A 288,358-nucleotide genomic window follows, 5' to 3' on the forward strand; every position below is an offset into this window, starting at 1 on the left:
ACAAAGGAGCATTCCTAGGAGTACATAATTAGTTGATGTATTAGTCAGGGTTCTCCAGAGAGACAGAATCAATAGGATATGTTATAAATATATGAGAGGGGATTTATTAGGGGAATTAGCTCACACGATTGTGAAGGGAAGTCCCACAATAGGCCATCTGCAAACTGGATGCTGGTTGGTCCAATTCCAAAGGCCTCAAAACCAAGGAAACTGATGGTGTCCTTGGTGTAAGTCCTGGAACCCAAAAGCTGAAGTCTCAAGTCATCTTTGGAAGGGAAGTGGAGATTAATATTGCCTTAATTCAGGACATGTTATGTGTAAAGTGGTTGTGAAATTTCCAGACAGACTTGAGTAAGAGCTTGGACACATGGAACTGGAACACAAGAAAGAGGTGAAAGGTAAGAAGAAACAGATTTTACAGCAACATAAGAGATAGTTGCAAGCAAGAATGATACTATATTAGAGGAAAGTAAGTTAATAAAGCCTCAGAGAACATTAGTATTTAAGGAGCGTTTGCAGGAAGAGGAGTAAAGGAAGGGAACTGGGAGAATAAATTTGCAGAAATCTGGGAAGAAGAGTATGTAAGCACCATGAAGGAAGGGATATTTTTTTCTTCTGTTTTGTTCACTAATGTATCCCAAGTACCTGAAATAATGACCAGTACATAGCAGGGGCTCAATAAATAATTGTATAAATGTGTTGATCAACATCAAGTGCTGCAGAGAGGAAATTAGTCTCTGCAGTTGAAATAATCAGGTCCATATCTAAATAGGATTGCTCAAATATCCTTAAAACACTCATTTCCCAAACCTATGTTGAACATAATCTACATGCTTAAAATTTTTTTCAAACTGGTTTTGCAAAGGGAGAGTTAATTATACAATTTTCTATGACTAAAAAATTCTAAATGTTTCAGATATTTCTACATGCTTAAATATTTTTCAACTATTTTTTTAAAAGATAATTATACAACTTCTTATGACTAAAAAATCCTAATTATTTTAGAATTTTTTTACTAAAAATTTATTTTCTAGTGGGACCTATGGTGGAGTTAAGAATTTTCTGAAGAAGTAAAAGGCTTGAGCACGGTATTAGGTTTTAGACTTAGATTTGCCTGCTTTTACACATATCTACACATTAGAGAGTTTCCATTAATTTTTAAGTTGCCCTATGATTTATGATGCACTTAACATGAATTTAGGAATATCTGCTTCCAAAAATGCATCATAATTTGTGTCTGAGTAACAACTATTTCAGGAAAGAAAACCACAGCCATCCCTTGGTTGTGTTGGCTGACAAACATGGAGTAATTAATCTTTGTTTTCAGTGAATATTTTATTAAATTAATTTTCAAAAATATCTGCAAATTACAGCTTAAAAAAAGCTTTTATGTGTGACAGTGAAATGTAATGAAATGTACTCAGGCCCAGACAAAAAAACACCTGCCAAAATTTGAAAAATGAACTGCTTTTTTTCTTTAACACAAAAAAATCCAGGGGACTAGGAGTTCACCAAACAAATAGACATTGGCATGTTTGTTATTACACACTTGCTACTCACCTGAATTTGCTCATGGCATTATGGCATGAAATCTGTCTGGCTTCGAAGACAGACAGTTTGGATCCTATCCTTGCCACTTCCTAACAATGTGTCTTAAAACAAGTTATTTTATTTCTCTGAGCCCTCGTTTTCTTAATCATAAATTGGGCCTACTTAGATACTTATTGCAAGGTTATTGTAAGCTCTATGATGGCTTAAACCACTTCTTTCTTATCCAATATTGTATTTCTGGTTCCTAGCATAATAGGAGTTTAATAACTACTTGTCTTATCAGTTTGGTGAGTGTGCAGGATGACATGTATGCACTGCTTGGCACACAGAGGGTACTCGACAAATGCTACTTCCCTTTCCGTTTGCCATCTTCCCAATTATTTGTATCAGCTGATCTCTTCCCAGATATTTTTGTTATTGGAACAAATGTGCATTTTAAGCTTGGATTATCAGAACAACCATCTCTATCCCCTAGTAGCTCTTTCCCTCTGAAGATACCACACCTCCTACATTAAAACTATTATCATTAGTCATAATTTAGTGCACTAATATAATGCTACCAAAATATTGTCCCCAACTCCTCTGTAGTAGCAGGAATTACTTTCTTCATTATCATTCATTCACATGACATCTATAAATTCAGAGTTTAATTATCATAATAGAGTTGAGTTTTACCAGTGTTTTGGTTAAATAAATGACAAGGCGTGTCATGCATTCTGCCTTCAGTTGACATGTATAACATATGTCTCCTCCACTACAAATTCTACTTATGGTTCTGGTATCAACAGCAAGTGGTGTGATGAAATACATACCAATTGTTACTGGAATTAGGACAACCAACAAGAAAGATTGCAAAGCAAGTTTATTATTTATCTTACATTAGACCTATTATAAAATTGTAGCAGTGACATGATTCAGTGCAGTTTTACATAGTACTATTGATCTTGATTTTTGCACAGGGTGAAGTCCTTTTGGGTTAAAGCTCTACATAGAAAATTAATTTGCTTAGAAGGCTTTCTTTTGTACATAATATCTTACTCATCAAGAACTGAAATTCGGCATGTGAGTAACACTACAGTCTCCTTCGTGCCAATCACTAGAAGCACTACGTAAATTATAACTGGATACTATGGCAAAAACCGAGAGGCCACAGTCTTTCCACAAGATAATTGAATGTCAATAATGACCTAGGAAACATTTAAAGCTGCACCTCAGCATGAGTATAAATGTCCTCAGATTTAACTTTTAAAAAGTGTTTCTATTCATTGTGCACTGAACATTTGCCTACGAACGGAGGAATACAAGGAAGCAGCCACTCACTGAAAGCGTTTCAGTTCATTGTCCAGGCTAGAGACTTAGAATTAGAAGTACTAGCTAGATCCAAATGGGTTGCTAACTAGTAACAAGATTTTGTAATTTGGCCAGTTATTTAACTTCTCTGTATTTAAGTTTTCTTACTTATGAAAATCCCTCCCAAGTCTAAAGTGTTTCAATTCCATCAAGAGTTAATATAAACATTTTTTTTTTACTTTGAAACCATATTAGGGCCGAACCCGTGGCTCACTCGGGAGAGTGCGGCACTGGGAGCCCCAGGGCTGCAGGTTCGGATCCTATATAGGGATGGCCGGTGCGCTCACTGGCTGAGCGCAGTGCGGGCGACACCAAGCCAAGGGTTGCGATCCCCTTCCCAGTCACAAAAAAAAAAAAAGAAAGAAAGAAAGAAAGAAAAGAAAAGAAACCATATTATTTAAGTGGTTCTAAACATAAGTAGAAGAATCAAGTGTTTTTGCAAAAACTTCTAAGACGAGACAATAAAACAAGAATGGGTACATCCTCACTTTTCAAAATGTATCCTGTTTCCTGTGAATTCAAGACAGTTTTGTTTTAGAAATTTTATCAACCAACTTAGAAATAGAAATATAAGATCTTATATAGTATTTTCCATGTGGTCTAGTAAACTGTGTCAACTAAATAAGTTTAATAACAGGGAGTTTCCTAGAATCTGACACATAAGATTTTTTTAGTATTAGTCTTTTATCTTGTATGAAGTTTAGGATATCAACATGCATTAATAATTTCTCTTCTTAAGGTTTATATATGAATTTGATGATTAAAAGAAAGACACTGCAGCTATAAATATAACTTCCCCTTGTGTCAAAAATATGTTTTCATCGGTCTTTTGAGCTTATCTGGTGTAGACGTAACTTTCTCTAACATGTCACACAAATTATATCTGGACTCTAAGGGAGATAACAAAGATTTCATGCGCAGATATAAAATATACTCATTAATACTATGCAGGAGTGTAAAATTTGCCTATGATCTGCTTCCATTCAATTTCCTTAAAGCTAATTTCAGAATCATTTTCCGTTAAAGATTTAATCGGGAGTGTCTCTTCACTGCAGATCTAATTATTTCCTACTATACCATGAACATGACACACTTCCGGTCTCATATACCCTAAAGGATTTCAATTAATTCTAGCTATTGTGAAACATTATGAAAGTAATTCCTAGACGTTGTGCAATATGCCTAATTTGTATATATCTAAAGCAATGTGATCCAACATAATCATATTTTACTGGAGGCCAAATAAAGGACATGAATGTATTATTGAAAGGCAAATCTTATACGATTAAAATTTGTTTTTCCACCAGAGGACAGTTTCTACAAAAATTGTCAGAAATGAGGATTATTCCATTTTCTTATGCATAAGGGGAACAACTAATCTTTTTAACTCTAGCAAATAATGGATGAATTTTAATAAGGCTTTTAAAAAGCTGAAATTAACATAACATAAAAAGAAAGTAGACATTTTTATCAGTAACTACATGCAATAACTTATTAACAAGAAGTACATTTTTTCTAAATAGTTATAATTTTATAAATAAATCAATAACTCAGTAAACAAATAACATAGTCTAATAGTTCAGTGTAGTCTAGTTTAGTCCTTACTTATTGAAATCTGCTGCATTTCCAAAATACAATTGAATTAGAATATAAAATAATGGCTGAGAATATGGTCTCTAGAGTAAGAATGACTTGCTTACCTTACTACGGAAATTTGGTTAAAGTTTTAGTCTCCAAAATCTTAATATCTTCAACTGTGAAATATAAATTAAAATAATACCTTCTTCATCTTTCTCACCAGACTCCTGGTAATGAGTAAATAAGATAATGCAGGTAAAGGTGCTAGAAAAGCATCTAGCCTGTATTACATAGTAATGAGGTCAACAATGATTAGCTCTTACGTCATGCTCACTCATCCTAGAAGTCTTCCTGCAGGGAGATTTGTATAAAGTGAGCACAATAGCATTGGCTCTTCACTGGCTCAAGTTAGTCTACTGTGGCCTTAAAATATCTGAGGCAATCCCAAAATTAAATTCTTCTCATGGTCTTAATAACACAAAGTCCCACTCTCTCATTTGTCTTTCCCCCAGTGGTGACTGGGGTTTGAGCCAGATTCCCTGGGCACACCTGGCTCACAAGCTCAACAGTGAAATTCCTGCTCAATCATTCTTGAGGTGTACCTTGTCTCCATGGGTTCTATTCAACAGTACCTGGTTTCATAGGATATCATTTTGATACTTAACATTCTTCTCCAGCAGGAAATTATTTTTCATATTTAACCAAATTCTCCTGATGCAATAAAAGATCATTTGCTCTCTTCTTTAAAATTGATATGGATAAGAAGCCTTTATACTTAAACACTAATATTAAGAATAGGACAGCAAACTTACACAGAATTCAACCTTATTTATTTTGGCATGGCTAAAAACACAAATGAGAGTCTATCCCACATTTAATAATTTTCAAAACACAACAAAAAGATAATCCAACCAGTATCTCAAAACTCTTTTAGTTAGGAAGTTTTAGTTTACATGCAATTTAAATCCCTTTGTATGCAATGTAAGCTTATTTACTCTTGTTTTATTCTCAATATATTTGGGGAACAGCTACTCATTGTTTTGCCAGTAGTTTTTATCCTTCTGTAAGTTATTCCTCTTTTCTCAAAATCCTTTTTATCCTTGTCTTCTAAAAGAGCTACTTGCCTCTTTAAATTTGTCTATCTTTATAAAACCTTCAAAAATACACATGTAAGTCTGGATGCACTTTTCCTATTTAATAAAAACACTGCAAACAAATAATACCCCTGTTCTTTCTCATACTGTGTAACTAGTCATTATTATATATGGAGAATGATATGTATACCTATTCCCACTCAATATTATGTCATACATACTTCCATTCGAAGTTAATAGCAACTCTTATTTTACTTCTACATCTCTCAAATGTGTTTTCTCATATAATTTTAAATTTATTTTACAACATACTATTACCTTAATTAATTTCATCCTCCTAGCTTAAAAATATTTCTTGATGTGTTGTGATATATCTTCTTTGGAATATACTCTTTATTTTAGCAAAGAAAGAAGAGAGCATCTGTTTTTCTTAATAGATAATGTTAAGTCTCCTTTTAGCTCCAATCTCCTGCTGGCTTTTCAGAAATAGAAGCATCAGGACTCAGTTCCACCTAATTAGCTTTCCTTCACCCTCTGACATCTGTTAACTACCCACTCCTACCACATACCTCTTTGTCCTGGATTTTCTGCAATTGTCTCCATTATCTAGAGATTCATCTATACCATTTCTTTCCACAAGTAAGCAAAAGACAAAGCTGATCAATTTCTGTCCCTTGAATGTGTCCTTTCAATTACACTCTTGCTCTGAGTCTCTTGGAATTGGAATTCACATAGCCAGTAGGCCAGGAGATAATCCAGCCAAATCAACATCCACTTAGAAAAATGGGAACATTGACTTTTCCTTTTAATTCTCCTCTCATGCTATGCTTCTTTAATTCAAAAAGCATCCTTGTTCTTTCATCAGCTTTCCACAAAAAGCCTTCAGAACTGTTTTTTTCATGGTGCTCTACTACTAAATCCGCTTAAGTGCTAGATGACGATTCGTCATTGTTATCTATTCTAAATATTTACATTATTTTTTCCTCCTGCCTTTCAATCCCAACATTCTAGTCTTAATATAGGCTTTGTTCTTCTAAGTAAGCATACAATGAATATTAAAATGTTAATCAATATACAACACTCCTCTGAATGTATTAACATTCCAATTGTTTATTTTCATAGCATTAAACATACTAATAAGTTTTGAACATAATTTGTCAGTTTCAAATTGTGACATTCAGCTACTAAGTCTTATGAATAATGCCATCAGTGTAACTATTATCTTTTCTACCTTTTTTCCTATTAATGTTTACTTTCTTACGTTATATCATTTCTACATTGAAAGAATGTAGAACTTGTCAAAGAACAAAGCATAAAACAAATTGAGTTTTGAAGATTTAATTGGCTTTCATTAGTGATTCATGAACCAGACAGCACCCAATCTGCAAAGCAGAAAGGAGCTCCAATGAGGTGAACAGAGTGTGTGAGTTTTATAGGCAGAAAAAAGTGGAGGAAAAGTTAATTTTCTTATAGGGGCATAAGAGAAATCTATGGCTATCATTTCTCTCCTGGTTTCTGGGAAGGTCAAATTGTATGAGCAAACAACTTAGGTATCAGTTTGGTGTCGTGGAACTTCAATATGAGTGACTCCACTTTGGACCTACTATCTTTTTTTATTTTTAACAAATTTTACCTTTTACTCTAATATTCACATTTGTTTTAATCTCACTTCTGCAGTTAAATACATTCTTTGCTCACCACCTATCCAGTCCTTTTTTCTAGGTGGCAAAGCTTAATACATTAGTAGATTCTGTATGATATTTTTGATGAAACAAGATTGTCTGATTTCTTGTATAATTAATACTTGTGCTTCTTTAACTTATGTGCTTGCAGGCAGCTTGACAGGTTAAAAAAGTCCTTGGCTCACCCTTTGCTTCCTAGAGTGTCTTGAGTATTTTACTCTATTTCTAGTATATTGAGTATTCCTGTGTAAAAATCTCAGACCAACGTGATAGTTTTATCCTTAAAAATGAATTGAAAAATATTTGTGAATTATATGTTTGATAATGGGTTAATAGCCTTATTACATAAAGAACTTTTACAACTCAACAACAACAAGAAAAATCAACAACCTGATTTTAAATAGGTGAGGAACTTAGATATTTCTTCAAAAAAGATATAGAAATGGTCAATAAGCACATGAAAAGATGTTCAATATTACTATGCAAATCAAACCCACAATAAGATACCACTTCAGACCATTAGGAAGACTGCAATAGTAGAAACAGCAAATAATGAGTGTTGACAAGAATGTGAAGTTGAAATCTTTGTGCATTGCTGGTGGGAATGTAAAATGGTGTAGCTTTTTTGGAAAACAGTACAACAGTAATTTAAAAAATATAAAAATAGAGTTTCTGTGTGATCCAGCAATTCTGTTTCTAGGTATACATCCAAAAGTATTGGAAGCTAAGACTCCAACAGGTATTTGTACACCCTTGTTCATAGCAGTATTATTCACAGTAGCCAAAAGGTAGAATCAACCCAAGTGTCCATCAATAAATAAATGGATAAACAAAGTATACATACAATGAACTATTATTCAGTCTTAAAAAGGAAAAAAATACTGACATATGGTACAACATGCATGAACCTTGGAGACATTGTGCTGAGTGAAATAAGTCAGTCACGAAAGGACAAATACCATATGATTCCACTTATATGAGGTACTTAGATTAGTCAAATTCATAAAAAGAGGAATGATGGTTTCCAGGAGCTGGAGGGAGGTAGGAATAGGGAGTTATTATTTAATGGGAACAGTTTCAACTTGCAAGATAAAAAGTGTTCTGGAGATATACGGTGGTGGTGGTAGTTGCACAACAGTGTGAATGTACTTAATGCCACTGAGTTGCACACTTAAAAATGGCTAAAATATCTAATTTTATGTTTTATATATTTACCCCAATAAAAAATACCTAAATTTTTTGAAAGAGTACATCGCTATAAGTTTTAAGTAGGCACTTATTTTTTAATTAAATAATATACTTTCAGTAATTAACAATACAAATGTTGAATCTCTACAAAAAGAGAAAAAAGTGACTTGACACATCACACTCACCAAATACCAAATGATATTAAGATGTGATTCAACTGGTTCTCTTTTATCCCCCACCACGTTGGTGAGATTAAAATGGCAACCACTTTGGAAAAGCGTTGATAGTTTCTTATATATAAAGTTAAACTTATACATACCCTGTGACCCATCAATTCCCCTCCTAGTATTTACCCAAGAAGAATGAACACATATCCATAGAAAGACATGCAAGAATAGTCCTAACAGTTTTATTCATATTAGCCAAAATTTAGGAACAACACAGTCCATCAACAGAAGAATGAATAAAATAATTTGATATATTCATACAATGAAATACCACTTAGCAATGCCCCAACATGGCTAAACCTCCAAAATATTATCTTGAGTAAACAAAATCTGTATAGAAAAGTACATACTGTGTAATTCCACTATATGAAGTGCTATATGGTGATAGAAATAAGAACAGTGATTGTTGTAGACAATATTGACTGGAAAGAGGCATGAGAAAAATTTAGATTGTATTATTTTATAACTTGATTGTGGTAATGATTAATTACATGGGTATGTTCTTGTCAAAAGTCATCAAATGGTATACATAAATTCTCTGCCTTTTATAGTATGTGAGTTTTACTTCAATTAAAGTTAGGCACAAAACAAGTACGATTTTTGCCTTGTTTACTCAAATGACTTTTTTAATCTTAGAAATCCAGTTGCTATTCTAAAATATATACATATTAAAATCTAATCTCAATCATGTTCTTATTATGTAGATGTGATTCTTTTTTTATGTTAGAAAGATTTCATGGACTGAATGTTTAAATGTGTGATCTATTTATTTTTGTTGAGTTTCTTCTTCAGAGGCTTTGAATATGTCTATGTTTTTTTCCCAATCTTTTCTTATTTTTTTTCTAGTTTTTAAAATGCTTTTGAAGACACAACTTCAATCTGACATATACCACCATTATTCCAATGAGATAGTTTTAAGTAAGATTATAATAACTTTAACATCACCAAATCTAAAGAAAAATGTTTGGTTTTCATCTGAATTAATCAGTATTTTCACCTACTTTCGGAATTAATATCTTTCTCTTTTCTCCCTGAATAACCACATTTTTAAGCTTTTTTCTGACCTATCTAGCTTGTCTATTATCTATCTTTTCATCCTATTCTTTCTCTAGCCAGTGACAAGGTATAGAACTCAAGACTTCTCCTTAGTCCTATTCTTTCCTCATTCCATGTCCTCTTCCCAGATGATCTCATCTACACATCTTTATTTACCACTTATGTTCAAATGACTTCAAAATTTATACCTCCAGTCCAGTCCTCCACCCTCAACTGTGTACCTATACCTTGAAATGCATTCTTGCAACCTCTGTTTGGATAAATCAAAGACTATTTAAAATTCGTATTTCCAAAACAAAACCAGAGATGGACTTTTTCCTCCCACCTTCATTATGACAATGAATAACTCCATCTTCCATCAAATTAAGCCAAAACCCTAGGAATCATTCTTGATCTTATATAATCCACCCACTATATCAAAATCTACTACTAAGATTTGCTGATTTTATTTATATATTTCTCAAGCCTATTTTTTTCTTTATAACCATAGCAACTACATATCCATAGCAACTACTCAACTGCAAACTCATCATCTCTAGGCTGAGCTACCATAGCCTTCTAACTGAACCACTCTACATATATTCATTCTGGTTTTCCTCAAATTTATTTTCTATATCAGTCTTACTAATTTTTTGATAAATACATTCTGATTATGTCACTCCTCTACTTAAAAATCGTCAGTGAATTTCCACTGACTGTGAAGTAAAGTCTGAAATCCTAGAAGGCATTGTGTACCTATTCTCATCTGCTTATCTAATTTCATCTCAGAATTGGAACCCTTCATTCTCTGCATTCAAGTGACACTGTTTTGTTTTAGTTCCCTACATGATTCATCCTACATTCTGCCACAGAGATTTTTTAAACGTTCTTTTTTTGTTGCTGTTTGCATGAAATGCTTTCTTCCTTTCTTCTTTAGTTCATCTTATGCTCATTTTCATTTCTTATCAACTTAGTAAAGAAAAAAATTATTATTATTATTATTAATTTTTTTTTTGGTGAAAATGTAAGTCAACTTTTATTTAAGAATACTGGTGACCTGAAAAAAGGTGTTAGGCAAACCCATCTCTCCAGTAGATTTTAAGGAGAACGGCCAGACTAAAGCCATCTCCAAGTCTCACATTTACTAAATGATTTTTAAAGAGGAGGTTGAGGGTATGGAACATGGGAAATGAAAAGCAGGAGGGAGGGGGACATGAGCCACAGGGGCTCTGTGCAAGGAGCCAGGTGCAAGGTTCACCAACACTCCGTCTGCTTTCTGTTCCTATCCTTGTTGTTATCTCAGGGTCCTGCTGGGGGGTGCAGTCAGCATAGCTTTACTGATGTCTTCCTTAGTTTCTCAGAGTCTGGATAGTTTGTGTCTTGTAGCAAGTCTGCAGCTCCAGGCTGACTGGAAAACAACTTTTCATTTATGTAAATAATGTTATCTTGCCCATTAACCAACGTTCAGAATATCAAATAACCATGGGAAAAGACGGAACTCAGAAAAATGCATAATAAGAAAACCAATTGTTTATTATGCTTGATCTTCAATCTTGTTTTGACAAATGACAAACCTGGTTTTTATTAACATTACTATTTTTTCATTACTATTCCTTTTCGGTCCACATATTTTTAGTAATTAACTTTTTTCATACAATTCTTTCATTTCAAAAATATTTTTCTCTATTATTTATTCTCTATTTGGACCTTTTTTCTTAACTTTTTCTTTGTCTTTGATGCATTCTTTCAAAACATTTTTTGGACAGCTTTTTTTTTTAATTGAAGCAATTTATTTCATATGTTTGCAAGGTACAGAATTGAATATCAATGTATATTAAAGTATGTGGTGATCAAATCAAGATCATTAGTATACCTAGGTTTTCAAAATGTTATCAATCTTCGTGACCCTTAGCTGATTTCTCACTAAGCCCCCTCCTACTACCCCTTTCCTCCCACCTCTAATAACCACAGTTATGTTCCTTTTTGTTTTGAAAGTTCAATGTATCATTGTGATTCTTTATTTCTTACTTTCTTTTCTTTCTTTATTTTACGTCCCACTTATGAGTGAGGACATGTTTTTCTCTTTCTGTGCCTGGATTTTTTCACTTGACATAATTTTCTCTAAGTTCATCCATGTTGCTGTGAATGACACTATTTCATTCTTTTTTGTGGCTGAGTAATATTCCATTGAGTATAGATACCACATTTTCCTTATCCAGTTGTCTGTCAATGGACATTTAGGTTGATTCCAACTCTCGCCTATGGTAAAGAAAAAAAATTTAACTCTACTAATGTAGTGAGAATCTACCAATATATGATTTCATTGTACCATGAAACTCTGCTGCTAAAATTACAGTTGTAATTTTATGATTTTTTAAATGTGAACCTTATATATATTAATGCATGGTCCAAACACCAGAGTTTAAGCCATTTTTTGAGGAGTGATTATTCTTTGTTTAGGCTGCTGTGACAAAAATACCACAAAATGGGTGGCTTATAAACAACCAAGATTTATTTCTTATAGTTCTGGAGGCTGAGAAATTCATGATCAAGACATAGGCAGATTTAGTGTCTGGTGAGGGCTTATTCCTCCAGAAGGCAATTTATCATTACATTCACACACAGTGGAAGAGGTAAGGAAGTTCTTTGGGGCTCCTTTTATAAGGACACTAATACCATAGATGAAGGCTGTGCCCTCTGTCGGGTCCACCGCCGGCCAACCCAAATAGCCCTAGCCTCGTTCCTTTTGGTGGGGGAGCAAATGGCCCGGATTCCTCTTTCCTTCCTGTCCCCTTTGGAAGGAGACAGGGGAAGAGAGCCATGAAGAGAGGTGAGCACACCGCCGGCCCCAACCAGCCTGGTTAAAGGACATTCAGATGCGGCGGGGGTTCTATTGAGCAGTTCCGTTTATTATCACACAAGTACTTGCTTTTAAAGGCAAATGGGGAAGGGAGGTTTTTACATCCTCCAATCAGCTTAAAGGTTACGAGAGCATGCGTCCTGTCTCAATGCCTAGCTATTGCAATCATGCAGTGTTCACGAGCGCAGAAGCACATATTTGGCCAATAAGGGCTAAGGCAAGGTTCCCACAGACACTCCCACCCTACTTCCTCCCGGTACCATCTTAGGCTGCCACATTAATATGCCCTTGTGGGCCCATAATGGCGCCACTTGTAATGTCACTTAAGGTGGCATTAGTTTTTAAGGCCCGACACCCTCACTATCTAATCACCCCTCAAAAGGCCCCACTTCCTAACACAATTGCTATGGGTATTAGGATCTCAACATACAAATTTTGGGGGAATACAAACATTCAGACCATAGCAGATGCTGTAGTTTGATTGTCCCTCCAAGCTCATGTTGGAACATAACCCCCAATATGGTGGTGGAAGGTGGGGCCTTTAAGAGGTGATTGGAATGTGAGGACTATGACCTTGTGAATGAATTGATCCATTCATGGAGTAATGGGTTGTGGTATAATGGGTTGTTGTGGGCATGGTTCTAATGGCTTTATAAGGACAGCAAGTAAGATTAGCTCTCTTGCTCAGCCCATTACTCTTGCCATGTGACACCCTGTGTTGCTATGGAGAGTCACCACCAAGGAGAAGGCCCTACCAGATGCATCCCCTGGACCATGGACATTCCAGCATCCAAAACTATAAGAAATAAATTGTATTTTTTTGTAAATTACCCAGTTTCAGGTATTCTATTATAAACAACAGAAATGGACTAATTCAGCAGATTATATTGGTTTTTCCTTATTTTTGCTCATCAGTGCCTAGCAAAATACTTGGTATTTAGTAGGCACTCAGTAAAATAAATCCATGCTGAACATATAAATAAATAATAGGAGATGATCCAGAAAATTGCAAATTAGGACCAAATTGTGAAGGATGTTCACCACAAGTCTGAGGATTTAATACATAATAAAGTTGTGAACAGAAAATCACTGGAGGGTTCTGGGTAAGGGAATGGCATAAAGTGAACTTTCATTAGGAAGATTAATGTGTTAACATTTGCACAATTAGTGGAGAATTACGGTCATCAGTTAGAAGTTAATATTTATAGTTGTGCTAAAAAATATCAAAGGTACACAGAAAACAGAAGTGCAGTGAGACTAGGTAGAAATTCCTTTTCCATGTGGCAATGTGTGTTATAGGACATAGCAGAAGGAAAAATTACTGTACTCGAAGACAAGCCAAAGATTACCCATAAAGAAAAATAATAGAAAATAAATAAAAAGTGTGCGTTAATATGAAATAATCTAACATTTACTTAACATAAGTCCCAGAATAAGGAGGAGAGGGAGAATGAGGCAGAAGATAATACTTCAAGAATGAATGGCTGAGAAAAATTTTTTAATTGATAAAAGATATCGAACCACAGATCCTAAAAGTTCAGAGAACTTAAGATACAAAGAGGATTCCTTTAGGCACATCTTAGTCAAACTGCTAAAAAACCAAAGTTGAAAAGAAAGTCTTGAGCTGACTGGTTAGCTCACTTAGTAAAGAGAGGTGCTGGTAACACCAAGGTCAAGGGTTTGGATTCCCAAGCCGGCTAGCCACCAAAAAAGAAAGTCTTAAAAGCATCCAAAGAAAAAACAAACGTTACTTTCAAAGGAGTAAAATGTTGAAAGAAGGAAAAAAGAACTATCAACATATCAACTAGGAATGAATACCAAGAAAAATGAACTTTAAATATGAAAGTAAAATAAAGCAAACCTAGAGGATTTTTCACTAGAAAAATTGCTAAATAAATTTTAAAGAATAATTATACTGAATGGAAAATAATTCCATAATATAACTCAAGTAGACAGGAAGGAAAGAACTACAGAAATTAAAAATATGTAGGAAAACATGAAATATTATTTTTCTTAATTTTCTTAAAAGTCTATTCACTTTTTAATGTAAGTATACTAAAAATCTATGGTTTGTAACATAAGTACATAAAAAGAGCAAATGCAAATTTAAACCACATTAAGATAACACTACACACTTATCCAAAGATTGATAATACTATCTTATCATAGACATAGAGCATTGTAAACTCTTCTATATTTCTGGTGGGACTGCAAAATGGTACAACAACTTTTGAAAACAATTTGACAGTTTCTAAAAACAATAAGCATATATTTACCCTATGACTTACCAATTTCACTCTTTAGTAAGATGTTGCTAGACTTATAATGGAGATATATCTAAATAAACTCATCGTAAATTGAAAATATCATAAGTTGAAAATACATTTAACACCCAAAAATCAACCCATTGTAAAGCTGAAAAATCATTAGTCGAACCATAAGTCCATGCTCCACAACTTACAATGAAGTTACATCTTTTTTTTTTTTTTTTGTCTTTTTTTTATTTCGTGACTGACACTCAGCCAGTGAGTGCACCGGCCATTCCCATATAGGATCCGAACCCGCGGCGGGAGCGTCGCCTGCTCCCAGCGCCGCACTCTCCCGAGTGCGCCATGGGCGCGGCCCGAAGTTACATCTTGATAAACACAGCACAAAGCTGAAAAATTGTAAGTCAAAAACCATCATGTCAGACACTATGTCTGTATGTCTAAAAGAAATAAGAATGCATGTTCATAAAAATATTTGCACAAGTTTATTTACAGCATCTTTATTCATAATAGTCAAAAACTAGAAACACACGTCTCCATCACTGAGAATAGGTAACTGTAGTATGCATGGAATATTTATATAATAAAGAAAGGGGGATGAACTATTGATATATGCAATAACATGGATAAAATTTTAAAACATGTTAATCAAAACAAGGTAACAAAGATATACTGTCAATTTATAGGAAGTTAATGGCAGGCAAAACTAATCTATAATAATAGAATTTTTAAAAAATTGTTGTTTCTAGTGGTTATTAACTGGAAGGGAAACTACGAGGGGTGACAGAAACCATCTATGACTTGACTGGGGATTTGAGTTACATGTATATATGGAAAAAGTAATCCAATTGTTGAAGATCTTTGCATTTTATCATATGTATAATGTGCTTCAATTTTTTAAAAAGCTAATAAATATACTTAATATTCTCAAAGGAAGAACTATATTCATAAAACTAAACCAAATAATAATGAAATGACAAACAAGAAGATAGAAATCAAAAACAGGTGGATGTGAAAAGGAACCAAATAAAATTCAGAAAGTAAGAAATGTAACCAATTAAATAACATTTCTTTAAATAAATAAAATTTAGTCAATTAAATAACATCTAATGTAGACTTTACTCAATATATAAAGTCAACAATAACTGTAGCTAAAGAGAAAATTAATAAAATGAAGGGTAATATAAAGGAATTCACACAGAATGTAGCACAGGGATGGACAAATATGAAAAGAAAGAAAAAATAAACAGAAGATAAAGTTAACAAATTCCACAACAGGTTTAATAGGCTAACAGTTAAGAACACAGATTTGGAGCCAGGTCCTGCTTTTGTTATCTGTATTACTTTATGTATGTTATGTAATATCTCTGCCTCAGTTTTTTTAAGTGTAAAGTGGGGCTATTAGTTCTTACTTCAAAGGGTTCTTGTGAGATTAAATTAGTTGAAATATGCAAAATGGTTAGAGAAATGATTGGCAAATATTAAACATAAAATAAACAGTAGGTATTATTATTTTATGGCAATTTTAGAAGGAGAAAATGAATAGAATGCCTGACCCATAATATTTGAAATAAGAAGACCAAAACGTTTTTAGAATGACAGAAAAAAAATAGATTCAAATGAAAGGGCATTACAAATTTTTACCAGTGTAAATAAAAGTAAATTCAAAGCTATCAAAGAATAATACATATTAACTAGAAATAATTAATAGTTGTACTAATGGCAAACTTCTAACAGCTGACAAGATACCATTACACTATTGCATTTAAGCAGTAAAAAGAAAAAGAACAAATCTAGAAGAAAAAAAACTGGGGTGTATGAAACAATAGTGAGCTGTTATTAGTAAAATATTTTGTTAAATAACTATTGACTTATAGAAAAAAAGTAAATTTTCTTTATTCAAAAATGATTTGACTATCATTCCAGATTATACTAGCAAGGAAGATAAGAAAATAAATATTTCTGTTTTATATTGTATTAAAATTACATATATATGTAAGTATCTATGTTTAAAAATGAGTAATTTTTTAAACAAGCAGAGGAAAGTAAAAATAGTTATCAATTATATCGAAGCAAAGAAAGAACAGAACAGAGCCAATAGAAGCAAATTTTTAAAAAGCACTAATTAAGGTGATAGAACTAAGTGACCACAACCAATTTATATAGGTTAAATTTATACATAAAAATGCCAAGATTAGTTGGGGTGGATGTGTCTGTTTAATCAAGTTATATTCTACATTAAAGCAACACAAAATTAAGGGATAAAAAAATTTGTGATGGAAATATTGATCAAAGAAAAGCTAGTGGTATAGTTTGGACATGTTGTTCACCCAAAGCCCATGTGGAAATCTGATCCCCAACATGGCAGCATTGGGAGGTACTTGGGTCCTAGGGGCAGATTTCTCATGAACAGGTCAATGCCCTCCCTGGGGATGGGAGGGTAGTGAGTGAATTCTCACTCTCTCAGTTCCCTTGAGAGCTGGTTGTTTAAAGAACCCTGGCCCCTCTGCTCTCTGTTTCTCTCTCTTCCTTCCTCTCACCCTGTGATATACTTGTACCCACTGGCTGCCCTGCTGTTTCCTGCCATGAATAGCAGCAGCCTGAGGTCCACACCAGATGCAGCTGTCCCAGAATCGTGAGCCAAAGTAAACCTCTTTTCTTTATAAATTACTCAGTTTCAGATACTTGTTATAGCAACACAAAAACAGACTAATGCAGCCTGTCTAAACTACAGTGTTAATTTTAGAAAAAACATAACTTAATGGTGAATGCAATAACAGAAATAAAGTGGGATGCTAACTATCGAAAACTGCAGTAAGCAGTCATGAAGAAATAAGCTTGAATATTATTAAAGGATATTTTGAAAGAAGTAACATAAAAACAGTGATTTAAAAATAAGTATGGACAAATCCACCATTACACTTGGAACTTTTAAGAAAACTTCATTAGAAACCAATGCATCAAGCAGATATATTAAGCATTAATAAAATATTTACACTATTTGACGACTTGGTAGGTCAGAAAAGAAGTCTCAGAAAATTCCAAGGATCAATATTATAAACACTATACCTTCTGGCCACAATAAAATTACATTTGAAGTCAATAATTAAGAAATCATATGCCTAAAAACAAAAAAAGGTTTAGATCTAGATAACACAAAATATACTAAATACTAAAACTTATAGGATAAACCTAAGGTGCCATAAGGAAATTGGAGCTTTAGTTTGTTATACACCATCCAAAAAAAGCCAAAAGATAAGCTAAGTAATTAACTCAAAAATACAGAAGAAAAAAAATACAATAAAGTAGACCCATGGAAAGGTGATAGATGGAAGTAATAAAGATAATATCAGAAACTAAATAAAATAGAAAACAAAAAGAAAAAAAAAGATAAAAGACGCTCAATAAAATCAAAAGTTGATTCTCAGAAGAGCCATAAAATAAATCTTTGGCAAAACTGATTTTATAAAATAGAGAAGGCACAAATATCACTATTGAAAACAGGAAGAAACATAACCCAAAATATGTAATATTACAGAAAAAAAGTGCTTTTGTGCCTGATGGAGTTTAGATGTGTTGTCTCCTCCAAAACTCATGTGGAATTTTGATCCCCAATATGGCAGTGTTGGAAACTGATTGTGTCATGGGGGCGCATCCTCAAGAATGGATTAATGCTCTCCCTGGGGGAGGGGGGATTAATGAGTGAGTTCTCGCTCTATTAGTTCCCGCGAGAGCTCGTTGCTTAAAAAGACCCTGGCACCTTCTCTCTCTCTCTTGCTTCCTCTTGCCATGTGATCTGCTTGTACCCGCCGGCTGCCTGATACTTTCCACCGTGAGTAGAAGCAGCCTGAGGCCCATGCCAGATGCAGCTGTCCCAGAATCGTAAGCCAAATAAACCTCTTTCCTTTATAAATTACCCAGTCTCAGGTATTTCTGTTATAGCAACACAAAACGGACTAAAACAGTGCCTTTGCTAAAAAATAAAAATAAAAAGAACTGGATAATTTTTTAGAAGATATGAATTTTTAAATTAACAGAGAATAAACAGAAAACTGGCATAAGTCAGTAACTATTAAAGATACTATATTAGTAATCAAACATCACTAATCTAAGTCCCAATAATAACAAGAAAAAGTTTTAATTGCCTTGAAAGAAAGTTTTGTAAAATTTCAAGGAATAGATTTTCTTGTCTTATAGAAGTGACTTTAAAAAAAAAAGAAAAATAGAAAAAGTTAATTCCTCCAGTGAAATGAAGATAAACTTGAAATTTAATTGAAACATTATATTAAAATTAGAAACCATTCACTTCTGAATTCAGGTCCCAAATCCCCAAAACTCAGACAATGTCATATTTAATAGGAAACTTTAGTAGCATTCCCTTTAAGATTTGGAACAAGAGAAGGATTTCGGATATTAACTCAGTATAAATCTCATAAAAGATGTACAAAACTTTAAGAAGAAACATGTTATACTTTTTGAGAAAGCAAAGTAAGATTTGAATAAATGAAAAGGTATATTATATTTACAAAAGTTGAAACATATTATCAAGGACATATCAAATTTTACAAAAGGAATCCAAAATTTTTTGCAGTTCCAATAGAAATCCACTGAAAATTTTTTATGGCACTGAAAAAGGGATCCTAAAAACCATATACATAAGTTACGTGTCAAGAATAGCAAGAAAAGATAGGCAAAAGAAATAAAAGAGAGTGAATTTTTAGTACTTTATATGAAGATTTTTGTAAAGTATAATAATTAAGAGAATTTCATATTGGCAGAGAGATAGAGACATGATAAATGAGGCAAAATCAAGAGTCAACAACAACAAAAATACGTATGGGAACTTGGCAGGCCATTGAAAATCTTTGGGGGAAAAGATGGTTGGAAAATTTGTTCACTTATAAAAAAACTAAATTATACTTTTCAAAACAGAAGCAAAAATAACTTGAAGTAAACTAAAATTTTAAAAGTGGAAAAGAACATTAAACACATTAGAAGAAATATAGAATATTTTTGTGCCGTGCATGTAAAGGAGAATTTCTTCAAATGCAAAAAAAGAATGAGAAGACTAATAAAATTAGTTTTTAAAAAAGTAAAAAATTAGAAGAGTAGTAAATTTGACTACATTTTTAAGAAAAAATATTTGGATAATGTCAAATAAATAATTTATTGCTAAAAGTAAAATTTTAAATTTCTGAACATTGAAAAGAAAAAGGTTAATTGCTCATTTTTAAAAAATAGCTGCAAAAAGTGAACAGGCAAATCACAGTAATGGAAAGTTTAATGGTCAATAGAGTGTCAATCCCACTACTAATTAAGAATATGCAAAGTAAAATAATATTGGAATAACATCTCCTATCTATCAAATTGGCAAATGTTTTATAATCTGATGAAAGTGTTTGTGAGGACGAGAAAAAATTGAAATTTTTTTGCATTGTTAAACCAACAAAACAAAAGATATTTCAGTCCACCAAACATAGATTATATAGATTAATGTATGGTCCACTTATTTTAACTCCGATAAACTCTGTGGTCAGACACCACCACAGATCTTGCAGCTCTGAACACCCGGATCTTCATCGTGTTCCTTTATCTTTCTTGTCTTTGCCAGGTAAGAGCCACCATATGTCCCGTCCTCTTCAGAATCCATCTCTAACCATTACATCCAGCCTCCAGAAGACAGCCTTTGAAAGTCATTAAGGGATATTGGTCCTTTCCTCACCAATGCCTTCCTTAAAACTTTTGGAGAGAAAGTGTTCTCTGGATCCTCCTGGGGGAACATGATTTGGGGTAGATGAAATTGTTGCATGTGATAAATCCATTCCAAAATTTGTATCTCCCAAAGCCTTCATAGATTTTTTCTTTTACAAGAGTAGGAAAACTTCTTTTCTGTAAAAAGCCAGACAGTCAATATTTTAGGCTTCAGGTCACACAAAGGCCATCTACAGACCCTGTCACATTCTTAATCATTTGTTTGTTTGTGTTTATTTATGTAAGTACCCTCTAAACATGGAAAAAATATTTTTAGCTTTATGGCTATTAAAAAATAAAACAAAACAGAAAACAAGCTGAGGGCTTGATTGACTCAGGGGCCATAGTTTCCTCACCCTGCTCTACAGCAAAAAAAGGATATTCTTGCATCTCAACCTCAATTTCTGTATTTCAAGGAATTTGTCCATGTTATATAGGTTATCAAATTTGTTGGTGTACAATTGTTTATAGTATCCTCTTATACTCCTTTTTATTTCTGTAGGGTTACCAGTAATGTTTACACATTTATTTTTCATTTTAGTTATTTGCATCTTCTCTATTTTTCTTTGTCAGTCTAGCTAAAGTTTTGTCAATTTTGTTCATTCAAAAACCAACTTTTGGGTTTATTAATTTTCCCTATTGCTTGTACAGTCTCTATTTTATCTCCACTCTAATCTTTTTTGTCTTTTATATTCTGCTAGCTTTGGGTTTAGTTAGTTCTTCTTTTTCTAGGTCCTTAAGGTATAAAGTTAGCTTATTGATTTGAGATTTTTTCTTCTTTTTTTAATGTAGGCATTTATTACTATAAATTTTCCATTAAGTACTGCCTTTGCTGCATTCCATAAGTATTAAATGTTGTGCTTTTGTTTTTATTCCTTTCTTAGTATTTTCTAACTTCTTTGGTTATTTTTTCTTTGATCCTTTGGTTGTTTAAGAGTATGTTATTTAATTTCTACATATTGGTTGATTTTTCTTCTTCTGTTACTGATTTCTACCTTTATTCTGTTGTGTTTAGAGATGATACCCTGTATGATTTGAATCTTTTAAAAAATTTAGATGGCTTTATTTTATATACGACGATATAGTGTCAAGAATTTTCTAGCAAACTTTAGTAAAACGGAGTCTATGAAATCAGAAAAACAAGCAAAATATGATAAAAGAATTCTGCTGTTGTTGCAGATTAGCTGAAGTGATGGTCCAGGCAGAATTAGAAAAGATACAGAGATAAAAATATATGACCAGACTGAGATTATCAGAGAGAGCCAAAAGATCACAGTTTATAAATGCATAAGACTGGAAGAGAGAAATAATGAGAAGTAAAGACATTGAGGTAAAGTGAAAAGGGGTACAGTATGAGATGAGATATGAGTGACAGGATGATTGTAATTGTAAGGGAGACTGAGTTCTTCCCGGCTCCTAAAAGATTAGTTTAGTTCAAGTTCTTAGGATTTGAGGACATTAAGAAATTCTATAGAAGTCTTGCATTTCTAGTCAAGATGGAGTGACTGGAATCATATTTATCCTACTACCTAAGAATATTAAGAAACTGAACAGAAAATATAAAACTATGGTTTTCAGATATTTAATGTTAGGTAGTACAGAACAGTGATCCCAAAAGAGAGAACACCACTGAAGAGAGTACTTTTTATTATGAAGCAAACACATAGTGTGGTTGCATAAACACCCAAATCCCATAAGGTCAATGAGAGCTTGCACTAAAATTGAAATAAAATACAGGCATATAAAAAATAAATTAGTAACTACACCTTAGTTAGAAAGAAATTCAAACTGCAAATAATAAAGAAAAGAACACTTGAACAATGAAGAAAATATAATTCATTCATTCATTCAACTAGTGTGCTTCAGGCACTTTACCAGCCAATTGAGATAAGACATTAGGGGGAAAAAGAACAAAATTCCTTCTTTGGAGGAGCTTATATTTTAACAGGCTGAGACTGACAATAAACAATAAATATATTAATGAACAAGATACATAATTATGCTAGAAGGTTGCAAGTTCTGTAGGAAAAAAAAAAAGGATCAAGAAAAGGAGACCCAGGAGGACAAGCAATAAGGTTGAGATTGAAATTTTGATTAGGGCGAGTAAGGTAAGCCCCGTTGAGACGGTGACATTTGAGTGAAATCCTGCATGAAGTGAGGGAAGTAGCCATGCTGGTTTTCAGGCAGAGGGCAAAAGCCCTAAGGCTCCTGCAGCATTCACTGAGAGCAAGGAGGCAGGATGGCTGGAGAGAAGGGTGCCATGGGGAGAATAGTAGGTGGAAAGGTCAGAGAGATTATGGGGCAAGATCAGGTGGACCTTTGTATGCTTTTTACATTAAGTGAAACAGGAGCTGTTAATGGTTTTGGAAAAGGCAGGTGTGATCTTATTTTCATTTTAAGAGAATGACTCCTGCTGCACTGTTAAGAATAGAATATAAGGTAGACAGAGGCTATTGCAGTAACACAAGTGAGATTTGATGAGACTGAAACTACAGTAAATGTAATGAGGAATTACAGTCTGGAAATGTTCTGGAAATATTTTGGGTGTAGAGCTAACAGTATTCCATAATGAGCTATGAGGGAAAGATCAGAGTTTAGGATAAATTCACAGGTTTTAGCCAAGAGACTACAGAAGGATGGAATTGCTATTAATTGAGATATGGAAGATTTTGGAAGCAGCAGATTTTGGGGGGCACACATCAGGAAAGCCAGCACATGGAAACTTCCAACAGAGTGGTCACTGTATGCCTTGCATAATAACAGTCGATCGGTACATAAGAGTAAACAAAGCATAGTCTCAGCTTCCTAGAAAATTAACAGTCAGGTGGGCCAATTGATAAAATGAACTGAAGGATACTTTAATCCTAAAGGGATTAGAGGGATTTATGACTAACTTTAGAACATCACCAAATCTTGGAATACTAAAATGTAGAGTAGACTTTAGAGTTAAGTTTCAAACAAATTAGATTTCTTAACCTGAAGTACCACATTTATGAAGCTGATAGAATTCATTACTAACATTAAGTAAAAAAGCATAACATGAAGCCAGTGTACTAAATGTTCCCAAGTCCTTTATATGTCCTTTATTTTATGTATTCAAGTATCTGTGAAAAGAAAAAATATTATTTCCGAAAAGGTTTAAATAAATGCATGAGATGAAAGAAACATAATAATAAGTGAAATTAAGAATCTGAGAAAATGTTCTTCTCTTTGATGTTGATCAAGCCTGGTAACCATATCCGTGTTTTCTGAGGACCTGAGACTGAATGAACTGTGGCTTTAACAACAATTACTGTCTTCTAAAACAAAATATTTTGTTTAGATTTTGAAAGAAATTCAATTTTATAATAAACACTTCAGAATACAATGAAAAATACAAACAACACCAAAACTCCAAAAAATATTTTTAATCCCATCTATCATGGTTAACTATTGATAATATTTTGATGTTTGTCCTAAGATAGCATTTACAAAATGCATATTTTGGAATAAATGTAAACAGACACACTTACGTTAACATTTACCAATTTTCCTCAGAGATGATTTGGAAGAAAGAAAGATTTGTGTGTTGAGACCACATATTGATAAAAAAAAAATCATTAGCTGAGGTGAAAATAAACATTCCAAAAAAAAATGTAATTTGTCAGAAACACATTTTAGGGGAGAATATATTTCTAAAATCAAAATAAGTTGATAATTCGATAAAAACAATATTCACTACAGAAATATTTTATTTCCCTATGAAAAATTTACCACACATACTATGCATCAAGTGAAATAAAATTCAGTGTTTTATATATGTCTTATCAGTTTTGACTTATTACATTACAAAATCTTAAACTGTATGTTTTATATTGCTAATAGTCAATCCATCTAATTAACATGTTATGATTTTATATATGTATATGTGTGTAGGTGTGTATACATGTGTATATTATATATACATATGTACACCCACACACACACCCACCCACCTGTTTAATACATCTATCAGTCACTGATACAATGCTAAGTGAAGGGTGGCATAAGACAATACTTGTAAACACAAGTAAACATTATATAGACCTTAATATGTGCCTAGCACTCTTCTAAGTGCTTTCTTATTTATCAACTAATGTAAACCTCACAACAACTCAACTAGCTAAGTACTATTGAGATAGGGGGTGCTCAATTTCCATGGGCTCAGGTTACAGGACATACCTCTAGGTTTCAAGCCATTCCCCCAAGGTTTTGGAGCCCTTCTGTGGGTCCTCGGCTAGAGGAGAGTTACTGTTGCTAGTTAGACTTGTCTTCAGCACCAACACAGGGAAATTGAGACTTCAGGCAGCTGGCTTATGCAAATCCAATGGCTGGGCATGCTCAGTAGAGAACGGTTATATAACCCTGGTAGCTGAATGACCTTCCACTAGGGGTGCTAGAGAGCACAGCATATGCTTGAATATGCCTAGTCCATGTGACAGAATTTGTCCGATCAACATGCTCCAAAAGGAGACCAACTGAACATGTGTGAGACTATGTTACATAACAAGGACCAACCCCCTTAGTTGAATATTCATTAAATAGCATGAATATGTATTAGATAGAGGAACTATAAAAGCTGAATCCTGGCAGAAGGTGGGGTTGTTGCTCACCTTCCCGGGGTCAACCTGCATATCACTGGCTGAGGTGTGTATGCTTTACTTTTGTGTTAAGCTTACTATTAGCAAGTGGCTGCTCACTCTCTTGAGCCAGCCTGCACTGTATACTGAACTTTAAGTGTGTGTTTCTTACTTTTGTGTTGAACTTGGTGTGGGACCTGCTCAGTTTCTGGAGCTATGCCACACTCTCTGTGAAATCTGTATCTCTTATTTGTTACATTAAACATGTCCTCACTTTCTACTGTGACTCTGCTCTTGAATTCTTTCCTGTGGTGGAGTCAAGAAACTAATAAGAGGATAGGGTGGGTTGAGACTGGCTATCAGGCCTCCCACACCCTTCCTCTGGCATCACTACTTTATCCCCACTTCACTGATGAGGAGAAACGAGTCATAAAGAGATGAGTGCTCTACCCTTGTTCACTCTAGTGAACACAGGTAGGAAGTGTCCCTGGGTTACACACTCTGGCTATTGGGCTCTAGAATTTGTGCCGTTAACTGCTACATTCTGCTGCTTCATGCAGACTTAGCCAGTCAGTCTCTGCTTTTTTAGATAAATAGTTATTTTTTAGTTATACTGGATTAATGTATGTAATTGTGAATAATCACTGTCAATTATGCTTAACTTAAAAATGTAGATTTTTAGCCTGAATGTTCTATGAACTTTTTTCAAGCAACTTATATTTACCCATTGCATCTTGCAATTATTCAACCAATTTACATTTCTCATTTTTTCATAAAATCCCAGAAACTTTTCTTAGATTTTAGCACCTCCTGTTATTTTCCATTATTTATATATCCATGATTTTCCCCTTCAGTCTTGAAAAATAGGTTATTTGTAATTCAGCTTTTCTGGTAGCAATTAACAAGTCACTGCACTAGCTGGCCTGGTACTGTTGTTTCTTAGGGAACTGCTGTGTGCCTGTACTTGACATTTAAATAAATAGAAGACATGGATCTTTCCCTGGAAGAATTTATTGTCTGATTGAAAAGTGGGTACTCTATTGTTCACTACAGTGGCTGAACAGTCCCTTATGCTGTCCTGGCCGTGGAGCCATTCCCAAGCTGTACTTCAGCTCCATGACCTCGTCTGAGTCATTAGTAACTGTTTTTTTTTTTTTTTTTTATGTCATCAGGAGATGATCTTCAAATTTTTATCTTTATTCCCTCGGGGACTTGATGTTATATAACCATCTTACTTCTTATTCTCAATCACTTACACCTTTCTTCTCAGCACATATCATGACCTGATTGGCTCAATACCCTAATACTCTTTTCAGCCATAGTATAAATACATTTTAAGTTTTGATCAATTTGTCAACATATCCATTAAATATTGTGGCCTTTGAACTACAGTATAAACTAAGGAATATGTTGCTTCCTTAAAGTCAGTTTTGTGGATAGTTACAGTTCATCCTATACACATATCCAAAGTCCAAATGTATTTTGAAAGTCCCTCATAGGTGTATTTTCTGATATCCTAATTAAATTTCCTTCTTACCCAGTTTACATTTTCCCCAGTGTTGAAATGCAAAGATCAGATGACAGATTATCTCATGGCTAACACTGCTATAAATCTGTAAACTTGTGATACAGAGATCTGGATTCTAATTTACTAGAAAATAAGCCCTTGATCTTGGTGCTATGCTGGGCAAGGCTCCAGTCTTAAAATTTATGTAAGCCTCTCTAAATGATTTGAGGATAATAAAACACAGTTTCAAATTTTCATAAGACTCATAGGAAAATGACACGAGCAAAAGATTTCTATAATTCTTAATGGTACTTCTTATATGATTATATCCAAAATCAATATTATCTTTTCATTATTAATGCAGAATATATACATTTTTTAAATAATGAAATAATTCAGTTTTATTCCTCAACAGTTCAAGTCTCTGACTTTATGTTTTTATTGGCAGTGGGTAAAATAATAGTTTCAAGTATCTCTAGTATATTTAGAAAGTATACCAAAATTTTAGGTTACAGCATTTTAATTCATCTCAATAAATACTTTTCAAGTACATCTCAAATATAATCTAGATGTAATATATTATATAGAATAAAATGGTGGATAAAACCAATTTTTCTCCTCTAGGGCCTAACAATATTCTGTGGGCTTTAGGTCTAGGTAGTGGAGCAAAGTTAGAATATACTCTATCTGCATTTATAACTAAATTTCACATGCTTTTTTCTAAAATGAAACCCCTCTTTATACATCTAGATTATATCAATTTTGATTATATCAAGGGTAATTTATGAATATAACAACCTTTCATGATTGCATGAGGATTATATTTAATCTTCCTAGGAGAAGCATGGATGCCTTCATGAAGGTGGCATCATTTAGAGTAGACATGAAAAAAGAATTTTCAAATATAGAAAAAAATAGCAAGAACAAAAGGAATAAACTAAGAAAGTAAGGGCATCTTATATAAAAATTAGTTCAGTTTTCCTGGCAGTAATAGCAGCAGAGCAAAGGGGAAAAAAAGAGAGAGACTTTAAAGTTATGTTTAAAAAATACTGTACTTATTCTTGAATTCATATTTGAAAACAAAAGTTGATATTTAATTCCATAGACAATGCAAATCCAACTAGGTTTGAAAAAGAGAATGGTAGAATTAAAGTTGTTTCAAAGCAAAATTGGTCCAATAATAGTAAGTATGCTTTTCTAGGGTGAGGAGGTATAGATGTTGAAAAAAACAACCAAGAGGTAATTTTAATTATCCAGAAGATAAATAATCAAGGCTTGAACTAGCCTCATGTCAGTAGGATTGGAAAAAAAGGGATGGATTTTTGTTTTAGTGGAAGAGATAGCGTTTATAGACAAGTACCTAAATGTTGTGAGGCAATAAAAAATGAAGACTTAAAGGTAACCCTGAGGCACATATAGTGTGTGACAGAGAATTCTGCTAATATTACAGAACCTAGGAAGTCAGGAGCAGGTGCAGGCTGTGGGACAAAGTTTGGCCAAGTTGACTTTAAGTGCTGACAAGGTATCCAAGTGGAATTGAAGAGGAAGCTTTTGGAAATGCAGAAGCTGAAGCTATGGAGAGAGATGAGGGCAAGCAGTTAGATTCAGGAGTCATCTTAACAATGGTCCTGGTTGGTATATACCTACTTCCTGCCACTCCTGTATTCAGTATCCCATACAACTCCCTCAGTCAATAAACTTCAGGGCTGCCCACACATTTTCTTAGTGGAGTTTGAACTATGATTTAAAATAAAAATTACACAATCTTAGTTCGGTACATATTGTGTTATCTTTGTTGTCTTAAAACAGGAAAAATATTACCCCTTCCTCAAGGCACTTGAAGTTCAGGGGATTACGTGATTCTTGGGAACATGTTCTGGACCCCTATCCTCACCCTGCTAGCACAAATAGCATGATTCTGAGTCCATTGCGTAAGCTCTCTTTTAATTTATAAAATGTGAGTAGTAGAATAATAATCTTTACCTTGTCTACCTTATAAATGTGCATTATTATTAATTAAGACCAGGATAAGGATTTTTAAATGCAAGGGGTGATTATTATGATCTCTTTCCACCTCCATCTTGCATTCCCACATGAAAAATTCAGCCAACAGGATGGTAGGGACATTACATACCATCTTCCAGGCCTCAGATCGGCTAGCGCAGGGTTTGTTTGGTAGGATAGAAAACAGAAATCCAGCCTAGATATGAGGCATGGTAGTGGTGTGCTTGTGGGCAAGGGCTATGAGACTTCAGGCAAGGTATCATTCACAACGTACCTCAGTTTACTCCTCAGAAAAACTGATATGATAATAGAAACTTTTCATTGGGTTGTTGTGACTACTGAGGGCTCAGAAATGTTAGCTCTACACTAATATTCCAATAGGTTCAAATTTTCAGTCTCAAACTTAGATTTACAAAAATGTAGTTTTATTTCTTTAAAAATTAAAATTAACACAGCTCTGCCATCTTTACTCCAGCTATTGGCAAGTTTCTTATCCATTTAAAGTAATAGTCTCTTCTTGTTCTAAAATAAGTTCAATTCAGGATTTGGACTCAGTTGATTATGGTTTTCATCCCCCTTCCTTTGCATTTTCTGATCTCTGGTGTCTAATCATAGTCCAGGCATCAGGTCATAAATGCCTGGTCCACATGCCCATATCCTCTATCCTTGCTGCTCTCCATGGTTGTGAACATGTTAATCCTGGTACTTTTCATTGTGCACTGGCACCTGCTGATGACATCCATGATCTTTGTGGCCTCTTGTCGAGAAGTTCACATACTATGCCTTCAGTGTACTCAACTATACTGATCAACTAAGTTAAGCTGCAATAACAAATAACTCCCAAGTCCCAGTGGTTTATAACAACATAGATTTAGTTCTTGCTCTGGCTACATATTTATTGAAGGTCAGTAGTAGTCCCACTCAATGTCAATCTTTACTCCAGGATATAGGCAGAAGGAGCTGCTCCTTCAAGGACTTGGCAATCTCATGGCAGAATAAAAAGAGATGGTGGAGCTACCTAATGGATCTTAAAGCTTTTGCTAGAAAGTACTTACATCACTTTTCAGCCAGAAATGGCCAGGTCCAGTTTCAATGGTGTGGAGTAGTGTAATTTTCTTCCTGGAAAGAACAGAAAATATTTTTTAAGTAATGTAATCTACTCCAACATACCAGGCTTTTTTGGGTCCACCATATCACACTCTGGTGTAACCATATCTTTCTCAGGCCACCCACATGCAATTTTCACATGCAGGCGGGATGAGCAGGACACCGGGACTGCCCTCAGTTACATCTGCCTAGACACACCAGAGTACACAGTCCCCAGATAGGTGGGGAGATACACAGCTTCCTAATGTCAGATCTCCAAACACTTTTCAAGCTCATTGTCTAATAGAGTTCTGAATATAGCAGACACTCTAACAGGCCTCCCCCTAACATGCACAGGGCCCAAGGCAAGAACACAAATGGAGGTTCACATATTATATGTGTAAATATTTAAAAGTTATGACATGTTGCCAAACTATTACATCAAATATGCTCTAACATTCCACCTTGACAAATAAATCTTCATTAAGACTTGGAAGGTCAGTTCCTCATCAGAACCTGACAGAGCAGAGAGAGCTTGCCCTGTCCCAGGACTCAGACCCTCTTTTATGGGCCTTCTCACACTCTCAGAGAGTCCTCCTGCCCATGCACCAGGACATTCCAGCCAGCTCAACCGTGCTGTAACCATGTCTTCCGCATCTAGTGCTGCACTCACTAGCAATAGCCCATAATGGGGGAAAAGGCCTACACAGTCCTTGGAAACAAGTTTAGTGACGTTGGGCTGGAAATTCAGGAGTTCTGGGCCCTGCAACATGGTCTAGAAGGAGGCACATGGGCTCTGGATAAACACATCCTTTTGGACACAGGACCCCTCACCTGTGAGGAGGGGCATAGCCAAACGAGAGCCAAAATGGCATGGGACAGGGGAACCCTCAACTATGGTCTGAGGGTTCTAAGTCAAAATAAACTTTAGAGCATATAACCATAAGTTACATTCATATCAAAGTATATTTTCACGTATTTGTATGTCAGTAATAGAACTTAGTCATAAGAAGACTGTAAAAGATCATGTTTTAAGACTATCTGCTCTCTCACTCTGTTCAGCTACAAGCACTGATTGCGTTATAATTAGCTTCACTTGTTTCTGAGCAAAATTGACCCAGCCAGAAAGTATTTCAAGTAATCCCTGTTCATTTTATAAAATATCTATTCCTTTGGGGAAAGAATTCCCTGAAAGTTTCTTCTAAATAATTTTTTCGTTAAATTCTTTTAAAAGATGGCTTTATTTACAAATGTGTGCATTCTTTTAAGACTTCTATATCTACTATGTCAAGTAATGTCGATTTGTCTTTGCAAATAACTCAACACAGATTCTGTCTTTTGTCTAATAACACGCTACTAACTGATTGGGATGTTGGTGTCAGCATGATGAATCACCGGTGACTTATCTTCCTTCCCTAGCATGATCCCTGCTGTGTGAGAAGGGAGATGTCTTTTGTATACAGCTGGTCAAGATTCAAGGGCTGTGCCTACAGCCAAGACCAGGAGGTTTTTCTCTGAGTGAAATTAAAGGAGACTCCAACTGTGGCCTCACTGGTACCTAAACATCAACTTCTCTGCCCCCAACACCACCACCACCTACCATGTGCTTAAATGAACAAGGAGCATAATCTGATTAGGCTGGCAAGTCCTCTTTACAAAAACACAGATGGAATTGCTTTACAAATGCGAGTTACAACATGTGAGTTACAATTCTGCTTGGTATAAGAACATCCATTTTATTAGTTTGCTGGTCTTTCACTACCAAGGCAGTTTTTAAGAAACCTACCAATTTGCTTTATTTTATATGTACTTAATTTTTTGATTCTCAAACAGGGAAAATATGAAACAGAAAACGTCCATGTAACCATGCTAAACAAGAAAGACAATTACTTTTCCCTAATGAAATGTTTTATTTCCTTAGTTTGCTGTTTCATTAATTTCCCAACTTCATTTTATGCTGATCTAGATTTTAGTGGTTTTCCCTGAACACAACTTGAACAAGAGATGTTTGGATTAATTCAAGAAAATATGTGTAAATGTGGTGTGGGAGGCACTTTTCTATGAGCTGAGTAATGGTAAAAGGCAATCCAGGTTTCTCTGTCACATAACTTTCATTTGAAAGCTGGGCTGGGGGCAGATTAAAACAGGCAAAAGAAAAAAGGATTAAACATAGTGCAAATTATGAGAAAGAAATGAAAAAAGACAGACAGCAACTGTTGGGCACATAACTTGCAAGGAGCCCTCTCCAGAGGTGAGACTTAAGCTGAGACCTTACTAACTAGAGAGATGAAACAACACATGTGAATATTTGGAGAGAGGCTCAGCCACCAGTCGACATCAAGCACAAATGCCCAAGAATGGAACCAGCTTTGTGTGTTCCAAGATTGGGAAGAAAGTCATTGTGATGGGAACATAATGCACAAAGGAAAGAGAGATAGGAAATGAGGAATGACAATTTCCCAAGAGTAAGTTCTATTTTATTTTTAGTAGATAGTCACTGGAGGATTTTCAGCTGAGAAGTAATGTGATCCAATATGTAGTTGTAGGAGATTACTTTGGTTGCTGAGTGTGGAACGTATTTTGAGCTAGGATACAAGGCAATGGGTGATAGGGCAGTGCTATCTCTATCATCCCTTAAATGTCCCCCAAAAGTTCACGTGTTGGAAATGACCTCTATTGTAACATTGTTAAGAGGTTAGGAAATCCAATTATGGTGATTGAAAGGTGGGGCTTTTAAGAGGTAATTAGATTGTGAGGACCTTACTCTCATGAATGGATTAATCCATTGATGGTAATGGGTGTGGTTCTGATGGCTTTAAAAGGGGAGCCAAGTGAGGAGGCTCTCTTGCTCAGTCATTGGCCATGTGATACTCTGAGTCCTGTAGAGTCACCACCAAGAGGAAGGCTCTCACCAGATGCACTCCCTGGACTGTGAACTTCCCAGCCTCTGAACTGAAGAAATAAGTTTTATTTCTTTATAAATTACCCTGCTTCAGGTATTCTGTTATAAGCAACAGAAACACACTAATACAGGCAGGAAGGAGTGAAAACAGGGAAGCAGTTGGGACACAATTATTGTTCGCAGCCTTGATCCACTTCTGACCTGGGGTCTTTCCAGATAGAAAAATAAGACCTGAAGGGGTTTCAAGATGGCGGCGGCTGCGGCGGCTGGCGCGGAGTACCTGAGGTGAAAAAGGTGGCCACTGGGCCTCAGGCAGCCGGGAAACCTGTGGACCTTCCTCTCGCCATCTCTTAAGGGAGGACTGCTGCTGCTGACCGGTCGTGGGGGGTGACCGCCACTTTGCCCCCCGACAGGAGAGGCTGCCTCATTTACAGGCAACAGCTTTGAAGTGTGGAGCAGGAAAAGAACTGTTTCTTAGCTGCAAAAGCGAGTCTCGAAACAGGGAACACGGCGCCAGGGCTGCGGTGGATGCAGCCAGGATCCCGGAGGCCGGGGCCGCACTGAAAGCGGCCAGCTGCCCTATTCAGGATTCGAGGTTTCAGGCCGGCATTAAAGAAGATTCCTGGGAGCCCCCGAGCCGCGCCGCGTCTGAATAGCCCGAGGCGGCAGCGGCCGAGAACTGGGAAAGGCGGCAAACCAGAGACAGAGAGCGAGCACCCGACCTGGCACAGCACTGTGAGTGATCCCTGGCACAGCTCTGTTCGGGGGGTGGATACCCACGCGGCTCCCGCCTGCACCACCAGCCCACTCACCACCGGTGCTGCCTCCATTTTCCCAGGTGCGGGCAGCTCCGCCCTGCTCGGCCATAACTGAGCCCTCCCACTTGCTTGGCCTGGCGCCGGGCTTTCCGGAGCCTGCAGACCGGCCTCGGCTCCAACTCCCTCCGCGGTTCTCTGGTGGGGCTGGTGGCAGGGGTGTCCCGGGCCAGAGTCAGGAGGGCAAGGTAGTACCCGTCACTCCACCATACCCTGGACTCCGGCCCCAGGTAAACTCCCTGTTACTGGGAGGCAGACACCATTTCTGCGGCCACCAGTTTGGAAAAAAGCCTAACGAATTTCTGGTTGGGAATAGTGTGGTAGGAGAGTTCCCAGGTCCACTTGAACCGGCCGGAGACCAGGCTGCAGGTGGGCGCTAGACTCGGTTTATACCGGGGGGATACAAAGGTGAACAAGACCCGAGAAAGATCTACATAGTGCTACAAAGGCACCCAGAGAGACCAGTCGTCTGTGCCTAGCAGAAACCTGGTAGACTTCCTGGGCGAGGCGGTGCCGAGCAGGGTCTTGAAGGCCCAGCTGATAGACGAGGGGTGCAGAAGACACGCCCCAGCCCAGCACAGTGCGCACAGAGTGGGGAGACGTGCGGCCAGGGAGGCGGAGACTCGACAGAAACCACACACCCGGTGGGGTTCCCACTGCACGATCTAACAGCCTGGGCCAGAGCACACGGAACAGGGAGAAGTCCTGCACGGGAAGTGAAAGCTCAAAAGAGATCACACACCCTGTGGTACGTGATCCACCAGCCCAGCAGAGTCCAAGCTGACCAGAAAGGTGGCTCCCCGGAGAAGCCCAAGACCCGAGGCAACCACACATACAAGGCACTAGAGGCCAACTGAGCAGTCACGGAGGGAGCCATACCAAATTGGCAACCACAGCAACATCCTAGTTAGTCATTAGTCTTAAACCGGTGAACTGTGAAACCCCCGGCCACAATGAATAAACACCAAAAAAAAGATACCAGAAATACAAAAAATCAAGAAAGTACACCACCAAAAGTTAATAAATCTCAAACTCTAGATCCTATAGAACAAGAAGCCCTTGAAATGACTGACAAGGAATTTCGAGTGATAATTCTAAGGAAACTGAATGAGATACAAGAAAACTCAGCTAGACATCATGATGAAATGAGGAAAAGTATACAGGATCTGAAAGAGGAAATGTACAAGGAAATCAATGTCCTGAAAAAAAATGTAGCAGAACTTGCTGAACTGAAGAAGTTATTCAACGAAATAAAAAACACAACGGAGAGTTTAACCAGCAGGCTTGTCGAAGTTGAAGAGAGAACCTCTGAACTTGAAGATGGGCTGTTTGAAATAACACAAGCAGACAAAAAGAAAGAAAAAAGAATCAAGGACATTGAAGAAAATCTGAGAAAGATATCAGACAACCATAAGCGATCAAATATCCGAGTCATGGGTATTCCAGAAGGGGAGGAAAATGGAGATTCCATTGAAAACATATTCAACAAAATAGTGGCAGAAAACTTCCCAGGTATAGGAAAAATCACAGATCTTCAGATCCAGGAAGCTCAACGATCTCCAAATGTATTCAACCCAAAAAGACCTTCTCCAAGACATGTCATAGTCAAATTGGCAAAACTCAGAGATAAAGAGAGAATCTTAAAAGCTGCAAGAGAGAAGCGTCAAATCACCAATAAGGGAGCCCCAATCAGGTTAACATCAGACTTTTCATCACAAACCCTAAAAGCTAGAAAGGAATGGGATGATATTTTCAAAATACTAAAAGACAAAGATTGCCAGCCAAGAATACTCTACCCTGCAAGGCTATCCTTCCGAAATGAGGGGCAAATAGTATATTTCTCAGACAAACAAAAACTGTGGGAGTTCACTACCACAAGACCACCCTTACAAGAAATCCTCAAGGGAGTATTGGGTTTGGTTCCTGAAAAATAACTACCACTGCCATAAAAACCCAAGAAAAATCTAAACCCGCTAGTATAATAAAAATGGCATTCATGAAGAGAAAACAAGCTAACAAAAACACTATCTACAACCTAAGGAACCAACAAACACAGAAAACAAACAGTAAATCAGAAAGCAAGGAACAAAAGACACCTAAGACAACCAAACAACCAATAAAATGCTAGGAATAAATCAACACCTTTCAATAACAACTCTTAATGTAAAAGGCTTAAATTCCCCAATTAAAAGACACAGACTGGCTGACTGGATCAAAAAGCAGGACCCAACTATATGCTGCCTACAAGAGACCCACCTCACCCATAAAGATTCACACAGACTAAGAGTGAAAGGATGGAAAAAGATTTACCATGCAAACAGAAAAGAAAAACGAGCTGGAGTAGCTATTCTTATATCTGACAAAATAGACTTTAAACTAAAAACCATAAAAAGAGACAATGAGGGACAATACTTAATGATAAAAGGACTGATCCATCAAGAAGACATAACAATCATAAATATGTACGCACCCAATGTTGGAGCAGCCAGATTTATAAAACAAACTCTATTAGACCTAAAGAAGGAAATAGACACTAATACCATAATAGCAGGGGACCTGAACACCCCACTATCAATATTAGACAGATCATCTAGGCAAAGAATCAGTAGAGAAACACAAGATCTAAACAAGACTCTAGACCAATTGGAATTGGCAGATATCTACAGAACATTCCACCCAACAACCTCAGAATATTCATTCTTCTCAGCAGCACATGGATCATTCTCCAGGATAGATCACATATTAGGTCACAAATCAAGTCTCAATAAATTCAAAAAAATTGCAGTTATCCCATGTATCTTCTCAGACCACAATGGATTAAAACTAGAAATTAATAACAAACGAAACTCTGGAAAATATACAAACACATGGAAATTAAACAGCATTCTACTTAATGACATATGGGTCCAAGAAGAAATCAAGCAGGAAATCAAAAAATTTATTGAAACTAATGAAAACAATGATACATCATACCAAAACCTGTGGGATACTGCAAAAGCAGTATTGAGGGGAAAATTTATCGCATTAAACGCTCACTTCAGAAGAATAGAAAGATGGCAAGTGAACAACCTAACACTTCACCTTAAAGAACTAGAAAAACAAGAACAATCCAAACCTAAAGTTAGCAGACGGAAAGAAATCATTAAGATCAGAGCAGAACTGAATGAAATTGAAAACCAAAAAACAATTCAAAAGATCAACGAATCAAAAAGTTGGTTTTTTGAAAAGATAAATAAAATTGACAAACCATTAGCATGGCTAACAAAAAAAAGAAGAGAGAAGACCCAAATAACCAAAATTAGAAATGAAAAAGGCGATATTACAACTGATTCATCTGAAATACAAGGAATCATTCGAGACTACTATAAACAACTATACGCCAACAAATTTGAAAATCTGGAGGAAATGGATAAATTTCTGGACACACACAAGCTCCCAAAACTGAACCGTGAAGATGTAGAAAATTTGAACAGACCAATAACAATAAAGGAGATTGAAGCTGTTATCAGTAGGCTCCCAACAAAGAAAAGCCCAGGACCAGATGGATTCACAGCAGAATTTTACCAAACATTCAAACAGGAATTGACACTGATTCTTTACAAACTATTCCAAAAGATTGAAACGGACACAAATCTCCCAAACTCATTGTATGAAGCAAACATCATCCTGATACCAAAACCAGGTAAAGATATAACCAAAAAAGAAAACTACAGGCCAATATCCTTGATGAATATAGATGCAAAAATCCTCACTAAATTACTAGCAAACAGAATACAGCAACACATACGTAAAATTATTCATCACGATCAAGTGGGATTCATCCCAGGGATGCAAGGTTGGTTCAACATACGCAAATCAATAAATGTGATACACCATATTAATAAACTCAAACACAAGGACCATATGATCATCTCTATAGATGCTGAAAAAGCATTTGATAAAGTTCAGCATTCATTCATGACAAAGACCCTCTATAAGTTAGGTATAGAGGGAAAGTATCTCAACATAATTAAAGCCATATATGCCAAACCCACAGCCAATATCATCCTGAATGGGGAAAAGCTGAAAGCTTTTCCTTTAAGAACAGGAACTAGACAAGGATGCCCACTCTCACCACTCTTATTCAACATAGTGTTGGAAGTACTAGCCAGAGCAATCAGAGAAGAGAAGGAAATAAAGGGCATCCAGATTGGAAAAGATGAAGTCAAACTGTCCCTGTTTGCAGATGACATGATCCTATATATCGAACAGCCTAAAACCTCTACAAAAAAACTGCTGGAATTGATAAATGATTTCAGCACAGTAGCAGGATACAAAATCAACACACAAAAATCAGTAGCATTTCTTTTCTCCAATAGTCAACAGGCAGAACGAGAAATCAAGAAAGCCTGCCCATTTACAATAGCCACCAAAAAATTAAAATACTTAGGAATTGAGTTAACCAAGGAGGTGAAAAATCTCTATAATGAGAACTACAAACCACTGCTGAGAGAAATTAGAGAGGATACAAGAAGATGGAAAGATATCTCATGCTCTTGGATTGGAAGAATCAACATAGTGAAAATGTCCATACTACCCAAAGTGATATACAAATTCAATGCAATCCCCATCAAAATTCCAAAGACATTTTTCTCAGAAATGGAAAAAACTATCCAGACATTTATATGGAACAATAAAAGACCACGCATAGCCAAAGCAATGCTGAGCAAAAAAAATAAAGCTGGAGGCATAACACTACCTGACTTTAAGCTATACTACAAAGCTATAACCAAAACAGTATGGTACTGGCATAAAAACAGACACACTGACCAATGGAATAGAATAGAGAATCCAGAAATCAACCCACACACTTACTGTCAGCTGATCTTTGACAAAGGCACCAAGCCTATTCAGTGGCGAAGGGACTGCCTCTTCAGCAAATGGTGCTGGGATAACTGGATATCCATATGCAGGAGAATGAAACTAGATCCATACCTCTCGCCGTATACTAAAATCAACTCAAAATGGATTAAGGATTTAAATATACACCCTGAAACAATAAAACTTCTTAAAGAAAACATAGGAGAAACACTTCAGGAAATAGGACTGGGCACAGACTTCATGAATACGACCCCAAAAGCAAGGGCAACCAAAGGAAAAATAAACAAATGGGATTATATCAAACTAAAAAGCTTCTGCACAGCAAAAGAAACAATTAAAAGAGTTAAAAGACAACCAACAGAGTGGGAGAAAATATTTGCAAAATATACATCTGACAAAGGATTAATATCCAGAATATATAAGGAACTCAAACAACTGTACAAGAAGAAAACAAACAACCCAATTAAAAAATGGGCAAAAGAGCTAAGTAGGCATTTCTCTAAGGAAGATATACAAATGGCCAACAGACATATGAAAAAATGCTCAACATCACTCAGCATCCGGGAAATGCAAATCAAAACCACATTGAGATACCATCTAACCCCAGTTAGGATGGCTAAAATCCAAAAGACTATGAACGATAAATGCTGGCGAGGCTGCGGAGAAAAAGGAACTCTCATACATTGTTGGTGGGACTGCAAAATGGTGCAGCCTCTATGGAAAATGGTATGGAGGTTCCTCAAACAATTGCAGATAGATCTACCATACGACCCAGCTATCCCACTGTTGGGTATATACCCAGAGGAATGGAAATCATCAAGTCGAAGGTATACCTGTTTCCCAATGTTTATCGCAGCACTCTTTACAATAGCCAAGGGTTGGAACCAGCCCAAATGCCCATCATCAGATGAGTGGATACGGAAAATGTGGTACATCTACACAATGGAATACTACTCAGCTATAAAAACGAATGAAATACTGCCATTTGCAACAACATGGATGGACCTTGAGAGAATTATATTAAGTGAAACAAGTCAGGCACAGAAAGAGAAATACCACATGTTCTCACTTATTGGTGGGAGCTAAAAATTAATATATAAATTCACACACACACACACACACACACACACACACACACACACAAAACCGGGGGGGGAAGAAGATATAACAACCACAATTACTTGAAGTTGATACGACAAGCAAACAGAAAGGACATTGTTGGGGGGGAGGGGGGAGGGAGAAGGGAGGGAGGTTTTGGTGATGGGGAGCAATAATCAGCCACAATGTATATCGACAAAATAAAATTTAAAAAAAAATAAAAAATAAAAAATAAAAAATAAAATAAATAAATAAATAAAAAATTAAAAAACAAAACAAAACAACCAGGTTTGAACTACCTTAACTGAATAAAGCACACCAAATTGAAAGAGATCACATGTAAATTTTATCCATGGATTTTACCCAATACAGCTTTAAAAAAATGGTAGTCCTGAAAAACTATTCCACATACCTTGAGAAGAATGGGCGTCACCAAACCTATACTGCTTTCTCTGTTCTGGATTTAGAGTACCCCAACATAAGCCCAAAGACCTATTTCTATTGCCAACCTTTGCCTATATCAGGAATATGCACAATTCTGGTAAAAACTTGAAGTTCTGTATGTTTAAGGTACCTTAGCTTATAATTAAAGGTGGCTTACTCCAAACCAATATTTCAAATTATCCTTTTGACACCTGGATGGTTTGAAAGCCCGGGGCAAAACATCTAGCAAGATTTGGGGTGGTGGAGGGGAGAAGGGCCTCTGACTGCTTCTGAGGTAGATCTCCTTTTTGGGTAGATCAATTGTTGAAAAGATTACAGAAGCAAGTTGAGTATCTGAAGATTGATTTCTTTCAAACTATTTATGCATACGTCCAGTTTGAAGACCATCACTCTAATTGATCTTAATGAGACTCAGTACACAGAATTAGACAGACCTGTGACTGTCCAGTAAAGGCTGCCTAGGCATCACAGAACCACTTAAAGATTGGGGGGGGTAGAAGGTAGAGAGGAAGAGATGAAAAATTGACACTGGGCTCTTGCATTACATTTTTATTCATATATTTAGCAAACATTTATTTAGCACCTACTATATGCCAGGCACTGTTCTAAGTATTGGGAATATCATGTTGAATAAGACAAAGTCCCTGATTTTGTGGACCTTAAATTCTAGTAGAAATAAACATGTGTGTGTGTGTGTGTGTGTGTGTGTGTGGGTGTGTAAAATGTTATATATCCTGGCTATGATATTGTACTATAGTTCTGTAAGATGTTATCGTTAAAGGAAACTGGGTAAAGGGTTAAAAAAAAAAAAAAAAAAAAAATAAGACCTCACCATACTCTAGGCTCATTCACTTTTTTTCTTGGCCTTTGACCCGGGTTCATAGTTTGTGGCCTCCTTATTTCTTGGTCTCTTTTTCCCTTTATCTAAGATATGTCATAAAGTCAGTTACATTTTCTGCAAATGTCCGGAGCTCTTCCTCTGACCCCCTATGCAGAGGAATGTGCAGAATTTTCCTTCTGGTAGAGACACATAGCAATTGCACCTGGAGTTACCAGACCCTGATATCCAGATGGATGACAGTATTTATAGAAGCTAGGCACTGTTTCCTAGAAGTTGCTAAATATTCAAGAGCATGTTATGATAGGCAAATATATTTTATTTTTTCCTCTTTCTGAATTAGTCATTTCAAATTCATAAATTATAATTGATGAGAAAGCCAACTTCATGGACATGGAAAGTCAGGCTATGAAAAAGCAAAAAAAAAAAAAAAACCCAATTTTTTTTTTTTTTTTCTCATGTTATCGGATACTGGCAGCTGGGTAGCATTTAGAGGATTAGAAACATGCATGATCTTCTATTTAGTTTTTGGTCCTTATATATATCCAGTCTAATTTTTGGCCATCCCTTTTGCTGTCAGTTATTAGTATTTCTGAGGAGGGACAGTTAGTGGTTTTGGTTCAGTCAATAACTTCTTTGGTATTAAAATGCTTTCTAAATTCAGTGACTTGTGTGTGTTCTTTCATTTTATTTCTGGCTGGGTATCTCAGCTTCCACTTTGGTAGAGCTGTGGTAGGAGCCAACTCCATAGAACTATTTATATATGTAAAAAAAAAAAAAAAAAAAGTCTCTGGATTTAGTGGATACAGGAAGGTGTTTCCCATTGCTGGAAGGTATTGGGTGATTTCTACATTTCTTTTCTTCAAAAATCTCATCATTGTGATTTCTGTGCTTTAAAGGGATGATGTTCACAACAGAAATAAGACTGTGGTTTAGACTGAAAAGAGCCATAAACAGGAAGAATATTGCCATGTTTTCTAACAGATGCTCTCTCTGGCTCAAAGCTTGAGTCTATCAAATTATGAAAAGAGCATTTGTGATATCACATCTCAGTAAGGAATGGGGAAAAAAACCCTCAGGCTATCTTTTTGAAAGATTTTGTGTGTTTAGAAGTAACTATTATATTTGGGTGGGCAAACACCATCAATGGCAAGATTTTTAAAGAGCGTCGAGATTTCCCCAGGCCTTCGTCATAGTAGTCTTCTTTCTTTCTTAAGACAGTTATCTTATTTGTGAGATTGAATCCAGAGAGCCAAGCATTCACTTTATCTTCTGTAAGGGGCACTACTTTGTTTTGAATTTAGCCGCAGATGATTTGGTATATGTAATAGATGTAAATTTTGAATGTTTAATATTCAGTAGCCCAAATCATCTTTGTGCCTATTTTTTGACCAGATCTTAGGTCTAGAAGAATGTGATCTATGGCTTCATGGCTAAAGATATAAAATTTAATACAAATTCTATAGTAAGATAATTGTTGACTACATCCTGTATTAATGAAATACTTTCCCATTTTCCAAAGTAATTAATACAGTGGAAAATTCTGGATGCTGACTGTGGACTCAGGATCAATTTGCTTCTATCAGTGATTACTTCTAATTCAGTCCATGCTTTACCGCAAATGACCTTAGGAAGAAAATCAGTATCTGTAACTTATCAAATGCAAGTAATTTTTAAAACTGAGCCAGGATACACTAGGATCGTGCTGTGGTAACAAACAACCCCAAAATGTCAGTGTCTTCAAACAATAAAAGCTTCTTTCTTGCTCATGCCACATGGACGTTGAAAGCACACACAGGGTGTCTTGCTCATTACACTCAAAATGAGATTCAGACTGAATGAGCAGTCACCATTTCCAGCATTACCATTTCCTCAGCCCAAGAAAAAACAGCTCTGCAGGGAGCAATTAAAGTGTTCTAGCTCAGAAATGACATACTCACAACTCATTGGTCAGAAGTTGTCATGTGGCCCCATGAGGCAAGGAGGGGGAGACAGGGGCTTGGTGCCAGTTGCAGGAAATATAATTCTGCATGTGTCATAAAGGAAGGAGAATGGGAAACATTTTGTTAAACATCTTAATGATTACCACAGCACTCCACTATTGGCTTTCCTTCCCTAGGGCTTCCTGTGGACTGCTCCATTGAGTTTCAAGTACATGGTTTCTTTCCAGCAACTTCGCCTGAGGAATCAGTCTTTGAGTAAAGACTAGAAGACAGAAGCCTGCTGTGCCAAGGAAGGAGAGGGGAGAGCACCACATATTTGCCTGTTGCCTACGATTCTGATTAGTTGGAAAATACAGGCTGGTGTTGGTATTTGTTTCCTTCCTAACACTTGCACAATAGCTGCTCCATGAGCTGACTCGCCCCAGCATATATCCTAGTGCTGATGGAGATAACATCTTGTTGCACCAAATCTCTGAGATTTCCTCTGGGAGAAGTGAGTTTATCTGTCACTTTCCTGGCATCTTTGGACTTCTGCTTCTCTGCGAAATCAAAAACCATTAATAGTCATTCATTTGGAAGGTGGAGCAGATTGAACAAATATTTCTGAGTCATGCCTTGGATTTGCTCGAGGGAATTTCCTTGGCTATTTCCAAACATTCTGTTAGCTTCCTCAGATTTCACAAAACAAAATGCTAACCATAATCTCAACTTCACTCTCTATTAGGCAGACATGTCCACCTTCTACTGGCAACATGGAATTGCTGCAGTCCAGGCAGTTACCAAGGATATAAGTTTGCATTTCTTGCTGCTTAAACCTATCAAGAACTCAGCTAAGCCTTTGTCTTTCCGTCTTCTTTTCTTTTAACCACTTTTTGAGATTTAATTTACGTACAATAAACTACACATATTTAAAATGTACAATTTGATATGATTTGACTTCTATTAAACACCATCAACACAGTCTCATAATGAAATGTCTATTATTTCCAAAAGTTTGCTGGTGCCCTTTTGCATCCTTTCCCTCCACCATCCCCAAATGATGAGAGATCTGCTTTGTGTCACTAGAGATGAATTCTCATTTTCTAGAATGTTTTAGAAAGAGAATTGAAGAGTATGTACTTCTTTTGTGTGTGTGTGTGTGTTCCAATAAAATTTTATTTCTGGACATTGAAACCTGGATTTTTTTTTTTTTTTTTTTTTGTATTTTTGTGACCGGTAAGGGGATCACAACCCTTGGCATGGTGTCGCCAGCACCGCGCTCAGCCAGTGAGTGCACTGGCCATTCCTATATAGGATCCGAACCCGCGGCGGGAGCACGGCTGCGCTCCCAAGTGCTGCACTCTCCCGAGTGCGCCACGGGGCCGGCCAGAAACCTGGATTTTATACAACTTTCACATGTCATAAAATAGAATTCCTTATTTGATTTTCCCCCAACCATTTAAAATGTACTATCAATTCTTAGCTTGTGGGCTGTACAAAACAGGTAATGGGTCACATCTGGCCCACAGGTTGCAATTCGACTGTGAACAAAAGTGCACATGGGGGTTAACCCAATGTGGCTATGTTACAAATACCACTTGAGTTTTTGACACAGTTTCTATATACTTCCCCTACTTATAAATTAATTATCCAATTGTACCCCCTTACAAAGTATTGAAAAGATACTTTTATGAAGTGGCCACTAAGTATTCTCATTTCTTTTTTTTTAAAGCTTTATCGAGTTATAATAGATACATGAAAATTGCATATATTTAAAGGACACAGTTTAATGAGTTTGGACATGCACATACACACACGTGAATTTTCATGTTCTAGAATTTTATAGAAAGAGAATCCAAGAGTATTTTTTTTTTGTCTGACTTCTTCCACTTAGCATAACTACATTGAGGTTTATCCACGTTGCATGTACCAGGGATTGATTCATTTTTATTGTTGAGAGGTATTCCAATGAATAAATATACCATAATTTGTTTATCTATTTACCTTTTGAGAAACAAGTATTTTGTTTCCAGTTACTTAATATTACAAATAAATCTGATATGGACATTTACATACAACTCTTTGGATGAACATCCTTCATTTCTCCTGGGTAAATACCTGGGGGTAAAATGACTAGATCGCATATGCAGTAGGTGTGTACAGGCATTCAACTTTCTGAAACTGCCAAACTTTTCCAAAGTGCTGTACCATATTATACTCTCAAAAGCACCATATGAGAGTTCCAGTGTCTACGCTTTCTCTCCCAGTGCTTTATATTGTCAATCTTTTCCATTTTAATACATATGTAGTGATATTTTCATGTGGTTTTGACTTGCATTTTCCTAATAACTAATGGTGTTGAACATTTTCTCATATGCTTATTTGGCACCCATCTATCATTTTTTGGCAAAGTATCTGTTTAAATCTTTTGCCCATTTTTTATTTCAACTTTTTGTTTTGTAATCGAAAGCCTGTTTTCTCTTTTTTTAATTTTAGAAAATTAAAAATGTTTTTTAATCTGGAGATAATTACAAATGTATACAACACTTTGAAGAAGTATACAAAGACGTAGTTGTCCTCAACCATTTGAGAGTAAGTTGCCAACTTGATGTCTCATACAATACAACCACTAAATCCAGAAAATTAACATTTCTGTATTACTACCATTTAGTATTCAGACTCCAGTCAGGTGAGTGTGCCATTTGTTCCAATAATGACTTATAAAGTATAAAAATCCAACTCAAAATCATGTGTTGCATTTAATTTCACGTACTTTTTATTTCCTTCAGTCTGCAATATTTCATCATTCATTTGCAGACTTTTAGGACCTTAACACTTTTAAAGATCACAGGTCAGAAGAGTTGGAACCAGCCCAAATGTCCATCATCAGATGAGTGGATACGGAAAATGTGGTACATCTACACAATGGAATACTACTCAGCTATAAAAACGAATGAAATACTGCCATTTGCAACAACATGGATGGACCTTGAGAGAATTATATTAAGTGAAACAAGTCAGGCACAGAAAGAGAAATACCACATGTTCTCACTTATGGGTGGGAGCTAAAAATTAATATATAAATTCACACACACACACACACACACACACACACACACAAAACCTGGGGGGGTGGAAAGAAGATATAACAACCACAATTACTTGAAGTTGATACGACAAGCAAACAGAAAGGACATTGTTGGGAGGGAGGGGGGGTGGGAGAAGGGAGGGAGGTTTTGGTGATGGGGAGCAATAATCAGCCACAATGTATATTGACAAAATAAAATTTAAAAAAAAAAAAAAAAAGATCACAGGTCAGTTATTTTGTAGAATGACTTACAATTTAGGCTTAAATTCTGGTTATGCGTTTTTGACAGGAATATTGCAGATGTGATGCTGAATTCTTATCATTGCATATTATTATTTTTTAAGGAAAACGTCATTAAGGTATAAATAAAAAACAATAAATTGCTCATATTTAAAATATACAATTTGACAAGATTTGACCTTTGCATACACCATTACCACAATCAAGATGATAAAGTTATCTATAACTCCCAAAAGTATCCTGGAGTCCTTTGTTATGCCTCCCTTCCAACAAATGATCTTCTTTCTGTCACTGAAGATTAGTTTGCATTTTCTAGAATTTTGCATAAATGGAATCATACAGTATTCTTATTCTTTGTCTGGCTTTTCACTTGGCATAATTATTTTGAGATTCATCCATGTTGTAGCATGAATCAATATTTACTAATTTTTATTTTTAGGGAGTATTCTATGGAATAGTACATCACTGTTGTTGACACCTGTTGATAGGAACTTGGGTTATTTCCAGTTTTTGACTATTCTCGTAAAGTGGCTATGAAAATTCACACACATGTCTTTGTGTGAACAAATGCTTTTATTTCTCGGGGAAAAATACCTTAACATGAAACAGCTGGTCTTATGGTAAGTGTATGCTTAACATTTTAGGAGATCAGCAGATAGTTTTCCAAAGTGGTTTTGTCATTTTATATCCTCCAGCACTAAGTGATTTTACATACACTGGTTTGTTCAGTTTTTCACCAGCACTTGAGAGGGTCAGACCTTTTAATGTTAGCCATTCTAAAAGGTGTTTAGTGGTATATTATCATGGTTCCAATTTGCACTTCCCTAGTGACTAACAATGTTGAGAGTTTTTTCATGTGCTTATCTGTGATCTATTTATCATGTACTGTTGATGAATCATTCAAAATATCCTTTTAGCAAAATTTCAGTGCAATATTCACAATGAAAATCTGTGGTTCTATGTCACAGTTTCCTATATCTTTTTTTTTTTTTCTTTTTTAAGGTGGAGTGTTTAAAATATCTGGTTTTTCTGTTTCTAATCATTGGTGGTATGTGCCTCTGTATTAAATGGTTGAAAACTGGTGCATCCTTCTTTTGGAGCCCTTCAAAAGTACAGTTATTCAAACATATAAAGTCTTTGGTGTCTCTCTCAACGTATTTTTGTCAGTGTTACAATCTGTAGCCATCTCTTTATTTGTTTACTTGAGTATCCTAAGCTTACTTTTTGGAATCAAGCTTTATGGTTCTCAGGCATACAGAAGTAATGACAACATTTCCCCTGTACTCTTCTGGCTTTCTTTCTCAAATAGCAGAGATTTTTCAGTTAAGGATTTCTTAATTTTCTAAGAGGCATTGAATTCCATGACAGGTGCAAGGAAGTGATTCTGGAAATAAAATATCTAACCAAAGTTTTATGCACTTTGGGATAGAAATAATGACATCTTAAATATGAAGAGACCTGTTCCTTCTGTCTCCTTTGCACACAGCTAAACTACAATCCCAGTAGCCCCTCGTAGTTGGGTATGGTCATGTGACTGAGTTCTGTCAATTGAACAGGAATAGACATAATAAGTGCCAGTTCCAGATCTGCTCATAAAAACCCATCCCATGTGATCCTCAACATTCTTTCTCCTTCCTGGATGATTTTGTTACAAATGTTGAAGACGATAGATCGACAAGGTGGAAGAGCCTGGTACCTGAAACACCACTTGGAGGAGAACCACACATTAATCAGGAGCACCAATCTGGTAGATTGTGTGAATAATTTCCATTGTCTTTAAGCCACTGACATTTGGGAATTTGCCTGTTACAGCATCTAGCATGATCCTTATTAAAATAAAGTCATTAGGGTCAGAAAGAAACATCAATAATAAGGTTTCTGTGTTTTTCTACTGATACTTCTTCCTCCTTTTTCGGACTTCAGGCTTCAAACCCTTGAAGGAATGTTGAAGCCCACTGAGACGATAGTGCTTGGAGTTTAATTGAAAGGCATAACTACTGTGCAACAGTCCTTTTAATCAAGATATTAAAAAGAAACTATATTAAACTGTGATTGAATATATAAAATGAAGATGTAATGCATTTTAAATATATTAGCTCAAATTATAAAATATTAAATTAAGATTTAATATATTAAATTAAACACAGATTAAACTAGACTAAAAAAATGCTTTTAAAAATCTATAATACACCAGAGAGATAATTAACCATTTCATTTAAAAGTGAAAATCTAACAAGAACCAGAGTTATAAAAGGGGTACTATTGAGGAGCAGCTAGCCACACTACAATTGCTCCACTAGATAAAGGACACTATCAAAGGCTGAAGTGGAAGTTTGGTTCTGGATTAAAGAAAATAAGAGCAAAATATAATGACATGTTGAATTCCACCAGGTCCCATGAGATCCCAGTGGCTGTGCCAACCCTGATGGTGATCACATGGCTTATCTATTTAGGGCTGTTATCTTTTCCCACGCCTAACATAAAAGTCCCTTGAAAATGATTTTGTTGTTTGTGCTTGTATTTTTATATGAGACAAGCTGGTTCTCTACTGATACTGACCTTTGGGTCCAGCAGCAGATTTTCACAGGGGGGAAAAAAATAGAAAGAGCAGAGTATCTTAAACCAGAAAAAATAAAATATAAGAATGAAAGAAATGACATGATTCCATTTTTCCCGTTTAACCCTAAAGATAAATAAATGCAAACATAACTTTGGATTGGACTTAATAAGTGCTGGTGCAAAATGCTTTAAATAAATCTTATCTCATCCAATTTTTGCAATGGTCCCATTAGACAATTATTGTTCTGATTATACAGATGAGGAAATTATGAATCAGAGAGAATAAGAAATTTTCCAGGAATGAAACAGCTAGAAAGTGATATCAACAGATTCAAGGCTATATCTTACTCCATATCCCATGCTCTTTCCACTAATGCAGCACTGTGTGTTTGTGTGTGTCTATGCCAGACCACAATACAGGTCTGTATTTATGGCTGGATTATATACATAAAGGAAGTCAGGCAATTTCTCCAGAGGACAACTCACTATGCATAATCACTAGGAATTAAATTAAATTGCAGATGATAATAATAAATAATAATTATAGCAGTTACCATTTATTAAGCACTTAATGTTGTGAGTCTCAATGATAAATACTTTGCTATAATTTATTTGATCACCTGCATAACTTATGAAATAAGCACTATTGATACCTTCATTTAATAGGTCAGAATCCTGAGACCTAAGAGCTTAAGAAACATGCCCAAGGCCACAAGGTTCTAAGTCACAAGGCTGGATTCAAACTCAGAGTTACCTACTCCCTCCCTCCTCTCAACAGAGCACTAACATGCTTGGGATGTTGAGACAGAATGAGATGGGAGAATAAGAATTGTGGAGCACCTTGATTTTTACTCTAAACCTGATCGGGTGGCTCTTTCCCAAGTCTCGGAATCTATAAGTAACAATAGGCTGATAGCCATGAGGGGACATTATCAGACTGAAAGGGAGTTTTCATCTTAATACTAAACTAGCAATGGAGGTACGTCTGAATGGTACTATAAATGCTAGACAGGTGAATGAAATATGCTTTTATTTAACATCTTCACTTACTTCATTTCACTCTTCAACCCACTGTAATGTGACTTCAGTCTTTTGCACTTCACCAAACGTTACCAAGGACAATTCATTATTAAATCTTAATGACTTCTTTGTGGCCCCCGTTGCTTTTGGCTACATTTAACACAGTCAACCACCCTCATCTCAAAATTCTCTTCTGACTTGATTTCCGAAACTCTCATTTTCCTGGTTTTCCTCCTACCTCTCTGATTGATCCATTTAACTCTTTTCATCATTTTTATTTTCAATAATCTGGCCACTAAATTTCAGTGCTTCTGCATTTGATAATTTCCCTGAGCTATTTCATCTCCTATCACAGGTACCTTCTATGTAGTAATGACGCTCTGTTTCTTCTCTGGTGTGTCTTATCTTGGTCAAAGATGTGAACTTCTAGACATTCTTATCTGGGTGATCTTATCCATGCCCACATTCCCAAATCTATTTGCAGCTAATATCTCTATCCTGACCTCCAGAGCCAAGATTTCAATCCCTACATCTCAACAGGTATCTGGACACCTATCTCTGGATGTCAAACGCAATGTGCTCCAAACAGATCTTGTTCTTACTAAAGGCTGGTTGAGAACATGCCCTCTGGAGCTCACTAACTGTGACCTTAGACAACTTAGATAAAGTCTGTGTCCCATTTCTTTACTCTCTGAGTGGGGATAATTATAGTACCTTCCCCATGATGTGAAAGGACTAGTCCTAGTCTGGCCATGTCTCTTTTTTTGTCGTTACTCTGTGTCTGCTGATTCCTACTCATGCCCTATGCCAGCACACCTCCAAATGTTTGCTGTTCTGGAGCAGGGCTGACATACTAATGGCCCAGAATTCACCATGTCTATCTGTACACTATCAATCATTCAGCATTAGGTATGCAGGTGTATCAACTGACTTTTTCTGGCTCCAGTAAGTGCTTTTCCTAATTTGTTACTCAAGATGCCCATAAAACATTAGGATTTAAGGAAGTTCAATCTCTTGGTGCACATGCAGCAAAATGTCCATGGCAGCTGCCTGTTACCTGAGAATGGCTTCACTCTGTGCTATAATGCACCTGTGAAAGAATAGAGCCTCTAGATTGTAAAGAACATTTTCTATTTAGCTGAAGAGGACCAAATCCAAATACACTCAAAGCTGAGTGCTAAACACACACATGCTTTCCTTTTCTCGGGGTGAGTCAGTGAGTCAGTCTTTGAGTTTATGCTGCTTTTAGTACAGGACTAGCAAACTTGCCACTCCCCCAAATATATATTTTAACCTTTTTGAGCCTGACAAAGTGAGCCTTTATTTGTTCTGATTATTCCCTGTGCTTATAATACTTCTTTGCTCATTTGATACATTCCTGATGTTCATACTTCAAAATCCCTTCTAATATTTCCACATTAGTATTGTCTTTTTTGGTCCACTTGGGCAGAATTATAGCACTTTTTATATACCTCTATAATAGTTATTATTGATAATTATTAATAATTATATAATTGTTATTATTACAGTATTTGACAATAACATCATTCCTGTGTGCCTAGTAAGGACTAAAAAATGCTTATATAAATGTTCTCATTGAAGCCTTACAACAAGCTTATTATGTAGTAACTGTGTTTTACAGATGAGGAAATAGGCATTTAGTGAGAGTGAATAATTCATGCAAGGCACACAGTTAATATTCACAAAACCAAAATTTGAACCCAGCCTTTCCCCCATTGGTTCACATGGCCCCTCCTACCACCATACTTAGCATATGGTTGAATAAGTATTTCTCTCTTTGTCTTTTACCTGATATTACATAATCTCAAGAGCAAACATCATTTCTTTATTTCCATACTTCCAGCACAGTGTGGATCATATAAAAAGAGTTTTAAAAATATTTGCTGAATGAATGAATTAGTCAACTAAATATTAATCAAATGCCACATTTGTGCTGACCATATATTGGTGCTAAAAAATTAATGCCAAGAAAAAAAAGACTTGGTCTCAGCTTCAAGTAGCTTACAAACTTCCAAGTTGGTAGTAATATAGAATAGTATAAAGGCACAGGAATAGATTCAAATTTGTAATTCTACCTTTGCCAATACCAAGTTTGGGAAAGTCATATAATTTTTCTGTTACGTGACTTCATGGCCTCCCCAAAGCCAAAAGGTTAAATTATGTAATAAAAAATCTAACTTCCCACTCTAACAATCTGTCACTGCCCTCTGAGAAAGTCAATGTGTGATAGCACTACACAGTTTATATTTGCAAATCACTGGCACTTAGCCAGTTGGTTTACAGGATTTGTAAAGTACAGCAGATTCCACTTTAGGAAACAGGCTTATGGATCTGCTAAAATTTTTGAATGGTTATAAGTAGAAGAATAGTTGATCTAGGCATTTACTGTTGTTATTTTATTTCACGTGAAACCCTGAGCTTCAAAATTTCCTCATTTTTATAATGGTGATTCTATGAAGATACACAAAGTTCTAACCAGGAATGGTCATAAAGGAGGTATTAGGCAAATATCATTTTCCTTTCCCTCTCTGCCTTTAATTATTTTCTCTTGCCATCTACAGACATTTAAAAATAATCCTCGTCCATCTAATCCCTTATGTACACACTGATTTTCAAAACAGCTAACATTTAATAGAGCACCAGAACTGACCAGTCAAAGCAAGGCCCTGCTTTGCACCTCTGAACAATCTGCAAGGCCTAGACAGGTGTGTTCTGGAGGATTATTAGCCCTGGTCTAGATGATTTCAGCTGCATAGTCAGAAGTGCACACACCTGCCTTATTCAGTTTGGATTCATCTACTTACCGCACTCTGACACAGCTATGATATAGTATGATAGCAGAGCTTTAATATTCCAGCAGAAACCCAAATTTCAAGTTTCAGCGTTATCCTCGTACTTCACATTTTCCTCGACACCAACTTTTATTGTTTTATTTCATCAAAAAATCAAAAAGAGAAAAATATTCTTCTTCAATGCAATTGTGATGATTTAGTCAAGGAACAAATATTTATCAAGTGCTTATATTGTACTGTTCAAGGAATTATAAAATTGACTGCTAGTAGATATGAGAACAAGTGGCAGAAAAAAACCCTCAAAATCTGTAGCTTGATTCCACTATAGTAAAATAAGAAATTTCTTAATCTACAGGTTATGATGGACATATAATTTTATGCAATTTTGAGAAGTCAATGGTTCTCAATAATTTCTAGGTACAGATTACTAAAGTATTTGACCAGCAACTCTAAGATCTGAAGTCAATGTAAATAAGTTATTTAAACATTGTCAAGGAGGGTATTAAACATCCTGGGATATAATAGTCTTGATTGGAGACTGTATGTGTGTGAATACTTAGCTTTTAGTGTCATCCCCAAATATTGTCTCACAAATATTGAGAAGAGTTCATCAAGGATATATGTGTCTTGCTTCTCCATCCAATAACGTAAGACATGAAAATATTGTTAAAGAAGTTACCAAAAGACCATTTCTGATTATGACATAAAGGCATTTCACATTTCTTGAGTAAAGGGATGACAGGAAAAATTAGTCACTAGTTGATTATAACTTGGCAAAAAATTGCTAAGTATACAAAAACTATTAAAACCGGAAAAAAACCTTATTAATGAAATGTCACAAAATATCACAGTTCATTAGTCCTAGCTTCCTGATGCCTACTGGACTAACTATTGACTTTTAAATAAATTTTCCTTGCATATACACATTTTAAAAAATACCAAAAAATCTTTATCATCAAATTCACTGAATACAATGATTCATAATTACTGAAAAAGTAATTTAAATATATCTAAAAGTTCCTTACTTGAAGATTACAATAGGCAAAATATCTAAATTCAACCAAATTAATTATTATGAAGCAGCTTTAAGCTTTAATTTTAATTATTGGATTTACTGAACTCAAGAAAGTATTTGGCAACCTATTTATGTGTTATGTATGTTGAAATTAAAGCTGTAAATGTATTCATAAGCACATTTATAAAAATTATAATGGCATGTGTTTAGAATCTGATTTTGTTAACCTTAAAGTTGAAAGAATAATTTTTTAAAAACTCTTGGAAGTACTGTGACTTTACATCTTTATTTTATTTATTTTCTTGTAGTATTTAAGTAAGAATTTTAGGGGTTGGTGATATTAAGATTTCTAATTGCCCAAGCTTCCGTATGGGTGACCTTTTTAAAAAATATTTTTTTTTCTTAATTTTAGGTGTCTTACTTTTTATTGAACTATTAGAATTCTGAGATTGACATTAAAATTAAATAAAACTTATAAAACTGGCTTGTGAAAATATCCATGTCCAGTCACACCAGCACTGTTTTCTTAGTTTTGCTCAGAAATAAGAGTAAAATAACTTATTAGATTTTCTTACTTTCTATTTCTCTTTCTAATATTTTGTGTGTTTAATCATCTGAAATGGAATCAAGTAACCAATAAATATTCCTCTAGCTATAAAATAAAAATAAAATATTGATTTTGCAAATTAGTTTTAAATCTACTCCAACAGTATTGTGCTCATTTTAACATTTGTTAGAGAACTAAAATAAACCATGAATAATATTTCCCTGCAACTACTTTTCATAATTATTTTCTGGCATATGCCTCTAGGGACCATCTGATAATAAGCACTACAATTATAAGCATCTTATAATTATATTATTTAAGTCATGTCTATATCTCTTCTTATGCTATGCAAATATGCATGTACTTGTGTAGTGTTATCACAGTTCCCTAGTTGCTCACTTAACAAGAATATTTTTGTTTTAAACAACATAAAACCATATATTCAGAATTTAAGCCTGGAGTTCTATAACTCCATTTACAATTTAAATAATAGAGATCAAACTTTCACTTGGTTTTAATAGGAAAGCTATTCTCAGGATTGATGGTACAGCATTTGCTTAGCAACAAAACTAGCTTCCACATCATTTTAGAAGGTTTGATCTAGTTTAAACATTGTGTATGTATTTTGGCTGAATGAAAAGTTATCACAGGTGTATGCATTCAATTTGCAATAGTGCTTGCAAAAGCAGGCTGTCTGAGCTGAGAGCACTGTCTCAGATAGTGCAGACATCGTTAAAACACTTCCTTTGTGTTATGTTCAGATGAAAATCATTCTACCTCCTGAACATATGAACTGGAGACTTTAACAAACATTGAGAGAGTTTTCAGGAAGAGAGTCTTGAAATTCAGCCTTGACTTGAAGGTAACTGAGGCTAGACCAAATAATAAATTATTAATTCAATAATCAGAAATCAGTGGTGTGAAAAAAAAAAAAAGGCAATGCTTATGAAGAAATCTCAAGGGAAACACTGGCATCAATAGATGTTCAATAAAATGTTTTTTGAATAAACAGGTGAATAAATACTCATGGTCATGGAGGCAAATTTTGATTTACACAGGGTGTTTGTCCCTGCTTTCTTTTCATATCTTCTCTATTGGAACTACACAGTACAGTACCCATAGATTAGTAGTTGTTTTAAGAAGGAAAGAAACTGCAGGGTTACGAAGCTCCTAATGGTATAGAGGCAGAGGTGCTAAAATTTACTAAAGATTTTTACATGCATCATCAGTACACAACACTGACTGATTTTTTGCAAAAGGAAAAGGAAGTTGTTCAAAAATTCTCAATCGAATTCTGAGCTGCAGAAATGAAAATGATCGTGGAACTCTGATAGAAAGTAGAGGATAACAGGATAAACTTTGCCAGCTGTTGTCTTGCTCCTGGGAAGTTTGATATTCACCATCGAGACAAAAAGTAGAGACACTTTACATAACTTTGAGCAATCAGCTTAAAGGCAGCAGAAACAATTATAATAAAGAAAAAAAATAAGAATTATCTCACAATTGGGAATTTGATGTTGAGTTCAATGATGAACAAGACAATATGTTAGAAAGTGAGCTTGCAAGAAGGAGGAAAAAAGATTAGAAAATATTTGTAAACACATAAATTTGGTGCACCATGTTTGTGCAAAGATGACTACAAAAAGTTAAGTCCAAAATTTCTCACATAAAATAAATGAAAGAAGTGGGTACTTTGATTATTTCAACCAAGAAATAAAGTCATAAAAATAGTTACCAAACAGTGTGAAGCAACACTGTGCAGGAAGAGTTTGAGACACAAAGGAAAGAAGAGGAATGTATCCAATTAAAACTGTAGGGGGAACTGAGGTGACAGAAAATAATTACTCAAATTGGAGTCTGTCCAGAATACTGAGACTGGAACAGGAGCCATGTGGAGCTCATCATGCAGAGATTGGAGAAAATGTATACAGAGGCGTTGTGTGGGATCAGGGAGTCTTACACACACTCATAAGTGCTTACAGAAAGCTAATACACATCTGTAATTCCAGGTGAGGAGGTGCTTTGTAGTCTATTATATTTTGACTGTGAAACTGATAATAGTAAATGATAGATAATCCCAGTCACTATTCAGTTACTAAAAGAGAGTCATCTGATAGTGACCCCCACTCATAAAAAAATTTGAGAGATTAAATTTTTTTTACTAAATATCAAGTCCAGCCCTAAACTAATTTCTCTTTGAGTAACCAGGCATACCATATAAGGAGATTTTTAAAAGGACTAAAATAAAATATTCTCAAAAGAGCAGATTTTTTTTCTATTTTGCATCATTAAAATGAAAATGAAATATAAAAATGAAATACGTAATAAATAAGATCTCTATGTGATTTTCAATATTTCAACATATATAGCAATTTTATGAAGATAAAATTTTTGTAATTCATCTTCAGTTTACCAGAAGATGCTTTAATGTATGTGATACATTTTCTAGTGGTCTCATTATTAAATCAAATCTATTAAGCCTCTTTAATATAAGATAGACTCAAAAAACTAGAATCTTTGAAGTCAGGCACCTTGAGCTTTCATTACAGCTTTGCTAATCACAGTCTTTCAATCTAACCTCTGACCTTCAGTTCCATCATCAAGAATATTAAAATAAAAGTATTTATCCCCATGGGGTTGTTTTAAGAATGAGTTGGCTATTGGTAGGTGCTCAATAAATGTTGTGTATGTACTCAATCGACAAATTATTATTGGCCAGCATTGGGCTAGCTGATGGGAACAAAAAATAAAAATGCATCATGTTCCTGCCCTTGAGAAACTCACTGGTGTAAAAACAGACAGACTGGCCATGTGATAAATTTACCAGTATAGCCCTGCACCTAGTGCTAGGCAGCCTGGATTCTCTACGGAGTGAAAATTTCCCAAACTTCCTCACATCATAGAATATTCCACCCTTCCAGCTTTCTTGTCTGAAGTGGTACAGGAATCACAGTGGCAAGGAGCCTGTGTAAAAGTCAAACGAGCTAAAGCAAAATCCCAGCTCCTTTGGAGGTATGAGGACATGGAAAATCTCCATTCCCAAGAAGCTGTGAGATCATGTCTGATTTAAGTCCCAATCCTAAACAAACCAGGCCTCACACTGGGTTTCATGAGTAGAGTTTCATGTCCAATCCCTATAATGAGGTGATAAGGCCTGTGTCACAGTTAGTCAGTAGCAGGCGATGGCAATTAACAGGATTGCACTAACCTGGAGATGCGCCAAGCTGGCAAAAAAAAAAGGATTAGGAAGTAAATGAAGTGAACAACCATGAACCAGCAAATAGGGCTTAATGGACAGTACAAGTCGGCGAGGCAAAAATGGACCAATTTGCTCTCATTGATTTTCACTGCCCACTGAGCTGCATTCCTCTTTTGCTTTCTAATGCATTTATCTTGGTCTAGGCCAGTTCTCTGGCTGTCGTCCTGAGGACAATTCAATGAACTGAGGACAATTCCATGAATGACTGGAGTGAACCAAAGTAGAATTTGACCTATAGAGGTCTATTTCAGGCATCTTGATGTGGTGTTCTGATGACTTGGACCCAGAGAAAGAAACTCCAGCGAGGTCTTATAACATACCCATAAAATCTTATGGGTTAAGGAGACTTTTATAAAGTAAAATGGAAGTGCATATTGCAGAGTTTCATTCAAATTGTGTCATCCACCTTTTATAAATAATTCACAAAGTTAACACTCTGACCTGCTATTTTTCTCTAGTTCTGAATCATCTCCAGTGGAAGTGCCAAATGACTTCTGCTATCCAAAATAACTAGATTTTGATGACCATTTGTTGTTTACTAATTATGATAAGAAGAAATCCATTCAGCTATTTAAACTTTAAGAAAAGGCAAATTTTAAGTGCCAGCCAAGCTACAATACTAAGAGTATTTCTACCTGTAATAAGCCCTTACTCTTCTCTCCTCTCCTCTATTCTTTTCTTACCTCCTCTTGTCACCTGGCCTTTTTTCCTCTTTATTTGTCTTTCTTTTGCTATCCCTTCCCTTTCTTTTCTTCTTCCTGCTTACTGAATGCTTTCTTTTTTATTTTCTCTACTCCAAATGGAAATGTACTCCAAAAGTAAATGAACTGCCTACTCTGTCAAAAGCCAATTAGGAAAATTTACATTTGTCTACTGGGTTAATCAACAATTATGTACCAGGCAATTTCTCCATAGCCCTACCATTTGTCCTTAATCTAAGAAAAAAGTTGCTTCTAAGATTTTGAAATTTCATCAGTTGTTTACAGAAGAAAGAAAAATCTCTATTCAGTTTCAAGTGAAACTGGATTACTTGCCATGAACCTGAGTCAAGTTCTGTGTCTTTAAAAGAAACTCAAACAAGATGGAAAATATTTGTCTACCCATGCCAAATATTTTATTGTGTTAAGAACTAGGAGACAACGGGCACAGAGAATTGTGGTTGATATCTACCTCAGTATAACTCTCCCCATGAAAAAGGCTGCACTGGCACCTCTAGCAATTCAGATTCCTTCATCACTACAGAGAACTAAAGCACCACCACTGCTGCTGCAGGAGGCCCCTGAGTGTTCCCGGGCTGTGCGGGAACGTCAGAACTTACCTACCTAGTGAGAATTAATGAGATTGCAACCTGACAAGAAATGGCCGTAGGCCTGAAAAAGAGCATTTTTTTCAAGCTAATTAACAGGTATTTTTAACGAGTCCAGTAAAATGAATTATTTCTCTAGTTGTCATTATAAACAGTGCCTTATTCAATTATCTGGCACTAGGACATACCAAGAAATGATCAGGGATAGCCGGTAAATCTACTACTTGGCCATAAATAAGTGATTCCTTTGTTTATTGTTTTGTTTTAAGCTATCAACAAACTAGGGAAAAAAAGAAAGAAGTATGGGTAAATCGTGGAGGTCACAGGTCACATAGCATTTGGTTATTAGTTCTCTCCTCACCTATGCTTTACTTCCCAGTGGACCATTTCTCCCCCTTCCATAAAATAGCTTTGCATTCCTTAGATGCACCCTGGGAATTACATGGCCAGCTGCTATGGTGCTGTTCTGGGGCTGCTGCTGCTGCAGCCTGTAGAAGAGATATTGAGAGTGTTTTAAACTCCACAAAGTGTTAACTGCAGCTGCTCAAGCAGGAAAAAAAAAAAAAAAAATTGTCTTATTCTAAGTTATGCATTGCATGGCACGTGAATTTGATGTTCCCTTACATTTTTCCAAAGCAGCATGTGCAACACATCACACTCCAACTGTCACCATCTGAAAGACAGAGCAGCACACAGGCAAAATGTTCCAGTAAAGAGTCTATTGCATGCATACACCCCACCTGAGACACCTGGAAATAACTAAATTTCCAAACATAGAGTAGCTTGGCTTTAACAAACTAGGAAGCTTCTTAGTTGAAGTCAATTTAATTTTAGCTGGATTAATTTATCTTAATGTGAACCTCTGAATATTTTATCTTTCCTGTGGATCACTCCTAATATTCTCTAAATGGGTCTTCATTTCTGTTTCCTCCTTATCTTCTATGTATTCTCAGATTTTCTTCCTAAAAATGCATATTTTTTCCATATCACTCCTCTACTTAAAAACTGTCAATGGTTTCTCAATGCCAAAAATAAAGCTCAAATGCCTTAGCTTGACATTTAAAGTTCCCTGCCATCTGGCCTCAACTTGCCTGTGGTTGCTGCCTAGTTCCCTGTACATCTAAATATAAATCTTCTACTTCCAAGTGGTCTAATCACTGCTATCCCATCACCCTATTTTCAAAGGCCCCATTAAAAAGTCCCATGAGTTTTCTGAATACTAATTCTTTCTTCTTGCTTAAAATAAACACCTCCCCCTTTTTGTCTGCATTTATTCTGTCCACCTTCCAGATTCAACTAGCTCTGTTAGTGTTTCTCTGCAACTACATAGAGCTTGTGGGTAATGGAATCCACCAGGAATTTGTGGTGCTAGAGTGGAAAACAGGTAAAGCCTAGCAACTAGAAAGGACTAGGTTTTATTTCCAACCCTTATAACATGACCTTGAATGAGTCACTTAACCCTCTGGTCCTCTCATTATTAAAATTAACTTAATAATAACTGCTTTTTATAGTTTAATTTCAAAATAATATGTCTGAGAAGGTACCTTGAAAAAAAGTACTATTTGAATATAACACATGATGACAATTTTCTTTTGAACAGCTAGCATTTCCTGTGCACTTAGTACACACCAGGCACTGTTCTAATTCATCACATTATAATTGCTATTATTATTACTTATATTTTATAGATAATAAAGCAGAATGGCTAAGTTACTGTCTAAGCTAAAACAATGGGTGAAAAGAAGAACTGAGATTCAAATCACGGTGATGGGACGCCGGAGCCTGCTTTCATTACACTACATTACAGTGCCTCTTATGCTATCTTATAATTAAATATTAACCTGTACCTAGTCTTATAAACTCTTTGAAGCCAATCACCACAGCTCATCTTCTTTCTATCTTGATATGACCTTCACATTTGCTCTTTCCTCTGCTTAGATTGCTTGTCCCATGGCTCACTCCCTCCTCTTCTTCAAATCTTTGTTCAGATGATACCTTCTCAATGAGGATTTCCCTGACCACCATATTTAAAATTATAACCCTCCAGTCTTTCCCATCCACCTCATCTTCTTTATTTTCTCCCATATCAGTTATCATTTGACATTCTCCATGTTTTTGTCCCCATCAGTAAAATGGGGATAGTTATATCAACTAATTCTTAGAGTTGTTATGGAGACATATGAAATGATCTACGCAAAACACTTAGCAAAAGTCCTAGCACCAAATACGTTTAGGGTTACTGCTATTTTTATGAACTTCTGGTTGCAATTCAACCACTTGCAGTTCTCCAGCTTCCCCAACAGGGACTTTCTCACTCATCTGTGCCTCTGAGCATCAGGTTCTTTTTTAGGTTAGGGAAAACTCTTTTACCTAACCTATCCAACTGGCAAATTTTTACTTATCTTTCAGATCTCATTTCAAATGCTGTTTTCTCAGAAAAGTCTTCCCTGACTTTGCCATTCAGACACAGGAATTACCCCTGCAATGTTCAACTTTATGTTGTAAGTATTCCTGTTTTGACTATTAACATCGTGTTCCCTTGGTTTACTTGAAAGATTGTCTTCCTTATGGACTAGAAATATCTTAAAGGCAGAAAACATGAATACTATTTTTGTATTACCAGTGGAACCTAGTTAGCCTTCAATAAATACGTATTGAATACATGAATTAATGACTTGAGTTTTTGTTTGTATGTTTGCTTTAAGTGAGCTCTCACCCTGGAAATACATCTATTTGTAACTTAACTAGTTTAAGATTAAAAATTTCTTTAGATTTTTGTTATAAAATTTTACCGGTATCCTTTGTTGAGAAGAACCACATTTTCCCCCGTCCTAGTGTTGTTTTCTATGTAAAACAAGCTCTACGTGTACAAATTCCTGACTTCTCCTCTCTCTCATTCATTCCTCCCCACCTATGAGCTCTTAATCAGACTGAAGAGTTTGGAATGAAAACTGGTCCTGCTAAGTTAAGCCCCCTTCCCCTCTCTTTCAAGAGTAAGCCTACCCACAAAGAATATGGGTTCTCAGTTGCTACGGTCAAATAGTCAACTTGTCCATGAAGATCCTGTCTTCATCGTGGAAGGTTCTGACTGCTAGAAATTCTACTTAATTTTGAGTTTCACCATCAAAAAGCTTGTTTGTCTTCAGATGTAATCCACAATGCAATTGAGAGCAACATCAATAATTAAGCAGACGTTTTGTCTCCATTTGCCTTTTCATTTGGTCTTATTTTCAGTTGGTTTAGAATTCAGCTGTGGAGCAGTGAGGCTCTTTACTGGACCCTTGAAACTGCAAACATCTATTATAATGTAATTATGTTTGCACTATGACATAAATTAAAATGTCTTACCCAACAGATAGAGTTTGGATGTGCTGTCCCCACCAAAACTCATGTGGAAATCTGATCCCCAATGTGGCAGTGCTGGAAGCTGTTTGAGTCATGGAGGCAAATCCCTCATGAATGGAGTAATGCTCTCCCTGGGGGATAGGGGTAGTTAGTGAGTTCTCAATTTATTAGTTCCCATGAGAGCTGGTTGTTTAAAAAGACCCTGGCATCTCCTCTCTCTCTCTCTCTTGCTTCCTCTCACCATGTGATCTGCTTGTACCTGCTGCTGGCTGCTATTTTCTGCCATGAGTAGAAGCAGCCTGAAGCCTGTACCAGATGCAGCTGTCCCAGAATCATAAGCCAAATAAACCCCTTTTCTTTATAAATTATCCAGTCTCAGGTATTCTGTTATTGCAACACAAAATGGACTAATACACCAACACAGTTACCATGTTTACAACAACACATCCATGTATCTCAAGCAATGATGGGTATATACCAGAATGGACACAAGGAAGATCTCGCTGTAATTACGAGGGAAAAAAATGGAATAAACTTTTTGAATCCACTATGATGCCAAGGGAAATATGGTCTCCCCTGCCAATGAAAATTGCTATTCTGATATTCTAATAATTTCTAGAAAAGGAGAAGTATAAAACTCACTCATCTGAGTAGTACCATGTTAGAATCTTCAGATTCTCGAGGCAATCTCTTTGTTCACAAATTTTATTTCCACAGATCCTAACACGCTATTTACCTAGTGTGAATTTCATATGTATGCATGTTTCGTGGATCCATTTACTTCACTTTTCATTGAAAATAAGCCTCTAATGAATAAAATGTTTTTCCACTTTATTAAATAAAACATTAAACACAGTGGAAGACAATTTTAAGTTGAAGTGTCAGATTGTGCCTATTCACTAATCAAACATGATCATAAGTGACAAAAGTGGTTTGCATTTTCATTTTATAACATTATAATACTATAAGGCACAAGAATAAGAAACTAAACAAATTATAGTTATATTAAAATGTATTTTTAGGGAAAGTGTGGTAGTTTTTCATCACTATATATAATCACCATTTTAAGATTTCACTAAGGAACTATCCCAGAGTATCAACTTTTATTTGGCAGTTTTGATTTTTACATTCATTTTCATGTAGATTTTCTATATTTCAGTCATATTTCGGTTTATTTTATCTGGAAAAATCTGAGCCAGCCATAAAAGGCACATTATTACTCATTTCTTTAGTCAGTTCTTTATATTCAATTAAAATATTTTTTGCTGATGTGGGCTGTGAGTTCAAAATTTTGACAGATATTCATGAATACTTCATATACATATTACATTTTTATTTTTTAAGCCCCTAGAGGGGGTAATGCAATTGTTGAAATATTTGTAAATGTAGGGCATATAGAATTACCAAATATACATTGGGTGACTTATCTCTACAAGGTGTTGTCCTACATCTTTAAAATTGTATGAGCCATGGGCAAAATCTTAGGTTCCATACAAATTTTCTCAACACCTTCAAAAACTTTTTTTAACTCATCCAGTTAACTAAGATCCTATAGCGACACCTCCTTTCTACTAATCAGTATTCTGCCATAGTATAGATTATTGATGTCTGCCCTTCAGGACGTGTTTGTACCAGAAAAAGTTTTTGTGCTGAATAAAATATCTTGAACATCTCTCTCCTTTGCTCACACACTCTTTTTCTCTATGTAGATTTCTATTAGCAAAATGTGTGTAGCAGCTATTATGTTTTACTAAAAAAAAAAAATTCAATGAAAATGTTACTGTGCTTACCTTTGCATGTATTGTAGTACATTCTCAATCTAATGATACTAAAAGTACAACAATCATATGAAGGTCTGAAATTTTGTTTTAAATGTTTAAAGGTGTTGTATTGGGAAAGGTAGGAAACAAATCCTATAGACTAATCAACACATTTACCTTCTCTATCAACTGTCCTGACTTAGGAGACTCGGTGAAAAACTCAGGAACTTTGGAAACTCTGTGAATTTATAACTGGAAGAAAAGGAGATGTCATTGAAAGAAGCAAAAGAGTCCTCACTCACTGAAAAAATCTCAACAAATATTTATCCAAGAGCTTGCCTGATATTGCATTTTAGGAAATCGACCCCAAGTAATTCCTAATTTTTTTTTCATATTGCCAAAGTGTTTGCACTAAGTTACCACTATTTGAGATTCCATCATTTAGAAGTTCACTTAAGTTAGCCAGAGCTTTCTGTGTTAATTAAGAATCTTTTGATTTCAAGTGAATGAAATCCTGCTCAAACTATGGGATCAATGGCACTTACCTTCCATTCCCACTTCTTTCTAGTTCATCTTCTACAGTAGTGATTGGAAAGCTATAAATTGCACATCACAGACTTCCTCAAACCTTGGCTTTTGTGCGAAAAGAGAAGTTCTTCCAGTTAGAGGCAGGCTGGTAAGATATATAGAAGAGGGAAGAAAGAAAAATCCACATGCCTATTAAGGGGTGTTATTTTTGCTGGCCAGCAAGGTGATGAAGAAGTAAAATTTTTCTGCATCATCATTCCACTGTGTCGCCTTTAGTTTTGTGTTAGGAGGCAGTTGTGGCAGAATGGACAGGCTGACTCAGTGTACAGACTCCAGCTTTGATGATGTCAAAAGAAGATTCTGGAATGAGAAGCTTCCTGATCCTGATCCCAGATTTGTAGCTTTTGTGTTATGGCCCTAATGGAACAGTCCTCACTCCTCACTTTCTGATATAGCCAAGGGTATAGCTTCCCTGGCAGGACAATTCTGCAGTGTTCTGGAAATCTGTTCTAGAGGCCCAGTCCTCCAGGATTTCCAATCATTTTATAAGCACTTAATCCACTCTTTAAAGTTGTTTTCTTAAAATATCTTTCCATTTTGTGCAATGAATCCTAATTAATATATTGGCTTAAGCTACACTGAGCTGTAAAGAGAATTTACAGGCTAATGTAACTGAAACTCGCAGGCATAAGTGTGAGTTTAGACAGGAAGGATCCAGAAGATCATAGACTGCAACATAACCCAGTGCAACTCCCTGCTTTGCCATTTATTATCTTGGCTGAATTCTCAAGTATGGTAGAAGATGGCTGTGGCAGCCCAGCTTCTCATCTGCCCAGTCCCAAGTCTTGTGGTAAAGACCAACTGCCTCTCCTTAGCAACCCCAACAAAAGCCTCAGTGAGTCCTGTTGACACCGATTAGGTCACATGCCTATCTCTGACTAATTATTAAGGCCAAAGTAATAAAAAGTCTCATCTACCAGGGCTGTACCCCTGAACTGAAGCAGTATGAATGAGCTCTATCCAAATTGTATAATTTAAGAGAACTGGGATTTTCCCAAGGAAATTTAGGTGCCATTACTGCAAGGAAAAAGAGAAACGCAATTCAAAGCCAAATAACAAATGTCCACTGTATCTTTTCTTTAAAATGCAAGCACTTCTGGGAGGATTACGATTTTTTAAGCCATTTATATATCAGTGGGAATTTGCTCAGTCAGATTACTTTTTTATATTTCAGTTTCAATAAATAATTGTTAAATGGAAAGCATTAATTTAAAAATATTCATTGAATTCTTACTGTGGTATTGACTATACTCTCTGCTCTTATGAATCTTATAAATCAATAGTAAAGCAATTGCATAACTCATTACAAGTAGAAAAAAACGTAGCTATCATAAGATAAGTAGAGATAAAATGCTATTGACACTCAGAAAAGGGAAAAATTACCTAACTTGGGGAAATTGAGAAAAACTTCATGGACACAGTGATATTTTAATGCAAGGTCACATGTTAGATTGGACAGAGCTCATGCAGATGGGAAGAGGTCGCACAGATAAATCATAAATGGAGTGAGCAGAAGAAGAATTTATTAAGAAGTTTATCGAGCCGACCCCGTGGTGCACTCGTGAGAGTGCAGCGCTGGGAGCGCAGCAATGCTCCCGCCGTGGGTTCGGATCCTATATAGGAATGACCGGTGCACTCACTGGCTGAGTACCAGTCACGAAAAAGACAAAAAAAAAAAGAAAAAAGAAATCATTCCAATAGAGCATGATATCAAGAAGTTTATCGAAAACAGTATAAGAAAGAATTTTCTAAGACTATATTTTTTTCATAATTACCACATTTTACACATGAATGATGACATAGGAATTAAAAGAAAGGGATGTCTTCAGAATAGTTGGAGAGAATGACTCAACAGGATTTGGTGATTTCATGTTGTCTGTTTGTTTCATAATTAATTTATACCTAATTCCATTTTTAAAAAGATTCGAGGTGGCTGATCTGGCAATTGCTTAGATATGTGGGCCAGTGAGAGAGAAGAAACAAAGATGACAGTCAATAAATATTTGTTGAAAAATGAATTAATTTATGGAGTCTCAGTAGATGGAAGATGGAAATGCCACTCTGGAAATTGGGCAAGTCAGGAAGGAGTTGATTTGTAGAGATGATAGGAACTGACAACAAGTATATTAGAACAGACACTTATGTTTGTAAGTACAGTACATGCACTAGTTGTATCAAAGAAAAGAAAGGGCTATTTAGTTGCCTATTTCACAAGCTGCGAAAAAGCTCCCATTGAAATTCAGTTGTGGACAGAAAGCCCAGTATCCAGAATGGTGTAGGGCATTGCTCTCCCCAAGCAGAAAAACAGCAGGTAGAGCTGACTTTGCTCCTGGTAATTGCAACATTACTTCAAGCTACTTGGAGTCACAGGGCTTACGCTGCATGCTATAAAAGATATCACACTGAGTTAACCAAGGAGGTGAAAAATCTCTATAATGAGAACTACAAACCACTGCTGAGAGAAATTAGAGAGGATACAAGAAGATGGAAAGATATCCCATGCTCTTGGATTGGAAGAATCAACATAGTGAAAATGTCCATACTACCCAAAGTGATATACAAATTCAATGCAATCCCCATCAAAATTCCAAAGACATTTTTCTCAGAAATGGAAAAAACTATCCAGACATTTATATGGAACAATAAAAGACCACGCATAGCCAAAGCAATGCTGAGCAAAAAAAATAAAGCTGGAGGCATAACACTACCTGACTTTAAGCTATACTACAAAGCTATAATAACCAAAACAGTATGGTACTGGCATAAAAACAGACACACTGACCAATGGAATAGAATAGAGAATCCAGAGATCAACCCACACAGCCATCTGATCTTTGACAAAGGCACCAAGCCTATTCACTGGGGAAGGGACTGCCTCTTCAGCAAATGGTGCTAGGAGAACTGGATATCCATATGCAGGAGAATGAAACTAGATCCATACCTCTCACCGTATACTAAAATCAACTCAAAATGGATTAAGGATTTAAATATACACCCTGAAACAATAAAACTTCTTAAAGAAAACATAGGAGAAACACTTCAGGAAATAGGACTTGGCACAGACTTCATGAATACGACCCCAAGGGCTGGCTCGTGGCTCACTCGGGAGAGTGTGGTGCTGATGAATATGACCCCAAAAGCACGGGCAACCAAAGGAAAAATAAACAAATGGGATTATATCAAACTAAAAAGCTTCTGCACAGCAAAAGAAACAATTAACAGAGTTAAAAGACAACCAACAGAGTGGGAGAAAATATTTGCAAAACATACATCTGACAAAGGATTAATATCAAGAATATATAAGGAACTCAAACAACTTTACAAGAAGAAAACAAGCAACCCAATTAAAAAATGGGCAAAAGAGCTACATAGGCATTTCTCTAAGGAAGATATACAAATGGCCAACAGACATATGAAAAAATGCTCAACATCACTCAGCATCCGGGAAATGCAAATCAAAACCACACTGAGATACCACCTAACCCCAGTTAGGATGGCTAAAATCCAAAAGACTCTGAACGATAAATGCTGGCGAGGTTGCGGAGAAAAAGGAACTCTCATACATTTTTGGTGGGACTGCAAAATGGTGCAGCCTCTATGGAAAATGGTGTGGAGGTTCCTCAAACAATTGCAGATAGATCTACCATACGACCCAGCTATCCCACTGTTGGGAATATACCCAGAGGAATGGAAATCATCAAGTCGAAGGTATACCTGTTCCCCAATGTTCATCGCAGCACTCTTTACAATAGCCAAGAGTTGGAACCAGCCCAAATGTCCATCATCAGATGAGTGGATACGGAAAATGTGGTACAACTACACAATGGAATACTACTCAGCTATAAAAACGAATGAAATACTGCCATTTGCAACAACATGGATGGACCTTGAGAGAATTATATTAAGTGAAACAAGTCAGGCACAGAAAGAGAAATACCACATGTTCTCACTTATTGGTGGGAGCTAAAAATTAATATATAAATTCACACACACACACACACACACACACACACACACACACACACACACAAAACCGGGGGGGGGGAAGAAGATATAACAACCACAATTACTTGAAGTTGATACGACAAGCAAACAGAAAGGACATTGTTGGGGGGAGGTGGGGAGGGAGAAGGGAGGGAGGTTTTGGTGATGGGGAGCAATAATCAGCCAAAATGTATATCGACAAAATAAAATTTTAAAAATAAATAAATAAATAAATAAATAAAATAAAATAAAATAAATAAAAGATATCACACTGTCCTCCCTTTTTCCTTTTCTCGAAACGTGCGTGAATGGCCACTTTTTTGCCTCTGGACACCCTGATAACATCATTGCAAAGACTGTCCCAGAGAGAAGCACTGGACTCCCTATTTGAGAAAAAACTGTTTCAAAATAGTCAAAGCAATGTATTCATATGTTATTTAAGTGCAAGAAATATTTCCAATACTCTTATAGCATATGTGCAGGGTAGATATTATCTTGACTTTTCTATTAGTGCATTTGTGTTGCTTATAACAGAATACACGGAACTGGGTGATTTATAAAGAAAGTGGAATTCATTGCTTACAGTTTCTGAGGCTGGTAAGCACTAAGTCCGTCTGGTGGGGGTGACAGTGACCCAGGGGTCTCACATTGCAAGATGGTGGAAGCAGAGAGAGCAAAGAGAGAAAGACAGACTCTCCTCTTTTTTTATTGAAGCCCTCAGAACCACACCCTTGACCACCATTTTTAATCCATTCACTACCACAAGGTCCTACAATCCAATCTCTTTAAGGCTCCACCTTTCAATTACCATAATGGGATTTCCTACCCTTTTAACAGTCACAGTGGGGGCTAAGTTTCTAATACATAAAACTTGGGGGACACAATTCAAGCCTCAGGGAGTTTTGAGGGGACATAATTCAATCCACTACAACTTTGTAGATTAAAAACAAGTGAGGGAAGGAAAAAAGGTTAAGAGATTTGCTGCCATAAGCAGGATCATTGCAATTTGAAGCATAAACGAGACATGGGTGCTGACTAAAATTAATGTTTTTGTCTTTTTTCACCACACTTTGCCCGTGTTTTGCCCATAAGCAGCAATGCAGAAAGGAATAGACCTTTTCTATCCTCCTACAAACAAGACACTTGCTTAACTGTAATTTCATTTAGCCAGTTATCATAGATATTACATGTCTAAACTCAAGCCTGCAGGATCCAGACAGCTCTGGCCGTACACTTGGATAGATGACATAAACCTCAGTTTTCTCATCTACAAAGCAGAGACAGCAATAATGTTTCCTCATCTAAAAGCTAGTATTTTCAGAGCGAATGCTTGGGTGAGGTGTTTAGGACAATGTCTCAACCCAGTATAACTTTTAAAACCAATAGTTATTATTCTTAACATGTTCCTTTTGCTACAAAAGACATTTCTTCTTTTCTTTTTTTTTTTTTTCTGAGAGATAAGATCCGAGTTTTAAATGTGTTATTTGCTTGGAAATAATTTGCATGTTTGCAGGTCTCAATTCATTTTAAAAGGTGCGGGAACAAGAGACTTTAGCCCTATACAACCATTTCAAGAGTAGTCTCTTTAACAACAACACTCTGTGGTTTAAATCTTTCATTATTCACTTGTGTATGGTGAACTGAGAAGGATACTTTATCCTCCTTAGATCTGAAGACCAAAATGTGCTCAGCTGCAGACCAATTATAATATTTAAGTATTTTCAAGACTGCTGAATGAGATACGTTGAACTGTGCTTGTGTGATTAGCTTCATTGATTTCTATAGACAATGCAGTACTTAACTTCAATCAGTATAGTAATTCTGTAGTTCAAGGAAATTTACTCTTCCTCTGAAATTCACAAGGAATGTACAGTACAAAGTCAGCTACATAAGGGTAACAATGAAACTTTACCAAAACTAGATGTCTCAGGATCATCTATAATCTGTCCCCTAATTTGAACAGATTAGACCGTCTTATAACTCAGATGTGTTTTCAGTCTTACCTTACTTACAGATTATTCTGTGCAATTACTTGCAAGCAACTATCGATTACTTTAAAAATAAATAGGAAACCATTACATGGGAGTCTCCACTGTTTCTTTTGTTCAGAAATGTTTTACTGTCTTCTAGTTGAAATGTTGTCTTCTGCCTGGAAGATGATAAGCCATTCATTAAGAAATATGGAGGCTTTTAACACAATGAAAGAGCTTAAGTAGAAAGCTAGTGGTTAATGGATCCTCAGTAATAACAGACATGCAACTTGGTGAACCCTTGTATTAGTCTGTTTCTGCTGCTTATAACAAAATACCTGAAACTGGGTAATTTGTAAAGAAACAATATTTATTGCTTATAGTTCTGGAGTCTGGGAAGGCCAAAGTACAGGGAACACATCTGGTAAAGCCCTTGGTGGTGGTGGCGGCAGTGATCCAGGGGTCTGAAATGGCAGAAATGGCAGAGCAGAGAGAGAGATAGACTTTCATATCCTCTCTTTTTAAAGTCCTCAGAGCCACGCCCATGTACTAGGGCATGGTCCTTACAATATAATCACCTCTTCAAGGCTCCATCTTTCAAATACCACAATAGTATTTCCCACTCTTAATAGTTACAGTGGGAATTAAGCTTCAATGAGATTGGGGGGAACACAATTCAATACACTGTAACCCTTAAATCAATTTATCTTTCCATCTATCCATTCAACTATTTCTCTGGCGCCAATGATCAAAGTTATTTACACAAGCCAAGAGAGATATTAGAATTTTGACATAAAAAAAGAAGGAAAGAAGCTTTCTCCCTGTTTATACTTAGCTGGAGTCACATTAGGGGTGTATTAGGGATAATGATACAATGTCTATACTGCACCCTGAGCTTCTTGGAAGGGAGTTAGTATAAAATTTTAAAGGCTAAAATTGTACCCTTACCCTGCCTTCACTTTGGAGTGAGTCTTCCCTTGCCAGCTCAGATGACATTTGGCCAGTCAACTGCTCTCAACAACTTAATGGCTATAATGTTCTAGATCTGGCAGACTATTTCTGATTAGACAGAAGAACAGCAATCTGAGGATTATTCTTCAACCTTCCAGTATCAAAACAAAGCTATTCGTGGAGGTAATAACAGAAGCAAATTGCACAATTTCACTCTCCTACTTCTACTTCTCATGATGTCCATTATCTAACGCAGAATCACATCCAAAATAGCCTGCTCATCCCTTCTGCCAAGTCTAAAATCATGAAATCCATGATCAATAGTGTGGTGAGTAATTAATAGCTTCCATGTATTTTGAAACACTGTTTTCAAATGTTTGCACAGATCCATGTCAAAAATATAGAATTTATTATTCTCAAGATGCTTCTGATAAAATGTGGATTTAGTTTTGTTATGGTATCAGAAATACTCAGAATTTGAAAGTGAAACATCCAACTAGCTCCTCTATTTTCTCTCTTGTGTTGCACCTGCTCCACTTTGGTTTTTGTTAAGATGATATTAAAAGTTCCCAAGGCAGTGTCCTAGCTCCCAGGTGTTGTCCCTTTTGCCTTCTGCCCTGCAAACTCACTGAAAGCTTTTGTCTGTGAAAACCTGCAGCCAATTAAGCCACCCATAAAAGAATGAAGGTCAATGACAGGTCAAATGTAGTGTAGTACACTGAAAAGGTTGGTGTATTCCAGGGTTCACTTTCACTTGGGTCATTGTTACAGCAGTAGTAAAGAATATTTTTCAAATTTAGTCTTTCCACACACCCTTCTAGTAGAAGGCAGGAAAGCTTTTTCAGGTTTATGCAAGATTCCATCTAGTAAAATAAACATAATATTGCATAGGTAGTCATTTCACAAGGGTTTAGCCACATGGAGTTTTGGGACAACATTGCTCTGAGTTTCCACTTAAAAATAATAGAATGTCCTTGATTAAACAGTGTAGATAATGTTCATAAGAACTCTAATAAAGTATCTCATTCATTCATTCAGTCACTCACACATTCAGTTAACGTATATTTGCATTTAACAAATACATACGTATTCACCTATTCTGGTAACAGGGGAGACTTTCGTTCCAACTAGAGATTGAATTTTTGTGAAAAGCTTAAGTTTCTTCTTTTGTCTGCTTCTTTAGATTTAGATAATCAGAGCTAACCTATAAAAAAGACTGTAATTTTAGGAAATTTCACAATTTTTCAAGCACCCGAAAGTTCTAAATCTTATCTCCATCAAAAAATTGCTTTGACTTGATTTGACTAGCTTTTTTTTCTCTTCACATTATAACAACATATTAGAGAGCATGACCATAAATATACTGTACACATTAATTATAAGAGTAATACATGTTTTGATGTCAGATCATATTTCAAAATCTGTTGACTTGGGCAATTCTCTCCTGCATGATGTCAGCCAGTCCTCAGGGTCTACCTCAGAGTGGCCCTCAGTTATTTCTGAATATATGAGAAATGGTCATATGCACTGTAAATTTTGATTACCATCTTGCTCTCAAATCACCTCAGGTATCAATTGAAAAGCTTTTTAATCATTCGTTGTTTTCTTTGGTGGTTAATTGGTAATATCCATCCATCACAAATGAAAATGCTTCTATTGCATAAATTTAACGAGGTTAAAATGTTAACTTTCTGTTCCTCCCCCCAAAATTTTAAAAATCTAATTTGGTTCAGTATAAAAATCAAGAAGGCATTGCAGAATGTTAGAGGAAGGATTTCTCATGGACTTCAGCTTTGCAATTGGTTTGTTGAATCTATTTGAAAGAAAAGTGTACACAGATAAATGCCCAGGCTGACAGGCCTGCGTGGAGATGGTACATATCCTGATTATTTTCTTACAAAAAAAAAAAAGTTTAGAAATCATGCCCTTCTATGAAACAATCAATAAAAATTATTTTATTATATGCTGCTTTAGAGGCTAAAATCTAGGTGAAGTTAAAAGTGAATCTGTTTTCTTTTACAAAATTGTGGAAGACATTATGAAGCAAAGTTCTTCCTATTCTTTAGACAAAAGGTGTGGCAGAGCTCTGGAATGTAAGGCTGTTCAAAAACATCTGCAATTGCCAACAGTTAAATTATCGGAATAAAACTTTTTTCTATAAGTGATTAGATTTTCTGGGCTTCAAAGAGAGTTGCGGCATCTTAATTACTTGTAATATAACTATTTCAGTTAAAAACAAAATATTCAAGGTGAAAATACACAGTAGAATTAAGCAGTATTATTTCAACCTTGAAAGTGAAGCTTTATCTTATCTCTTTGTTACCCTGTAATGGAAAACTGAACTTGTGTTAATCAGTATTCCTGATTACAAGTAGGGAAATGGTGGGGATTTTTCAGAGCCTTTTTTTAATTGTAAATGAAATGTCTTGACCACGATCTAGAGAGAAATATTTTGCGGAGGATAAAAGGCTTTTAAAATTCTGAAAAACACAGGCTAACTTCTGAGATTTATAACTTATTGAACTTTTTTATGCATAAAACATTTAGGTTAATTTATTTAAGTAAATGATTGAATTGTTCTGCTGTCACTGCTTCTGCTGTACCTGCTTGGTCTTTCTTTTCCATAAAGAACATTTAGTGATTAGCCGAGTACACTTAAATGCAATTCTTTTAGAATAAAAAAAACTCCAAAGGTAAAGTAGCTGTAAACAACCAACTGAATAAATAAAGCTATAACAATGCAAAGGAGAGACACAAAGTTGAGAATTGAATAGATCAGAAAGTTGCAGGCACGGAATATGGATTGAGACTCTAGTTCACACTAAGTGTATCTGCCTATCTTGCTATTTGTTTCATATTTTTAATCAGGCCAAGAAAAACAAAATAAAACAAACTGCATGAATATCTTTATCACTTTAGTGTGTAATTGCTTCCATGTCACTCTAGCAACCCTTGCACCATGATGATGGCAACCTATGCTCAGGGCAATAGGGACAGTGAGTTTCTACACCATTTCAGTACACACCAGGCAAAATGGGGTCCGTATCTCTGTCAGGCCAGTTGTCCAGCTTGTACAACTCTGGTGAACACCTGCATTATTCCATATTAGTAGAAGGCAAAAAAAACTTTCATAGTTCAGGGATTCCATTTCAAGGCAACTCATTGTTCTTATTTAACTCAAAGAAAGAAAACAGGAAGTGGAAACTGCTCAAAATCAGAACTATCGTCATCTTTTCCAAAATTCCCTCAAAGTTTAGAACTGAGTTAGTTTTGACACAGAATGGGACCCATTTTCTCTGTGTGTGCTCCAAGACCCCCGTTTCAATGAGGGTTCAAGCAACCAAAGAAGCAGAGTGGATCCTGAGTGTGTACTAATGACCATCAGAAAGCCCAGTGCACAAACTATGCTATCTACCCTAAGCGAATCATTGTGCAGTATATGCATGGGCTGAAAAAACACACTGTACCCCACAACTATGTACTGTAAATGTTAAAATTAAATTAAATTAAACTTAAAAAAAAAAGAAAGTCCAGTACATATAGTTACTCTTGCAGGATTTCTTCTCACTTATTATTCTTCCCTCTCTCATGGTTCGTGTCCTCTGGCTGAATAGTCAGCATTTATAAATATCAATATATTTCATCATTTTCAGTTCAATTAAAGAAAGATTTATACAAAGTGAAGAGAAATTAGAGCATGAGAATTACAAGTGTAAAGCACCATGGACCAAAGTTCCTGAGAATTAAAAATAGAATAATTGTAAATCTATGAATGTATAAGACAAAACGAGTTTAAACCAAATCGTGATCTGCACTAGGATTTTTTGTTTTTACAATTTTTCTGCAGTATATTAATTGTTTCCAAAATGAAAAGAAGTAAAAATAATTCTGACATATTGGAATGGTGTTGGAAAGGAATTAAAATGATCCATTCTCTCTTTGTTTGTAGACAAAATGTATAAAGTGCTGAAGTGCTGACAAAGGGATTTAATGGGGCTCAATGCTCTGAATTAAATTCTACTCAAAAGCAGTCTCCTCTTTTGGCAGGAGTCCTACTTCCAAAGACAAAAAATTTCATTTTTTTTTTTCCTTGTGGAAAATCTTTATTCTTTCTTGACTTTTTACCCTATTGCCCATCTCTCTCGCTAGCTATTTTGGGTTATGTGGCTTAATTTGATCATGCTTAGCACAGTGAGACATCAGACTAATCTGGTTTTCTTCTTTTGAATCATTTACTGCAAAATGTTCTAGATCCTACTAAATTGTATGATTCCTGTGACAACTGCACACACAAGGAGTATTTTTTGACATGTCTATGTCTTTAAGCTCTCTTCTAAATATTTGGGAGTGATGAACTGGAAGATCAAATGCTCTCTGTGAAACATAATTAGCTCTTATTTGGGGGATATGATGTTACATATGCTTTGGATAACTTATAAATGATCTAAAGATACACACACATACACACACACACAGAAAATAACCTTTTTTCCTGGTTAAACACACACACACACACAGCCTTTTTTTTCTAGTTAAAAAAACTCTTTAAAGACTAAAAGTATAAAGTTTTTAATATTTTATGTTTTAATCTGTTAGGTGACTCAATTTGTTCTGAAAATTTGCCCAGAAATTATTTTCTATAAAATAGACAAGATCAATTGACCTAGTAAAGTCATTTGGCTAGATATTTGAGTTTGTTGAATTTCTTTTTAATTAATGGGTGGTATGTTTGACACTTGTGGTGGTGTGTATGTGTGTGTGTGTTCTGTCTCTCCAGTGAATATGCATCTTAAGATTTTTGAGAATTGTTTCTACTTGACGTATATAACATCATTTTTAATGCAGTTTTATGCCAGCATAACTCCTCAAGAACCATCAACTCAACACAGACAGAGATGAACGTGACTTATTAAGTTGAAACATTTCAAAATTATTCTAGCTAATTTGAGTAGGGTGGAAAGTTTAATGTTACTGTATTTTTTTGCAATATGACATGTAATTTATTCCTATAACTGACAGTCAGCACTCAAAATTCATTTAAGTAAGTGAGTGATTCTACAAGCATCTAATAATACTAAAACTGATAGTCAGAAGGTACAAAATACCACGAGTATGAAATGCCATGGTAAATACTATTTAACAGTCTACAGTCGTAATTCCAAACTAAATCATGTTTTTTAAAATGACTTCTTAGCAGTTCTGGAATGATTTGACTTCTCCCCTTCTAAGCAATTTACTTCTGCCACTGATACAAAACAAAGGTCTTTATTTTCAAGAAATATCGCAGAGTAACATAGCTTAGGTTCATTTCTTGCAACCCATTTTATTGCAATGTTACTGTGTTTTTTGAACATAAATTTGTTTTATTATAAACCAACACCTATATCATAAAAACTTATGGAAAAGAGAAAAAATTAAAATAGCTAAAATCCTACACTCATTACTGTTGGCACGTTTTTGTTTTCTTCTAGCCACTGCATTAAAAAAATAGACAGCTTTTCTTGATGACTTCATTTACAACTATTGTGGGCACACCATAGATAGAAGAGTAACAATGCTTATCTATATGAGAAAACTTGAGGCCTCTCAGCATCAGTTTTGGTGCCCCATATGTAAGCTGGCACACAACGTCACGCACATCTGTTTTCTAGTCTTGCCCTGTTAAGTCATCTGATTTTCTATGCCTTTCCAATTTGCCTAAATTAACAAGCGGTTCATCTGATAAACTACTTTGTGGCATGATACTTATGAGAGAAGGCTAATGAGGAGGGCTTATGTATGTGCTCCATCCTCCCAGGTAATGATGTGCATTTTAAAAGAGGTCCTGTGTGGTTGGTGTCTTTTCTAATGCCAACCTTGAGCTAGGATTCCCTGCAGGATATCTCTGAACACATTAGCAGTATTTATTGAACTCCCACAGGGTGTGAAAACCTGTGCTAGGATCCTGTAGTACTTATGATGAACACTCAAAGTCCTTGAACTTCCTCCAGATGGCAATTTAATACTAAAAAAGTCGTATGTACATGTCAGTAAAAAGACAAGGGTTGGGAGGGTCGCGGTGTAGTAGAAAGAGCTATGGAGTCAAAGTTAAACATACTTGCATTTGAATCCAGCTTTATGATGTTCCAACTCTGGCACAGTTGGAGAGTTACTAAGATTTTCAGAGCCTCAGTTTCCCAGTACTTTTCATATTTTGACTGTTATTTCTTTTAACAAATCTGAGAGGGGAACGTTATCTCCCCAGTTTACAAATGATGAAATTGAGTTATAGATAATTAAGTAACCTGCCTAAGGTCACTTATCTAGGAAGTGAAGGAGCCAGGATTTGATCCTAGGCAGTCTGAATCCCATATCTGGATTCTTAACCTCTATTCTATACTGCCTGGGGAGACTTTTGTGAGAATTAAGTAAAATAACATAGATAGCTATCTAGCAATGTGCAAAGCCGTAACTTGTAACACCTTCTGATTCCCCGATGAACTGAGAAGTTTGCAAAAGAGAAAGGTTTATTTGAAAGTGACACTTGACTTGTGACTTAGAGGAAAAGGCATTGAAAAGTTGTTCTATTTTTTTGAGATGCAAAGAACATTTACCTGAACTTTACTGCACTTCTCTGGATGTGAAATTCTTCTGTCTTCTCAGAATACATTAATTCTATTCCAAAACAGGTTGATATTATCCTCCACATTATTCTACTGAGAATTTTGAAGGTAAAATCAAATGTAAGGTCATTCCTTACAAACTGTAACTGACATACACAGATTTCAACATAGATTTTAGAATACAAAGTTTTCTACAAAATCTACAAAGGCAAGGATTATTATGCCCTTTTTACTCATATTCTTCATTGGGAATGTTTATTCATTCAGTGAGTATTTTTTTCATTAAGTCAATATCAAGTCAATCAACATAAGAACCCACTGTATACCAGACATAGTACAAAGCCCTGAGAATATGAAGACAACTTATTCATATTGCAACATCACGTATACATTTGTAGTTCTTACTGCTTGGTATCCTCTCCCTTCTTAGGGCAAGATTAACTCAATTTGGCTTGCAGAAACTCCCTACTCTTAGCTTATGATCTCCAGGAAAGCCTGGTATCATCTTCTGTGTTCCATCACAAGGCATCTCTCTAACTGTAATAATTTGTTCAGGGGTTGGTTGACAACTCACTCCTACCCAATTTGATTGAATCTCAGGAGTTTGCTGAGAATTCTGAGACAAAGACATTGATTCTCTCACAATAAGCGACATCATGTAAATGTGAAATCCCGAGTTTCCAACAGACGTTTTTCAATTTTGAAGAAAGCTAATCTCAGAATGAAGCCAACCCACAGATGCCATTGTGTTCAGATGAGACAACGTTACAACAGAAACAAGTCCTTGATGCTGTCATTAAATTGCTGTATTGAGTGACCCCTGAAACCAATAAATGCCTTTTATTATTTAAGCCAGTTGAATTTGGAACTTATTTCCTTTGGAATAACAAGAGTTTTGGTTGCTATAAATCCTGCTGTGAATGTGAGCTGAAGTCCTTTAACAATGAGAAACAACCCTGAGATGCACTAACAGAATGAGCTGTCCTCAGTCTCAGGTGTATTTGGCACATGTATTGAGCTCACTTGAAATCGTTGGTACTCAACTAATTAGCACAAAGGATCAATTAGTTAGCTGATTTGCCAATGTTTTTGGTTTGGGTTTTTTTGTTCTGTTCTTGTTTTATTTTGTTTTCTGGTGTGATCACAAACAAGAAATCCAGTAGACAAATGTCTGAACATCTTTGTAACTCATTGGAATGGTTTATCCAGATATAGCCCTTTCAATAAACATAGCCTGAATGATAAATTTCTGCACTAATGTCTTTGAAGGTATCTTTAAAGACAATGCACTATGTCTGTTATCTTTAGAATGTCTTATAAAATATTGGGTATATTAGGAATAGTCAGTATAGAGAAGAAAAAGCATTATTTCTCCATTTCTTCCCAGTTCTCCTTTTCTTCCCTTTACTTGCTCTACCCCACCCACACTAAACCCCTTGCTCTTCTTTGAATATGCCGGGCACATTCCTTCCTCGGGGTATTTGCAGTGGCTTCTTCTTCTATCTAGTAGAAACTGGATTGATGATGCTTTCAGTTTTTTCTTTCTCTAGGTATTCACATAATTCTCTCTTTTTTTTTTTTACCTTCCTAAAGTCTCTATTCAAGTCTCTCTTCTATGAAGTTTTCCTTGCCACTCCACTTAAAATTGTAAGCACTCCCCTACACACCAGCAATTTCTATTCCTTCCCTGCTTAATATTCTCTACGGCATTTATCATGATTTACCATTCTATGTGCTTTATTTCTTTGTTTACCCACTAAAATGTAACCTTCATGAGGGCAGTTGTTTTGTCCACAGTGATCTCCCCAATGCCTACAAGAATCCCTGACACTCATTAGCTGATAAAGACATGTTTGGTAAACAGACCTTGCACCTTCCACCGAAATGGAATATTTGTATTCCTAGATGTCACCCTGTAAGCGAGTCTCCAAGAAGAAATCAACAAAATAGATACAGTTACGTGTGAGAAAAGATGAAAAATATTGAGACTGAAAGGGGCTATAATTAAAATATGAAACACTAGGACAAGAAACAGGACTTCAAGTTTGAAAAAAATAACCTGCATTATTTGGCCTGGGTAAGGAACAAAGCCTTTAGACAGTAGAATGCAGCATATCGTGAGGAGTCTGAAAGCTGTAATTCCTGTGTGAATAGAGACTCCTTCAATGGGGAAAGCCTGACTGTTTGCATCTGCCTCAAGCCTTACCAGTGGTGAGCCAGGGGCCTTGACGGAGAGAAGATTGCTCATCCCCTACTCCACAGGGGCTCAGAGGAGAAGTGATATTTGGACTAGCCCCACTTTTAGAAATAAAATCACAGGGCAGAATTCAAAGGGAAGTTTCCAGTTCCTGTCTTTAGAAGAGAGTCGAGAACCATGAAAAGGGATAAGACTGAGAACTTTGTAAGCATCTGTAGCTTTCATCACTTTCCCATGTTGGTTATTTTTATCTCTCCAGTATTTTTCCCAGAGTAAAAACCTTAAAACAAACGAAGTCTGAGTGATTTCATCAGTAGGTAAATAAAGGGTCAGACTGGCAAGACTTCACAAGCTTCGTCCTTCCTTCTTGGTGGATAATGAAACCCCAAAAGATAGAATGGGCGGCAGTGGCTATCAAAAAGAGGAAAACTGGCCAAGTCTTGCCAGCTTGCAGTGAGGAGGAAATGAAAAGCCTCATATGCGGTGGGGCCGAGTGACTGTACTACAGAAATGCCTTCGGGTTCCCCAACATTTAGAAATGTATTTCCTCTAAAAGATAATAGTTTATATATATACAATCGGGTTCAATAACAGCTTTAAATACATCTGTGGTGTAACTAATTTATAATGGGTATTTTAATCAAATGATGCTTCTTTGGGATTCTTTTTGGAAAGTGATGCTATGCAAAGCATTTCTAAAAGCCTCAAAATATACCTTGGTGAGCATCCGAGGCCAGGTCATATGCTGGCTAGATGATTAACCAGTTTGACCTATTGTGGCACATATGACCTTCTATGATTAAGTTGAAGAACTCCTTTTAAATGAATGTGCCCTTGGAAATCTCAACTAGTATATCCCTTGGTAGAAGGAAACGTTTCTAAATAGGGCAAAATATCACAAGCACTTGATAACGAACCAAAATTTTGCATTTTGCCTCTGATAATGTTAAGAAAGATATGAGACACTAAAATGTCTACAATATTATCACTACCTCTTGCCAAATTTACCAAATGTAGTAATGATGATGCATCCCTACATAATACTGATAAAACAGTGGTTCTCAATCCAGAGCGATTTTACCTTCTTGGGGACACTTGGCAACATCTGGAGACATTTTGTCTTTCCGGACTGGAGGGAGTGCTACTGTAAGCTAGTGAGTAGAGGCCAGGTATGCTGCTAAACAGCCTACAACTGTTCAAAAAAATGTACAATGTTGTGTGGATGGTCCCCACGAAAAAGAATCACATAGTTCAAAATGTCAATAGTGCTGCATTTGAGAAACACTGCTCGTAGAGCCCTAGGCAGTGAACACAGCAAAAATACGAGGAAACAAAACAAAACAAAACCTTTGTATGAGTGGTATGTTTCAACTTTAGTTTTTATTGTTAACTTTTACCATCCAAAGACATTTTTCTTCAGGATCACATCAGAAAAAGAACGCAGTTGCTTTCAATCTGTCACTTAACATTTAACAATTATACAGTATTTAAGAATATAATGCCTCCAAAAGACTCCATTACTACATATTCATTGCTCCTCCATTAATAGACAGATGATTCTGAGTCGCTTGATAGGCTCACTTGTGTTCTATGTCCTGGCATTCACATCTTGATAACACATTGCAGATGGCCAACAGCCAGCAGGTCAAAACTTTGCTCTCCGATAAGCTTATCAGCAACGACTGTGTCTATTAACTTTTTAGATGAAAACTACAAAAAAAAAAAAAAACATCAAGCAGCAAAATGAATAGGTAAAGTCTCACTCAAACCTGTTATTTCATTTTGGAATATGTCTTCCATGAGGAGATGAGATGTCCCGCATAGCTGGCCAGACACATTCCTTGAAGGATGAGGCAGGTCTCCAACAATAGGGAAGTGTTTTATCAATCCCTGAGTGAGGTAACCATATACTTGTGCAAATATTCCGTCCCAAGGAGGGGATCTCTGGTAAAACAATTTGGCCCCCTCTCTTAACTCCAACAACTGCAGATACATTCCAATGTGTCATTTTCAATAAAGACAGGTGGACTGCTAGTTCTTCATACCGGAACTCTGCTCTGTGCTGGGAACGATATGTAAGCTGCAGTTTAACCAAACATGTGTGTAGAGTATTTATGGTGACATAAATCAGAGGCCCTTCAACTGGCTTTATATCAAGCATTCCTATTCTCTGCACACTCATAGAGTTAAAGGTAGTCCTTCCTTTTTTTTCCCTGAAGTAGCAAGTATTAAAATTGGAGTCAGCTACTGACATGAATGTTATGAACTTCCTCGCTAGCAACAGAATTAAGCGGCAGCATTAATTCCCAGATAAGCTCTTCTGTGTTTCCATTCCAAGGCTGAATGATTCACTGTATACTTTTCATGTTTGCCATTTCATGTGGCATCACACGTGCATCCGTCTTCATGTTCTTGCAGTAATAAACCTACATTTTTGTAGAAAGTTTCTAGAAACCCAAACAGGGAATGATCAATGTATAGAGGAATTGTGTGAGAAGCAATTGAAATGGATGGTCTGAGGCTGTGGTGTCCTCACTTCTCTTATTAATAAAGCTATTGGCGCCAAGTGTCTCTTCTGTGTGGTCAATTCTGCATTAACCTTACCGGTGGATAAATATTAGTTTATAGTGGATAACTATTAGTGGATAGTTATTAGTCTGTACAGCTCAAAAACAGTTATAATCTTGACCCTTTGGCTTGATTATAAGGAATTTATTGCTGAACTTAATGTAACAAGGCTGCCATAGACAGTCTTTGTTTCCAAGGTCTGTCTCCTGAGGTGAACAGTTATTTGCAAGCCTACATGTATCTGATAGAAGATGACTAGTGTATTAGTCTGTTTCTGTTGCTTATAACAGAATACATGGAACTGGGCAATTTCTAAGAAAATGAAATTTATTGCTTACAATTTCTGAGGCTGGGAAGTCCAAAGTCCAAGGAACACATCTGGTGGTGGTAGTGACAGTGACCCAGGGGTCTCACATTCAAGATGGTGGCAGCAGAGAGAGCAAGAGAGCAAGACAAACTCTTCTCTCTCTTCTTTTATGGCCTTCAGAACCACACCCCTGACCACCATTTTTAATCCATTCACTACTGCAGGGTCCTACAATCTAATCACCTCTTCAAGGCACCACCTTTCAATTACCATAATAGTATTTCCCACCCCCTTAACAGTCACAATGGGGACCAAGATAATAATACATAAAATGGGGGGCACAATTCAAGCTTCAGTGAGTTTGGGGGGAACATAATTCAGTCCAGTACAGCTGCCATCAAAATGGTCTGAATTTAAAAAAATATGTAAATATTTGTTGCAATTTTAAAGTCAAAGCCAATCCCTTCAGATTCTCCCCACTGCTGTGTGTCCATGAATGGGCTCATATATACACCAGATCTCTCTACCCTGTATTCTAGCCCTCAGGAAATACTTGCAGGTCCTTACAAGATGCCAGTCCTCGATGTACTGCTTACTATAAACCCACAGTAAAGCTTGGAGATTATGATGAAAAAATCCTACTTGAAATATTTAATGTCCATAAACAGCTTTTTGAGAAGTCTTAATCAGGGGAGTGGGATATAAACATGCTTTTTTTCTCAATCACTGCTATTGGTGGTGCTGTATTAAATTTTGATGCCTCAACTGTTAAAGAGAAAAGGAGATTCCCCAAATCTCTGGGCACTTCTGACAATGAAAAGTCCTGATTTAAAACTTTAGTTTGTGTATCTGCTTCATAGATCTCTTCCTCTCCTAACAGAGGCTCAGCTTCCTGGCTTGAGGAGCAAGAGTGGACATAGACGCATTCCTTGTACATCATATGCCTCCCCGCCACCTCCATTGTTGGCGTTGGGTTAGGGAAGAGAGGTGAGGGAAATGGACAAACATCTTGATTGTGACAGGGTGGAGTGTCACTGTGTCATTGGCCGGTACTGAGTGGCAATGCCCTCTTTGTCGTAACTATCCCAGTAACTGACCTTAGTGGGCTACAAGTTGTGCCCTCTGGGTGACCCAGTGGAGCTTCCCCAAAACAGGGCTCAGACTCAGGCTCCACCTCAAATCTTCAGCTTCTGAAAAGAGAGCTAAATGGTTCTCCATGGCCGCTTTAGCTCCAGGGCAGCTTTAGCTCAGGGACCTCCTATGATGTCTCGGACTCAAAGGAAATTGAAGTATGGGTACCCTGGCCCTGTCGGACAGTGGTAGTGCAGGGCTGGGTTTGAAATGAGGGTCTATCCAGCATCTTTTCTTTTCAGCTTTGACTCTAACTGAGATAAAAATCAGATTTAACATTCTGTAATATTTGAATAGAAAAAAAATGCAGGAGGATACTATGTATATATCAAATTGCCTGGTGTTAATGACAGGCCCAAAATTTACTCTATGTGTGACCCTAAGTCACTTAATGTCTCTGAGCCTTGATTTCCTCAATTGCATAATGAGATAATGATAGCCAAGGTTAGCTTATCTATATGGATATGTCAGGTTAGCTATATGAAGAAAAATTGTCCTTGATAATCTAAATATCTGTTTATGTGCTAACATTAAAATGTCAACAACAGAAAAAAGGGAGAAAAGTTTTCTTTATTTCTGAAATGATTTCACATCTAGGTATTTTCTACCAAAACTATTTGTTCCTCTCTGAATGCTTTTCAAATAGTTTTGTTTTTTTTTTAATACTTCTCATTTTTTTGGATAAATACTAGTTTCAAAGATGATGTACTCATATATGCATTCTCTAGAGCAGTGACTCTCAAACTTTACTGTACCTAAGATTTGTTAATAAATGAATTAAAATGTATTTTGTTAGGTACAACCCTTAGATATTCCAAATTAATAAAACGATAGTAGGGACCAGGAATGTACATTTTTACCAAAAACTCCCTGCTTCCCAAGAAATCTGACACAGGTGATCCACAGGCCACATATAGAGAAACGTTTCAAGATGAACACAAAACTCTTTCTCACTGACGGATTCCGTGAATGCTTGCAGCCATGTTCACCTTAATTTACAAAGAATGCCTTGCACTGAATAAACATAAAAAACAAAAGGACAACTTGTATGATATTAAAGTTTCGACTTGATCACTGATTCCATAGTTACAGAAATTAAGTAATATTTTCAAATAATTATAGCATTGCCTACTTATGCATGGGCAACTCTATTACCCAAAAGTGCTTCTTAGAGGTGAAGAAGATAAAAGTGACCTTGAAAGTAATGCCACACAGAATTATAACTATACCTAGGGGGAAGATAATAGATTTCTTTTTTTGTTATATAAATAAAATTTTTGTTGCATTAATAAATAATAATAAAAGAAGCAAAATCTATAAAAGCAAATTATTTTTTTCCTAAGCATTCTCTTTCTTAGAAATTTTTTATGATATCTCTTTATGTTAAACAAGGTGGCGTATTTAAAATCATGTTAGAACAGGTGCTATGTTAAATATTTGCCTGGAAAGTTTTTAGATTCTTGATTTAAATTTGCAAATTTCTTCCTCTGTCTCTGGCTACTGTTCTCTTATTCACAGCTTTTTCTTTATTACAAGAAGCACCTGGAAAATTTCTAGCTTTTTGATGAAAATTATGCTCTTTACTTTTTGATTTCTACTCCTCCCTCAACCCTCACCCCAACATTTCCATTCCCTAACAAGTAAAGTTGAAATAGTCCTGCTTCCAAGCAAGAAATATATTGAAAGGATAAGTGGCAATAAAACACCAGTGATTACAGTAATGGAATTTTTTTCTTTTTAATTGACCCATGATAATTGCATATATTTATGGAGTAAATGTGATATTTGGGTACATTTATGTAGTGTGTAATGATCATATCAGGGTAATTAGCATATCTATCACCTCGAATATTTGTCACCTCTTTGTATTGGGAACATTAAAAATCTGCTCAACTAGCTAGTTGAGGCTATACAGTAACTTGTCACCAACTGTAGTACTCCTATATCACTATAGAACACTAGATCATATTCTTCCTATCTCTGTACAATTTTGTAGCCATTCACCGCACTCCGCGGACTACTACTCAGCCATAACATAATGAAATGTTGGAATTTTTAAATAAAATATTGAACTATCTAACCACTTTTTATGCAGCAAGTGATGATACCACAAGTGAGTAGGCCTTTTCTTGAAGGTAAACTTCTCTGTCTCTGCCTCAGGAGAGACCACCCCACCATCCAGATTTGTCTGTGGAAAATAGATTCATAAGTGAAATTTGTTGGAGGATTCTCTGCTTATTCTGATGCCTGCAGCAACTGGTGATTTTGCAACTAGGCTTGTTCTCATTTAAAATAACTTTGGATCTAAACTAGAAAAATTGCTTTGCCTGGTCTCAGTATGATTTCACATAGTACCTCAAGTCAGTATTAGAAGCGTTATATAAAAGACAAATTTGTTCTTATGTCTCTTCCTATACAAAGCATAATTCAGTCCTATAGTGAGCTCATCGCATTCAGACAACCATGTGTGAGCCTTATGTTTTTTTGCCCTTTCACAATATTTCAAAACTGATACCTATCTCTTCAAGAGGATAAGTGTTTTCCTAAGTTGAAAAAAATTAGTTCAGACTTGGCCTGCATTAACTCTATTGAATTCTTCAAATACATACCATGTTAATAAAGGCTAAGCCATGGTGGGCTAAATTTTTTGATAAATATCGAAGTCTTCTTTGATCCTGATAACCCACAAATGTTCAGCATGAGTGAGTTTTCACGGTCAGCATGCAGAGAGTCTGATACTTAACTTAAGCCCAATGTGGTTTATTTTACTTATGTAGATGGTATGCTTAGAACTAAGAAGCAGGAAAAATTGAAAACAGCACAAGGGTACAAGATATGAGGCACATATAAGGCACTTTTTCCCATTTGGCTCAGAGTCGGCCTCATTTACTTGTGGCTTCCAGGGCTCTCTCTTTGTATGTGAGTCCGTTTGAAGTAAAACAAACAAAAGCTCAGAGAATGCTTCTTCACTTTATTTGACCAGCCCCCTGGCTGCCTTCTTTTATGAATCCGTGTCTCCCTTTCCCATCACGACAAAGCTCCTGACCCCAACCAGAGATCGGGTGTCTTTCCATCACCTGGCAACGGGAGGCCTAAGAAGAATGAAGTGAGGTAGGGTAAAGGTGTGCAAACAGGTAATGCACCCAAAATAACTGCCTTCTCTTTCAATGTTTAAATAATAAGAAACAGAAAGCTTCAATAAATGCCCTGAGTCAGTATAAGTCTTATCTCCAATTCTTAGGATTCTATAGAAGTTAGGATTCAAATGGAAAGAAAAAAGTGTCTATATAATTTATATAAAATATACATGGAACTTACTTTGTGATTTCATTCAAATGCTCTAGGAAATCAGGATAGTGGTTATCCTTGGGAGGGTAGTGGTTGGAAAGGAGCCCTAGAGAGGCTTCAAGGGTACTGATCATCATGTTTATCTTGATCTTGCTGTTACTTACGTGGATATATTCAATTTGTGCAATTTGTGTAAGCTATACACCAATAAATCTATATACCTATACATGTAACGCAGAGTTTCTCAACCTCAGCACTACGAACATTTTGGATCACATAATTCTTTCTTGTGGGGGTTATTCTGTGCATTGTAGGAAGTTTAGAAGCATTCCTGACCTCTTCTTTCTAGGGGCCAGTCGTATCTACCTTCACCAGTTCTAACAATCAAAACTGTTTCCAGAATTTCTAAATGTATCCTGGGAAACAAAATCTCCTAGAACTTCTGTAACTAATCGTTGTAAAAGACTATAAGTCAGATGTCTAGAAGAAATAATTCTTTAAGATAAGATTATTGCATCATAACAATGAGTAATATTATCAAACTTGGAGACAATTATATATGCTGGCACTACTTGAAATTCATGCTCTCTTTAAAATCATTAAAGTTTATTATAGTTTTGATATGCCACATTTCCCACTGCTTAACATTCATGCATAGCATCTATAAATCAGCCAATTCAGAAATGCTTTTGACAACTGATTGATTGATTAATCTCAGTTTTGAACAGAATAATTGGCAAGAAAAAATAACTCATTAAAGGTCTACATTATTTATAGAAACAAAAGGGTTCAAAATTTCCTGCAAGACAAATATATGAGAGTATTCTCAGTTCTTATAACAAAACCTGACTCTACAAATGGCTGTTGAGGCAGACAAGTAAGTAATTGAAAAGAACGAAAGTTGCCAAGTCTCTAGGCATGAAGAATTATTAACACAAGTTCAGATTTCTCACAACAGCTGATAAAATTAGTAGTAACTGGGTTATTACAGAGACAAAACAAACAGAAAATTCTGAGATAAAGTACTGTGGATAAAGAGTCAAACAAAAAGGTGTTTAAAAAATGAGCATTAACATTCTAGGCAAACACTTTAAAAGGTTACTGCACCAGACTCACAAATACCAGCAAATCTTGATAACTCTGCTTATTAGGAAAAAATGTTTTCTGTTTTAAGAGTACCCAACATATTTTTGTTTGGTTTCTGTTTTGGTTTTGGTTTTTTGCTATGTGGATTTTTGTTAAGAGAGCTTATGGTTTGAAAAGAAAAATGAGGCCATCTGAATTCAATGTTTTAGCAGGAACTGTTTATCAGTGTTTTATTCTGTGCACTCAGAGCATAAATGCTTTCTTTTTTCCTGAAGCCAGATTTGGATCACTCACTTGAGCTGGGCCTGGGGGAGAATCCCAGCATGTATGATGAGCTGATTAATTACCAGAAATCAAATGCCTTGCGGTCCAGAGCTCTGTGCTTGAAAGCAATCACAGGACTAGAGGAATGAGGCGACCCACACACACGCATGGACAGCCGGGAACACCTTGGGGATTAAGGTTTACTATGGTCCAAAACAAAGAGTTTAAGACTGATTGTTTATCCTTGACAATGTCACTTGGGCCGATCTTTTTTTTCTTTTGTTTTAACAAGAGCATTCAGCATATGACTTTTAAAGTCAAAGTAACCCTGTTAAATCAACCTCAAGATTTTGTCATCGTAAAAATAAAGTCATCATGATTTTCTCATTGCTTTCCACTCTTCTCACACTCCTTGAAACTTAAGTAGTAATTCATAATTATTGGTTAGGATATGTCCTATTTCAAGCCTTGTGTGCATAAATAGAATCCTTAAAAGGAAGAGCTTCTCATTTACAGTGGAGTGTATGTCTACCAGGGAGATATAAACAGAGGCAAATAATATGAAAGGCTGGAAACAATATACTGCCAAGCTCTGAAACCTTGAAAGCCATTAATAATCATAGATGGGCAAGATCAGCTTGTTGACAAACTTTTCATGTCTTCAAAGATCGTAGAAATATGAACCTTTTTCCTTCAACTAACATTGTAGGTTGGTTTCTTTTTTATACCTAATATCCATAAAACCCACATTAACATCCTGACTCCATTTGTATCAGTAGACTGAGGTCAAAGGGTCCAGTACTGAATTCTTACACAAGCGAGTTTGCCTACTTTTACTTATTGTTTTTTAAATTTTTACCTTGTAAGGATCATTTTTCCTAAGAAATTGCTTATGAAATTTACCCTTGGCCTCCAAGAAGCACACAGAGATGGGCCCCAGAGCTGTGATGCTGTGAGGTGCTTCACGTGAAGGGTCATTCCTCAGCAAGTCGTGTTGTACCAATAGAAACCGCGAATCCCAGCTTTCCTACTTCAAATCACTGAAACACCTGAGCCCTTCTCTAAAATAGGTAGATTTTTTTAAAAATCAAAGCTATCGATTAAAGAGAGCACTAGGCCAAACTCTTTCTAAACCACCAAAGTTGACCCACCTCAGAAAGTAGGTGATTGTGAGCTCTAATAGTAAAACATAAAATTGCTTTTTATTATTGACTGTCTTCTCAGGCTGACTCAGAAAGCTCTGCAGCACCAAGTCAGTGGAGGAAATAAGGTGAGAGTTCATCAAATTTGGGGAAAGGAGAACAAGTCAAACCTCTAACTATAAATATTTTAAGATTAACCAGTGGCATGAGTGAAGTTTGTGTTTAAAAGCTAGTTATGAGAAAGAAACACCACCAATGGGTGAAAATACAAGATGCAAATGCTTTAAAATGTTTACGGAATTTATCCACTCTTGTCCAGTGATCATTCTCCGCTTTAGAATTACCGTCTTCTCTTGGCCCAACTAGCATCCTCTGAGACAGCAGACCATTGGGCAAAGGAATACTTTACCTGGGGTTAAAATTTGAATTGCCCTTGTTTGAAAGGGCACTTACTAAGGCCCCATCTGCTCTCTGGATTGTGACCCTTTTGTTGCTGATTAGAAAAATTACTTGCCTCTTAGGATTTAACTTCAGGGGTAAAAAAAATATGCTAGGGTACTTCAAAACATTCATGGAAAAATAGAATTGAAACGTGGTAAAAATCTTTCCATGAACTTTTTCAAGACCTCTCGTACAAGTATGTGAATTAGAGAGAAACACAACAGATAGAAATTAGTTGGACTAGAAAACAGAAAAAAGTAGAAAATAATCATAAAAAAAATCAAGCCTTTCAAAATAATAAATGAAATAGGTTTATCATTCATGTACCTCCACCTTTTTCTTTCTTCCAGTCCTTCTTTTTTTTTTTTTTTTTTTTGTAATATACTGATGGAGTTTCGATGTGTTGTCCCCCAAAACTCATGTGAAAATCTGATCCCTGATGTGGCAGTGCTGGGAGCTGTTTGAGTCATGAGGGTGGATCCCTCATGAATGGATCAATGCTCTTCCCAGGGGATGGGGGTTGTGAGTGAGTTCTCGCTCTATTAGTTCCCAGGAGAGCTGGTTGTTTAAAGGATGCTGGCACCTTCTCTCTCTCCCTCTCTTTCTCCCTCTCCCCTGCCGCCCCCCTCCCTCTCCCTTCCTCTCGCCATGTGATCTGCTTGTACCAGCCGCCTGTCTGCTGCTCTCAGTTGTGAGTAGAAGCAGCCTGAGGCCTGCACCAAATGCAGCTATCCCGGAATAGTAAACCAAATAAACCTCTGTTCTTTATAAATTACCCAGTCTCCAGTGTTCTGTTACAGCAACACAAAATGAACTAATACATATACTACTGCTTTTAGGCTTACTTTATTCCTTGCCTACCCTATCCTACCATTCACCCTATAATGATTTTAATGAGCCCTTCCTCCATTGCTCTCATTAGTAGAAAAAAATGTTTTAATAACATTTGCAAGGAGAATGTAATGATGGAAAAAGCAAACAGTTCCTGTTCACAAGTAGCTCATACCAACACTCCCGATGCCAAATTTTTTATTCATATTCATTAGATCAGCCAACTGCTAAGTGAGTTATTCTCCCTATTTACCATTTTCCCATCTTTATTTTACTTTCTGATTTTTCAATGATCTGGAATGCATCTTCTGGATATTAAATATTTATGGAAATCTATATATTTATTTATGGTGTGGCAATTTGTTGGTAAGTTGGAGGGGATTTGTTGAATATTTTGAAAGAAAGTATAGGTTTAATGACTTTTAAAAAATTATCTTCAAACAGACTTTTCTCATCAGACAAATGGCAATAATTCATAGATGATACCTAACCCTGTGTTTCTTTGATAGGGTGATATTTTGGAGAAGTAAAAGACATATTTTTTTTTTTTTACAAAACTTACATTTGAGTTTGAAATGCATTGTATGATTTCCCCACTTTTGGCAGAAAATTTACCTTCCTAATTATGTTTACCTTAGGCTAATATTAAAATAGGTTTGCATTCCTTGACATAAAAACTGCCTCAGGGAGAGGGCACAGAAAAAGGGACTTGACCCAGAAACATACAGACAAGGGGTGCAGATTTAACCTAGATAGTACAGAAAATAGATAAGCCACAAACATATAACCGAGAGGCACTTGTCACTAAAAAGTGAACTAGAAATACTATTAAAATGTTTCATTCTTGCTAATTTTTCCCTGTTTTTTAATTTTTTATTCTTGTTCAGATAAAAATCACACAAAAATATTCTTTCTCTTCAACTTTTTTATTTTATCATTTTCTCTTTGCCTCTTTAAAAGAAAATATTCTAGTTTTCAGAAATTCCAAAGCAAACATAATTAAGTTGGCTTTACATTGGCAAGAATTTTATTTATGCCCTCTTTTTTCCATTTTTTTGTTTGTTTTTGCTCCTTGCCTAGATGTGTTTAAACATAACTTGGATGACATCTCTTCCTCCCCTCATCATCATTAACTCTTTCTAAGAAATAATAACAATTGTAATTAAATAATGCTTTTCTCCAGTGAGCTCCAAATGACTTACAGCCATTATCTCAGGTATAGAAATACTATCCCTGTGAAGTAGTCAGGAGAGAGGTAATATTATTCTCATTTCACAGATGAAAAATTTATGTCATAGAGAGGTTAAATAAACTGTTGAGGGTCACAGAAAGCTACTGACAATGCAAGTTAGTGTATGTTCTAGCTACACAGAATATCCTCTTTTAGAACCTACTACTTGGAGAATCAGCCATGTTGTATCTTATCAGCAATATACTTCATTGCTAAAGACAGTGTAATCAATATAAAGACTTCCATTAAACAGTGTTCCAAATATAAGGATTTCAATGGTTACATAAAAAGATGTGTAGAGAAAGAAAATATATTCTCCTCAAAGTTTGAAAAATAAACTCATTCGATAGCAGGTACTTTATTGAGTTCCTAGAATGTGCCAGTTACTGTATTCACACTAGGAATATAACCAATGAAGTTAAAATTTGTTGAATAGAACCAATGTCTTTAAGAAATGCTAAATTTATTTGTAAGGCAGTATATAAGGCTATGTGATCATGCACTAAATGAATCCAAAATACCATGCTCTTTGTGTTCTTTAGCATGCATTTTAGAGCTTTCTGATTTTGACCTTTGAACAAGTCACTTGGTTCCCTGGCCATGAAATTCACTTTTAGCCCCCTTTTATGATAACCATTTTAAGTCTTTAAATATTAAATGAGAACTAAATAGTTAAGGACGTCCAAATTACATTTTTTTAAAAAAGATTTTGTAATTCCTATGTCAAAGCATAAGAAATGTTTTCATGATAGATGAATAAGCTTTAGTATCCAGACCTTTTTAATACCTGATTTAGAAGTTTGGGGGCCGGCCCTGTAGCTCACTTGGGAGAGTGCGGTGCTGGGAGTGCAGTGGTGCTCCTGCCACGGTTTTGGATCCTATATAAGGATGGCCGGTGCGCTCACTGGCTGAGCGTGGTGCGGACGACACCAAGCCAAGGGTTGCGATCCCCTTACTGGTCACAAAAAAGAAAAAAAAAAAAAGAAATTTGAAGATGTGTCAGTTTGACTCTGCTTCTGTCAACATCAAGATTACAGGCTGAGTGTCTTCTCAACAAATGTTTTTATTGTCATATTCTAATAGTCTTATTATTTAACATGTGCTGGGTATCTTCATCAATCTTCACAATGCTACGTGAGTCTTCTGAAACATCCTTTCCTTCCCTAGTCACCACCCAACATAGAGTAGCTTTTAGGAATCACTCACCTATCTCTTCATTGCTGCTGCAACTCACCATCTCAGAAACTATTCCACATGCCTTATGCACAAGAGAGGGAATATGGCATGTGGAAATCATTAAAGATATTTTAAGTAGCTTGGGAAATCAGCACATGCCCAGGGCCTAAAAAATTTCAAACACTTGTGTCTAAATCAAATTCACAAACTTCTCTTCACCATCCCACTGTTTTATAGTCATGTGATTAAGTGTGTATTGGCTGGTAATTTATTTATTTATTTTATTTTTCTTTCTGTGTCTTTTTAAGTTATATGACATGATGTTATGGGATACATATACATTCTACAGTGGTTACTATAGTGAAGCAAATTAACATATTCATCATCTCACATAGTTATCCTTTTTGTTGTTGTTTTTGTGGCAAGCACAGCTAAAATCTACCCATTTAGCCAAAATTCCAAATACAGTACAATTTTGACACCTGTGATCCTCACGTTGTACATGAGATCTCTAGCCTTGTTCATCCTGCTTTTTGTGTCCTCAGATCTACATCTCCCCATTTCTTCCTCACTCCTCTCCTCACCTCTAATAACCACTGCTTTGTTCTCTCTCTGTATGTTTGAGTCTTTATTTTTAGATTCCACATATAATTGAAATCGTGCAATATTTTTCTTTCTGTGTCTAGTTGATATCACTTAGCATAATGTCCTCCAGGCCCATCCATGTGTGGCAGATAATAGGATCTCCTTTTTTAAAATTGAATAATATTTCATTGTGTATATATACCACAGTTTCTTTATCCATTTGTCTGCTGATGGACATTTAGGTTGTTTCCATATCTTTGCTATTGTGAATAATGCTGCAGTAAACATAGGAGTGCAGATATTTTTGCAAAGTAGTAATTTTATTTCCCTTGAGTATATAGCCAGTAGAGGGAATGCTGGGTCATATGGCAGTTCTATTTTTAATTTCTTTAGAAACCTCCATACTGTTTTCCATATGGCCCATTAACAGTATACAGGGGTTCCCTGTTCTCCCTTGCCACCATTTTTTAATCTTATGACTTTTTTCATAATTGCCTTCCTAATGAGTGTGAAGTGGTATCTCATAGTGGTTTCCCTGATGACTAATGATGTTGAGCACATTGACATATAGCTGTTGACCATTTTTATACCTTCTTTAGAGAAATGTATATTCAGGACTCTTGCCAGTTTTTTAATCAGGTTATTTGTTTTTCTACCATTGAGTTGTATGAATATACATTTTGGATATTAACCCCTTATCAGATATATGGTTTGCAGATATTTTTTCCCAGTCCATAAGCTGCCATTTCATTTTATGAATGTGCCCTTCGCTGTGCAGAATATTTTTAGTTCAGTGTAATCCCACTTATTTATTTTTGCTTTTGTAGCCTGAGCTTTCAGGATGATATTCAAAAATTCATTTCCAAGGTCAATGTCTAGGAGATTTTTCCTTATGTTCTCTTCTAGGAGTTTTATAGTTTCAGATCTCATATTTAGGTCGTTTGTCCATTTTGAGTTGGTTTGTGTGTGCAGTGTAAGACAAAGGTCCAATTTCTTTCTTTTGCATCTGGTATTCCAGTTTTCCCAGCACCATTTATTAAAGAGACTCTCCTTTCCCAGTGTATCCTCTGGGTGCTCTTGCCAACACATTAGTTGACTATATATGTTTCTATTTATTTTTAGGTGCCCTATTTTGTTACACTCACCTATGTGTCTACTTTTACACCAGTATTACGCTGTTTTGATTACTGTAGCTTTGTAATATAATTTTAAATCAGGACGTGTGGTGCCTCCAACTTTGCTTTTTTTTATCAGAATTGTTTTGGCTATTCACTTCTGGTTCCACACAAATGTTCAGATTATTTTTTTCTATTTCTCTGAAAAATGCCATTGGGATTTTGATAGGAATTGCATTGTGTCTGTATATTGCTTTTGGTAGTATGAACATTTTAAAATATTAATTTTTCCAATTCATGAGCAAGGAATATCTTTCCATAGTATTAGTTTTTATCCTTTTGTTTCCATTTGAAGAACTCTCTTAAGCATTTCATGTAAGGCAGATTAGTGTGATAAATTCCCTCAGCTTATGTTTGTCTGGGAAAGATTTTATTTTCCCTTTCTTTCTGAAAGACAGTTTTTTAGGTATAGTTTTCTTGGCTGGCAGTTTTTTTCTTTCTTTCCTTTCTCTTTCTTTCTTTCCTTCTTTCTTTCTTTCTTTCACTCTTTCTCTTTCTTTTTCTTTCTTTCTGCATTTCAGACAAATCATTCCATTCTCTCCTGGCTTACAAGGTTTTTGCTGAGAATCCACTGATAGTCTAATGAGGATTTTCTTATAGGTAAGTTGATGCTTTTCTCTTGCTGCTTTTAGAATTCTCTACCTCTTTAACTTTTTTTATTGTTTTAATTGACCCTTGTAATTGTGTATGCTCATGGGGTACAATCTGATTTTTTTTTAACTGTGAATATATCTTATTTACTCATTTTTTTTTACAACTGAAACTCTGGAAATTCAAAATTAACATCCTTGTCCTTGAGCTTCTTACAGACGCCACAAAAAGTTTCAACCATATGTTCCACAATGTTCTGCTATGCTTTGGTCAAGTGCACCTTTATGAGCTGGCTGCCATCTAGTTTCACACGGATTCTCTTGCCCACAATTTCACTGGGGATGACCAAGTCCTCAAGGAGCGCATCGTGCACGGCTGTCAGCGTGCAGCTCTTGGGACGCTCTTGCTTATTTTTTGTAGGGCTTTTTCGAGTTGGCTTCGGCACAATTCTCCTCTGAACCATAAAGAAAACGTGCTTCCCACTGAACTTTTTCTCCAATTCGTGTACTAGCCGGACCTGGATTTTCTGGAAGGATTTCATTTGAGGAACCGAAACAAAGATTATGATAGCTTTCCGACCACCACCAGCTTCAACTTCCCTGGCCACTGTGGTGTTCAGCTCCTGCAGCTGAGCCTTCAGGTCCGAGCTCATCTCCAGCTCCAGCGGCACCTGGGAGATGCTGGACTCGAACTCGTCCGGCTTCTCGCCCTTGGGCTTCATGATCTCGGCGCTTGAGCCTAACGAAAATGGCTTCTCCTTGTTGAGCGCCGGCTTAGGAAGAGCACAAGCTGATGTTTTAATGCATATATATACTGTATAATGATCATATCAGGGTAGTTAATGGACTCATGACCCCATGCATTTATCATTTCTTTGTGGAAAAACATTCAAAAGCCTCTCCTCTAGCTATTATGTAAGATATAAAACCTTAGTGTTAATCATAGTCACCCTACTGTGCAATAGAACACCAGAACTTATTCCTCCTGTCGAAGTGTAATTTCCTACACGTTGGCCAGTCTTTCCCTGTTTTCTCTTCCCATGTCCCCTCCGCAGTGTCTGGTAACCCCTGTTCTACTCTCTGTCTCTGTAAGGTCAACTTTTTTTTTTTTCTTTTAGATTCCACATATGAGTGAGAGCATTTGATATTTGTCCTTCTGTGCCTGGCTTACTTCACTTAACATAATGGCCTCCAAGTCCATCCATGCTGCTGCAAATGACAGGATTTCATTCTTTTTTATAGCTGAATAGTATTTCATTGTGTACGTATACAATTTTTTTTATACATTTATTCGTTGTTGGACACTTAGGTTGATTCTATGTGTTACTTATTGTAGATTGTGCTGCAGTAAACATGGAAGTGCAGATATCTCTTTGACATACTGACTTCACTTCCTTTGGGTATATACCTACTAGTGGGATTGCTGGATCATATGGTACTTCTATTTTTAATTTTTTGAGGAACCTCCATACTGTTTTCTATAATGGCTAGAATAGTTTACATTCTCACCAACAGTGTGCAAGTGTTCCCTTTTCTCCACATCCTCGCCAACACTTGTTTTCTTTTGTCTTTCTAACAATAGTCATTCTAACTGGAGTGAGGTGGTATCTCATTGTTATTTTGATTTGCATTTCCCTGATGGTTAGTGATGTTGAGCATTTTTTCATATGTCTGTTGGCCATTTGTATGACTTCTTTTGAGAAATGTCTATTAAGATCCTTTGCCCATTTCTCAATTGGGTTATTTGGTTTTTTGCTATTGGGTCTAGTTCCTTATTAACCCTTTGTCAGATGTATAGTCTGCAAAAATTTTCTTCCATTCTGTAGGTTGTTCCTTAACGCTGTTAATAGTTTCCTGTGATGTGCAAAAGCTTTTCGTTTGATGTAATCCCACATGTTTATTTTTGGTCTTATTTTCCCATGTGGTGGATCATTTCCCCTAAGTTTCCTTTTAGGAGCTTCATAGTTTTGGCTTTACATTTAAATCTTTAATCCATTTTGAGTTGATTTTTGTATATAGTGAGAGGTAGCGGTCTAGTCTCATTCTTCTGCATGTGGTTATCCAGTTTTCCCAGAACCATTTACTGAAGAGACTGTCTTTTCCCCAATATGTATTCTTGGCAGCTTTGTCAGAGATCAGTTGCCTGCAGGTGTGTGAATTCATTTCTGAGCTCTTTATTCTGTTCCATTGGTCTATTTCTCTGTTTTTATGCCAGTACCGTGTGGTTTTGGTTTCTATACCTTTGTACAATAGTCTGAAGTCAGGTTGTGTGATGCCTTCAGCTTTGTCCATTTTTCTCAGGATTGCTCTAGCTACTAGGGGTCTTTCTTGGTTCCATGTGAATTTTAGGATTGTTTTTCTATTTTGCTGAAGAAGGTCATTGATATTTTAATAGGGATCTCATTAACTTGGTAGATCACATTGGATAGAATAGCCATTTTAACCAGTAATAATTATTCCAATCCAGGAACATGCGATGTCTTTCTGTTTACTTATGTCCTCTTCAGTTTCTTTCTTCAAAGATTTATAGTTATTTGCCATAGAGGTCTTTCATCTCCTTGGCTAACTTTATTAACAGGTCTCTAAACTTTTTTGCAGTTATTGTAAAATAAATTGTTTTCTTAATTTCTTTTTCAATGGTTCACTATTACTATATACAAATGCTAGTGACTTTTGTATGTTGACTTTGTATCCTGCAACTTTACTGAATTTGTTTATTAGTTCTAACAGTTTTTTGGCCAAGTCTTTAGGGTTTTCTGTACATAAGATCATGCTGTCTACAAACAGGGACAGTTTGACTTCCTCCATTCCAGTTTGGATGACTTTTATTTCTTTCTCTCTTCTAATTGCTCTGGCTAGGACTTCCAGTACTATGCTGAATAGAAATGGTGAAAGTGGGCATCGTTGTCTTGTTTCTGATCTAAGAGGGAGGGAAAGTTTTCAGCTTTTCCCTATACAGTATGATTTTAACTGTGTTTGTCATACATGGCCTTTATTATATTGAGGTACATATCTTCAATACCTAGCTTGTTAAGAATCTTCATCATGAAGGAATGTTAAATTTTGTCAAATGCTTTTTTTGTGTCAATTGAAATGATCATATACTCTTTGTCTCACTTTCTGTTAATGTAGTGTGCCACATTTATTGATTTTTTATATTGAACCACCCTTGCATCCCTGGGATAAGTCCCACTTGTTCACAGTGAATTATTTCTTTAATATGCTGTTGAATTCTGTTTGCTAGTATCTTGGGAATTTTTGCATGTATATTCATGAAGGATATTGGCCTGTAATTTTCTTTCTTTGCTGTGTCCTTGTTTGGTTTTGGAATCAGAATAATGCCGGCCTCATAAAATGAGTTGGGAAGCAGTCCCTTCTTCTCAATTTTTTAAAATAACCCGAAGGGAATTGGTATTAGTTCTTTAAACGTTTGAAATAATTCAGCAGTGAAGCCATCAGGTCCTGGAGTTTTCTTTAATGGAATACTTTGTATTACTGATTCAATATCTTCACTTGTTACTGGTCGGTTCAGATTTTCAATTTCTTTATAATTTAATCTTGGTAGATTGTATTTGTCCAGGAATTTATCAATTTCTTCTATGGTATTAAATTCATTGGCATAGAGTTAGTCATAATAGTCTCTTATCCTTTCTGTGGTATCTCTTGTGGTATTGTAATGTCTCCTTTTTCATTTTCGATTTTATTTTTTAGAGTCTTCTTTGTTCTTGGTTAGTCTTGCTAAAGATTTTGTAATTTTGTTTATCTTTTCTCAAAAAGCCAACTCTTCATTTCACTGATATTTTCAATTGGTTTTTTTAGTTTCTATTTTGTTTATTTCTGCTCTGAGCTTTATTATTTCTTTCTTTCTGCCAATTTTTGGTTTCGTTTGTGGTTTTTCTAGTTCCTTTGGGTACATCATTAGGTTATTTATCAGAAATCTTTCATCTTTTTTTGACATAGGCCTTTATTGCTATAAACTTTCCTCTTAGAACTGCTTTTGCCACCATATCCCACAGATTTTGGTATAATGTGTTTCCATTTTGTTTGTCTGAAGGAATTTTTTAATTTTCCTTTTAATGTCTTTATTAACTCATTGATTGTTTAGAAGTATGTTGCTTAACTTCCATGTACTTGTGAAGTTTTTGAAGTTTTTTTTTTTTGTTAATTTCTAGTTTTATGCCATTGTGGTCAGAAAAGATACTTGATATAATCTCTATCATTCTTATTTTGTGAAGACTTTTTTTGTTGCCTAACATATGGTCTGTCCTGGAGAATGTGCCATGTGCAGTTGAGAAGAATGTGTATTCTTCAGCTGTTGAATGGAATCTTCTGTAAATGTCTTTAAGTTCCATTTGGTATATAATGCAGTTTAAGTAAGATGTTTCTTTGTTCATTTTCTGTCTAAATGATCTGTTTATTGAGTTGCAATCTATTTCTTTGCTTTGGTCTAGTAATGTTTCCTTTATATACCTGGGTGTTCCAGTGTTGGATGCATATATATTAATAATTATTATATCCTTTTATTGAATTGATCTCTTTATCATTATATAAGGATCTTTTTTGTCTCATTATAGTTTTTGATTGAAAGGCTGTTTTATCTGATATAAGCAAGGCTACTCCTCCTCGCTTTCGGTTTCCATTTGCATGAAATTTATTTTTCTAGCTCTTCAATCTATATTTTTCTTTAATAATTAGGTGAGTGTCTTGTGGACTGCATATCATTGAGTCCTTTTTATAAAAATTCATTTAGCCACTCTATGTCTTTTAATTGGAGAGTTTAATCCATTTACATTCAAGGTTATTACTAATATGTGAGAACTTATTCCTGCCATTTTGTTAATTGTTCTCCAGTGGTTTTGTAGATCATTAGTTCCTTTCTTTTTCTCTTGTTATTTACCTCTATGAATTTGTGGTTTTCTGTGGTGCTGAGCTGTGTTTTCTTTTTCTTTCTCATTTGTGTATCTGTTGTAATTTCTTTGGGGTTTTTTTGTTTGTTTGTTTTCATTTTTTGGTTATATTTTTAATTTTTTTTGTGTGTATGGTTACCTTCAAGCTAACATAAAGGCTTGTATTTATAATAAACAGTTTTAAGCTGATTGCAAGTTAACGTTCATCATGTAAAAATACTCTAGACTTCCCACACACAAAAAAAAATTAGATTTTTGTTGGTTTAATTTATGCTTGTACCTACTGCATGTTCCTTAGCCACTAATTGTAGCGGTTGCACTTTTTTGAACATTTTTGACCTTTATATTCTAGGATTGAAGGATTTATACAGCACCGTCACCTCAATGGGTAATCTGAGTTTGAGTTATGAATTTACCTCTAAAGGTAAGTCCTGTACTTTTTCATGTTTTCCTAATAGAAATTATCATATTTTCATTTCCAGTTGTAGTACTCCCTTAAGCATTTCTTATAAGGCTGGCCTAGGAATGACAAATTCCTTTAGATTTTGCTTGTTTGTGAAGGTCTTCATTTCTCCCTCATTTCTAAAAAATAGCTTTACTGAATAAAGAATTGTTGGCTGATAGTATTTTCTTTTAGGACTTTCAATATATCGTCCTATTCTCTCCTGGTCTACAACGTTTCTGTTGAGAAATCTGCTGATAGTCAAATGGGGATTCCCTTATATGTGACTTGATGCTTTTCTCTTGCAGCTCTTAGCATTCCATATTTGTCTTTGACTTTTGACAGTTTTATTATGATGTGCCTCAGAGAGGATCTTTTATAATTCCATCTTATTGGAGACCTTTTAGCTTCCTGAATCTGAATGTCCATATCTCCCCCAATACTTGGTACGTTTTCAACTATTATTATATTAAATAGGGTTTTTGTGCTTTGCTCCCTCGCTTCTCCCTCTGGAAAACCTAGTATTTGAATATTTGTTTGCTTAATGGTGTCACATAAATCTCATAAGCATTCCTCATCTTTTTTCATTCTTTTTTTTTTTTTTTTTCCCTCTGACTGGCTAATTTCAAAAAATGTCTTCAAGTCTATTTTCTCTTCTGCTTGATCTAGTCTGTTGTTGAAGCTCTCAATTTTATTTTTTATTATAATCATAGAATTCCTCAGCTTCAAGATTTTTCTTTGATTCTTTTTTATGACATCTGTCTCTTTGTTAAATTTCTCATTCAGATCACGAATTATTTTCCTTATTTAATTGAGTTGTTTGTCTGCATTCTCTTGTATCTTGTTGAGTTTCCTTAAGATCATTATCTGAAATTCCTTTACAGGCATTTTCTAACTGTCTTTTTCTTTGGCATCTGTTACTGAAGACTTACTATGTTCCTTTCATTGTGTAATGTTTCCTTGATTTTTTATGTTTCTTCTATGCTATGCTGATGTCTGCAAATCTAATGGAGTAGTTGTTTTTTCCAATTTTATGGAGTAGATTATGTAGAAATGACTTTTTCCTGTATGTGTGTTTTAGGGGATCTGTTGGATATGTTGCTTTGGCTTTGATTCTGTGTAGACTCAGTAGTGTAATCTCTGTGTAGTTTCTTTTGATGTAATCCTCCTCTTTAGTGATGTCTGCAAATACCTCAGTGGGGTAGCCTGTGGGAATTTGTGCTAACAATGGCTCTTTTCTGCTGGGTTAGAGACTCTGGGCTGGTCATTAAGCCAAGCATGTGTGGATGCAGTGGGCCAACTGGCAGCTTGGTTGTCTGAGGCATAGAGTTGCTGTCCAACTGGCTTTCAGGCCAGGCATGGGCACACAGCTCTGTGGTTATCTCTCTCAGGAGGTGGCATGCTACATGACCAGCTTCTGGGCTATGTACAGGTATGCCAGGGTGCAGGGTGAGGGGGGTGGTCAAATGGCTCTGTGAAGGCCTGTCAGAGGAATGGATGTCAATGCCTTGTCAGGAGCTGGCTCACAAGGGCACAGCAAGGCCAAGTGGCTCTGTGAAGTCCTGCCACCAGAGGAAGTGAAGCCAGTGCCCAATCCTCTGTCAAGCAGGGAGCAGGTATGACAAGTACAGCAGGTCCCAACAGCTCCTTAGAGCTCCACTGGGTGGAGGCAAATCCACTGTCTGGTCCAATGTCAGTCAAAGAGTAGATGTGCACCAGTGCAGCAGGCCTCAGCAGCTCTGTGGAGGGCCATCAAAACAGCTGTTGAGCCTGAAGTAAACCTACAAGGGTACAGCCAGGTCCTGCAGCTCTGTAGAGGCCTTCCATGGAAAGGCAAAGTCACTGCCCAATCTCTGTCGGTCAGGGAGCAGGTGTACTCTAACGCAGCAGGGCCCAGCAGTTCTGTGGAGGTCCATGGTGGAAGGTGGAGCTACCACTGGACTGACTATTGGGCCAGAATGGGCACCTGTGGGCTCAGTAAGACAGTGGACTGTGCAGGCTACGTGCACACAAACGTGGTGAACTGCTGCTTCTTGGTGGCTTCTCTGCTGAGCAGGTCTGCTCATTCTTCTGGGGAGGAGGGAGTGCTACATGGGTTTAGATGCTGGGGTCTCAGTCTTTCTGTGTGGCCTAGGCTCCAGGCATCTGTGGTTGTGGTCCTGCCGGCACCCATGTGAACTTGGTAGAATGAATGTGAGGCCTCAGGATGGAGAGAGTCAGTTTTCACTGACCTGCAAGGCAGGACGCACTCTAGGCACAGATTCAGTTTCAAGACAGCACTGTGCCATAGCCACTTAGGCTGGGAGGCTGGAGGTTGATCTACCTGGGCTGCTTCTGTGATATTGCACAACTACACAGACTCCCAGCTTCTCTCCAGACTTGGTTTGGGGCATGAGAGGACTGGAGGACTCTTGTGGCAAGGATTGTTGGCATTTGTGGAAACAGCTGAGGTTTTTCCAGCTTTCTTTCTCTCTACTTGACTTGGAGCTGGTACCTGCAGGGAGACAGTGAAGGAACAATGCCTTGCTCTGCTCTCTATGGTGCTATCCTGGTCTTCCATCCTCCACAAAAATCCCATCACTCCCCTGGAGCTCTGCATTGTATTTCTTTAGTCATTGTACTCAAAATATAGTTGCTGATTTGTTGCTTTTGTCTCTTTTTGTGGGGGAGACGAGCACCAGACAACTCTAGTTGGCCATCTTGCTCTGCCCTCCTCCTCTCTTTAACTTTTGACAGTTTTATTATAATCCACCTCAGAGAGGACCTTTTGGGTTGAATTTGTTTGGAGACATTTGTCCATTTCTCTTCCTAGATTTAAGAAGTTTGCAGCAATTATTTGGTTAAATATGTTTTCTGTCCCTTACTCTGTCTCTTCTCATTTTGGAACTCATATAATGTGCATTTTTATTTATCATATGTTTGCGTAAGTCTGGTAGGCTGTCTTTACATTATTTTGTTCTTTTTACTTTTTTTCCCTCTGTCTAAGTCATTTCAAATAACCTGTCTTCAGGTTCACAGATTCTTTCTTCTGCAAGATCTAGTCATGTATTGACACTCTACAGAATTTTCTTATTTTCAGTGATTGAATTCTTCAGTTCCAAGATTTCTGTTTGATACTTTTTTATGATATCTATCTTTTTGCTTCATTTCTCATTCAGATCATAAATCGTTTTCTTGGTTTTATTGAATTGTCTATCTGTATTCTCTTGTATCTTGCTAAGTTTTCTTAAAATCATTATCTCTAATTCCTTTTCAGGCAATTCATAAATTTCTGCTTCTTTCGGGTCAGTTATTAGAGAATTATTGTATTCTTTTAGTGGTGTCTTGTTTCCTGGATTTTTCATGTTTCTTGTTTCCTTACATTGATTGGCATCTGTTGGAGAGGTCACCTCTTCCAAACTTTACAGAATGGCTTTCACAGGGGAAGACTTTTACCTGCAGATGATCCTAAGGGTGCTGGTTGGGCAGGGTGTGGTAGCTCTGGTTCTGAGTGGGCATACTAGTGCAATCTCCAAGTAGCTTCCTCAGCTGTGATCAACACTAGCAATGACTGCCTGAGTGGTCTAGACTGCAGGAGTTGCAGAAAGATGGTGGCAGCATAGATTATTAGGGTTTTTGGTGACAATGGATTTAGGTATCCTGCTGTTCATCTTTTTCCCCACAGTGGGGATCCTTAGCTGATGGGATCTCTCTTGGTGTCAGAGCTGACATGACCCACAGGCAGTGACAGCTCAACTAGAATTCAGGGCACAGGTGCTTAGAGCAGCTGTAGAACCAAGGTCCTGGGCTCAAAGTCTTGTGAAACTGCCATAGCACCTGGGATTTGAGGTGCAGTTTCACTCTCCAAGGCACAAGTGCATTCAGTTCTCCCACTAATTTGGGGTCTGTTGCTCTGATTCACACCCCAGCAGCTTGAACGCAGGGAGCAGGGATGTATCTGAGGTTCTGAACCTGAGGGGCAGGATGCAGCACTTCTCCTGAGAGGAAGGGGTGCTCTGGAAGCTTTTTCCTAGGGGAGCAGGACACATGTCCTAGTCCATTTTGTGCTGGTAATTTGTACTTCCAGCTTTTGTGTTGCTCTAAAATGAGGACTATCTATCTATGTGCATATTCTGATTCATAGTTCCTTAGTTCCTTCAAGGTCATAAAAGTGTTAAAGATGTACTACCTTGTGAACAGGTAAAATTCTCCTAATTATTCTATTATTGTCATTTTTTAATGCAAAGGCAGAAATATAGGCAAAGAGATTTGAAATTTTGCTTAGAAGAAATCAAATTTACTAAGGTAAACTGCAATGTTGATATTGACTGCATTCATTAGTCAATATCAATTTTTTACTCTATTTTGTCTACCTAAACCTAAACTTTGATATTTGCAAAAGTTAAGGGTCATATTTGCATGCACTTTTCAGTCTCGTTTGTGATCAATAATGTCCTAGCTTCTTAGCTATTCAAAAATGAATGTTTCAGAACGCTGGGGACAATGTACCTTGAAGTGAGGTTTAACTGTATGTTGTTCACAGCTCTTCTGCTGACCAGCATCATCTCCCTTCTCTATGTGAATACCAAAATATTCAGTCATAGTAACATAGCATAATTATTTGAACTGCTTTCTTTCCTTGGGGTGAAAATGAACCTAACCCGTGATGACTAAACAATCTCTTCATTGAGTTTATAAAGTAATTAATTCAAAATGTAAATCTTAAGAGAGAGAATGGAGATTAGAAGAGAATCCATGATTGTATTTACTACTCATACCTATTTTCAATTTTTTTTAATTATTAATACACCTTAAGAATTTGTTCTCCAAAGAGACATAGATCATCAACAAATCTAAAAACAGTTTTAAAACATGTCTAAGGAACTACTCTTGCTTTTGTTTCTGAATTGTTGCTCCTGTTGCTAACTGTTGTGTTATTAAGTATGTAGATGTGGTAGAAACTCAATAAAGTATGTCCTTTCAGTTGTAGGTGCACCTAAAAAAGGTCAGGTCCATTGGGCCTGTTATTTTTCTGTATTTCTAATTGTTGAAAAGGTAACAAAAGCCTTATGCAGAATGAACTTTTCTTTGTATGCTTTCTTTTTTCACATTATTTCTAGCAGTAATTAGCAGGGCAAAAAAGTATAGACTCACACACCTCATTCATTAAATAAGATGTATCAAATGTTTATCATGCACCTACCATGTGCCTTTAGTGTTCTACACACTGAGGATATGATGGAGAATGAGTATTCCTGAGATATAGAGTATATATTCTTGGGCGATAGGTTAACATGCGTGAGTAAAAGAGATTGTGAGAAAACTGAGCAAGTGCAAAAGCAAATGAGGCCAAAGAGTTTGTTGGAGGCTGTATTAGGAGGGCCTTGAAGACCGTGGTAAGAAGATTTATTTTATTTAATTTTAACGCCTTTATATGGTTTTAAGAAAGGGGGTGCTATGAGAGGATTTATATATTTAAAATATTAATTTGTTGATATGTGGAGATTGGGCCTTAGAGAAATAAGAGTAAAAGAGAGGTCAGGAGGCTATCACAGTAGCTCAGGCAAGAAATGGTGGTAACTTGAACTTGGGTAGTTAAGAGTGAAAATTATGAGAAGTGTAGTTCAAAAAATGCTTTGAGATAGAGCTTCCTTTCTGTTGTGTGTAAGAAGAGAGGGAAAGAGAGAAATCACGAATAGGTACTGAGATTTGGACCCAAGTGATTTGGTAGATGACAGCCCAATTAACTGACAAAGAAAACAGTAGGGAAGAATAGGTTCAGGAAGACAGGAAAACCAAGAGTTCTGCCTCCTGAAACGGGGACGTCCTACTCAATCTTAGGATGGTATAGATATAAACCTCTAGCCACTGCTTTGTTACTTTCAAGGAAAGGAGTTTCACTACTTTCAAGGCAGCTCTAAGCACAGTACATGTCTAATCACAATTGATTCTCTCAATGTTTTTATGAGGATATTGCTATTATTATATTCTCTATACAGATGAGAAAATTAAGATTTAGAGAGGTTATGTAATTTATGGGGGGAAAAAAAAACAGCATTCATGCAGTGAGAATTTATATCCAAATCTGGCTGACCCCAGAGCCCAAATTCTAAAATGCTATGTCTCAAGTGAATTGCCCCCAGTAGAGAAAAAGTTTACCCAATTTCCAAGGCAGAAAGCAATTCCCAGGTCTCTAGGGAATGAGTCTGGATATAGAAGGTTTGGTCATAAGGACAAAAACAGAATCCAGAAAATAGATCCAATATCAAAGGTGGACTAGCAGCAAATTGCCTTTTGGCTTCCTCCTGTAGCCACTAAAATAAAAAAGATAAATTTCCTCTCCCTGAGAAGAAGACTGTTCCAAGAACCAGAAATGGCACTTAATTTGCCAGTTGGCTGTTAAATGATTCCAGGTACATGGATTAGAAAAATGCTGTATTATGGTTTGAATATGTCCCCCAAAAGTTTATGTGTTGAAAACTTGATCCCCATTGTAGAGGTAATGGAGGTAGAACCTTTAAGAGGTGTTTAGGTCATGAGGACTCTGACCTCATGAATGGATTAATGCCATTATCACAAGAGAGGGTTCCTTATACAGGGATGAGATCAGACCCCTCTTGCACTCTCTCTTTCTCTCTTTCTCTCCCTCCCTCCCTCTCTTTGCTGTTGCACCAGGGGATGACATAGCAAGAAGGTCCTCTCCAGATGCCAGCCCCTCAATTTTGGAATTCTCGGCCTCCAGAACCATGAGCCAATACTTTCAGTTCATTTTAAATTATGCAGTCTCAGGTATTCTGTTATACCAACATAAAATGGATAAGATATGCTGCTTCAGTGATCATTCAGTCAGTCTGAAATAAATCTACTCTTTTATACCAGTCATAGTCATCACTGATTGGAGAGGACATGAATAAGATGCCCCAGCAGTTTTTTCTGTCAGGCCCTAGCTAGATCTATTGCTAAGTAGAATATTGAGAATAAAATAATTAAACTGGGTTATTCTCAGAGTTCTGAGTTGCTAAGGCTGAAGGAATTGATGTTTAGTACTTTTGTATTGGGAGTAGCCTGTCTATATTTCTCACCATTGAATGGATTATTTTCTCTTCAGATTATTTTCAGAAAGAGATTTCCTTTTAAAAGGAGTTTAAAATGCACCCCTGAAATTATGATAAACTGGAGATTGCTGGTCACTGTACATCTGGCAAGACAGAGCCCTAGGATTTAAAAGATAAAAACAATTTTAAGGCTAATAAGTAAGACCAGAAAACATTTATAATACTTGGAAGAATAATCAAAGCTATACCATAAAAGTATTTAAGGTTTTATTCTAATTCCTTAAGTGAAGAGACTTAAAAATTTATATCTGGACCATATGCTATAATTTATCAATACAGCTTAATCGATTAGTTATACTGTGTATTAATTTGATACTAACTAGTTAATTAATTCATTCCACAGGTATTCTACAAGTACCTAATAGGATTCAGACACTGTGCTGGTTGTTGGATACAATGCTGGAAAGATTTTTGCCCTCTTAGAGTTCACAGTTCGATGACGGAAGCAAACAAACAAATATGCATGGTAATGGCAAACCCTGATAAGTGGAAGGAAGAAAAGAATAAAACTCAATGGGAGAGAGTAACAAGGAAGACCTAGCTTAGCCTGGTAATCTAAGATTACCCAGCTGAGGAGAAGGAGTAATGCAGGCATTTAGTACAGCTTATGCAAGAACCAAGAACCTGGTAAATGCAGGGAACTGAAAACCGTGGGTGTGTCTGGAGAGGGGTGGTGGGTGGAATGAGATGAATTTGAAGAATAGGAGCCAGACCATGGAAGGTCTTATTAAAACATGTGAGCATTTTAATTTGTTTGTTTTCAAATGCAGGAGAAGCCAAGACGGGGGCACAATCTGACAGAGGTTTTGAAAAGACCATACTGGCTATTATAGCAATAATAGATTAAAAGAGAGGAAAAGTGGAAGTACAGACAAACATTCTCAGGGTGTGTATATTTCAAATGAAAAATTTTTGTGTATATATATGATTTTTTTATTATATATATATATACACACACATATATATATATATATTTTTTTTTTGCTCCTTTAGAAATGAGAAATTGAGCTAAAGTCCTATGAGTTAGAAGATGGTTATAAAAACATGTCCCTAAGCATAACATAATTTTTTGAACTATTCTATTAATGTGGTCTCTCTCTCTCTCTCTCTCCCCCCCTTCCCCCTTCTTTCTCATTGTGTGTGTGCATGTGCAAGCATAAATGTGAATCCTCACACGTGCACTTAGACTGATTAGAGCAAAGAAGTTTCTAGCCATACCTTCTGCCAATTTGAAACTAGTTCCTGAACCTGTTCCTAAATACAATATATCATCTGATCTAAGTGCTACATACATAGATTTATCAAGTAGATATAGATATCAAACTAAAATATATGACATTCAAGTACAGTAGCTTGGACTGATTGTCTTGCATAATGACTTCAAAGAGCCTTCCTTCCACACCATAGTACCTGACTTGAATTGGAATTCAAGTTTGGCTTTATTAAATGGTTTTATAAGAAGGTTAATTAATTTTGACCCTCTTGAATGCTTATTCTTGGAAGAATCTCTACAATATTTAATTTGTGAGAAGCTGGTGAGCACATCAACAGCATTTATTGAGTATATTTATGAACAGAATGCCACGGGCTATAGATAATTGTGAAGGAAGTAGAGGATTTAATCCCTTTCCTTAAGAAACTTACTATCTAATGAAAAAGAAAAGTACAGTATCTATTGACTTAAAAGTCTCCCACTTACATAACCATAAGTAGAGGTGACCATATGCACAAAATCAAAATAACAAGAAACCAAGAAAACTAGAAATTTAAAGGACAGAAACGGAGAACAAGAAAAAGTGAATAAACGTTGTTCACTCCCTGCTTGCTTAAACCTGTTTTACTGGTTCAGTGGATTTAAAATTGAAAGAACCTAATCATACAGCATGAAATACCTTGGCAGGTGCCTATTTTATACTTTGGCTTTTAAGAGGCATCTTCGCAAAATTATTCCCCCAAATTAGGAATATAACTGTTTAAGATTTCTAAGTAAAATGCAGAAATATTTTTTATCAAGTTCAGAGTACTTCCCAAGTCATTACGTTAAAAGCTGTTCACAGTGATATTCAATTATGAGATCACAGCAATTGTTTTAAGAATTATTGGGTTTAAAAAATGTGTCCACTGCAGTAATTATTACCACCCACTCTCACTCTTAGACATACGAAGTTACCCACATTCTTTAGCCTTATTTATTTAAATTCTTGGAGCTCACGTTAACCTTCCTCTGTAGTCCAATTACCTAATTTCCATATTCACTATTCAGACAGGAGTCTGTCACATTAGATGTTATGAAACCCTCTTGAGCATGTAAAAAATAACTTTTTTGTCATGATGCCTACTTAAACTTAGCTTTAAAACACTGGGGGAGACACTTACTCAATAAGCATTCACTTATTTGACTAGAGGAAGGAGGAGACTAGAGCTGTATCTGGAGGCAAAATTGCATATTCATCACTTTTCTGAATTTGGATACACAGATTAATTTCTCAGTGTTTAATTGCCCAGTGCAGCTTTCTCCATGAATCCTGTGGAGTCTAAAGGATAAGAAAGAGAATTAAAGGACTCCTTAAGCTCCTTTCAGCTGGTCCTTTACTTCTGTCCAAACTTCGCTATATTCAGAAGATGCTCTTACAACAAAGTAGAAATGCTAAGGAAATGTGGGTGTGTGTTAAGGAGCAGAATACTCCTCCTTTGTATAATCTGAGATATGCATAAAAGCCACTTTCATGCCAGAAACACCCTCCAGAAACACTACTGTATGTGACCCTTTACTAGGTCTTAAGGTATATTTAGTAGGCTCTAATTGCTATTTTAAGAAAATGAAACAGAGTACAATGTTGTTACTAATAAAATAATACTCAATATTAACATTGTGATTTTTTGTTGCATTTTAAGGGTAAGTGTTGTCTTACAAAACACTAATTTCAGATACACACATGTACTTATTAGGTCACACTGGGAAATATATTTCTTATTCTGAGTAGAAGTGCTTAAAGTTTACAAAACCTTATTAGGATAAAGAAGAATGGCTACAGAGCGCTTTGTTAGGAGAGAAGGCCGAGGCATGGTTCTGGATCATGGCGCCAGGTCCATCAGGACACAGCACTGGCAACCTAGAAGTAAAGTCATAACAAAGAGAGAGGTGGAAAAATTGGCATAGTCAAACACCACCTCATTCACCTAGGTGACAGTTTTGTTGTGGGCCAAACCTGGAATGATGACACAAAGTAGGTGCTCAGTAAATCTTTGCTGAACAAATGAATGGCTATAACTCTGGACGACTATATTTTGCCTAAAATCTTCAGCGTTACTTAAATTAAAACACAGAACTAAACCTAAGTGACCATTATAACAGATTAAACCTAATCACCAGGATTACAAGATAAATTGCCCTAGAATTCCATATGTCTACATCTCCAGTCTTTACCAGTTCTCAGGTAGGGCAGTGTATTAGTCCGTTTCTGTTGTGTATAACAAAATACCTGGAACTGGGTAATTTGCAAAGAAAATAAAATTTATTGCTTACAGTTTGGGAGGCTGGGAAGTCCAAAGTCTAGGGAACACATCTGGTGAGAGCTTTGTTGCTAGTGACAGTGACACAGGGGTCTCACATGGCAGAATGGAAGAGCACAGAGAGAGAGAGAGAGTCTCATGAGCTCTCCTTTTAAATCCCTTGGAACCATGCCCATGATCACCATTATTAATCCATTTTCTAGGGCATAGTCCTCACAATCTAATCTCCTTCAAGGTCCCACCTTTCCTTTACCATAGTAAGACTTCCCAACCTTAATGGTTACAGTGGGGATTAAGCTTCATCCACTTTGCAGGGCTATTCAACCCACCGCAGACAAGCAACATTCACAAATAGAAAATAATTTCCAGAAACTGAGTTAAGGAAATAAGTTCAAATTATTTGAAATGTCTTTGTAAAATTAGTTCATAAATGCATTTTAACCTAGTGAAATTAAAAAGTATGAAAACAGAAGTAGAAATAGTAATGCAAACATGAAATTTTAATTGTTTGTAATTTCTAAGATTCAGCCTAGAGTCACAGACTTGATCATAATATTCCAGTGTTAACATATAATTGATATATTTTTGTGTTTCACATTATCATCTCAAATTAAAATTTTACTATGTTTATACTCAGCACTGGGACACTTAAGAAAATTTAGTAATTAACTTATTCATAAGTTAAATTTATTGAGTTTAAGAGAATAACCTAAGTACTTGAGAAAGTGTGTTTATTAGTCAGACATAAAAATATTAATCAACAGCCCACATTTACCTGGAAATAGATGAGACTGGAGAAGTGAAGGGAAAAGTCTTTATTCATTAGGAATTGAAATTCTGTTCTAATTCTTATAAAGAATTAAAAAATGAGGCAAAATAAAATGAAAACTCAACTTTTAAATATCTTCACTTCCCCCTCAGCTGAACAGCCATCTCCACTTTCAGTTTCAATTGTGTTTTTTGAAACTTTTTTCTTTCATTCATTCAATTAATCAGTAGGTACATCAATCAATGTACAAAATTGCCACAGTTGTGGTTGGAATACAAACTTAAATACATAGATGGTGATCTCAAGAAACCTGTCTTGATTAGTTTACCTAGTCAGGGAAAAAAGGCATACTAATAAAAATGTAAATAACAAAGCAAGAGAGAATCTGAGGAAGTGCAAGCATGTGCTAAGACAAGCTCTGTCTGTAAGAGTTCAGAGATGGGGGTGGGTTGGGAAGCACTACGTGGTTTGGGTCTTGAAGCACTGATAATAATCACTGGGTAGAGTCATAAGGACAGATAAATTCCAGGTCAGAAAAACAGAGTGAGCAAAAGCACTGATGCAGAAAAAAGTAGTCTCGATGTGTTCAGAGACTGATGAATACATCTGACTACTGGACAAGATTTGTAGAACAAGTACAAAAAATAAGGATAGGAAGGTAGGTAGGGGAAGATGCCAGTCATTGCATCCGGAGTCTTGCACCCTTCTCTAAGAGAATCTGCTCCACCTTCGGCCTTTACTAAAGGGATAGGTCTCACCCACCTATATTTGCAGAATGTGGTCCAAACCTGCCCTCTCTCTTTCTCTCTCTCTCACCCTCTCTCCCTCTCTCTCACCTGACTGGATCAGAGTGAGATACCTGATACAGACTGAATGAATCAGTTTATCTGTTTCAGAAATTTGCAACAGGAATATTGTGAGACTGAGTCACTTAGCTCTGGGAAGCAAAATAGCAGGATCATGGCACCGAAGTCAGTTCTGTGGCAAATGAAAGTCAAACTTATTTTATAATCAATGTTATTATGGGAAAGCAGATGGAAGTGTCCTGTAGAGAAAACCTGTCTGAAAGGGGAGATGGAACCAAACATAGGGAGAAATATGTTGTAGAATGTCTAAATGGTTGGTCTCTGGGACTAGACTACCAAGAATCAATCCCAGCTCTTCCTCTAACAAGTACATTGATAGCAGGAAATCTACAAAATCTCCTTGTAAAATAGGGGATGAAGCAGAAATAGTAATTACCTTTGGTTGGCTGTGAGAGTTAAATGAGATCATATACAGAAACTGCCAGGCACCTGGTAAGTTGTGTTAGCTGTTATTATTATTATTATTAAACCATCACTTGTCAGTCCTGCCCGTATTTACTGCATGAGGTCCTTATGTTCTTAAAATTAATTCTCCCCTCCAAACAAACCGTCTGTTTGTTTGTCTTTTAGAGCTAGTTTGAACAGTCCTATTTTCCTTACAGCCGAATACTTTCTGATGTGAATGACAAAAAATACACTTGGGTCCAACAAGAAAGACCCTGAATAGGAGGGGAAGAAGTTTGAATTTAGAACATTGAAATTTCCTTCTTCTAGATCCTCTTCTCTCAATCAACCCATTTCCCAGAATTCACACAAGTACCCTGAATCTCCCACTTGCTCAAAATTTCCAACTCAGTGAAATGTAGTAACATAGAGAAAATGTAGTTTAAAATAACTTAGCAATTTTTTTTCACATTTTTGCCCTTAATAAACACAATTTTAATTTGGTGATTTTGTTAAGCTTTTTCTGTAATTTTCAAAATGCTTGGAAATAGAGGCACTTAAATGAAGACATACCCATCCATGTAATCACTGTCAAACCCTCACCATGTAAGAAACCCAGTATAACTTTTCATTACTAAACAAGTATAAGAAACTCAAGTTTTTGAGGTGGTTTGTTCAGAGGTTTGTGCATTCTCCAGTGATCTATAGTGATGTGTTATTCTTCACATGCTCTATTCCAAGGAGGCTCACAGATGGGTTCCACAGAGCATTTTAGGTAAATTATTTTATTAAACAGTCAGTTTTCACTAGCTGTAAAAAAAGATATTCCATTTTAAGTAAGTATGCTTGCAATTAATTTTGGAGGTAAAACTTTTCAGGACTAAATTAGTTTTTCATATCCATCTCAGATTTTTATGGGATTTATATTCACTAAAGAAAACAGTGACCTTTACATGACCATCTGTAACAGTTTGTGGGTAAAACCAAAGTCTGCAGAGTTGATTATTCTTGAAGAATAAAAAATATATAAAGTAGCTATATTTCTACTATTACAGCTTGATCTGAATATGATAATCCAAACTAGAATGTTTTCCCATTCATATTTAAGTTCAAGAAAAGTTTTTAGCAAGATCCCTTAAATTTATTCCATAATATTACTAATAATAGAGAGAATTCTTGTTTTGAAACAACAAATCATATAAACAAAATTATTTTTACATTCTGCTCTGTTTTTAAATCCAAGTCAAACTGTAAGTTAGTAAATTGTTATTTTTTTCAAACCCAACTTTTAAAGTTTTAAATTTAAAATAAGTTTAGATTTAAAGAAAAGCTGCTAAGATAGTAAAGACGGTTTCCATATACCATTTACCCAGCTTACCTGATATTTACATCTTATGTAACTATGGCACTTATTTTTTAAACTAAGAATTAACAGTGGTAAAATACTATCGGCTGAGCTAAAGACTATTCAGACTTCACCAAGTTTTCCACTAATGTCTTTTTCTGTTGGTGGATCTTATCCAGTGTGTCGTATTGTATTTAGTCATTGTGTCTCCTTCGGTACCTCAAATCAGTGACAGTTTTCTCAGTCTTTTGTCGTTTTTTTATTACCTTGACACTTTTAAAGAGTATCCATCAGGTATTTTGTAGAATGTCCTTCTATTTGGATTTGTGTGATGTTTTCTCATGATTAAACTAAGCTTATGGATTTTGAGGTGAACACCACACTATATCATGCTGCAGATGATATCAACGTGACTTCTTTCTGGTGACGTTAATTTTTATCTCTTTGTTAAGGTGCCGTCTGCAGGTTTCTTCCCTTCACTAAAGAAGCAAGTCACTAAAGTCCAGCCCATACTTTTTTTTATTTCTTTATGTACTTCCTTACCGGTCCAGCCTTATCTTGAACATCTCCTGCCCAGGCCTTAGAATCAGTCATTTCTTTAAGAAATTTTGTCTCCTTTTATTGGATAATGATATTTAGAAACCAAAATCTGAGTGCTAAGTATGTTCATTGCTACCATTTTAAGTACATCTCAGTGGATAGAGCTAGAAAATAAAAGCATACTTCAAAAAGTTCATGGCAAGATTAGTATTATCTTTTAATTCCACTTTTCTATGAACTTTTTGAAGTACTCCCATATATGTGTTCTTACTAATCTGTGTCTGTAATTATTTCTGTATCTATCTCTGCATAGATTTAAAACAAACATGATCAATCTGATATTCCTGACTCTGACAAAATTTCCAAGTGTGTATTTTAAGTCAGCACAGACTTCATTCAGATATCCATACATTTAGACTGAGTTTTTTTAAGCACCCTCTGAGTCATCAAAGAGAATCAATCAGGTTCATTTTTGTGAAATATTTTAATTTTTATATTACATTAAACTTATTTGAAACATGATAAACAAATATTTATACTAACCACATAATTGTATTAACTATATATTCATTCCACAAGCATTTACTGAGCACCTATTAAGCACTAGGAGAAGCAGCAACAGTAAAACTTACAAGGCCCCTTGTCTCATAGAGTTTTTATTTAGAGAACAATATGCATTATTTGTATGTTTTAATTGTCCGTAATTTGTTGAGTTTTGCTCTGTGCTTTATCACTAGCATACCTTCAAAATTCTTCTTGCCCTCAGAATAGTGGTGCTCTGAGGGGGCAATACAAAGATGTTATAAAATTTTGCCTTCATCACATGAACATTTAGCAGATCAGTATAAAATTCAACGTTTTTATAGGTTTAGTTTTTCTTTTAAAATGTTTCTTTTCCCAGTTTTATTTTCCACTTTTCTTAATCAGTTCTCAATAATCAATCAAATTATCAAAATGTCTATTCGAATAAGTATTCAATGTCCTTTGTGCCCTGAAAAACTGATCAAAACTTTCACAGCAGCTTGTATGATATCAGGACAAACAGACCTTTCAGCAGTCTCAGTTGGAAATAAAGCCGCTATACCTATATTTGCTGCATATACTTGGCCTCTTGGCTGTCAAACCCACGCCCATCTGTTTAGATGGCAGGTTGCCTACTTATAATTTGGCTGGTCTCTCATACGAGGACACGAGTTCCAGCCAATGACAGCTAACAAAATGCTTCAGGAGGTAGCTCTTCTTACAGGAGGTCCTTTCTCATGCCAGTGACAGAGAAGCAGTTGGCATCGCACATCCATTTAAACTTCGTAACACCTGTTGACACGTTCGTGCCAAAAGCAAACAGTGCAACAAATGAACAACAGAAAGCACAAAGAATTTAATGAAGCTTAAAAATAAGCCAACTTACCCTCTCACAAATAGATGCTCAATTTCATTGCTGATTACCTGCCCAGTTGACATTTAATTAATAGTAAATAAGGATTGCCTTATAAGTGACCAGAAAAGAGTTCAAAGTAAGGTATCTTACATCTCCAGGATGTGGCCCCTAACACCCCATATTGTATGATGCAATGAAAGTCAATGATTACACTAAATACCTCTTTTGTCGATCTTTTTTTAAAAAATGCAGACTCTTGTCAATCACAGGAGCCCCCTTTTAAGATAGCTTTCTTTTATTGGAGAATGAAGGTAATTATTCCAATGAGTCAGATTCCCAAAAGAACTGAATGACTTGGATTGTCTCTTTCTTAGAACAGGCAATGCTACTGGGTTGGGGATGGGAGAGACACTGTTCCAGAACTTCATTTTAACAAACATCAGGAGACCATTAGAAATACATATATTTCAATTAAAATGTGTGTTCAAATGTAAAAGTAGAATACGCTTATTTATGATTATATGCATTATTCCCATTGTTTTATTTGCCTGTGATTTATTGAATTTTGTTGTGTGGTTTATCGCAAACATACCCCTAAAATATGTCTCCGTAAATAAAATGAATTGTGTTTTCTGCAAGTGGTTTAATTAAAACAGTGAACAATTGCCCTCTCCCCCCAACACTGCCCACTCTTCCTTAAACTGACATAAAACCAGACCATCAATTTTCTATTCAATATCATGGAGATGATTCTGGGAAACAGGAAAAGTATATATTTGTATTAATAATGATAAAAATATAATTAAACTAGTAATACATAATGTCTCAAAGGTTGTCAGGAGTGGATGGGGTATCTAGTTTCCTGATGTGTCCCGAAAGAATTGTAATTATTCCTTGGCTGCTTATTCCACAAGTCAAACAACAACAGCAACTAGCATTTATTAAGGATTTATTGTTTATTGGACTCGATGCTAAATTTCTTAGATTTATACCTTATCAAATATTCAAAACACCAAGTAAGATATCATTATCCCCATTTCAAAGATAAGTAAATGGAAGCACAGGGAGATAAACTAACATGCCCCAGCCCAACAATAAGTAAATAGCACAGTGAAGCTTCAAATTCAAACAGTCTGTCCCTGTAGCACCCTTCTATATTAACTCCATCTCTTCCCTCATAACTTTTATTTTTTATACTTCATGTTTCACCATACACTGAACTTTTTAAAGTTGTTCCAACATACCATTCTCACTTGAACCCACTTCTTCTGCCTGGACTATTAATACCCCACCCCACCCCCACTCACTTCTCAGGGATTACTTCTACTCAAGGTCCCAAGATTGAGATCATGCTCTTTCTTGGTTTGGTAAAACTGCTCTTCTTCATCCCTCAAGTTTAGGTTCATTGTTCTTCTGGGTGTTCTCATTATACATTTCTAACAGCATTTTTCATGTTGTATAGAAAATGAGTGAATTAATACTGCTTTTTCAATCTAGATCATAAGAATTTTGAAAGGGAAGACTACATCTGTTCTGTTCACTTTGTACCCACAGTACCTACCAAGATGAATGACACCTAATAAATCTTCAGCAGGTATCTGTTCATTTATTTAGTCGGGCCAAGGATTCAACAGTCAACATGACAAATAAAATGCTTGTCTTCATGGAGCTTACTTTCCTATCGAGGATTGGGCAATGTAATAAATAAAATTTAAAAATTAACTATGCAGTAGATGGTGATAAATGCTAAGGAGAAAAATAAGACAGTGAAGTGGGATAGAGACTGGTAGGATTGAGGACTCTAAATGAGGCAGTCAAAGAAAAGCTTCACAAGGAATGTGACATTGAAGAAAATGAGGGGTAAACTGTATGATATCTGGGGGAGAAACTGTTCAAAGCAAGAAGAAGACAAAGGCAAGAGTCCTAAAGCAGAAGCACAAATCAACTCTTGGATTTAGCAACGTGGCAGTCTTGACAAGAGCAATTTTGGTGGATTGATAGTGTTAGGTCCCCAGAACTGAAAACCCGACTTTTAGAAAGCCCCCACCCTTCGGTTTCATTTCTATTCAGTTTCGTTCCTCTGAGTTTCTATCTCCCTAAGTCTGTTCCCACCAGCAGGCTGAGCAGGCTGTCCCTAGAGTGCAGCACTATAACCGCTTCCCCGGCTAGCCCAAGGTGTCTGTCTCCCCATGTCTCTGTTCCCATGAACAGGCTGTATCAGGAGCGGAACATTGTGACCATCTTCCTAGGCCAGGCCAGATGCCAGTCTTAACCCTATAAAAGAAGGCACCCAACTGCCTCTTGGGGCTGACACCATTTTCAGCTCAGCCCTCCAGGTCCGCTTGCCACTTGCTAATAAAATCTCTTTTCTTCCTTTATCTGATTAGTGTCTCCTTCCTCAGCGACCTTACAGATAGGAGGACCCTGACTAGAGTGGACACATGGAGCAGCGGTAACAAAGAGTTGTTCTTATAAAGGGCATTAGAGAAATGGTAGTGGGAAGAGAAAGGAGGTTTATAAGATGATTTTGTTTTAAGAGATTAGGAATAACAGCATGTTTGTATGATTTGTATGATTATGAAGAAATTCCAGGAGAGAGTGAAAACTTGATACAGAAGAGGAAAGAATACTGGAGCTATGTGCTTGAATAGGTGGTGGAGGAGGGTGACCTTAGATAGAACACCCCAATTAACAGCTACTTTATGAAGATAGTTTATTTCTCTTCCAGGTAACAGTCAAGGTGAAAGCAGATCAGATCTATGATGCTGGGACCACAGGATCAGGATCACTGGCTTTTTACTGGTTTTATTTTTCAAGTACACACTCAGCTGGCTCTGGTCCACTTTGTACAAAATGGCTTATAACCACATTCTATCAAGTGGGAAATGGAAATTGGGGGGAGGGGTGTGTGTGTGTGTGTGTGTGTGTGTGCACGTGTGTGTGCACGTGTGTGTGTGTGTATTGTTTGTCTTTACAATCAAGACCCAGACATGTCATACATTATACATACAATGATCTTATGGCAGAGCTTAAATACAAGCCCGCATCTAATTTCAAAAACTGTAGGAAAATGGAATCCTTATTCTGGCCTATATGACTACTTAAAATTTGTGATCTCTTTTCTCAAAGCAGAAGGGGTGTAGAGAGTTGGCAAAGAGAGGAATGGGAGCAACTCCTAGTCTCTGTCTCACGAAGGTAGATTGTCCAGTGGGAGGAGACTTTTTCATGCCTAAGAGGGGAAAAGAATCTAACACAGAAGTAATATTAAGGCTGCATTTACCCCAAACCCATAAATCCATAATTTTAGTCAAAAATATATTTAGCTCTCATCCATGTCAAAATGAAATTGCTCAAATTATTTCAACTGTGAGGCAGAATAGCAGGGGAACTAAAGCATGGGTAAGCAGATCCAGGTTGAAACCCCAGATCCTGTGCTTATTATTTATGTGACCTTAATTAAGCAAGTTACCTTACTGATTTAAGCTTTAGTTTCCTCATGTCTAAAATAGGGTTAATAAGAATACTGGCCTCATTTGGTTATTGCTAGAAGGACTGAATATAAAGTAATTAGGCTAATGCCTGGCCATAGTAAGTGCACAGATATAAATAATAGCTATTGTTGCCTTAACCTGACAGAACTCCACATGTAAAATTGGAATCAGCAATTTTGATTTTGTTTGTTTGAGCATCTACATAACCCTGAAAATATTGTCTATCATTTGATTTTGATTTCAAGATTATTTCAAAGATAGTGTAAGTTATGAGGAAATTCTAAGAGGTGACAGTAGTAAGAGCTGCCCAATCATCCTATGAAACCTTTTCTGACTTTTCCAGCTCACTTAGGAGTCCTTTACTTAATAAATCTTTGAGTTGTTTATACTTGAATTTATTAAAATAGCAAATATTATTCACATGGCAATTTTTGTTTACATATGTTTCCCCATTAGAGACAAAAAATACTTATGCAAAATATTGACAAAAATACTTATGCAAAATATTGACAAAAAAGATGATTAATGCATAGAAAGACAGACAGATGGTGGTCTATAGAGTTCAAATTCTGGCTCTATTTTGCACAGATTTTTGACTAAGTGGCTCGTTTTCTGAGTCTCATTTTATCCACTGGTAAAATGGGAATACTGATATTATCTTGTAAGGATGTTACAATTTTTTTATTGAAACATAATTGATTATACATATTTGTGGGGTACAGAGTTGACTATCAGTATTTATGTTCAACTTGTGATGATCAAGCCAGGATTATTAGCACATTCATCATTAAAAAACATAATTATTCTTTGTGTCCATTACTCAATTTCTCCCTAGCCTCCCTTCCATTCCTCCTTTCCTGCCTCTAGTAACCACAGTTCTGGTCTCTCCTTCTGGAAGTTCAACATAGTATTGTGGTAGTTGTTTCTTTGCTTGTTTCTTTGCTTCTTTCTTTCTCTCTTTATTTATTTATAGTTCCCATTTATGAGTGAGGATGTGTGGTATTTCCCTTTCTGTGCTTGGCTTAGTTCATTCAACATAATTTTCTCCAAGCTCATCCATGTTGCTGTGAATGGCAGAATTTCATTCTGTTTTATGGCTGAGTAGTATTCCATTGTGTACACATACAAATACATATTTGGATCTGTTATATCTTCATGATGAATTGACTCATCAGTATAAAATATCTCTATTTGTTTTTGGTAATAATCTCTACTTCAAGTTTAAAATCTATCAAAAATATATCAACTTACAGATTCAAGACTCTCAGCAAACCCAAGCAGGATAATTTCAAAGAACACACATCGTGGTAGATAATAGTAAAATTGTGCAAAATCAAAGATGCAAAATAAGTCTGAAATAAAGATAATAATAAATGAAGTATTATACTATTGGGATAAATGATAAGAATGACAGCAGTATTCTCATCAGAAAATGGAGCCAGAATTCAGTGGGATTACATCTTAAAGGAATTACTGAAAGAAACTATTCTCAATGTAAAATTCTACTTTCAGTAAAAATATCCTTCAAAAATCAAGACATTGGAGAACCATTTTATTCCAGAGATGAAATACTCAGAAATTATTGACTGTTATGATTAAATGAAATAGCAAATAATAATTTCTTTATTCAAATCCTAATATTGCCTATTTTCACTTAACTCATATCTTCTTTGAAATCACTGTACTCTGTGACCTGGGACCTGACTCAGTGACCTGGCATTCCTCACCACTGCAGCCCCAGTGCACAGCACCTGGAATACTAGGTACTTAATAACTGTGAATGTATGTATGATGCTAGAATGGCAGTCGGGCATTTTTTGCAAATAGTATTAAAACAAGGCACAAAACCTGAGGTCTTTTTGCTTTTTATAATTCTGTTATTGGGTAACTTCTGCCACTATGCACACACTTCACTTTATTATCTTTGGCCAAAAGTGAGTCATCCCATATCTTTGTTTATTGTATGTCAGGGTGACCTAAGTCATATCTTTTACAGGCAGTTTGTACCAATGCCACAGGGCTTGAAGGCATACTATGCAATATCCTTGTGTTTCTTCTGTGCGTTGTGCTTAGATAACCCAGTAATTATTCACACTTTACAATTACCAGCCCAGTTGATCTATTTTAGTCTGAATTGTGTTTTATTTCGCTTTAAATAGGTAGCCTTGTCAAGCACCACCTGCTTAGTGCTGGAAAATGTTTACAGCTAAGAAGAGAGATACTGGGATGCTGATGAAAATACCTGAAAGACTGGGTGTTTTTGTCTATTACTCCACCAACAGAGCAGCCATACCGAAGGATGGAAACATAACCTCCAAAAGAAAACAAAAGATATAAATAATTTTCAGAAAATCTTGCAGAAAAAAATTACAAAAGTTTTTTTATTTCCCAGCAGTTATAAATTACCAATACTGCATTATGGTTTTGTCTGCTTTAAAAGAAGGGAGAGAACAATAGAACTTGTTTATAAACTATGATTTATGCATAGATTAGGGAAAAAACTATATTTTAAAAGCATGTACATTCCACAAAATTCACTTCCACTAAACCCTTTCCTCTCTTTATGCAACAAGATAAATCTTTTACCCTGAAGGGAAGCTTTACATGCCACAAAAAGGAGACACCAGCTGAAAATAAGTGTTCTCCACAATAACAAAGAATTCCATATGTCTGGGGTTTTTATTTTTTCAACAACTTTTTTACTAAGAAGGGAAAATTTACTGTTTTGGTGAAGGTTTTCTGGATATTTTTTAGCCCATATTTGTTACACTTTTATTGGCCTCAAAAACAGTTACCATGGTAATAGTTCCATGTATATATCCTATCTTAGAGCTGAATTAACCTTCCCGGGGTTGCATACAATCCCATTTGACAATTTCATCTAGCCTATTATTTAAAGTAGGAATTATTTTAAATACTATAAAATTGTTACCTTCTATTCACTACTTTTCTTTTGTTACTCTCAAGTTAGTGAAATCCTTTAGTGTATAATTTTGGAAGAACTGTGTCGAATTGCAATATGTATTCTTTAATAATTTTTTTTTGTTCTTCCTTTAATGAATACTTTATAAGCTTACATATAGATGATTTTCTAACTGAATGCTCAAAATGACTTATAAAAAAAAAAAAAACAATTATCCTAACACAAAAATCTGTAGTAAATCATATCAGCAACTTCTAAAGACCCTGAGCTATAAGGAAATCACTTTTTCTCTAAAAGATACTCCTAACTTACGAACAAGAGTTATAAATAAATAAAACATGACCATAGATCGACAGGCTTTAAAGAAACTTTGATAAGCCATCCAGTTTATTCTCCCAACTCCAGTCTTAGAAATTAAATCTTCATATATGGCAGTTTTCTAGAGAACATTCTATAAAGATGACTCCACTGCTTTCCATGATAATATACTTCAATGTTTCACAGCCCTTATTTTTCAGAAACCCTTCCCAGTATTTGACCAAGGTGTATCCAGCTGTGGCTTTGTGCCATGTTAGCTCACTGATATCCATAAGATACTCCTTAATTGTGGAAAGAATTCAAGCAGTCTCTAATGTGCTTGAAAATAAAATTTTGATAATAATAGCAACCTGAATAAGAAGAAATGTAAAGATGCCATGCATTGACAATATGAGATTATTAAAACAAACAAAGACAAATCTACCTACTGGGTACCATTAAAAATGTTTGTTAGAGAGACTACTACAAATGTTGAAAAGCCTTATGTATATTGTAAAATAAAGGAGACTCTGAAAATGTAACATAGTACGATTATAATCAGGTTTAAAAACATGTAACTATAGAGACTGAATGAAATACACCAAATGATAATTGCTGTGCTGTGATATTGAAATGTGAGGTTTTTTTTAATGTTCTGCCGATTTTTGGCAATGTCTTATTATTTTATTTTTTTAAAGGGGGAATAGTAAAATGTACGTGGCAAGCTGTATGTGAAGCTAACTCAACACCCATTTCCATCTTTTCTCTCTTGTTTGCCTTCACTTTAGAGACTGAAAGAGCCCAATACAACCAGGCCCTTCCTCTCCCAGCCTCCTAAGCAGAGAGCAATGACCATGCAATAGAGTTCGGGATAATGAGACATAGCAGATGTCTGCTGGCATATATCTGAAAAAACATGCTTTCCCGATGAAAAAAGACTGATAACTATTGGTAGTCCTTCATCCCATATCCGCCCACTTATTTTTCCAGCTTTGAATGGAGGCTTTATGCCTAAACTGGAGCCTTTATCTAAGAACCATGAGACAAAGTCTAATGCTGGCCTGGATATGTTTGATCTCACTCATATGCGGAATCTGAAAAAATTGAACTCATAGACATAAAGAATAGAATGGTGGCTGGGGTGGGGGATTGGGGAAATGTTAGTCAAAGAGTAAAAATTTTCAGTTAGACAAAAGGAATAAGTCTAAGATATCTAGTGTACCATACGCTGACTATAATAAATAACAATGTTGTTGCATTTTGCAAACTGCTTAGAGAGTAAATTTAAAGTGTTCTCACTACAAAAATGATAAGTATGTGAGGTAATACATATGGTAATTAGCCTGATCGAGCCATTCCACAATGTGTACAAATTTTAAAAGATCATGTTGCACACAACAAATATATATAATTTTTATTTGTCATTTTTTTTTTTTTAAAAAGCAGCACCAAATAAAGAAAATATCTGAGAGGAAAATACCTTATCTTTTAATATTACCTATTTAGGTAATATTAAATGTTCCTTTCAACTACAACAGGTTTCACCAATACCATCTTCCAAGATGTTTAATTATTAAGTAGCATGTATATGATTTGAAACCTTTCTTTTTAGTCCTTTACACAGAAACCTCCCCCAGTAGTATGTAACCTACTGAAATGTTTATGCCATAGTAAGTATCAATAAGCTCCCACATGCATGTTTGTGTTCTTGTAGGCATTAGTAAGCTAAATGGATTCTCACTGTAAAGAAAAGTAGAAAGACTTTTTTTTAGGAATAATCGAATAAGAAAATATTTGATCCATTTGGCACTGGTAATTTCAGACGAATAAGAACATAATCTTACGTGTTCTTATGAACAGATGTTTGATTCTTCTAAGAAATTAAGAATATTTTAACAAGCAGTATAACGATGAGGACTTCTGTTATGCAATTCTTAAACTCACCCTTGAGATGGAAAGAAATACCGTCCTAGAACAGGAAGAGTGCGAGTAAGAGGACACAAATTGAGATGACTTTCAGAAAGAAAAAGAATTTTAGCACCTGTGTCATCTCTGGCATTTTTCTACCTTCTAGCCACTGGAATAAATTGAGGCCTAAAGGTAGGGTGGAAGAAAGAGCCTAAATATATTCTAAATTCTAATTACCCTGATTGGAAAGATTATAGTGTTGAAATAAGTCAAAATTAGAACTCTAAGGAAGGGTTGCCTTTTTTTTTTTTTCCCCCCATGTATGAGGAATAAAACATCATCAGGTAAAATGGACTTTGCTATGTTTGCAAACTTTATTAGAAATTAGCTGTTTCTAGGGAGCTCAAACATTTCAACTGGTGCCAAGACTGCAGAAGGGAGGAGCCTTGTGTTTTAAAGAATAATGAAACCAAAGAGCGGGAGCCAAATTTTGAAGAGGAATCCAAATGGCATTTGGGGAAAAGATGACTGAATGAATTACCAGTGGCTGTTTGTCACCTTCCAAAGCTCTGCTGCAAAAAGACAGCACTGAATAGCTTTTATAATCTTTTTTTCTTATCCTTTTCTTTCAAGTCAAGTCAAGCAGAATACAGTCAAAGGCTTAATTTTCACTGAAATCTTCTGTGTGAAATTAGACCTTCTGAATCCAACTTTTCCCAGCTGTCTTTTTTTTTTTAACAGTAAGTAATCAGTGTTTAATTACTTGACTTTTACATGGTACAACCTTTGAGACCTTGCTGACTTACTGAGGCTTCAAGGTGTACTGTTCAGAATGTTCAATGACCCTAGATGTCTTGTTAGCAGTAACAATGCTAGGATTAGAAATGGGGAAAGTAGACTGTAACATGCTCTTGGGGTACACTGCTGCACACACGATAAAAGCCTTAGATTATTTAAGTTTTGATGTGATCAGACACAAAGTAGAAATGGAAACATAGTTCTCTGCTTAAGTATTTACTTATGACTGGAGCTTGAGGCCCTTTGGATGAGAGATATTGCTTTGTGACTACGATACAGGCCATGAAGAGAAGAGCTGGCAAAAGTTCTTTTATTCTGTCTGAATAGACAAACATGTAACTCAGAACCAAAATATGTGTTTTAGTTATCAGTTTATCTGTAATCAATATGTTTATGTTAAATGCATTTTTCTTTTATTTAAAGTTTTGCAGGTGTAGGCTATAAGTGGAAAACATTAAAGCAACCCAAATGAAAACAACTACTACCTTTTAAATTGTTTTACAGGCTGTATCTATGTAAAAATTACAATATTCATGAACAGTTTATTTCTTGATTTTCAATCAAATATCAAGACACCAATTAAACTAATACAAAGAAAAATATTATTCAGTGCTCTATCTATGCCAGTAATGAATCAAAGATTTGTGTGTAATTCATGGGGAAATGAATCAAAAGAACTTGTTTGGCTTTAAATATATGTAACTTCTACCCTAACCACACCAAAAAAAATAAAATTAGGCTCATTGCTGTCTTAGTTTGTTTGTACTGCTATAACAAAATACCACAGACTAAGTAATTTATAGATAATAGAAATTTATTTCTCACAGTTCTCAAGGTGGGAAATCCAAGATCCAGGTGCCCACAGGTTTGGTCTCTATTGAAGACCCATTTGTCTAGATGTCCTCATATGGCAGAAAAGACAGAAGAGCAGAAGAAAACAAAACCACTGCCTAAAGCCCTTTTTATAAGGGCTTTAATCACACCAATGAGAGCTCTGCCCTCATGACTTAATCATCTGTTATAGGCCCCCAGCTCTTAATATTATAACATTGGCAATTAAGTTGCAACATATCAATTTTGAGTGACACATTCAGACCATAGCAATTGCACACAAGTACAAACACACATAGTAAAAGAACAAATACAAAATTCAAAAAAATCAGAAATCTCAGAAATGATGACTTTGTCATGGCAAGGGCTTACAAATATGGAATTATTGGTAGTTTATTTTGATCTTTCACGTTTGGTTATTATTTATGATATTATGACCTATTTCTGAGGTTTTTCTCTGCCAAAAAATATTTTGACCTCTAGTGGAACATGGTACTAGCACATTCTACCATTTTAAGTGTCTCTCATAATTCACATAAACAGAAATTCAATACACAATGTTCCAGGAATGCTTTTCTCAATATTGTAATTTGTGTGACTTAAACCATTTTTTTCTAGAATAAGAAAAACTTACTTTTACATTTCTTTTATTTTGCAGTTGCAACTGGACTGTTGGCTCTTTGAGTGTGAAAACCACATTATCTTGTTCACTATTCTATCTGCAGTGACTAGGACAGTACCCAGTAGAGTGCAGGTGCACTTATAAATATATGTTGAATAAAGGAATAAAAAAATTAATACGGATTAACTACATTCCTAGTAAGTATACAATGCTGGTACTTTCCTTTTTGAAGATAAACTGCTAATTTTCTTCTTATTTTTCATCTATACCCACAAAGGCTAAGAGAATGAATACACATTATTTATACCTGGTTGTTGTCATGATTTCATTTCATTTTGCTTTCCTATATTTTCTGATATTTTGAAATTATTATGTATTGCTTTATCATCAGAAAAAGCAATAAACAATTTAAATAATTTAGTGCTATTAAAAAAAACAAAGAAAATACATTTGTTTTTACCTAGAATGAGGGTGACTTACGTAGATTGAGAAATTTAAAAAATAACTGCAAATCAGGTATCTACCTTAGCTAGACATGAAGTGTTGGCCATTCACATTCCATTTTTTTAGTGTACTTTTTACAGTAGAAAAAGTGTCATGATAGCTATTCCATAGGTTTGCCATGAGGTTCAGATGAGATAGAATGAATGCACTTAGCATTGAGTTTAATGAGATTAAGCATCTGAAAAGAGGAGGAGGAAGGCAAAGGAGGATGGGATTAAGCATTTGAAAGAAGAAGTGTGAGAAGGAACAGGAGGAGGAGACAGAGAACGAGACCAGTCCTAACCTGTATTACTTTTTGCTGCTTTTCTTTCCCCTTGCAGCTGTAAATTGTATCTCAACAATCTGTGTAATTCTTGGTGGGTTCTTTTTATTTACTTATTTTTTGTTTTATTTTTTTACTTTTTGTATACTACCACTGCTACTATTTGTAGATGTCTCAGATGACCACTCAGGCCTTTTACTTAAAAAGAATCTCATTTCATCATTACAGGTGCCTTATGAGGTGGATACTTTCTCCAATTTAAAGATGGAAAAGGTGAGATTAATAGAGCTTCACTTATTTGCCTAAATCCCCACAAAGCTAGAAGAGACTGAGATGAAATTTAAATACCAGTCTGTTTATGTGTATACAACTTTTAAAATATGAAAATAATTTCTATTTTCACTTAAAATCACTTTTTTCTACTATAAGGGATAAGATAAATTTTTAAAAAACATAATTGAGGAAGTAATATGAGCAGCAGCAAAAACTTAAATTTTACACTCTAGTTTTTTTCAGGTTATAGTACAGATAATTGCTTAAATTCAATAGAGCCAATGAATTTCTTTTGTAATGATATTAACTAAAATAACAAACAATATTGTTTTAGCTTAACTCACTTCAAATATTGAAACTCTCATTTCATTAAAATAATTCTTTTAATTCTTGTCAAGAAGAATACTCTAGATTATTCCATTGTTGTTGATTTTAAAATGTGAACAAAATCAGAAAAATGGGGAAAAAATCTACATTTTTTTATTAAGGATTTGTTAGTTTTATTAAATTCAAATTAGATATACTATTTTTTAATTAATTTGGAAAAATAATTCTTATTTTCTGTGCCATCCACTTTCCATACCCAAAAGAAATTTTGGCCACCCAGATTATCTGTATTTCATGAACAGAAGCCAAAAAAAAAAAAACCAAATTCTGAAATTCTGTTTTGTTGCTTATCAAAGTTATGAGTAAAATACCATTTGACCACAAAACTTTTTAAAATTACTAAACAATTCTCCTACACTTTAAAAATTATTTTCATTTAATTTTAGTTACATTTAAATTAATGCAAGGTATTTTCCCAATAAGAATGTAAGATTTATAATCTTCTAACATCTCCAATGGTTATCCGATAATTGGTTGGTCACCAAATTTGGAAAATTGACATTTTCTCTGGCAATTTTCTCAAAAAGAAAAGCATTCCTAGATTTTTTTTTTCCATTTTCAAACAAACAAATGCAACTGGCTGATATATTTTCTTGGTTTAGTCTAGTTTGAAGCTTGAAATAACTTGGAAGTAAACAATTGGCCTAGTTATGTACACAGTAGAGGTATTTAACAAACAGCACATGAAGTCTGTTGCTTGACTACAAAATAGAATTGTTCAGCTGCGTTCTTGTGTTCATGCAGAAGTCATTGTAGTGACAGCATATTGAATTAACTATCTGTCTAACATTACTAGATCCGTACATCACAGATAATCCAATTTGGTGATAGGGTTTATGCAATGGGGAAGGGAAGCTAAAGCATTCAGAGCTCTTTTTAATATGCATCTTTTTCTTGAGAATGCTCAGATTTTGGCTTTCTGGCTTTTTGTTTCTTTGTTTCTTGTTTTTTGATTTTTTTGCAGGATGTATGAAATTTCTCCTTGGAATAAGGAGAGAGTGGCTGGGGAGAAAGTAAAGGGGGTTTATATTTACATTAAGAACAAAAAAGGAAACAATCTTTTCTTTCAAAACTACAATATAGGAATAGATATGTATCAGTGACTTGAGGTGCCCCACCTGAATGACCAGAAATAAAAGTTACCTGTATCTTTGGGCTGTCTGGCTATGATAAACTATAAAGGATTTCTGTTCAAAGATGATATAATACTGTTAACAGGGAAAGAAGTCAGTAGGGCATATCCTTTGGAGACTAACATTCTTCATATCTGAAATGCAGCTTTGGTTACGAACTCCAAAAGAGACTTTTAGAGATTGGGAACCTGCATGTTTTTGCAATGGAATTTGACAAGCGTGGCATTTCTTGCATATCAAGCATGCCAGGTAGCAGTCATCAGAGAATCCCAGTTGCTTCTGTGTTTTGCTCAACTATAAGTTATTTTGAGATACACAATTGTTTTTAGATTTTAATTTGGAATGCATTTTAAAGTATGCATGTGTGTGTGCATGTATATGTGTGTATGAATGTCTGTGTTGAGGAAAGAGAAGTTGAACTACAAATTGATCACGTTGAAAACAGAAATCAGTAAAGTTTTACTCTTTTTCCCCAAATCAGATTTTAAAAGTTAGTTGAAATATTTTAAATACAATAGTACTAATAAATTCTGAGTATATGTCACATAAATTAAAATTTCTTTATCCTCAGGATAAATTTCCAAAGTTCTTTCTTGGCATATACTACTTTGAACTTCCTAATTTCCTTCTACCTGAATAGGAAATTTGAATTCAGAGCAGCTCACTTTTGATAGTCAGTATCTATTAATTTGTCTTAATCTAAACTTATAATATTATTAAAAATATCTGTGTATGTGTGTATGTATATATGCAAAACCAATCTTAATTCAATTTGTGAAGAATTGCTTTTCCTGGATATACTGGAAAAGAAAATAATACTTTCAAGAAAGAAAAAAAAAACAGTTTGCAAACCACAGTCTGACATTTTGGGGATAAAACAGTTGAAACTGTGTTTAATCAAAAGATAGTTTACTAAATAAGTTCTTTAGGTAGAATAAAATCATCACTTAATTTTGACCTAATTAGTTACATGTAAAGAAAACAAAAAAATCACTGTCATATGAGCAGGCAAATACATGGTATTACAGCAATTTTTTTTAAAAAAAGTATTTCTTAGCCAAGTATTTTCAAAACTTTGCTCTCTTTTCCAGAGGCGAAAAAAATGTTTCCAGATGCACATGAGATAAAATGGTCTGCTGAAATAGCTATTAAGAGATGACTTAAATTGCCTGCATGCAAGCAAAGAAACATCTTGTCTTAAAACTACTCCTAAATGGCGGGTGGGAATGGGGGGTGGGTAACTCTGATTTGGGAATAATTTAACATAAAATTATATTTGGCTAATCATATTCTAACATAAAACAATGCCATTCAAATCAGAAGTTATACTGTCATTTTCTAAAGTATGTCTTGCTATTCAAGCCAGCTTTGTTGGCCAGGTCTTCTGCCATAAATGCGTAGAATATTGGCTCTGTAAGCATCAACTAATCAATGTCCACACCTGGACTCTTGCTTCTAAACTGAGCAAGCTCAGAAAAGTTCCTTAGAGTATTGGAAAGGTACCCAACCTCCCTTAACCTCAGTAGTATCTGCCTCAGAGGATTTCTGACATGAATTAAATAAGTTAGTTTATATAAAGAGTTTGTTGGTTTGCCTAGGAAATAGTAAATGCTATATAAATATTAACTATTTTATTTGGAGACATTGGTCTTTACAAGTGGTAATCACTAATATCTAAAGTTTGTTTTGGTAAATTCTATTATTTATGCTTCGTCATTGAAACTTAACCCATTAAATCACATTGCCTTATTTAATACATTTATTCTACATATTAAAAAGAAATATTTCTTGGAGATTATTTATGACATGTGAATTAATAACTTATAAGAAAAGGCTCAAGGGTTAAAGGTTTCCCTAACTTTGATTTCATTTCACTTTCATCTCTCTGCTCTTTTTTCTCTCCTTTTTAAACTTGGAAGGAAAGAGTCAATGGCTTTTACCATATCTCTATCTGTCCATCTATTATTTGTCAATCTATATCTAGGGTGCCTATTGTTGCACTGATATTCTATCTAGAGCATATTGCAAACTTCAGAGAAGCGGGCCTGAAGAGTAAACTAGCAGAAGGTCTTGATTTAGCAGATCCAAAGGGAAAGAGTTTTCAGGCAGGAGGGTCTTTGTTGTCTAGAGAGAGAACAGAACAACAACAACCAAAAACATAAATGAATCAAGACAGTTCTGAGAAATAGTAAGAAAAGATATTTAAGTAATGTCAAATTTCCGATAGTTGAAAGAAAATTAATATCACCTCCACAAACCAGGTAGTTTCCCAAAGAAATTGCCTCTAATCAAATCTTTACTGTCTTCAAAGTTGTCTTTCCAAGCAATGTTTTACATTGGTGGAGGCATTTTATACTATGTATTTGTAAAACACATATTTTGGAAGTCTCATATTTGGAGATTTCACAGACAACCTTTCTACTTGAACATTTTCTATAGGAAGATATAAATTCATCTGATTAATAAAAGCCGTTCAAGGTAACGATATAACTCATAAAATTAGCCTAACCAATATTTTACCTACTTATTGATCAAATCATTGACAAAACTGCGTGTGTGTGTGTGTGCGTGCGTGTGTGTGTGTGTGTGTGCGTGCGTGTGTGTGTGCGTGCGTGCGTGTGTGTGCGCGTGCGCGCGCGCAAACAGGCAGACATGACCCGGGTAAAAAGAGGATGGTGAACTTTTGAACCCTGCTGGTATACAAAGCATACAATACTCACCCACCCAATTCTGCAGGTAATACAATCACAGCTCTCAGAGTAAATAATGTCTAATCCCACCAGTGTGTACTTCAAATAAAAACTTTGTTTCATTAGTATTAGTTCCTTATTTTTTCAGTTGTTTCTAAATTGTTAAAATATTTGTTATCAGTATTGCTCTGGGCTTCTATGCTTTTAAAGATAAGGACCCAGAGTTTAATTCTGCAAAGAAAAACACCTACTAATGTACCAAGAATATGGAGATGCCTAATAGATGTTTTTTAACTATTATGGCATTTTCGGCTTCTATTTACCAAATGTAAATTAAATGTTTAATTATTTAATTTAATGTTAATTAAATAATTTTGGTATGATATAAAAATTGAATAAAATAATTCTTTTTAGAGATAAAAAATTACTCTATTACACCCCTTACTTCACAGGGCACAGTTGAGAGAAGACAGAAGTAAACTTGATGCCCTGTTCTTCTAATGTTTTGTTCTATCAAGAATATAATATGCATGTTCATTATATTTTATCACTTTTTTAATCTTTAGTACCACTCAAATTTGGCAACTTGTACCAAAAAGTCAGATACTCATCTTCAGAAAAACTGTGGGTTAAAGAACATCTATTTGTCATCCTCTTGCCTTTGTCTAAAATATTACTAAGGTGGGAAAAACATCTCATATAAGAAATTATGATTATTAAACATGTAAGCACACTGGAAAAGAGTAACACCTGACAGTAATGCTAATGTTTACCAATTAATTCTGCTTGCCAGCTTTTGCAGTGGATTATTTAATTTCTCCTTCTTGCTTCTCTTCCCATTTTACAAATGAGAATAAAGAGGCAAAGAGAAGTCATTTTACCAAATCACACAACGAGTAGTTGTCAGAAATACAAACCTTATACTAGCCACATGACTTGGAATTGCCTTCCTCTGGGAAATGTAGTACTTTGATTTAAACAAATAAAAACGATATTTCCTATTCAGTGTTCTTGGTTTTCTACTAAAATTATTTGAAAATCAGAAATGATAATAAACAAAACTATTAAACTGTTAAAAAGTAAATTGAAAGATTTCTCTATAATATATGCCATTCATTTTTTTGTCACACAATGTCAGATTTACATATATTTATAGAATATAATTGAAAGCACACTGTACATTACAAAGTTGAAAATAGTTATTTAGAAATGAGACAGACATAGATGAATTATGGTAGAAGACACTACACTCTATGCAGCTCAAAAACACTAAAATTCAATGCATTTCCATCCCTATATTGAATAAATTTTGTGTTACATTTAAGGATATTGAGAAAGCACATTTGAAGAATATTTTAAAACATATTCAAGCTTCTAGAACACTATGGTAAATTAGTTGTACACCATACACTCCAAAATGAAATGCTTTGTGAAAGCCTTTATGTTATATTTCTGAAAAGTACATAGCTGCTTTCATACACACACACATATGCATGCACACACAGGCATACCCCTAAGATTTCATCACATATAACACATATTATTTATTTTTAGTGCCATTAATGTACAAATACTTTGTATAAATATATATTATCACTATATAGTTAGATTTATATAGTATATATTAAAAATATAACAAACACATATAGTATAAAATATATTGTATATTTTGTTAAATTGAGTTGCTTTTTTACTTTTTCATATATTCACAATACATATTTATGTATGTGTCATAATTCAAACAATGTTATATATAATGGTTGTAATTAAACAAAGTTTTACTGCTTATATTTTTTTAAATTGCAAAAAACAATTGGCCCAGTTCAGCATCTATTTGTTATCTCTAAGTGTCTGAAGATTTAAACATATTCTATTTTCTTAAAACCAATCAAAATGCATTTAGAGTTATCTTTAGTTGGGTGGGAAAAGAAAAAGATTTTATCCATAACACTACAAATTTAATCCTTGTAAAATTACTTTTGGTAACCCTTCAGTCCCTGTGTTAGGTTGCAGAATTAACTTGAGTTTGTTCAGCTAATACCTAGTCATTGTAAACTGGTACAGATCCTTTTGATTTCCACTGAACTTCTTCATTTAGTGACCTTTACTGGTGAAGTCCTAAGATTGGGTTATATCATAACTGAAGCTTTTGATTTTAAATTCTACTAAGCCCAGTGCATTTTTTTACCATATTAAAAAACAAAATAAATAAAATTAAGTGTACATGTTTTTATTTGGAAATATTACAGGAGATATAAAAAGTCTTTATCAAGTATACACCTTTGTTCTTGTGTCACAGTACCTAGCACTGTGCCTCACGTGTAGTATATAAATAATAAATATGTATTGAATAAATAATTTATTTTATGTAGATATTAATTTCTTTTGAACTTAGATACACAGAACAATCTGTAAATAAAATATCACCTTTGCTTCTAATGTAATCCTAACTATTTTTTTTTAAAAAGGCAAATTTTTAGAAGTGCATCAGGCAAATAGCATTTCTTAATAGGCTTCTTTAAAAATTTCTAAAATAGTTAATAAAGCAATTATGAACAATGTTAAATCTTTCAAGAGGTTCATAGTCTTTGCAGCTAAGTTTAAACCAAATTACTTCTGATGAAAGACATCAAAGAATAATTCCCAAGCCAATCACTACCCATGAAAGGCAAAATCATAATTGAGTAATATTGAATATTAACACACATTTTTCCCTTTCTTAATTTTAGAATATTATTAACTATTAATTTATTGTGTATAATATTTTCTCAAGAAATGCCAGAAGTCGATTCTACATCTTTATAACCTCTCCTTTTATTCCATAATAAAAAAATCAATATATATTTTGAGTCAATGTAACTCTTAAAATCAAATTTCTGCACCCATCAGACATTTGTAACCTGAATGTCTGTACTTGTAAATGTCCCATTGCTAAATAAGACACTTTTTTTTTTTTTTTTTTTTTTTACTTTAGAAGACATGAAAGCCAAGGGTAATTATCTGGGTTTCATGTTAAGCCTTTGACTTAATCCAGACATTATGTACTATTGGTAAAAATCAGAAAGGGGCTCGGGTTTTGAGTAGGGGGAAATTAATACACTTAATAGATTTCTGTTTGTATCACAAATTCTGCTCCCCTCTTTTTATTTTTTTTTTCTTTGCAAAAGTATTCTCCTTATATTCTTAGAATAAATTTATATTATGTTCTATATAGCAAAAGTGCATATTTAAATTTCGCCCACCTCATATTCTACATTTGGGACCTAGATTCCATCTATAAATTTCTAATCACAAGCCCACATATTATTATCACAGAAATAGGATGCTAATCAATGAATAAGTTAATAGTTCTTCCTCCTATAAACAGTAGCCACTCATTTTACTTCAGATCTTTTCCTAATCTATTTCTCAATGATAACATTCTATGTTCTTTCTTAGAGTTCCTTAGAAAATATTATCTTGTATTCAAGTAATATTATATACTGTTCTAAAAGTTCCAATATTTGACTCTTTATTGAGCTTTTAAAAATTTGATAAAGTAACTCTTATTTAGCACTTTTTATGTGGCTAAACACTAAATTTCAAAAATAAATGTAATGATAATTTGTACAATGTTATGATTATTAAACTGTGTGCCACTTCTTCCAAGGAAAATAAAATGTTAGAAGTTCTTTCAAACAATTTATTTAAAATCACACACCATATCATGGTAGTGGCATATTGTTCTTGACATTTGATGGGTGATTTATGTTTTCAAATGAAAGAGATATCCAATCAACATAAAGAAAGACCATTACTTTTCAGAAGAAAAACTAATTCAAGGCGATCCTTCTAGAATCACATTTCTGCAATCATCAGGTATTTATGAACCTAAATGCCTATGCCTGTGTCTGTCCTGTTACTAAATAGGATGTTGTTCAGATCCCATTACTGAATAGGATTTCTTATTGCAAAAGACATGAAAGTCAGGAAAGATTACCAAGTTTTCACGGTGAGTCTTTAATTCAATACAGGTATTAGATTTCTTTTTGTCTCTTGCCTTCTTTATAAACTTAAAAATCTATACTTTCCCAGATAGGTCATTACCTTTTCGAAATTAAGATAATTTTCTGAAGCATTTGGTACTGATGGATAGTAAAAACCTTAGAGGAAAAAAGAATTGTTTGCGAATTTACTTCTGAGTGTCTAGATATTTTTCATAACTTTTGGGAATGTGGTGATGAGGTACCAATTGTAAAATTAGAGCTTCTAAGGGATGCTCACAAGGATTTCATTGCCATTGTTTAGATTAAACATCTTTTAGATTTTTATTTGTAGAATTTTAATAGGAAACAGAGGAAATGGAAGAATCAATAAAATGCAGCAATAACTGGTACTAACAACTACAAATAAAATTCTGGAATGTTGAAGGACTACATACTAAGTGTTGGTCACTTTAATAAGTTGACATTCCTTTTATCTTGTTCTTTTATGATTGCTTTTGTTTGTACTAGTATAAACTCATGCCATTAAGATCCACTGAATAGGTGATTGTCTTGGGCTGTAGTCTCTACAGAAGACTGTTTCAGAACAGGTACTTCTACATGGTTTACATGGCCTTTCACATATCTGACAAACTGACTGCCCCAATGAGCATTCATGCCACCTTCTCACTGTTTCAACACACCTTTCTCAGATGTGGCTTCATAATGTACTAAGACACTCTCTACTAAATTAAACATTAAAATGTTGGCTTTAAAAGTACGCTTTTAGGAAAACCAGTTTAAAGACTTTCTCCAGCCTTCTTATAAAGTGCCTTCAACTTTTTCTCTTATGTCTTCCAAAGTCTCTAAGGTTTTGTTTTTGTTTTCGTTCCCACAGAAACATCGTTCCCAAAGTACTGATTTAACTCCTTGAAAATGTTCTTGTTATTCTAAAAATACACTGCCTTGAGGCTCACTTCTCATGACTTCCTCTGGAACTGTACTCTGCTCATTGCAGCTCACTTCCAGTGTTTGAGAATGCTGTTATTCCAGCTTGGGACAGTAGCAGCCCATCCCGCCCCATTCAGATCCTCACACACACTTTCACTGGGCTAACTCCAGTAAAGTTAGAGTTAAGCCAATAAGGAACTTTTCCAAAAAGAAGTCACTGACCTTTAAAAAATTGGTTGATTTCCTTCCAAATACATCAAAATGGAGAGAATGGTAGGTTGAACTCTCATGTAACTGCCAACTAGATATACAGTTATCTTTCCACCTTTCTTCATATGATGGTTTTCATTACAGTATATTTAGATTGCCTATACATTGTCTATATTCCCCTTAGACTCTAACTTCAGTGTTACGTGGGACCAAGTCAATGTAATTCACTATTTATGCCTATTACCTAGTCGGCACGGGTGTCTGGCACAAAGCACTTTCTCTAAATATTTTATGAATTCAGAGCTTTACGTTCTCAACAGGAACAGCCTATAAAATATATTGTTGATATAGTTAGCATTTGAGACCAGAGGTAAGCGGTCTCAAAAAAACATTTGTACTTTTATTTTTTTGAGATTGCTTACCTAACACATATCTAACATAACTGAAGTGTGTGAATCAGGAAAGAAAGCAATTTGCTAAGGATTTGGCTAATACAGATACTTTGAATGAATACCAAAATTAGCTCTAAGCTTCTTGATAACCACAGCACAAATGAATTACACATGATATATAATTCTAATTATCAGAAAGAAAGATTCCAGTATTTCAAGAAAGACAACATTGGGAGTCCTAACTGTAAATGTGATCTAGCTCACAAACTTTTTACAGAAGATAGTTGAAATCATTATTAACAATATGTTCAAAAACATATATTATAATTTATTATTGCCTATCAAAGTCAATTATACATATGAAGTATACCTTATATACACATATATCAATGATATGGATTTTTTTGTAATAAGAATAAAGGAGGGAAGCATAAAGATATAGTTTTAATTTTAAGTAAATTAAGGGATGTATATTTATTTAAATGCATAGATCATCCCACATGATTTTTAATAGTATCAGTTCCATAAGCCACGTGTCTTAGCTTTTGATCTCTCTGATTAACTTGTCTATAAGAGTCATTCTAATTATCCAAGACTGATAATTGGCATTCAAAAGGTAACAAAATGCACCTGCCACTCTGACCACTGCCAGCCTTCACCATGAATTAACTAAAAATTCCATGTCAGGCAGCTAATTGAACAAAGTTGTAGATTTGTAAGAGGTAATGGTTATGATTAGTGTGTAAACATACCACATAACAGTAATGATGTAATCTGTGTCTCAATAGACCTCAAATTGAAATCTAAGAAGTCATATTCTAAATGAAAAGGAGAATAAATGACAATAAGAAAACTTTAACTGGACAATCAGAGCCCTCCTGTTCTTGTCTCCAAAAAGAGAAATATTCAATTGGATTTGAAAGGTTGGTGTGTGTTATGCTGAGTCCTTGTCCTTGATAGCTCGTTAAGGTAGATAGGTTTGTCAGCACTCCTTTCATTTAGGTCTGAGGAGTTATTCTTCATTTGCAGCAGGGAGTGAGTGAAGTTGGTAGTGCTGACTGCTGCCTTTCTTAGCAGCCAGTGAATTGCACGTTTCAATGAGGTGCATGCTGAGCATGGCATGCGTATGTGGAGTGGCTTACCAGTTACTTTTTTTGTTGTATGTTTTCAGAGCCATTACGGTAATGAGATTAGTGATGCACAAGCTGATCATGCTTTCTTTACACATTACACTTTGTATACAAGTGACAAATATAAAGTGAGCAGCCAGAAAATGTCATTTGGTGAGAAAGCATGATATGTGGGTGTTCTGGCTAAGCACACACTGTGTGCAAGATGGAAGAGTTTTTGTAGACTGGATGAATCCTGCTGGGCTCTCAGCCTTCGTGCTCTCAGATAAAAAAGAAAGCTTGTCCTGTATGAAATTTGCTCCTGACTCCAGAGCCTACCCCATGCTTGTTAGACTATGATATCTTGTAAATATCCTCAGCAAGACATGTTGCTGAACCTCTAAATGAGAAAAATGAAACCTTTCATAGTAAATGTATCAGCCCAGTGACCAGCTTACTCATGAACAGAAATTGAACATGTGTGCAGAAATACAAAGTGAGGTTTCAGAATATGTTGTTAGTCCAGGATATTCTAAATGCGGTTGGTGCTTCTGTGATTCAGCAGTATCCTGTGGTGTGTAAATGGGTTGTACTTCTGGTATGCCTTTCTGTAGATTCATATATTTACTGTGTAAGTGATACTTGAAGTTAATGGTGACTAGGAAACTGCTTAATGGGACTCAAAAGCAGATCTGAGAAATGGCATCAGTCTACCAATCAAGCTATTAGAATGGTCACAGATTTGCATCACAGATGCTACATTAACCTTGCAAGTGCATTAACTAATTCCATAAAGCCTGGTGTGTTTATATGGTACACTGTCAGTAGGTTTGCAAGCTGTCTGCAATAAAACTAAAGTCATGATATGGGACTATTACGGGTACAGCATATGTCTACTATGTGTAACCAGCATGAAAGGTAGATGGAATGTTCTTTTTCTTTGGTAGATACAAAAGTTAGGCTAAGAAATATGTTTTCAGTTTGAATAGAGATATTGATGAATAAGGAAATTCAAGATCCTAAATTAGAGGATTAGGAATATGCATAAGCAAAAACTGGAAAAGAACATTATGATTAAGGAAAATATCGTGAGGTCAGTAGTAATCTCATTAACTCACAATGCCAAACTTTGTTTTCAATACATGAGTTTGAATTCATATTAAATGTTTTTGAATTTAATAACTGGCAGCCAATTCAACCTACAGATTTATCCAGTATCTGGAATTTTTAAAAAAAAGAAAAGAAAAGAAAAGGTCATGTCCTGAAAATCATTCTAAAATATTTCCTGAAAATAACTTCCTGGAATTTATACTTGGTATTGTAATTAATTCCAACCCAATGAATTGAGCAGATTTTTAAAAGAAGAGCCTTCTCTATTTCTTGAATTAGTGTATTAGGGTGAGCTTTACATGGAAAATTGTGTGTGTACAAAATTTCTCCTCTACCACAGTGTTTTTCAATCATCTATTACTTATTTTACCAAAAACACTGAGAAATAAGATTTTTTCACTAAACAAGAAAATATCTTATCAGAATTTTATCTCCTAAAATTTTTAAATCAGAATTTGTAACAGTCCTTAAATATTATCTGCACTGATTTTTTCCCATTATATTTTTTCTTTGTTCTGAAACAAAGATGTGTTCACGCAACACATCTCCATTGTACTCTCACATATGCATACACATCTATACACCTACATAAATATACATATATATGCAATGTTGTTGGTTTTTAGACAACAAATGCAAAATTATTGGTTTTAGACAATAAATGCAAACCAAAATTGAATAAACATTGCAACCTAATATTTCCCAAAACTGTTAACTTTGGCATTATAGCAGATAATTGTCAGCATTTTCCAGCAAATCATAGGAAAGTTAATTTGGCCATCTTTACTCATAAGAAGTTATTCAAAGCCTGAAAAGTTTGCAATATTATAGATCAATATTAAATATACTGATGTAGATGTCTGGCCAGGAAATGTCATGTTAACTGTGTGTGGCTTTAGATCTTTCCAATCATCTTTCAATCTCATGGGCCCCAAATAGAGTTTAAAAATTGCCAAAATATATTTACCATTGCATTTGACACACAGAATTTAGCATCCTTTTTAATTTAGCACTCATAAAAGTATACAACACAGAGAGGGAACCCTAATGTAAAAGTGAGTCAATAAAAATATATCAATATTGGTTCATAATTCTAAGAAATGTACCAAATATTATAACACACCTACAGCAAGCCAATTTACATATTTAACCCTGAAAATTAATTTAATTATTAACTGTGCTTTACCTAAGAATTTTGGAAACCTACCTATATGTCTTTGAATAATATTCACACTAGTTGAGCTGCAGTGTATCTTGCACAGAATAGGGCACAGGAGGAAATATCTAGTGTTCTATAGCACCATGGGGTGACTATAATTATCAATGATTCATAGTATACTTTCAATTAGCGAGAACGGAGGATTTTCAATGTTCCAACACAAAGAAATGATAAATGTTTGAGGTAATGGGAAAAAAAATCTGCCAGGGTTTCAGGGGAGGAGGAAGGGAAGGAAGGCTGAATAGGTGGAGCACAGAGGATTTTTAGGGTAGCGAAACTATTCCTATTCCATATGATACCATAATGGTGAATACATGATATTATGCATTTGGCAAAACACATAGAACTATACAACGCAAAGAAGGAACCCTAATGTAAAAGTGAGTTGATAATAAAATATCAATATTGGTTCATAATTCAAACAAATGTACCACATTAACATAACATGTTAATAGAGGAGAAACTATATGTTTGGGGGCAAGGTATGGGAACTATCTGCCAAATTTTTCTATGAACATAAAACTGCTCCAAAAACAAAGTCCATTACTTAGAAAAAAATTAAAAACAAGAAAAATGAAAAAACTGTCAGCAATACATTCTAATTTGCTTATTTCTCAGTATTTTATTATAACCGTGTTGATGAAGGGAGAAAACACATATATATAAAAGCTCACAAGAAACCATTTTAAAAATAGGCAGGGTGGAGTAGGAAGTACTCAAAATCTAAATGAGTTTTCATAATAAAGCATGATATTATAAAGTTTGTATAACTTTAATCACCTAAGTTAAAACAGAAAGAAAATCAAATTTTAGATGTATGGCTACAACCAGTATGAAATCTAATAGGAGTAAGAAAACACTAAATATCACAAAATTTGAAAAACTCCCTATCCAAATACACTTGTCTTCTTATCACAGCTCTATGTACATTAATTCAAATTTAAGATACATTAAGAGAGCAACAAGTTTTAAATTAAAGTTTAAGGATGAAGAACAAAAACTTCTCTTTTGTAAAGATTGCTTCAAAGAAAACACTTTATTTCTGAAGAAAATGGATAAAAGCAACTGGTATAAAGTAATATTCCAAAGGATATAAATGCCCCTCACATTAGGAATGATTTTAGAAGAGTTTTCAGGACGTTAGGAATATACTTCCATAACCTGGATAGAAATCTTTTTAAAAATTCCTATCATTTTTAAGTTTGAAAGATTTTTAAAAAGTGGAATGGGTAAAAAAGAATTTCGTTCTTAATTAGCAAACTTTTTGTATATTTGTAGGTGCTTGTATTATTAATTTAATCTTACCATTTCATGCACTGAGAATAAAAATGTCAAACATTCTTCAGAACAGCTTGCATAAAACATTCGGAAACATAAGGAAGACATAGAAAAGAATCCACTTAAGTTATCACCATGCACCTAATCAAAAAACCAAGGACCCACAGTCACATCATAGGGTGTGGTTGACCACAGTAACATCTGTATGGGGGAGCAAGCAACACTGCTGTACTTTAGTGACCATATGATTAGATGAGCCTATGACAAATTTGGTTCCATTTCAGATTATTCATGACGAAGGCACTGATGGAAGTAAAAGACCATCCATGGACAGGCTCAGTATCTACTGCAGAATCACTGCTTTACTGATATAATCAATTTAAATCAAATTGCATGTGTAAATTTAATCCTTTACTATTATTTATGAAACATGTTTTAGGACCAAAAAAAAAAAAAAACCCAAAATTCAGGTAGTTTTGAAGTGGGTATGTATTAACTTTGAAACATCATGATAGTCAAATGCTTGCACTTTAATTTTTTAATTTGAAGAAACTAGAAATTTTGTGGGAAATATCATTAGTGTAATATACTTTACACTTCTTAAATACCTTAATTTTAGCAATCAGTTTGTGTCTATTTGAAACCAAAGAAACTGTTTATTGGGTGAAGAAACCAAACTTGTCATCTCCTAGGTGATTAAAAAATAGATGTTTCATTTCATTATCCAAATCTAGAGAAACTATGTGGCTACACCTACTAGCTGCTGACCATAGGTAAAAATAGAAAAAATATTCAGGCAATTGTCCATATTTTGGAAATGTCTAAATTTCTGACAAGAATAATTAGTTCTTGTCTCTAATATAATGTTATTAAAGATATATACTAAGGATTATATTCTTCCATATATTAACAAATTAAAATCTGTTTAAACTACATTTAAAAATTGGGAAAAAAATGCTATAATTTCTACCCTTTTGATGACAACTTACTTTTTTAAAAGTTTCTTTCAAAAATATATATATATATATTTAATGGGATTTCAGACTCCTTAATTAAGACTTCTTATTGGGTAAGGTAATTTTAAACTGTTTTGAACTGAAGTTTATGTGCTTCCTATATTTTCATTTAATCTCATCCATATTTTATATCTACACATTTTTCTTTGTTTTCTAAGAACATACAGCTATGCCATGGATAACAGTTTCAGGGAAAATTATCACTTAATTGCAATTAAAGTGTGTATATTTAAAGTTCAATGTGTGACTATAAGAAAAGGGAGAATCATTTTGATTTTATTTATACCAAAGTATAAATATATAGAGCTATATATGATTAGTCTAAATTGTTGAAGTAAAATACATTCATTTAATTTGCTTTCCTGTTTTTTTGTTTTTGGTTTTGATTGTTATTGATAACTTAGCCTATAAAGCTAATTTATGTGTGTGTGTGTTTATACTTTTCTGTAAATTTTGCTCATTACTTATCTCAAGAGTTCTCTTTACTAAAACTTGTAGTTCCTTTTGGTTTTCTGAATACAGATATATGTGCTGCCGTTTAATTCACAAATCCAAAAAAAAAAAAACTGTTTCATATATTTAATCAAGATGCCTAAAACTGAAAAAGTACATTTCATTTATATGATACTCAGCTCTTTTGGTCTTGGGCCATAGATTGTAAATTAGTTTCTCATAGCAAAACTCTGAAATAGGTATTCCTTCATTTCTACCTTCTAACTAATTCCCTGTCATATCTTCAGCCTGCCATTGAGGTAAACACAATGTATTATTCTTAATAGTTACGTGGATGTTAACAAAAATGAAATAGGGCATTGCTCCAAAAAAGAGGGGAGGGGAGAGAAAGAAAAAGAACCTTCTCTATAATGCTGCTAGCGAGGCTTTATCTTTATGACACTAACGATAATCCCCTGTGTAATTAACTGTAGAGTGGTTATGCATGCAGCATACAGCCCATGACAAGCCTCATAGAAAATACATCAGTATTAGCCACAGGTGAATTCGTTTAGAAAGATTAATGACTGCACCTGAATTTTAATGTCTGAAAAGGGATGGAACACTGAATCCTTAATTAAAAAGTTGAATGACTGGTATGGTTTGTTTAACATCACAAATTTCAACGGGAGGGTTTTATATTCAAATGAAGTATGCAAAAGGAAAGTTTCCTTAGAAAGTGGTAAGGTAGGGGTGAAAAGCAAAAATGTTTTAGTGCTTTATGTAAATCGATACATGGATCAGTTGCTTTGATATGGATCAAATGTGGCGTAATTATGGCTCTTTTCTGTTTACAGTGAATGTGAAGCAAAAAATTCTTATAGAACATGAACCAGCATTACCCTCGAACCAAGAGAAAGTTCGGGTAGGGGAACAGTAAAACGAGTGATCTTATTCTTTCCTTAATGGGAAGCACTTTCTTCTTCCCTATTATTTTACAAAGTTTTTTAATGAACGGAAAGTAACCTTGAAAAACAACTTGGCAACGCCATCCCCAGAAGAGCTTTAACTGCTTTGCAAGCTCTTTTACTGAGTATGTGAAAGCTTGTCACAGACAGGTTTTCAATGACAATTCTAATCTCCTTTTTTAGGACTTAGATGGGGGCAAGGGGAAGATGACTTGGGCATCTTCTGTCTAGAAGAGCAGGAAACAACTCAGATTAATCATTTGTCTCTGGGGTAAGAATAGCTAAAAGCAGATGTCTTAAGAATGACCTAAAATATTACTTTGGCCACTGTGTTTACAACTTTTAAAATATTTTTTTATTATTTTCCTGTTAATCTCAGAAACAGTTCATTATGTTCTGGAGCTTCAACAAAATCGGATCTGGCAAAAGAAAGAAAAGAAAAGAAAATTATACAAAGAAAAGTATACTCAGATACTGACATAATCTGAGTATCATTGATCTGTCCATAGACTATTGACATATTCAGTGTAAATGTGTATCCAAATTACTTTTTCTTGTTAAAAAAAAAAAAAAACCATCAGTTTTTATTGTCATAATGTGGGATTTTTAAAAATGAAATCCAGAATACATGTGGTAGTTTTATACTAACCATAGTTTATATAATTGTCTGCCTTTTCTGTTTAGTCTTTGCTTTGAAATGGGAATTCCACTGAAATTTTAGTTTAGAAGAAATCAAAGCACATGTAAAATTCCTTTGCCTTCATTTTCTAGGTCAGAATGCTGCTCACATCCACGGCAAAGTAAATTTCGATGCTCCTTAGTTTCACACATTGCTTGCTGTACCACTTTTTCTGCCAAGTAAAAGCATGGCTTTTAGTTCTGTCCGCTTTCCAAGGGAACACATTTTTAATGAAATGTCATTTAGGAGTATTTGTTACTTCCTGTAAAAGCTTCTTTCATGGTTTTGTCTCTGTGTGTAGAAAAAAAAAATCAGCCTCTTAAAATGTTGTAGTTGTAACTGTTCCCAGTACTCAGAATACTAGCAAGGGCGGGGGAAACCCCTCCAGTTCTCACAGATGTATCAGATGTTTTTAATAATGAATTGCAAAGGCGTGTGTTCCGTATACTGCTAGTGTCTCTGAGATATGTGATGCAAGTCGATCACTGCTGATTTCCATTAGTTATAATTACCTGTACCATAGTGTGAGACAAAGTTACTGGCACATGAACTATAAATATTTTTCAGAGATTGGATTTAGTTTTAAAGTAAACATTGGCATCTTAGCATTACAAAAAAACAAATGTAAAGAAATGCTAATACTTTGACAGCTCTTGTCAGCTGAATTCAGTTAATCCATTAGAAGTAAATCTGTAGGATAAGGTTTGAGGGGGCTTAAGGATTGGTATTGTTAATACCAGTTAAAATAATTTACAAAGGTGTACATTAAACCTGTCAGCAAAGTGTTGACGGACAAAAATAGGTTGAGTCTGGTTCCGCCTCGAGCTATTCACCTTAAATGCCAGTTAATAATCTCTCATAATTTTAGTAAATAAATGTCTGAAAGCTTAGTATTAAAGCTTTCCCCCAGTGATGTACCTAAATCTTTATCCAAACTTTTTTAATTCCTAATCACTAAAAGTGAAGCATATTCTCAGTTGGTTCATAAGCATTGCTGCAAGAGTCCTTGTAATTTTCTGGAATTCCAGGGGGTCGTGTTCACTCCTACATGGATTAAATCAGAAAGAAGGAAATGTCAAACTTAAAAAAAGAATTAAAGGATTGAAACAACAACAACAACAAAATTAAAGCTGCCTTTTAAATATTGTATTATTATTAATTTTAAACAATCATTCAGAATGATTGTTAAAGGGGAAATTATTTAAAGAAAAATTGGTGTTATTCACCTAAAAATGTATTTGGACATAATGTGCAACAGGACTAAAACTTATATTTTTTAAGTATGCCTTTGTAACACATATACGAGTATATCCTAAATTCAGCAGGTCCTGCTAACTCTGAAAGATAGAATACAGCTTCTATGATTCATAGTAAATTCTCACGTCTTTGGAATCTTACCCTGTTCATACACCTACCACAGTGCCTTGATAGGTAGACTCTGAACCACTTTCTTTGCTGAATAAAGCGATAATGTGTTTGCATGTGAGTTTCTCTCCTTCTCTCTCTCCAAAGCACAATGATAATTTTTGACAGTGCTTCCTAATATATAAATACACTATTTCTGTACAACTGGTCTGAACATAGTTTAGAATTCTTGTAATATTTACAGTTGGAAGGTATACCTATATATGTCAATGAAATAATTTAAACTTATATTTATGCTTATATATGTTAATATGTATACAACACATATAGCTAGTTATTTTTATAGAAACACAATATAAATACAAGTTGTCACTTTAACTCTGAAAAATAAGGAGACCGGCACTAGGAAGCCAATACTAATATTGTTGATTATTTATTATATGCCAGTCACTATATTAGATGATTTACATATGTCATTTCATTTCAACCTGAAATATACTTGTGATGGTTATAATATTAGCTCCATTTTGTAGATTTGAATGGCTGTTTTGGCTTTAAAGGGCTGTGCTGTGCTATACTTACAAAGACTTTTTTTTTTTTCAATTTGCTCTATTTCTCTGTTTACATTATTTAACTACCTATCTGTAGTTAAATTAAAAGTTACTAAGGCTTTACTCTAGAATTCTAGAATGTTTGTCCTGGAGTTAGAGTGGAGACTTGCTATGCAACTTGTAGACAAACCTGTGGCAGCAAATTCGTAAATAAGCAGTTGCAGAAGACCATAAAACTGCTTTCTGTCCCTGATTTTGGTAGAACCAAATGGGAAGTTTACAGCATTTACAAGCCAACCTTTTAGGATTGCACCTAGAAGATAACAGTACACATTGGAAACATTTATGGAAACAAAACTAGACAGTAAATTAATGAACAACCACCCATTTTATTTAAGAACACACATGAAGTTTTTCTGTCTGCTTGGCTTGGGCGTGCTCTCAGCAGACAGGACGCGGATTTCACCTTCTGTCAAGCCTGTATTCTGTTTCACTTCAAGCCTAGTTTTCACTTCAAATCTGAAGTTCTCAAAGAAGCTGGAAAAAAATTTAAATGACAGCTTTCTTTTTGTGGAAGGATTCCTTTTCATGACATAGTTTGCGTGTTTGCAAAATGAAAGTCATTTAAAGGTTCAGAAGTAAGAAGCAGGCTTTTTTTTTTTTAACATTTCAAAAGCTTAAGATACAATACTAGGAAATGTAACGGTAAGAATCTCAGTAGTGGGTATGTGGGTGTTTACTTTCAAGTTTTCTGCTATGTTTGAAAATATTCATAGTAAAATGTTGGGTTGGGAGAGTTTTAAATACAATTAAGTATGGTCTAAAGATTCTACACTAAACTACTATTTATTGTGGTTCACAATAGGAAGGGTAGGATTAATAAGGGACTTTTACGTCTTCCAAATTGTTTATATTTTATGCAAATGCTTCTGTTACCTGATAGGAAAAGTTATTTTCATTTTCTACATAAAAGATTTGTAGAAAAATTTGTCAATAAAACAGAAAATAGATCACTGGACTGTTTTGAAATTCTGTATCCTTTGATGGAGAGTGAAAAGGAAGAAAAGGATGTCACTCATGTTGGAGATGGTCTTCTCCCCTGGGTTGTGCTAGAGAAAAATTTACTTTATAAATTTCATTAGGATCCAAATAATAGAAAAGTCTAAGAAAAATCACAGACAGGGTATGTTGATACTCTATCAGGTGCAGTACATTGCTGGAAACAAAGGGAGAAAATACATATATATAACTTTTCTCTACCTTTAAATTGCAGATGATCTAGTCAGAGAGACAAAACTAACATAAAGCGAAGAAAATTTGAAACCAAACTCCCATTAAACAGAAATTTAGAGGAGGGGACTAGAGTAATCAGGCTGAATTAATGTATTTATAGAAAATTACAGGGGACAGTCTAGGAATTGAAAAATACCCCCAAACATTTGACATTTAGATTAGTCATAACCAATATTAAGATACACTTTTTCTACATTTTTTATCCCCTATAAGATGTATATATATGTATGTATATATGTATGTGTGTGTATATATATATATATATATATATATATGTATGTATGTATCAGGATTATACTGCATGATTTGTAATCCATTTTATAAATATAACATGAGAACTTACACATGTCATTGGTTATTCTTCAAACTATGACTTTTAATTGCTGCCTAGAATTTCATTACATGGGCATATCTCATTTTATTTTCTCAATCCTTATTTTGGGGACAATCATGTTTGGTCAGCATTTAACTAGCATTCTAAATCATGTTGATGAATATCCTTATATTAAATATTTTGTTATCTTTAGATAGCCAAATAGATCACTCTTTTCCTTAAATGTTGGTTCTTCTTTTGCTTTTATCTTTGAGGTCTGGGATAATGGACGATTTTTATATCATAGATGAGGTATAGCAACAGGTGTTCTGATTTAAGGAAAAATCAGATATGAAAATCAATTTTTACAAGATGTAATACTGTGAACAGATTATTTTGTACAACTGGTTTCCCACAATGTTGGTAACTACAGATGTGCTTAAAATACACTCCCATTTTTAACATTTTAATTTAGATGCCTTAGTATATAAATTTGTGTTGATATGTATATGGAGTTTATTTCACTATAAATTTAGATACATTTTCGAAATGTAAAATTAATGAACATACATACTGTGAACTTTACTTTTGAGTAGTTTTAAAATTGATTTCATTAATGAGCTACAGCGTATTCTACATCAACACTATGTTGAAGCTCTTTTAATAGCAACCACAAGCCAGCCTATTTGTATCCAGCATATCAAAAATTCAGATGTTAAGGGTGTATTGTAAAAAATAAATTATTCTTATAAATGGAGAGATTGAGCAAGTATTTCCAGGATGGAAATGTCATATTGCCACAGTGCTTATGACTCTGGTAGTATAAGTATTCTGTTTTCTTTACAGATTTAATATTTTTCCAAATGCAGCTGTATGAAAAAGCTGAAGTACAGAACTTCCTGTGCAACCACTTGTCATTTACCTACATTTACTATGTTTACTGTCCTCTGAGTATTGCTAAATTTCACTTTTAATAGGAGAAAATAGGTCTTAAAAGGGAAGCGATATTTTACTGCTGAGCAAGAAACTGTTTGTATTCCTCTTTCAAAGCCTGCCTTAGGAGCATGTAGAAAGCTTCTTGACCAAAGGAGATGGTATGAATATTCATGTGTTTTATGAATCACAGAGTCGAGGCCGTATGGTTTTCCCATTTATCAATTACTGGTTTAGGATTATCCAGCCGAAGAGTTGAACTGATTAACAACGCTCTTTTTGTTTGCTCGGTGTTAAGGTGAAACAGTCCAGTGACAACTGTATTATTTCTTGCCTCTTCAGCTGTCCACACTTGTGCAATAAGCTTAACATCCTGTCAGGTTTCATCACGTAGCCTCTTTATTACCACGTTGTGAGAATTTGTATAGTTGTAAATCAGAAGGACTTTTTAAAGTTTAATTTCTCTTTGCAGTAAAGACCCCATGGTTGCTATGCTTAACAAGCATTGCTAATCATACCCATCTTAACCGATCGCAGGTATGCTTGGTATCTGACTGGAAAATTTAAATTTTAAAAAGTTAATGCCACGAGCAGTTGAGAAAAGCAGCTGCAGTGAGAACCTGACTGTTGTAGAGAAGCTGAAATAAATCAGAGAAACTCACCTTGATTGACTAAGTTGACATAGTTATTTTAGTTTTGTTTTACATTTGTTGTTTTCTTTTTTTCCTGTAACCACCTATCTTAAATCCTATTTAAAATGTCACTAGGAGATTTTTTTTTTTTTCTGGGACTATTAGTGCTATTATTAAAATTAAAAACAAAAAAACAGACAGGGAATCCTCTTGCGGTTTGAGAACTCTGCAGAAATTCTAAATTCTAAACTCTCTTTGAAAAAGGGAAATAGTTAGCAGCAGCAGATCTCTGTCTCCCTCTTTCTCCATCACTTTCTCAATTTGTCTCCCCACACCCCCTCCTGTGTCTCCCCATCTCCCCTTCCTTCATGTTTTCTTTCATTAGTATGCAGTGGTACATTTTAATGGGATAGAGTGAAAATAGGCAAAGCTTGAAGGGGCTTTCTTAAGTATATTTTCACTTTAAATGCTGCAGGGGCAATTTCTTTTTCACGAGAACAATGAAACTGCTCATGTGCTATTTAGCGGCTTAGATTTAGATCCAAACTTTTCCTTTTGCTGTTACCTATTAATTCCCCCTTCATCCCTTTTTCTGTTTCTTTGTGGCTTAGTTTGCTGTCTTTGACAGGGGTCCTCTCTTGGAGTTTGTGTGTACATAAACATTCCCATGCTTTGTTCTCTTCTTCAGTGATGGGCAGCCAGTTTCAAATCCATCGAATGCTGCATTTAAAAAAATATTTTAAATTATTCCTACATCCCTCTTTTATTGTGAATGTGAAGACTATCAGGCTGCCCGACAGTCTATTGAATCTCCCAGAGCAGTCCGAATTAGCTGTCGTTTGTTCTTTCTTCACTGCATCCAACTTTTACTACTAACCTATTTAGAAAGGAGCCAGAGAGGAAAGAGAGCGCCCTGCACTTTAATTGTACAGACCTAACACCTCTGCCCTAGTGTGGGAGAATCAAATTTGCTCTGTGAATCTGGTTCTACAAAAGAGGCAAGTTAGCACCTACTAACACTGAGGAATCCTTCAAACGGCTTTTGCTGACAGTTTCTGAGTGATTGAATCATTTATCCTATAACACAAACCTAACATTTGAAAAACAACTATATATTTTAAAGGGGTGTAAAAGAAGTCTATAGATTGGGACAACAAATTAAACTCTTTCTTTGGCAGGGAAAAACATTTTCATGTAGGATTCTATCAAATCAAGACATACTGTTTCAGTGATGCTGATTGTCTTCTGTGAGATCCAAGTATATCATTCCGTGCAAAGTGCAAAGTTTTGGCTGTCCGAGATTCTGAAAATTCTGCATGTGAAGCAATGAACAGTGTCAAATTCTTTGTTCAACATTCTGAACACCAAGTCTCACATTGTGAATTCTCCTTTTTTGGTTTCTAAATCCTGAGTGGTTGCATGCAATGTGTATGTGGGATGGAGATTAGACAAATTCTGTCTGTGTAAGTTCTTACCCTTTCTAAAGCATGTGCTTTTTCCAGTGAGTGCCACTCAAGTATATCCATGCTCGTTTTTTTTCTGATGAGTGAGTTAGACTGTTTGATTTATGTTTTATCAAATATACTTTCAACATTACACACACTAATGCTGTATCTCATTTCTGATTTACATTTGGTATATTTTAGATCATTACATGGCCAAAAAAAGATTATCCATCCATTACCAAAACAGAGTGAGTAAAACACAGGAATAGATAACTAAAGGTGTGAGAGAGAGAAAAATAACCAACAGCAGTCTTTAATGTTGAGGTGGTTTTTCAGTAAGGTTGATCTCTCACTTATCCTGCTTTCTCATACACTTTTCCATTAATTTCTTTTCCATATTACAGTTCATATATAAAAATATCAACAATAAGAATCCTGTATTTCTACAATGCCATATTTATAATTCAAAATCTTGCCAACTCCAGTCACTAATTCAGCTACTTAGGCTGCATGATAATGTATAACATCCTTGCAATTTTCTGCATAGTGATTGCAACTTCAGAGAAAGCTGCATTCAGCAAATAGAAAAAAAATTGGCTTAAGATTTTTTAATTCACTATATAATAAGTGTACAACATTAAACATATAAATGATGGCAGATATAAAATCATCCTGAAGCATAAAACCAAATCTCTAAAACTAATGCAAATATGTCATCTCTATTTGTAGAAATGGAGTATTTACTCAACCTCCTTTTAAATAGACTTTATTTTTAGAACGGTTTTAGGTTTACAGCAAAACTGAATAGAAAGTAGAGTTCCCATATGCCCCTACCCCCACAAATGCACTGTCAACACCCCACACCAGAGGAGGGGCACCTTTGTTACAATTTACTCTTTTATTTGTTAGTGAAAAGAGACAACTCTCAGGTGTTGAATCTTTTGACACTGGGTCAAAAATCCCATTTTTAGCTCAGTTTCAAGCCTTGCTGGGGTGCATTATTCCAAGAGACAATTCATTCTTTGAGTGCTACTACATATAGGACATAATACTAAATGAGTTATACCACAGAAGAGATGCTGAAAGTAACAACTTGGAAAAGGTGTCAATAGAAGCACCAGTTGGTTTGTAGCTGTAAATTGGCAAATGCCTCACCAGAGATTAACAATGGGGATGCAGTACAGCCATCATTGAGACTTTTCCTCTCTCTGCTATGGACAGAAGCTTCTATCTGCAGGTGGACAAAATTCCAGATGTATTAATTCAACACTCAAGTCCTGCTTCCTCAACCAGCTTCCTAGTGAGACTATCAAAATTGAAGCTCTACAGAGAAATTAAAATAGAACTTGTCATATCATCTTAGAAACAAATTTTTAAGCCAAACAAATCCCAATATACTAGAGCAACAAAATAAAAAGCAGAGACTTAAGAGCCGACTAAACCATCTAAAAGAGATGCTAATTGGGAATAATACATCCTTGGATAACCTGGGGTTTTTTCAGGCTTTCATAAGATTATAAACATGCTTAATCTGTAAAGTCAAATAGTAGATCTTTCTAATAGCAATTTTAGTATGAATGCCAATTCTGAGCATTGAATACAGTGTGCTGTAGGCATTTGCTAAGCTCATGAATCAGTAAAATATCTATCCTGTTTGGCCATCCAGGACTTGAATATTAAATAGAAAAACCTTAAAAACCTGAATTCCATAAGCTTTTTTTTTTTTATTGGAGACAGATGTATATTTTAATGAATCGGGACTGTAAGTATTGATTATATCAAAGAGTTCTGGGAACATTAACAAAGAGATTCTCATGACATCATGTCCCTCAACATAATGTGTACATATAATCCATGTGGGTCATGTATATTTTATAAAATTATTGATGAGAAAAGGAATCCCTTTAAGCCTTTACTCATTAAATGATGTTTCTCCACCAGCCTCTTATCTTGTCGCTCTGAGGCTTTTCTAAGTGCTTGCTGGTTCTCGTATCTACTCAGCATTTCCACAAGCATCTTCTCTGCTTCAAGAATTGCCAGTCCTTATTGCAACTGCCCCTCCCATCCTACCCCAGTCCCCCAAACTATTTACAAATAATTGTTATTTAACAGTCAACTAAGTATTCACAGCACTCCTGCTTTGCAGGAAAATTGGCAGTGAACTAGAAAGGCTGACTTCATCATCAAATTATTATAACACTTCTGAATGGAGTTTTCAACTTCAAGGCCAACAAAACATAGCCAAAAAGAAGTTGTTACTATGTTTTACTTGCTGAAACTACTTCAATATTTATTGAGTGCCAGTGGTATTTAAGTCATTTCTTATAACAACTTATTTCTATCCATTGGTATTTAAGTCTTTTCTTATAACAATTTATTTCCCCCATTTTTATCTTAATTAAAAAAAAAAAATTTTGGATAAACCAGAACATTTATGTATCAACCCTGACACACAAAAAATACTCTACAAATATTGGTTGTATGAATGAATGAGGAAAAGGTTTCCATTTGGCATTTGTGGTTTTCTTTCACAAATACAATATTTAATGAAATAAGTATGAAGCTGCATTACTAAATCCATATGTACACATGCCACAGCCTACTTGGGTGTTACTGTTTCTTTAAGTATTAAATGTATTTTTTTTCAATGTTTACAAGACAGTAACAGGTCTTTTATCTTGGCATAATGTTCTCAAACAATAAATGACAATGAATAAGAAAAGGGATGCCTTTTTTCATAGTGATGCTCTGACAGAAGAAGGGATCAGTGGTTTCAATCTGCGTGCTACTCAGTTGAAGGCAGACAGTTACTTAGGGCTCATTTATGTGTGGTTTGAATGGCTAAAAATAGACATGTTCAAAGCATAGATATCAATGTCTTAAAAGCCATTCATGGGATAGACAACAGCTTCTTCTTTAAGGCACTTAATTTTTTGTCTTGAAATTAATATTTCATTATTCCTTGGAGCATTTGACATGGTCTTTATGGTTTGAAGATGTACAGCAACCACCATACAAACTAATATGAAGCTGCGTCTTCAAAACCCATAGAGAGAAGGTGCTGGAACTAAATGCTTTAGCACATAACTGAAGTAATTAACTGTGGTGGACAGATTTAATGCTATAATAGTTTATTTTAACCAAAGACAAAGGTAGGGAGGGGCAGAGCAGAGAAAAAATGGATACATTGGGAAAGTGAAAAATTAAATAAATAAATTTAAAGTGTTGCCCACGTCGGAAACTATGGCTCCCTGCTACTTTCTGGACTATCGTGTTCGAAGTTGTTGATTTAGGCTCCTGCTGGTAAACATGATTTTTTATAACCTCAACTCATCCATATTTCACACAAGAGACTTCACAAAAGAGACAGACTTATAATTTTCTGGCACTGAATTCAAGATTATCAATTATTTCTTTATTGAAATTTTTGCATCCTTTACTAGAATAGGTATTCATAGCTTTTTAGACCCTTTCTTTTTTCTCAGTCACTCAATTTAGATTTATGAAACCTAAGAGTTTTCTCCTGCAGCAACTCACAAAAATATGCAGTGCCTCAAACAATGTAATTATTTCCAGGAATAAGCCACAAGTTTTAGAATTTATATGCTTTAATAATTCTATATTCTTGGATTGTGTAATGATTTTGCATGAATGGAAAATAAGGATTTTCAAGCACAGAATATATGGTAATATTTAAGGATCATTTTGTAGATTAATTGGACATTCATACTTAAAATTTAAATTTTTAAGTTTTCTCTGTGTACAATCCAAGATTTAAAACTTTCCAAACCATATCAATAGCATATTTTCAGAACACTAATTATGTTGAAGTATGCAAAAATAGCTGGTAATTTCAACCCAAATATGATACAGTGAAACTGCAAAAATGAGAGTAGGAAAGTCTATGAAATGTGGGCAAATGTTTAACCCTCAGAGCTTAAGGGCAGTGACCACGAACGGATGAATGACATGTTCTATCATCTTCTCTGGGCACTACATTCTGTCTTGTTGATATAGTTTTGTCTCTGGTGTAGTTCTAATATGGTAGAATTTGTGGGAGTTTTAGAAAAATATGATCAGGCAAATTTCCTGTATTAATCATCCAAGAAATGATTAGGACATAGAGAAAAATGATCTAAAATATGTCTTGAGGAAGCCAGTATTTCCTAGAGGGCTAAGAATGATCCTATTCATCCTGAAGAGATGAGGAGGGATCCCAAAGGAAGAGGTGCAGGGTTACCCCATATTTTGGTTTTTGAAGACTGGAAAAGGAAGCCCATAGTTGCAAGTGGACAGAGCACCTCCCTCACCATGGCATACGGCCTCAGCAGCAGGGTGGAGGCTGGGTTTCATCTCTGCAGCCACCAGGCACATTGTACAAACACCCCTTGGACAGACATATTTTGTGGCCCCTGACTAGTCCCAGAAGTTTAATAGCAAAGGCCAGTACAGAAAGTGAAATCCACATACCTCCTCTTTTCAGACTCTCCAGCTATTACCCTATATATACCGTGACCATAATCTCATCACTCAGCATAGGAATATCCAACAACGGTTTCCTGAATAAATAAATAAAATAGAAATCGGTGTCTATAAAAGCTGAAGAGTCCCCGATTACTCTCTAAGAATGAAGGAATATTCTGATCTACTACTATGTGTCTAGGTAAATACTGTTTTTATGAACTATGTGCGTATGTTTGTAGTTTATGTAATTACTAGACTTTGCAGTTTCACTTTCAGGATTTTCATGTTGATCCTCACAAGAGCCCCGTGAGGTAGGCAAAGTTTGATATTTTTTATCCAAATTTTAATATTAAGGAGAGGGTAAAGGGGCCTGCCTGAAAGTACAGCTGGTTAGTTGGGGTCATAAGTAGAACTCACCTTCTAAAGGTAAAAAGGAGACAGAAAGTACTGTTAAAATTCACACAAGAAAAATAAAATATTCTGGATTTTGAAAGATTTTATGAAATGATTATTTTCACCTTTGCTGAATATTGATGGATAGTAGAATCTTTGCAAAATATGGAAAGAGCTTCCACAGCCATGTGAATAGTTTTTTCTAGTTTTCTTTATCTTATGGTATTTTCAAAATATACGGCACCACACATAAATTTTGCCATGTTTGTCAATCTGTGCTATCTGTCTGTGAATGTGTGTGTATATGTGTGAGGGCATGTGTGTAATTTGACATTGGAAGCAGCAATAACTAAAACCCACTGAAGGAGGTCCAAAATGGAACATAAGGATAAAGATTTGAAAAGAGATTTTTTGGTAAAAATTACTAATAAAGTTATTTTATGAAGGTTTATGAATAATATTATAGAGTCATTTCTAATCATTCTCATGGATATGTAAGGATTCCTAGAACACTTTTCAAACAAAAACAAAAAAGCAGTAAAAGTCTCCCATGTAAATAACTCCAGGTTATATTATTTATTTCTCTTGTCTTTGTCCAAAATTTTTTAAATTACATGAAAATCCTAGGTTAGGTTAGGTGTCCATTAAGGCTAGATATTTTATTAAGATGTCATGAAATGCAAATGTGAAAATTTTTGAGATTCTACAGGTAGTTGAAGAATTGTACATTTTCTGCATTATGAGTAATATGAGTGTACTAAATGCATGTTGAACAAGTCACATTGCAGATGATTTGAAATTGTGCAATTCTGAGTTTCTATTTATCCTCAAGAGTATATTGTTTTTATATTTCAAAAACATAAATATAACAACGTACAGCATCAGAGGCCATTTATAGAGTCAAATGTAATGGTGCAAACTCCAAGTTGCTGTAATGTCAAAAACACAGTATAACTTGAAGGTAAAAAAAAAAAGAAAGAAAGAAAAAAATAGAAAATAAAGGCCATAAAAAACTAGTGCATTTTATGTAAAATATTTTGGCTTATGATATCCTAATGAGGACAAAAAAAAAAAAAATGCTGATCTGTAACCTGCACATATTAACACTTTTGCCCATACTAACAACAAGATCTAGGATTCACAAAGTCTGTCTTAGTCCATTTATTTTTCATCAGCACGTTTGTACTTTATTCTCTAAACAATACATTGAAAAGAGGAGACATATAATCAGTGAAGTTTTCAGTGTTCATTTTGATAGAAACAAAATCAAGTAAACTCGCTTATATTTTCTAATGGTGAAAGACACCATATTGTATTTTTGCTTCTCTTCATGCATTGATTTTATCCCTTGTGAGTATGGGATACCTTTTAAAATACAATTTTACAACTACTTTTAAAGCACAGAAATCTCACATCGCAATAGTCATCTGTTTCCGTGGCTTAAGAATATGCAGCAATTTATTAAGTTCTGTTGAAATAAAGCACATAAGAATGTAAAATGAACAATGAAAAAGAAATCAGGGTAGTAAGAGTTTAAAATGTCAATAGATTAAATACTCCTTGGTTTCTAATGCTACATTTTCAGATTTCTTTTTCAGGAGAAATCTTCTTTTACTTTATTTCTTTCCCTTTTTCAAAAGATTTAAAAAATCCTCCCAAGATTTTGCAAGCTCCTTTTGGGGGCTTTCCATAATGATGGCTGCAGGCTGTTACTTCAGGTGACTGTGAAATCTTCTTCATAGAAGTCTGTTGAAATTATGCCCATAGTAATCATAACTGAATTTACCCTGAGAATAGATAGAGCAAATAAATATGTATAGGATCAACTTTTACATTCAATTAAATATTTGCATTTTACTCAAATAATTAGCATGAGGATGAAAATTATCTTGTGAAGCACCTTATACTCATTTGTATAGCATGCATTACTTTACCAGGGTTAAAATATTACCACTATGCCTGATAAGAACATGTGGAAGGCAAATCCTAGAAATGAAGCATTTATAGTAAACATCCATATGTTTTAGTAAACACAATCACAAGCTTTCCAGAGCAAGCAAATGTGTGAATTCTTTAAATGATACTGAAGAATTAAAATAGTCACTCTTTTTATGTGCCTAAAAGAAAGAAATAACACTAAAAGTAGCATGCTTGGAGATTGTAACAAAATAATAATGATGAAAATAGTTACAAGCACTTATCTGGGTTTAATATATATTTTTATATATAAAACTATCATAGTAGTACATATTTTTATATATAAAACTATCACAGTAAGCCTGCATATTTTTATATATAAAACTGTCATAGGAAGCCTACAATTGAGACTGTTAGACTAGAGTCTGTCTTAACCATGTTTTAGTTTAAATGTAGGTTCTTTAGTTTAATGGTTCAAAACTGACCTGATTCTGATCATTTTTAAAGCCTTAACTTATAAATATTAAAAAAAATTACATATCACAGGCTTCTTTTCGCTTTGCTTTCCTCTCTGTGGTAGTATATTGGGGTTCCCAGTAGCAATCAGAATGGCTGCATCTCTCTTCTCTATCAGTTAGTGACTTGATTGCCATGAGACCATTCACATTTTCAGGACTTCATGATCTCACAAATGTAGGGGAAAAAATTTTTCCCTTCATTAAAAATTTACTTGCAGGGTAGCTGCCCCTAGGTAAGGTAAATACTTTTAGGCTATTAGGTTGTCTGTTCAAGTGAAAAACCATGGGAAACAAGCTGTAAATGAAAACATTACTATGAAGAGTAATTGAAGTACTTTTTAAGAAAAAGTCATAGAAATGAGCTATGGTTAAAGTGAGGAAAAGGGATTATATAAATTCAACTGTTTCATAAGTATTATCCCATTGCCCTTCTAGACCTCCTAGCATTTCTAGGCTAGGAATTGGGAGGATCAGGAATCAGGCAGCCAGCTCAGGAATATACCACCAGTACCTCCGCCATGCTTTACCGACATCATATGACCAACAGGGTGAGGATGCAGGTCATTTTCTAACCCTCAACTTGATAAGACTAAGGCTCATGGAGCATCTCAAAACCAACCAATTTGGGTATTGCTGCATTTCATTTTACATAAGTGTGGCTACATTTATCACAGCTGTGGGAACAGAAACTCCTTTCTCTTGCACTTCTTATCTGAAGCAAAGTTACAAAAAAAAGAAAATGGCTTTCTTGACGTAGGTGGCCAGGTGTCTTAAAGCTTACCATTAGAGCCAAATCTTCTTGTCCTTGCACTGGGTTTTGTCTGTAACTTGCAGCTTATGATTTTTTAAATGCATTTTACAAATAGCATTACATCTCCTAGCCTGGGTTCTTAATGTCTTACTTCTCAAAACCCCAAAACTTCTCTTTTTCACTGAAATTCTGTAATACCTTCAGTACCTTTTAGACTTATTGAAATAAGATAAAACAGCTTCCCAGTTCTCACCATCACAGAGTGATATTCCACCAACAAATGCATAAACCCCCACATGAGAATAACACTAAGTAGTATGTGCAACTCTGCACCCCTATTGACCCAGACTCACTTACTCATGCACAGAGTTGTGTTAGTATTGTGTGTCCTATTTAAAACCTTGCCCACATGTTTGGACTTTCTAGTTAGTGAAACTACAGATAGACATGAACATTGAGATTTCCTAACACCCTCCCATTACTACCCACGAGCTGATCTTAGTAATCAAGCAAGTGAGAGTGGGCAAAAGGAGAGGGTGAGTGCTGAATTTGACAATCCATCACACAGAATAAGAAAAAAAAAAGTTAGGAGAAAGTCATGGTCCAAGTTCCTTTCCAAAAGGATTTAGCAGAGTTGTGGGAGCTGGAGGAAAACTGGACCTGGCAATAATAAGAGTCAAGGCCATCTGGAATGCTCTCTGCCTACTTGGACCTCTTCCCTCATCTCTTTCCTCTTAGTACTACTTTGAAATTCATTATTATGTTGTAAGTGCCTAATAAAATGTGAAAGTATTGTATAAATGTTAATAATAATGTCTTTATACACTAGGGCTTAGGGGAAACTGTCTCTGTTCCCATTTCTTTGTTTTCTTGCCCTTCCTCTGTGCACTTTTCCAGACCACCCCCTATTTTGCCAGGGGTTTTGTCACCTTGGCTCTGCATTTATTCACTGGCAGTTGCCCATAGTTCTTCTATTCCTGGAGCAAAAATTTAGTCTCGGCTTATTATCACAGTCCCCTTAGCACTTGGTGTATGGCTTTCTTCAGATAAGATTTCTGATTATCAAAAATTCCTTACCATTGGGTAGTTTTTAACAAAATAAGCTGGCAGTTATCAGATAATTGCCATATCTGTCAAAATTAATTTTAGTCTCTTTTGGTTAAATAGGGAGAAAATAATCACTTGAGTCAGTGTCTGACAAGGATACACTAACAGATTCATTTAGCCATAGCCATTTACATCTAGAAGTGAAAGTATTTTACTCTTCTTAAAAAAAAAAGATACATTACTAATACAAAGTTTTGTCTTTGGCCATTAATAAATTCACTATTATTAAATGAGTCTCTACAATTAATCTTATCCCATATAATAGAAAAATACTGCACAATATGTTTTCCTACACCAGATTAATTCTTTACTCATTCTTTACATCCAAAAGAGATTGTCTGATAACTAGTTCCAATCTGTCAGTCTCACTAAAATTGTTCTGTTATAATCGACCAGAATGATTTTTTCAATCATTTGTTGTTCTAGTCATTCCATCATAAATATTAGCTGGTATTGTTGTTATCTTCTCATTGATATGTCTGCAAAGCACTTTAAATAGTGCCTGACTTGTTACAAAGTTCATATATTCTGTTATTATTATTATCATCTTATTGAATCCTCACAATAGCCTAACAAAATAGAAAATATTATGAGCCCAATTTACAGATGAGTAATTGAAGCTGTGATGTTAGGTAACTTGCCAGTAATTAAGCAGCTAGTAAATAGTGTAGTCAAAACTTAATTGCAGACCCAGCTGACTCTAAATGAAGCATATTTTGAATATCTTTTCTATTCACCTGTCTTTGTATGTCTGGTAAATTTCAGTAGAAAACAACATAAAACTCATCACTAAGTGCATCCTGACAAAGAGAAAAAGGCATAATAAAGACTTGTGTGTATACCAACAGCTTTTCAACTAAAACAATTTGATCATAGCAAAGACTCTATAATCCACCTGCCCCACCAGTAGAACTTCTTCCAATAGAAAATGAATTCGGTGATAACAATAAAGTGTCATTGCTTAAGCAAGTTGAGGGATGAAGGAGGGAAATTATGTAGACATCTGTTTTAGCAATGGGGGATAGGTGATTTATATTCAAATTACAGTACATCGGGATTCAATGCTTTGGGGATAGTACAATCTAGAAATTCTATTAGATCAAATATATATGGCTACACACTGCAAGCTTAGTGATACATCCCATAAGAAAATAAGATGGTAATGATTAAGCTAAAGTAAGAATTAATCTATAATTAAAAAGCAAGGATGACAACATTAGGAATCCTGGCCAACTCAAGACAAACATTCTGGTTCACTGATAACAAGTTGTTCTCCCCTAAAACTGAGGGAATATTGTCAAGCATTGTCAAAACTTCTGAGTATGAAACTGAATTAGTCTTCAGTAAGCTTTAGCAACTTGTTAATACAAGTGTTAATACAAATGTTAATATCCTAGATTACTAGTAAAACAAAACAAAAATCTATTAGTTAAAGGTAAGATAGGTCTATGAAATAAAGCCTGATTTTTCCTTAAGGATAAGAGGGAGCACCTGTACATTTCAATCAGTTTGAAACTCTTTGGAAGGTTGCTTACAGCCCATCAATGGGCCACAGAACATTCTCTGAGAATCACTGCTGTAGAAAATATTATGCTCATCTCAAAGGAAGTAAGGATAAATGGCCCATCTCCATTTTCTCTCAAGTTATACTGTTTTTTTAAACAATATTAATTGCTTTTAATGTCTAAGAACTGTTGTGGTCTTTATAGGGAACACAAGAAGATAGCATATCTTCCCGATTTTGAAAAAAAATTTCCCCTGAACCCCCACTTCTCTCCCAACTTTGCATTCTCATTTGGTAAATTGGCACAACCATTCACACAGCTATTCATGCACCAATCCTCTCTTTTCTTTTTTAGTCCCGCATCCAGTCAATGAGAAAACACTGTCACCTCTACCTGAAAAATGTTTCTTAAAGTTATTCCAAGGCCTGGTGTCTCTTGCATTTCTGCAGTAGCTGCCTGATTGGCCCTCTCTTTCTTCCTGTCCTTTCCTACTCTCCCTGCTCCACAGCATGATCTTTCCAAAATGAAAATTAGATCATAACATTTTAGGGGTCTCAACTACCCATGGCTTCCCAAGACACAGAAACCCAACATCCTTCCCAGTCTGTCCACTAAGCACCTCTCAGCCACATCTCCCACCCCCATGAGGTGCTCAATTTCCCTGGGCTGAGGTTTCAGGACACACCTCCAGGAAACAAGCCATTCCTCAAGGTTTCAGGCCCCTCCTTTTGGCTCTCCCCTAGAGGAAGGCTACTGTTGCAAGTTAAACCTACTTTCAGCACCAACAAGAGATAGTAAGACCACAAGGGGCTGGCTTATGCAAATAGAGAGCATGCTCAATAGAGAGCACAGAATATTCCCGAATATGCCTGGTGCATGTGATAGGGTCTGACCAACGAACAGGCTCCAGGAAGAGACCAACTGAGCATGTGCAAGACTAAATGTTACATAACTGGGAACCACCCCCTTTACTGAATATTCATTAGACAGCAAAACTATAAAAGCCAAATCCTAGAAAGGCAGGGTTGTTGCTCACTTTCCTGGAGCCAATCTGCACTTCACTGGCTGAGGTGTGTATATTTTACTTTGTATCAAACTTACTTTAAGCAAGTGTCTGCTCACTCTCTTGAGCAGCCTGCACTCTGTACTGAACCTTAAGTATGTGTTTCTTGCTTTTGTGTTAGTCTTGGTGTGGACCCTGCTTGGTCTCTGGAGCTATGCTGCACTCTCTGTGGAATATGTATTTCTTATCTGTTATATTAAACTTGTTCTCACTCTCTACTCACATTGCCTTTGAATTCTTTCCTGTGGTGGAGTCAAGAATCTGGTAAGAGGACTAGTTGGGTTGAGGTCAACTATCGGCCCCTGGACTCTACCTCCAACATCACCCTCTTCTCCTCCCTTCCACAGAGTACTCACATGGCCTTCTTGCTGTTTCTTGAACAAACCTGAAATGTTCCCACCTGGAATGCTTTCCCCAAGAGCACATACATGACGTGCATCTTTGCTGCATTTACGTCTGGTTCTTGTGTCAGTTTCTCAAAGATCTCTCCCCTAAACAGCCTCTCCAAAATGCACACTCTGTCACTCTTCATTCCTTTACCCTGCTTCACGTTTTTCTGCCTAATCCTCATCATTATGTAATCTTATGTTAGATATTCAGTTGTTCAAATGTTTATTGGCTATCTCCCCCACTGCAATGTAAGTTCTGTGAGGCAGGACTTTGTTTTGTTTATCCGTGTGTGCCCAGTTCCTACAAGAGTTCCTAGTACATACAGCGTGTTCAGCAAATATTTCTTAAGAGAACAGATGTCTATATTTACTTCTACACTTAGGTCATTGTTGAGACCAATTTTGGTGACTGCCTAATGCCACAATGTAGTGGTCAATTACTGAAGAGCTTCTCAAGAATTTTTTAATTCATTTGTAGTCCACCTGTTGCTTTCATAGGCTCCCTGAGACCCAGTGACAGTATTCCGATTTAGGCAAAAGCAAAAGGATAACAAAGGTGATTCCAGTTTTTCCCACTCACAACTGGATGGACATTTAACATTTAACGTTCATATTTAATCTTTTGTTCAAAAAAAAAAAAAAGGATTATCTTTCACAATCTTCCTACCCCAGTCCCACTTTCAGAGATCTGAACTTCTAACCAAAGTGCCACCCTAGTGATGATTCCAGAATGACAGCTAGTGTAACCACATGCCTCCCCTTAATTTTGCTGCTTCCAGAGAAGAATAAAACTAAAAATGTTTAAGAGCCTGAAACCTTAACAATCTTCTTCTTTTATTACATATAACACTTTGACTTGCTAGCTAGAAGGATTGCAAATTGGAATTGAATTATATTTTAAATGAGCTAAATATATTCCAATAGGGGAAAATATTTAAAAGATACATCCTGGCAATATCATGCAAATCTAGTCATAACAACAGCTTTTACAATTTTTCAAAATAGAAGACATTTGATTTTTTTAACCTCCATAACTATAACTATAATAATTTTACTGAAAATAGTTGAATAATTAACCTCAGAACATGATGTAGAAAATGAGGATATTTTATATTTTTTATATTACTAATAAAGAAAGTAATGGTATTTATAATACTATCTGATAGGCAATGTTATGAGCACTTTCTATGCAGTAATCACTGTCTTCAACCTTGGTCCGAGCAACACTATATCTCACCTGTATTACTGCAATACCTTCCTACCTGGTCTGTCTGCTTCTGCCTTTGACCTCCTATTTTCAGTACAACTGCCCATACTTAAAAGAATAAGTCATAACATATCACTTTTCTGCTCAAAACCTTTCCATAGCTCTTCATCTAGAGTAAAATGCAACCTTGTCCTACCAGGTCCTACAGAAAGTGGCCCCTACAACCCCTCTGATAACACCTCCTACTTGCTCACACTGGCTTCCCCGCTGCTCTTTCAACCTTCCGGTCCTGCTCCTTCTCCTGGACCTTTGCACTTGATACTCCCTCCCCCTGTTGTTTGCATGGCTGCTTTTTTTCTTCCTTCAGTCATTGCTCAAATGTTGTCCTCTCAGTGAAGCTTCTCTGACCACACAATTTAAAATTGTAGCCTCTACCCCCAACAGTCTTCTTTCCTCCATTTTCTTCCATAATAGCTCTTATCACCATCTGACATATGATATACATTTACCCACTCATTTCTGTGTTTACAGCCTCCAGCCCTTTAGAATACAAGCTCCATGACTGTTTTATTCACTCCTGTAAGCCCAGTCCTTAGAACACTGCGTAGTATGTAAAAGCTAATACATATTTGTTTATTAAACAAATTGTGATACCAATTAAACAACAATGAGATGACATGACATATCTATTAGAATGACTAAAATTAAAAGCACTGACAGCGCCCAGCACTGGTGAGAAAGTGGAGTAACAGGAACTCTCACTCATTGCTGGTGGGAAGGTAAAACAGTACAGCCACCTTGGAAAACACTTTGGCACTTTCTTACTAAGCTAAACATAACCCTATGTGATCCAGCAATTGCACTCCTAGATATTTGCCCAAATGACTTGAAAACTTATGTCCACACAAAACCCTGCACGTGAATGTTTATAGCAGCTTTATTCATAATCGCTAAAAACTGGAAGCAACCAAGACGTCCTTCAATAGGTGAGCAAATAAACAAACTGTAATACATCCATGCAATGGAATATTATTCAGCGATAAAAGGAAAAGGGCTGCCAAGCCACAAAAAGACACAGAGGAAACAAATATATATTGCTAAGTGAAAGAAGCAAGTCTGAAAAGGCTTTGTACTGTGTGATTCCAACTGTATGACATTCTGGAAAAGGCAAAACCATGGAGACAGAAAGAGATCAGTGGTTGCCAGGAGTTTGCAAGGGAAGAGAGAGTAATAAATAGATGGAGCACGGAGAATTTTTAAGGCAGTGAAACTATTCCATATGATACTGTACCGGTGATTACATGACATTACGTATTTGTCAAAATCCACAGAACTGTACAACACAAAGGATGAACCTCAATAGAAACTGTGGATTTTAGTTAATAATGTATCGATATTGGTTTATCAGTTTTAACAAATGTACCACTCTAATGCAAGATGTTAATAGTAGGGGAAACGGTGTGTTTGGAGGGAGAATTATATAGGAACTCTGTATTTTCTGAGCAATTTTTCCATAAATTTAAAACAGCTCAAAAAAATAGTCTATTAATTTAAATAAATAAATACATTTAGATACTATTTGGTACTGGATAAATCAATTAATATATTAACTTTTTTATTTTCACAAAAGCACTATGATGAAGTTTCTATTATTATCTCTATTTTGAAGATGGGAAAACTGACTCAAACAAGAAAAGAGACTTTCCCAAAGTCACACAGTACTACCTGAGAGCTGCAGGTGTGGAAGCCAGAATGAATCATCTCCAGAAGCAGCACTCTCAATTATTACACCATGTTACATTCTCTAAAGTCATTCAATGTGTGAGGGAAAGACAGTGATAAAAGAAGAGCTGTAACAAGACATAGAGGCTTAGGTATATTTCCTATCACACGGACAGAGGTGTCCTATGCCTTGTGGTTGGAGAGTAAACATATCTCTATGTAGTACTTGAGCTGAGAAGAAAATTACCATTCAAGAGCAAACCCTGACAGTTCTAGGGTATTGTTTGCTACCATTGTTTATTATTTTTGCTGTTGCCTTTGAAAACAATTTAATCACTATTGACATACACAGCCTTTTGGTGATAAACATGAACGTTTTCAACATTACTGCACAGATATCAAGGTGGATAGATTCAGAGGCACATCTTTTCTACTTTGCTTTTTAGTCCATTTGTGAAGTTAATATATGCGTGCTGGAGAGGAAAGGATACTACCTTGTCTAATTTTTGTAAAGGATTTAGAACTATATCTGAGGTGGTATTTAGGTAAAATTAGAGATTTAACAGGACAAGTCTTTGAGAGTGAAACAGAAAGATCCAGCTAACTGATGAGGCCCTGGGCACATCACAGAGGGCTTTATGGTTTTCTTTTTTAAAGTAGTTTCTAGATATTCTGTTATCATGACAATCCTTCTTAAAGTTTGGGTCTTCAAAGTGACCTTTACCCTGCACTGCCCAATATAGAAATTTCCTTCATCTCTGCCTGTGGCAGGAATAAAACAACACTAGTATTCAGCCTCTTTACAGATTATACAGTCCATAATAGAATATCATCATAATTTCTTTCCAAAGCAGAATATCCATCCAATTAAATGAGATTTTTTTTTTAAGAAAGCTTACAATAGAAAAGATAATTGCATGGTGGTCAAAAATTATGACTAACCAGGTACAATAGAGCCCGTAAAATAATTCTTATCAAAAGATTAACATTTACCATGTGGCACTAATAAAACATAATTGTAAGAGATTTAAAAATAAATAACTGGAAAAATAATAATTATATATTTCATGCAAGATATACAATCAAAATGAGCTTAAAAAGGTACAATAATACATTAAACACAATACATATACTTTCTGTATTTAACATAAGACTATATCCCACCATATAGAAATTATTCTCTCCAAGTATATGGATCAAGAAAAAGATCAGATAAAAGAAAACGTTTTTCTTGACCCTTTGTGGTGTCACAAGGTTATTCTATAAGCAGGTTTCTACTATATCCCCTCACTAAAAGTCAAAGCCTTTAAGGTACAGTCCTGGGTATAAAAATAGCAGGGAAAACCTTTCACACATATAGAAATAGAGAAAATTGCTAAAGAAAGGGATAAAAGCCCCCTTGACAGATAAGCAATAGCTCTGCTTACACAGTAATTTATGGTAATATCAGAAAGCTTTTGATAAAATTTCACACATATTGCAGGGTAGGACATTGGAGAAGATAAAGGACTCAAAGAGATAGGGGGAAATTAAACCATTTATAAGAGAGGGAAGTATTCTGTAGGAAAAAATATTGGCAATTGGTTTTGATAGTCATAACAATTTATGTAATTTCTATGTGCGTTGGGTACTTGCTGTCTGAAAAAGTGGCAGCCTAACATTTCTCCCATTGCTATAAAAAGTCATTTTTGAGAACAGTAAGTATGGAAAGGTTTAAAATATATGCTTGTGTATATATAGAGAGTACATGTGGTATATATATATGCATAGCATAATATATAAAGTAACACATCCAGTAATGTTTGCGAGCTAAATTTCTATTATTTGATTAGTTTAGATCTTTTAAACTCTGATTTTTATTTTATTCGATAACAAATCAATTTTCCAATAAAATAATTTTGACTTTGGGGTATTATAATGAAAAAGAGATTTAAAATATATCTTCTAAATACTGAAAAGTACTTTCACACTAGATATGCAGTTAATAAATGAAGAAATATTCACACAAGTTGCTACTTCTTTTCTTGTTATGTGAAAAATAATGAGCCATAATTTACATATTTCTCCATCAACCCCTGAAGTCTTTATTAAGGTCAAAGCTTGAATATAAAATATATTTGTCATTCTAAAGAATATTATATATTGAATTTTAAAGTACTATTTAATGCTTCAATTTCATCTTTTATATTAAAAAATATAAGTGGCATCAAGAAGAATTTTAAAATGTGCTTCTTTATATTCTTCAATGACCATTTTTAATAAAGTGGCTTTGCTTTCCTCTGAACTTCAGCGTGTCTTTGGCCTGGCATTGTCGTTTTTAATCACTGATCTCTCAACTCAGTATCTGACAACAACCACTACGAAGCTCTTCATTTTAGGAAACAGCAAAAAAAATTATCATTCAAAAACAGCATAGTATGAGAACTCTGTTACTTGTTTTGGAAGAATACTGACAGGAAAATTTGGATAAAGAAATGCAAGTCTGTCTCTGTTCTCTCTAACAAATCTCTCCTGAGGCAGAACTTTAATGAGCAGATCTGGAAACTTCTTAAACAATATGTATCACTGACCTGGATGGGTGACCCTTTCAAGCTGGCTGATGCTATTCCATAAAGATAGTATCAAAATCTGAAGTAACTGGTTTGAGTTTCTAAAGTATTTTGAGGAAATATTTTGTGAGTGGGAAGTGTATTTTAATGCCATTCACATGTTTCCCTGGGAATGAAAGCTGATCTGCAAAGGCGTTGAAAGCATTAGAGGCTAATTTCATTGCAATTCGGGGGCTGCATGGAAGATTGGGAGACACCGGAGTTGGGTGGGGGTTCAAGAGCACTGAGGTGCACACTGTTGACCCACTGGAAAATCACTAAGTGCTGGAACTCACTCTAGAAGTTTCATGTTTTGAGTCTTTACAGCAATCATGCAGCTCACTTGAAAATTTACACTGTCATTTTATTTATAGCAGATGTTTCTTAAAGCAAACATTTTTACTTTATACTATACAAATCTTATGGAAAATTGCAAACATAACGTGGAGTTTTGGTCATGCTGTAGAAATCTACAGTATTTTCTATAATGGATTATGAATAAGGGGAAAAAACTGATACTGATCTAAGGCTGAAGGATAAAGGGTAATCAAAACAAGGCTTCTGCAGATGCTTTTATGAAACTTGTTTTAAAAGAAAAGGCAAAAGTTGAAACTGGGGATTAAACCAACTAAATTAAATCATCTTGTATTCAAAATACACTCTGCACATCGGAATAAAATGACCAGAAGCCAGCGTGAGCCAATTCCACTGTCTGAGCTATAAAAATATAAATAAATAAAGTTTTGCTTGAATTTTCCTAAGCAAAACTTGCATTTGTGTCTTGTGTACATCCAATGAAAAAGAAAATATAAATATATGTTTTATTTTTCTAGACAGTCCTGAATTACAGTTTTTTTGTAACTCAGTTTTGAGTATAATGACTTAAATATATATCCTATGGCTACTCAGCAATTGCTTAATTGTCTGATCAAGAAGTTTAAGCATCTGAAATTAGCTCTTAATATAAAAATATAATGTGCAATTAAAGAAGAAAGTAAATTCTGTCTGTAAACTTACACTGGTAAAAATAAATAGAAAGAAAACAAGAGATACTACAATTTTACCTAAGAGAATGTCAGCATCTTTAATTTTCCAGTGGTCCATTCAGCTACAAATATTTACTCCTATATTCAATATTCTTAATTAGCAGAATTCAAAATAGAGAATTATATAAATTTTGGAAACTGAAATCCAGGCAAGTGAAACTTATATTTCTGAGAATTTGCTATTCATTATGCAAGGTTTGTAACAATACACATTTCAAAAAGGAAGTCATTAAAGTAATGCGGCTGTTATGTTTTCACAGGCCTTTATGAGTTTAACCAATACAATGGCATAATCTCTCTGGACTCTAAAAACGCAAATCCATGACAAGGACATGAGATTGATGGAATTTGTAATCATATATTTTTACTTATGTAATAAATTTGTAATTTCAAGGACATTATGCAGAATGACCCTACTGCATTACAATGTGTGTATTCTTATGCTGTTTTGCATTCATGTCCACAGAAAATTTTTACACTCTTAACAATCTCCTGTTGGTGCTTCAGTGGTTGCTTATCATTATAATTCTGGTCACAGATAAGGGTTAAAATATCTCTAACCTTTACAAATGTATTATGTGGCACCACTGACATAGCTTTTATTGCAGATAAAATCTAAGACAAATTTTCTGTATGACAGAAGAACATGATTTCATATTAAATTCTGATGATAGACACATATTTCTCTGCTTGTACTTCTGAAATGTTTTGGATATAGTAACAATGGGCAATACTTCCTCTTCCATTACATCAATAAAAATCTCAAAATCCACTTCATTTTTATGGGTCCAGAGCTTCAGTAAATATTTCTTAAGCAGAACTGAAAAACAGTGTGAAAAATGTTCAGAATTCAGCTCACTTCGAACCTCCCTGATCAAAACAGACAAAACATTCAGCTGGTTAGACATAATGAGAAGCAGAAAGAGGAAGTCACAAAAGAGCCTGGAAATTGAGTGTTGCCATGAAGGTGTATAAGAGCTCGAGCAAAAGTTTCTCAAATAGAAGTGTCAAGATAATGGTAGGTCCCTCTGACAGTCATTTAAAAGAAAGAATAAAGCCTATTATAGTAACTTTATGGAGTTATAAAAGCACTTGAGTTTTCAGGGAGCCACAGACTTGTAAAATGTTTCTGACATTCCATCAAAAAATTGGTGTTATGACATTGTCATAATACATAATCATATAGTCAAGGAATGATTGGAAGTAAATCCATAGTAGCATTTTTTTAAAATAAATTTTACTTTGCATTCCAGACATCCTTTTCTCTCTCTTCCCTTAGATTAAATGATCAAGAGAAAAGTAGATAGAAAAGTGCATTGTTTCTCCTGGTCCCTTTTCCTGACAATTTCATGGAAAAGATGAGAATGGTTGGTCCACATTTTTTTCAGGTTTTGTGATTATAAAGAACCTCAAATAAGTCTATGTCTGATGATCCAGACTGTTAATATTGTACTGAACACTTCTTCAAAGTTACTTACTCCTGAGAAGTGTGACCCTTTAAAATGCTAGGATGTTTCACAGCTACAAAAAGGGCTGCGTGGATTGTGTTTAAGATTCTTAAGGATCTGTTGAACTTGAGTCTCCATTCACTGCCTTCTCTACATGTCACTAGAGACTTCCCTAGACTATATGAAGAATATGCCTTTAATCATAAGATTACCTGAAATCAGACCCAAGTATAACATATGGAGTAGCCAACAGTCAAAATGCACCTCCCCAAAAGTAACATGTGGCTTTAATTTTATTTCATTTTTTTATTCTTTCCATTTTTCTAAAAAAAAATCTTCACCCGTTGCCTAAGCCTTTGGGCACATGTGAATAATAAAAAACATCGCTGAGCATAAGTAATGCATATTAACTGATTCTATTAGGATTCTCTTAAAAAGTCTATCAAAATGACTTATTTTATAGTCAAAAATCTCAATTGAAAATCTATTAGCAAAATAATTCTATTCAATTGCATAATATTTCCAACATTAATTAATTACATTTATATCCAGCTCTATGAGGGAATGACTTCATAATATTAATTGTGATTTTAATTTAGGAAGAGAGCTTATAAGATTGTCTCAAGCTTTAACATTTAATAGTATTTCCACATTTAGACTGTGTCCATTTCAAATCTTGTTTTTTATTATCTGTTTTCACTGAGTTGATCAATTTAATTTGTTTCGGGTCAGTAAAGACAACCAGTAAAATAGACAATCTAAAAGTTACTACATAATATTTGTATTCATCTGTTTCTGTTGCTTATAACGAAATACATGGAACTGATTGATTTATGAAGAAAACAAAATTTATTGCTTACAGTTCTGAGGCTGGGAAGTCCAAAGTCCATCTGGTGACAGTGACCCACGGATCTCACATTGCAAGATGGTGGAAGCACAGAGAGCAGAAAGAGAGAGAGAGAGAGACAGACTCTTCTCTTCTTTTAAAGCCCTCAGAACCATGTTCATGACCACCATTTTTAATCCATTCACTACTGCAGTATCCTGCAATCCAATCACCTCTTCAAGGTTGCACCTTTCTATTACCATAATAGGATTTCCCACCCTCTTAACAGTCACAGTGAGGGCCAGGTTTCTAATACATAAAATTTGGGGGACACAATTCAAGTTTCAGTGAGTTTTGGGGGGACATAATTCAATCCACTACAATATGGTTTCCCTTTGGCTGTGTGATGTTCACATTTGGCCATATGACCAGAACTTTATTTTCACAAATATTGTAACTGGAGTTTCTTGTGGCTAAAACCAGAGAAATCCAATAGTCTGATTTGAAAACAAAGTATTGTTAAACCTGAAATTAGTTAATAAAACCAATTAAGATGTCTATACTGGATCAGCAGCACTGAGTTGATTCATTCTCACAATTCCACAAAAAGCAAGTTTTACACCTGATCATCACACCCAAGAAAGTAAACTAGCTCTGAGATAAGTTGGGCCTGGATATCTTCTTTGTGACTCTGTTTCCTCTGTTATAAGACTAAGAATTATTATTATTAAATCTAATATTGTTATTCAAGCTTTCCACTTTTAACATGTTATACCCGTTGTCTGAAATGACCTCCTCTTTCTGTTTTGTCTTTGTAAATTCAATACTTTTTTCAAGGCTCAGGTGAGCATCAGCCCAAGGTGATCTCTCTCTCTTTTTTCTGAACTTATATTGTCCTTTTATCCCATATATCACAGTTTAAGGCATGCATTATTCTCTGAACATTTCTTACTTCCACAAGAAAAAGATACAAGTGGTGTAGAAGGGGGGCTGTGTGCTCTGTGTCTTGTGCCTCAATTTGTCACGTAATGCATGCTCTACCATCAGGTCACAATTAATGCTGAACAGAATCCAAACAGTGTAACAATCCACTGTTTATGATATCCTTTATTTTTCCTGGTCAAGTTAGAGAATCACATTGTTTCTATAAAGACCTAGTTAGTTCTTTGATTTTGTTTTTGTTGTTCTTGTTTTGTTTTTGCTTAGAAACAATAAATCATGTTCCTTTAATGGTGACTACATATAATTCAGCCTTTGGATTTCAAAACACATTCTTACAGACCAAAATTCTTTGGATTGAGTCCAACAAGGTCCAGGATTATGTAGCATTTTTCTCCATAACGTAGCATTTCCGACACAGATTACATATCTTGACATTGCATTAAAGAATACAAATACAGATTCTTGGCTATGTCTGTCAGGCTCCTTCAATTCTCTGAAGCCAAAACAAATATATTTACTATTAATGACACAATTAAGGGTTATAATTATGGGGCATAGTGTTTATATACATGCAATTCTCGTGGTTAATAATGGAAATTTCAAGTATTTATGATTTATGTATGAATTTCATCTGAGCCCATCAAGTAAGTGGATTGGATGAAGGGAAGATAGTGGTCTAAATGATCAGATGCCTCAAAGATGATTTTTTTCAAGGGTGGGGTGTGGCTGGCTGGACCTTGGTGTTATAACACCATGCTCTAACCGACTGAGCTAACTGGCCTGCCCCAGATATTTTAATTTTTTAATTGCTTTGTATTAGTAAAAGAAAATCTGCTTGCATATTAAAATGAAAGCCCAAAGAATCTGATTTTATGGCTTTTTTGTTTTGTTACTTTGCTAAAAACATAGCTTTTATCTAGTTATCATTTTTTTCTTCTCATCATAAACCAGAGTCCTTTAATTCTTCCACTGTGTCATAAAAGATTCAATAAATTCTGATTTGCATTTCAAATTCAGCTCTTTTTTCGGAAGGACATCAGATTCAATGACAATTATACCACTAATCTCTTTAGTACTGACAGTGGGAAGCCAAGCTCAAGCTCCTTCTGACAGAAGTCCCAAAGACGGAAGGTCATGTAATATTCTTCTTTCTCAGTAATAATGAATTTTTATTTTGGTGAAATGTTCATTTCATTTTTATTAATCAATGTGTGCTCATGTAAGCCATTTAGTTTGGTTAGATGCTTCATACTATTTGTCTCCTTCTCCTTTTACTAAAAATTGACCATCTTATTATTTTTGCTACAAAAATAGGAAACTTTACAATGTTGATTAACCACAGGAATTTTTTTTTCATTGCTGCTGCTGTTATTTTAAAGATATTACTTGAGGAAATATTTTTATATATTTTTGGAAAGGTATTTTTCCATTTTGTTGTTGTCTAACCTATTAAAAATAACCAAAAATCTTAAGTACTCATATATATGAGTGTATATGGTTATGTGTGTAAACAACATATACAAATATTTTGACACTTAGTGCCAGAAACAAAGATAAGTTTAGCTCTTAAATAAATGTTTTGTGAACTAGTTATTGCTATTCTAGATTCTATATAAAATTTCCTCTACTTTCAAAAACTTGTCACAGCTGTAGCCAATAATATTTCAGAAATTATACACAGTTGCAGAAATTATATTTTTGGTAATTTATAGGTTTTGTTGTCTCTGTGAAGAAATAAACAATGCAGAATAAAAAGCATTTAAGTAATTAGAACAATTTAGTTAAATTTTTAATAAAGTAATTATCAAATATCCTGATATGCACAAGATATGGGCAACAAATAGAAACTAAAAAAAAGAAATTTTGAAAATAAGTAATATCAATTTCCAAACTATTTAGTTATGTTATATGAAAGTAAAATAATTTTATTTATAAAGTGGAGATTTTAATGTATGAAATTTTATGGTTTTAAGTTTATCAAATTTTTTGAAACCCTAATCATTTTATTTAAATCTCAATTTTAAGATGTTTGAGTTATTGAAATAATAGTGATCAATAACTATTTCTAAATCATTTTCAATAAAAAAGACATTTTTCATAAAAAGTTTATCTTAGAAATCATAGGGGTGAGGATGGGTAGAGAAGTACAACCAAATCACAAAATCAAAATGCACAGATGTCATTTCTGTATTTTTAAATCAATAGACCTGTTATGACTGCACTAAAACTTCTGGTTCAGCCAAATAGCTATTATGGACACATATCATTTCAAGTATAAAGTAAGAACTTAATAACACTTGTTAAATTATATCAAGAGGAAAAATAGCCAATAAGTTATTTAACTTATTGTGACCAAGTAATTCCATTATTATAATAGAATAAACTGATCTATTAACCAAATGAATTGTTTGATTTTACTATCTTTTTTACTTCAAATATAATGGGGTGTGTGTGTGTGTGTGTGTGTGTGTGTGTGTGTGTAGACACAAGTTCAGAAGATTTTAGAAAACATAGTATCAAAAAGAAATCCAAATATAAAACAAAATCCACAATGCAACATGGAAATATTTCTAGGTTAATTTAGTGCAAAATGACTTGACAAGTTAAGGACTATAAATACATGTGGAAGGATGGAAGGAACAAAGAAACAAAGGAATGAAATAACAAAAGAAGGAAGGAATTTAAAAATTGATAAAACAAACAAATAAATATTCACTTGTTAAATAATACTGTGTTGATACTAATGTTGTAATAAATAATAACTTTTCATGATAGATACTTCTTAGATTCACACAAATTTAAGATTAGGTCAAAGCAATCTACAGATTCAATGCAATCCTTATCAAAATATTGATGACATTCTTCACAGATATAGGAAAAAAAAACAGTCTTAATATTCATATGGAACAAGAAGAGACCTCAAATAGCCAAAGCAATTCTGAGCAAAAAGAATAAAGCTGGAGGCATTACACTTCCTGACTTCAAATTATACTATAAAGCGATGGTAACTAAAACAGAATGGTACTGGCATAATAACAGACACATCAACCAATGGAGCAGAATAGAGAACCCAGAAATCAGTCCATGTACTTTCAGCCAACTGATCATTGACAAAGTCACTGAAAACATTCACTGGCAAAAGGACAGACGCTTTAATAAATGCTTCTGGGACAGCTGGATGGATATCCATGTGTAGAAGAAAGAAACTAGACCTCTATCTCTCATCATCTGCAAAAACCAACTCAAAATGGATTGAAGACTTAAATGTAAGACCTAAAGCTATAAGACTTCTAGAAGAAAGCACAGAGAAAATGTTCTAAGACGTAGGATTTGATAAAGATTTTATGAATAAGACCTCAAAAGCACAGAAAACAAAAGCAAAAATAAACAAATGGAATTTTATCAAACTTAAAAACTTCTGTGCAACAAAGGAAACAATAAACAGAGCAAAGAGACAACCTGAAGAATGGGAGAAAATATTTGCAAACTGTGCATCTGATATGGGACTAATATCCAGAATATTCAATGAACTCTAACAATTCAATAATAAAAAATACAAATAACCCATTGAAAAAATGGTCAAGGGAGTCAAATAGACATTTCTCAGAAGAAGACATACAAATGGACAACAAGTATAAAAAATGCTCAACATCACTAATCATCAAGGAAATGTGAATCAAAACCACACTGAGATATCATTTCACTCCAATTGGACTAGCTATTATCTAAAAGACAGAAATAACAAATGCTGACAAGGATGTAGTTGGTGGGTGACATTGTTGGTGGGATTGCAAATTAGTACAGTACAGAAAACTGTGTGGAGGTTTCTCAAACTACAGATGAAAACTACCATATGATCCAAAAATCCCACTGCTGGGTATATATATACTCAAAGGAATGGAAATCATCATGATGAAGGCATACGTGCATTTCATGTTTATAGTAGCTCTGTTCACAATAGCCAAAATATGGAACCAACCTAAATGTCCACCAACAGATGATTGGATAAAGAAAATGTGGCACATATACACAATGGAATACTACTCAGCCATAAAAAACAGTTACATGCTGCCATTTGCAGAAGCATGTATGAACTTGGAGAAAATTATGTTAAGTGAAATAGGCACAGAAAGAGAAATTCCACATACTCTCACTCACATGTGGAAGCTAAAACAAACAAACAAACAAAAAAAAACAACAACAAAAATAACCAAATTAATAATAATAAGTTGAACTGCTAAAAGGAGAGAGAATTGTGGTTACTAGAGGTGGAAAGGGGAGGAGACAAGGGGAATAGTGAGATACTGGTCAACAGAAGCAAAACTATAGGTAGATTGAAAAAAATCAGTCCTATTGGTGTACAGGGGACCCAGGAATCTATAATTAACAATGATTTACTGCATGTTATCAAATGACTACAAGAGAGGAAATCAAATGTATGTATCGCAATGTAATGACTAGTGATGCAACGACAGATACAGTAATTACCTTGATTAGATCATCAGACATTCTATACATGTGTTGAAATCTACCTCTGTATCCCACAGATATGTACAATCAATACAATTAATGTTTCAATTTTAAAAAAATTTTTAAACATTAGGTAAATATTTCTTTTGTCTCTCCTCTTTCTTGTCTAAATCCTTTATTTTGCACATTCTTTAAGAAAATAAAACCTGAATTTTTTAGTTACTATTTTGATATACTACTGAATGATAAAATAAATAAATTTTTGTTAGTTCATAAAAACTGAATTGTCTGTATCACTTTATATATGTGTGTATATACATATATATATACACATGTATATACATATATAAAGGCTTATTGATTCTGTGAGATATGTAATAAAAATGAACTTGTATGATAAAATAAAACTAGTATTTTTTATTTCTTAGGATCTGATTATAGAAAAAAAAAATACCAGCAATGAGCTTACAGTGCATAAATTACTCTCTAGGTGTTAATAACACTCAAAAAACTATGTCTACTGAAACCAGAATAGTTAAATGGGAAAATAGATAGATGACAGATAGATAGAGAGATAGAGATATATAGAGAGAGATATAGAGATATATATCTGTTTCATTATCTAAACAATACCCATTCATCCAGATATTAAGAAACAGTTTTTTGTGTCTTCCCGTTAAACATATTAAACATGTCTAAATGTGTGGTGTCTTGTCGACCAAACAAGTGAATGATTGACTGGATTTTCCAGCAGGATGTTTGTGCACTATATAGACACAACCAATGAATTACTATACTTTAAAAAGACCTGGATAAGTTCTCAAAAGTTATTTTTATATGCACAAAGATAATGAAGAAATATTTTTCTAATTTTCGGGGAATAAATATATAAATATAGTTTTATAAAAAATGGTCTCCTTCTTTCAATATACATAGTTACTGAGAAAGACCAGAAAATGTCTCCTAGTGGAAAAATAGACCAATGGGAGGACATAGTTGGCAAGAAAAGAAGAGAGGGCCGACAGAGCATAAACAGAAAAGATCCCAGAGGCGAGAAGTGTGTGGGAACTGCTAGTCATGGATGAAGGGGGATATAGAGAGTACACAAACTTGGAGAAGACAGAACTGTACTGGAACCAGACCACACTGAGTTCCCAAATCTAAAATCCACACATTCCCTTGTCCTGGTGCCCTGGAATTTCAATATTCTAGACATAGCTGTTACTATGTTGCTTTGAAAAAGTGCAGAAAGGTAGAGTGTGAGTTCCAGCCACTGAATTAATCAGAAAGCTTTAGCCTAAACAACTACCATTAAGAGTTTAAGAAAATATCATTTCAGATGCATATCTTAGGTGGAGACTAAAGTGAAAAGGTAAGGTTTTGGTTAAGGTGCTGGGAAGTCAAAAAGCTATTTTAATGCAACGCCAGGTATTCACTTTGTAATTTTTATGCACATGTAGATTTAGACAGAAAGATCAGTAACTAAAGAAAGAGAAACTTATCAGTTGTGTCTTCAAGAGAATTGGAGAAATTAGATTCAGCAATAGATTTGTATAGACAATCTTGGTAATTTGTTTTTCCAAGAAAGAATGTTGCCATTACATATGTCATTGTTTCTGTCATCTATTTCCCTCTGTAAAAATAGCTGAGTGATGAAAGCCATCTTTTAAAACCCAGAGCTGCTGCAAATCCTGCCACAACTAACCATTAAGCTTTTTTTCCAAAAGTACTGCCATTGATTTTTACTTACCAAAGTCTATTATATATCTCATGGGCAAGACCTTTAATTGCATGTAGAAGCTTATTGGAAATATGAAATAAAATAAAATATGACAAAGTTCTGTTAGGCTGTCCATAACCCTCAGCAGCTTTACTTAAAGAAAAAAAATTGTTCTTTATTTATTGCCTTAAAATTGTATTATTTATGCACCTAAAAAAATTAGTAGACAATTGAATGCTTAAAATAACCCAAAGAGCAGAAAATATGTGGGACCATATTCTTGAAAGGTGCCAGAAAAAAAATTCTGAGAAGTGTGGTTTATTATAGTCCTCAATAGTATTAAAATAAATAACTTAATTATAAAAATAATAATAATAATGAACATATTGAACTGATTTTAGTATAACAGTTTCAAAAGTTTTCATCCAGGGACTTCTCTGACATTCAACTAAATTTAATAGACTTTTGCTTTTTGTTTTATTTGCCTTTCATACCCCAAGGCCGATGCTTAAAATAATTCCAGACTCAGGTTTCCTGTATCATCTTCATCTGTGTTCCTCAAGATATTTCTCCTATCCCCTACTCTACCCTACATCCCTCATCCATCAAAAGAATATCCATCTCGTTTTCATTTGCACTACATTCTCACCATACTATCCTTGAAATCCATTCTATGGAACCATGTTCTATGCAAAAGTGTTATAATTAGATCCTTCTGGTTCATTAGGTTAAAAACCCATCTGGATTTGATCCAAAATGTACTAGTTTTATACCAAATCTGACCTATGATGGCTAGAATTACACTAAATTTCCATTCTACATTCTTTCTTATTTAAATTGTAAGCTGTCATCCAAGGGTTTTAAGCAGTAAGCTATGAAAACTAAGTTTACATAAAGATAATTTAGTTAAGGGACACATTATTAGGAGTGGCTTTCCTAGGGGAAAACCAGATTTTGGGTCTCCCATTAATTAGAATAGCAGCTCTCAAACTATGTTGACTAGTCCCCCCTCCCTTTTTTATCAAAACATAATCAATTATACATATTTGTGGGGTACAGAGTTGACTATCAGTATTTGTGTACAATACGTGATGATCACATCAGGATAGCTGGCATATTCACCATTATAAAACGTACTCATTATTTGTGTCGATTAACCAATTTCTCCCTAACCCTCTCCCCCTTTTAGTACTGTTTTCTCCTTTTGAAAGTTCAATGAACTATTATGTTTGTTGCTTCTTTCTTTTTTTCTTTGTTCTTTGTTTCTTACTTGCTTGCTTTCTTGCTTGCTTGCTTTATTTTTTAGCTCCCACTTATGAGTGAAGACATGCAGGATTTCTCTTTCTGTACTTGGCTTATTTCACTTATAACCTTCTCAAAATTCATCCATGTTGCTGTGAATGGCAGAATGTTGTTCTTTTCAATGGCTGAGTAGTATTCCATTTTGTATATATACCACATTTTCCTTATCCAGTCATCTGTCAATGGACGTTTAGGTTGCTTCCATATCTTGGCTATGGTAAATAGAGCTGAAATGAACATGGGAGTGCACGTTTCCCAGTGCCCATTTAAATGTGGCAAATAATGCTGAAACTTACTTACTTGGCCTGTTCTTAATCTCCATTGGAAATATTACTCCATGATAACAGTGAAATGTCACTCACCATACAAATAAATTTGGGGGAGGAAGTTAAGGTAGGTGATATGTGTGATTCATAGATGATTCACAATACACATCTGAGAGCCTAATGATTGTAAGATTAGAGGACAAAAAAAATTAGTGGTAAAATTAATCATTGCTACCCACTATAGAGTTAAACAAAAAACACACAACAAAATGGATAATGATGAGATCAAACTAGGAGGAATTTGTAAATAAAAGACAAAATAGTAACTGAAAATCACTACCGACACAAAAAAGGCTTCAACACATTCATACAAGCGACCTTCCTGAGGATGGTGGAAGTGCCACTCATGTCTCTGAGCTTCTCAGAATCACCAAACATTGTGTGACAGCTAGTCTACTTAGTAAAGAAAGAAATAAAATCCAGCAAATCTAAGATTATACAAATGTTGGCTTATAAATACTAATTCATGGCAACTCTGAATAAATTACATAATATTTTACTGGTAACTAGGCTTTAATTGTACATTAAGATGAAATCCTGAAGAATTACTTATCATTGCTCTAAAAGAACCAAAGAAAAAACTTAACATCATTGCAGCACTTCACAGACCATTATTGGTACAAGGAGCTCAATTTAAAAAAACCTGATTCCTGAGGTGCTAAAACATTAGATGTATGTTTGGTATAGTAACCTCAAAATTTGTCAGTAATCATATTATGGATCATCTGGACAACAACTCAATAACCAAGTACTTTAACTCACATTTGGTTCCTAAATACACATTTGTATCATCGGATCAAGCGACCCCCTTTTAATTGCCTAAGGCTAATGAAAAGTGTATTTCATAGATAAATGAAGGGTACCTGCTAAGCAAAGGTTAACCAATATGATTTGCATTCTTGGTGAAAATTTCTATATATTTGAATATAGAAAATTCTGGGTTAAGTCATAGCAAGAAACAAGGTAACATTGGCATTCTAAACTCAAAAGGACCTGATTGTCATATATGCTGTAAGCAGCAATTTAATTGCCACAAAACAACTTCATATGTCCTTTAAATTAATGATCTTAATTTAAATTTTATTATGTTTGGTAGTTTTTATTGACTTCAACTTATAAAATGGTTTTCCTTATACATAATTATATAAAGCAAATAAGCACAGAGTTTATACCTATTTTTATCTTTAAACGTATTTAAGTAATACTATAATAAGAATAATTAAGTCAAAGCTTAGGGTCATTAAGAAACTTTGCTCTTAAAAGGGGCCTGTACAATAGTGCCCTACTTTGTGGTATAGAGAAGCAGCTATTTGGCCTAGTCACAGTTTATCACAGCTAATCCCCAAGAGAACAAAGCCATAAAATGAATGAAACAGGCTGAACCTGGGGAGAAAATGGGCACACAGTGATTGGGAAAGAGATTAGTAGACATTTCTATAGTCAACTGGGAAGATTATAGCAGGAAACTGCTTAACAAAAAGCTTCCCCATGCCATTTGAAGATTTCTAGAACAATACCTCCTGGGAACCCCAGGCAATAGCACTTCCTGGTTCTTCTAAAGAATTCTATAAAGACACAAAACAGCTTTCTCAAACTCTCAGAAATACTGCATTTTGCCAATTCTCACTTGTCCTCACATTAAATCAATACCATGTCCTTTTTACCTCCAGTCTCTTGTATCAGACCCCCCCTCAGCATTTCCATTGCTGCTATCATTGCCATAAACAGTGTTTCTCCCTTAGGAAACTGAAAGTAATTCCTCCAGTGGTTCTTCAAAGTGAACTCTTCCTCCATTTCAGTGCATATTTCAGTGCATTATGTTCAATATTCCTACAGCAAAGTTCAGATCATTTTGGTTGCCTTCTCTAAAAGCTGAGAAGTACCTGAGAGAGCATCGTAGTCTGTTCAGGTATAACAAGATACCACAGACTGGGTACCATAGACAACAAAAGTTTACTTCTCATGGTTCTAGAAGCTGGGAAGTTCAAGATCAAGATGTTGACAGATACAGTGTCTGGTACGGACCCATTTCCTAGTTCATAGATGATGCCTTCTTGCTGTTTCCTCACATGATGGAAGGGGCTATACGGGCCTAGTGAAAACTTTCTCTTGACCCCTGAAGGCTCATTAATAAAAAATTACTGACAAATTTAGATCAATAGGAAGAAAAAGCATAACAAATTCTATTATTTAACATGATGGAAGGGGGCAAAGCACAGGAGAATCATGAGCGTGATGTCCCAATTTCCCAGTGTGATACAGATATTTATGTACCTCTCTTCATAGGGAAAGAGGAGATGGGGAGGGGTGAAGGAGTCAATGATTTTTAGAGGGATTCAGTGGGCTGGAGAACACACAAAGGCCTGGGACAAAGTCTATTTGGCCCACAGCACAGACAATGACTAGTAAATGATTTTCTTCAAAATACCTAATGGAACTAAAATAGATAATGGTCTGTGACAGAAGCCTGTCCAGTTGTGTTGACAGACTCCAGTCTTCCTTGCAATGATATGAGTTCAGTTAATAAAAACTCAGGAAAGGACCAGAGGTAGTCGTCTTCTTCTTTGGGGGATCTGAACTTTAGACAGATGAAGGAACAGCTTCATCCTGTGCTTTGAAGAGTGGCAGAAGATTGAGAGACAGGCAGGGGACGGTGTCATAGAGACCACGAGGCTGCTTCCTTATTCCAGGATGTCAAAGCACCATATTGGACAAATCACCTCTAAAAGGCCCTGCTTCCTAACACCATCAACATGGGGGTTAGGATTTTAACATATGAATTGGGGGGGGGGGACACAAATATTCAGACCATAGCAGAGAGTAAATAGAAGAAAACAAGAAACAGGACTGTTTGGACAAAGGTTAAAGTTGAACCGGGATAAAATTACAGTAATGTACTCCACTGATCATACTGAGAATACCTTTCAGAGATGCCCCCCATCCAGATAAAGCAGCCAGATGGGTTTTTGTACCTCTGTGTTGACCAGTCATTGGATGCTGGATGCCCTGGAAATGGGACATAACCTTAGGGGCAAGGCATCTTTCTTTAACTGGGGGTAAGAGAGAGGGATGCAGCCAGCTGTGAACAATCAGGAGCCAGCAATCAGGCAGATTCTAAGAGCAGACCTGCACAGCGCAACACCTCAACTGCAGCTGATCCCTCGTGCTAGTCAGAACCATGCACTGCCTAGGGAAAACTCCAGAAATCAGGTCTCTTTCCCTGGGGCCACTCAGAAAAGTTAGCAGGACAAAGTACAGCCTAAGCCTGCAGTTGATAGTCATTGTCCTTCTTCCACTATTCATTTTTGATGCCCCTAATCTAACACCTCTGCTGATTTAAGCAGGTTATAATACAGGGAGAACTAGATCCTGAGGAGTCTGGTCTTCTGGTCACCATAAGTTTCTTAGACCACGGCGGCTCCACCTTTCCTTGGACCATCAAATTGTATAGGGGATTACCTGGGTACCTAGTCTATTTTTTTCTTCCCTCAGTGTGTAACCTCAACCCTACCTCTTCCTGATTGTAAAGTTCTATTAGCCTACCAAGGTCACTATTGCTCCCTTTGCCTGTCAGTCTCTTGGCAAAGAGAATCTGATATGACTGGGTGGGAACCATCACATAAAGTTTAATGGAATTCATGTGATATCCCCTGCAGTAAGCATTCCCCATCTAAAAACATTTCTAGACATACAGCACCTATAGTTACAGGCATGGGAAGCACAAACTCTCCAAGTAGGTCACTGAGAATGATGGTAAGTGAGGCCACATCTATTTTTCACCCAAGGTTCCCAGACTCTTGTATTCTACCTTTTGGGGATATAGCACCCTATAATGGTTGTTTATTTAATGTGAATGATGCAGTCCATGGAATGGTACCCACACACACAGGTTATCACCAGCAAACTGGCACATCAATTTACCTCCAAGAGACTACTGCAACAATCACCACTGGGTGGTGCAATATGTCATAGGACCAGTTTATCCCATGATCATGTGCCAGCTGTCACAACTCCTTTGCCATAAAAGAGCTTCTTTAGTCCAAGAAAATGTTAGGCAGGATGCTGTGTTGGAGTATCAAGCACTCTCAGGTAGTGGTCTGTTTGAAGTTCTGCAAGATGGAGGTGGAAATGCATACCAAATATACCATCAATTCAGTCAAAATTAATCACATTCCTTTCCAGAGTAAAAGGAATCCATTGAAAACAACATGTCACCAAGTTGCTCTCAAGAGCTGCTGACATATCAGGGGTTCATCATTGATTTCTAGTGCTGATATGTTGGACTTCAAGTAGCAACATTACCTAGATCAGTTTTGGTAAGCAAGTAGTCATATGTTGGAGCTCCATTCTTTCCATCATGGCTTCTGTGTTCATAAGCCGTTCTTGCCAACACTCAGGTAGATGATGACAAAGGCTGACAGATATCTATTGGCTGAGAGATGCTGTCTGCTTGTTTGTTTGTAACTTTTCTACAATGGATATTCTCTAGTCAAAATTCACATGCAATCTAAAGACCTCCACTCTTCATGCCCACTCTAATTAGGTCTTTTCATAGTACAAGGGTACATCAAAAAGTTCATGGAAAGATTCATGTTGTCTTTTAATTTTATTTTTCCACAAACTTTCTGAAGTACCCTCATATATGTCTCTTCTTCAACTCTTCTTATTCTGAATCTTCCATTCTTTCTCCTTTTAAGCCGTCTAACCTCTTTTCCACACAAAGTGCTTGACTGGGTGCTCTAAGCAAAGCTACACTTAGTGGGAGAATTTCCTCTTACCACACTCCGATGGAACAATCTCCTAGTGCACTTCTACCCACATTCCAAACCAACCCACCTATGAAACACATTCAGGCGTTTTACTCTCCCATTACCTGGGACACACCCTCATGTAGCCAGCTAAGGAAAAGTTGCCAGTGCAGTGATGTTCAATGTCATGGTGTCCTGAGCAACCTGTTCAAGCCTCATGCTTGTAACTTGTAGCTCTACTCTTGCACTATCCCAGATAAACCATTTCCATCTATGATAGTCTATGGCTGGGCCTGCACAACCTTGTGACTCAGTGGATCTGCCAGAACCCAGCTCACACTGGGCATCTTTGGCCCCATGAACATTTGATGTTTTATTGTCAGATTCTCCATGTCTATGAGAACTCAATAGTACACAATGGAGCTATTTATTTGAACAGTGCATAACTCTATGCTGCAGATGGCATGACTGGCTCCAGATTTCTGCAGATCTGCATTGCAAATTCTCATTTGGGGATTTTACTCACCACACATACCTATAATACCATACAGTATTGTATGGTCCAAGTGACAAGGCTGTTTAAATTGTAGCTTAAATTGTACAAGAACATGTTCCTTCAAGTCACCAGCCTTCTGTGTCACTCAGTAAAAGGTTGGAGCAATAATTCTAAATTTGGAATATGTTCCTTTCAGAACATGAAGAAGTTTACCAAGCATTGGATTTACTTTTTAGAGGTAAGGGTATAATAATTTGTCCTTTACTTTGGAGGTGATCTCTTCACATGCACTAAACCTCTAAAAATGTCATAGATGAGTCAGGTCCCTGAATCTTGAAGAGTTTATCTCCAATGCTTTGACATGCACATAGTTACCAAGGCCTTCAATGTACTTGCCACTTTTTGCTCACCTGGTCTGATTACCATAATGTCATCAATATAGTAGTCTAATGTCATATTATGTGGCAAGATAAAGATCTAGATCCCTCCTGATTGTATTTTGACAGAGAACATTAGTCAAGACGATAAATATATACTCTTGTCCACCTTAGGAGAATTCAATTTGCTTATGGTCCTTCTTCTTGATGGGGATGGGAAAGAGTTCATGCTCCAACACAGTGGACATTTACCATGTGCTTGAGGCCATGCTAGTTTTTCTAACAAAGACAACACATTTGGCATAACAGCTTCAATTGGTGTTCCTCCTTGGCTGAGTCTGCAGAAGTCAGCTGTCATCTTCTAGGCTCCATCCATGTTTTTATAGAATCTAGGCTGGTGAATTAAACAGGATTTTATGAGGACCATCACCCTGCATCCTCTAAGTCTTTAATAGTGGCATTAATAGCTGCCATTTTTTCCAGGATACAGCATTGTTTTTGATTAACCATCTTGGCTAGGGTTTTGAGGAAACAGCTTCAAAGATTTCTGCTTGGCCTTCCCTGCAATAGCTCTTACCCCATAAGGTAAAGAAACCAACATCAGGGTTTTGCCAACTACCAAATATGTCTTGGACCTCATACACTCCCACTCTAACAAGTACCCTGGATATCAATATCAACTGAGACCCTATAATCAACAGTCCTCAAAAATGTCTGGGCAACCCCCTTTGCCAGTGTACAATAGTCATAGGTGTCTTAGGGAGAAGAACTGGGATATTAGTCACTGTATTTACTTACTGGAGTGTTGCAGGGTCTTACTTCCTGGGACCTCTTCTTCAGTCAATAATGATTACAGATCTAAAAACAAGCTTGTTATAGAAATAGATCAAGGGATATGATTTATTTATGGCATCTGCCCTTAGCCTCCTATTCTTAAGAAATTGTATAAATAAGCAATACCCCTGTTGGCTCCCCATTTACGTAGAAATAACATATTCCATCAATCATCTCCATTGCTCTCAGCACATCAACATCTCCACACATCCTGGCCGCCACTCCAACTTTGCCTCGTATCGCATCTTACCTTGCTTCCAAAGTGCCTATTATGTTGGGATCCTATCATCCCAATTGTTATTAGGGTACTTTTCCCTTCTTAACAGGTTCAACACTTATCTGCCTGATTTATTGTTGTAATTTGACCCTATATATTGGCCTGGTGGCAAGGAGGGAAGGTAAGGTCAGATACAGAGGACTTGTATGCTCTCTTGCAAAGCAGAGACCTTATATCATCTTTAAGCAGTACCCTGTAACTAAGAGGCGTAGGTCACTTCTGTAGTCCCAGAAAGTTTAGAAAATCTAAAAACTGAAAAGTTTTGACACACAAACTCAGATGTCTTTAATCCATTTCTTATCTTGACATAGCACGTTTGCCAAGAGAATTGAACTCCTTCTGGAAATTTGTTACTCTTATAATTAAGCCCTGGGCTGGCCTTAGTTTATTCTACCTTCCAGCTGTAGGAGATGAAAATCCTTTTTATGTTGCCTGGTAAGCCCTCTGGCTTTCACATTTAGCTTTTAACTGGTGATTACTCTCAGCCTTCCATTGGTTTTCCCCAATGTATAGATATCCTGCAACAACCATCACCCAATGCTATGACACTTAGCAATGTCCCCAACCTTCTCAAGCACCTGAGACATTGCACCCACCAGTGCATTCCCTCCCACCAGTATCCTATCCCAAATTCAATTCACCATTGGTGATAGTTTCAACAGTTGCTTTGCTACAGCATGTCAGGTGCTATCCCTACTGCAACCTCCGCCAGTGACAGAATCTTGATGGTCAGCTGATTGGTTTAACTCCAAAATTCCACTTTATGATCTGCTTCCTGGCATCACTCCAGTACCACCTGATTCAGGTTACATTCTCTAGGAAACAGGCACTGAGATTCTGAGATTTGTGTGCAGAGTTTTGTTGGGCAGTACTGTTAGGAACAACTGTTAAGGAGAAAGGGGAACAGGATTGGGGAGAGGGGAAAATTAAAATGTGCTATACATAAGTGTGGCCTTAGCTGATCTCATTTTCCAATTGAGATAATTTTTCAGAGATAACCTCAATAAAGACAAGGGAACCATATCTTTGTAAAGCCACATTAAACTAGTCCCTGGATGAGCCTAGGCCTGATAGGAGGCATAAACTTAAATGTGGCATGCTACTTTCAGTCAAAAGCAATTACTGGAGCTCTCAGCATTTAATGCTCATTGGATCTCTGGAAATGACTATCTTCATCATATTCAAAGGGAGTATCTCAAAGAGTGATTTGGGTAGTACAACACAGCAGTCACTACACTATCTCTTAAAGCCCACATCAAATTCCATCCTTGTTCTTCCAAGGTGGAAATATTCTCATTTTCCCTCTGAACTCCTGTAGAACTTTGCCATACTTTTATTATAACACTGTATTCTACTATATTTATAGAAAAATCTAATCTTTCTTTTTATATTTAAAATTCCTTGGGTGCAGAATTTGTGTCTGATTTATCTTTGAATTTCTTACTAAGTCTCTTTCTGTATTTTCTCATTGTGTAATCAATATTTGTTTTACCTTGCAAACTTCTGTTCATCTTCAGATCTCAGCTTACAAATCAATTTTTCAAGAAACCTTCCCTAACTCCTCAGACTCAGGAAGGTGATGCTCATAACACTTTATAATTGTCTATCATTGTGTTAATTATAATTAGACTTCATTTGTCACAGAAGTAGTTGTTTAATAGGTCTCCACTGCTGGAACAAAAATTCATGATGACAAGATCTAGGTTTTCCTTGTTTTCTACTTTGTCTATAGAAACAAGCACAATGCATAACTAGTTGCTAACTAAAGTTATCGAGTGAAAGGATGTATAAATTAATAAAGAGGAGCATCCCCTTCATCATGAAAGTCATTTGGTCAAGAATGGAAATTAAGAGACATTTACCTAGTGGCCAGAATTGATTCATGAGTCTGCTTTCCTCCAAAGATCTTGCCAGCATCAACAGCACCCAGGGGCTGTTTTGATGAGGAGATAAAAGAATCAAAGTATTTCAAGCATTTTGATGACAAGGCAGCACCTAGTGAGACTCCAGAGGGGTCGGCCATCTGGAAGACAACAGGAGGATCTTGAGCCTCTGAGGTTTGAGACAGGATAATGAGGTTCTTCTATATGAATGAGAGATGTGGAGAGTAAAATGTTGGTGTTGAAGCCAAACTTTGTCGTGTTTGCTGTTTGACTCCATCCGTCGCCAATGATCAAAGGACCGCATTCGAGCCATCTCAGGACACTTACAGCTAAGCCACCTCATCCTGCTTTTAGGAAACAAGACTAAGAGGAATAATGGCCCAATAGGCCTTTTTTTATCAAGGTCCTTGAATGGATAATTTTAAAGCCAGTACAAATCATAAATACTCTCTTTTCCAGTGTCATCATGAGTTTTCTCATCATGGTTGGCTCATTATATACATAGGTTTATATATAAATAAATGTATATATTCCATGTGTCAATGTGCCAATATTTGTTATTTCAATTTAGTGGGTTTTTTTGGTTTTTCTCTTAACTCCTTGTCATAGAGGTTGGGCTTTGTCTTCAGATTATATAGGTTCAACTCCTGTCTAAACCACTTATAAAATGAGCTGTCTTCAAAAAAATTATTTGGCCTCAGTTTCCTCATCCTCAAAACAAAAGATAATGGGAAAAGCTACCTCAGAGTTATTGTAAGGAACAAATCAGTACAAAAGCACTTTGTATGTGGTAAATCACCACCCCCATGATTAGCTGTGATAGTGAGAGTTAGGCCATGCTCGATAAAGAACATTGTCAGGCATTTACTGATACGGTTATGGGCTTCTTCCTATAAATACTTTATTTGAAGCAGGTAAAAAGTACCATCATAGTCTAAATGATTACTTTAAGTAATAAACGTGCTTTGGAAGAAAGCACCTCATATTAGCAGGGTACTAGCATAGGCACTCAATAACAGCCCTGCTGATTGATTGGTTGATGTTCATGGAGATTAGGCCAAAAATTGGGGGGGAATTTTAAGTTGTTATAAAGCCAGGTCATTACCAAATATCACTTACAGTGCCTCCTTTTTATTTTGTCTATTGATATTTAGAAAAAATGATAGGTTAACTTCTCTGGGTCAAACTACATATTCAGGCCTAGCTTTAGTTTCCTTATAGTCAAATATAATATTTATTTTTTATGTCCCTTATTTATGAAGAAATTGTTAGAGTCCATAGGTCCGATTAAGTTTCTGCTCAGGAAGTCTTCTGAGTACATCTACAACCACAGGGAGCCCTTTGCCTTTCTGATGGGTAACTCTGAGTGGAGAGCTGAGGCCAGGCATTAGCAAAGTTCTCTTCCAGCCCTGGCTCTGTAAGCAGCACTATGAGTCCAGGAATGCCACTTAGCCTGTGCCTGTGTGCTCACTTATAAAATTGGGAATTTCAACTAACATCTACTGATCAAGGAATTATGCAGCAGACAGACAGTGATTCCAGGATGGCTTTGGACAGTAGCACAGAACATAATACTAGTGTTACATTTTTGGAATCTTAAGGATGCTTCTTTCTACTCTCAACCCATTTTCTGCACATTTCTCCTTCTTCCATTCACTGCCTGACACTATATGTGAACATATCATGTCTCCACTCAAATGAAAATACCGTGGAGTGCAGGGACTTTATTGTAATCTTTTTATCTTAAAAGAAAAAATTATTCTTTTTATCTCCTCTTCTAGCCATTAGCATTCGACAAAGCAGTTACACGTAATAGGTGCCGGATAAAATTTTATATATATAAAAATATGAATAGCTAATATTAAAGGAGGGATCAGATAAATGTCATAACAAAAGTTTGAAGAATTTATTTGGAATAACTAGTGTTTATTTAGTTTCTAATGTGTTATCTTAGAAGACAACCTCATAAGGCAAATAATATCCCCATTTTGCATGTACAGAACTCAGACAAAGTAACCTCACAATTCATAGATGAAGCTCACATTCAAACATAAGCCCACCCAATTCCAAATACTGTAATATTTTCACATAATCATATTTTCCTAGGGTGTCACACATAGGAAAGAACACATCTTAGACAAAAGGACTAAAAATAATTTTCTAAAAGTGGTGATATTTGAGATTGATCTTGAGATTGAATAGGATTCTGACAGAAAGAAATAACAAAAACTTGTCCTGCAAAGGGAATATTAATATAGGCCAGAGATTGGGGAGCTTGGAGCATGACTGGGGATATAGTAATCCATGTCAGTTATAGGTTATGGTACGTGCAGAATAATCAAAAATGTTATGATAATAATATGATGCAAAATTATTTAAATGATTTTGCTACTTTAAAAACATATATCAAATTCTGTTAATGCCCTGCTCAAAATGCTCCAAAGACTTTTCATTTTATCCAGAATAAAATCCAAGACCTTCCCTACATGGCTCATGGCTGCTTTAGTAACGACTGCTTTAGTAAGTACCACTCTTTCTCTCTCACCCACTTAATTCCATCCATACTTGCTTTCTTGATAGTTGTTCAACCAACCAGGGGCCCTCTTTAAGGCCTCTACACTGACATTTCCTGAACCTAGAAATTTCTTTCCATAGATAATTCTATGACTTCATTTCTCAATACAGTCCAGTTTCAGTTCAAATGTCAGCTCAGAAAATGTCTTGCTTAGCCAACCCCTTTACTCTCTATACCTTTATCCAGCCTTGGTTTCCTTCATGTTACTAGTCTCTACTCAACGTTAAAGTAACTATCAAGGCCATCAGAATCATGAAACATTTGAGAAACTGTCACAGCCAAGAATTGCCCAAGGAGACATGACAACTAAATGTAATGTGGTATCCTGGATGGCATCCTGGGACAGAAAAAGAACATTAGGCGAAATATAAGGAAGTCTGATTAAACTATGAAATTGAGTTAACAAGAATACAGCGGTATAAGATGTTACTAAGAGGGAAAACTGGGTGTGAGGAAATTCTCTGTAGTATCGTCATCATTTTTCTGTGAAACTAAAACTGATCTAAAATAATTTTTTAAAAAAGAGTGTGTATGTGTGTTTGTGTGTATTGTTCAGTTATTGCCCATCATCTTAGAACGTCTTGTTCACTGCTTTATTACCATAAAACAATGCCTGGCACATAACAGGCATTTGATAAATATTTGCCTAATTAATTAAGTAATTGTGTTGGTTTTACCTCACAAGAACTCTATGATGGGTTCCAAAATTTTAAGTTATATTTAGTAGGTTATAAAAAGAGCAAGGGTCAGAACCAAAATTCAGACTCAGTTCAATTCAATTCCAAAGTTTTTGTATTTAAACAGAATCTATGACTGAAAAGGGAAATTGGAGTACAGAATTTATACTTAGTTTAGGTGCAGTAGGGAGCCATGAAAGGTGTTGAGCAGGGATAGTAGCTAAGTGGCTGCTAAAGTGAAGAATCAAGTAAGAAGGGCAGAGACAGTGGTGGGAAGGCCAATTTGAAGATTATGACAATGATACAGATGAAAAGAAATGAAACCAAAGCTAGATGGCAGTGGGAATAGAAAAAATAGACAGGTGTAAAAGATATGTGCTCTAGGCATTTAGGAAACTGAAAATTAATTCCAGGTAGTGAGCAAGGAGAAAAAATAGTCCAGATGACTATTTTGAGTCCAGATGACTAGAAGAATGTTCATATCATCAGTTGGAATGGGGAATAGTGACTCCTCCTTGACCTTCCTATGTACACAGTTTATCCAGGGACTTCATTTGGATGTCATAAGCAGCAAATTAAATATAAATACAGAAAATCCTTTTAAAAAGTTAAAAATACTAGACAAATTGTAAACAATTATAAAAATAAATTTTATTTATAAGATGTCTAAGTGCAAAGCTAGAACAGGAGAGTATATTACACTGTCAGTTAATGCTTAGTTTTATCTGACAGAGCATTATGAAAGGTTTTCTTTTTTTTCATGTCTAAGGTATGAAACTTTGATAATAAAAAAAATCATGTAGAAAGCATACTAAAACCTCTGCTCTCCACATCAGTCTTGAGTTATTAAATGATAATTATTATTATTACTTAATATCTATATGAGACTAATATGCATACAACCTACAGAACAAAGGAAAGGTGTTACCCTGGAGCAAAGTAATTCTTTGTGATCAACAGTCTATCATTAGCATAATGTTTATTTTATGCATTTGCAGACTTTTTATCACCTGAATTGTGGTTTACAAATATTAACCTATTGATCTTTGTTGCTCTCCCATCCACTACAAGGGTTTCTGATAAACATCACCACTTCCTTGTTTGCAAGTGAAGGTTGTCTAACCACATAAATTCTTCAAGCTTTCCTAGAGGCTTATATTCCAGCTGATCCATAAAATCCAAACTGATATGTTCCCTTTTATTTTTAAATGTAGAAAGTACAATGACAAAACATACGTATTTTACCTGGCATTGTGACCTGTGACTTGCATATGCTTTATAAATTATCAAATATGCTGAAAATGTATTTGGTTTGTTTCACAAAAATCTGCCATCATTTATTTTCTTTTTCAAGTTTTAGCAGCAGCAATTTATTAAGCAAGATTTCCTGAATTCTTCCCTAGAAACGTGTCTTTTTATTCTTTTGGGAATTCATTACACTGGATACCAATCTGATATCATTTAGCTAGTAAAGATCATCAATTTGAATGAGCAAAATAATAGAAGAATACATTTAGTGGAGTCTAAGAAATCCATTACTTTTCTTAAATTTTTATTTTTTTAACTCAGTTTGTGTGGATTTGCTGGTAAAAAGCTTATTTGGTTCATTATTTCCTTAATTTATTTTGCTAAAGTAAACCCGACACAAGACTGAGGCCTTGGGCCAGAATTACAGCTATATTTAATGAAAATTTGAAACACAAAAGCACTTCAATTATTCATGTTTCCTGATTTGTAGTGAAAAATGGACACACATATGTGTGTTCCTTTGATAGGGTTCAAATTAGCAGTGAGCTTTTGAACATACGGACCTTAGTAACTTCAATAAATGTCTTTTTACCAGCTTATCTTGAGCAAAACAGAGACTTTTAAATCAAACTTCTATTTCATCTATTTCTTTCTTTATTACTAAAATGAATAAAGTAATTTTGCGTGGAAACTTAAATGCTTATCAAAATTGGGGTATAATAAGTGCATTTGTTGGAAGCTTCACACACATTATTGTATTATATTATTATGTCTGGAGTGATACATTTGTCTTTTCATGGGGAGTTACATGGGCTTCTTAAGTCTCGAACCCAGATGCAAGTCATGTGTGTGAGAGGCAAAGGACCTAAAATTATGTCCAGCTGAACTAACTGAAATTTGTTTATGCAAAAGAGCTTTAGAACTGGTGACCAACAGCCCCCATTCACCACTTGCAACACAGGAAAGACTCTCCATAACAGGTTTGACAAATCCACATTCAGTACAATATGGTCATTTATTCTCCCTATGTCTTTGAAAGTAAAATACTGTGAAGGCAGCATTTGAGTTTTTAGTGACAAATTACTTTTCTCAATGGAATCACAGGCTGCAGCCATCTGCAATGAAATAGATGAACCACAGCTGGCTTCCATAATAATCAATCCTGATTGCAGAAGGACTGTGGCACTTCTGGATTGATTGTGAGGGACTGCTGTGACAAACAATACTGACCAATTCAGTCATGTTGACAACCAGTTATTTCTCATGTTGAGATACAGACTCTACCACATGCCATCAGAAGGAAGGGAAGAGTTAGAAATTATCCAATACATTTGGTCAATAATGGAAACCAGAAAATTCAAAAAATCCTTAAACTAGATATGGAGATGTAAATTGCCTACATGATATGTCAATACTGAGAAAACAAAATGGAAAACTAAAGTTTGTTATGGATTTCTATCATTGCCTCCTCTACCTACACATATATTTTGAAGGAAATTGCCCCTTCCCACAACTCTTACTATGTGAATTGTGGACCACTTGACTCCATAGACTCCATATTTTCCCTTATGTCCTGTGGATACAGCTGAATCTATGGGGGGGGGGGGATACCTGATGAAAAGTCAGGCAGTCTATATGCAAGGTAGTGGCTTAGGACTTGTGACCTAGCATTTAAGACCCTAAGCTAGTTAGCTATGGAGAACTAACCCTGTATAACTGATGAAAAATCTGAAATTTGGAGAGACAAATTAAATTTCCTCCATCATATAGGTGTGAAATAAAGACAAAACTGAAGCTCAGTTCTGATGGATTCCTCTTGAGTACTCAGCTATAGAACTGGGAATCTTTGGAGGGGAGGGGGAGAGGAAGAGAGACAGAAGTAGATAGAAATAGAGCTGACCTCACCACATACATAACCCTAAGAGAGTGGCCTCCTCTCATTACACCTTCTGAGCTGCAGTTTCCATAGGTCTAAATGTTCAGTGATCTCTGTCCTCAGGTCCTCATGAACTTCTGCCATGTCTCTAGACGGGTGTATAGTACACAATACTTTGGTTAGAGCTATCAAAATAATTAAAGCAAAGGTAACAATTGTCTTCATTTCTTCAGACACTACTTTCAATTTTTGATAACTCGTTGAGATTTGACCTTGGTATTGCTGTGTTTTTCTGAATATGGGGTACATAAATATTTAATGACTTGAGTAAATGAAAAATTTGTTTTTTTCCAGCAATTTTCTACTTTTCGATTTATAAAGAACACCCAAGACCAAACCAGGAAACATGTATTGATTGATTATCAATAACAGCCATGATATTTGAATATACACATGCTGCTTCTTTTCTCTAGAATGACTTTCATAGCATGAGATTTTAAATTTGTTTCAAATAACTAGGTCACTAATGCCTTCAGCCCATTATAATGGGCTGAAGGCCCATTATAAATTCTCTAATTCCATAAACAAAACCTCTATTTGTGGATAGCAGAGCTGGTCTCTTTCCCTCCTCTTCAGCAACTAAACTGTTATTCTAAGGATGAGGAGTTGTGGGATTTATACCCAAAATTCGCTTCTCAGAGCCTGAATGAAACTGGAAAAGATCAAGAAGGCCTAGATGACACAGTTAGCCCCAAATTTATGAAGAAAGCTTCTGTGTTATTTTATAGCCTCCATTCTTTGTGCATTTCAGTGCCCTAGATTTTATTGTCTCAGATTTTGAAGATGGGAGTTTAACTCCTTTGCTAATTTTGTCAAATTCAAATTTGAATCGTCCAAAGGCCCGAGTCTCCAATGGCCCCCTCCCTAGCAGTGTGGCTCCGTCCAGACATAGCCTCCACACTGTTTGGGTGTCCATCAGCTTTTGTTTCTTCCAGGTTGCACGAGCAGACAGTACAATCATTGTTTCTTTTCCAGAGAGTTTGACTACTCTATGTTTGGCAGTAGTTAACCGTTGAAGAAAATCTGGGATACTGGAACAGCAATTTAAGATGCATAATGAGGCACAGAAATAGCTCCTTTGCATTTTCCATTACTTTCACAATGCTTCACCATCATTTCCCTAAAATTGTTTCTCTTTGTTTTTAAAGGGGGGTGGGGGGGAGAATAAAAGGTTATTTATTGAAAAAACATGAAGACTCCTTTATTCTCTTTGATATTATTCACAAATTCTGTCATTATAGACAAACTGTTGAAAAGATTTGCAGATAATATTGTCTCAATTGCCTTAAACTCATTCCACTGTATTTTTCCCTAAGAATAAAGCCTTCACTATAATGGAATTTCAAATATATTAGCAGATATTGTCATCAATCTTTCTTCATGTTAAATAACTATTAAATCTATGTCTTGCATTCTTATAAATAAAACATGTCAACACCATTTAAATATTTATATTTCACATGATTCTACTTATTTCTATAGCATATTTTTAAGGGTTAATGATCCATTTTGCATTTAATTAAGTTGTAGGGTTTTTGCTATGTCAAAAAGAAAAAAATTGCCTACATTTTAGTATGATGCAAATATATGAATTACACATTGAACGTATGTGTACTGGAATGTTAAATATGACATTCTCTTTTTTCTTAAAGTTGTGTCCAAGGCTCCAAAGGCTGAGGTCAACAGATGCTAGAACATCTATGTAGGACATGTTAAAAGGTTTTGAAACTGTTTTATTGTCTCTACCTTAAGAATATAGATAAGTAAGTCAAGAGATGTATAGAAAAAGTATTTCTTTGAAGATAGTTTGCCTTGGGTTGAATGTCCCCCCAAAATTTAATTCCCATTGTAGCTGTTGAAGGTGAAAAATCCTATTATGGTCATTGAAAGGTGGAGACTTGGACAGGTGATTGGACTGTAAGACCTTGCTGTAGTGAACGGATTAATAATGGTAGTCATGGGTGTGGTTCTGAAGGCTTTAACAGGAGAGCACATGACAGTCTCTCTCTTTCTCTGCTCTGCTATTTTCTGCCATGTGAGAGCCCTGCATTGCTGTAAAGCCACAACCAAGAAGACCCTCACAAAATGGGGTCCCTGGATATTGGACTTCCCAGACTCTGAAACTGTAAGCAATAAATTTTGTTTTCTTTATAAACCTCCCAGTTCCAGGTATTTTGTTATAAGCAGCAGAAACAGACTAATATGTAGTTGTAGATGAGACCAGATAAGGAGATATACAAAATGCCTGACATGTGTCTCTTGGAGTTTGAGAGCAGGCATGAGGAGAAGTCAAAAGGAAAGAGGCTGGCTTAACAAGCAGGGAAAGTAGAAGAGCCTTTGGAGAGAGATGTCTGCTCTTCCACCAAAGGTGGTGGGGGGGAGGGCCGTGAGGGCAAGAATAAAGGAATTTTCCTCTGAGCCAACTAGAACCACAGGAAGATAGCTGTTTTTGAGTCAAGTTAAGAAGGATCTGAGGGAAAATCCAGGGAGAAAGTGGAATTGTACCACTGGATGCAGAAGCTGATAGGGAATTTTAAGCATTCAGTCAGAGATAAAGAACAGTCCAACAGGAGACCCCTGGATGGAGAATTTCTGAAGATTTCATGAAACTTCACCATACAAGAAATAGCTAATATGTGGGCATCTGCTGCACCCAGAGGACACCTCTTTCAGTGCATAGTGGCACCTGAAGAGCCAGGGCAGAGCACTGTTGTGAAGAATAGAAGAGATGTGTAAGGGTGAGATAGGGAAAGAGTGAAGGGCGAACCACAACCCTCTCTCACACTGCAGTTTGCTCAGCTGAGTGTGGCCCAAACTGGTATTTCAGGAGAAGGTATAAAACAGAGCAGAGAATGAAACTTTCACAGTAAACTAGACTAGATTTTAAAAACTGGAACAAGATTATGTAAAGTAAAGAGAGTGGCCTGGAATATAAGGAGATATGCCCAACAGTTTATATTGGGGCAGGGAAAAGCAATTCAACAAAATAAGTTTAAAAGGAAATTGAGGAAAAGAATAAAACTGTTTGCCACTTAAACCCCTACAAAGTCCAGCTCTTTCAGTATACACATACACTGAAATGTCTAATCAGAATTAAACCAGTGTACGCTGGTTAAAGTACACACATACACATACATATATATGTATTTAACAAAATGAGTCTAAAAAAGTAATACTGCATATTCACTTCAAATGTTTTCAGAAATATTAAAATGTATGCTTCTGATAAATATTATACATATAAGGTGGAATAAAGGGGCTAGAGAGTAATGGAGGCAGAGAACTATCAGGCACAGCACCTATAACAAGGGGCCATTTGAGAAGACACCTGCCAAAACTGATGAAGAGCATGTCCTTTTGGGAGGAAGAGTATTCCAGATAGAGGATGCAAAAAGTACAAAGGCTTAAACCAGGACATGCTAGTGTGTTCAAGGATCAGTGAGGAGGCCAGTGGGCTGCAATGGCTGAAAGTAGAAGAGGGTGGTAACAGGTGTGGTCAGAGAAGTCCCGGGTCAGGCAGGGCCTCATAGGCAATGCAAGAACTTTGCCTTCTACTCTGGCAGAGACGGGAAGGCACTGGAAAGTAGCATGGCCTGATATACATTCCTAAAGGCTCACTCTCTCGTGTTATATTTTTTTTAGTTACTGTCCATGTTTTGGGTCGGGCAGGCACTCATGCACCAACCAGTGGGCCACAGTTCACTGTGTCTGCTCCATTGTCTAATGCCCGGCCTCCTTCATTCTTCCACTTTCCCACCTTGGTCCCTGACCACACTTGATATCATAACCTTTATTCCAGGCTCTTACAATGTCTGTCTCTTACCAAACAATAGGAGAGCACTCTTAAAACATGATCTCAAGCTGCTACCCTTCATGTTTCATTTTTTTCTTTTGATGTAACACATCTCCCCAGACATTACCCTGTTCACATTCTGAATTATAAAGGAGTTCTAGAACTTCCAAGTCTTCTGGGACTTGCTATGGCTGTGCCATTCAGAACAGTTTAGAACTAAGAAACTGATGTCCCAGAGGTCTTGAGTTTGTTGCCAATTAGAGACTACATTTGTTCTAGAGATTCTTTTACTTTCTCTTAAAGAAGAACCAGGCAGCCCTGGAGCAGGACCTGTTCCTTGGCAGGGCCATCCCTGGGGAATAAGGAGCCTTAATACATCATAAAATGTACTCCCTGACTCCAAAACTTATTGTCATAGAAGTAAAATCAGTTGAAAATTCACTTCCAAGAAAGACTTGAAGAGAAAAGAAATCTCCATGGAGCAACCCAAATATGTTTGGAAATGAAAAGAAAACAGTACCCATTTTCCAAGTAATGGCACGTGTGAGGGCTAAGTTAGGAGGTGGGAAAAAGGACCCAGGTTTCTTTTTCTTTCTATACTGAAAGAGCTGGACTTTGTAAGGGTTTAAGTGGCAAACAGTTTTATTCTTTTCCTCAATTTCCTTTTAAACTTATTCTGTTGAACTGCTTTTCCCTGCCCCAATGTAAACTCTTGGGCTTATATCCTTATATTCCAGGCCACTCTCTTTACTTTACATAATCTTCTTCCAGATTTTAAAATCTAGTCTAGTTTACTGTGAAAGTTTCATTCTCTGCACTAATTTAAACCTTCTCCTGAAATACCAGTTTGGGCCGCACTCAGCTGAGCAAACTGCAGTGCGGGAGAGGGTTGTGGTTTGCCCTTTGGCTGCCTCCTTGAATAGCAAGCATGGTTCAGAACTATCACTACCAAACACAGAACCTACTAGACACCTCAAGTTACCATTGCACAGAAGATAAAATATGTCATATTTGAGCATTTAGTTTACTCTCTTATGGAATTCCCAGCCCCCCCCCTCAATAATACTCCAGTATTGAGCTCACAGAGTCTATAAAATTTCCCAAGCAAATTTCATTCTCATATGGTCTGTTTAATATGCATGACCAGTTAGATTTATTTAGCATGTACTATCTGTCCAGCACTCTAGGCTCTGGTTATTAGGCCTTGGGTATAATGAGATTAATAAGAGTGATTCTGTACTTGCAAGTTCTAGAAAAGTAGACCAAGCTATAAATAGATAAATGGTGATGTCGTCTATTCAGTGTTATTGGGGAGGTAAAAAAGTAAATATGCAGAGGATACCATCGTGCTGAAGAGAGAGGATTATATGCAGAATTGAGCATCTCACTTTTCACTCATATTAGAATGTAAAAATAATTTCATGCATCACAAATCTTATAAGTATGTAAAGGTAATATGGTAGAAGAGCTTCAATGACACTTTAAAGACCTGGAACTGCATGCTATAGCAGTGGGACTCTACTGGAGGTGTTTAAGCAGAGAAGGCACTCAATTATAAGTACATTTCCTCCTTGTTACCACTAGGCTGGGCGTCTCCTCTGAGCACCTGATTTATATATCCAACAGCCTATGTTCTTTACATCTCCACTTGGAAGTATCAAAGTGTTCAGAAATGTAACGAGTTCACAATTCCTCATTTCCTTTCAGCCTGATTCTTCCCAAATCGTCCCCTCTCGGAAAGTGATATAGCCATTTATCCATTGCTAACACCAGAAAATTAGAAGGCATTCCTGTGCCTTCTTCTCTCCATCCCCCATGACCAAGTCCTTCTATTTTTCTGCCTCCAGGATGCATTTTGAATCTGTCCATCCCTCTTTGTTTTCATTACCACCACCTTACTCCAAGCCACTCTTGTGCTACGTTTTCATGATGGTCATGACCTCCTGGGTTTCCCCGCTCCCACTCATCCTCCCAGGCCTTCCTCCACCGCAGCCACAACTGATCCCAAAATGGAAACGAGATGAAGTCACTCCTACCTAAGTCTGCCCATCCTGAAGCAATATGCAAACCCCTCTTGCGGCTTCATATCGTTCTTAGAATAAAAGTCAGAATTTTTACCATGGCTCTGAGTCCCAGATGCTCTTGCTCTTACCTTTCCAGTTACACCTCTTGCCACACTCTCTTCCTCACTCCCTAAGTTCCAGCCCCCACCCTCTTTTTGTTCCTAAACATGCAAAACATGTTCCCATACCAACCTGTAGTAATATTCTTTTCCCTATCCCTCATGTATTTCTTACTCTTCTCTTTTCTGCTGAAATCCTAAATCTTCCTTGACCACTTTCTGTGATAGCCTCATTTATATCATAGTGCATAATTTGTATCCTTCATAAAACGTATTGCAGTCTGTAATTAAATAGATAATAGACAGACAGATAGACGGATGATAGGTAGATAGGTAGACAGATGGTTGTTATTTACTTGTTTAACGTTTGCCTCCCCCATTAGACCATCTCCTGCAACATCCACGGGCTCTGTTTTGTCCACTGTATCCTCAACATCAAAATGCTTATTACATTTCTGTGGAATGAGTGAAATACGCTTTTTTCTTTTTTCACCATTTTTTAAAATTATGTGAATAATTTGCATATATTTCAAAGTTATTTTTCTTAGATATCTAAAAATTCCCTGCACTGACCACTTTCTACTAGGCAAGATGAGCATGGAAGAGATAATATCCCATCTACCTCTTTTTACTGCAAAGCACCAAAAGAACAATATTGCAGGATATTTTAAAATCCTACATTTTTTTAAACTCCCGTTAACCATTGAATTTCTTATATTCCCATGTATGACCAATCTCCAGATATACTGGAATTTTTATTTAAATATAACTCCATCTATTATCTTTTGTCATCAAAACAAAGCATCTAGTTAAATCTGCTTCTCTACAGTTTGTGTCTTGAAAAAATAAAAAGCAATAATTCCACTCAAACATTGTTTTAATATATAAACTAGTGTAGGTAACTGTTCATTGAAAGTACATATAAACATTTTTTGTGTGTTATTTTACCTCCAGATTTTAGCAAAAATATATATTAAAAAAAAAAACTGTTCTTGCGATCCTTGCAGAATTTCAAGCCTTAGTCAAAGAAGAAAGTCTGAAGAATCTTTTCAGAAATCCTGTTTGGGCGCTATTCCCAGCCTAATTTTGCAGACCAAGATGTTTGGGCAGTCCTGGTATGCCAAGGGTAAGCAGTTGAGGATTTTTATCTGAATCCAACCCAAACTCCAGCCCTAATTAAAATACCACAACATTGTTAACTCCTTCACCATCTTAGACTTTGGTTCAGTTGAACTAATTCCACTTCTGGAACACAGCCTTTCATTTATGTTCCTGCTGATTGGTGATATTTTTATTTCATCTCTCCTCTTGCTTTTCAAAGGATAGAAGTATTGTCCCACTTTCTGTTGCTATGCAGACATCTCCAGAGTTGCATAAAGAAAGCCAAATAGTGACAGGAGCTGCTGAAGCTTTCTGTTTTATCCAGTTTCTTCCTCTGATGATTAAGGTTGGTGCAAAAGATGTCTTATGATGCTTTATTTATATTGTGATATATTTTGGAGAAAGGAATACTGTTATTCACGTATACTTTATATGTAAATATAAATATAGATATATACATTTTAATTGCCAAATGTATTTGCTAATGGCATTTGAATTCATAGTCTTCTATACAGAAAGCATGAACCGGCAAGACTAGTGCAAACTCTGTGTGTGTTTATACCACCAAGCATATATGTAATGGGTGCATAGAAGCTACCAATCTGTAAGAGTATGTCCTAAATTCTTTGAAATCTCATCAAAGAAAATCGGCAAAGGATACATATTCTCTCTCCCTCATCCCAAGACCGCTTTACATGTGTATCCACCTTTTGATATTATCTTCAAATCTTCTAAAAAGCCTCTAAATTTCAACTTGCATTACCTGTTGCTAGAGCTGCTGCTATTCCCTCATTACTATTTCACTCAGAGTTCTGGAACCTAGTATGAAGTCAAATGTAAAGTGACAAGTGAAAGCCAAGGGGCTTCAAAGTACAAATTGTATATGATCTTCTTGCCATAGCAGAACAGTGCCATTGTCCTGTAAAATTAGAGCATCTATGCTCTTCTACTCCAGAGAATTAGCGGCATGAATTCTATCCAATGGCTGACAGGAATTCCAGAGGGATTTGGAAATGTTCCCCAGAAGAAGTAGGGAGAGTAGAGAGTTTCCAGATTCCCCATATAAACACTTCCCTTAAGTCATAAACATATTATTTATTAAATTGAACAATTACTTACTGGGCATCTATCCTAAATGCTGGGCATAAAGCAGTGAGGGAAAATAAAAAATCTCTCTTTATGGAGTTCACATTACAGTTGGAAAGGCAGTTAACAAACAAATAAATAAGTAGTATATATGTTAAGTCAGAGGTGATAAGTGTTGTAGAGAGAAGTGATGCAGGGAAGGCAGACAGGGCTGGTCAGGGAATGAAGAGTGATGGGCAATGGATGGAATTCTAATAGAATGATCAGGGAAGTCTTCACAGAATGAAAGGCATTTGGAAAACTCCTAAAAGGGTCACAAAGGTAGGCCATCTGGGGGAAGGGCAAGCTAGGCAGAGGGAACAGTAATTGCAAAGTCTCTGGAAAGGGAGCATGCTTTATGAGTTGGAGGATCAGTGAGAAGGCCAGAGAGGCTGTAGTGAAGAGAGTAGGAGGAGTGTTAAATATTATGACAGAGAGGTCAGGGGTGGGGGGCAGGGAGCCCCGGCAGGGCCTTGTAGGCCAATGTAAGGATTTTGAGAGTTACGTTCTACTCTGAACAAGATAAGAAGCCATTGGGGGACGTATTAGTTTGCTAGGGCTGCCATAACAAATTGCCACAAACTAAGTGGCTTAAACAACAGAAATTTATTCTCCCACGGTTCTGGAGGGCAAAAGTCTAAAATCAGGGTGTAAGCAGCACTGAGCACTGTGCTCCTTCTGAAGTATCTCAGGGAAAATACTTCCTTGCCTCTTCCCGCTTCCAGTGGCTCCAAGCATTCCTTGGCTTGGACCTACATCACTTCAGTCTCTGCCTCTGTGTTCAGGTGACCTTCTCCACAGTGTCACAGTGCCTTCTCCTCTTCTATCTCTTTCAAGGACACTTGCCACTGGATTTAGAGCCATCCGGATAATACAGGATGATCTCATCTTGAGATCCTTAATAACATCTTCAAAGACCTTTTTTTCTAAAGAAGGTCACATTTATAGGTTCCTGGGGTTAGAACATGGCCATGCTTTCTGGGGGCCCACTATTCAAACCACTACAGAGGGTTTTTGGTGAAGAAGGGACAAGATCTGACCTGTGTTTCAGCAGGTTTATTGTAGTTACTGAGTTGAAAATAGACTTTAGGGAAGCAAGAAGACTACACAGCAGAATCCCAGGGACCCTAGGACACAAGGAAATAATTTAAATGAGTACTCATATGTGGCCTGTACCTAAACAGTCATAGTGGAGGCGGTGAGAAATGGCTGGATGCTAGATATATTTTGAAGGTAAAGATGACAGAAGTTAAAGAGGATTTTATGTGAGATGTAAAAGTAGAGTCAAGGGTGATTCCAAGGCCTTTGGCTTCACTATCTGTACTTATTTCTGATCTATATGGTAGGAATGCTTCCTTTCCTATAAAGATTTTACATCACCGAGGTCAAGGTCATTAGCTAGCTGCCACTCTTGCTCCATTCATCTCAGGCCGGATGTCATTTCCTTCTGGCAGCCTTTCCTGACATCCATTGATTGGATTAACATATCTCTGTGCCCTAAGTTTATTCCTACCACAGATCTTTCTGTCATATGTGTTAGTTTGCTTTTGCAAAAGTTAGTTACTTAAAACAAAAAAACATGTATTTAGCTCACGATTTTGCAAATTGACAATTGACTCGGGTGGCCATTCTTCTGTCTGGGCCAGGGTCTGCTGATCTCGGCTGAGCTTGCTCAGGCATCTGCAGTTAGCTAGTGGGTCAACATGAGCAGAATGATTTATGATGGCCTCATCTGAGATTTCTGAGATGATTGGGATCTCTCTCCGTGTGGTCTCTCATTCTCCACAGGCTGGCCTGAGATTGTTTACATAATAGGCAAAAGGTTCCAAGAAGAGAAAGAACAGAAGTACAAGGCCCCTTGAAGCACAGGTTCAGAAGTGATACAATTTAACTTCCATCAAATTATTTCGGTCAAAACAAGTCACAAAACCAGTCTGGAATCAAGAGATGAGGAAACAGACTCCACGCATTTATAGGAGAAGTTACCAAGTATTGTGGCAAGTTTTGCAATCTATTGTATCATTTAATATGATTGCTTTCCCCCTGCTATTTAATAAACCTCACTAGGAAGGAAACAAGTCTCTCTTTGTTCTCGCATTGTACCCCCAGAAAGTAAACACTGAATACATATTTGCTAAAGAAATGAATAAGCGAAAGAATGAATGAAAGAATCAATTGTAAGACAAACTAAAATGCAACTCATTCTGCAAATGTCAAGATCTCTTGGCCTGCCTCCATTCTCTTGATTTATGCATCAAAATCCATACACACTCAATATCTATAACCTGTATTTTCAGGTGGGGTAAACTTACTGCTTCGAATAAAAGATCGAAATTAAGATGTCCATGTGAAATAGTCAAAATAAGCTTCATTTCTTGACTTTTTCAGAGCATTGGATACTCATTTGCTTTATATTAACCTAGAATACTGAATTCTCTTAGGTTTCTTAGGAATAGTTGTATTTCTACATACAAGTTAACAGTATACTAACTTCTTGGGTTATACGGGTGTTATGTAGACCCATTTTTCCTTGTGGTTCAGAGTTCAGGTAAATATCTTCTTTGCATAAGTCACTTGGGTATCTTTAGGAATGCCTTGCAGAAACCAAAGTTTTCCAGAAGGATTCTTTTCTTCCTTACTGATGTTCATCTCAGAGTCTAAAATGCAGAGGATTCATTAATGGTGATATGCCTTTACTGTCAAACAATGCCATTGTCTGGGCAACTAGTAGTGTTTTACATACAGAATACAATGGCAAGTTATTATACTTTTTACAGTGGAAATGTCTAAGTGCCTTGGTGGTAGAGATAAGAATTGAATTTAAAATTCCAGTGCCCAATCATTTTCACTAATGGATTTATTCCTAAAGCTCCATTCATTTTTCTCTGTTACTCCATATACCAGAAAGAATTCACAGTACCTATCAGCAAGCTCCTTTTAGACTCTCTTACCTCTTTCAAATGCTCCTTAATGTGAACTTATTTCTGCACTGGACCTGAACATCTTCCAGAGCTTTATTGATCTAAGTACATCAACTGCTTGCTTGTCTGTCTCTTGCAGTTAGTTTAATAAGTCTACTGGACTATTCAATTCTGTGTTTGGTAGAGTGCCTATGTCTTGTACTCAGTACGCCAGAGGTGTACAAAGTCGTAATCTGAGAAGCAATTCGATGAGAGAAACGCCTGAAGAACCTTTAGCTTTCCAAAGAATATTGTCCTGAGAATAAGAACATCTGGGAAGCAGAAGTACAATGAAGAGTGATCTAGGAGTCCTACGGATATAGTGCGATCCCCATTCTTTGGAAATGGAAAGGAAAGAATGAGAAAGAAGAGTTGGTTCTGCATCAGATAAAAAGTACTGATGGCTAGAAACTGGCATCTGCTGGGAAGCAGACACTGAGAGGAGATAAGGGGTGTTAGAGTCGAAGAGTTTTATCGGGGACCCAAGCCTGCAGACGTCAAAAGATGAAAGAGGCGAGTCTTGGGCAGGGTAAATCTCAGACTGCAATGCAGATCTGACAAAGTTTTGACCAAAATTGCCCATTAGAGGAATCCTGCCCTGGGCAGAAAAGGACAGGCCTAAAGTGCCTCGTCAAGCCTAGCCAGTCGAAGGACTAGGCAGTGAATTTCTCAAGGTGCTGATAGCTCGAGTCTCTTAGTTAACTTTACTCCTTGCTGCAGAACCACAAAGTTTTTCTTGAGGACAGATCCCAGTGGTGTATCTCCTTGGCTGCTATGGAACTTAAAGTAGTTTTGAAATAGTTGGGAAAGAATTGAATGTTGACTTAAACCACTCTCCACCCCCATGGTGGAGAGGGGAGTGTGCTATGCTACAGTCAAAAGGTAATTTAGAAGAATCCTAATGTATTCAGTCATTCTGTTAATCAGCATAATTTTTTAATCATTTGTGGTTTGAGTGCCGTTTTGGAGGTTTTATTTGTCATTGTGTTTATGGGAAATTGACAGTTATTAATTGTTTTTAAGCTTGAATCAGTCCTTATTATTCAAATATATTTCCCACTACTGGGTCTGTTATCCATGTAATCATTTATCTTATAGTGAATTTTACTGTAAGTGTAATATTTACAAGAAGCAATTTGTCATTCCCGGGTTCAGTATAGAAACTTCAATATATTCTGGATAAATATGTCAAAATAACTAAGATTCAAGCAATAGAAGAGGATGGGAAGCTTGTAACATAGCATTTTATATTGGGAGAGTTGGGAGGTTTTCTATCTGGTTTGACTCTGATCATTATTGTTTTTATAAATATGATTTTCCAACTATTAACCATCATTAGTATTAATGGCATTAATGCTGGTAATCCATCTCACTAAGGATTTCAAAGTGCTGTGCTTTTTCTATGCTAAATGAGTTCCAGGGCTCCAGCAGTATTCCCACCCTGATTTGCTACACCCACTCTCCAAACACGATTAATGTTAATTTATATATGAATATGCCATATAGCACTTTGGGTTAGGGCATGGGATGGCAGACACTCATGAACAATTTTGGAGTATTTCAACTCCCTAAAGACTTAAATCTCTAATGTAATTGGCACTATACCTATCCTCTTTTCCTTACCAGGGACAACACTCCTTGTCATTTAAACATTGTTCTACGCATGTGATCCCAAGGCCAGGAGCCTGGATGAACACATGGGCAAGGTGTACAGAGGCAGAGGAGGGACAAAGGTCGAAGGCTGAGGCTCAGGAGGTAGAAGTGATTTGTCATGTTATGCTCTGCTTCTCCTTTCTGTGACCTGCTCCCCAATTCTTTCCTAGCTTTCCCGTTACATGGCTCCGCATTTCCCACTTTTCCTTTACTCTGTGCTCCGCACACGTGTGACTGGTTCTTCCCCTGCCGCCCTGCCTCTGTATCTGTGTTCACTCAACCTGGAGCCTTCTCCTCCTTCCCCCTTACCTGCCCACACAGCTCCTACACTGTCCGCAAGTCATATCAAGCATCACCTAGTCTGTAAAGGTCTTCCTCATCATCGCAAGCGCCTTTTGCCTTCTTTCCTCTATACACTTTTCAGTAGTCCAATATTACAATCAATCTGTTTACATGTCTATTTCCATCATTTCTGCTAAAAAGTGAGGATGAGGACCATATATTTTTGTATATGTAGCCTTGCTAACAAAACACTCATTGAATTTTTGTTGAATGAATAAATGAATAGGTCCTTGTCCTCATACCAGCGCTCCAAGGAGCCAGCTCCTCCACAGTTACTCTCTGAGCACCTGCTACAAGGTCCCTCGCATACCGCAGGCCTAAACGCACAAGCACACGTAGCACCATCTTCATTAGGGGTTCATCCCCACACAGTGTGGCATATACCAAATGAGCTTTTTCCCTACCTAATTGAAATGTGACTTTTCCTTGGCATGTTGATCTTCAGCTAGTTACTAGAAGAAAGTATTTCATAGAATAATTAAAAATGCTGTGCATTCATGTGTTACTCTAAGTGTAAATTTGCTAATGCATTAATTTTACCAGTAGTATGTGCATTGAAAAAGAGAATGCGAAGCCAGTAAAACACAGAAATGAACCCCTAATGGTGGTATTTCAGGAAATGCGAGAGGACAGATGGGAAGATATTTCTGGACTGGGGAGCTTCTGGGTGCCCTTCTCGTCGTAGCACACAAGCCGTTTCCTATTCATGTGCAGAAGGTGGGGTCTGCTGCCACAACACTCTTTAGCTCTCCTGAGAACAGTATCTCTATTTCTGTCTTTTATAAAAAGGTAAAGGTGCCATTCCTTCTGATTGTCAGGGACCAGTAAGGAGCCCCCTCATATAATGGCCAGAAAAAAACAAGAACAAACACAAAAGTCATCTTTTTTCTACATCCAGTAGACACCGGAATAATACCTCCCAGCTCAGAAAGAGACAATCCAGTTCAATGGAAACAGATTTGTAATAATTATAACAATAGCTTGCACCGATGAAGTGTTTACCCAGGTGCTATGCTAAGCCTTCTCCTTTATTCCTTATACCAACCATATAATAAAGGTCAGTTTATCATCCCCATTTTACAACAAATTAAGTAAATTGCCCATGGTCACAAGCTGAAAAATGTTTGAGTCAGCACAGGTGCCCAAAATTTTATGAATCATACTTTCGGAAGGCACCCCCTGGTATAAAGGGGCACCTAATTATGCTTACTTGTCAATATACAATCCAGCACTAGTGGTACTGTTATTACTCTCCTTCATATGGCAAGACTTTTATATTACATTTATTTTATTTCCTTTTATATTTTTGAGGGTACAGAAACATTATAATTTATTAATTCAATCTACAGTAAACTAGTATAAAAATATAAATGCTATGGAATTATTTTTAATATATTTTTTGCAAAAATTTCTCTAAAATATTTGTAAAAGACACTTTCAAAATATTTGGGGGGATCTTTTAAAAGATATTATATGGCCCCCGACTCAAAAGAGTTTACAATCTGAAAAGTAATATTAAGACCTCAAAACATTACAAGTCTGACCTGTGTACAAGCTGTGTCCAAATTGATATTAAAAAAACCTGAGAACTCAGCCATCCACTCAGAGAGCAATCAAACTATTGGATGTCAGAAACATAAAATAACTATTGTCTTCACCCTTTTACTTTCAAGCAATTGTTTCCTAAACACTGTTATAGTCACCAAGTCTGCACACTTCAGAAACTCCAGATCTTCACTAAATCTTATGGAAATATGTGTTGGCATTTCTTTTAAAGTAGCACTTCTGTCCATCAAGTCAGAGTTCCTGTAAGTATAGAGTGTTTAAACTCTTTATGTTTCTTAACTGGAGGTGGAGTCCCAACAGCAGTTAAAAATCTAACTGGACTGACTACTCACATATGCTTACATGTCAATATACAATCTAGCAAATATTACTCACATATTTATGTTGAGGGTTTTAAGGCTATTTGTTGAAATATATTTAATCTATGTCATTTGGTTCACACCAAGTTAGTGCTAGCTTCTACAAGGAAGGCAGGGACCAATTCAGACAAACAGCTGGTTTGACTGATTTTTCCATTGAATTGACCTAATTGCCTGGCTGTTTGGGCATCTGTAGATACCTTCACACAAAGGAAAGCGAGCCTTCATGTTAACTTACTAAAAGAGGGTTATTCTTTTTTTCTGAGATCTGCTATGGATTTATTGAGTGGCTGTTGGGAAGAGTTGCAATCATACCCCCCCCCCATCCTCTTTCTCATTTTAAAAATGAGAATACAAATATATAACAAGCCAGAAAAGCTTTGAAGATGCTAAATGCAGAAGTAAATAATAACTGTGTATTTAAAGATACATCTGTATTGAATGGAAAAGAAAGAATTCTTCTATGCTGAAATGCCAGCAAGGAACATTATGAAAAATAAATAAATTAATTAGCAACTTAAAGAGATTTTAAAAAAAAACCAACCTCCCTTTCAGTAGTACATTTGGGTCCTTTCAGATAATTAATCATTAATAAATATTCAAGTACTATTTTCCATTTACATTGCAGTGCATACCACTAGCTCTTTAAAAGTTAACAGGGATTAATTTTCTTTCAAAATAATTGTTCCACTTAAGTAGTTTACATTCTTTCACTGACACTTATGCTGTTCAAGTCAAAGTGCTGGTCTCATTCAGAACTCAGCATTTTATCCAAATTTGTTTACCTGGATACTAATAAAAGATTTTTGGTACACCGTCTGAAATCCCAATGACAAAACTGGAAGAAAAATGAAATGTTCATAAAAATCAGATCAGATGGAACATCAACTAACCTGGGTAAATTTTTCCCTGTGATTAACCAGGTCTTAATGACAACATTTCTTATCTTACAACTGTGACATGAAGAGGGAGCTGTAGCTCTTCTGAGACACAGTTCTGCAAGAACCAGCTTATCCACGCTCTCCAATCTCGTGTCTGTTTCTCTCTCTCTCTCCCTCTCTGGCGCTGTCCCTCATTCATTCACTCTTCCATCTTTTTGCCATTGTGCCAGTTCAATTTAAATGTATCTACCCTGTATCTGTTCAAGTGAAGATAATCCATGCAAATCAGGAGCAGTGGCTTTCAATCCTTGGTTCACAGAGAGGACTCAGCTTGAGGAGGTCACTCGATCACAGCGCTCCTCCCATTATATTTTTCCCCTTATTGCAGAACTGCTGTATGTATACAGTGACTGAGAGGACTCAATTTACTGCAACTGCTGCCTGGCTTTCCTTACAACTTTTCTTTTTTTTATAAAGGAACTTACCTCCATCTGTCTTTTCAAGGTAGGAAGTCTGATTCTTCTAAAGACGTGTGTAATGCCGCCACTGTCTGCTCATTATCAAATGTCACTTGAATGCTTTATATTGTTGCTGGCATTAGGCACAAATGCTGTGATTCCAGGTGCTCACGCTTTTGTTACTTAATCGTATAGGTACAATTGTTTAACTGCCGGGTATTATAATGTTTATTTTCCCCTGCAGCCAGCTTCAGTTTTACAATGCCAGAAAGATTATACAGTGTCCACTCTCTAACCTAGACATACAATCCTCTATCAAGTTTTCCCTCTTAAAAAAAAAATTATAATCTTTCAGTATGTTTTAACTTATCCTGGCCAATAATAGCCAAGTGCAAAATTCAACCATGTTAAGAGATTTTTTTTTTTTAAACGTGAAATCTTTCTGCAGCATTTTCTGAAAAAAAAAAAAAAAAAAGTACTAACTGTTGAATTATTTTTAACAAAAAGAAAAAGGTAGATCTTACTTCATTCTTCTGCAAAGCAAGAAGCAGAAGGCCTTATTCCTAACAGACCTGTCAAATAGGTTGATTCTTTACAATTCGTAAATTGTTGTTACTGGGTTATGCAGAAGTATTACAATTAGTTCAGATGCGGTTACTGTCATATATGCTATTATTTATCGTTTTGGGATTGAAATTGCATTATAAAAAAGTTTAATGTAGCAAAGCTAAAAAAGAAGAAAACCCTTCTGTTTGTATAATCATTTACTGCTTGAGATCATTTTATAAGAATGATTTCAGTAGCCAAATGTTTAAGTTTGAATTAAAAATGTATGGAAGAGGCTAACAGATTTGACAGTATACATGCTGATTTATGAAAGTAATTCCTGGGCTGACATCACTTCATATATGTTTCTTTGAAGTTACTTGTAATATTTTAATTATTTCTTAGTCATTTCAATTTCAAAACACACTAAAATCTAAAATGTCATAAAATTACAGACTGAAAAATCTTTTTGATTAATACAAATATAATTAGAACATTCCAGTTACAATTTAGATTTTAGTAAATATATATGTCTTTGAAAGTACTCCTTATTAATATAATATTACATTTACTACCTTATTTTTCTAAGGAGGTTTTGACATGTGGCTGTGACAAGACTGTTTAATCTAGTGTATAGGATAGAATTGAATATAAACAGTAAACAAAGTTGACAGTCCTGAAAAGAAGAAGAAATTATCCTCTGGTATACCAAACAGTTCTGATGACATAAATCTTAGATTTCATCTTCTGGTAGATACTTGTAGTTAGTGGAGTTCGAGGGAAAAAATTTATTATCAATATAAAATATCTCAGTGCCAAAAATGTACAGTTCTTTTTCTTTTTGATACAGTCTTCTATTGAAAAAAAATGCACTCTGATTTTTGAGTACAGTACAAGGCATGAAGCCCTGTCATTGTTAGCATAAAGAAGACATCTACACAAGTATTACTGTGCAGAGGGCAATCTTTCTGTTCCTGGCATTTGTTAGGTTACTGTACATAGAATTTAACAGATAAATATGTTCTGCTTCATGGCATTTTAGTGATCCTTTTGGTATGCAGGCTACTCTGCCAGGATAGCAACAGAAAAAAAAAAAGATATACGTTTTATAGCAGCGGGTAATAAAAGCCCTTCACAGTGAGAGAAGAGGAATTTGACTCATTTCTTAGGCAGTAATTAGAATATCTTTAAAACTCTTTGAAATACTGAGTAATAATGTAAATTGAAGCTTCCCAGGAAGGGCTAAATTTATCTATTTGAACCATGTAGTTGTTCACGAATGTCTTCTTCATAGACACTGTCACTGGAGAATTCCATTCACACCTTCAGCATTACAGGGAAAGAAAAGGATTTGTCATTAATGGTAAAAGGTGATTCTTTCATATTTAAAATGACTTTGTGAAGTGCACCGCACACAGGCATACCTTAACGGATGGAAAAGTGTGTGGGATTTCCTGGTTGTGTGAACTTGAGACTAGAGTGAAACTAAAGGATGCCCTTTCAGAACAAAGGAATGCCGTGTAATACTCTGTCAGCAGTCAAGCTTAGCACAGATAGAAAAAGTGGCCAAGGAGATCTTTTGGGGACAGAGAAAAGGCAAACAACCAGGCATTCTCTTTTCAACCAAATTACCAAGATTTGATAGGAATAAAGGCACTCCCCATGGAATCTCAAACCATCATATCACAGAGTTATTTCAAAAGCACATATTTTATAGACTTTCGTACTTGTTTGCAAACCTCTGAGAAAACTCTCCAAAGACCTAAATTGTATGCCTTAAGTTAGGTTTCACTACACATTCTAAATAAAATGGTCACAGCCTTCAATTCCTATGGGTTTCTTTTGCTGCACCTGTAAACTTGCCATTCATCTAGTGACTCATTCAAACAACTATTCAAGGTAAGTTACATCTTACTCCATTTTAGTGTGCCTTGCAGCAGAAGCTATAGTACTGGTAAAACTTGTGGCTGCATATGATACCGTGTTGTTTTCCCACCTGGCTCTTTTCTGCTGGTTTTTCTGAGTACAGTTAAAAAAGATAAATTATCATCTTAAAAGCATGCTATGGAGGGTGTTAATAAGTTCTCTCTAACTTCAGGAGTGTTCATTGGGGCCATAGAAATTTGCAACCCTGGGTGAGGGAAAATGCTGTGTTTCGTGAGCAAACATCCAGTGCCTATATCATCTGTAGACATTTGAAGTTTCTCAGGAAGGATTCTGTTATACAATATATATTGTCTAAATCTTGGAAGCTTCCAGTTATGTATGGGTTGATTATGATATTGAGTGAAAACTCAGCAGATACGTATTGCTTTATGTGTATTAATTTGAATCTGCACAACATCATTCCCATTGCATAGATAAAGACATTGAGGTATAAGAGAGGTTAAGTAACAGCCAAGGCCACGCAGTTGTGGTAGAACTGGTATTTGAACCTATTTATTCTGTTACTGACTTTGAAACATCACACAATAACACTGTCCTGGCTAATTAGCTAAGGTGACTGAATATAGTGAGGACATTCCCCCTGTTCCCCAATAGCAAATATATTTCTATTTAGCCATTTGTCATCTTGATTCAGGTATCTGATTCTGATTTCTCAACTCTTTTCATAGCTCTTCACCTCAATCTGTATTACCACGATAGCACAGTTTTTTAGTTGTTTCATTTAATGCATGCCAGGAATGGTTACTCTTGCAGAACATTTGTCTTTTACCTCAAGGAGTTAAGAACTAAATCAGATCTGTAATTGACTGACTTGTCTACTGACAGCCTCTGAAGAACCACCCCCCCCACACCTTTTTTTTATTTTCTGTCTAAAGAACAAGATTGGCATCCCTTTATATGTTTGGGATTTTTCAGTGGTGTAAAGTGCTTGGTAATGATGGAAATTAACCTGAGGCTTTATCTAACTGCCTTTCCTAGCAATTCCATTGAAGTTCTGAAAACAATTAAAATTTTGATGCAAACAACTGTTCACATCAGAAAAAAATATATTCTTCTGTCTTGTCAAACCTTTTTCGAAATCTCCTGGGTAGCAAAAGGTAGCTCTTTTCCTTGCCTTTGTTTGCACTGGGTGCATCTGAATAGAAATTTCCTCAGTTGAAATACACCAGCACATTAGAAAAGCAGATAAAGAAAACAAATGAAATGACAATGCATCTTTTCAATGGCCTGACTGTGAAATGCTGAACACAGTTATCTATCCTTGTGTCAGTAGGTGTTATCTCCTTAAGGAGAAATGAGTATGAACAGGTCCTTACAGGGAAGCATTTGTGGCCCTACTTCTGTCTGTTTATTTAGGAAAGCTTGAGCTGTGTCCCACTGTTTTTCCTCCCAGTGTGAGAAGATGAACTATTATACATGTAACCCATAGAAATCTGATTCAAAGGCTCTGTTCATTTGACCTGTGGCTAACAGATATCTAATATAAACAAAAAGCTGAACAGCATCAACACATAATCAAGTGGCAGACATGTGGGAACATGGGTCAGTAGCAATTGAGCAAGCTGCACATTTCTCCAGTAATGAATGAAAAACAATTTTGATGCCCTTCTGTGATACCAGCTTTCTTTTCAGATCTTATTTGAAGTATCAGGCAGATGGACTGGCCTGTTTATCCAAAACCTCTATCTGTTGGCAGGCAGAAAGCCCAAGAACCTATCGTTAAAGTTATTTTAATATATCATATTTGCTTGAATTAGCTAAGTTAGATGGCAACCATTGGAACAGGAAAGGTTGGGAATTAATTTAAATTTGAGCTTACCCTGCCATCATCTCTTGCGGAGTTTATTCCTTTGCCTTGTGAGACATTCCTTTCAGATTTGATTTCTCCATTACTTGGTTGATATTGCTAGCTTGAAAGAAAAAAAGGAGGTGGGAGGAGAACAGAATATGGTGGTTAGGAGCTGTGTGTTGATATAAACATTCAAAAGAGTTAAAACTGACCGAAAGCCATTTGAAAAATGTGTCCTTCATTGCCAAATTCTGCTGCTGCATAACTGAGTTCCCTATCTGAAGAGATGTCAATTTCCTGGAATTAAAAATAATATTAAAAGATTTTTCTCACTGAGGAAGGTATGTAAAAATATTCAGAAAGCTTAATTCTCAAATGTATTAGCCATCGGTTCAAAATTGTATAGTTATCAACACATCCAAGCTCAAAAATAAAATTTCACTAGCTAATAAGATCTACAGTATAGAAAGAAAAGTCAAAATTTGTAGAAGCCTTAAACCAGGTTTGGAAAGTCTGTTTTGCTGTGTTTTTGTTTTATGGCTGTTGTTAACATATATAATTTTCCTATCAATCCTCTCCCAGAAAAATTAATCAAGTGTCCCTTATGCAATTGAGACCTATTTTCTGTGTATTCACAATGCTTACCGTTTACACCCACAAGGTCAGCCTGCCTTCTTGTGTTATTTTCTCCTATTTTCTCAGTTGTTTTAAGGGTCATATTCTTGTATCCCAAGTAGCTTGTAAACTACTTGAGGATAAAAATCATACTTACAATGTGTCCTTCACAGACCTAGTCTCAGTGCTAAAACCAGCGCCTATTCTTGATTAATATTTGAATGATTGACTGAATTTTTAAGAAATCTAGTTTGCTTAGGTTATATATTTTTAAAAATTTATTTCGGGGACAATGAGAGGAACATTTGAAACATTTCTTAAGACTTAACTTAACTATATTCCAGACACTGGGCCTATACTCCACCAGCATATGAAAGTTTACACATGCTCAATTTAAAAATAGCAACAAAAAACTATTCCAGTAGATAAAATCATATATAATATGATTCTCATTTTGGAGGTTAAAGGGAGAGGCAACTGGTGGAAGGTGAGAAGAGGAGGAGAAAGAAAAAGGCAGAGAAAAATAAAGAAACACAGAAGTAGAAGAATGGGGAAAAGAGAGCTATCTTGAGAGATGAGGAGAGAAGGGTTTAGAAGATTTTAAAGAATTCGGAATTTGGCATTTCTTTTTAACTACAGTTTACAGCTTTTTAACTTCTGTCATTAAATCTTTAGACACTATAAATGGAATAGAAATAGTAATTAATCTTAAAGATAAATTATTCTTGGTACTGAAGCTTTGGTTCCCTGGGAATGAAAATACTAAGAGGAGTTGGGGTCTTAAATAAGGAAGAAAGTAAAGGAGATATTGAGGTGGCTTTTAAGGCAAACCATAGAATAGTCCATTCTATAAGAAATCCCACAGAGAGCTTACAACCATAAATAAGGTTCTAAAAGGAATTTGGCAAATTCAGTCTTACCCAGACAGACATCAACATGTATACAGGGTGAAGATGGAGCCTGTCAAAGGAGTGGGTTTCAGGGCAGCTTCAAAGGTACGATGAGTGACAGCCAATGTGCTCCCGGAAAAGGCTGGCATGTGTGGAATCAGGAAGCAGTGCTGGCAAGACCAAAACAGGAAGATCAGTTTGGGGTCCACCAACCTGGGTAGAAAGCAGTGCTCTTTATCCTCATCTGGGTGCCAGGGCCCAGGAGAAACAAACAGCTCCCAGTTCCTCAAAAGACTCGGGGTAGGTAAAGGCACTAAACATGGATTTCCCTGCCCACTGGGGTACTGTAACCTCATGCTAGAGGCATTTTGTTTTCTCAGCTCTCAGTCATTTCATTTTTCAGACTCTAGCTATGGAAATGTTAAAAAGTATTTGTGCGATCCTTTTGATTAGCAAGTAAAAGGCCATTGCGCACGCTACTGGGATTTTACTAGATTCAGAAAGGAATGGAGCAGCCTGCAGGTGAATGTGGATGCTTATTTCTAATTGATGAAAGGATTATATGACCATGGTTTAGAGTTCCACATCCTTGGCTGGAAAACAAAAACCAAAGGCATTTAAAATCTTGTGAACTGAATTCACAGAGGAAGTGTGATGAAACAGAGTACTGGCTTCAGACAGACAGACACGGGTCGGAATTCAAGCTATTGGGAATATTATTTAATCTCTGTGAGCTTCATCCTCCTCATCTGTAAAATGGAAATTAAGAAAAGAACCACTTCTCAGCTTTATGGTAAAGAAATGAAATAATATCGGCTACATGCCCAAACAATGCTGAGCTCATAGAAGACGTTAGACCATACTTGCCCTTCCTCATTTTTTCTGCCCAAAATCAAATACCCTGATTACACTGATAGACATATACGTATTTAGATGTTTCATGGCTTCATTTTATTTTGCAGCTGAGAAAGACTGAGGAGACAACAAAACACTATCCTAACCTGTTAACATTGTATCTAAGGATAGTCAGACTTAAAGTTCTTAAGTCTTCTCATGGGCAATGAGGCATATCATAACCATGAATAGCATATCCCTAAAGAAAGTTGCTTCCTATATTGGAGATTATATAATTTTGATTAAAATTAATATTTTCACCTAACTCTGCTTCTCTGGTCCCAATTTAAAACCCTTAAAGCCCAATGCCTATGGGCCAGCACGTGTTAATTTCTATAGCTCTTAAAATGGCATGCTTGTCAGTGCACTTGGGCACTCAGATAAGAGGTACTAGTTCCAGAGCTTGCTGAATTTTTTGCCAGGAGTGGGGTCTGTGCAGGCCACTATGAGTTCCCAGTACCCAAGTTCAAAAGTCAGATTGAGATCTTTTGGAAGAATTGTCTATGAATTAGATAAATATGAAATTCATCCTAAGAAGACTCTTTTTAGCTTTTTCTCTGTGTGAGGTGAGCACAGTGCACATGTCAGAAGAAAAGAAGCATCAGAACATGAGAAAATCAGGAGGGTATTTCCCAGCTTTGTAGGATTTTTCTTACTTCTTTGGAAATATGTAAATGAAATTTTTAAACACAGACTGCCATTGATTTTTTCTGATGTTCATTGATTCCTTTGTCATTGCTTCATGTATGTATTCTTCCAAAACATCTAGTATTGATATTCCTCTCTCTCAAACTCTGTCCCCAATCCATCATAAGTCTATCATTAAAACCTGTTTAATTCCCTATGAAAGATTATATTAAGTGCACTTTTAGTATAATTATGTCGATAGTGGAAGATAAACATGTATTAGGCAGTGCAAAATGCTGATTATCTGTTAGGGTAAATCTGTTTATTTCAGATATTGCAATCTGACAACCCCCTGGTGTTAATCATGAAAGTACATGCTTGTGCCAGGTACTGTTGCTGGGGTTCTGACAATGAATTGCTTTCAATGGCTGCCTGCTGTGACATACTCTTCATTGTATATAAGGCCATATACATGTGTATTTATGTGATAAAATGCAGACTGTGGATCATGTGTCATAAGCATGTATGATATTTTGGTATATTTGTACACATAGAAAAAAGTATAATTTGAGAAGCAACAATGTCCAGTTTGCCTTAAAAGCTCTGTGTAGGAGAGAATGGCTTGAGAAAGGGGAGAGTAGATTATAGGATTAGGTTGCATTTTAACTTGTGCCCAGGGCTAGGTTTGCCCTCAGTAATATCAGCTCAGAACCATTTGGATTAATCCACAGAAAAAGGAAAGTGCTGGTGGAAAAAATGAGAATTAAGAGAGGTAGGTCAGGTACAAATGAGAATCATCTGATTCTCAATGCAAACATGCTTCTTTTATTTTTTTAACTTTTTTCCTTGAGATAGTAGTTTCTAAATATATCCTAGACACACTACTGACTGCCAGGTGCTATTGGGCATGAAGTTCCTTTTTAATGAGATAAAACAGTATCAAGAAGTCAGCATGCCACACATGCCGTGGCTGAATTTCACCAGGTTTTTGTGCAGCAGAAAATGAATAGGAATGAAAATGAATTGAATATTCAGGCACAGTTTGCCAACTCCTCTGGAAAATAATTTTGTCTGACTTTATTTCATTGTGATCATTTCCTGAATGCCATAAAATGCTGAGTACAATAATAAAAATTGATACGTATATTGACATTTCAGTTTTCTAAATAGAAGCTGAAAAAATATAAACAGCATTTGGTCTTTGCAACTCTTCTGACCAACCGTTCCTATGCTGACTAATTCACTTACTCTCAAATGCCTCATTTGGCCTTAATATAAATGTCTTCCAAAATAATTTCTCACCAGTAGATTATGCGCATCTTTAGTGTGATTCATAATTTACATGTGTAGTTTGCATAATTTTGCATCAGAGTGTCTGCTTTAAATTAGGTAAAGGTCACCGTCATTCATAATCAAGAAGAAGGTGGATTAAAGGTCACAATTCAATAAAAAAAAAAAAAACCCTGATTAGATGTAGAGGTTTGTTCATGTGATTCAATATCATTAGATAAATAAAAATCATGAGTCAACAAATTAACCTCAGTAAAATGGGTGACCTGCTTCTTTGTGATCAAAAATTACATTCACAGATTTCTTTTTTCCCAGTGTAGAACTTGTTTCTATGTAACAGTTATTTCTGTGAAGTGTTAACAGTTACTTCTGTTAATACTTTTACCACTGAATGTCTTTTAAAATGTCATCTGGTTTTAGGAATGACATAAATGACAATTTCGTCTCAAAAATAAAGGAGTGATTTATAATGAATTAATAATAGACAGATGTGGATTAGAAAGTCCCTAAGGGTCTCTGGTTACTTCTACCATTTTTTTCCCTGAGGTAGTTCCTAGTTCCTCCACTCTTTTTAAAGGATGGAGCTGTCACAGCACGTTTCTTCTCTTATGTAACTCTTTTATACCTCTCACGGACACTTAAGAACACCTATAAACCCTTCTAAATCTTGACATCTACTCTGTATTTCTGTCTGTAATGAGAATGGATAAGTATAAAATAAACATAGCTATTTAGGCTTTTTTAATTTATTGAACATTTAAAGGTGTGTTTGACAATGACTTGAATAAATGGAAAGCAGTTGAAAATAAACAAATGCTAAGTTGCAGTATGTATTTATTTTGTCCATAAATCAATTTGAATACCTGAAAGAGGATAATTGGTACACTTTTCATTTATGTTTGGAGGCTGGGCATGAGTACTTCAGTTGTTAACATCAATACTTACTGCAACAGAACTCACTAATATTACTACAATATAAAGAATCTGATATCCTCATCTTATAATATTTCTTTTCCTTATCATATGTGATCTTGACTTAGGGGGAAGTCTTACTTTCTCACATTAGTTGCTTGTCTACTCTACTTGTTACATTGGCATCTTAGCTAGCATAGGTGGAGGGGTGGGAGATGAGGAGGCACCACCATTTTATAAGTACACTGTTTATTTTTCCAAGAAAATCAAACATTTTTAAAGGAACTATACAGGTTAAATGGTTTAAGCAGATTATAATTAGTTAATTTTGTTAAACATATATTGGATCAATTTTACATTATTTTAATTACCTGTTGGAATAATGGTTTGGTGAACAAATTCACTTGATGTTCAGGATCAAACAAAACTATGTTTCCTCTGGGTAGGCTTACGTTTCACAAAATGATTTGGAAATGACCTCCTTTGCTTTCATCTAAAAATATCTTTGGATTTAGGAAATGATTAAAGTTGGATATATTGTGTTTAAGCCAATCGTATTTTATCATTTTCATAGCTTATTCTTTCTTTAAAGAAGGAAATAATGAAACTTCACTAAACATATGTTCCCTCTTCAAGGAGACTCTTGGAATTCATGCACTATTATGATATTTGTAAGGTTGATTCACCTCCTATTTCTGTCAGAAGACATGTCTTGTATTCTAGTAAATTTATAAATTTTTTTCTGACAAGACAGTTGATCATTAAATATCATGGCCAAATCAGAGATGTTCTGATTTATATCTCTGCAGTGCATGTGTAGACATATGCACCTATACATATACCTACAAATAAGCAATCCCTGAATTGTAAACACTAGATCCTAGGTATTTAGTGAGTACACAAGAAAGCCACATAACCACCTCTCATCCAGCTCAATTTAGGACATCCAGTGAGCATTGTTGGGAAAGTTCAAATACAATTTGTCAATATGAAGTTATCAGGTTACTCAATGTTACCTATCTTTCTTTTTGCTTACAGCTGTGGTTCTCAACTAGGAGAAATTTTGTTTCCTAGAGGACATTTGGTAATGTTTATAGACATTTTTGGTGTGGGTTGGGGTGGGGGATGCTGGTACTAGTGGCATCTAGTGGGTAGAGGCCAGGCATGATGCTAAACATTCCAAAATGGACAGGACACCCCCCACAGCAAAGACTTATCTGGTCCAAAATGTCAATAGTACCAAGGATAGAAAACCTTATGTTACAGGAAAGAAGGAGATATTTCTTCATTCTGTGTCTCAGGTCAATAGCACCTCTCTCCCCAATCCCATGTCATCCCATCCTGCATCTGGCTAACTCCTCTTCATCCCTCAGAACTCACTGGCCATTCATCATCTCCTTCAGGAAAACTCTGCTGACTTGTCTTACGCTGGCACTCCTTTGAGTTACCATACCACTGTATCCCTCTGAGCTCTGATGATTGATTTTTTCTTCTGTATCCCATACTAAACTATAAATCTCCTAAGAATCGTACTTTGTATTGCTAACATCTAGCATAGTTTGTGGGACATAAGAACTGTTCTATTAATATTTGTCGTTGAATGAAATCAAGTTTATCTTTAGAAACAATACCATACGGGGTGTTTGGGTTTAGCTTAAATAGTACTTAAGATACTATTTCAAGCATTATGGATTAAATAAATTGTAGTTGTTGGGCTGAAAATATAACTGTTTCAAAAAAAATTTGAAATACAACCACTTGTAAGTAGGGGGTCTGCCTTCATATCTATTTATATCTAGATAGCTGAATATGTTTTAAAACATAATTACATGCCAATGAAATATGGCATGATTGTGTCTGTGTATTGTGTGTGCATATATATGTATATGTATGTATGTATGTGTGTACATATTAAATTTCAATAAGGTATACATTTTAATGAAAACATTCAATGATAGTATTATAAATATATACACATACCCAAATGAAGCACTTCACATGTACCTCATTAAATTTTCCAAGTACTAATGATTATTTATATTTAATATGCCAAATACTATATTTGTAATAAAATAAGAAAAAAAGCATTCTCCACCTTTAAAGAACATAGATGCCTTTAATGAAATTACTGTTATTTCTGTGTTTTATGTCTTCCTGATTTTTGTGGTTTAGACTATAAATATGGTCAGTAACAGTATCAAATTATGAAAAAACAACTGCACAATTTAATAATGAGTAGTTTCATTTATTGATTGATATTAATGGATGCAAGTCCAGGGCTACCTTTCACATCGATTGTTACACTTTCAACAGTAATATTCATAACTCTGTACTTTGGCAATATTATTTCCCATTTTATTTCATAAAGAGAAAGTGAAGCCTAAATCTATCATGTCTCTGATTAATAAAAGTCAATGTAAGCAACTAATTTGGGGAAACACCAAAAGTTTACATCAGCAGAATTTAGGAATTGAGAGCACAACTTTGGTTTATGTTCCATTTCAGGATCTGCCATTTAGAAGCTGTAAGACCTTAAAGAAGTTATTTAACCCCCTAGGCCTCATGCTTATCTCTAAAATGGGGACAATACTGATATCTACTAATAACTACTTCATATGGTTGTCATACAGATAAATGAAATGATATTTAAAAAGAATTCAGCCTACAAACACACATCATAAACTAATTCAACAAAAGGTGGCTATTATTAACATAGTAGTAGTTGCAGAAGTAACCACGCTAGTAAAAACAGCAATGACAGGGCAGTATGAATCCAGGGTTTCTATTACAATCTGGAAAATATACCTAATAATATTTCTATAACTTAAAGTTAGATTTATATTGGAAAAAATGTACAAAAGAAATCCTTTCATGTGTTCTTTTTTTGCTGCAGTCCTAATATTTGGCATTACTTATGCTTTCTGAGCCAGCTCACCTCTCTTCAATGGATCCTCTCTTCAACTACTTTAGTCCTCTCTGTCTTCTTTCTTTTAATTTCATCCTTCTGTTGCATGTAACATTCATTTTATCCTCCATCAATTTTATGATGTTGTTTGCTTGTCTGTTTGAATTTCAGAGTAGATTCCACATTTACAATTCTTTAATAAACCTGACAGCATTTTTTCCTACTTCTCCATGTCCTGCTCACCAGAACAACATAATCTTAAATAAAAAATCCAGGTTGTTGTTGTTGTTGTTGTTGATTTTCCAATAGGGTGCATCATACATAAAAGAGGCCATGAAATATGCAAATTTCTCATCAAACTAAGAGAATTCCATACCTTTCTCTCCCACTGATTCCAATAGGCCAATCTGCCAAATAGCATTTCTATAAAGCTGATCATAAAGGTGGGGCTCAGCAAATGTTTTCTGAATAGAATTGGATTTACGGAATCATTCTAGTGAATGATCCTATAAAGGCTAAAATCATCACGGTTAAATTATCATGAGTTTTCTTATTGCATTCATTAATTTTATTTCCTAGAATAAGGCAATAATTATAGAGGAAAATAAGACCCATGTACCATTTTGTCTTTTCAGGCCTTCTAGATCAATTTTTAAAAATTGTTCTTTTAATCTCTATATGAACATAAGTAGTTGAAATTCATAAGATATGGTTATTACAAGATTTTAGCAACTTTAACTTTGGTTTTTTACTTATTTTTTTAATGATTAAAATAATTGAGGCACACACTTATTTCAAAATTTAAGGAAATAAAATGTTTTGACTATATATTTTTATGGACTACCATGCTTTTACTAACACATTTAAAAAGCTAATGCTAAAATTAAAAAATTTAAGCATATATATATTTGCTGTGCACAAAAGAGTATAGATCTTTGACCCTTAACTGAGGGGGTAAGATACAAATTTCTACCTTTGTCCCTTGCCTTTTTTTACATTGAATGTGAATAAAGTAAATAAACATATCCAAATGACACATGAAACCCTGAAAAAGGTCATCAATACCATATATGACAATTAGCGATAAGTATAACTTAGGACATGGTGAGTGCATAATTCTGTACATCAGTAAAAAACATGAAATGCACAGCTTTAAATGGAGATTTTTAGCAAGCAAAGAACTTTAGTTAGGGAGGAAAAGATTTATGGGCTTCAGTTAATCATAAGTTTAATATGCACCAATGGTGAGATATGGCTGCTAAGAAAGAATACCACCACCTTAGGCTAAATTAATAGACATTGTAAAAACGACAGTAGAAAGAATGGTCCCATTACATTCTCCAATTATTAGATCACATCTGGAGTATTGCAATTAGTTCTCTACATTTAAAGAAGACTGGAAAACACAGTATGTCAAAAAAAATATGGGCAATTGGAGGAGGTTTAAAAACCATGTTACATGAGGAATAGTAAAGGAACTAAAGTGTTCAGCCTAGGGGAAAAAAAGACTGATGGGAGATATAATAAACAATTGATATGGATCACTTTGAATATCTTTCAACAAATATTTATTGACACAATTCTGTGGCAAGCACTGTGCTCATAAATGACATAAACTGAGAAAGTAAAAAAGAAATTGATCTTGAATTCCTTTATTAATTAATGAACTTTATATTCAAGAGAAGAAGATAGATTTTAAATAACTAGACATGCAAATAAACATTTGGTAACAAATAGTAATAAGAAAAGAAAGGAAAGGATATAAGGAAAAAATCAACGAATCTTAATTGGGATGGAGTGTAGAGTTAAGAGAGGTTTCTCTGAAGAAGTGACATCTAAATCAAATAAATAGGTGGATGGGGGAAGGGTATAACACATGCAAGATTTCATAATCAAGGCCCTTAAGGTGGAAAAGAGCTTGGTAAGATTGAGGATTAGAAAGAAGAGCAGGTGATGAGAGCATAGCAAAGAATAAGGAGAGATGGTGTGAGAAGAAAACCAGGGCCAGACTGTTGTAGTCCTTTGGAACCATATTAAGGTGACTAGCCTCAATGTCAGGAGAAGCTACTGAAGAATTTAAGCAAAGGAGTAAGGCAGATTCACTTGTGCAAGATTGTTCTGGCTTTGTGTGGATGATGTACTGGAACGGGGGTAGAGATGGTGAAGGATCTTCTTAAGAAACCAGAGATAAAGGACATTTGGCCTCAAGTGGAGAAAGGGGATTGAATGAAAAAGAGAGACTCCAAAGTGTTTGGAGATAGTATCAAGAGAATGTGATGTAAGCAATCTATGTGTATCTATTTTTCTCCTATTGGAGTTTTATATTCTGCTACACATGAAAGTCGTGGTATACCAGTGATTGGTTTCATCATTTAATGCATTAAATTATAATGATAATAATAATAAGTTTTATTCACTGTTAAAAAAAAATGAACATGATGATGGATTGGATGTGGTTGCAGAGAAGGAAATACAGTGCCAAGCAAGACCCCCTCTTTCTGGTACAAGTAACTAGATGAATTACTGAGAGGGGAGGAGTAGACTTTAGGAGTGGACTTTAAAGCAGAAGTTCAGAAGACTTGTTCTGGCCATAATAAGTTTGAGAAGCTGGATCAACTGTAAAGACAATTTTTATATTATTGGGGTGACTATTTGGTGAATTGTAAGGCAGAAGAATTATTTTGTGTTCTTCAGGAGAACAGATCCATAACCACAAATGTCAGACATACAAAGAGGTCAGCTTCAACTCAACCTATGAAAGACTTTTAAGAAGTACACAACCCAACAAACTGCCACTGAAGGGGACGAGTTTCCCTGCAAAGTAGCTCTACTGGCAGAGACTGAAGTCTACCAGAAATGTTTTTAAAAAGATGTCTGCACTCTGTGCAAGTTTGGACTTCAGTCTCCTTCAACACTGTCGTCCAGATATCGAGATATCAATTCCAGATATCGAGTTCTCAGACTTTGGGGAGAAAACAAAGAAGATTCTCACTTAGGTCACTGGTGTCTGGTAAATCATTTAATTGCTGATGGCTACTGGGCGTGTACCTAGCACCTTTCTACCAGAAGGATTATGGATTGCATCAAGCAGCTATAGGCTGTTTACTGAAATGTGCACAACTTTCCCTCCCGGGTAAGTGAAGGTCAGCCCCACACCAGGGTAGGCAGCAGAGGTTAGAATCCAAGAGTTCTCTTCCAATATGACTCTGAATTCTCCACATGCAAAAGCCATTTAATTTACTAAGGCTTGCTTCCTCGCTGTGCTTAACCGTAGCCTCAAACATCCTTTGCAGCTCAGCACTCCCAGACGATCAATACCCACTGATTGGCATTGTCATTTGAGATGATATTCAACTCAGTTGTCATCCCTGCTCAACCCATGACTCACAGTTCTTAAGGGCCTCTACCCTCACAGACATGAGAAACTACGATGATTTCTTCGAGGACCAGAGGATCCCGCTGAGAATTCATACCACTTGCCAGTCAGAGTGATTTATTTTTCCCCATTTGTAGTGCTTCATTTTTTTCCCCTAAAAATCCTTTGTAAACTTAAGATTTTTTCAGTGTGATCTCCATAACCATATGCAGGTGAAACATTTAAATCTGTCGTACTATCTTAGCGTACAATTCCACCTTATGGAGAATGGGAAAAAGAATTAGCCACATAATCAAGCATCCCAGTCCTCAGAAAATAAAAGGGGGGAAAGCTTATTTTTCTTTTCCATAGACTTTGGTCTTCAGTAATAATTGTGTGTTTTGTGATTGTGGTTCAGGGATAGTACCTATCACATTAAAGCTCAATATTAATATATCTAGAGCTTTTTAATAAGACAGTCCGTTAAGACTAGGGCACTGACTGATTAATAAGTTGGTTCAAGTAGACTTTCATTCGAGTCTCAGGGATAAGTGCTCTGTCTAGTTGATAAATTTCCCCACTAAACACAAACGTTGTTATTTGTCATATACTAACTGTTTTAATGGGACATTCTTCATGATCTTTAACAACTCTCAATTGATCTCTAGGACTCAGATGTCACACTGCAATCCAGCTATGTTCAAAGAATCTAACTTTAACTGAACTACAATACAGAACAAGAAAAAAAATTAATTTGCTCTAGGGACAGAAATGTATTAAGAACATTAATGAAGATGTGAACAAGCAGTGACTCGGGGCTGTTGTTTTTCTCCCCAGCAGAAATATTGTAATCAATCCAGACAGTTATATCTTCAGTTCCTAAGGTTTTAATAAAGATAAGTCTAAGAATTCTATTTAGACTTTCAGACCATTACATCTTGAACCATCAGAAATAATCAGATATGTTTTAAATCACCTGGGAGATAAATTGATCGATTTCATACTTGTAAAACATAAACTCTAGAGGTAGCTTAATTTTCACATTCATCATTTGTGATTATTTTTCCAGTTCCTCTTTGCTTTAAAACTACATGAAACTCAGATTTCCTTTCAGCAGACTGGCAGGCCTACGCCACTTAATAAAAATAAAATCCAAAATGCTTAAAAATGAAATGGGTTGTTTTTTTTTAAAGAGGTTCAGGGCAAACACTTATGTGCTAAGAGTACAAAATGATATGCCTACTTCTTTATCTGATAGTCTCTGGTGGCAACATTAACACATCGATGTTTTATGCATTTCATACATAATGCTCCATGTGATTATAAAATCCAGACTGTAGATCTGAATTAAGTTTGCTGAGAATGGAATGGGACGAGAGGAAGGACATGTGCTATTGAGAAAAATCATCCCATTCCTTTATCTTCTAGGAGATCTGCGGAAGCCTTTCCTTTGGAAAGTGCTCAAAGACAGATCAAATGAGATAATAAAGGTTCTCTATCTGAACAGGTCTGCCCTAGAAATAGTGCTTTGGAAGTTCGAGGTGGGAAAGAAAGGCAGCCTGTGCCAGAAACTGATTAAATTTCAGCCATCTATCCAAAGCAGTCCCTAGTTACTTGTAAAATGCTCCATATAATTACAGTAACTACGAGTTTTCAAGGAATTTACACATTAGTCTTTATCATGGGACTTTCTTTGTGGGTGCATTTCTACTTTAAAATCAATATCCCTAAAATAAACTTTAATAAGATTTATTAATTTTATCTATGTGGACCTTTTAAAAGTCAATATCAAATATCTTTCTCCAGATTCTTCCTGGCATTTGGAGAAGCTTAGATATAATCAAATGTCATGCCCTCTGTATGTTAAATGGTCATTGTTCTATGACTTTGCTCTTGTATACAACTCAGCCCTGTTTTAAACTCTGAAAGAGTTGTGAATCAATACTGGAGACTGTTTAAAATGTATGGGTCATTCTGATACATGATCTGAGTACTGCAGACAAGGCCCATTAGTTGTTTCTTGAGCTATTATCTTGCTCAGTGTTAGATTTGAATAACCCAGGAAAGTAGTTTGACAGCCCCCAGCTGACTCTGCACCATACTGGTTAAAACCACTTCTTTGAAACAACTTATATGCTTAGGGAACAAAAAACAAAGAGGCTTTTAGAAAGTAGTGTCCCAGAGAAGAACAAGACTACTACCTCTCATTCAAAGTACAATAAGGAGCATTTACAGAACACCAAAAATTCCAAACCTTTTTCTTCTCAGAAGAGATTGGGCACCAACATTTCTTTACAGTAAGCTTTGAAGGAGAAGAATACCTGCCTACCTAGTACACATTCCATTATGGCTCAATGTTAGGGGTGATCATCTTAATCCAGAGAGCAGTGAATCTAAAATTTTTATTGGAAAGAATTTTGAGGAAGCCAAATTTTAAGATCTTCATTGACACCAGAATTCTATCAGTAAAGCATAGAAAAGACACCAAATTTGTTACGCTCCCCCCCAAAAAATAAAACCTGATTTAGTCTTATATCTCAGATACTTGTAAATATATATGTCAAGCCAACCCCCAACCCTTTTATTTAAAAAAATAAGGTAAACTATAAGCCTCACTCTCAGATGGGAAGCTCATTGAAAACGATAAGTAGATCTACTTTTTTCTGCCTCTACACTACCCCTATGATGTCTACTTTCTTGAAATATAGGTTCTATGTAATAAATGTTTTTATACTATCCTGGACAACTTATTAGAGAGTGAATTTATAATATCAAAACTGAACTGCACCAGTTAGTCAGACCCTAAGAAGATAATTTAGTCAGCCAAGATCAACTATACCTTTCCACCCAGATGAAAACTGTGGAGAGAACAACATTCAGATACTTTAATATGGCTAGCTATCCAATAGTAAGGACCATCTCAATTCCAATATCTTTAGCCCTCTAATACAACAATAAGTTATCTCTAGCTGCCCTGCCCTCCCTCCCACACACACAAAAAATGTTATTTGATACTGCATTGACTCAAAACATCAAAGGGCACAAAAGTGCTTAATTATCATGTTGTAGTCTCCCCTTTACCCAGACTATTTAGGAGAGGTTTTCATTTCCTTAGTTATTTGCTAGTAAGATATTTTATGTGAGCTACAGAGAATCTAACAATTTATTCAGGATTGGGTTTAGCTGTTCTTAGCATAAAACTCAATTAACAGAAACTTAAACTAGCTAGTAATTTTTCTTTCATGCAAAAGAAATCTGGAGGTAATCTGTCCAGCACCAATACTGCAGTTCCATAATTATGAACCATCCATGTTCCTACTGTCTTTCTGTTCTGCGCCCTGCCTGTGTGGCTTTCATTCATTACGGTTGCCTCATATTTGCACAATAGCACTACAGCTCTAGCCAATATGTTAATTTCCCCAAACAACAGAAAGGGCAAGAGAAAAAGGGCCTGCAGAGTCATGCTACTATATTCCTCCCAGAACACGCACAGCCCCACTACCCAAAGACTCAAATTTATATCTCCTCATTCACCCCTACTCTGAAAGTAGGTTGAGAGAGCATTTTGCAGACATATTGCTGTTTCCAGAAATATAAGGAAACCATTACTTAGAAAAAGGAAGAAAGTATGTATTAGGTAGACAATTAATCTGCCACACAATCTTTAAATTTGTCCCTTCATACACTTCCAAGATGTCTTATTTTGGGGATCTGTAACCTCAAATCTAATGCAAAATATTTGTCCAAAAGCTAGATGAAAATGTTGTTAGCTGAGATCTTCTAGCTTCATATGTCTGTCTGAGCAACACCATATTTTAGAAGTGAAAACTCTAAATATAAAGTGCAATTTTAAAATAATTTGATTTAATCAAAACTGCCCAAACCACCAACTGTTTTTTTTTTAGGTGCCAATTTATTTTTCATTTCTGAAACTTTGAAATGAAAGGCATCTAAGATTTAAGCAACTTATTTTCAAAGCTTAAGAAAATCAGAGAGAAAAAATTACTGGTTTCACACTGTAAAAATGTTCCTATTTTGCCTCACCTGAAACATTTTAGTTAACAGTACATTAATATATTGCTCTAGAAATTGTGATCTTTACAGATGAATTGTTATCTGACAACTGCTGGTGCAGATTTTCTCCTTTTACTTTGCACATTTCTGATGATCAGTTTTTCATTTGAGTCAAGGTGAAACAGAAAGAGAAATGCTATTTTGATTAAATTGCTCTTAAATAAATGTCAATATTTTTGGTCATCCAAGAGGCTTTTTAGTTTCTAGTTGGTATTTACCATATGCTAATAAACTAGAGCATCACAAGATTAAAATCTATTAAAATATGAGTTTTCCTGACCATGTTTAGCATCTCATCATCATGATGATGACCAAAAACATCTGAAATATGTTGATGTTTTACAAAAAATGGGGTCAGAAGATAATCTCAAATACTGACCCAATGGGGATTTATTCAAACAGATTTCTAAAACTGTCACATGTCGCTGAATGAAATACATGTGATATACTGCCCAGCTCATGACATGTGCAGGTCATATGTGATTAAAGAAAAGGGAGGTCACACATTTTTATATTAACATGTAGGCACACTTCCTTGGGGACTATTCTGCCGGGGAACATACAGAGAATGAAACTTTAATTTATCTAACTACAATCCAAAAACATCTAACATATCTTACTTGATCAGAGTCAAAGTGCCCTTGCAGGGGTTAGTTATCTGGAGAATTTGAATGTCCTTAGGTCAAGAATTATTATTTTAAACTGGAATATCTTTAAAATTCAGTCAAATTAATATATCTTTCATATTATACCATGCCATTATCATCTATGTACACAAAAGCTGTTAACACATGGCATTCCTAACCACCATTACTACCAGCTGCCAACAGATGCATCAGTCAACAACAAATATATTCTAATCATGTTCTGCAAAGAACTGTTTCACACCTTTGGAGGCTGACATCTGCACCCTGTAGAAGTGCAAAAAAAGTGTTTAAGGTCTGCATTTATTAATACCTGCTATGTGCATTTGAGAAAACATATGAGCATTACTCAAAGGATGTTTTTAAGAAACTTAGAACACATATTAAGAGCTGTTTCTGTTAACATTTTAAAGTTTATCAACAGATAAATTTGTTTGATAAGTACATACATGACTGAAGCAGAAATTCCACGAGAGTTAGAACCATGTCTTGAGCATATTCTCATGTCCCACAGTGCCTGGCACAGTGCCTGGTAAATTACATGCTCTCAATAAACATTTGTTGATGAGTATTTTTCTTTATTTCTACATCAAACCAAAGCATCAAGCTGATGAAAAGAGAGGATTTTTTACTTTTAGATCTCTTTACCTCCTTACACTCATACCTCATTTAATTGATTTTTTAAAAAAATCAGGGAGTATGAAATTTCCCTGAATAATAAGAAACAGAATGCTAAAAACAGTAGATAACTTAGATAGATAGTTCACATTTGCAAGTAAAATGAATGGTTTTGGAAATAATTCATGTTACTTCTTACTCTCTGAAGTAATAATTAGGTAAATTTTGATCCTTTGGAGGGTATGCCATTTTTTCTTTTTATTTTGGGACCATGGTATCCAGGCAGTAGAAATATAGATAATAATATATCAAGTCATAGGCATGAGAGAGCAATGACTTAGTGCTCATCTTTTTCATGATTATGGCCTTATGCTATATTTATTTTCCCCAAATAATTATTAGCTTTCTATAAGTAATATACTTTATTCCCTTGCTAGTGGAAAATGATGTTTGACATTAAGGAAAGGTCAGGTAGCATGAATGGGAAACCACAATGTGCATTGCCTTTAAGGATTATTGAATTAAGAGGTACATATATTTGACAAAGTATAGAAATCAAATAGCTGCCATGTTAGCAGTGCCCTTTTACATGCCATAGATTTATTGACATTTACTAGATATATATATTAAAAAAGTTAAAACTGTGAGTGCTTACTATGCATTATGATGTAAAACCTAATATCACTTCCCTGAAGATTATAAGACAGCATTTTAACCAGGGTAAATTCACCAATTGATTGGACATCAGGTTGGAATATGAGTTAAACAAGGGTATTTAATTTAGAAAGTACAAAAGAAATAACTCATTTATATCAGTGAAGTTGTATCTGTTGAACTAGGTATAAGTTAAATTTATATTGCACCCACATACAGACACCAACACAAACTCTTTCCATGGGCCCAAGTCATATTTGATGTTTTGATGTGACAAACAGATTCTGCAAATCACAAGGATGCTTACTGCTATAGGTGTCATGGTAGTAGCTTTCCAAATGAAATGAGGAAAAAAAATTGTTGTCCAACTCCATGCTTTTCATTGAAGTGCAAAATCACAACATAGGTTTTATATTCAGAACTATCACGGAACGAGTCAAAATAAATACATGCCAAGTTCAAGAATATGTATTCTCACAACTTCACTTTCTTTTCCTGATAAACAGCAAAATTTCTCCCTAAATTCTGGAGTCTCCTATTTTATTATCAGTATATTTGATCAGTAAAAGAAATGGGTTTTTTTCCAGAGATTGAAAAAAAAATCAGATGCACAAGACTCTTTATAGATTTTTCATAAAGTCTTTCATATGCCAATCAAGTTGAGTAAGCACCTCATGGGGGCAAATTGATTTATATTCATCAAATTTAGTGGAATCTATGTTCCAACAGTTAGAAACATTAAGTTCAGAACTCCTCACGGAAATAAAATTTAATCCCAAGTAAATGTTCTTGTTTGCCATTACCTGAATGATTACATGGCCTTTGAAACTTACACAAGCTTGAAATGTACCCAAAATGTTGGATTCCTCTGAGGAAACATATATTTAAATGTACAACGATAATACGTTTATATGAAATTGAACCAAATACCCATAACATATGAGCCTTTCACCTTATTTTCTCTAGTAATACATCAAAGCAAGAAAGTCAGTTTTAAAAAGAGAGAAGGAGGTAGAATTTCATATAAAATTTGAAAACACCTGAATTCAGGAGGTTTTTGGGGTTTGGGGGTTCTTTTTCATGTTTCAAAACTATATGTTTGTCTCTAGTTTTGTTTTATTTTCCCTCAGGGAAAAATGCATTATCATGGAATTGCAATATTTTACCTTGAAGTAAGCTTAGAGTTTATACACTAGGAAGAACTGTGACCTGAGAACTAAGAACCTAGTTTCTGAAAAGAGCTCTACCATCACCTATTTGTATAACTTTGGGCAAGTCATGAAACCTCTCTAGACCTTATAGCTACTGTTCACAATGTTTTAAGATGAGGATTACATGGATTGTGGCCCCAAGTTTTATGTATTAGTAGCTTGATCCCCACTGTGACTATTAAGAGGGTGGAAAATCCTATTATGTAATTGCAAGGTGGGGCGGGCCTTGGAGAGGTGATTAGATTCAAAGGACCATGCCTAGTGAATGGATTAAAAATGGTGGTCATGGGCGTGGTTCTGAGGACTTTAAAAGGTGAGTGCATGAGGAGCTATTTCTCTCTCTGTGCTTCTCCATCCCGCAATGTGATACCCTGCCATCACTGAAGTCACTACCAAAGAAAGCCTTCATCAGATGTGATCCCTGAATTTTAAACTTCCAGCCTCTGAAACTATAAGCAATAAATTTTGTTTTCTTATAAATCACTCAGTTCCACGTATTGTGTTATAAGCAACAGAAATGGACGAATACAGAGGATATTGAAATAAATAAATTAAAGGGTGTTTATGTCAGGTCTCTACTTAGCATCTACCAGTATTTAACCATTATACAGAGGGACCCAAAGAGAGATAGCCAAATGCATAGTTTTTGTTGCCAGCTAAGGCTTCTGTCCTGAATCTGCTCTCTTACTTAAAAAAGGAGACTGAAAAAATGTAAAAATACCAGAGATATCTTTTTTTTTTTTTTTTTTTGGTTCATTCTTAGAGCCTAAGTGTCAAGTCAGAGGACTCAGCCCTTTAGCTGCCTTTTCCCTGGACACTTCCTTCACCTTCTTAGCACTTTAGAGCTGAGAGCTCCCCAACCCTCCCACCCCCCAAAAAGTCACTTCCAAATCTAATGCAAAATGATACTACATTGTTCTGTGGTAGTCCATCTCCTTGGGACATTTTGACTCTGAAACCTATCGGGAATCTTTCCTTTCTACCTCTTGTCCCAGAATCCCATATGAGTAATCTAAATTTAGAAAGGAGTTTCTCAATATTTACAACTTTAATGGCATCTTTAAGCATTTCAAAATTAGAGCAGAATGATTATACTGTCTATTCCAAATGGACTAATACAGAAACTAGTACTGAGAAGTGGAGTGTTGCTATAACAAATATCTAAAAATGTGAAAGCAGTTTTAGAACTGATGAATACAGGATGTAACAGTTTTGAAGTGTGTGGTAGAAAAAAAAAATACTGGAATTGGCCTGGGTCCTTGTGTAGCTGAGTGGGTTACTTGCTTTCTCTAAGTGAATAAATGAGATCTTTACTCATTCCCTCACACGTCACGGTGCAGAGGGTGGCTAGTTTCTGGCCTAAACATCTTACTTAACCACAGAGGCTTGCAACAATCACTGTGATGTGAGGCAGGTTGGCCAATCACATAGTCAGGAATGCAGACAGGTAGCCCCAGAAAAGACATAGTCTTCCAGCATTCATTAATCCACTCTTCTTTCATTCATGCAATAAACATCTACTGTGATATTATTACGGGACAGTGAAAAACAGTGCTCTCATAGACATTCTAGTTAAGGGAGACCATAAACAAGCAAACAAATAAACAAAACAGTTAATTTTAGATAATAAGTACTTAGAGAGAGTTTTCAAAGGGTAATGTGATAGTGACGAGGGTAGCATAAGGAGCTGCTTCAGGTGATCAGAAAGGCCTCTCTGTGGAGGTGGCTTTCAGCTGAGATCTCAGTGACAAGAGCAAGCAGGCACGGGAAGATCTCAGGAAAGAACCTCCATTCAGTGAACTGCAAGAGAAAGAGCATGTGGAGAACAGAATAAAGATCAGCATGGAGGGTGCTCAGCGATCCAGGGGGGGCATCTGTTACCAGGTAAGGTCAGAGAGGGTAGGGCAAGATCTGCTCAATGGCGGAGGAAGCGAGAGAGAGAAAAGAGGAGGATTAGATGAAACACAGTGGCTGAAGCCATTTCTGGTTTCAAATCTCTGCTCTATCCCTTGCTAGTGGGAGACCTTGGGCAAGTTACTTAAACTCTCCAAGCTTCAGGTTTGGTCAGTAGAATGGAAGTGACAATAACTATTCCTCACAAGTTTTATTAGTGTTGAATGAGACTGTGAATGCAACGAGTCTAACTCAGCACCTCACATACAATAAGCACATAAAAATTATAGTAATATATCATTATAATTATTATGATGATGATAGTATCGTGATATAGTGATGATAGCATGGTGATATCCAATTTTCTTTTTTTTTCAGGTTAACATATCATTTACTGAAATAAGGTAAAACTTGCATGGTAATGTAACCAAACTAGAAAATGATTTCAATCGTTCTATTTATACATTAAAATATAAAAAGAAAACCCCTTTACATTCACTAGATTCTGGAAGAATACACAGTACATTATCAGTATTCCCTTTCCAATTTACCTGCATATGAATTTTCTTGCAAATTCAGCCTCCAGATCCAGCTTTTATGATAGGATTGAAGGACCAGCAGGTACAGAACCTGATATGGTCTGATAGTTTTTGTCCCCCCAAAATTCATATACCCCAGGATGAAGGTATTAAGAGGTAGAACCTTTGGGAGATGATTAGGGGGTAAGGGCTCTACCCTCATGAATAGGATTAGTGCCCTTATAAAAGAGGACTGAGAAAGCTTGTTCACCACTTCTGCTACGTGAGGACACAGCTAGAAGGTGCCATCTTTGGAGCAGAGAGCAAGCCCTCACCAAATCTGCTGGTCCCAAATCTACCGGCACCTTGATCTTGGGCTATGAGAAACAAATGTTTGTTGTTTATAAGCTTCTCGGTTTATGGTATTTTGTTAGACCAGTCTGAACTGACTAAGGCAGGACCTTTTCCAATATTCTCAGAACAGCACAATGGTTAATAGCAGAAGCTTTGAAACCAGCCAGCTGGGTTTCACCTGGCTCTACGATTTGCCAGCTGTAAGCCCATGTAAGTTGGTTGCCCTCTTCATGCCTTGGTTTCCCCATCTCTAAAAACAATACCTATATCTTGGCTATTATGTGGGTATCTATCAGAAAATACATGTGAAGTGCATATTACAATTTTTCCCACAAATTAAATTCGCAAAAATAATAGCTATTATTACCTATTATTATAACCCATGATCGATCTAGTTTCATTCCTTTTGAACTTTTCTAATTTCAGAATGAAAGGTTAGAAAATGATTTCTATGTTGCAATTTTCCCAGATACGTCCAGATACTACCATTTTAGTGGCTTAAAAGAAATGCCAATTATACAGTTTTGATTCTCTAGCCGCTGAAATTGATAAGTTACATGAATATATATATTTTCCAAAGGCCTTAATAAAACAATACAAAACAAACAAAAAACAAAGAAAGTGGTTTGTTGACATTTAAGTGGGGCCATTCAGGAGTAGTGAGATTTCAGGTCACTTTTACTGTATTCTCTCTTCTTCTTTTTTTTTTTTAATGTGACCTATTAACACTTTTATTTTTCCAGAATTGGCACTTGTAAAAAATGGTAGCTGACCTCTGCCTGAAGTCATTATCACACATTGATTATCAGTCAGTACCTGAGAGGAATTACTTGCCAGTCAGGGACAGTAAGAATCCTCAGAGGATGGATGTGTGGAGGACAGGAGAAGCTAAGGAGCAGCAGAAAGTGTTTCCAGTAAAAACGGAAATGAAAGATGGCTATGGTGAGGATTAAATGAAGTGGGTATGTCAAGAGCTTGACATGTTCCTTGACTCGGTACATTTCTATTACTACTAATGAGCCTTCTTTACATATGACGAACCATTACAGATTCCCCCTTTCAGACATGAGGAGGTTAAGTAAATTGCCCAAGGTTGCATATATGGAAGAGCCAAAATGTAAAACCAAACAGGTTTGAATCCAAAGCCTTATGAATGCTCTGATAATAATAAGATACATATATGGTTTTTAATATTTGCATGTGTTTCTACAGTTAAAAATACTTTTTGGGAATTGTGTCACCTGATCCTCACACACACAAAAACTGTTGAATATCATTATTCTGTTTTACAGATGAAATTGTAAAGCTCAGAGTGTGCAGATAATTTAAAATCATATAGCCATAGCTGGATCTGAAAACCACAATTTCTGACTCAGTGCAGTGTCTTTCCATTACACTATTTTCAATTGTTAATCAATTACACACAAAAAATATCAAAATGAGGTTTACATAAGCCAAACCATCACCCTGAAACCAAAAATGTGATTCTTGTGCACAAAAACACACAACTTAGTGTGAGAAATAAAATGTGAATGCATAAAAGAACTTAAGATCCTCTTCAGAGTACAGAGATACAAATACAGAATTAAACATAATTTGCATGCATCATTCCACCTGCCATTCACATATTCCCCTGACCTCTATTTCCCCTAATACTGGTCATTCTAAATAAATTTTGCAAGGAGAAATATAATGCATGCATTTCCTCCACGATCTCTCTGTTTTCACTGATTTCAACACTCATTCCTTCCTTTATTCATTCTGCATTTATTAAATCCTACTAATAGCCAGATTCCTGTACCAAGCACTGGAGCTATAGTGTTAAAAAAAAGAACACCACCATTTCTTCATGAAGTTTGCCAATTCTTGCAAGATTTAGTGGAAAACTTTCAGTTTAATCAATAGCAAGATTAGTTGGACTCTAGATCCCCAGATTTCCTAACACCTCCTTCTCTTCAGCAAGTCCCTGTTTGAAGTACAAGGCCGCTTTAAGTGTGGCTGTTTGTAAGACAAGAGAGATTATTATCATAGTCCCATTGTGATGACCTTCACTTTGTCATTCTTTTCATTCCCGATTAATGTTCAGTGGCCTTGTCAGAGATTCTCCCCTACTATGCCAATCTGCCACTTCCAGGCCTATTTCACCTCCCTTTCTTGCCTGCACCATTCAGAACAGGATTTCTGAAAACCTTTTGTGCAAGCTATAATAATGCTGCTTTTTCTAAATATACTGATAAAAATATGAATGTGACTGATTGTGACACTAATCAAGGATTAGAAAGGGGAATCCACTGTAGCTCATTCTTATCCTTCATTTCACTCTTCTTGTTGATTAGGAATAGTTTTCTAGTTTCAGACATTAGCAGAACCAGGTAACAGTATAAGTCTTGATAGAACCTGTTAATTCTTTCCATTTCCTTCATCTTCCATCTGAGTTGAGAGTAATTCTTAATTTCCTTGATAATTTTCTTGTGCTCACTGCCCAGGTCCCCTGAGGGTTGTTGATATGAAGTACACTGGGCCTATATATGTATGTCTTTCGATGCACAAGGTTATTCTCTTAAAACCGTAATCCAGATGAGTGGGGAGAGGACTCATACTCACCTGGAGTGTCTTGATGATCTGATTCTCCCCTGGAAATAGTTCCTAAGCTTTTGCACATGTCATACTAGCATTATGAGATCTCTCAGAGAAATCACCATTTGCTTTGTACTAGAGGAGACCAAGTCTTCTATGTGTTTTCATGATTGCTAGTTTATGGTCTTCTTTTAAGTTCATCACTAAGTTACTGTCCAGATCTATTTTCTTTTGAAATCTGCATTAGCCTACAAGATTCAGCAGACAACAAAAAAAATTTATAAACAAATTTGCCATTTATCTTATACTCTAGAATACTCTTTTTTCCAAAGTGATTCTTAAAGCTTTGGGTTGTATCAAATGATCAGTATTGTGCATTGGTATGTGCCAGGAATTATGGCTTTCTCATGGATTATTTTATTCCACCTTTGCAACAATCCTGTAGAAAGAATATTGAGACAGTAATATTAAAGATTTTGCTTAAGATTAGAAGTAATTAATTAATAGTAACTGACAGAGTTGGGATTCAAACTCAGACATTCTGATTCCAAGCACCTTGCACTGAAGCATCATATTCACATGTATGTTGCACACATACACATACACTAATTATAATCAAAACACTTGCTACATTGTGTATCTTTACCTTTACTGAAAGCACCATGAGAGTCAGAGAGCCATGGCTTACTAGAGTTTGTATCCCCGGTTCCTAGCATCTTGCCTAGCAAATAAGTAGATCATGATTTTTAACTGCTGTATCATTCTTGTTGTTTCTCTTTGCTACCCTCCTTTTCTTTCTTTAGCCCTTCACCTGATACTTATTTCATGTGTTCCCCAGAGCTTCAAATCTTAGTCTTCTCACTCTCACAAGATTCACTTACCTGTTGTACTCATGATTTCCAAATTCAAAGTACCTATACTATGCTCACCTCTCCTGGAATTTGTCCCTTCTCCCTACCTTTGTACACACCGATCCTTCTGCCTGGAATGTCTTTCTTTGCTTTCTCTGACCTGCAAACTCCAAGCTGTTTGTTTGGATCTAGTGCAGGTGCAGCTGTGGGCTCTACTGGGTTCAAACGTTCCTTCTTCTGTATTTTTTATCCACATTTCTTTGTTGTTACAACTTGTGATTTGCATCATATTACAATTATATTTTTATTTATTTCTCTTCCCCATTGGAGACTATCAGAAAGAATGGTACTGTATTGGGAAGTTATGTGTTAATATTCTGTCATTTTATAGTGAAAGTAATTTGAAGATGTTGTCATAAATAAATACAATGTTAACTCTCTACTTCAAAATATAGACTTAATATGAAAAGATTAATAAATCATTATGTCTTTTTATTTTTTTTCAATTTATAGTTAACAATAGGAGGACACGTTAAGTTTATCACTAATATCCAAGCTTCAGCTTTTTGAAGTCAAAATTCTTTACCCAACGTGTGCGTGCCCTGGGTCATGAGTCTACATCCATGTTTCTGGAGCAGAAGCAATTTTTCTCTCTTTAGGGTAGCAGGGTCATCTGATTGGACTTTTCGTGGTCCTGGCTGAATAGGAAGGGAATTAAATTGCAGTGTCAAAGGAAATTACTCATTGTAAGAAGCATTCACACATTATCTATGGCCAAAACCATCTCTGACACTCATTTATGATTAAAATTAAAAGTAAGAAAGAAGCAGCAGTTTGGCAGCACTTCTATGACAATAAAAATGAGAGGACCAAATTAAATCGATGGTACTGGTCTGTGGCACACCAGATAAGAAAGTATTTTTCTCAGTGCTGTTTTAGAATTTAGAGGCATACCCAGTGAGACAGGAGAGGAAACATGTACCCCAACATGAGATGGTCTACACAGAACTTCCTTCTAGAACAAAGCTTATTTAGGTTAAAGCCCGATAAGTTCAAGTCACCCAGACATTCTCTCATGGGAAGTTGTTAAGGAGCAAAGGTCTTTTTAAATAGAACCTTAAAGGTATTAAAAGAAAAACCTTCTCTAAAACAAGCTTATTCTTCGTATTGCCAATAAGCCCTGCTTCATTTTATTTACCATCGTCCCAGTCATATATTTGTAACCTATTTACGTGTTCTGAGGTAATGGGTGGTTGCAATGAGGAGTGAAAAAGATAATAATTTTTTGATAATGTATCCCTGAAATAGCATGGAGTTGAGACAAAATGCATGTGCTTTAAAGCATTTCAAAACTATACAGCCTGGCTTAAAAATTATGCTGAATCCTATGCCTGTAGGGGAAATAAAATTAAAATGTTAGATTTAAAAGGAAATTCAATATTGATTGTTAGGAGTAAAAATGTGTTTTTGAAAGGCCATGGAACTATTTTAGCTCCTGGAATAAATATAGCAGCAAAGATAGTTTAAATGAGAAAGACTTCTAGATTTATTTAAAGATGTGTCATCTCTTCGGCCTCTTCCTACAGGGCAGACAGAACAAAACTGATTTATCAGCTGGGCTATTGGCCTTTTAAAAAACTGTGATTTGTTTCTTATATAGGCCTATTTTTATACTTTTATTTTATTACCTGGCACTTAAACACTTAAGAGTTTTTTTTCTTCAAACATTAGTTTTCTCAACCCAGCAAGCATTTATGTTATCCTTATAAAAGAAGGCTCTTTTCATATTTGAAGTAAGAGCTTACTATTTATTTTACTCTGAATCTTAAGCATTTTAATGGAAGTTATACTTATGTTACTCTCATGTGATCATATTACTAGATGGTTCTATATTTCTGTAAAGATATGTTTGTGGAATTCACTCAGTTATTTACATTTTTATGCCTATTATGTACCTGTCTGCTAAAACCCATCAACACTAATTAGTACATATTACTATAGTAAATGTTAGTAACTGTATCTATTTTAGATAAAAATTTGAACTAAAACAAATATAAATTTAAATTATAGGTTTTTACATTTTCTTTTAGAAGTATGAATTCTAATGAAAACTAGTTATTTCTGGAGAAACATAAAAAATGGGTAGTGGTTAATGTTGTTCAGGCAAATGTATTCAACTGAGACTGTGGAACTGACTGTCTCTGCGAGGGAATAAAACCTTCTGAGTTAGTGAGAGTCAGATTTCCAGGACACTGAATCTGTGAAACAAAGACTGTTTAGGATCCAGCTATAGGGTTGGAATTACGTCAATTGTAGGTACTGAAGAATAGATAATCATTTTAATAACAACCAAACTTCTCTGTGTGAATTTTTTTCCTTGGTAAAAATCATCATTATAAATGTCCAAGTTAATCTAGCAAAAAATATCACTTAAATGTCTACATGTTAAGAGTCCATAGAAATTACAACAAATATTGAGGAATTTGAGTTACAATGGAATTGATCAAACCAAATTAAATTTCTATTCCAACTTTATCATGTGGACTTTGACAATTCTCTGTTCAGTTTTTTGATAATTTTGGAAGAAATTGATTGGTCTTGTCTGAATTTGGCTATGCTCTAAACGAAATCAAGCTATGCCTTCACTAAGATTCATGGTTCAGTCCACTATTTTACAACAAATGATAGCTGAAAAAAGATTCCATCTGGCAGTTTAAATAAATATCAATGGAATTTAAATTTACTTGGGTCAACCACTTCAGCAGTTAAAAAAAAAAAAAAAAGCAAAGTAATTCAATACATTTCAATTTTCCACTAAGTAACTATTTTTCTTAATTGAGATCTTAATATACGTATTTGAGTACTTTACATCTAACATCTTATTTCATTTTTATAATAGCCTAGTGAGGAAAGTATTGTTGTTTCTTACCTTAAAGATGAAAAAATCAAGATCTTCTAATGTTAGCCAACTTTTCCTCTGACATACAGCTGTAAGTTGTGGAATTTAGATTTGAGCTCAGCTCTTTCTGTTTATAAAGTCTGACTCTTAATCACAGCATCGGTGTTTTCCAAATTGCACTCTGTTTTTCTAGTGATGTCAGTAGGTACTATGAGAAAAAAAATGCAAGTTAACTTTCTTTCTAAAATAATTTTTAATATATTTATAAGGATAATACTAAACACATGCTTATTACTATTATACAATCATCTTATTTTAATAATAAATTATTTGTTATATTTATAACTGTACAATACAATTTTTTTTAAAAAAAAACAGTATAAAATTAATACAAAATTCAGAACTGTAGTTTTCTCATGTTTTAGCTTAGGCTGCTATGACAAAATACCACAAACTAGGTGCTTTAAACAACACACATTTATTTCTCATGGTTTTGGAGGCTGGAAAGTCCAAGATCAAGGTTCAGGCAGATTCAGTCTGTGGTGAAGACTCCCTTCCAAAATCATATGACTGCCTTCTCACTGTATCCTCTTACTACAGAGGGAGAGTGCAGGTATCTCTTCCTCTTCTTATAAGGACACTAACTCTCATCATGGGGGCTCCACCTTCGTGACCTTCGTGACCTCACCTAAGCCTAATCACCTCCTAAAGGCCCCACCTCCCAATACCATCACATTGGAGAGTGGGACTTCAGCATATGAATTTTGAGTGGAAACATTCAGTCTGTAACACCTCTGATGGAAAATAATTATGTGATAGTTTAGAGGAGTAAAACATAAGAAAGTACAAGTAATTATCAATAATCTAGTTTTGGGGTTTGGTACTAGATTGACATGTGGTCATTATACTACAAAGAAAAATAAAAAATAAATGGGGATTATACATGGACCAATGATGACAGTGAGTCATGAACTATAATTCATGTGATTTATAATTAACCCAATTTTGTATATCTGTGGAAGAATGGGGGAAGAGGGAAAGGGAGAGAAAGAGAGAAAGGAACTGTTTGCCATACTGAGAAATCCAAATATGCAAACACTATCTCGTTCACAAAAGGATGGTGTTCAATCTTCATATTTAAGCTTAGGCAGCCTTTACCAACTAACCTCCAATTAATTTCTGAACTATGTTATATAGTTTTCTTATAACTTCAAAAACTATTTGTGATTGTTAATTTTTATGAAATATTAATTATACAACATAAATGTTTTCTATAAATTTGTGGTTGAAAGAACATTTTAAACAAAAAAGTATATTGTGTCTGAATCAAATAAGCAAAATTGGAACAATTCAAGATAAAGATTAGCAAACAGTCTTCAAGTTCTCAAAAATCATAAAGCAATTCTTCTAATAAAACAATTCTTCTTGAAGCATCCTAATTCACTGTGCAGATCCTATAATTAGTGATTTTCTTTCCCTTAACACTCTGTACTTGTATCAAACAGCTAAATGATGTTTGTAATCATTTTCTAATTAAAAAGGTCATTTTTTCCTTCCATGTAAAATTTTCCCCAAAATGTAAAATCACTTATGTTTTAGCTTTTGTTTTGTCTTGATGGGATTTGTTGTTTTCTTCTTAAGAAAATAAAATTGTTTACTTTTACACATTTTACTGACAGTTAGGGGCTAATATAAAGTTTATATGTATATTAACTATCTATTACTACATAACAAATTATTTCAAGACATGGTGGCTTTAAACAACAATAAACTTGTTTTTATCACTCACAGTTTTGATGGGTCAGGAATTTGGAAGTGGCTTAGCTGGGCACTTCTGGTGCATGGTGTCTTAAGAGTTTTAGTAAATCTTCAGGAATTTTACTAGGTAATATTAAATATAGCCATTCTTAAAAAATAAACTATATAAACCTATTATTAAATAAATTATATTAAAAGCAAATGTCATAAATATTCAATTACTATTTACCTTCTAATAATTTTACTATATTTTACTACTATTTATGCTTTTTTGGTCATTTACTTCTTTTGCATCTATATGGTGGAAATACTACAGAATGGTATGCTACTGTGTATCTCTTCCTAACTCCACATTCTGTGACATCACATTGGCAGGTTGAAATTGGCCATAGTATGGGTATTTATACAACAGAAGTGGGCAAGAACAATAGATCAGGCTTTATTTATTGTTCTATTAATTGCCTAGACTTAAGAAAGTGGTGCAGAGAATGTTAAAAATGGGGATTATCCTTAAAAGTGTGCTTGTACATAGCTGTTACAGTGTCAATAGCATAAAATATTGAGGAAATAGTCTTGTAGTATTGAAAACTATTTTCCAGTTCAGCAAAGAAGTTGTTCATACTATTATCAAGTGACATTTCGGCATAAGTCTTTGTTTTTTCATTTTTCTTTTATTCGTTAATGTAAACAAAAGTATTAACCAACATTCATGTCAGAACTGCATTCATTCATCAATGATGAGTGACTTCTTTGCTGAATTGACTAGTAATCAAGCACTTATTCAAAATCTGGGTTTGCAACACTATTGTTGGTGATAAATTATGAAAACTGATTAAGGATTTTGAAAGAAATAGGAAGTCATACTGAAGTATAGGTGTATGGAATTTATAATAACTAATATTGTATATTTTATTATTATTGGGAAATTTTATGCTATATATTCTATATAAGAAACATGGCATCTGGCTTCCCCTAGAGTGAGTGATTTAAGACAGGAAGAACCAGGTGGAAGCTATATCCTTTTTATGACCTAGCCTTAGAATTCACATAGCATCTGTCTCTTTTAGGAAGCAAATCTAAATCTAGGATAGTTCTCAAAGAATGGTTAGTTAGATACAAGTCACTAAACCTGGGTCAAGTCCAAGCTTAGGCCACATCTCTCTCTTTGCCACTCTTTTCCAAGGCAATACACATCATCTCAAGAACAGCTGCTAGTATTCCATTGATGCTTATCATTTTTAAAGAAACTCACTAGTCAAATAAGTTTTGAAAGCCATGCATTCTGTGACATTGTCCCATCTAGTCATACCCCCACAAAGTGGCTTCCTAGAAGACATTGGAAAATTAATCATATGTTTGCTAAAATATTAGAAAAAGAAATGACAAGGAAATTATCCATTAAAGCCAGGATGAAAAACATAGATATAGAGTAATTTTCCCTTTATAAACATTAATGCCACAGAATCCGTACAGCACCTGGAAAACTCAGGTGAACTGCTTTCAGTCAACTAAACCATAACTGTCCTTGATTTAAAATTATTTCATGTAAGAACAAGAGAAAGAAAGAGGAAATGTGAAGAAAGAAGGTAGGAAGGAATAAATTCTATATACAAAGATGTAAAATTTAATGCTAAGAGCATTTTTTCATTCATATTCTAAAATTTGTTAGTAAAAACCTAGATATTCAATTGAGATTATAAAGTTTAAAATATCTGTTATATATTTTATTCACTTACGTTGGATCTGTTCTTGCATTCTGAATTTTATGAATAAATAAGTTTTACATATTTCTAACTTCTATTGTTTTACATTTTATTTTCTGACAAGATATAATGCAGTAGTAGTACTACTTTTCCATGCCATTTTCCACAGAAAGTTTGTAAAAGTCTTGTCAGTTAACCCACAGCTAAATTGTATACTGAGAATGTAACAGGTATTTGGGGACAGAATATAAGGCAAAAGGTGATTGAATGGGGGATAATCACAGGGGAATACAATGCTTCCTATGTATGCTTGCAAAATATCTGCAAAATGAAAGTTATCCATCATGCTTATGTAGAAATACATCACAGTCACATTTTTGCAATTGGTATAATACTTTGGGCTATGTGAGCACCCACTCTACATCTGTGGCATTATAATCTTATAATCAGAAGAAACAATTTGGTAAACAATTTTATCTCAAGAATATGATTTTTATTTAAACTCTACATACTCCACATCACAAATTTGATCACACCAGCATCGGACACTGTTTTGGACTGCATTGTGTCTCCCCAAAACTGATACGTTAAAGACCTAACTCTATATTATCTGGAGTTAGGGTCTTTAGGAGATAAATAAGGTTAAATCAGGTCATAAGGGTGGGGTCCTAATCTGATAGAACTGTGGCTTTATAAATAGACAAAAGTCTCTCTCTCTCTCTCTCTCTCTCTCTTTCCTTCCCCCCATCCCCAACTCCACCATGTGACAGCACAGCAAGAAGGTGGCCATTATAAACCAGGAAAAGAGCTCATAGATGAGAGCTTATGAGAGTTTACATTCAGATAAGGACCAGAAACTGAACTGACCAGCACTTTCAAATGATCCTGAATTTCTCAGCCTCTACAACTGTGAGAAATAAATTTCTGTTGTTTAAGCTACCCAATCTATGCTATTTTGTTATAGCATCCTGAACTGAGACATATTTTTGTGCCAAAAAGTGAGATTCTCCTGTACCAAATGCCTAAAAATGTAGATGTGGCTTTGGAATTTGGTTAGGTAGGGGCTGGAAGAGTCTTGAGGTGCATGCTAAAAAAAGTCTAGATTTCCTTGAAGTTACTATTGGTAGAAATATGGAAATTAACTGCACTTAAGATGAGGGATCAGAAGGAAACAGGGAAAACTGGAGTGAAACCTTCCAACATTTTAGGAAATATATAATTAGTCATCAACTGAATGTAGGTAGAAATATGGACATTAAAAGACATTCTGGTGAGGTCTCAGATGGAAAGAGGAACAGTTTATTTGAAACTAGAGGAAAAGTGATACTTGTTATAAAGTGACAAAGAGCTTGGCTGAATTGTGTTCTAGTGTTTTGTGGAAGGTAGAACTTGTGAGCGAAGAAATTGGATATTTATCTAAGGAGATTTCTAAGCAAAGTACTCAAGATACAGGTTGAGTCTTCTTTACCGCTTACAGTAAAATGCAAGAGAAGAGAGATGAATAGAAGTTTTTAAGCAAAAAGAAACCAGAACTTGGAGATTTAGAAAGTTCTCCATATTGCAAAAAATGAGAAAGCTTGTTCTTAAGAGATCACTAAGGATATGGCTGAACAACCATTTGATAAAAAGATCATGGGTGTGTCTCATGAACTTAATCAGACACCTCTGTAGAAGCAAGGAATAGAGATGGAATTCTACCAGCAGAGATACTGCCAGTTTTAAGTTAAGGGGACAGAGAAAGCAGGATGAATGAAGGAAGGCTGTTAGGCTTCCTGTATTTTACAAGACCAGACCACAGAGCTATTCAGCTATAAATGTGCACCATTTTTCATGGAAAGGGAAGAATGGCCATGAAGATGATTCAGAGATCACTGGGGCTGCCTCTCCCATCACAGACCAAGGATGCAAGGCTGCCTCCTCCTCTGTTTCAGCAGACCAGACAGCCACTACAGAGACTGAGTGAGCAGGACCACCCTGCAATGCTGAATGGGTGGAGCTGCCCTGCAGAGCCATGGGGTGATGCTGCCATCTTAGGGTCTTTGCTTCTCCTTATAGCTAAAACTGTAAAACACACCCCTCTCCACCACACACACACACACACACACACACACACACAAACACGTGTCATGCACACATGTGTGCAATATTACATCCCTGATTTAATTCAGCTGCTTCTGGTGTTTTCAAACAAGCTAATGACAAAAGCATCCTCTGGGTTGCAGGGTCCCTTGGTGCTAGGCAGAATCTAACTTCTTAAAAGCAGCCCTTCTCCTTTACCTCTGCTTCACTTCTCTAACCATAAAAGATACAATTAGCAGTGAGATCTACAGAGAGGTTGGGGTGGGGGTGAGGGGAATGGTTGTCAAAGACAACTTTATTAAAAGCTTGGCATTGTTGGTGGGACTGCAAAATGGTGCAGCCTCTATGGAAAATGGTATGGAGGTTCCTTAAACAATTGCAAATAGATCTACCATACGACCCAGCCATCCCACTGCTGGGAATATACCCAGAGGAATGGAAATCATCAAGTCGAAGGTATACCTGTTCCCCAATGTTCATCGCAGCACTCTTTACAATAGCCAAGAGTTGGAACCAGCCCAAATGCCCATCATCAGATGAGTGGATACGGAAAATGTGGTACATCTACACAATGAAATACTACTCAGCTATAAAAACGAATGAAATACTGCCATTTGCAACAACATGGATGGACCTTGAGAGAATTATATTAAGTGAAACAAGTCAGGCACAGAAAGAGAAATACCACATGTTCTCACTTATTGGAGGGAGCTAAAAATTAATATATAAATTCACACACACACATACACACACACACACACAAACCGGGGGGGGGGGGGAAGAAGATATAACAACCACAATTATTTGAGGTTGATACAACAAGCAAACAGAGAGGACATTGTTGGGGGGGAGGGGGGGAGGGAGAAGGGAGGGAGGTTTTGGTGATGGGGAGCAATAATCAGCTACAATGTATATCGACAAAACAAAATTTAATAAATAAATAAATAAATAAATAAATAAAATAAAATAAAATAAAATAAAAGCTTGGGGTGATTTCCCTGGGCCTGGCAAAAAGAAACATGAATTGAGATTTAAAAATTCTTGAGTTTGAGAGCCAGATTTTAGAAATGCCAAAAAACAAAAGAAAACAAAACCCAAGAATAAATAACAACAACAGCTAAGAAAAAGAAAAGCATCAAAATAAATAGTTTTCAAAGACTACTCTTTCTTGCTGTCATTAAAAAATAAAAACGTTTTTAAATTAAGACAGGATGAAATATGAGATGGCCCGACCAAGTCTTTCCAGTGTAATACTGGGAAACAGTAAACAATTACATTATATAAACCAACCATCTGAGCAGAAATGATAATTAAAGTAATGCATCTGTATGCTTCATTGATTTATGAATTTGTTTAATGATTCTTGTTCAGAGTAGCAAAAGCTATTATGCATTCACTGATTTTAAGAGACAATATATAACTGTATGACCTTTTGCTGCACCAGTGGAAGTAATCTGCAGTAATACTCCAAGAGAATCAAACGGTCACACTGATTTTTGATTACACTTTAAACTATATATTTTTTTCTTCATTCAAAAAGTTTTATGATTGTGTATTCATAACTATTGATTGTTTTGGAAAGAATCATGGCACCCAAGCAAAATGCCTCCCAAGAGCTAGGGTAAGGCTTAAATCAATGCAAGCAAAGCCATTAACCGAGAGAGGATCTTGGCAGCAGGCCCCTCCACAGGCCTCACTTCACAGTCACTAAAGAGGTGTCTGCTTGTAACCAGGTGCTGCTGCTAGACAGATGCTAAGTGTTGGGTGGTCATTCTTATCAGGGAATTTCTTTGTTTATATGGTGTTCAGTCACTGACTGATCTTTCTGTTCATGTTGTCTTGTGATGTAAACTTCCTTGTTTGTTTTCATTTCTTTTTAACCTGGGAGCCAGTAAACTTTAGCTCACAGGATAACCTGACAAGGAAAAATGGGAACTGAAGACGAAGATGACAATAATGGCAGGAACATAGGAATGGCATTAGTGCTCTAAATTTCAAACTCTTTAAAGCTTCTGCCCGCCACCCTCCCCCAACTCTCTGTTATCTTGCACCAATCTCTCCAAAATCCAGAAAAAGAGCTTTAAAGATAGCCCTGTTTTGCAAGCTGCAAACACACACACACACACACACACACACACACACACACACACACACACACACACACACACACACACACACACACCCCAGCATTCATTCATTGGCTTCAGTAAATCCAACATTCTCTCATCAGCATGTCCATGCTTGACTGGAAGCAGATATAAGAAAAATATAGGAACAACCAATTTGCCATATCAGATTAGACCACACATTTATCTATTTCTGTACTTTGCCTCTGGGAGTGACCAGTTTCTGATGCTTCATAGAAAGTGGGGGGAAAATATCAAACAAAAGAAAAAAATACTTTCTTCAAACATGTATTTAGACATTCATTCCCTAGTAAGGATGGGACCTTACAATCTTCTATTCTAATGTTCTTTTATTTTTCCCCTGCACCTTCCCAACTCATATCAAACTTAAAATAATCACTGAAATGCCACCTGAATATTCCATCAAATGTTTTGGCAACCATGCACCGTATCGCAAACCTTTCTTTCATTCCTCTTGTTTTCAGATTTACATCTGTTGAAAAGTTGATTGTGTTTTTCGGAATGAATTTTTGAGGAATAAAATTTTAAAAATACTTTATGACCACTAACTTTCTTTGCTCTCGTTAGAGCATAGCTATAACTGTGCCACTCACCACTTTATCATAGGATGTATTGCATTAAATGATGCGGTGATTCTCACCCCACCTGCGAATGTGCTTACTACTGTGAAAAATCTGCACAGAATAGTGTATGATGAGGTTTGAGATTGATTCAAATATTTGTAAAATGTTTTTGTCCTGTAAACCAAGATTAAATGAGATTTTCACGGATTTAGGTAAAATGTACCCCCAAATCATTTTGGAGACAATTTGAAAAGAATGGCTAAGATTTTAATCTAAAGAATAATCAGCGAAGAAACTACCAATGTAATGACATCAGATACTGAAGAGAAATCAGATGAACAAATTTGAGGATAGAATTCCTTTTATACCTATGGAATAATAGTTTGGACTCCATTAATAGAATATTGGGACCAGATCGCATGGAAGTATAAAGAAAGCACAGAAGTATAGTTTATCAGTGTAAGATCTTTCAGTAGCAAAATTCGATGACACTAATGCAGGATTATGATATTTGACAATTTTTATACTGCATATGGCAATTTTTAATTTTTTGTTCTTTACATGTAGGCATTTGTTTACAAATGTGTGACTATGATAGAGCATTAGACGTATGAGTTACATGTTGAATTGATGGCGATAGCCTGGGTTTTATGTCAGCATATCTATGATTGTGAAAAAAATTTTGCTCATTTTTGTTGACTAATGACTCAAAAGGATAGTTCTAAATGAGCAATACCCATTAGGTTTTTATTGATTTTCATGAATAAATGCAAAGTTACAAAAATAAAAAAATATTAAAAATCTGGAACATATTTCCTGCCAGATTATGATAACTTAAAACTTGGTCAAAATTTGACCCTAAATTATTTGACAATGTCCCCTTAAGCCCTTAAAGGGTCACTTAGCATTTCCATTACAAATCTCAACTTTCAGAGGTTTAACGCTTGGTCTTAAAGTTGCGGGAGTCTGGAACTTATACAAGTTGTCAGACCAGATGTTTTCTATTTATTTGTGTAAGGATTTCTTTTTTTTACCCTCTTTTCTTTTCTGTTTCACTAGAAGTGTTTTTAAAACTGCTGTTAACTTTCAAAGCACACAAATACTTAAAAGCTTTGAGCTTTTATTTTTTTCTGCACCACAGTTATAAATACTTTCATTTCAAACTATGATAATATGTACAAAGTTACAGTTACTACCAACCACCTGATAAAAATAAGTCAACCCAATTCTAGGATCTTTTACACGTATTATGACGAGGATGATAAATAAAAATGAATTTTAAAGTCAGGGAGAAATAGCAATCTGGAGATACTACTAAAACAAATTGAAGAAATCCTGGTAAATGGACAAGTAATTTGGCTGATGTACAAAGAAAAAAATGATTCCAGATTAATAGTGAAAGAAGTCCTTGATGTCTTTTACTCAGCATATAAAACCAGAAAGTATGTGGAAGGAAATTTGAATACCAGAAAGAAGGTGCTGAATACTCAGAATCGAATTCAGTTTAAATGTTTTTAGTGCTTACATTTTCTATCAAAAAAGAATTCCTGTTACTGACTGTACTTGCTTTTTAAGAACCTGAATGACTACATAGGTGACAAAGTTATAAACCCCTTCAAATAACTGACAAGTGTCTAAGTCAGTTTTAAAAGATTAAGAGTGGCTCCCTTGTTCTAAAATTATACAAAAGTGCCATTTCACTTTTCAAGCAATTTGAAAGCCATTCATTTCAGTGGCAGGTAGCCAAAACACAAAAGCCAGAGAGTGGCAGCAGAGATGTCATACAGGCACACACATGTTTTCCAAAGGCTTGTGCTGCTTCTAACCTCAAAGGCACAGTCTCGATAGGTGGTACAGACAAAGGAGTCACACAAAGATCTTCACTAGGTGCTCACATGTGCACTGGGTTCCAGTTCGCCCTGATTCAGCCCCACTGACTGCCATTCTTTAACTCGACTCTTGGGTCTGGATGCCAAAGATAAAGAGTTGCTGGTGACAGAGCAGAATGTTCATCCTCCCAAATATCTGATGGACAAAGTCTCAGTACACCAGTGGACATTCTGATGAGCCATACCTGAGTTTTAGTTTCCAACATGTTCTTGCAGTTTATTTACCTCTGATGTATCAGAGTCACGCAAAACTTTGCAACCTACATGCAAGTAATACTCCTCCACATCTAATGCATTTAAAATATAACTTTACACAACCAGCTGAAACTCTAGCAATGAAACCTTGAGTTTGAACAGATTGGAATAGTATAAAAAGTAGTTTAAGTCTTAGATCAGGCAGTCTGCTAGTTCTGGGAGTTCTGGGGAATACTAGAATAAGGAAGCAAGACAGTCTTGGAAAACTTGGAAAATTCTGTTGTGCCTCAAAGTTCTACTTTAAATTCTTTAAGCCAATGGTGATTAAGTAGGGATTAGTGTTATATGGCCTTCCTCTCAAGATGTGCCATGTGAGAAAGAAAAGTGGTATTTTTTGTGCTCCATTGGGGAACCTTATGCACCTGTCTAGTTCATAGCCATTCCTTTTAGTCCTCTGGACACTTTCAGTGTAGAAGGAGAAATACACATACACAATTAGGTAGAGTTAAAGCAGTGGCACTGAAAGTAAAGGGACCACAGTGTTTAAATCTGACTGGTTGAGTCAAGAGAGGATTCACAAATGAGATGGTATTTAAATCAGTTGTTAAGAAATAGAAAGAGAAAGTTAGGTCAGGTAAGTAGGGATTAGGGAGTGGGACAGAAAAACAAAACAAACATTTTTAATATATTCAAGGAGATGGTAGTGTTGGAATATAAGTTGAGTGCTGGGGGTGCAGAGAGGGTTGGAAGTAATTAGTAGCTTACTGCATTATACAATAGCAAATATAATGAATGCTAACTACATAGTAGGCAATATTCTGCATATATATTATATATCACTTAATCATCATAAGAACCTAATAGCTGGGTGTTATTATTAACCTCATTTTACTCGGCAGGATTTGTATCCAGGCAGTCTTTCTAGCAGACCCATGCACTTAGGCACCACCCATCTGCCTGATAACCGTAAAAGATACTGGACTTCCAGGGAGGGAGAGAGCATCAAGAGCCTTGCTTGGCATGACAAACAGTTCAGACTGGGTCCTTTTATTCTGTAAACATTAGGGAACCTTTGAAGATTTTTGAGCAGGTCAATGACACAATCATAATTGCTTGTTGAATCAAGGACAGATTGATGAGAAGCAAGTTTGGAAGGAGGGAGACCACAGTCAAGGATGGAGGTTCTGATGGCTAGACCTCAGAACACACCTGAGCTTAGGAATGATGCGGATTCTTAGGCCACAAGAATCCACACATCTGCAAATAAGAATTTTTGGGATGATGGGAGATTTTACGATCAAAACAACAAGGAAGTTAGAGAAGGGAGAATGCATTTGAAAAGAAACTAGTAAAGAACATTTTATAGAATATGTTGATTGATTGGATGTGGAAAGATGAGAAAAAGGAAAAAATCTAAGCTAACTTCAAGGTTGGCACCTAGAAGCTCATTGAAGAGCAATGCCTTCAAAAAACCAGAAAACTCAAGAGGGAGAAACGGGTGAACATGCTGCATTCCAAGTGGCCCTCGAATGACAGCGTGGGTGCGTCGAGGATGCTGTGGTTCTGGAACTCACAAGAGAAACCTTAGCAAAGTGATAGATTAACAGGTAACAGTCACCAGTAAACTAATGGTAGCTGAAGCCATGTGAAAAGGTAAACATGTCCAGGAATAAAACATACAGAGTTTGAGAAGAGGGTCAGGGATGAACCTTTGGGAAATGTAGCATTTATTGGGTCAATATCAAATGAGAAATCTGATGAGTGTTAGAGAAATTATCCAATTGAAAAGAGAGAGTAACAGCACGGAACAACTATGTTATGAGAACATGGGATGGCAGATAACATGGCTGTGAAGCACGCTGGGGTCCAGCAGACTTAGAGTCTAATTTACGAGGTAATTACTATAAGCCAGGCTCTCTATGAGCACTTTATATGCATTATTAAATTTAATCCTCACAAATAACCCTATGAGGAAACTACAATTATCAGTTTCATCTCACCAATAGGGTAAATAAATCTTAGAGAGTTTTAGGAACTTGCTCAAGGTCACTTACCTAGTTAATGATGAAACTAGAATTCTACTTCTTTCCTCAGAGCCTAAGCTCCGAATCCTATTCTACACTGCCTCTGTAAACCCGTACTTCAAATGCAAGGGCATGTGTATCTTGTTGGGCATTGTTATTTCCTATTTCTAACACATAACCAGAAGCAGAGTAGGTTCTCACTAAATGTTTATTGATGAAAGAAAGAACAAGAGTTGGAGTAAGACTGTGCCTTTTTTTCTTATCATCTGGACTCCTTTTGAAATGCCTTCCCACCAACCTTATTTGAAACCAATACGTTGCTAGTCTGTCATCCACATCACAAAGCCTCCCCTGACAACCCCATCCAAAGACAGGCCTCCTTCTGTACTCAGACATTTGTCTGTGCCACTTTCCCACAATTTCTTCTATCTTGTCTTGTATCGTTAGTTCCCTTTGGGGTTCTTATACCTTGCTTCACAAGCAGGCAGTGGCTTTGCAAGGACAGAGGTGTACTTCTGCACTCCCCACCGCAAACTAGCCCCATGCCTTCTAACACACAGGTCTTGGTAGTTTTTTGCTGATTGGTTGAATTGGTTAAAATCAGGATATTAAATGGCACTTAATCCATGGCCCTATCACAAATACCTTGCTCCTCCCTTCATCTTTTCCTGAAAGATTCCAAAGGATATAAAAAATAGATTATAGGAAAAGCAACTATATAGAAAAAAATACATGCCAGACACATATTTTTATATTCATCATTCAGTTACTCTCTCTGTAAAGCTCTTTGCTATATACCATTACAGCAGACAGGCGTTTCCTATGCTTTAATAAATTCCAACTTTCATAGCTTTTATGTCTTATGCATTTCAAGTTATATTTGGTTGAAACTTGGCATACAATTTTCAGAGTTTTAAATATTTTCACACACACATGCATACATATGTATATATGTATATGTGCACATATACATATATACATATGTGTATATATTACACATTATACACATATATGAATGTATATATACATATACATATATGTGACAAATACACAAATATGTGTATTCTATATATACACATATGTATGTATTCTCTGAATCTATAGACTTTTTTGGATTATGGCACAAGAAGTAAATTACCAAGTACTTCAGGTGTTTAGTTGTATAAGATAGAAGTGAAGGTGTACAGTTGTCCATAAAGGGAACGCAGTGTCTGCTGGCATTTGGAAAAGAAAGTGTTGCAGCACCAGAAGTGTGCTACAGAAGCCAACACGCAGAACCCTGCACGGGAAGATGAGAGGTGATTAGAAGCAGGTTCTCCCTGGGCCTGCAGCTTGGCCTGCCCCCTCCCCCGCTGCCCCTAGCATCTTCTGAATTCCCACAGGTGTTCTGTGGGCAACAAGGCCTCTTTTTATCTGCCATTACCAGATGAATGGTGACCTTCTCCCTTTCAGCCTGACCTTGTCTCTGTCTGTAACCCCTGGATTAGACCATTGCTCTGCATTTATACAGATAACGCTGACAACTGCCTGAAACCCTCATCTTGTGCAGAGTTAAGAAAAATGTCTGTCGCTGTTACATATTTTTCACTCCTGGTATTATTCTTTTTATCTTGGGTAGTATATGAACACTGCTTTAGAAACCCTAACCAAACACCAACCAACTGACATGAAATTATTCTATCGGGAAATGATTTGCCAGTGGGTAGAAATAAAAGGACCTGAGATAGCACTGCAGGACAATTCTCAAATATTTCCCTCATTCCCTCCCTTAATATTTATACAATTGCTCTTCTCAATTAGATTTAAAACGAACTAAGGGAAATGGTGTCATCTCTAACAGGGATATTAAAAAATTAAATATGCTAAATTCAACCTAAACCTTTTACTGAGGCTTAGGTTATACATTGCAAAATGCTAGAACCTTTCAAGGAAAGAAAAAAAAAAAGATTGTCAAACCACATAAAGAAAAAAAAAGTGTGGATGAATGGAAACAGCAGGGGATTTTTGCCAGGCATGGATTCACCTTTTGTCTCCTCTGATTACTGTATGACCTGAGGCGCATTACTAAATCTGAAAATAATGTTTTTGAAGGAGAGGGGGAAGATTCAGGAAATTAGGAAGCAAGAAGGAGTAAAAAGAAAGAAGTGGGAGAGACAAATCCTATTCTTTGTGAAGGAATCTCTGGGTCTTTTCTTAGCATTATGGAATGAAGCCTTCTAAACATCTTCTCAGTGGGATGCTTCTATCTGCCTTTGGGGGAGCATTAAGAAGTTTCCTTTTGACTCCCATTAAGAGTCACCAATTACCTTTCATCTAATGTACTAGGTACTTAAAGCTCATCTGTCCAAGGGATGGAAGAGAATGGCTACTCCCATCGGAAGGCCTTTGAGAAAGAGCGTAAGCAAAGCAAGACAGGCCTTCCTGGGCTGCTCCTCCTCTTCAGCCTGAAGGAGCAAACCCTGAAGGAAGAAGCTGCAAGTCGTTGGGCTTTCCTTTGTCTCATGACTTAAGTTCACAGGCAGTGAAAGACTAATAGGTTGTGATGAGGCTCCCAGATTCCCTCTCTCTTCAGTTTTTAGGCTGTAAACATCGTATGCCTGAAAATATACCTGCCACCCCCAACTCACAAGTTTTAATTTTAGGGTCTTCACATTCAGTTGATTGTTTTGATAAACTATATCGACTAAAGGCATCCATCTTCACTCTTTTAGAAGCCATTTCTTTCAAAGTTTGCGGCATATGATTTAGGAGATAACTTAACATTTTCTACCTCTTTATTTATTTATTTGATTTTTTGGCAGTTGGCATGTATGGGGATCTGAACCCTTGACCTCAGTCAACATCACACACACACTCTAACACCACACGCTAACCAACTGAGTTAACTGTACCTCTTTATTTTCTTATGCAGCATGACATCATGGGAAAAAAAACAACATGGTGAAAAATCTTAGCACCATTTTGAATTTTTTTTTTGAATGCTCAGAAATGTCTTCTTATCTAATCTTTACAATAGTGATACAAGATACTATGAACACCACCATTTTACAGGTGAAATAAATAAAGCTTGGCTGAGGTGGAGAGTGGGAGAGAATGGAGGATACAGGGGTTAACAAGTTGCCTAAGGTCGTACAGCCAGTAACTAATAAAATCTGTACACACACCAGCTCTCCTGACTCTACTGTGCATGCCCTTTTCACTGAACTATTGTGCCTCTGAAGTTATTTAAACTCCTTAAGCTTTAATTCATTCATTTACGAAAGGAGGATATTAATCTCTGCATAGCTCAGAATGCTCTTGTGAAAATCAAATAAGTGAAAGTGTTTGATAAACATTAAAATGTTACAGGAATATGGGTGATGATAAAGTAAATTAGCAAATACTGAGTAACAATAATTTTCCTATAAGTCATTACCCATATTAAACTAAAAGGTACTTATCAATATTAACCTTCTTTACTTAAAAGAATCAAGCCCCCAGGTGTGGAAATTAGACCTCTAATTCCCTTGTCAATATAATTTTTTTTAAAAATCACAAAAGCTGATTTATGGAAAGAGGGTAGATTTTACATTTTTTAACTGTGTGACAAAGGGTGAATTTCCAATGTGATGTGGGGAAAGGCAGATTTTTCATGAGCAGATGAGAGAATATTCTTCCCATATCGTGTGAATAAGGTATGGTGAGGCAAAGTGGTGACCTTGCCTCTTTTGAAATGACTGTGCCCTGATAACTAAGTCAAAGATGCCATTGCGTGTCCTGTGTGCTCAGGGCAAAGTACAGACATTGCATCTAGATTTTCCAGAAGCTGATGGTGTCCTAGATTTTTGCTGTATTAAATTCAGTCTGAGTTCCTGAGTAATCCCAATTCAAAAACAGATATATGTGCAGTGCAAACTCTACTTTTATGTTCTTTCATTTCTTCAAAGATACAGAATATATATATAAAAAATTTTGGTGTCCATTTCATTAATTTGGTGCACATTTGACTAATTTCCATTGGTGCAGTTAAAAATCAACTTGAATAAAACAGCCTTATTTTCACCTTGCATTTTAGAGATTCCATGATTCTTGTCACTTTGGAAATCATAAAGATATGTGATTTATGTTAACCACCTACTGCTGTCTTCGCCTAGATATAATGGTGAGCAAAACAGACCAGTTTAAATTATAATGGGAAATCCAGATAGTAATCAAACAATTACACAAATGTATAATTAGAAATTTTCATAAGTTCTGTACAGGAAAATTACCCAGTGATAGGAGAGAGATCTATTCTGTGGGATCAAGGAAAGTTCCCCAAAGAAACAAGGCTTGAGCTGAAATCTAGAAAATGGGCAAGAATTAATTACAGGAGCAGGACAGAGGAGCAGGAAGAGATAAGAGAATCTGGGGAAAGGACAATCGCCCTGATTTGAAAGCCCTGGTATGGAAGGGCCTTTGGTTCTGTCAAAGAGGTGAAAAAAAATCTGTGTAGTTGGGAGGGAGTGTGGAGGAATGACATATACAAATGAACTCCAGATCATGCTTGAGCATAGGCTGAGAACAATAAACATGTAAGCCTTAAAAATGACTGTATTAGCCTAATAGTTACACTTGATTACTGCATTTCTGATATATTTATTGAACATCTGCTATTGCTAAGCACTGTGCTACAGGGTCAGTGGGCAATACAGCACTGAACAAGACAGAAATGTCTTCTGTCCACGTAGAGCTTATAGTCTATAGTTCCAATCAAACTTTGGGCACTGTTTTAGTCCATTTCTGTTGCTTATAACAAAATACCTGGAGCTGTGTAATTTATATGAAAATGAAATATACTGCTAACAGTTTCAGAGGCTGGGAAGTCCAAAGTCCAGGAAACACATCTGGTGAGGGTTTTTTTTGGTGTTGGTTTTGCAGCAATGCAGGGGTCTCACATGGCAGAAAATGGCAGAGCAGACAGAGACTCTCATGTGCTCTCCTTTTAAAGCCCTCAGAACTATGCCCCTGACCACCATTATTAATCCATTAATATACTACAGCATGGTCCTACAATCTAGTCACCTCTTCAAGGCTCTACTTTTCAGTTACCATAATAGGATTTCCCACCCTTAACAGTTTACAGTGAGAATTAAGCTTCTATTATATGGGCTTTGGAGGACATAATTCAATTAGTCCGCAGCAGTCACTTAAGTTCTTCAAAACCTAACACCACCCCAACTGGTATATGGAAGGAGGCAAGACTAGCTTTATTTGAAATCTGTGCCTTAATGGCTGCATAAGTAATGTAATGGCTACATGACTACAATATGATTAAGTTTCTGTTCTTTCCTTGATCTTGCCCCTGAGCTCCAGCATTGTATATCACTTACATACTTGTCATCTCTACCTAAATATCTGCTAGGCATCTCAGGCTTAATATATACCAAAGCAGAACTTTATATTTACCTACATAATCCACTTACCCACAACATCTTGGTCTCCTGGTCTTCCACATCCAGTGACAGAAACCACTTTTTCAAGCCAAAAACTTATGAGTCATCCTAGATTCCTCTCTTTCCCACATCCAATTCATCAGCTAGTCCTTTTCGGTTTACTTTCAATATTTATGCAGAATACATCTTCACAGCCGTCCTCACCTGCTATGGTAAACAATAACCCAATCTCCACATAGCAGCCAGGGTGATCATTTTATAATAACCAAATTGTGTCACTCCTTAACTTAAAACTCTTCAATTACTTCTCATTTAAATAAAAACTGGATACCCAGCAAGGCCTCTCAGACTCTACATGATCTACATTTTCCCTAGTTCTCCCATTCTATATCATGGTATAAGAAAAGCTTCCCTTTTGTGCTGTAAGCTTCACTCAGGCTAGCTATTTACTATTCCTTGAACAAATCAAGCACAGCCTTTGAACTTGCTGTTTCCTCTGGTTAGAACTCCCTGTTCCCAGATCTTCACTTGACTGTTTTCTTCTTGTCTGTCATTCAGTTCTCAGTTCTAATATCATTTTCTCAGAGACCATTCCCAACAACAAAAATGATGTGCTATCTTGCTTACCAAATTATTCTCTTTAATTTTATCCAGCTTCCTTTTTCTGCATTGCTCTTACTATCTTTTTATAAATGTATGTACTTGTTGTCTATTTCAAGTTAAATGTATATTTCATGAAAACAGGAATCATATTCATCTTCATGTCTATATTTCCAGTACATAGGAAGGTTACTATAAATATTTATTAGAAAAAAAAAAAGGAAAGAAGGAAGGGAGGGAAGGAGGGAGGGAAGAAAAAGGAAGAGAAGAAGGAAATAAAAGAAAATACACAGTGAATATGTCCAGTAAAAACAAGTTGGCATCCTTTATTTTTGGTGTCCTCTCTCTAAACTAGAAACAATGCAAAGAAAAAACTATTTTGCTCACAGCATTCAAAAAAACATTTTAATGCATTCTGGGAAGAAATTCTACCTACCTGGAATCTCTGTGGAAAAACTGAGCAGTAAACCTGTAAATAACAGAGAAATGCAACAAGAGAAACAGAAAAAGAAGAAAGAAAGCCCTAATTTTGCACTGTTGGGCAATGTAACTTGCATTATCTCTTGTTTTCCCTTTAGTTTTATATATATACTTTAAAAAAAGAAAGAAAGAAAAAAAAAAAGAAAGACAACAAACCACAATGACAACTCAAACTCATATTTATTCTGCTGGGTATCATTCATTAAATGATAAACTGGGCTCCATTCTCACAGTGCGTATTATTCCCTCTGAGTGGAGCTACATTGATTTCAAAGTCTTTCAACTGCCATTTTGGAGACTGCTGAGTGCAAGTATTATAATGTCATTTGGGATACTCTAATGTGCTTTTTAGAAAAATAGTCTCTCGGTAATATTCAGACTTATCCTGAATGAGGTTTGGGCTACATTCTTGCTGGGAAAAAATGACTCTGGTAGCTCTTGTGCTTTATTTTCAGCACTTTAAAATTAACAAAACATATCAGAACCCTTGCCTAGGACTTCACGGATTCTAAATAGGGTGGCCCAAAGCCTTGAAAAAGTCTTTGGGTAAGTGCTCCTTAACAAAAACACTGCATTATGAATCACTGTATCACAAAGGGGACTGTACATTAGAGGCACTCAGGAAATGTTTGTTGAATGAACAGATAAATCGGTGAGTGAATGAATAAATGAATGTAAATTAATTTCAAATTTCTTAGTAATAAAAATGAGCAATCTGCCCTGTCAGTCTGATTTTCCACTTTTGGCACTAAAGAGAAAAATGAAAACTTCCTTTAGAAGTCCAAAAAGGATAAACATTTTCTCTTCCCTGATTTTTTATACAACAAACAAGCCTTCCATAGGTTTGTTTACTCCAGGATACTTTGGTATGGTGTCCTACACTTTCATTAAGTATTCCTATAGTAAAACACCGTAGAAATCTCACCTCGATATTTAACGTTGGGAGGTTTTTTGAGAACTCTTTTTTCGTTATATCACTCTGTGGCCCCTTTCCCTATGAAGGGTCACATTAGAAGATTTTTCAAAACTGAGAGCTAGATAAATCCCTGTTTCTCCCACTGAATTCTTTTCATTATGTTCAAAGTTAATCTTGTAATTTTTCACTTGTCTTTTTTTTTCTTTTTACTCAGAAAGCTTAGAGAAAGCAACAAAACTCTAGTCATTACATGGGATTACATTGCACTCCTATCATTATGCTGAGTTCTGCACAAGAGATGAGAAAATAGGGCCCTCCAGTTTTCTACGTAAAATTTTTAATAATTGAAGCTAATTAAAAAAATAAGGTATATTTGGTATATTTTTCACTTTTCACGGGAAATACAAAAATGATCAGTGCAGACCAGAAAGTATTTATCCTTATAGAATTAATATTCCTTATATTTTTCCTTACTGTTTTTTAACTGAAAGAAGTGGGGAAAGAATGCCCATCACTTGAACACTAAAGTGATCACTTATAAATAATGTTTTCCTATATTTCCTTATAATGTGTTTAGACATCAAACCTTTTCTATGTTATTAAAATCTCTTCTCAAATGATCAAGTAATATTCCGTTCAGTGGTTTTACCATAATTTACTTCAGTCCTAACATCTTAAATATGCAGATTGTTTCCTGCTTTTTAATAACTGTAAGCCTTTATGTTTTGGAATTATTTACTATGGGACCTTCTACTGCACTTCCTGTTAGATTATTACAGACACACATATATACGTATATCATTTTTTTGTATTCACCATAAATAGATTCTTCTTTTCTTTATTAGCAATTATATACTGCTATACATATTTATATAATTGCTATTTATGTTTATATACTGGTAGATACTTATTAAGCAAAACAAATACCTTAAATCATATATGTATTTGGGTGTAATTATTGACATAAAAAAATACACATTACAATAAGAACATTTAAAAGTTAGTAATGTGTGGTTTTCCTGATAGCTATAAGAATCAAGTGAAGGAAATATTGATTTAATCTTAGAAAAAAAGGCTTTCTTTCTGATATTTCAATAATCCCCATGCTACAATCATGTATGCTAAAGGGTAACTTCCTCATTATTCAAATGAGACTATTAATGAGTCAGTCCTGTAATAATTCAGCTGAGTAATTTTTTCTCTAGAGATGTCTATAACTAACAAATTTTTAAAAATTTGACAATTTTCAAAAAAAATATGTTCTGGTACAGAATTACCCTCCCTCTGAGGACAACCAACTGGGTAGAATTCTCACATAAAAGTAGTAACCAGAGAATTCAAAGCTATGTTAGCCCTAAGCCTAAACAATTGACTAATTAGGCCAAAGAAATGGCAAAAGTCATCCACGACGATGCTAGGCAATCAATTTATTTAAAATAGTATCTCTGTGTAACAACAATATCATAAAATAGTTGTGCTTTATTTATTTGTTTCCTAATTCAGAGAGGAAACTTCTTACTTTCCAAGTTAAGAGATTTTCTGAAATACACATTGGAAAATAAATTTCTTTTCCTGTACACTGTACTTAGGAAACTGTAATCTAATGACAGAAGCCTATACATGCATATACCATCGTCCTTTCTGTAAGCTCTCTGTAAATATCTACTGTATTAATGCATTCCAATCTCTAATTTGAAATGAACAATCTCTTCAGTAAACTACATTGCAAATGACTTTATACAGGCATTTAATATCGTTGAAATACTTCTGTTTCTTCGTGAGGGTGAATCATTTTTACACTCTGTATCAGTGGAGGAATTAAGTCATTCCCCAGCACTTGTCTCTGCTGCATTTTTATTTTGAAGCATTATTATTACAACTCTTTTCCCCTCACTCTGTCCCTCTTCACTGCCCCCTCCCCGCCCCCACTGCCACTCTAAAATCCAATCTAAAAACCTAACAGCAAGACTAAAGGAAGATCATGGGAGCAAAGGATTTTTGAGCAGGACAAAGAAAGGAAGAGCCCTGAAGTTTTTTATTTATTTATTTATTTTTTTTTTTATGGTGTTTGCCTTGGTCAAAGATTATTGCTTTTATTTAAGCCTGGGTCAAAGCCCACTATTTGTATTTTGACCTATCGCCATGTTTAAAGTGCAATTCTTCATTAGTCTTCTCTGTTACCCAAAATTTAATTATTCCATGTGTAAAGATCCAGAAGGAGTAGAAAATTGATTGTATTTAATGTGATGGACAATCAGACTGGGTAGTTATGAAGGGTTAACTCTACTGTGTAGACCCAACCACTCTTAGGATGAAATGTAGTAAAACAATTCTTTGCACACTCAAAAGGTTAAAACTGTACCTTTTATTACCTGCAATACTGGGGAAAAAAGGGGGAGAGTGAATCAATTACTAAGAACTGAAAAATTCTAAATGATACACTCATAATCAATCACCAGAATTCTTCACAACCAGCGGTATCTTTGAGGACTCAGAAACAATAGGATATTTGTAATTAATATTTTAAGCCTGTGACTCATTTGAAACTTATACTGGGATAACCAATTGATCCCTGCACTTATTTGCTTGTATTGGCTTCTCCATCCTATCATCCTAGACAGCTGAACCACCTGTGGCTGGAGCTCAAGTGAGACTGTACTGGACTGAGACTAAATGGACTTCCAACATTCCATCAAAGAGGGGTACAAAATCTTAACTAAAAGCCAGTTTCCGTGAGGTCAGTCAAACAGAGTCAGGCCAAAAGAGAGGCTGCAAATCTTGAATTGGAAGATGGAATGGGGGTTCAGACAGCAAGTCACAATGAACCAAAGTGGAAACCAAAGCAAAGACTGGGAGTGTAGAAAGTAGACAGGAGGTGAAAAACTTCCCAAGTGTAGGAAAACTACTGAATGGAATTTATAAACACTAATCTTTCATTTGCACTTCCATTTATGCACAACAAATATCCCACAGTCTCCCTCAAGTAGAATATAAACAGAGGTCATATATGCCACCCTCCCTCTTTACATCATGATTACCCTCTTCTGTTTTTGTTTATTTCTATGAAGATGAAAGGAAATCAATTGTTTTACTTCTTTCTTGAATCAAAAGAAGTGATAGACTCCAGTTTTGTGACATAAAGGGCATCTCTTTATGGCACTAATAATATGGCTTGGGAAGGATAATGGAGGACCATCATTTAATGATCACAATACCCCCAAGCATGATCAGGATGCCATCTACATCTTACTGTCCTGATCCAACTTTAGCACTCGTTCAATTTTAGTCGAAATTTATTGGATGTGAAACAATACCATTAACAGTGGGTCATTTGACTTTGAATGACATCTCTATCATTGACTAGCCATCTGCTTAATATGATCCCAAGGCTTAATTTCTTTATTGGAAAATGGGGTAAAATACCTCAAAGAATTGCTTTAAGGGCTAAATGCATCCAGTGACATATATGGACACTAGTGGCAGAGGGTGTGACTTTCTGCAGGTTCTTACTAATGGTTTCTTTTCCTTCTCTGCTACTCTGGTGAATGTCCTTCTCTTTTGCTGAATAAAGGAGATATTAGAGGATAGTCTGTTGGGTCTCAACAGGTATAGTTACGACTTCCTCTTGAAAATACCTCCAAAAACCTTTAGAGATTGGCTCTCTCAGTCATCATGAATTTCCTGTTTCCCTACATTTGAATAACAACTAAATTGGTTACTACAGTAATATTTAAAAGTAAGTCATGTCAGCGGAAGGAATCTTATGGACCTCTATCATCTTCATGAGCTCTTTACTATAGAACTCCTGGATATGATACATATGGCTCCAGAAAAGAAACAGTAAATCCAATTCGGCAAGATATCTTCTTCTTTAAAACCTCTTTTATTCAAGGAAGCAGCTTCAGTGCGCAAATATTTATAGGAACATTCCAGAAATCCTACAAAACCACTGTCGCCAGAGAGTGGTAAAACCAAAGGATTGTAAAATTAAATGCAGAACTTATCTTGTACGGATGCTGTTTTCTACCTAGGTTTCTAGCTTTACCGTTGCTGACTTAATGCTTTTCACTGACCCAGAATCACATACTCTTTAATATACACCAGGATGATATTTCTCTGTTAATCTCTTAAACTCCCTAGCCTCTGATTTAAAATAGAAATATTTCATATTAACCAAATTGCAAACTTGGATTGTAAATTAAACTAATCTTCCTTACTGTTATTTTATTTTCGTAAAATAATATGAAATGCTGCAATATTTAAAGTTTAGCCTTATGAATCTTTTAAAACTCTCTAATGAATTTTAGTTACTTCTTTTCAAATCTATGATTCTTGAAAGCCTCCCAACCACTGGATTCTATGATATAAGACTCTTTTCACTCTTCTACTCTCATGATCATTTCTCTCTCTCCTCTTCTCTGGTCTATCCTTAAGTGTTGTTATATCTCCAGTGGTTTATCATACATTCTATTCTCTTTTTACAGTACAAACTTTCTTGAGATGATTATAATCACCCTCTGAAAGCTTAACAATTTATAAATTCTGGAACCATTAACTTTCTCCCGAATTCAAGACTCATACAGCCAAATGGTTACGGAGTACTTCCACCTGGATATCTGACAGTCACACAAATTAAAAATGTCCAGCAACTTTCCTCTAACCCTGTTCTTCCTCACAAATCCCTTATCCTGGTAGGTGTCACCAATTTCCATGTTCTTGGACAAACTTGGAACCAGGCAGAAATTCTTAACTGGCTTTTCCTTTCCCTTTATCTAATCATTTACCAAGTCCTATCAATTTGTCTCTTTAATATCTCTCAATGGGGTTAGCTATCTCCACTACCATTAGCCACTTCCTTAGTTAAGGCCTCCATATTTCTCTGTGCCTCATTTCTATTTGCTGCACATCTGTTGGATTGATTGATCTAAATGCACATATGGGCATGTCAATGCATTCATTAAAATCATTTAATGACTCTCTGCCACTTATGAGACAAAACCAAAACCCCAGAAATGGTATACAAATCCCGTTACCATCTGATCCCTAATGATTTCAACATCTGCCTTTAATGTCTCTTTTTTACACTTTACATTCCTCCAGTATTGAACTGCCGTCCCAATACCTCTGTGCCTCTATTTCCCCATCACAACATTGCATTGCATCCCTGCATCCCATTGAAACTTGCTGATGTGTTTCCTGATGTATGAAACGTGCTCACTGACATCTCCACATACCCATTCTCTTGGAATGCTCATTCTTATTCTTTACTCTTTTTTCAGACATAAATCCCTTACAAAATCTCCTCTGTCACCATAAAAAATCCTGCAAAACATTTTCCTTCTCCCCCCCAAAAAACATCTGAATCTGCATGTCTTATACATATATGTGTATATATAGAATGCAAGAAACTGAAGTGGCAAATGGTTGGCCTTAGTTCCGAATAAAGTTAAAAGAAGTGATGGAAAAAAAATGTTTGAAGGAACACGTGTGGGTATGTGGGAGTTCGGGGGACTGATAGAGTGAAAGAGAGAGAGATTGAGGAAGAGAGAGAGAAAAAGAGACAGAGTAGTAATACATAAAGAGAACAAGAGAAATGGAGGCAGAAAGGCAGAGAGAACATGCAAGTATATATTTGGGGATTCAATAAATACAATATTTGACAAGAAGAAAAAAATTATCCTTAAAATGTTTGCATTTTGGGCTATAGTTTCTCCTTGATAAAATACTAATGAATCACCAAACAAAAACAAAAAAAACCCCTAAATATTTATAATCAGCAGTAGTATAAAGATATTAATTCATGTAATAATAGTCTAGTTGAAGTTTATGTTTTGCTTATTGGTAGATTTTCTTTAAAATGTATTTACCCCTTCAAGCAAATGTTACAATATATTTAATTTTATGCATTTTTGACAATTGGCAGCTAATGTATGGTGATACGACGGTATAGTTATTCTTCTACAAAACTAGATATGTCAGAGAAGAAAAGAATATGCATGTGTTTGTGTATAATACATACATATGTACATGTACATGTTTACATATATATACGTGTATATGTAAAGTGTGTGTGTGTGGATAGATGAATAGATAGATATACGCTTACCTGAGGTTAGTAGCCACTTGGCACCATGTTACATTTCAAGGGTTGTTTCCTTTGAATTAGGGTTAAAGGATTCTGCACAGTGTTCAGATATCATCTATTCTGGCAAAGCACATGCTTCCCTATACGGGGCTATTGTTCTGCTTCTGAAAGCAATCTCGCTTCAGCCGAATGGATGACCTTATTTTGAAGTGATTGGCTCATTTGAAAGGCTGTATATACTTTTTTTTCCATGTTCAAGGAAAAGCTAGGCTAAATCAATTTATATTTCCTATCAACATGAAAAAAAAAAATCCTTTAGCTCAGAAAAGCCATGGCAGAAAAACATGTTACAGAAAACAAGGCATCCTTGAGCTCGAGCACTAATTTCATAAAACTCATGTAACCTTACGGGAAGCACTAGACGACATTTGGTATTGGGATTAGGTTTATTTATTTATTTATTTTCATTATCACTAAGCTTTTTGGAACGGAGGTATTGCAAACTGGATAGCAGCTTGTACTGATTTCCAAAGCCAGTGAACAGCCTTGAGAGTTTCTTCCTTACAGGGTGATGTCAGCAGTTAGCCAGTTTCCGTAGTACCCCAGACCCCACCAAAGAAGTTCCTCTCTGTATTAGTTATACCTTCAACTGCCAAGAAAAGAAAACACACAGCTCCCTTTATTCTACAATGAAACAAAGTGGTTTGGACACAATTTGGAGGAGAACTGCCAGAAAAAACAAAAAAAGGCTTTAACTTAATAATGTTTCCACATTTAGGTGCTCTTCCAGAATATATGACTTTAATTGATTTTTTACCTTTTTTATGGAATACAACTGGTATAGTAGAAGTTGAACTTTGGCATTGACCCAGAATTTTAAAGAAAAGATACAAAACTTTATAAAATCCAAAACTATTAAGTCATTGCTGGAGGGATTTTATTTTCTTTGATGCCTTTCACGAAATAGTACAATGCTTTTTATTAATAGAAAATAATCCTAATTTTATCTAGGGTAATGCTTTTGTCTGTTGTATCTAAGACAAAATTCTAAATAAGGAGATTCATTACAACCATATTATGTGTGAAAAAAACTGAAATAAGTGCTATTGTTTTTACCTTAAAATTATTATATTCATATTCTTTTTATGACTAAATATAGGCTTCCTAAAAATACTTGTATGTTTCATTCTCAGAAGACTCCCCCTCCCCCCAAAAATGTGTTTTTTTCAGGTATTAAGATCTGAAGATAGTTAAAACTTATCATCAGAATGCTTAGGGCAGAGTACTTCAGAAATATTGAATGACTTGAATCCATTTAGGAACACACTATAGCACTTAAAATTATCTCATCCCTCATTAAATATGATTTTGCCCATGTGCTTTTAAAAAATTTCACTTGTATGTAATAAATGTTCATTCTGGAGATACCAAAAGAATTAAGTTACACTAAGTATAATAAAATCATTGATATTAGAGATGAGAAAAATGTATTACTCCTATCCTTTGAAGTCTCATGAAGGACAGTTTTCAATACAGTGTGTGACTTAGTGAATTCTCTAGTCTGGCGTTTAATGGGAATTTTCAGTATGCTAATAAAATGCTTTTAAAAATCTATCTATATGGGCCACATGTACTGAAGTGAGGCAAATGTTACTAAAAAGTGGAATAAGTTCTCATTTTCTGTAGTTCATTAATATCAGCCTTCAGTGGAAAAGGAGCATCTTTAAAGTCTCCACCACCCACAGAACCGTTAAATGAGCCAAGGCAACTAGAACCAAACACCTCCTCCTTTTTATGCCTGTTTGGACCACAGCCATAGGGATGAAAACATAGTGTTCTGCACATATTAGAGTAGCTATTTTCTCAAATTCTATTTTTATGTACCAAGTTAGGTTGAAATAGCATAAAGCAAAGAAATAAACAGGAGCTTGAGAAAGACAATTAAAAGATGGGAAGTAGGATAACAAGAAAATTATAAATGAAAAGGATGAGTTTGTGAAATTAAGCCTGAGTTCCCAAAACTAATGTTTCCCATTAAAAACATTACACGTATCTACTAATATTGTCACTCATACTTTCCTGTTGTCAATATAAAATGAGATAGGAAATGTAAAGCATTTGACACAGTGTAGGATAAATATTCCATAATTAATCAGTTTTGTTCTTTATAAATGAAACTTTGTATCATATGTGCTGGGGGTTGAATATTCCCTCGAATCCACTGAAGCTTAATCCCCACTGTAACTGTTGATGGTGGGAAACATATTATGGTAATTATAAGGTGGGGCCTTGAAGGGGTGATTGGATTGTGAGGAACATGCCACAGTGAATGGATTAATCCATCTGATGGTTTCATGGAGGTCATGAGCACGGTTCTCATGGCTTTAAAAGGAGAGTGTATGAAAACCTCTCTCTCTCTCTCTCCTTCCATTTTTCCATGTGGGACCCTGTGTAGCTGTGTAAAGTCACCACCACCAAAGCCCTCATCAGATGTATTCCCTGGATTTTGAACTTCCCACCCTCCAAAACTGTAAGCAATAAATATTGTTTCTTTACAAATTACCCAGTTTCAGGTATTTGGTTATAAGTAACAGAAATGGACTAATACAATATGCAAGAAGTAACCTGAAATACAGTATAAAGGTATAGCCTTAAATCTCTGTGATAGTTTCTACTGTAATTGTTTACTAGGAAATGCAGGGGCCATTTTTCAGAAAGCATGCCATGGTTTTGAACAAGAAAAATCATGCACTTCATCACGGGTTATTTGATTCATCTATCCATCCATCCATCCAACCATTCATTCTTTTATTCAATAAATACTTATGGAACAAAACATCTCTTGAGTATTGTATTAATTGCTGGGATATAGAAATGAACAGAAAATCTGTATGCTCAAATTCCAGTGAGAATGACAGATGTAGAAACAAATAAACAAACAACACAGGAATAAGCGCTAAAATGCAAGCAACTTGTAGGTACAGCTAGGAGCAGTCATGTGAGAAGGGTTAGCATAGGAGTCTCAGGACACTAAGGTCTCTGTCCCCTAAGTAGTACGCTATAGCATAAAGATCTTAGATATCACATACCAGTGAAATGGGAGGTCAACCCATTCATATCTGCAATGTCCGTAGGACCTTACAAACTCTGCATCAATCAATTTTTTGTAAATGGGAGACTATTACAGCAATACTTCAGCTAATGTATCACCTGAGAGTAAAAATGAATAAAGTCAAACACTGTTGAGAAAAAAAGTGAAGAAAAGTCTTCATAAATCATTCAAAGAATGTTAGTGCATCGTAGAGCTCAGAAATCATGTTAGTTCTAAGATACAAAGGTGTCGGGCAATGCCAAGGAATCCCACATTATGTAAGGAGGGCAAAGAAGGCAAATACAAGGGAGAAATATCAACACAGTTAATGTTGCTTTTCTCACTTGTGCCCTTCTCGGCTCTGTTTGCTAGCACGTGTACAACCAGGAAAGCTTATCTGTTGCTGGATTGACTGATTATAATCTACTTTAAATTTCAGTATGCAACCTCACTCAATTTTGGCTTCCATTGCTTACAACTCCTTAATTAATTAATTAGTTGATTAGTTTGTTCTTCATTAACCCATCTCATTCCAAAAACATTTCGAGGTGACTAATTTTCTATTGGTTTAATACTACACCTTGTCCCTGTTAAAATAACGTACATCAGTGGGCAGCTGGAGAGACGTTTTCGTCCTCTAGGAAAATCTTTGAAACCAAACCATACCTATTTACTTATGTGTATGACTAAGGCACACAGATTTATGATGCACTCCCATATTACTACGCTTAGTCATTCCTCTGTTCTTCAGAAGCACATTGGCAACAACTGTCGTATAGCACTATAATTATTTCTTTATATATGTGTCCTATTCCAGTGGTTCGGAAATATTAATATATATCATCATAATTACCCAGGAGGAGGGGGCTTGTTAAAACACAACTTCCAAGAGTTTCTGCTTCAGTATGTCTGGGTGCAGCCCCCAAATCTGCTTTTCTAACAAATTCCATCGTGATGATGGCTCTGCTGATTTGAGAATCATACTTTGAGAAACACTGTCCTATCCATTAACTGTTATCACCTAGATGATGATAAAGTCTTCCCTCTGTGCAGAACCTTTGAGAAAGTGTTTGATGAATGTTGAAATCACTGAATAAATGAGTGAACAATTGCATCTGGTTTTGTCTTCTAAGAGGGAAAAAATTAATAACTTCTGATCTCATTTTTCAAAATGTTGGCCTTTGAAAATCCCTAAGTAGGATGAACCTGGAGACAAAACCATAGTGATAGCTGAAATTTTAAGCCTGGAAATGTCAAACAACATTTCAATCTTCAGTTTCACCAATGATAGACAAATGAGCCTCACATAAACCCTTGGCAAGATTCAAAATGTATTACTAACAGGATGGATCATGAAAACCTAGAAAGGAAAGAAGCAAGCACGAGAATACTGTGGGTTTGTCATGAACAAACAAAGGCTGATTGGCAGCATTTTTTTCTTAGCAATGTTACTTATAGGGTACATCAGGAAAATTCAATAAGCATGAAGTAAGTGTCTGGGACCACAAAGCATCCTGGATTCTCTTGTACAACATGAAAAAAGATAAGACAGATGTCTAGAAAATTATATAGATTAAGAAGGACCTAGATGAATATACTAATGTCAGCCTGGAAGATGACTTCTGAACGTGCAGCACAAGTGTGGCACCTCACTGCTTAGCTTTAAATGCTTGGTTTCATCACGTTTTGGATGATGACATGGAGGACGGGTCACCAAAATTGCAGATGATTCAAAACTGGGAAAAAAGTTAGTGATTTAGGAGACAGAATGTGAACCTGGCAGTATCGGGACAATCAGAAGCAGTGAACTGAAGCAGGGATTGCATTTAATAAATTTGATAATGTGAAAATGTAGTAGGTCTAAAGATTAATCACATAAGCCTTAGGTTTAATGATACCATGCATGAGAAAGGTTGATAATCAGCAATAGATTCAACAGGAGCCAATAATATGTTGCGACCACCATTAAATACATATATGAATACGAATGTACAAATGAATGCATAAGAATATGCATCAATAATATATAGTAATAGGTATGCTTTAGCTATACATATAAGTAGATATGTATGATGTGTGTGTATATATTTATATATGTATCTTATCTTTTTATTTGATTATTGACTCAAAAACGCTTATTATTAAAATTTATAACAAAGCCCCTAGACCACAGTGAATGGGGTAAATATATTTAATCTCATAAAATTCCAAGTTGCCTTGCTAGGAGACTAATGAAATGACTAGGGCAAGTCTGCCTAGCTAATCCATTGGCAATTCTGGGGGTCCTGGCATGCAATTCAAACATGTGCAGGTCCCAGCTGTGGTAGCAGTTGTCCACTGTGGCTTACATATCCATCAGGACCATTTAGAATCTTAGGTTTACGGAGAATTCCAGCACAGTAACAGCTATTTCAGGCATCTCCTGATTAGTTGGTGCCTATTTCATTGGCTCTAGCCAGGAAGATGACACAAGATAGTACTGAACACAGAGATCAATCCTTTGCCTGCCGACTTCCGGAGTCCAGGACATTCCTCCTTTTTCCATTCGAACTTCATCTGACAGCAGGGATGGGTGGAAGACCATGCCCAGCACCGATCATGTCATGTCTGCTTTACAGATTTCATGGGAGACAATTATCATGGAGTTTTGTTCCAGATGACATACTAAGTTTCTGGCCTACAAAGATAACAGGACATTATAACCCTGTCCTCAGGACTCTTACAGTCAAATGAGAAGATGTGAGTACCTGTGAGCAGATTTAGTTGTAATATCTTTCTTAATAAGTGTATACAAAGTACAATGGCAGCAACATTGACCACTTAAGTCTGGCTCAGGGAGTCAAAAAATCTTCATAGAGGAGGTATCATTTAACGCTCAAAAGTAAACGATGAACAGGTGTTTGCTAGAAGATAAATAATCAGGCTTTGCCATTCCAAAGCCGGAAGACAAAGTAGGCAGGAAAGCAGAACAAAATTATGGAGGGCCCTGAATTGCATTTGAAGGTATTTAAGATAACAAACAGCAGCAAGAATTGATCATTTATAACACGAGTATAAATAAGAAGAGGAATTTTATAAATGAAGAAGCTATGAATGAACAAGAAATATCAGTTGAACATTTGTGTTTTAAAAACATTTATACAAATGAAAATGACACGTTACTGCTTACAAACGTATTGGAAAGATGATCGTCTTTAGGTGCTTCTAACATTCTACTACTGATTCTAGGATCAGGGAATTTTAAAGTGGAATATTGCAAGGATATCAGTACTTGGAATCATTTTACATTATTTACCGGCATCCTATCTTGAATGATTCCTTGACTATGTTTAAAAGCCTGTTAGTAAAAGGAATTTCTGGACCCCCCTCCCTCTATGGGGCCTTGTGCTAGATTCATGCTATAATATAGCGGTAGCCTCGGGGATAAATTCAGCTCTGGTTCATCACTTGGACTTAATGATTTTTTTTTTCAAAATGCTGTCCTTGATGCTATTTTTAAAAGCAAGAATACATCCTTTGACATTCTATTAATTAGAACAAAGAGACCCATACTGGGTCCTATACTTACCATGTTCAATAAAATAAATGAATTCATTTTTTTTAATACAACTACAGCATCATTACTGCCACAGCAATAAATACCAGCTTCCACCCTCAGGAGGATTGGCCCCTGACACTCCTGGCCTTGGCCCTGTTCTCTCTTCCTTTTATTAAGCTGAATAATACAGACATCCCTAGACTTTCTTCATAAGTCAATTTACAGACTTTTAAAAACTTCATTTTTTGCTCAGTTCAAAACTGTGAAGGCCAGAGCTGGACATACTAGTTATTGCTGTCCTGTTCCAGAGAACCATTAGGCATTTTCCCAGCTGCCTGTGGGGTAATTTTTACTTTTCACACTTTTCCAGAACTGAGAAGGGAACAGCAGAGTGCTGCCAAATGAGGAAACACTGCCTAGTGGCCTGGTATTCTGGGCAATTCTCCAGCCTGCTTTGTGGAGGCAGCCCAAACACCATAGTGTTCTCAAATTGCCTGACTGGGTTGACTAAGCCTATAGTAATTCTACATAATTGTGTGTTACAACCTTGCTAATAAAATAGTTTCACCCTTTTCTTTTTCTCTTTCTTTCTTTCCTTGCTCCCATCCTCCCTTCCCTTTCTACCTTTCTCTTATCCTTCTTCCCTCATTCTCTCTCCTCCATGTCTCCTATAAGTTACCCACCACCCACTAGTTTGCGATTTGGCTTGAGGTACAATTAATTCATGCACAACAGAGAGGAAGATCACACCAGGAGTTGGTCAGCCTCTTCATTGAGACCCGTCCAGGCTGAATATGGGCCAAGACTGTTGGAGGCTAATGCATTCAGGCAGAGGTTGCCAACACTAATAGTAGAGTGCATAGGTCAAGAAGATAAATGCATGATTTTTTTATGTTTTTCAGAAACAACCAAACTGGGGCAAAGAGACGAATGGTATTTTCGGCCAAAAAAAAAAAAGAAAAGAAAAGAAAACCAATCGTCAGCAAATATATGAAATAAAGATAATAATATTATTGTGAGGTTACTCTGAAAGCTCAATGTACAAAAAAAAAATGCAGGTAAAGTGTTCAGCACATGATCTGGCATTTAATAAATGCTCAGTAAATGGCACTATCATGATCATATCATCTTCCTCATCTTATAGTTACTATTGGTATCAAAATTAACAGAATCTTAAATTAGGACCTGTTTTGCTAAAATTATATCCAGCTATTGGTTGGTTGTTTTTTGGTACATACTCATACGAAGAAAACAGGAAAGGTGTTACCCCAGAAGCAGTTTAGGTTTTAAAATCCTCAGATTCATCCAGGCTTCTACTAACCTCTGAGATTCCTGAAGGGGCCATATTACACGTGTCACCAGTCTAAGTCCAGCTTGATTGTGACTTTTCCTCTTGGTGTGACAAATTTATGATTGGGCGATGCATGAGAATATATTTAACTGTCTGAGAATCATTCTTCACTTTAAAATTATCTTGCTTTAAAGGGTTATGCCCTAATTTTTTAAAACTTCAAAAAGAGAAAAATGATGTATTATCTATCTCACCACTTTATTACCACACCTCTCAGCATTTTGATGTATTTCATTTTTAATTTTTATACACTTTTTAGAGTCAAAATAATATGGTGCATACGATATACCATGGTGTTTCACGTTACCCATGTATATTGCAGTGATTAAAAGCAGGTTTTATCATCAGAACACCCAGGTTCAGATTGGAGCTCTGTTGTCTACGAGCAACGTAAGCTCCCTGAGACTCTGTTTCCCCTAATGTAAAAAGAGGGTAATAATAACAACAGCAATAACAACATATACCTCATTGCAAGAACTAAATTAGGGAATCTACGTAAAGTGCTTGCTGCAATGACCAGGACATAGTACTCAGCAAATATTATGCATTTTAATGGTTGAGAGTAGTCCCTCCTCATTTAGCCAACTCTAACTGGTAGTTACCATCCAATAATGCAATATTATGAACGATGCTACAGGTAGCACAATTTCAGGCTAACACCACTCTTCCTATCGATGAATATTATTACTATTTTTTTAAGTTTTTTGCTGATGTGATCATTGAAAGATAATGCTATATTGTCATATTTGTTAATACTGCCCTTAGCTGTTTATTAGCATTCTTACTTAAACTTAACTAAAGGAAATACATCATCCTTGACAGATTTCTTCTTCTCCATCCAAGCACTTTTACCCCCTCCTCTGCTGTCCAGCCACCCATGCCTGGGACAACTTACAGGAGAAACCTGCAGAATGTAGCAGGTCCATATTGCCCGGCTTTCTCCTAACCCACATCCCACACTTCCCCTAACTCAGAAATCCCAAGAATCAGATTGCCACTGTTCCTCTCCTTCTTCAGAAATCTGAGCTACAAACAAGCTGCAACTTTTTTTTCCAATCTAAGTTTAATTTGCATTTCTTTGACTACTAATGAGGTGAACGTTTCCCCATATGTTTGTTTACTAGCTGTATTTCCTCTTTTGTGAATTGTCTGTTTGTGTCCTGTTCCTAGTACTTATGAATGTGTATGGGCTTATTTGAAATTACAACGTTTCTAACCTTTTATCAAACATAGAGTTGGGTATTCATTTTGAAATAAGGACTTTTTACATTTATAAATCCAAGTGTATTGTCATTTTTATGATTACTTTTTAATCATTTGTAAATTCATGATCAACTTCTAACCAAAAATCTACCCATTTACTCCTATATTTTCCAGTCTGACAGTGGTTTGATTTTTTTGATTTTAACATTTTTATACATCTGGAATTTATTTTGGAATACAATGTGATGTGAGAGAATACTTGGATTTTTTCCAAATTGCTAACCATTTATCCAGTACCATTTTTGACTAAGCCTTTCCCTCTCTATTTAATTGATTTACAATGACTTCAACATACATGATATTTTCACAAATATTAACTACTTCTGGGCTATTTATTTTTTTCCATTCAGCTGTCTATTTTATACCAAAACCATAGATTTACATATTACAAATTTATAATGTGTTTGTTGATGGTGGTGGTTGTTTTAAATTTACTTTGATAATCTTGCCTATTTATTCTTTCTAAATGAATGCTAAAAAAATTTTAAATTTCCCCCCAAACTCCAGTTTTATTTCAATTACATGAAACATAAATAAGTGTGGTAATTAGAAGAAACATATAAATAAATGTGGCACAATCAGCTCTTTCAGAATCATGTTCTGTCCTTACAGATCTCCATAAAGTTTTTAATTTTCTTTATATATGTTACTTATATAGATTGCAACTGTTCTTGTAATTTTATTTACACGGAGTTAGAGATTTCCTTTTCTGATTATTCCTGAGTTACTGATATCTTTTGTTAATATTTTGACTGGGATTTATTCAATTACATTTCTAGCTTTATATTAAATACAATTGTATTTTTAGTCACTCATAATCTTTTATTTTCTATAATTCTTTGGGGATTATAACTTTGCCTAGTATTTATACCCCATATTCGGTTTCATGTTACATTGGTTGATCTGAAATCCCTAAATAATAGTAACAATTAATGATAATTGGATAATGGGGATCCTTATCTTATTTCTAGCTTTCCCCATTAAATAAATACTAGCTTTTGGTTTAAACTGGACTCTTCTTCATGTTCAAGAAATAGTCTTCTATGCCTTTTAGTGTTTTCATGAAGAATGTAGAAATTTTTAGTCTCCTTTTCAGCACCTTGTGACATAAACATATCTTTGCCTTCTAATATATTGATTGCTTTTCTCTACGAGTAGTTTTTATAATACTGCATTATGTTTCCTCTCCTGAGATTAAACCTCCTGCTTGTAGTAAACTATTTTTCACAACAGTTATAACCTAAGAATTTAAACAAGTAATAATTGTTGTAGGAAACATTTCCCTAAAGTCCTGTTCTGTAACCCCATTCACTTTCCTTTATACACCAAATTGGTAATCCCATTAAAAAAAATTAAGCTTGCTTGGCCTGATTTTGCTGAGGGAGGTTATGCCCTTCACTGGTCATGATTCCTTTGTCCAACAGTGGCTTAATTTTTCACCCTAAATTTTTTTTCCCAGTGTTTCACTAATCACTGACATGAAAGAATCTTGTAGATACTCTTTCTAAGCACTGGCCTAACTGAACCCTTCTGTGCTTCAGGATTCTAAATAAGTTTCAGCATAGCATGGCATTTATATAAATCATCATTTATATAGTATTTCCCAGAGGAGTTATTCAATTGTTTGCCAACAGTTAGCAATCCCTCAGCTCTCACACCAAATCACATCAACATTCATGTCTATAATGCAGGTTCTGTTCTCCTCTGCCTGATTAAAATTAAAAAATCACCCAGACTGAACATATGGGATTTTCAATATCCCATTATTATTGAGATTACTATTTCTATTTGAGTTTAAAATAATAACAATCTGAATGTCCATTAAGTAAGGACTAACACACAATAGGGGTAGCTGTTGTGAGCTAACCACTTGTTAGGCATATCATGTGCCTGGCGACCCACACATGCCTGAGATGAAAATAAACTATTTTCAATTGCATGCCATTGTCTAGGCCATTTAATTTTTAAAAAGCAACTTTAACATTTATTTTAAGATTGAAAGTTATGAAACACTGGGAAAAAAAACACAGGCAAATAAAGGACAAAAACTAGAAAATAAATTTGATTGAAGTCAAAACTGCATTTAAAGACCCTGTTTCCATTGTCTGAACTAAAAGCCCAACAAAAATCAAGAGCAAAGGAGCTGGTGGGTTATCTCTGAAAGGATGAGTTGACACCAGTTGACGATCCACCAGAGAGAGCAAGTTTATTAGGCAGCACACACACATATATATAGGGCTTTAAGGGAAGGCTGATTGGCTTAAAATACAATCCCTACTTAGCATACCGCATGGGGCTTGGGGTGGGTGTGGCCAAGAAGGATCAGGGTGTGATCCCTTGGGGCATTTGGGTTCTTACAATCTCGGTTGGTTAGAGCACAGCCTTATAACACCAAGGTCGTGGGTTCAGATCCCTGAACTACCCAGCTGCTGAAAAAAAAAAAATTTTTTAATAAAAAAATATAAAGAGTGAAAAGTGAAGACAGAATTGGATTGTTATAATTGTTCTTATGATCCCAAAATTAGTAGCAGTAATAGGAATATGGAAGATTTTTATTAAGTGTGTAGAGAGACCTCATCTTGTTAGTTGGACAGAAAATTTGAGTGTTTCCATGGAGATCCCAACTAACATTCCAGAATGTTTCTATTTATCAGAGAAAATTTCCATGATGCTTCCTACCAGCATGTTTAGCATGTACAACTGTCTGTACAATCACTCAGCCTGTTTGTGTTGAGCACATATAGTGAGGCACTGCACTAAGCTTTGGGGACACATCAGGGAAGAGAAGTCCTCAGTTTTGTACTATTGTTCTCATTAACCCCTCATCTGCTCTTTCCATCCACTGCTCCAACATATTGGAAGAAAGCTAGTATAGAGAGAACTTATTCCTCTAGAGTTATTTTAAATTGAAAACTCAATTCTTTAATATTCTTTTAAAATTGATTTTAGTTTTATTTTAAACATCTCACTGTATACAAGATTTCTTTTAAATTAATAACTGCATTGATAGATTCAATATCTAAAAAAGACTTTCAGGTTGTGAGTATTTTGTAAAATGGAAGGGAGGAAGAAAGGGGGCGTCAGAATGTGTGTGTATGTCTGGGTTGTGGGGTTGTTTCAGCCACTGCAGGTGATCACACTTTATTTAACAACAAAAAGTCCTCCAGAAAAGAGTTTGTCAAAGATGCTCAACTTCTCTAGTAATTAAAGAAATGCAAATAAAAACAAGTATGAGATAGATACACTTTGCCAAAACTTAAAGGATTTATAAAACCAGATCTTGACCAAGGCTTAGGAAAATAGGCTGTCTCCTACACTATTGGTGGAAAAGAAACTTGGTACATTTTGGGAGGGAAATTTAACAATGTATATCAAAAGTAAAAGTGCACAAAGTTTTCCACTGAGTATTTTTATTTCTAGGAATTCTTTTCTATGGATATTTGCACTCAAACATGCAAAGATATATGTCAAAATGTACATTGTGGTTTTGTTCATCAAGGAAAACATCTAGAAACAAACTAAATGCCTATAAATTGGGAACTGGTTAGAGAAATTATAGTACACTCATACAATGGCAATGTTATGGCATTCTTTAGAAATGAAAAAGGTCTATATGTACTATATGTTGGAAAATATTTTTTTAGGTGATTAAAAAGTAGGTTGCCAAAGTATAGTACAATCTCACACAGAAAAAAGATGCCTGTGTGTGCATGTGTATGTGTCCACGTGTGTGGGATTAAAAATTATCAGAAAGACTTGTAAGAAACTCTTAATACTCATTTCCTGGTTGGGGAGGGTTGTAGAAAGAGGTAAGTCTGAGGAAGTAGGGAAAGAAATTTATACTTTTCATTTTGTGATTTTTCCTATTGTTTCAATTTTTAGCACTATAAGTTAATCTTTAAAAAATTAATCATTCATTTATCCTTTTTCAAGTTGCACAAAATAACAAGTTTATAACAGATGTGAAATCAGAATATACTATTTCAGCCACTGTCACTATAATTCCATACCATATGTGTTGTTAAGGAAGTTTTACTGGTACATTATCTGAAACATTTGAGCAACTTCTAATCATTTAGAACACTCTCTGTGACAACGTATCAACGATAACTAATACATACTTGAAAATGTGACTTAGAAAAGCTTTTTCATAATGTACCTGGTAATCGATCAGGGTACAAGGAACAGCCAAATTATGAATTGTGTCAACTCACTTTAAGTGCAGGAGGTTTTTAAAATAATTTTCAGACATATGATCTTTTCTACTGATTGTAAATGCTTACGAAACAATGACTTTATCTTCCTCCTATTTACTTTGAACACCATTACCTAATTTCTATCATAACTTCCAGAGTTGTCCAGCAAGATAGCAAGTTTTGGTCAGTTCTACATATGTTGCCTGTAGTCAGGTAGTCTTTGATAAATATATAAAAAGGGGACATGGTATTCTATTCCTTTGTTCTTCTGCACACCTGAAGAGAATACTTAAATTTTAACAATACTATTTTCACATATTCTTTCATTATGTGGTCATATAAAAGTGAGGGTCCTATAAATTTATTTAAAACCCACTATTTTTCTTTAGTGAGACACAGTTTTGGGGGCTTGTGTGAGTACTGGAAAATCATAAAGCCATAAGCCTAGCATGAAAATATGGTTTTTAAACTGGCTTTATTTTCCAAAGTTGAAATATATTTCAAAGGCTACATGAAATGAGAGCTAGAAAGATGGTCACATTACTATATTTGTGAAATGTGAAAATTTGATGTGTTCACAATTTCTGGTTAATGTCATGTAAATTAAGTCAAAGGAGAAAGACAGATGAAGTGACATATTAATGAGAAAAAAATAAACATAAGAGTGATTTAGGTAAAACTCACAGAAATATTTCCTGATACATAGGGCTATTAAGCATTGTTTTGGGGAAAGTGACAAAGAAAAACTTCTTAGATACTACTTAATGAAACTGGAATGGCTTCCCTGGAATTAGAGAAAGTTAAGGTAGTTATTTAGGAGAATAAATTGGAAAATGAGTTAATAATACATTGATAATAAAATATGTGCTATATTTCATTAAGAACTAAAATAAAAATTAAAAAGGCTTTGCAATATTTACACCAAGACCAATCCTTGGAAGAAAATCTAGGAAGATAATTCTATTTTTTGAATCTAGAGTTGCTGCTTAGTAAACATAAGTGTTTACTCAGAGGCAAAAAGGGAATGGTGCCCAAAATAATTGCTAGAAAAAAGGAAAGGTCTTCAGAAACCAGGAAAATAAGTGTTAAGTTGAAGTCTGAGACCACGTAGCTCTGTATGCTTCTATAATTGTCTAACGTCCTTTAGGAACTTATGGCTAATTACAAAAGAAAAAAAAAAAAAGGCTCCAGAGCAATCTTAATTTGTTTTTTGTTTAAATAGCACCATCTATTAGATTTCAATGTCTCCATCTTGAAAGAATTTTATTTCCTTTTCTGGAAAAAAGTGCCATTCTTTACCTTAAAAAAGGACAAGTATAAGGTCAAATTCAAAGGCAATATAATGACGTGTCCAACTGTTCTTCTGTCTAAATGAAATAAAACAGACACAGTCTCTTTTATAAGGGACCTAATATAATAAAACCAGTAAGCAGGAAACCATTTCATTTAGCGTCAGTTGATTTGGCCTTGGTTTCAAAGGTGACCAGTAGTCCTTGGTGTGTGGTAAGGTGGCAATTGGACTGGTTTTATTCATTAGCTTCCATAATGTCTTCTTTTGCAGTGTAGTGTGTGTGCATGTGTGTATGTATGTGTGTGTTGTGTGTGTGTGTTGTGCACTAATACAACCTCAAGGCTTCTTTCTCCTTCCCTATTTGTCAGTCACATGATAACAGATCTGGAGCCAAGACCAGATGAATATATGTTACTCACCATGATTTTCTCTGCAACAGCCTAGAAGCATGCATTGTCTTTGCCCTGAGATCCTGTGTTTTTGGTGGTCGTGCCTCACTAAAGAATGTACTGCAAAGCTAAAAAGTATTAAAGGAAATGATGTAATATTTAAATACTAAATTTAAATGGTCCTTGACCAGTCTGATGCAAACAATTGATGCTACATAAATGTTCACTGAATCAGTAGTCATTATGATATATGGCTATTGCTACCACTATCATGGATAGAAGCACACTTTCAAATTGTACTTTGTTAAATCTTATCTATACTGTTCTTGATACTGTCTTTTTTTACCCTGTGTCTATCAATATTCACTCTATACTGCATGAGGACAACTGAGACCAAAATTTGTCATTACTTTGAGAAGTTAGGCAATATGTCAAAAATGTTAGACAGTCATGGCTGTGTTTCATTTGATTTTAATATTGTCCTAACTAATGAAGTTGGTCCTCATTTTCTGAATTAACTTGGGCTTGTGATTTGAGATCCTGCAGAAGGTTACTCATTGTTCAGAAGCTGGTAGTGTTGGCAAAGTAGGTCATGGAATGATGTATGTTATAGCATTTTACTTGTAAAACAATATACCAATATAATTCTTATCATTATTGCTTGTTTAGTCTGTCCAAAGCTTGTATAATGTTTCATACCAAGTTTTCTAAAATAATTTAAGTTCAGAGAGAAATAGATTATACCAGCAAAGTGCTTCTGTTGTAAACTTTTAGAAAATAAGGAAAATAAATTAGGACAATTTTTATATATAAATGCTGTATTACCCAAATAGTCATTTTATTTATTGTATTATAATGAAAAAGGCAGATTACATTTATTATGTTTTCCATGTAAAGCATTGTTCAAATGCTTTAAATACTCAGTTCTTTCAATAATTAAATACTATTATTGTACTTTTTTACAGAAGAGGAAACTAAAGTTTAAAGAGATGAAGTAACTTGGCCTATGTCATGTAACTGAACAAGGTAGTCTGACCCAAAGTTATTTGTCAACCAACTGCTATATGCCAGGCACTGTGGTTTTAGCAGTCTGCATTTCACAATGATATGGGTAGGATGGCTTTGTTTCTATTTATTCTGCCTGGGAATAGAGGCGGCCTCTCGAGTCTATGGATTAGTGTCTTTCTTCAACTGAGAAAAATTCTCAGTCCTTTCCTCTTCAAATAATGCTTCTGTCTAATCCTCTCTCAATTCTCCTCTGAGACTTTAATATATAC

At 35.5% G+C, this 288,358-nt stretch overlaps 1 protein-coding gene across 1 annotated transcript; it reads right to left on the reverse strand.

Annotated features, from left to right (window-relative positions):
• Positions 1-95,976: 95,976 nt before the first annotated feature.
• Positions 95,977-96,438, reverse strand: LOC134384669 (small ribosomal subunit protein eS7-like). The gene has a single exon (XM_063106354.1). The coding sequence runs from the start codon at positions 96,436-96,438 to the stop codon at positions 95,977-95,979; it is 462 nt and encodes a 153-aa protein (XP_062962424.1).
• Positions 96,439-288,358: the final 191,920 nt, after the last annotated feature.

Source organism: Cynocephalus volans, chromosome 8, assembly GCF_027409185.1.
Source record: "Cynocephalus volans isolate mCynVol1 chromosome 8, mCynVol1.pri, whole genome shotgun sequence".
Lineage (NCBI taxonomy): Eukaryota > Metazoa > Chordata > Mammalia > Dermoptera > Cynocephalidae > Cynocephalus > Cynocephalus volans.

What these genes read in the sequence shown, in the direction of transcription:
- LOC134384669 (XM_063106354.1), bottom strand. Translation starts at nt 96,438, where the DNA reads ATGAAGCCCAAGGGCGAGAAGCCGGACGAGTTCGAGTCCAGCATCTCC.